The 288358-nt window shown below is 46.6% G+C and overlaps 6 protein-coding genes across 6 annotated transcripts; all 6 read left to right on the top strand.

Annotated features, from left to right (window-relative positions):
• Positions 1–51981: 51981 nt before the first annotated feature.
• Positions 51982–57564, top strand: LOC136626733 (oocyte zinc finger protein XlCOF7.1-like). Its single transcript, XM_066601740.1, has 2 exons — positions 51982–52054; positions 55620–57564. Exons 1-2 carry the CDS (start codon positions 51982–51984, stop codon positions 57410–57412), a joined length of 1866 nt encoding a protein of 621 aa, XP_066457837.1. The 3' UTR covers positions 57413–57564.
• A 50216-nt stretch (positions 57565–107780) lies between these two features.
• On the top strand, positions 107781–285728 carry LOC136624385 (oocyte zinc finger protein XlCOF22-like). Its single transcript, XM_066598353.1, has 6 exons — positions 107781–107925; positions 248414–248593; positions 248683–248806; positions 273253–273317; positions 273688–273790; positions 283391–285728. The coding sequence occupies exons 1-6, from the start codon at positions 107848–107850 to the stop codon at positions 284428–284430; spliced, it is 1590 nt and encodes a 529-aa protein (XP_066454450.1). The 5' UTR covers positions 107781–107847; the 3' UTR covers positions 284431–285728.
• LOC136625004 (gastrula zinc finger protein XlCGF57.1-like) lies at positions 127419–132359 on the top strand. The gene is made up of 2 exons (XM_066598923.1): positions 127419–127566; positions 131036–132359. The coding sequence occupies exons 1-2, from the start codon at positions 127419–127421 to the stop codon at positions 132313–132315; spliced, it is 1428 nt and encodes a 475-aa protein (XP_066455020.1). The 3' UTR covers positions 132316–132359.
• Positions 166336–183386, top strand: LOC136624406 (gastrula zinc finger protein XlCGF26.1-like). Its single transcript, XM_066598381.1, has 2 exons — positions 166336–166532; positions 181834–183386. The coding sequence occupies exons 1-2, from the start codon at positions 166403–166405 to the stop codon at positions 183117–183119; spliced, it is 1416 nt and encodes a 471-aa protein (XP_066454478.1). The 5' UTR covers positions 166336–166402; the 3' UTR covers positions 183120–183386.
• On the top strand, positions 221626–273225 carry LOC136624495 (oocyte zinc finger protein XlCOF29-like). The gene is made up of 3 exons (XM_066598480.1): positions 221626–221655; positions 268128–268260; positions 272778–273225. The coding sequence occupies exons 2-3, from the start codon at positions 268183–268185 to the stop codon at positions 273021–273023; spliced, it is 324 nt and encodes a 107-aa protein (XP_066454577.1). The 5' UTR covers positions 221626–221655; positions 268128–268182; the 3' UTR covers positions 273024–273225.
• Positions 248857–256753, top strand: LOC136625003 (oocyte zinc finger protein XlCOF7.1-like). Its single transcript, XM_066598922.1, has 4 exons — positions 248857–248871; positions 249639–249741; positions 254971–256406; positions 256451–256753. Exons 1-4 carry the CDS (start codon positions 248857–248859, stop codon positions 256751–256753), a joined length of 1857 nt encoding a protein of 618 aa, XP_066455019.1.
• Positions 285729–288358: the final 2630 nt, after the last annotated feature.

The raw sequence follows: 288358 nt of genomic DNA, 5'->3' as shown, positions 1-288358 counted from the left end.
CTCCGCAGTCAAGGCTGAGTTGGCGGGAGAACTGTAAAAGGATGGTGAGGGAGTACGTAGCCGATCGCACGACCGTCCTCCGTGACGCCTCTGCCCCCTACAACTACTGGGTGTCGAAGCTGGACACGTGGCCTGAACTCGCGCTGTATGCCCTGGAGGTGCTTGCTTGTCCTGCGGCTAGCGTCTTGTCAGAGAGGGTATTTAGTGCGGCTGGGGGAATCATCACGGATAAGCGTATCCGCCTGTCAACCGACAGTGCCGACAGGCTTACACTCATCAAGATGAACAAAGCCTGGATTTCCCCAGACTTCTCTTCTCCACCAGGGGACAGCAGCGCTACCTAAACAATACGTAGGCTGCACCCGTGGATGGAAGCATCGTTCTCTATTACCATCAAAAACGGGTGACCTTTTAGCTTCATCAATCTTTGTATTATATTCATCCTCCTCCTCCTGCTCCTCCTCCTTAAACCTCACATAATCACGCCGAACAAGCACACAAGGCTCAGTCATATAACTTTTGTAAACAATGTTTATACGTTTCAATGCTCATTAAAGCGTTGAAACTTGCACCTGAACCAATTTTTATTTTAACTGGGCTGCCTCCAGGCCTAGTTACAAATTAAGCCACATTAACCAAAGCGATTAATGGGTTTCACCTGCCCTCTTGGTTGGGCATGGGCAATTTTTCTGAGGTACATTAGTACTGTTGGTGCACCAATTTTTTTGGGCCCTCGCCTACAGTGTAATCCTAGTAATTTTTAGCCCACCTGCATTAAACCTGACGTTACCTCAGCTGTGCTGGGCACTGCAATGGGATTTATTTATGTACCGCCGGTGGGTTCCAGGTAGCCACCCATGCTGTCGGTCCACAGGGAGTTGTAACTGCATGTCTCCACTTCTAAAGAACCCCAGTCTGACTGGGGCATGCAGTGTGGGCCGAAGCCCACCTGCATTAAACCTGACGTTACCTCAGCTGTGCTGGGCACTGCAATGGGATATATTTATATATCGCCGGTGGGTTCCAGGGAGCCACCCATGCTGTGGGGCCACACGGACTTCACAATAGGGAGTTGTACCTGCCTGTGTCTAGGAATTAAAAAGCCCGGTCAGGTTGGGGCATGCAGTGCGGGCCGAAGCTCCTGATGGAGGTGGCACAGGATTGGATTTCTCATTGCTTCTGTACAGCATTATGGGCTATCGCCCCGCCCCTTTTAAAGAGGGTCGCTGCCTAGCTGTGCCAACCCTCTGCAGTGTGTGGCTGCAGTGCCTCCTCATGGCGGACGCACTTATAAATAGACATGAGGGTAGTGTGGCATGAGGGCAGCTGAAGGCTGCTCAGGGACACTTTAATGTGCGCTGTGGACACCGGGTCGTGCGGGGGGGGGGGGGGGGGTTGAGCAGCATGTAACCCAGGAGAAGTGGCAGCAGAGTGTCATGCAGGCAGTGATTGTGCTTTGTTGGAGGTAGTGTGGTGCTTAGCTATGGTATGCCTTGCTAATGAGGGTTTTTCAGAAGTAAAAATTGTTGGGAGGGGGGGGGGCCACTCTTGCCGCTATTGTGGCTTAATAGTGGGACTTGGGAACTTGAGATGCAGCCCAAATGTAGCCCCTCGCCTGCCCTATCCGTTGCTGTGTCATTCCCATCACTTTCTTGAATTGCCCAGATTTTCACAAATGAAAACCTTAGCGAGCATCGGCGATATACAAAAATGCTTGGGTCGCCCATTGACTTCAATGGGGTTCGTTACGCGAAACGAACCCTCGAGCATCGCGAAAATTTCATCTCGAGTAATGAGCACCCGAGCATTTTGGTGCTCGCTCATCTCTAGTCCTCACCCATGCCATATTTTTTCAAGGTTTCAAAGGCAAAACCCCAGTGGACTCTATCAAAAGCCTTTTCGGCATCTAAGGCTACTAGAATCGCTGGTGTTTTTGAAGAGCCAATTTTATGGAGTAGATTTACTATTCTCCTCGTACCATCTGACGCCTGTCTACCCTTGACAAAACCCAGCTGATCGGAGTGAATTAAATTTGGGAGTAGGTTTAACAATCTGTTGGCGAGGGTCTTTGCATAAATTTTTACGTCTTTGTTAAGCAACGATATAGGCCGAAAATTGGCTGGATCATTTGGATCTTTGCCAGGTTTGGGCAGAACTACTATCGTTGCTTGAAGCATTTCTTCCGGGAATTTTCCTCTTTGCATGGCGGTGTTGAATGTGTTTGCTGCGAATGGGGATAAAATATCCCCAAAATTTTGGTAATACTCTGCAGAGTACCCATCTGGGCCAGGTGCTTTATATTTTTTTAGGGATGCAACTGTTGTGGATAACTCTGTTATGTCGAATTGTTGGTCTAGTGCAAATGCTTGTCGAGCATTAACTGTTGGAAGGTTGGCCTCTTTTAGAAATTCCATTATTTTGGTGCTATTCGGTTGAGTGATTAGAGGGTTGTCCTTTTCATTGTAAAGATTTTTGTAGAAGGTGCGGAAGGCTTCCGCGATCTTCTTGGGGTGAGTTATTTTGTGCTCTCTTTTTTTGGAATTCCAGATATAAGGAGTGTTGGCTTTTAATGATTTCCTTTTAGTTAACTGTGCCATCCATTTTGAGGGCTTGTTTAAGGATGAGTATATGTTTGCTCTATTAGCATTCACCTCTCTTTCAAAGTCTCCTTGTAAAATTTTTCGGAGATCTAGTCTTAATTTTCGTAGATCCTCTAGTGTTTTAGGGGAGGGAAGTTGTTGTGCTTCTTCTTCTTTTTTTTGAGAAATTTGGTTTAAGAGTTCCTCAGTCCTCCTAGCCTTATCTCTTTTAAATCTAGCACCCATTTTTATAAGAATGCCTCTTATATATGACTTATGAGCATTCCATAGGGTCATAAGATCTATACCCGGGGTGTTGTTCAGTACAAAGTACTCCTTTAGGGCATTGTGTATATCTTTTTTATGGTTAGGTAAACTCATTAAATATGTGTTATTCCTCCACATCTTGTTGTTTTGACATTTTCCGTCCAGCATTACATGTGTCAACGTCGGGGCATGATCCGACCACGTGGCCATGCCTATTTCTGATCTAGACACTTTTACCAGAAGGTTTTTGTCCACCAGGCACAAATCGATTCGTGAGAAGGTTACGTGTCTGGGGGAGAAATATGAAAATTCCCTGGCGGAGGCATTAACACATCGAAAGGTGTCATATAATGCTGAGCTGCGTAGCCAATTGTTTAACGTGGGTCCTTTCCTTGGTTTTTGGTTAGTGGTATCTGCTGTTCCGTCTGGGACTAGGTTGAAATCACCACACATAATTACAGAGCCCTTAGCTATCTGGTTTATTTTTTTGGTGAGTTTGTTAAGAAAGCTAATCTGTTTCGTATTTGGAACATACACATTAACTAATGTGAGTGGGGTGTTGCTTAGGGAACCCACCAAGATTATGTATCGGCCCTTCGTATCACATATTTGTTTGTCTACCACAAATGTTACATTTTCTTTAAATGCGATCATAATCCCTGCATGCTTTTTGGGGGCACAAGTGAAATCTTTTTGTTGAAATTTGTTATGTGTCATATAACTTGTGTCTATCTCCAGCAAGTGAGTTTCTTGAATACATACTATATCCGCGTCGTACGAGATTGAGTCCTTCCAAACGGCACGTCTTTTGTATAGAGAATTCAGGCCGTTGGCGTTTATGGCAAGAATTTTCAGAGCCATGACGAGGGTGGTGATGTTTGCTTTTGGACATCTGGGTATCTGTGGAAATCAAGGATGCCTGAAATAGAACAAAAACAGTAAAACCAAACATGACAGTCCTTCAGGCGTTTCTCCCCGTGAGAAGAAGGACTGATGCAAATAAAGAATCCTCGGGGGAGGAAAACGTCAAAGAACGTGAAAATAGCATAGCAAGCTGACGCTGGTATGTGCATTCGGGGGTGAAATGTCTGGCATGGGCAGGTGGGCACTCATAATAATGTGCCTTTTGACAGCAGGGTGATGAGGTATTGTATTATTTCGGGCTTGAGGAGTTTCTGTTGACAGGCTGGCGGATTGTTTTGGAACCTTCAGGTGCATGGGGCCGTTCGGTGGTCTGTAGTTGTATTCCCCAAGACTTCAGAGCTCGGGCAGCATCATCAGGATTCAGAAAAATGTGTGTTCCATTTTCTTTGGTTACAATTAGTTTGGTGGGGAAGCCCCATCTATATACGATACCAGCATTTCTCATAGCTATGGTGGCAGACGCAAAGCTCCTTCTCGCCTCCATTGTTGCTTGCGAGAGGTCTATGAAGATACGGATGTTGTCGTATGGGCTAGGGAGTGATGGCAATTTCCTAGCCGCGCCCATCAGGGCTTCTTTGGTGCGAAAATAGTGAATGCGCGCTATGATGTCTCTGGGGCTGTCGTCTTTTAAGAATTTTGGGCGCGGGAGCCGGTGTGCTCTATTAATCATTAGTTCTTGTTCGGGGGTATTGGGGAGGAGTTTTTTCATAAGCCGCGTGACATATGTGAAAATTTCTGCATTAGAGACCTTTTCCGACACTCCTCTAATTCTGACGTTATTGCGTCTGTTTCTGTCCTCAAGATCTATTAATTTGCTTTGGAGTTTAGATACTTTTTCTTCCAGTCCATAGTGGGCGTCTATAAGTGAATTGTGGGATATGACTATTTCTTCCAGTTTCTTGTCTGTTTTTTCCACTCTATACCTAACTTCTGATACTGATGCGTTTAGATTAGAGGCTAGGCTTTTAATGTCCGCGTGAATAGTGTCACTGAGAGCCATTACTAACTCTTTGATGTACAGTTCTGCCACTGGTCTGTCAAGTGCAGAAAGGCTTTTAATGACATTCCCTTCATCCTTCTTGAGGAATGTAGCAGAGCTGGCCTCAATATCTTCAGCAGGAGACATTTTCTGTTTCTGCTTCTCTGGGCTGCCTGTGGGGGAGGGAAATGAACGCTCCTGGAGCAGCGTGGTCGGCACCATCCTAATGGGAGAGAGCCCTGCATCTGTGCCCCCCTTCTTTCCCTCCTCCACATCGTTATCCCTCACCTGCTGCTGAGAGGTGTCCTCCGCTGTATTCGTTCTTCCGACAGCCCCCTGCTGTTTCTCCTTCCCCGATGATTTATCTTTACAGCCGCTTGTCATCCCTTCCCGAGCGCCGGAGCAGGAAGCCTTTTCAGCAGCCATATCAGCTGCTGCTCCGTGTGCCGTGAAGAAAGTCTCCAGTCTGGTCGGGACTGATTTGGATGTCCTTGTCCTTGTCATCCTTCTCCTCAGGTGCGTTGTTGGGCTCCCTGGGGTGATTTGTTTTTCCTCTGCTGGTGCTTTTTATCCGCTTTTGAGTGCCTTTGCCGAGCGAAGATAAGTCTGCAGCGTCCGTCTCGGTGCTCTTCAGGCCACGCCCCCGAAATGACCCCATTTTGAAAACTAGACCTCTTAACGAATTCATCTAGGGGTCTACTGCGTATTTTGATCCCACAGTATTTGAATGAATCTAAGCAAAGCAGAAGGAAAAAATTACAATTTTCATTTTTTTGGCAATTTTGTCAATTTAAAAGCAGGTTTTTTTGTACAGTGTACACAGGAATGAAGACGTTCACCCCAAAATGGATTCCCCCATTTGTCCCGTGTTCAGAAACATACCCATAGTGGCCCTAATCTACTTACAGGACGCATGGCAAGGCCTGTAATGGAGTGAACACCCGTTAGATTGCAGGGCATAAATGAATAAATTCCTGGCCCCATTACCCACTTGTGCGGAATAAAAATTGACACAGTTTAAAAATCCTCCCCGTCCGCACCCTTTTCGGCATTCCCAAATCTTAGATAAAAGTAATAATGTGAACTATGTGGTATTTCCGAAGACAGGGGTAATTACGGAGGCTGGTTGGGATGGGTACATGGGTCAATAAAACCGGGTATGCCCCCTCCTCTCATGCTTTTTGGGGGGTATTTCGTGACCTCAGCGGCAGGTATGGGGTGTAAAAAATGGCGCTCCGTGAGTCTTCGTAAGCTTGATGAGGTGCAGCGGTCTCACACAGAGGGCGCTCAACAAGCTGCTCCTGGAACTGCATGAAGGCGAGCGTTCCCGGGACTTCTTGTAAAATACGTATTACAGGTAGCGGTCTGAATAATGCCGGGCTCATGCAGCCATATGTGGAATCTGCTTGCGGAGGCCTGCAGAGAATCCCAGCTGTGAGCCTGGGTGTGAGCCCTGCGTACGGCCGCGTAATGTACTGCGCATAACTGCCTACTCACACAGGCGGTCATTTGCATTATATATTTTTTTGTTTGTTTTTCCCGCAGCGGCGCTTAGCAATGACACGGGTACCCGCAGTCCGTACACAATGTAGTTGCGTATGGGCAGCGGGTATATCCGCGACCATGGAGCACAATGGGCTCTATGTTGCGGATATCCGCAGTAAAATAGAACCTGTTGCGTTCTCTTTTCTACGAGTGGATTACGTAATTCCGACCCACTAATGTGAGCGGAATTGTGTAATCCAATGCGATTGATCTGTATATTACCGCAGATCAGAAGCATGCGGAATCCGTAATTCCTATCCGGTCATGTGAGACCGTCCTAAGGTAGATCGCTACCTTTCTATCACGTGACCGCGACCTATCAACAAGGTCACTGCTCTAGTCTCTCGGCGACCATTGATCGCTGTGAGTAAGGAGATTTTAAATTTCCTGGGCCCCCCGACTCCTGCGCATGTATCCGGTGTTTTGCTGGTGGTCGCATGTGCAGAATCCAGGAAAGTTCACGGAGGAAGTTCACATCGGGGTTTAAATACGGAGGCCTCCGGTAAAAAGTTTCATTTCCTCTCACCGATCGCATCGGTGAGGGGAGATGAAGCTTCACCTTTTTTTTACTTTAACGTGGTTGCCATTATCCATTGGATAACGGCGGACACGTGATCAGGAACCGCTCACTGCGGCTCTCCGTGAAATCTCCGGGCTCTCAGCTAAGTTTTGTAGCCAGGAGCGGGGGAAATTTTTAAATTGCCCTGGCAATTCACGGCTTTTGTGCATGCATCTGCCATTTTGGCGACAGGCGCGTACGCAGAAGCTGGGGTAAGGTCCGCTGATAAATCCGGGAGCCTTAGGTACGTCATTTCATCCTCCCTCACGGATATGATCCATGAGGGGAGATGAAAACGAAAGCTTTTTTAACATTTTTTTACTTTTTAAAACTTTTTTTTTTCACTTTTTTAATTTTTTTTTAACTTTACATGATCACTGTTATCCATTGGTTATCATGTCCTGGGAGATAAGGACATCGCTGGAGGACCTGAGGTGAGGATTTTCACCTCCCCTCATGGATCCGATCCATGAGGGGAGGTGAAACTGACACTTTTTTAAAAAAAAAAAATTTAACTTTTTCGCGATCGCCGCTATCCCGGGGACATCTCCTGGTTTCCGGCTACCTTCAGGAGCCGGGAGCCAGTAGATTTAGAATATGCCGGGGCTCCCGGCCTTCTGCGCATGCGTGTAACGTCATACGCCTGGCGCGCATGCACAGAAGAGCGGCGCAGGGGACCGGAGGACCCATTCACCAAGGGACATCACGGACAAGCCGGGTGAGTATTTTCAGCTGCCCTGATGGATCTGATTTATCAGGGCAGCTGAATATCTAACTTTTTTCACTTTTTTTTCACTTTATTGCGATCGGCACTATCCATTGGATAGCGCCAATCGCAATGTCAGGGGGGGACTGCCCGCAGCCCGGGATGACAGCTCCATGCTGTCAACTACCTGTGGGCACTGACAGCATGGAGCTGTCACGTCCAGAGCCTGAGGGGCATTAATCCTAAGAGGACGCATAATACTACGTCCTCTAGGATTAAAGCCCACTCAGACAGGACGTAGTTTCCCGATTGGGCCGTCACTAAGGGGTTAAGATTGTAGGAGCAGTACCACCTTTCCATTCATGCAAACTTATCTTTTTTAAAACACACACATGGACAGAAGGGGAGGGGAAAGGGAAATAGACGAGGAGGGAAAGGGGGGGTGGGGTGGGAGTGGGGGCTGGAAGGAGAAATAAATGCAGAGGAATGACTCTGGGTGGAGAGTCCTCTGAACGCCGGTCCGGGTGGTGGTTTAGTCAAGTGAGCCTTGATCTAACCATCGTTTAAGGTCGTCCGACCCTCTGAACGCTACCCATGGCTGCCATGTCTTGTAGTATGCTTCCCAGGATTTTGGGTCTTCGGCTCCCAGTTCGTCAAATCTCACGAGGGTGTGGATTTCTTCAACCCATATGCCCTTAGTTGGAACGGTTGGAGAGCGCAAGAACCTTGGGATGAGTCTTCTGACTGCTAATATGAAATGTTTTAGGAGACTTGATTTAGCGTCTTTCTCTTGCTGCCCGGGAACAGTGAGAGCAGGGCTAGTTTCGGTGTCATTATCACTATCCTATCAGAGGGAAAAGTCTGGGCGGCCCAGGACCCCCTTTTCTTTTCCCCTCTTTAGCAGTGAGTAACGCAGACGCGGTTTGCGTCCTTTCCAAACGGAGTTCGAAATTAGGGATCTGATTTTTTTCAGGAATGTTCTTGGGAGCCCGATCGGGATTGTTTGACAGAGATATCCATTTTAATTGCGTTGACTCGACCATTTCATGAGAGATAAAGGGGGTTCCTTTTGCTAAGGTCTCTCTCGAGTTTCTCAGCAAAGGGAGTGAAGTTTAGTTTAAAGCTTAGTGGTAGCTCTGCGGGGATATTGACTCCCAGATACTTTAAGTGAGAACCAACCCAGCGAAAGGGGAGTACCGACTCCAAGTGGGAGAGAAATGTTTAGGGCCTCTGATTTCTATGCATTTTGTATATTTTGATCCTTCCGAACTTTTTAAATTCCTTTAGAACTACGGGCATGCCGACTTGGGGGTTGGATAGATACCACAATAAATCATAGTGCCATTTTGTGTTCCGAGGAGCTGACACTGACGCATTTAATCTAGTCATTACTTCGAATGGCGTTGGCTAGGGTCTCCATGGTTAGGATGTATAGAAAGGGGGAGAGGGGACACCCCTGCCTCGTCCCATTGCTTACTCTGAGCGGGTCAGACAGGGTTCCATTTACTCTGATCCTAGCCGTAGGGTCCTGATATAGGGCCATGATCCACTGGAGCATCCGTGGGCCCAGTCCAATTTTTTCCAAAGTGGCAGAGAGGAAGGCCCAACTTACCCTATCAAACGCTTTTCCGCGTCAATTGAAAGGAGACATAAAGGGGTTTTTGTTGCTTTGGCTCTGGCTATGAGGGACATCGTTTTGATGGTGTTGTCCCTTGCCTCTCTGCCTGGGACAAAGCCAACTTGCTCCAAGTGGATCAGTCTAGGGATTAGGTTCTGGAGTCTGTTTGCTATCAGTTTGGCAAACATCTTAATATCGACGTTTATTAGCGATATCAGTCTATAACTCCTGCAGGCCGAGGAGTCCTTACCCGGTTTGAGGATGATGGTGATATGGGCTTGCCGCACCTGTTTGGGGAATGGACATCCTCTATTTACTGAGTTAAATGCTTCTAAAGCTATTGGGGAGAGTTCTTTGGCAAATTGTTTATAGAATCTGGCCGTATAGCCATCTGGCCCTGGACTCTTATTTACTTTTAGATTTTGGATTATATCTAATAGTTCTTGGGGTGAAAAGACTAGATCTAGTTTATCCGCCTCCGCAGATGCCAGGCTTTCGGGTGCATGATTGGATAGATAAGTGTCTATCTCGCTTTTAAGCAGTGGTGTTGTGGATTGGGTGTCTGTGGTGATATTATAGAGTTTATCATAGTAAGCTTTAAATTCCTCTAGCATGTCTTTGGTGTTGTGGATCAGATGGCTGCTGGTAAATTGTATTTTGGGTATATACGTAAGTGGGCCCTGGGGTGGAGGGTTCTGGCAAGTCGGTTCCCACATTTGTCTCCATACTCAAATGACCCTTTTTTAAGCTTGTCTCTGAGGGCCAACGAGCGCTGGTCTAAAATCTCAAGGATCTGTTGTCGGATTGATGAGATTTCTGATCTCAGGACTTCGCTTTGTTTGCATTTGTTAGCAGTTTCCTTGGCTCTCAGAGAGGCTAGTAGGCCCGATAGGGTAGCGGATCTTTCTTTTTTGATTCTGGAACCTTGGGAGATTAACACACCTCTTGGGATACATTTAAGTGTCTCCCGCTTTATTGGCATGGGTGTTTGATCTGCTAGATGTGACTCTTTGAAGATTTCAATCTCTTTTCTAATTGCGGCGACACAGATGGGGCCTCTTAGGAGATTATCATTTAGTCTCCAGGACTGGTATCTTGGGGTAGATCCCCAGCCCGCAAGACCTCCAAAGACTGGGGAATGGTCCGACCATGATAGGTCTCCATATGAGCAGGACGGGGCACTTTCGAGAAGACTATGTGAGATCAGAAGATAATCAATCCTGCTGTAGGAGTTGTGAGCTGCTGAATGGAAAGTGTAGTCCCGAGACTCTGGATGTAGGATTCTCCATAAATCAACTAGCTGTAGTGTGTCTAATTTTTTCTTAAGAGTCCTGGTTGCTGATTGGGAGACGAAGGACTTATACGAAGAGGAGTCCACGGCGGGGTCCATTACCATGTTGAGGTCTCCACCCAGAATTAGTCTTGATCCATCTGCGAAGTTGGTCAGGGCCTTCAGCACTCTTGTTGCAAAAGGTACTTGGTTCTGGTTTGGGAGATAAATATTGGCAAAGGTGATTACAAAGCCTAGTATTTCCAGCTTGAGGAAAATATACCTTCCTCCCAGGTGGATCACTGAATCGATTTGTTGATTCTGGAGGGTTCTATGAAGGGCGATGCAGACTCCTCCCGCCTTTCTGAGGGGGTCGGGGCCATGTAGCCAAGTTGGGTAGTACGAGGAGGAACAGATTGGCACACACCCCATTTTGAAATGGATCTCTTGCAACAGAGCCACCATCACCTTTTTTCTGTGGAGATGGTAGAGGAGCTGTCTTCTTTTCTGTGGGCTGTTCAGCCCTTTAGTATTGAATGAGCAAAAGGTTAAATTCGCTATGCAGAATTCAGTATGTGGGTGGGTGCTTTCTTTCTCTCTTGAATGGGTTGGAGGGGATGGGGACGGGCAGTGGAAGGGCACATGAGGAAAGAGGAAGTGGGGGGAAAACAGAAGGGCGAAACATACAACATAAATGTAAACGGAAACGAAAAGGGGCCACTGTAGATCCCCTAGAACTAAAGGTCTGCCTAAGCTTGGCAGAAAATAACACCTTCAACTTACTATTAGCCCTAAGTGGGAGAGTGGGGGCTAAGAAGGGGTGGGTTTGGAGCTCCATTATCTGTTGAGAGTGTAAGTGTAGTTCCTGATTATGGGCTTCTAGGGTTTCAGTGGTCTTCTCCTGTGCCTCTTCTACTGCCTCTACTCTCTGGCCTATTTGTCGGATCTAGTGTTGCAGGAAAGCCATATCTTCCTTACGGGCGTCTTCCAGTTGCTGGAATAGAGCATCAATGTGGTCCTGGGTCGGCAGAGCCTTGAGGCGTTTTTTCCAATCCCAGTCTTCATCTTTCACCCGGTGGGGGGGGGGGGGGGGGGATCTGGGTAGATTGTACAAGTGTTGATATTTGACTCTCTCTGTTACTGGGTTCCCCCTGGTCATTTGACCCCTGGGTCGATTTGGGTTTTGTTGCGGCCTGGGAATCGGTCTATCTGGGCCTCTTCTGAATAGCGCTTTTTTAGCGGCAGTGGGTCACTTTGCTGCGGCTGAGACGTTACTGTAGCTGGCTTGTTGGGGTAAGGGTAAGGGCTGTTTGCGGAGCCCATGGTAGGGCCTCTCTGCCCGGAGTACAATTCTGAGAAACTGTGCGGAGGTGGGGAGCTGAGCAGTGACATGGAGCCGTGCGTTGGTGGGGAGCGGGCGCTGGTCTGGGGTGAACCTTGTTGTGGGGGTTCTCCCCCATTCTCTGTGTGCTGCGGGAGTCCCTTATTTGGTTTCTCTCCTGCACAGGGCTTACTGCTCATAGGGGTCGTTGCTGTCTCCCTCTGTGGCATTAGGGACCCTTTGGACAAGGGGGGCTGATGTGGGCCTCCTTCCTCCTGTGCTCCATGCTTTTTCTCCTCTTCTCCTGAGGGTTTCTCCATAGTAATGTGAGGGGGGGCTACGTTTGCCCCAGGGGACCCCGGCTCTGGGCTGCTTATGTCTCACCATTCCTCTGTAGCTGGCCTGCCAGCTGCACTCACCGCTCCTGCCGCCTTGGATGCTGTGCCTCTGTCCCGGCTCGCTGCTCCTCCCCCCCCTCTTCACTGCCGCCGGCGAGTACCTGGGGTTCACTCCCCGCCGTCTCGGAAGCTGTGCCTCTGTCCCGGTTCGCCAATCCTCTTCTCACTCCCTTCGCGAGGCCGCTGGTGAGTACCGGGGATTCGCTTCCCGCTGCCACGGGTGCTGAGTCTCCGTCCCGGCACGCCGCTCCTCCTCTTCTCCCCTCTGTGCGGCCACCAGCAGGTATCGGGGTATCTCTTCCCGTGGACAATTTTGCGCTGTTTCCGCTGTGGTGGTGGCTGGTAGTTCCAGGGTCTGCTGTCGGACTACCGCGGCCTCCAGGTCTGCCCTGGGCTCTCGCTCCATGCTGCTGGTCGAGGTCTGATTCAGGGCTTGATTGCCGCGCTGGATGTGCTGCGGGCGCCATCTTGGGAGCCGCCGCGTGGGACTCTGCTCTTCTCAGGAAGACGGTTATATTTCTTCTGGGGTCGTCCAGGGAGGTCTGTGATGCTCCCCTCTTCTTCGCCCTCGGCATGTTCGTTCAAAGCCGGGTCTGGGTCATCTGCATTAAAGGGGTTGTCCCGCGTCTCGCCCCCCCCCCTCCCGTTCGGCGCGAGACAACCCCGATGCAGGGACCTAAAGAAAAATCCGCACAGCGCTTACCTGAATCCCCGCGCTCCGGTGACTTCATACTTACCGGCTGAAGATGGCCGCCGGCATCTTCTCCCTCCGTGGACCGCAGGGCTTCTGTGCGGTTCATTGCCGATTCCAGCCTCCTGATTGGCTGGAATCGGCACGTGACGGGGGCGGAGCTACACGGAGCTACACCGAGCCCCATTGAGAAGAGCAGAAGACCCGGACTGCGCAAGCGCGTCTAATTTGGCCATTAGACGCCGACAATTAGACGTCAACCATGGAGACGAGGACGCCAGCAACGGAGCAGGTAAGTGAAAAACCTTTTATAACTTCTGTATGGCTCATCATTAATGCACAATGTACATTACAAAGTGCATTAATATGGCCATACAGAAGTGTATAGACCCACTTGCTGCCGCGGGACAACCCCTTTAAGGATAACTAGGACCGGGTGCTGGAGCCGAGCAGAGATGTGTCCTACGCCTTCATTAGCTGGCCACGCCCCCCCTGCTTTATTTTTTTAACCATTTTTGGGGTGTTTTTGTTTTTTAAATGCTGCTCTTCACAGACTCTCCAAAACCTCTTCTAAAGCTCCTCGTGTGAATGTAGCCTCACTGCAATGTGATTAACTAATGTAGATATGAGGAGAAATGCATACATTTAAGAAGTTCTTGTATTCCGTGTATCCTTGTGTGTTGGAAGCTTACTGAACCCCTCAGAGTGATGGTAGAGCTCTAAAACATACCAGCTGTACACAGAGATAGTGATTACAGTGCAGTTACCTCCAGTATTAGTGATTACAGTGCAGTTACCTCCAGTGATCACAGGTGATGTGTCCTCTGATTGTGGTCATCCATTTATCTTCTTTCTTTGGGCCCAGACCGCCATGAAGAATTCTTCCAGCTACGACTAGTCCCTGCACACTCTGTCCATCCTGACACTGCCCCAATAACCTCTCAGTAACTTGTGGGACAAGTCAGGTAATGCTGTGAACAGCGTGGCGCTGTGTGGCAGTCCTGTCAGTCAGGAAGACACAAGATGGCTGATAATGGTGCTAATGAACTGGGGGTCAGCAGTGGGGGCCGAGCAGTGGGGTGTGGAGGGGGCTGTGTTGTGGCTCAGCGGAGGTGCGGAAGGGAAGAGGGGGGAATGCCCGGTAATTGTATTATTATAGCAGATTTTGTATGATGTTACATTGTCTCATCTTCTTCCCTTTCAGGATCCTCGGCTGATATCTTCTATATCAGATAATTATCCTGATTGACCTGACAAGGATGGAGAGGAACCGGGACAAGATGGCGGAGAGTTTATTCACCCTCACCTAAAGGCTCAGGGGCCCGGGTGCAAAAGTTCAGCTCAGGGCCTCCCCCACCCCCTGTACCCATGCCTAAATCCTGCACTACAGGAAAACTTGTTTGTAGCCCCTTAGGGCACTCTCTCACACCGCTCTTTACCGCTATTAGCACGGCGCCCCGAGCGTCATGTTAACCACCGTACAATGCTCCCATTGACCTTAATGGGGTTACTCAGACCTGAGCTTGAATGCAGTGTTCCTAATGCCGCGTTTTTCGAGAGCTGTCTGTTCTATTTTTGTGTTTTTTAACGTACCTCCTCACACATCACAATGGTGGGGTGCATTTAGAAGCGCTGTCAAATGTTGTACCATGCGTTCAAAAACTCCCCTAGAAATTGCAGTAAAAATGCCACAATTTAGAACTGTGTTTTCTGAGCGCATGTGTGAGAGCGGCCTTAGGGTGTGTTCATGTTTTTTGTTACACTTTTGAAATAAAATAAAAGAATACATTTTAAAAAACTGCATGCGGTATTCAAAGACCACATACGTTTTTAAGATGCTGCATACACTATAAGAAACTGCAGGTGTTTTTGATGCATTTTTTAATTGTGTGCAAAATGTGCAATTATATACAGTCTATACAGGGAGATGCATAACTATATAGCAGTGATGGACAGATAAGGTAGATAAGGTAGATAGATAGATGAGAGAGGTAGGTAGATGAGAGTGTGGTAGATGGCTGAGAGGTTCACCATCTTCTCTGTATTTTCTGTATTTTTATAAGCTATGAAGATGCTATATTGTGTCTCTAATCTAATCCTCTGGGGGAAGGGAACATGCCCCCCCCCACCCCCCACGAGAATTGAAGGAGCAGTGCTGTGTGTCCAAAAGATGATCAAACTGGTTTTTAACCAGTTGAAAACCTATCTAGGAATGCCTTTGTGTAAAGGGGCAGGAAATGGCTGGTTGGAGAGAAACACGGGAAGTATTTCCTTCGGACAACAAGTCAAGAATGAATAGAGCATGCTCAGGGGAAGCTCCTCCCGGGTAAATGATCTCACAGCTACCTCACAAATACCTCCCTATGAGAATGACCTACCAGCACACAAAATCATGTAACTGTATCCTAAATTACCTAACTTCCTGATTTAAAACCTTATATAAACTTTTACCCGCCTAAATAAAAGGAGAACCTTGGCACACATGATTTAGACGTGTGCTCTTTTAAAAGGGTCTCCAGGCCTGTACATTATTCCTATCTAATATGGCACCCACAGTATATCGAATAACGAAAATTGCGCTAACAAGAGAGATAGGTAGGTAGATGGAGAGATAGATGAGAGAGGTAGGTAGATAGATAAATGACAGAGGTAGGTAGATAGATGAGGTAGGTAGATAGATGAGAGATAGATAGGTAGGTAGCTAGATGAGAGATACAGTTAGGGCCAGAAATATTTGGACAGTAACACAATTTTCGCGAGTTGGGCTCTGCATGCCACCGCATTGGATTTGAAATTAAACCTCTACAACAGAATTCAAGTGCAGATTGTAACGTTTAAATTAAAGGGTTGAGCAAAAATATTTGTAAAGAAATGTGTATCAAGCTCGGACGAGTACGTTCGCTCATCTCTAGATTTTATCCTTTGTTCTTCAGGAGTTCAAAATCCGCAGCATAAGGCCTTAGTCAGACGGGCGTTTTTAGCCGCGATTTGCGCATGCGTCCGGCGATTTTTTAAAACCATTGCTTTGCAATGGTATCGGACACATGAGCGCTTTTTATGCGCTCGTCCGATAAATTATAGAACAAAAAATCGCAGATCGCACCTATCTGCGATCTGCGATTCCTGTTCTCTTCTGTATATGCGCTCAATAGGGCCGGCGGCAGCAGCGCCGACCCCATTGAGAACATATAGAAGACAAATCATTCTTCTCTGCCACAGCTGTAACAGCTGTGGCAGAGAAGAACGATGTTTGCCCATTGAATTCAATGGAGCGGCAATACAGCCGCTCCATTGAAAGCAATGGGCTGCCGGCGTGCGCGGGGTGAATTGTCGGGAAGGGGTTAAATATAATAATAATAATAATAATCTTTATTTGTATAGCGCCAACATATTCCGCAGCGCTTACATAGACAGGGGGGAATACAGAAAGACAAAATACAAACATTACAGAACCACGGTTACATATAGTAATCAGTTGATGGAAACAGTAGGGGTGAGGGTCCTGCTCCAACGAGCTTACATACTACAAGTAATGGGGTGATACAGAGAGTAAAGGGGCTGGAGATGTGCACAGTATGGCGAGGTGGAGAGTGAGCGATGCTATACACATAGACAATGGTCAGACATTTAGCCGTGTGACGGCAGAAACGGTGTGACTGCAGGAGCGGTTTATGATGGCTAGCAGGGATTGCAGTCAGTAGGTCAGGGAGCATGTTATCAGGCGGAGTACAGAGAGGTTTGTTTAGGGTATGCGGTATGCCTCCCTGAAGAGGTGCGTTTTTAGAGCACGCCTGAAGTTCTGCGAGTCCTGGATTGCTCGGGTAGCCTTTGGTAGTGCGTTCCAGAGGACCGATGCTGCTCTGGAGAAGTCTTGGAGGCGGGAATAAGAAGTTCGAATTAAAGGGGCGCTCAGTCTGGTTTCATTAGCAGAGCGGAGAGCCCAGGCTGGTTGATGGATTGAGATGAGGGAGGCGATATAGGGGGGCGCTGTACTGTGGAGGGCTTTGTGGATGAAGGTAGCGAGTTTGAATTGAATTCTGTATTTAACGGGCAGCCAGTGCAGTGACCGGCACAGGACAGAGGCGTCCGAGTAGCGGCTGGACAGGAAGATGAGCCTGGCTGCCGCATTCAGGATGGACTGGAGAGGGTAGAGTCTGGTGCAGGGGAGGCCGATCAGCAACGAGTTGCAATAATCGAGCCGGGAGTGGATGAGGGCGACAATAAGCGTTTTTAACGTCTCCACAGTGAGAAAAGAGCGGATTCTTGAGGTGCAGCTGACATGTTCGGGCCTGAGATTGGATGTAGGGGGCAAAAGAGAGATCAGAGTCAAATATGACCCCAAGGCAGCGGGCGTGTTGTCTAGGAGTTATGGTGGCGCCATAAATATATAAACCCTTCCCTGCAATTCATCCTAAAATGTGTTAAAATAAAAAAAAAATTGTATACTCACCTTTCCGCTGCAGCCGGAGTCGAGCCGCGGCCGCTGTCAGTTCTCCTGAACTGCTTCTTGGCACTATTCAGCCGGCGGGGCTTTAAAATCCCCGCCTGCTGAATAATCTGCCTCTGATTGGTCACAGCCCTGACCAATCAGAGGCTGAAAACACTCACACACCCATTCATGAATTCATGAATGGGTGAGTGACTGCTGCCTCTCAGCGCTGAGCCAATCAGGGGCAGGTCTGACTCACATCCATTCATGAATGGGTGTGAGTAAGGCATGCCTCTGATTGGCTCAGCGCTGAGCCAATCAGGGGGCAGGTCTGACTCACACCCCCTTCACACCCACTGCAGGACGGCCGCTCGGAGCTCCGGCTGCCGGGAGAAGGTGAGTACATAGATATTTTTTATTTTTACACATTTTAGGATGAATTGCAGGTAAGGGCTTATATATTTAAGCCCTTACCGACAATTCATCCCGCGCTCGCCCGCAGCGCATTGCTTTCAATGGAGACGGCTGTATTGCCCTCTCCATTGAATGCAATGCGCTGGACAGCTCCGGCCCGTTTCTAATGAAACGCGGCTAGGAGCAGATTTTCGGGCGATTTGCGCGCATCGGTCACGCGATTTGCGGATGCGCATCCGTCATGCGATCCGCAAATCGCGCGAAAAAACGCCCGTCTGACTAAGGCCTTAAATCCGTAGTATAAATAGTTTCGCTGCGGATTTAGAATCTGCCGCAGTTCTCAAAGAATAAGTAGATTTGTTATAGAAAATACCGGCACCGCGTGAAAGACATTTTATAAATCTCCCCCGCATGGCTTGTACTGTAAATGCTGCAGCCAAGTGTGAAGACGGCCGGAATGCTGGAAACTATTGCAGCTGGTAAAATGTCGAACAGACAACAGAATAGAACTGTCAGGGTAATCAATCAGTACAGCATCAGTCAAAACCCACCCTAATGTCCCGTTGTGGACGGTAAAGGAAAAACACCACAGACAGGTCTGGTATGCTTCCCTGTACGGGAGTAATGGCCAACACTTTACTGGCTTACACAGGGCTTTATACCCTCCTGTTGCTACACAAAGCATATAGCATCTCATTGGTCCAGATATATAGCATCACTATATATGTCCATAATACTGTCCATAGCAAAAGTTAATCAGACAGGCGGCTGTATCAATCACATGTTCCTTATTCATAGCAGACACTTCTCTTTTTCTCCTCAGTCCTTCGAGCAAGATGTTGCAAGTTCCTTAAACTGCCAAGCTAATCGCCGTTCTATCTTGTTCCTCTTTGTAATTTTCCAAGAAACAGTCTTCTCCGCCTTGCAGAAGCCTTTGTCGTATCTGATATGATTTTTTAAGAATGCATATTACATATTTTGAATATTACGTTTTTTGTCACAAAGCATTGCATAGAATTTGCACGCAGGTCTAAAGATATAAAAACATATAGCAATATATACACGTGCCCTCACAGAACAACAGAACTGAGGAACACAGATGTGAAGAGCCGACATAACTGCCGGACCAGACTGGGAGGACTCTAGAAATGTCTGCAGGGATATTTATGGATGTATCTCCTCATAAACAGGATTACACGGTAGTGAAGAAGACTTCTAGTGATGGCTGTCAGGCCCCGGTGTCTGATGGATGGGGAAGACCCCTGAGCCCAATCACAGGGCCTCCACCTCGCCCCCTGATACTTGAGGAGATCAAGGAGCAGAAGATCCTAGAACTCACCAACAAGATGATTGAGCTGCTGACTGGAGAGGTGATGCTACTGGGAATGCTGGGACATTATACAGTAACGCTATGGCCGTATAACGTGTCTGGGTGATGATGGTATCATTGTGTTGTCAGGTTCCTATTAGGTGTCAGGACTTCACTGTCTTTTTCTCCATGGAGGAGTGGGAGTATTTAGAAGGACACAAGGATCTGTACAAGGACATCATGATGGAGGACCACCAACCCCCCCTATCACCAGGTAATAGACAGGACTAAATCCACACAGCCTTTATTATTTGTATGTAGAGAATGAATTCAGTGGCTGTCTGTGTTTTCTGCAGGTAGATCCAGTAAGAGAACAGCAGCGGAGAGATGTCCCCGTCCTCTTCTTCCACAGGATGATCAGGTAGATGGAGAGAAGGTCTCATGAAATCTTCCCTCTGGTCTGTAGGACGGCTGGGAAGGTCTTGTGTTCAGGCTTATTATATGATTGATACTTGTGTAATGAGAAAGCTGTAGATGGCAGGATTACAGCCGACCGCAGACATTAGATCTCCGCATCTTATCACTATTTTCTGGTTCTGGAGACTTCTGATTGGAATAAAGAAGCAACAGGTTGGAGTTATACAGGAGACCTGCAGCTATTTGGCCCGGATCACTACTGCTGTCATGTTATTCCGGCTCCTCATACTAATTAATGACCTTTTCTGGCCATATAAAACCTTCCACTCGACTTCTCCAACTGTGTGATAACTTTTACAATATTTATTTCACAGCTCGTGAAACTGGAGGAAGATCTGATCCCCATTGATGCTACAGAGACACATGTGAGGGGGGATCAGCCGTGTAAGGAGGAGTTTCCTACAGATGACCCCCCAGGTGAGACTACATATAGAGAAGAGTCTGTGTTATCGGGGTTTTCAGCTGTATATTCCCTTATTCAGCCAAAATCTATATATATAAAGGCAAAAGCCCTCACTGACTGACTGACTCGCCACTAGTTCTCTAACTTCCCGATGTCGGACAAACATGAAATTTGGCACAACGATTTTTTAGGTCCAAAATAGGAAAAGGAGTCATTACTCGATTATTCAATGTTAAGTGCAAAAAATAACTTACCCCCTATGTTATATTACTTCCCGGAGTCGTACAAGAGTGAATTTTGGCATGAACATTCTTTGGGTTGTAAGTAGGAAAAATCAAGGGTTGGCAACTTGATTATTCAATTCTAAGTGCAAAAGTAAGTGCCCTTATATGTAATGTAACTAATAGAGATGAGCGAGCGTACTCCTCCGAGCTTGATGCTCGTTCGAGTATTAGCATGTTCGAGATGCTCGTTACTCGAGCCGAGCACCACGCGATGTTCGAGTTACTTTCACTTTCATCTCTGAGACATTTGCGCGCTTTTCTGGCCAATAGAAAGACATGGAAGGCATTACAACTTCCTCCTGTGATGTTCCAGCCCTATACCACCCCCCTGCAGTGAGTGGCTGGGGAGATCAGGTGTCACCTGAGTATTAAAATCTGCCCCGCCCGCGGCTCGCCACACATGTATTCTGACATAGATCAGGGAAAGTGCTGCTGATGCTGCTGCTTCTATAGGGAGAGTGTTAGGTGTTATTTTAGGCTTGAAGAACCCCAATGGTCCTTCTTAGGGCCACATCTGACCGTGTGCAGTACTGTTGAGGCTGCTTTTAGCAGTGTTGCGGAATTTTTTTTTTTTTTTTTGTATATCGGGCGTGCAGACCATTGCGTCCTCAGTCTGCAGTCATTTTACTCAGTATAGGGGCAGTACTGGTGAAGCAGGGACAGTGGGAAAGGTGAAAGAGATATACTGTCTATAAAGGCAGAGGGCTAATATGCAGCTAAGCGTTACAGTAGGCTTGCGCAAAATTGTTTCCTAGCTCTGCTGTGCCCGTTACATCACCGCCGTGATAGCGCCAGAGGGAAACAGTAAACATAATATACGCTGCATACAGTATCTGTCTGCTGTTTCAGCTCACCATTTAAAAAAAGGGAAGCCAAATACTTAAGGCGTACCACTGCCCCTTGGCGACTTGACTGCTTCTGCGCTGTGAATTCCACTAGCTCAGTGATACGCACCTACGTCTCACTACAGGCGTGCGCAAAATTGTTTTTCCTGCTCTGCTGTCTCCGTTACATCACCGCCGTGATAGCGCCAGAGGGAAACAGTAAACATAATATACGCTGCATACAGTATCTGTCTGCTGTTTCAGCTCACCATTTAAAAAAAGGGAAGCCAAATACTTAAGGCGTACCACTGCCCCTTGGCGACTTGACTGCTTCTGCGCTGTGAATTCCACTAGCTCAGTGATACGCACCTACGTCTCACTACAGGCGTGCGCAAAATTGTTTTTCCTGCTCTGCTGTCTCCGTTACATCACCGCCGTGATAGCGCCAGAGGGAAACAGTAAACATAATATACGCTGCATACAGTATCTGTCTGCTGTTTCAGCTCACCATTTAAAAAAAGTGAAGCCAAATACTTAAGGTGTACCACTTCCCTTTGGCAACTTGACTGCTTCTGCGCTGTGAATTCCACTAGCTCAGTGATGCGCACCTACGTCTCACTACAGGCGTGCGCAAAATTGTTTCCTGGCTCTGCTGTGCGTTCCGTAAGGGAAGTCAGCCTCCAACCACAGGCCAATAAGCGGAACATTTAATTACAGAGTTCTGTTTCTGCTCTACTCGTAATACACCATGCTGAGGGGTAAGGGTAGGCCTAGAGGACGTGGACGCGGCGAGGACGCGAAGGCCCAAGTCAGGGTGTGGGCACAGGCCGAGCTCCTGATCCAGGTGTATCGCAGCCGACTGATGCGGGATTAGGAGAGAGGCACGTTTCTGGTGTCCCCAAATTCATCTCACAATTAATGGGTCCACGCGGTAGACCTTTATTAGAAAATGAGCAGTGTGAGCAGGTCCTGTCGTGGATGGCAGAAAGGGCATCCAGCAATCTATCGACCACCCAGACTTCTACGCCGTCTACTGCTGCAACTCTGAATCCTCTGGCTGCTGCTCCTCCTTTCTCCCAGCCTCCTCACTCCATTACAATGACACATTCTGAGGAGCAGGCAAACTTCCAGGAACTGTTCTTGGGCCCCTGTCCAGAATGGGCAGCAATGGTTCCTCTCCCACCGGAGGAGATTGTCGTGACCGATGCCCAACCTTTGGAAAGTTCCCGGGGTCCGGGGGATGAGGCTGGGGACTTCCGGCAACTGTCTCAAGAGCTTTCAGTGGGTGAGGAGGACGATGACGATGAGACACAGTTGTCTATCAGTGAGGTAGTAGTAAGGGCAGTAAGTCCGAGGGAGGAGCGCACAGAGGATTCGGAGGGAGAGCAGCTGGACGATGAGGTGACTGACCCCACCGGGTTTGCTAAGCCTACTGAGGACAGGTCTTCAGAGGGGGAGGCAAGTGCAGCAGAAGGGCAGGTTGGAAGAGGCAGTGCGGTGGCCAGGGGTAGAGGCAGGGCCAGACCGAATAATCCACCAACTGTTTCCCAAAGCGCCCCCTCGCGCCATGCCACCCTGCAGAGGCCGAGGTGCTCAAAAGGTCTGGCAGTTTTTCACTGAGAGTGCAGATGACCGACGAACTGTGGTGTGCAAGGTTTGTCGCGCCAAGATCAGCCGGGGAGCCACCACAACCACCAGCCTCACCACCACCAGCATGCGCAGGCATACGATGGCCAAGCACCCCACAAGGTGGGACGAAGGCCGTTCACCACCTCCGGTTTGCACCACTGCCTCTCCCCCTGTGCCCCAACCTGCCACTAAGATCCAACCCCCCTCTCAGGACACAGGCACGACCGTCTCCCGTCCTGCACCCACACCCTCACCTCCGCTGTCCTCGGCCCCATCCACCAATGTCTCTCAGCGCAGTGTCCAGCCGTCGCTAGCGCACCTGTTGGAGCGCAAGCACGCCACCACGCACCCGCACGCTGAAGCATTAAACGTGCACATAGCCAAATTGATCAGCCTGGAGATGCTGCCGTATAGGCTTGTGGAAACGGAGGCTTTCAAAAACATGATGGCGACGGCGGCCCCGCGCTACTCGATTCCCAGTCGCCACTACTTTTCCCGATGTGCCGTCCCAGCCCTGCACGACCACGTCTCCCGCAACATTGTACGCACCCTCACCAACGCGGTTACTGCCAAGGTCCACTTAACAACGGACACGTGGACAAGCACAGGCGAGCAGGGCCACTATATCTCCCTGACGGCACATTGGGTGAATTTAGTGGAGGCTGGGACAGAGTCAGAGCCTGGGACCGCTCACGTCCTACCCACCTCCCGAATTGCGTGCCCCAGCTCGGTGGTGGTATCTGCGGCGGTGTATGCTTCCTCCACTACACCACTCTCCTCCTCCTCCTACACAACCTCTGTCTCGCAATCAAGATGTGTCAGCAGCAGAACGTCGCTACCAGTCGGTGTCGCGCGGGGTGGCAGCACAGCAGTGGGCAAGCACCAGCAGGCCGTGCTGAAACTACTCAGCTTAGGAGAGAAGAGGCACACGGCCCACGAACTGCTGCAGGGTCTGACAGAGCAGACCGACCGCTGGCTTTCGACGCTCCAACCGGGCATGGTCGTGTGTGACAATGGCCGTAACCTGGTGGCGGCTCTGCAGCTCAGCAGCCTCACGCACGTGCCATGCCTGGCCCACGTCTTTAATTTGGTGGTTCAGCGGTTTCTGAAAAGCTACCCACGCTTGTCAGACCTGCTCGGAAAGGTGCGCCGGCTCAGCGCACATTTCCGCAAGTCCAACACGGACACTGCCACCCTGCGGACCCTGCAACATCGGTTCAATCTGTCAGTGCACCGACTGCTGTTCGACGTGCCTACACGGTGGAACTCTACGCTCCACATGTTGGCCTGGCTCTATGAACAGCATAGAGCTATAGTGGAATACCAACTCCAACATGGGCGGCATAGTGGGAGTCAGCCTCCTCAATTCTTTACAGAAGAGTGGGCCTGGTTGGCAGACATCTGCCAGGTCCTTGGAAACTTTGAGGAGTCTACCCAGATGGTGAGCGGCGATGCTGCAATCATTAGCATCACCATTCCTCTGCTATGCCTCTTGAGAAGTTCCCTGCAAAGCATAAAGGCAGACGCTTTGCACTCAGAAACAGAGGCGGGGGAAGACAGTATGTCGCTGGATAGTCAGAGCACCCTCATGTCTATATCTCAGCGCGTTGAGGAGGAGGGGGAGGAGTATGAGGAGGAGGGGGAAGAGACAGCTTGGCCCACTGCTGAGGGTACCCATGCTGCTTGCCTGTCATCCTTTCAGTGTGTATGGCCTGAGGAGGAGAAGGAGGAGGAGGAGGAGGATCCTGAAAGTGATCTTCCTAGTGAGGACAGCCATGTGTTGCGTATAGGTACCCTGGCACACATGGCGGACTTCATGTTAGGATGCCTTTCTCATGACCCTCACGTTACACGCATTCTGGCCACTACGTATTACTGGGTGTACACACTGCTCAACCCACGGTATAAGGAGAACCTTTCTACTCTCATACCCGAAGAGGAAAGGGGTTCGAGAGTGATGCTATACCACAGGACCCTGGCGGACAAACTGATGGTAAAATTCCCATCCAACAGCGCTAGTGGCAGAAGGCGCAGTTCCGATGGCCAGGTAGCAGGGGAGGCACGGAGATCAGGCAGCATGTACAGCGCAGGCAGGGGAACACTCTCCAAGGCCTTTGTCAGCTTTATGGCTCCCCAGCAAGACTGTGTCACCGCTCCCCAGTCAAGGCTGAGTCGACGGGAGTACTGTGAAAGGATGGTGAGGGAGTACGTAGCCGATCGCACGACCGTCCTCCGTGACGCCTCTGCCCCCTAAAACTACTGGGTGTCGAAGCTGGACACGTGGCCTGAACTCGTGCTGTATGCCCTGGAGGTGCTTGCTTGTCCTGCGGCTAGCGTCTTGTCAGAGAGGGTGTTTAGTGCGGCTGGAGGAATCATCACGGATAAGTGTACCCACCTGTCAACCGACAGGCTTACACTCATAAAGATGAACAAAGCCTGGATTTCCCCAGACTTCTCTTCTCCACCAGCGGACAACAGCGGTACCTAAACAATACATAGGCTGCACCCGCGGATGGAAGCATCGTTCTCTATCACCATCAAAAACAGGGACCTTTTAGCTTCATCTATCTGTGTATTATATTCATCCTCCTCCTCCTGCTCCTCCTCCTGAAACCTCACGCAATCACGCCGAAAGGGCAATTTTTCTTAGGCCCACAAGGCTCAGTCATATAACTCTTGTAAACAATGTTTATACGTTTCAATGCTCATTAAAGCGTTGAAACTTGCACCTGAACCAATTTTTATTTTAACTGGGCTGCCTACAGGCCTAGTTACAAATTAAGCCACATTAACCAAAGCGAGTAATGGGTTTCACCTGCCCTCTTGGTTGGGCATGGGCAATTTTTCTGACGTACATTAGTACTGTTGGTACACCAATTTTTTGGGGCCCTGGCCAACAGTGTAATCCTAGTAATTTTTAGCCCACCTGCATTAAACCTGACATTACCTCAGTTGTGCTGGGCACTGCAATGGGATATATTTATGTACCGCCGCTGGGTTCCAGGGAGCCAACCATGCTGTCGGTCCACACGGAGTTTTAACTGCATGTGTCCACTTCTAAAGAACCCCAGTGTGACTGGGGGATGCAGTGTGGGCCGAAGCCCACCTGCATTAAACCTGACGTTAGCTTTGCTGTGCTGGGCACTGCAATGGGATATATTTATGTTCCGCCGGTGGGTTCCAGGGAGCCACCCATGCTGTGGGTCCACAGGGACTTCACATTAGGGATTTGTACCTGCCAGTGTCTATGTATTAAAAACCCCGGTCAGACTGGGGCATGCAGTGTGGGCCGAAGACCACCTGTATTTAATCGGACATTACCTCAGCTGTGATGGGCAATGCAATGGGATATATTTATGTACCGCCGGTGGCTTCCTGGGCCATGCTGTCAGTCCACATGGAGTTGTAACTGCATGTGTCCACTTCTAAAGAACCCCAGTCTGACTGGGGTATGCAGTGTGGGCCGAAGCCCACCTGCATTAAACCTGACGTTACCTCAGCTGTGCTGGGCACTGCAATGGGATATATTTATGTACCGCCGGTGGGTTCCAGGGAGCCACCCATGCTGTGGGTCCACAGGGACTTCACAATAGGGAGTTGTAACTGTATGTGTCTACTTATAAAAAACCCCAGTGTGACTGGGGCATGCAGTGTGGGCCGAAGCCCACCTGCATTTAATCTGATGTTAGCTCTGCTGGCCAGGGCACTGCAATGGGATACATTTATGTACAGCCGGTGGGTTCCAGGGAGCCACCCATGCTGTGGGTGCACACGGAATTCCCATTGCGGAGGGGTACCTGCCTGTGACTATTTATAAAAAACCCCGGTCTGACTGGGGCATGCAGACACCTTTTATCAGGGTTAAAATTCTAAGTACAGCACCAATCAGGCCCACCCCACTTGCCCCGCTGCCGGCCGTAAGAATAGACACCACACAGAGGTCTGGTATAGTTTCTCACACGGGACATGGCTCTCGGCTGTGCCAACGTCGACGTGCTTTATTACAGATTACATGAGATCTTATACCCTTTGTCCCATCCCCAAGGGGGTGATGGGCTCATAACCATATATGGGAAGTCCGGATTTGCGGACTGAGACAGTGAAAATCATATAACAGTCATTATCTTGATACTGGCGCCTCTGGCTTACGTACAGAAAATCACGTATTCAATTAACTCCAGTGCAAAGAATCACCCACTCAATTCTAAGAAGTCCGGATTTCGGGCCTGAGACCGTGAAATGTCTGAAAATCTTGATATAGGCATCTGGGAAAACGGCCAAGTACATGCGTCCTTGTGTCTGGTTCGGTATCTTCTCTAAATTTCTAGAACATCTCTTGCAAAGCCTTGGGATATCTGATGTAAGGCGACATAAGTTTTTTTCATTTGGAATTGAATAAAACTTGCATATAGGTATAAAAGCATAAAAAAAACATATGGCAATATATATATATACCCTCACACACCCCCCTAAAAAACTTAAAATGGAGATCAAGCATCAGACTTTGCACTCTTCCTCGGTCGTCTCTCCCTTGCGTCAGGGTTTCTCCACTGCCCGTAAGTCCCTACTCCTAAAAGGGAGGGATCCCTACCTAACCTCAGAAGGAGGCCATGGATTCCCTGGGCTTATTTCCGGGCATCCATACCCTCTATCTGTACAAGTTAACACCCCGCAGGGTGTGCCCTCGCCGGAACCTAAGGTCTTCTGCACTTTCCCTAGGCAAATGGGAAGTCCACTGACAGTCCATCTTATGAGACTGAGGCAGGCGCAGTACCAGTCTATCTCTCCATTCTTCTGGTAACGTACGTGGTTGGCATTATCGGAACTGGCTCTTCATCTTTTTCAAACAAGGGAAACGTTGGTGTCACATTGTCCAGTCCCTTACTCATACTCTTTTTGATCAAAGGGATAATACACATACAGAAAATTACATACCCCACCTCTTTCTGCTAAAATCATATCCACGGCCACTCTATTTTGGAACGCCATGGATGCAGTGGGCCCTAACTGGTCCGCTAACCCTTGCGAAGCATCTCTGGTGTTGTTTACAAACCTCTGCTGATTGTAATAGATATAATTCATCCAATCTACATTATTATTAACAGTGACAATAGCAAATGAGGAATCAAAACCTGCTTAAACATGATCTCTAGAATTAAATTCATCTCGCACCCCCCTTGGCACTCCTATTGCATCTATGTATACATGTGGATCAAAGTTACCACCTGGAGCGTCAACTTCTCTCTTAGCACGATGCGGTGTTGGATTCTCACCCTCAGTGTAGGCTTCATATTGCACATTTGATTGTATTAATTTGTTCTGAAACAGGGGGCTAGTGTACAGTAGTCAAAGGTGTGTGTTAGAGGAAATTGTACCACATTATAGCATGTAAAGGATATGCAGGATCATTAGTTTTTTCAGTGCGAAGTGTGGATCCAAGTGGGCTTTCCTTCAAGCTTGACTGCAGTTGGGGTGGTGAGCAACATCTGGTAAGGGCCTTTAAACCGGGTTTCTCTCTTAAACTTTTTCACATAGACCCTGTCACCTGGTTTCAGATTGTGACACTCATCTGTAGGACCTGGGAGAAAAGCAGAGACTGCAGAATGCATTATTGACAATTCCTTGGAGAGACCTATGACAACATTAACAAGAAAATCATTCCCCAAACGCTGCTACTGTGGCATGTATCCTCCTGGAAAAAAGAAAAACTAATAGAAGACACTCAATTCAAAATTTACTCATTTTCTCATTGCCTTTTGTATCTACTTTCCCCCTACTCTGCGGATGGTAGGGTGTGTGAAAAACCTGGAATATACCCAAAACAGACATGATGTGTTGCATTATTTCACCTGTGACATTTGTACCTTTGTTTGACTCAATCACTTCTGGTACCCCATATCTGCGGATTACCTCATTCATGAGCTTCTGTGCGATTACCTGCTTATTTACTTTGGTAACAGAGTAGGTCTCCAACCTGAAAAACATTAACAACAACAAGCACGTATTCAAGCTTTCCAACAAGTGGGAGCTGAGTGTAGCCAATTTGCAATCCCTGAAATGAGTAGAGTGGTCCCGGCAAGTGTTATGTGGCAAATTTACTTCTGCCCTGTTGCTTACGGCAAAGATCATGCAAAATTGGACAAATGATGCAGCAGCTACAGAAAACCAAGGAGCCACCCGTCCTTGTTCAAGCATCGACATCATTGCTGCTTCGAGAGGTGCGTCTTTCCGTGCGTCAGCTGGGCCATCATTGGGCACAGGGACTATGGTAAGCAAGTTCTGTTGACTGTTCACCATACGCCGTCCCTTTTTAGTCCATTTGTCTTTTTCTTCCTTGCTGGCTTGTAACTGTAAAGTCTTTAGCATATCAAAGTCCAATTTTTTTTTATCAAAGTCCAAGTTCAAATCAAAGTCCAAAATTATTATCAAAGTCCAAGTTGTTATCAAAGTCCAAGTGTAGTCAAAGTCCAAAATTATTGTTAAATTCTTCTTTTCTTCTTTCTTTCACGGCTTGAGGGCCGCTGCTTTTGCTGTTTGGTCTGTGATGGCATTGCCTCTTGTTTCTCCGGTGTAGGAATTGGTGTGAGCTTTCCACTTTGTCAGGTAGAAATAGGGCCTCCATGAGACTCTGCACCGCTGCATCATTCTTAATTGGCTGTCCTGCTGTGGTAAAAAACTGTCTGGCCTTCCATGTTGGGCCTTAATCATGAGCTATGCCAAATGCATACCGGGAGTCAGTGTAAATGGTTGCCGTCTTACCTTCCTCCACTCTACACGCCTCCGTGAGTGCTTTTAGTTCCGCTTCTTGTACTGCGACATGCGGAGACATTCTGCTTTTTAGGACATCTTGTTGTGTAACCACCGTATATCCAGTGTGGAGTCGTCAATCACCCTGGGTACCATCTATAAAAAACAACTCAAAATATGCATTATTAACAAGGGCTTTCAGTAATTTTTTAAAACTTAAATTTTCTTGTTGCATCACTGCTGGACAATAAGGCTGGTATTATATTTGAAAAAGATCAGAACCTTGTTGCAAAAAATTTAAAAATTTAAAAATGACTTGCAAAAAATTTAAAATGGCTGAATTTAAAAATGGCTGACTTGCAATACCTAGATCACCTATGCCTTCTCCTCCCCCCCCCCTTTGAAACAGGGTACTCAATTGGAACAAGAGCACCCGGTTTCAAGGTAGTATAACATTGTAAAAAGATTTGATGGAAGCAGATAAGACCTGTAAAATGTTAGCATCTATAACAGAAACATGAGTTACATCGGGGCAGAATAACCTACAAAACATCTACTAATATTTGAAATGTGATATCCCTTTAAGTGAATTCATTATTAGTCTGTTCCTGCCTGCAGTCTTATCAAATCTGAGACAGGAGAGAAAAAAAAACAAAAACCCAAAACAAAAACTTTTACTAGCTGCTCAAGATCCTCACCCCTCCCTTGCACAAGAGGGATGAAACATTACGTACTATTACATCATCTAGCTCCACCCCTTCGATATTGGCACATTGCGTCCGTCTTCTCAGCTCCATTTCAGCATAACAGTCCACACGTCCACATCTCACCAAGCAAAGTCCCATGCATGGGGAGGACTTTTATCCCCAGTCATTTATCCACATCACACATTCCACCACAGCTTGAACATGGGTCACTAACTCACATCCATCCATGCTCTCAAGTCTGCTCCGTCATCCCCTCTGGAGGTGTACCAGTACATACAGATGCACGGACAAAAAAAAGTTTGACAAACATACATACATCAGCTGAAAAACATTGAGGTGAGTGCTATTATTTTATAAAGTACATGATTCTATTGAGATGAGATTGTGAATGAGCGCTATTTATGACAAATTATGTGAAAAAGTTTGCTGAGTGACTGAAATATTCTATATTTCTTATCTACTGAAGCTATTATATGCTGTATTAAACGCTAAAGTATTTTAGAATCTCTGGGTATTTTTCAACCCCCCCTTATCTCTCTTTCTCTGTATTTGACCCTGACTGTTATCTCTCCGCGAATATGAAACACAGACTGAATAAGTTTTAGCTTAAACTATTGCCTGCATTTTGAAATCATAATTAACACATATCCTGGGACCTTGCAACATTCATTTTCAACCCCTGTATAAGTAAGAATATACATTAGAAATTACTATATTTCCCTGCCTACTAAGACAGTATAACTAATTAAATTAATTTCAATTCATTGCAAGCAAGCAAAGATATTAAGCAAGGTTGTTATTGCATTTTCTCTCTCGCTGTTATCTTCCGACCTTGGAAGGCTACACAGAGACTCGCAGCTACATGTCAACAAACTCTTCTCCCCTACAAGCAAGCTCAGTTAACTATTTGCACTTACAGTATACACATATATACACATATATATCCATATCTATTATCTATCTTGTATTATACACATTTCCCTCTTTTTGCCAACAAATCACATGCATTGTAACGTTCTTATCGACTTGCTTGCTCCTTCAGCACTTTCTCCCTACCTAACTGCCAATGTAACCTTCAATAGACACTCTCCTGACGCCCTCTTGATCACTTACTGTACTTTTCAACATTTCACTTACGGATACTTTCTTAAACAAATAATGTGTATATACTTTCTCTGACTGTCTCTCTCTCTCTCCTCCTCCTCCAGCACTGTCTAGCAAAACCTGATCTTCCAAGGCACCTCTGGGTCCTAAAGACCTCCTCCCAGACACCATTTTGTAATCTGCCATGCGGGTCGGTGTCACACATTTTCATTAGAGTTTTCTTACATTTTACAGATTCATCCACACGGCGGCAGCCCTTGAGGGGCTCTATCTTCTTTAATAAGATCTTACGCATATTACAACAACAAAAATAACACGCTCCATAGAGTGCATCCTTCTGACCCGAATTGTCAGCCCCTTATATATGGCAATACAACCGAAGGCATCTTCTTCTTATGGAACCAGTCCCAAAGAGTACATCCCTCTCCTCAGCTAAACCATTAACTACTAAACTAACCGAGGGTTCCTTCGTCAATGGGACCTGTCTTACAGAGTGCTTCCCTCTCCTCTAAACCATTAACAACTAAACTAATCGAGGGTTCCTCCTTCTGTGAGACCAAATGAAAAGTAAGAGGAAAAAAAATTCTGCAGATACAACAAACAATCAAACAATCTCCACTATCGCTAAAACGCTACGGACTTCAAAGTACAAATAGACTACAGACTAGTTTCTGGGTGAGCCATTGGTGCGCATATCACGGTCAGTGGTCCATGACGGCAAACCCGGAGCCCACACGAGTTACCGTGTAGAACTCTTAACCCAACCCGTCCGGTCACAAACCACAGATAGTCAGTCCTGCTGTAAGACTCGCAGTAAAACACAACATAAATATATGTTTGTCTTACCTGGAGTTCTAAGTGAGTTGATCAGGCTCGGTTTGCAGCAGGACGGCTTCTCAGTAGCGTGGATCCGGGTGGAATGCGTTGTAAGCTCCGGTTTTGTCGCCGCACGTTCGGGCGCCATTTATCAGGGTAAAAATTCTAAGTACAGCACCAATCAGGCCCACCCCACTTGCCCCGCTGCCGGCCGTAAGAATAGACACCACACAGAGGTCTGGTATAGTTTCTCACACGGGACATGGCTCTCGGCTGTGCCAACGTCAACGTGCTTTATTACAGATTACATGAGATCTTATACCCTTTGTCCCATCCCCAAGGGGGTGATGGGCTCATAACCATATATGGGAAGTCCGGATTTGCGGACTGAGACAGTGAAAATCATATAACAGTCATTATCTTGATACTGGCGCCTCTGGCTTACGTACAGAAAATCACGTATTCAATTAACTCCAGTGCAAAGAATCACCCACTCAATTCTAAGAAGTCCGGATTTCGGGCCTGAGACCGTGAAAGTTCAGAAAATCTTGATATAGGCATCTGGGAAAACGGCCAAGTACATGCGTCCTTGTGTCTGGTTCGGTATCTTCTCTGAATTTCTAGAACATCTCTTGCAAAGCCTTGGGATATCTGATGTAAGGCGACATATAAGTTTTTTTCATTTGGAATTGAATAAAACTTGCATATAGGTATAAAAGCATAAAAAAACATATGGCAATATATATATATACCCTCACACCTTGACAGAATGAATAGTGTGTGGCAGATGGATTCCCCATTGCTATGCCCACGTTTGCAGCTCCTGACGGAGGTGGCACAGGATTGGAGTTCTCATTGCTTCTGTACAGCATTGTGGGCTATCGCCCCGCCCCTTTTAAAGAGGGTCGCTGCCTGGCCGTGCCAACCCTCTGCAGTGTGTGCCTGCGGTTCCTTCTCATGGCAGATGCACTTATAAATAGACATGAGGGTGGTGTGGCATGAGTGCAGCTGAAGGCTGCGCAGGGACATTTTGGTGTGCGCTGTGGACACTGGGTCGTGCGGGGGGGGGGGGGGGATTGGGCAGCATGTTACCCAGCAGAAGTGGCAGCGGAGTGTCATGCAGGCAGTGATTGTGCTTTGTTGGAGGTAGTGTGGTGCTTAGCTAAGGTATGCCTTGCTAATGAGGGTTTTTCAGAAGTAAAAATTGTTTGGAGGGGGGGGGGCACTCTTGCCGCTATTGTGGCTTAATAGTGGGACCTGGGAACTTGAGTTGCAGCCCAACATGTAGCCCCTCGCCTGCCCTATCCGTTTCTGTGTCGTTCCCATCACTTTCTTGAATTGCCCAGATTTTCACAAATGAAAACCTTAGCGAGCATCGGCGAAATACAAAAATGCTCGAGTCGCCCATTGACTTCAATGGAGTTCATTACTCGAAACGAACCCTCGAGCATCGCGAAAAGCTCATCTCAAGTAACGAGCACCCGAGCATTTTGGTGCTCGCTCATCTCTAGTAACTAATACCACACGTATGAACTGCACAAACATGAAATTTGCCACAACCATTCTTTATGTCCCAATGGGGAAAGTAAAGGGGTTGCAACTTCAATATTTAATTCTAAGCCTGAAAAACTGAAAAGCCGCCATACATTACAAAGTTCTTTTCTCAGAAACCATAAAGCCTAGGGAAATGATTTGTATACTGAGGAGAATATAACTGATCTCTGTGTGTATATACTCAGGAGAATCTACCTCACCTCTATGAGTATATACTGAAAGGCTATAAAGTACATAAGGAAGCGGCCATGCACTGCAGGGATGGAGCCTCTAAGGCTAAGAAGGGGCTGCAACCTCCAGTCTGGGGGTAAATTTGAATAAGAAGGGGCGTTACCTTTAAAAGTAAAATGTGAGGAGAGTGGTAGGGGTTGCACATTCTGCAGAGGGACATTGCTACATACAGTCTGAGGAGAATCTAACACTCCTATATGTGTATACATATTTTATTCCTTGGTTTTAAAGTAACTATGACTTCATTTTCCCTGCAAACAACATGTAAACACCTGTACTAAATTAACTCAGGTATAGCCGGGTATATCAGCTAGTATATATATATATAAAGATGAAAACACTCACTGACTGGCCATTAACTCTCTTACTTCCTGGTGTCGTACAAACATAAAATTTGGCATGACCATTATTTTGGTCCTAAATAGGAAAACTAAAACATTCACAACTTGATTATACAATGCTAAGTGCAAAAGTAAGTGACCTCCTATGTTATGTAACTTCCCAGTGTCGTACAAGTGTTAAATTTGCAACGACCATTCTTTAGGTCCTACATAGGAAAAGTAAAGGGGTCACAACTTGAGTATTCAATTCTAAGCTTGAAAAAATCCGTGATACATAAAGCTTAAGGAAATGATTTGTATAATCTACCTCACCTCTATGTGTATATACTGAGGAGAATCTAACGCTTCTCTGAGTGTATATACTGAGGAGAATCTACCTCACCTCTGAGTGTATATACTGAGGAGAATCTACCTCACCTCTGGGTGTATATACTGAGGAGAATCTACCTCACCTCTGGGTGTATATACTGAGGAGAATCTAGCTAACCTCTGGGTGTTGTAGCAATGCAGGGGAAACACACCAGTCCACGACCAAATGCTGAGTGTCTTGTCTTTATTCAGACTTGATGAACAAAACAAAATTACTGGCATTCTCCAGATAACAGAAAGTTCAAGGAAAGTCCTTTTATATAAGCAGTCCAGCAGTAGTAACACAAAAGTCTTTGTAAACGCTAATAGGGCAAAGTAAAGCAAACCTTCCCAGCAGCGTGGTGCAGTGTCTCCAGCTCAGCACTCTCTGTAAGCCTCTGCTGCTCACACAGGACACACCTCCCTCTTCAAACTGCAATCTGCGCCCATTTATGCACCTCACCTACTTGGGCCAGGTGAAACTGAGTACTGGAGTGAGAGACGGACCGGGTTTACCTCACAGATGCTAGTAGTCTCTGCGATATGTACCGTCCGTCCCACACTTTAACTCTCACTCTACTACAGTGTATATACTGAGGAGAATCTAGCTCACCTCTGGGTGTATATACTGAGGAGAATCTACCTTACCTCTGGGTGTATATACTGAGGAGAGTCTAGCTCACCTCTGGGTGTACATACTGAGGTGAATCTAGCTCACCTCTGGGTGTATATACTGAGGATAACCTACCTCACCTCTGCATCTGTAAATACTGAGGGGAATCTAGCTCACCTCTGGGTGTATATACTGAGGAGAACCTACCTCACCTCTGTGTGTGTATATACTGAGGAGAATCTACCTCACCTCTGTGTGTATACATATTTTATTCCTCTATTCCTCTGAAGTAACCACAGCTTCATAAAATGTTCCACGCAAGCAACAGATAAACACTTGTACCAAATTTACTTGCCCGAAGCCTGGTATATCAGATGTGGATGATCTCCATCCTCTGCAGACTTTTCCATGTCTGTTACATGTGCTCCTTGTGAAGCTGCTCTTGTCTGTGAAGAGAACAGGGTGCCAATGGTGGACTTGCCAATTCCGGTGTCTCTGGCAAATGCTATTCAAGCTACATGGTGCTGGGATGTGAGCTCAGCTTCCACTACAGGATGTTGGGCCCTCATGGTTCCCGCGGAGTCTGTTTCCAACAATTTGGTTAGACGTGAAGTGATGACAGCGAAGTCGAGAGGCGACTACTCCCTGCTAGTCCCCCTTGACCTGTTTCAGCATTTGACACTGTTGACCACAAACTCCTCCTTAACATGCTTTACTCTATCAGCCCTCCTTACTGGCCCTATTTCCTTTCCGCCTCCTCTCGCTGTTGGGGTGCCCCAGGGCTTAGACCTTGGTCCCCTAATCTTCTCTAAAGTCCCAATTGGACAAACTATCCGCAAACTCGGCCTCTAATTCCAGATCTACGCTGAGGACACCCAGCTATATGCCTCTTCCTGTGACATCTCAACACCATTCCTCCAAAATCCCACAGACTGTCTGTCTGCTGTCTCTAACACCATATCCTCCCTCTTTCTCAAACAAAGCCTTTCCAATACTGACCACCTCGTGTTTCCACCCTCTGCTTACCGATCTCCCTACAAAATCTCCATATCGGTATCTGGCACCACTCCCAAACAGCACGCCCACTTCTTGGGCGTCATACCAGACTCTGACCTCTTCTTCAACCCCCACATCCAATCTTTGTCCCAAAAATGCCACCTGCTCCTCAGAAATATTTCTCAAATCTGGCTATTCCTCTCCATGGACATGCTAAAACAGTTGTTGCCGCCCTCATCCATTCCCGACTTGACTACTACTATTTGTTGCTCAACGGCCTTTCCGCACCAGACTCTCCCTTCTTCAATCTATATTAGACACACCAGCTAGGCTCATTTTTCTATCCAGCCATTTCTCCGATGCCTCTGAACTATGCCAGTCATTGCATTGGCTGCCCATCCACTGCAGAACTAAATTTAAACTCCTCACCCTCACCCATGGCACATCGCTTCCCTTCTGTCCATTTATCACCCAGCCCACATACTCCGATCCGCTAACACATGCAGACTAAACTCCTCACTAATACAAACCTTACATGCTCGCTTCCAGGACTTCACCAGAGCAGCACCCATCCTCTGGAAAGCTCTACTCCAAGGCATCTGGACAATCCACATGCACAAAATTTCAGACTCGCCTTAAAAACGCACCTCTTCAGGAAGGCATACTAAATCTCCTGACCTAGTCCCCCTGCCCCTCCCTACAGCTCCCCACACCTTCCACCCTGCATATGACCTCTACCCCGGCACCTCCCTACCGATCCACCCGTTTTCTTCCTAATAACTGATTTACTAATGTAATTCCTGTACTGCCTATATCGCCTCCACCTCGTTTGTTTCAAATTGATTGTAGAAAAACATGTAATTTGTTGTATTGTCTGTTTTCTCCTGTGCTTGAAAGCGCTGCAGAACAAGTTGGCGCTATACAAATAAAGATTATTATTTTATGGTCTGCTGAGGGTCATTCTGTAGGGTTCTGGCACTACTTCTCCTGTTCCTCCTTGCACAAAGGAGCAGATCCCTGTCCTGATGCTGTGGATAGTGAGTTCAGGACGGTCCTTCGCCGTGTGCCTGCAGGCTGCAACGAGCACAAATCAGTCAGCAGTTCTGTAATAATCGGGGAATATACAGCAATAAGCTATACAAGCTGTTATGTTATTTCCCCTTAATGTTTTGGTAGAGCCACAGGCGCCGTGTAAGGAGAAGCCATCCTCATTCTGCATTTAGCTGCTCCTTCCATCTGCCCCCAGCTGATACCCCATGCACTATGTCAGAGTCTCTGCAACATCCAATCACTCTATCAGACCTTGACCCCCGTCCCCAGTGCTGCCTCCGCACATGTGCAAGTATTATTATCATGTCCCTCTCCTCTGCTGCTGGAACCAGAAGGACTGGGCATGCTCAGTAGGAACTTCCCACATCTTGGTACAAGTAACAGTCAGCTGGGTTAGTGAATGGCTACAAACATATCTGTGCCCACTGATAATGGCGGTGCCGGGCTTGTAAAGGCGTCTTTATTCCCCAGTCAGCAGCACATGATCAGCAGACTGTAGTTGCAGCGCAGTACAGGGCAGTTTACAGCAAGGGGGGGTGAGCAGCTCTTATCCACGGCTCGTTTGGCTCCTGCGCTCTGTAATCTTACAAGCTGTATGAGTGTTAAGGACCGTTACACATGACCGGTCACATTAACCTTTCAAGCCTTGGGTTCCAAATTAGTTCATACCTGGATGCATCAGAGAGGCCAAAAACTATGATGTATAGTAATTAGCTCTCACAGATATGTCGAGATGAGCCGCGGCAAGTATATACAGCCCACTCTGCTTAAGGCGCGTACACACTGAAAAGTTTATTGACTGACTATAGTTCTAATACAGAAAATGAATACGTCATTAGTCACGGGGGTTAATCTCATTGGGTTAGAAAAAACATTAGAATCATGCACTGTTTAGTGAGAATATATTTATGTTCTCAAGCTTCAGCGTTATCTCGTCCTCCCTGGTCCTCCCTTTGTTATTCAGCTCGCTGTAGTACAGTCAGTTCCCTTGTCCAAGTCTCTCCGCAGGTGTGGGAGGACTTTTCCTGATAAGAACTGTGTCCAGACTTGGTTCTCATGAAAAAGAACAGAGAGACACATCATTACGCATTGCAACGAATCTCCTGCTCTAAAGCTATTTCTGCTTGAATTATTGTTTCACTACACACAAGCTTATTTACGTCTTATAATGCTCCATTTTGTATCTAGCGGCCATTTTGAGACAGATTCTTTCATTTTATGGACCTGTACCTTCTCAATTCCCCCTAGAAACTGTCTCAAAATAAACGATACTTTATAACTTCTACTGGGCGGGGTAAGGTTTGCTTTCCCTATCTCTAGTTTATGATCTATGCCCTACCTATCATTGTTGGTCAGCTGTCCAAGGGCTAATCCCTTCCCCGGCAACTAATCCTAACTAACTAAACGCGAAGACCTGATGGACACAGAAGGGATCTACAACATACATGCTATTCTATTCTAATGGCTGGGAGACTAGAGTGGTCACCCCTGTTTCTGCTGAGACAGATCCATAAGGGGACAAATCGCTCTGTTGTATTATAGGCATATAGCCATTGCCTGGGGTTTCCACATCAACATACACGAGAGCAACAGGCACCATCTGATCTGTAAGCTTAGCACAGGAGCGTTTTATGCAGGGCACAATACAGACAGAAAGTAGCAGGAGTACGATAAGAGTAACCAGAATCCCTATTCCTATCTGCATTAAGAATTGTTTCCATTGTCCGGTCCATACAAACCACTCATCCCAGGGGTTAGTTATCCCAGAATTACGCTTCAGCTCTTCTGACAATGTGGCCAATTTCTTTATTGCGATAGTCACTTTACCTGTGGGGCCTGTATTATCTGGAATATACGTACAGCAAGTTTCACCAATCATTTTACAAACACCACCTTTCTCGGCTAGCATCATATCCAGAGCCATTCGGTTCTGGAAAGCCATGGTGGCCGTGGGGCCCAACTGATCAGCAAGCCCCTAAAGTGCATCTCTTGTATAGCTCACGAACCCCTGCTGGTTGTAATATATATACAAACATTCTTATTGATGGTTACTATTCAAAACAGGGACTCAAATCCGGCCTTAACTTGATCCCTGGCTTTAAACTCATCTGGCACCCCCCCTTGGCACTCTGATTGCATATATATATATATATATATATATATATATATATATATACACATGTGGATCAAACCTGCCACCTGGTTTCAGATTGTGACGCTCGTCTGTAGGACCTGAGAGAGAAACAGAGACCACAGAATGCATTATTGACAATTCCTTGGAGAGACCTATGACAAAATTAACAAGAGAATCATTTCCCAAACTTGGCTACTGTGGCATGTATCCTCCGGAGAAAAAGAAAAACTAATGGAAGACACTCAATTCAAGATTTACCCGTTTCCTTCATTGCCCATGGATCTACTTTCCCACTACTCCGTGGACGGTAGGGTGTGTGAAAAGCCTGGAATATACCCAAAGCAGACATGATGTATTGCATTATTTCACCTGTGACATTTGTACCTTTGTTTTACTCAATCACTTCCGGTACCCCATATCTGCAGATTACCTCATTCATGAGCTTCTGTGCGGTTACCTGCTTATTTACTTTGGTAACAGGGTAGGTCTCCAACCTGAAAAGAAATCAACAACAAGCACATATTCCTGCTTCCCAACAAGTGGGAGCTGAATGTAGCCAATTTGCAATCCCTGAAATGGGTAGAGTGGTCTAGGCAAGTGTTATGTGGCAAATTTACTTCTGCCCTGTTGCTTACGGCAAAGGTCATGCAAAATTGGACAAGTGATGATGCAGCAACTACAGGAAACCCAGGAGCCACCCGTCCGTGTTCAAGCGTCGACATCATTGCTGCTTTGAACGGGGTGCTGGATGAGGCAAGCATCGCCACCATGCTGAAGGAGGTGCTGGAAGGCCTGGAGTACCTGCATAAGAACGGCCAGATCTACAGGGATGTTAAGGCTGGAAACATCCTTCTGGGTGAAGACGGCTCCGTGCAGATCGCAGATTTCGGCGTCAGTGCGTTTCTAGCCACAGGAGGCAACATTGTCAGGAATAAAGTCAGAAAGACCCTTGTGGGCACGTCATGCTGGACGGCACTGGAGGCGACGGAGCAGACCAGAGGACACAACCTCAAGGCAGACTTCTGGACCCCTGGTAGGTGTGTCTTTCCGTGCATTCGCTGGGCCATCATGGGGCACAGGGACCGTGGTGGGCAAGTTCTGTTGACTGTTCGCCATTCACCGTCCCATTTCTGCTGCTTGTAACTGTAAAGTCTTTAGCATATCAAAGTCCAAAGTTTGTATCAAAGTAATTCAAACTCCAAGGTTTATATCAAAGTCCAAAATTATTGTTAAATTCTTCTTTTCTTCTTTTCTTCCACGGCTTAAGGGCCGCTGCCTTTGCTGTGTGATCTGTGATGGCGTTGCCTCTTGTTTCTCTGCTGTAGGAATTGGTGTGAGCTTTCCACTTTGTCACCGCTGCACCATTCTTAATTGGCTGTCCTGCTGAGGTAACAAGCTGTCTGGCCTTCCATGTTAGGCCGTAGTCATGAGCTATGCCAAATGCATACTGGGAGTCAGTGTAAATGTTTGCCGTCTTACCTTCTACCACTCCCTACACGCCTCAGTGAGGGCCTGTAACTCCGCTTCCTGTCCTGGGACATGCGGAGGCATTCTGCTTTTAGGACATCTTGTTGCGTGATCACTGCATATCCAGCGTGGAGTCGTCAATCACCCTGGTACCATCTACAAAAACAACTCAGAATATGCATTATTAACAAGGGCTTTCAGTTAACATTTATTATGGCCACCTGTTCTGGCAACATGATGGCTTCCATTAGTAAACTTACAGCTTTTCTATTCTTGATGGAGGAAACACAAAAGGCTTAGTGATACATTGAGGTAACTATTTGGGTCAGGAGTACATAAAAAAAAAGTAAATCATCAACATATTACAAGAGGGTGGTGCCCTCGGGAATTGGCCAGGCGTCTAATATCAGCTTCATGCATCTGGTAAACTGGTTTTGGGCTATTCTGTGCCCCTTATGGCAGCACTGTCCAACAGTACTGCTTTCCTCTGAAAATGAATGCAAACAAATACTGACAGTCTGGCTGGCCCTTTAAACTCTTTCTCTTTAATGGGGAACAAAAGGGGTATTGGCTGGGAAGACACATTTCTTAAGGGCTTTAAGTTAACATAAAGAAGAGACAATGTCTGCAATTGCATCTTCCTGGACATGTGCCAGGGGGTACTGACGGACCAAGGGGGCTAAGAGCTTGGTCCTCTGCGTACGTAAAAGTGTGGACGGGTAGAGGTGTCGCTTGGTCTGCTGCCATCCGACATAAGGTCGGGTGACTTTCAGACCCGGGGTGTATACAAGCCTCACCGGACAGGTGAAGTTTGATACAACCTCCCAAGGGTCCCATCACGCAATTCTCAATACGCTTTCAGGACCTTCCAGCATAAGGAAGCGCGTGAGGTATCGTGACCCTTAAAACATTACCTCAAGCGGTTCAGTTTCTGCCAGCTGAATTGGCACTTCTGAACCCCTTGCACCGATTACCGCTAGACAATCAGGCTGGTATTCTATTTCAAATAGATCATAACCTTATTGTAAAAAGGAAAAAGAAAAAAATTAAAAATTTAAAAATAGCTGACCTGCAATACCTAGATCACCTATATCTTCTCTCCTCCCCCCCTTTGAACTAGGGTACTTAATTGGGAGAGTAACCGAGTTCAAGGTAGTAGCAACAGTGAGAAGAGTGACAAGAGCACATTGTAGCTGGATTTGACGGGCCAGAAATAAGTGCTTGGGTTGCACTTGCGTGTATATGCTCCGGGTGTCATAGGGGGTGAGGACCACTAGGGGTAGTTCAATACCAACTCCGAAGATTTGTTAACCATTGCCTGTACTGCTGCCACCGCACAAACACACGAGGGAGCTGCTTCAGAGGTGAGAGAGAAAAGAATAATTGAAAGACAGTCATAGAGTGGTTGCATAAGTAGGGAAACCGAGTGCATTCATGGTGGGCAGTATGAAACAAGGCCCAGAAAGGTGCGGAGTTTGGCAACACATATAGGTACAGGTATGGCCTGGAGAACAGCCTTTTGTTCCTCTGTCAGATGTCCAGTTCCTTGGCCTGACCAATGACCCAGGAGAACAACCTTTATTTTGCAGGACTGGAGTTTGTCATTTCTGCAAGAAAAATTAACAGTGAAATTGTGGCCTGTTGGCAGGCTTCCAAATCATCAGTACACAGCAACGACATGCCGTAGGTGGCTGACTGACACCTCATGAGCACACAGTGCCTACATCACACAACACCGACAGCACACAGCACCTACATGCGGTAGGTGTGTGGCTGACCCTTCAGCGTCTTTTCTGGACTGGAAAAAGAGGGGTGTTTGTTGGAGCAGTTAGTTTACAAGACTCTTCTGAACCGGCACCTGAGGTCTCAACCCGTACTGATCCATCTGGTGAGAATTTGATGGATGCAGATAAGGCCTGTAAGATATCAGTGCCAATAACAGAGACATAAATTACATCAGGGCAGAATATTCTACAAACATCTATCCACATTGAAAATTTACAGTCTGCATATGCAGAAGGGGGGGAGAAAAACTTGTATCCCCAGTCAATATCTGCATCGTCTGAACACGGGTCATTAACTCTCATCCATCCATGCGGTCAAGTCTGCCTCTCTCATTCAAATGCCTATGATTCCCCACACACACAATGTTTGTGCCGTTAGAGTTCAGGAAATTGTGGATACATTGCACTAGGATGCACACCGTTCACACCAGGAGATAACGCGTATGATGCAACTGTCCTCATCTTGCAAACAAATGCATTCAATCACTACCACCCCCCCTGGAATCAGTCAAACTTTAACTGTCTGTAATACTAGAGATGTACAACAGATTTCACAACATTAATATGTCCCATAAAAGGAACACACATTTAGCAATTATGCACACGTCCAACCAATTACAGAACTGACATTTACACAAAGAACAGCAAAAACAGTAAGATTTACTGGATTCATTTTGAGTTCTATTCTAGTCAAGCAAACTTAATTAATTGTCCAGTGTTCTCCGCTCTAATCTTTGGCCTTGAGAGTTAGATGAAGAAAACCAAAGGGAAGGGGGGGGGGGGGGATCCGGACTAGCTGCGGCTTCTAATAGATCAAGCATTAACCCTCTATGTACTCCTATATATTTATATATCTATATATATTATCACATATTGACCCTCTCCTTCGTTCTGTAAGCTTTCCTACTGCCGTCTGCGATCCTAGCACCTATAGTGACCTTTCTTCTCAGCAGTATCTGACTTATGAGGAATGGACAACACGTACAGCAATGGCACAATGTTGGGACCTTAAGACATACAAATTGTCACATAGATCACAGATTCTGCCTGAACTCGCCCCCAGGTTCCTCCTTGCGACAACTACATTTGTGGGCAATTTTAAGCACAGACCTACTTGGGATGGGGGTGCTAAACACAGACTGCAGAACAGATAATCGGGAGGAGGCTGTTTGCAGGCGGGATGAGGGGACTTGAATGTTTCTATGCAAAATAGAAAAGGCACTCGTCATTGCAGTGCGCAGAATTGGTATGCTGGGTAAAAACATACATAGATGGGAGTTCAGAGGCCAGCTCATTTCTGCTGCGGAGCTAAGAGGACGTCTGAGCGGCAGCTGAAGGTATTGTTGCAACAGATGCTAAAATGGCCGCTGGGCTGTGGCTGGCACTGAAATGGCCACCGAAGGCGTGGCCTAACTGGGCGATGGTGACGGGAGGGTCCAGGAATACTACATACTAGACACGTATCAAGATATATCGACTGGTATTGGCCCCAATAACAACACGGCCATCTAGGGGCAGGACAAAAGGGAGAAAAACATCGTCCATGACACGGCCGGGGCGGTGCCCTCAGATGGTGAAGAAAGGCTGCCTTTCTTTGTCTTCAACTCAAAGCATATGAATAATCGCCATCTTGAATCTGCAACTTTCTTACTTCAACTGTACGTCACTTACTGAAACATCTTTCTCTGCAAACTTGAGCAAACGTCTATTAACTACAATTCCTTCATTATCAGCTAACACACTTTTCAAGCCTTCTCCGACAGCCCCCACCTTTGTAAAACGGCTGTCCGCTCTTTGTGCATATGAACTATTCCCTGCATTTAGACTCATAAATAACACATACGCTGGCACCTTCTGATGACGCCACATGTTCTGCATTTTTCAACTCCTCTCTACATACTACCAACTGGACAGGATCCAAAAGACCATCATCTACAGTCTTCTTCTTAACAATTTAAACATCGTATATCACAACGGCCTAATTATAAGTATATATAACTGCCTGAGACCCTGGTATGCCTGTAGCCTTATGCTCAATCATGTAATGTAAGAACTCTAACGTCTGACGCCCTTTCACATAACTTCTTAACTTTTTGCCTGCTCTACATGACACCAAGTGGACAGAATCAAACAGACCACTGTCAGGTACCTTAATTTAAACATGTTCCGAAACTAAACTCTGAGCCGTCTCTCAACCGGGAGTCCGAAGCCGTATGCTCAATCACGTGATCGTACTTGTCACGTCCGATGCCGTCTGCTCAATCACTCCCTGAGAAGTATGCTCAATAAACTAAACCTCGAAGCCGTCTCTCAACCGGGATCTGATGTCCCTGAGAAGTATGCTCGATAAACTAAACCCTCGAAGCCGTCTCTCAACCGGGATCTGATGTCCCTGAGAAGTATGCTCGATAATACAATTTATAACGTCCTAAAAGATTCTGTCCCCTGGTGTCATAGACCACCCAAGACCTGAGGTAAACTTCTTTACCGATGACAACTATGATGTCAAACATCAAACATCCGACTGACCTAGGAGTCTGTCAATCAACTGAGCCAAAACAGACCAACGGCAGACATCATATGATAAATATGACACTTACCGGGCTGTGTGTGAGGTTGATCAGTCCTCTGGTTTGGCACAGCGGATATATGTCCTCCCAGTCCGATGTCGTCGTCCGATGAGTGACACAAGAGTCAATCAGTAAATCCTGCCGACTACGCCAACTGTTAAGGACCGTTACACATGACCGGTCACATTAACCTTTCAAGCCTTGGGTTCCAAATTAGTTCATACCTGGATGCATCAGAGAGGCCAAAAACTATGATGTATAGTAATTAGCTCTCACAGATATGTCGAGATGAGCCGCGGCAAGTATATACAGCCCACTCTGCTTAAGGCGCGTACACACTGAAAAGTTTATTGACTGACTATAGTTCTAATACAGAAAATGAATATGTCATTAGTCACGGGGGTTAATCTCATTGGGTTAGAAAAAACATTAGAATCATGCACTGTTTAGTGAGAATATATTTATGTTCTCAAGCTTCAGCGTTATCTCGTCCTCCCTGGTCCTCCCTTTGTTATTCAGCTCGCTGTAGTACAGTCAGTTCCCTTGTCCAAGTCTCTCCGCAGGTGTGGGAGGACTTTTCCTGATAAGAACTGTGTCCAGACTTGGTTCTCATGAAAAAGAACAGAGAGACACATCATTACGCATTGCAACGAATCTCCTGCTCTAAAGCTATTTCTGCTTGAATTATTGTTTCACTACACACAAGCTTATTTACGTCTTATAATGCTCCATTTTGTATCTAGCGGCCATTTTGAGACAGATTCTTTCATTTTATGGACCTGTACCTTCTCATGAGCGCCCCCTGGAGGTAGGAAATTACCATCACCGCATGGGAGGAAATCAGCGCAGAACACGTCCTACAATGTGGAAGTAAAAAAGTAAATTTATTGGGTAAAGTAATTGTCCCATTAGGATGTTATCAGTAGACTAGGCGCTCCACAAATTATTGTACCTGCAGTTAATGGGAAAAGCCCTTTAACTATTTAATATTTTTACATATCTGAGCTTGAATAACTACGACAAAAAATATCTCCCGTTTTGGTGGAATAAATGTGCTAAGGATGGACGTCGTCCCTCGCTTGTTGTACTTATTCCAGACTCTGCCTATTCAGCTCCCCGTGAATTTTTTTAAATGCCTACAATCTGCTTTTACACATCAGCTACCGAACCCTCTCAAAACCTAAACCCACAGGAGGGGCGGGGCTTTCTGGCCTTAAGCCTCTATCCTTCTTAGATCGTTCAACTGGCACTTCCACAGGAAGTCTAAACAATGGATTAAGCTAGAAACGGATATTGTTGGAACTTCTCTATAAACGCTGCCTTGGATTTTTCCCTCAGCCAGACCCCATCCATAGTTTAAAAGATATTGTAGAATATAACTCTTATTCACATCTTGTATAAATATCTCCTTCCTGCTGTGGCAAATATTCTGGCAGCATTTACAATTTTATATGCCACATCCCAAAGCATCGTATATGCCCCTCACTCCCCCCCCCCCTCCACACACACATGGATGAACCCGGAATATGAGTTAGGATCTTCCATTTGGGTTGGTGAGAGGGTGCCCAGTATATTTTTCAGTTTTATTTCTTCGAGTACCACTTGAGGTCGACAGGGGATATTGTCAGATAGAAAGGGGTCACCTTGTAGGATCCCCCAATGTTTCGATAGGATGTTCCTCAGGTGGGAAGGTTGAGTATTAATGTGGTTTCAGAACAATGTTTTGGAGTTCTGCTCCTCAGTTTTCTCAGGTTTCTGTTGTGGATTCTCTAACTGGTCTTGTTGTTGCGCTCTTAGCATCGCTGAACTCACCAGCACCCCTGGGTGCCCCTTCTCTTTAAAACACTTCTTTTATACATTAGATTGTTCATTAACCCCTTAGTGACGAAGCCTGATTGCGCCTTAGTGACGGAGCCAGATTTTGGAAATCTGACATGTCGTTCAACATAGCATAACTCCGTGAAGGTTTTGCGTATCCAAGTGATTCTGACATTGTTTTTTCGCCACATGTTGTACTTAATTTACGTTCCAAAAATAGACCGATATAATTCGTGTATGTTTATTTAAAGTACCAATACTGGAAAAAAAATGGAAAAAAATGATCATTTTTTTCACATTTTCAACTGTAATATGTGCAAACATACTGTACAAATTTTTGATAGGATATATATTTCCATCTGTTTACTTTATTCTGAATGCACATTTGAAAAACTTTTGTGTTTTTTTTTTTTTATTTTTTTTAACCATTTAGATGACGTACAAATTTAACATTAATTTTCAACATTTTGAGGAACACTGTTTTCTTACAGCAAGCCAAGTTTGCAAAGGCTCATAGGTGTCACAATGATAGATACCCTCCTAAATGACCCCATTTTAAAAACGACACCCCTTAATGTATCCACTTAGGGGGGGGGGGGTCATGTGTATTTTGACCCCACAGTTTTTTTTCAGAAATTAATTAAATTTAGAGAAGAAAAAATAAAATTTCATATTTTTGCAAATATGTCATTTTAAAGAAATTTTTTTCCTATAGTGCACATGAAAATGAGGATTGATACCCCAAAATGGATCCCCCTGTTTCTCCCGTCTTCAGAAATATACTCATTGTGGCCCTAATCTTAAATCTGGATGCACAACGGGGCCCAAAACGAAAGGAGAAGTCGGTGTCTTTCAGAACATAAATTTCTCATCTGTATTATTGGGGGACCCAGGCAGACCATGGGGATATAGCCACTGCCACTAGGAGGCGACACTAAGCACAAGTGTTAGCTCCTCCCATCAGGCTATACCCCCCCCCCCCCTGCAGGCACTCAGCTAATTAGTTTTTAGCTTAGTGTCTGCAAGGAGGCAAACGTGACTTAGTTAGGTCCAGAGGAGACCTCAAGTGCGGGAATCCAGGGAGTCGGGGCTTTTCCCTGGCTTACCTGTCCTCCCGGGGAAGACGCTGGCAGGTGGTGTACTCACCACACTGTGACGTCTTACCCAGAGAAGAAAAGGTGGCACGACCCTGCCTCTGTGCATTGGCGTCGTGGCCCGCCAGCTATAGGGTTCCCCCCTCTGGAGTAGCACCCCTCTTGACGGCGAGCGCTGGGGGAGAACACTGCTGGAGTTCAGACGGGGAGGAAGGAGTGTACCCACGACGTGGAGGACCCCTCAAACATCTCCCCCTATGGTCTGCAGGTCGGCTGTCAGGTAACACCTTAAGGGGGCCGTACCAGGAGCATGGCATCAGGAGAGTCAAGATGGCCAAGCGGTGAATTTCCTTCTCTTACCCCCCCTCCCCCTCCCTTCTTTCAATCTAGGGAGCGGCGGTGCCCCGGCAGGTTGGCTGTAAGAGATCCCCCTAAGATGGCCCCTTCTGGAGCACATCAGGGGGGAATGTCGGGAGACGGCAGCGGGGCTTACCAAGGGTGTTGGCAACGGCTGGAGGCCATGCGCAGACCAGGACACGGCAGAAGAGGGCTACTGGCTGCAGCAGCACATGCGGCGCGGCTGGAAGCGCCGCCCTCAGGGACACTTTTTAAAGGTTGCGCAGGCACTTATGGTGACGCGGCCGGGTTTCCGGGGCAGGCCATGCCCACCCCGGCCACGTGGGACATTGAAGGAGGCGGCCAGCTGGGAAGATGGCCGCTCATAGTGCCTGTGCAGCAGTACCCTCTCTGAGGAACTGCTGTGCCTGAGCTGCTTATCCCAGCGGTTTTTCCAGCGGAACCAGCGCTATTGACCAGCGAGCCTTCAGCTTTCCCAGCTTCAGGCTTTCGGCAGCATTTTCAGCATCAGTCAGCCCCAATCCTCAGTGACAGAGAGCGGCGCCAACCCTCAGCGCCAACCTTCATCAGTGCCAGCTCCAGCAGCGTCAGTTTCCAGCATCAATATCCGCAGAGAAACTTGTGGTGTGCTGCCAGGTTCCTAGAAGCTCCAGCTGGGACAGGACAGCCGCGGGACAGGGTAAGCCCTGCTGAGGCAGCACTCTCCTGTCTGTGTCTCTCCCCTTGTAGCAGTACAAGGTTACCCCACCCCTTTGCGGTTACCCATTGGGTGTGCGGATTGCGCCATGTCTGACCCCAGACCAGAGGGTTCCAGTCAAGCTGTGGGGAGGGCCAAAGTTTATGCATGCGCAACACAAAGTTCCCATGCGGCCAGGTGGAATCCCGCTAGGCGAATTTTATTTCGGCACGGTCAGCTCCAGGGACCCCGGTCCCCCCCCCCCCCCCCCGCCACCCCTGGAGCAGGTGACCGAGGCTAACTGGACTAGGCCCCTTGCCGGCCGTTTCAGGACTAGCCAGCTCGTCAGCGGTGATACTGCGCCGTTTAGAGTCGCAGTTTGAAGCATCCTCCCCGGAGCATTCACGGGGAAGGTCACATAAAAGACAGAGATCCTGCAGCCCTGAGGAAATTTCCCAGAGGTCTCGTCGCCTTAGGAAGTCGTCCAAGTCCGCTAGGTCTCAACACTCTAAGGAGTCGTTTCACACCCCTCATGGTTCCAGGGGATCCTCCTGGACGTATCATAGGTCCAGGGAATTCTCCCGGCAGTCTCGGTATACAGCGAGGTCGGTTTGGTCTCATCTGGACCCCTCACGGGCCTTATGCTCCTCAGCATCCCAGGCTGCATCCCAAACGCAGCCCCCGTATGTTCTCTCGGGGGGAAGTAGCGGACCAGAGGAGGTGGAAAGGTCAGCTGCGTTCTCTCTATCAGACCTAGATGGGGAACAGATGTCCAGGCTGCCACTTTAATGGACAGCCTGGTGGTAGCAGTTAAGGACCGACTACAGGTAGCCGAGACTCCGGTAAAAGTGCCACCAGCTACCGTATTATTTGAACGGCAGAAACGCTTTTGCCAAGTGTTTCCTTCCCATCAGGATTTTTGAGGCGTATCCATTCCCAGATGGCCTCGACAAAGGGTGGTCAGTACCCCGATGGTGGACCCACCAGTGTCACGTTTACCAAAAAGCACGGCATTGCCCTCTGCCGATGTTGCGGTCCTAACCGACTCGCAGGACAGGAAACTAGATGCCATGGCAAAAACAACTTTGCAGGCACTGCCTTGCGGCCCACCTTCGCTTCTGCCTGGGTGAGCAAGGCATCTGTGGCATGGGCAAAGCAACTGCGAAAAGATATTTGACGTGACGGAAAATATCAGTCAAGCGAAAATTTGCCTGCGCAGCAAAATTTGGACGCAGCGAATTTGTAGCCCGCGCATCGGCAGCTTCCGTGGCTAAGCGGAGGACACTATGGCTGAACGGATCGTCAGCGGATGCATCCTCCAAAGGGGTTCCAACGAAACTGCCCTTCGAAGGCAATAGACTGTTTGGCCCCCAAACTAGACGACCTGATTAAGGAGAAGCTTTCTCTTTTTTCGGCGATTTTCGTCCCGACCCTCAACAGGGCAGTGGACTCAGTCAAGAAGGGCGCCAGCTGAGCAGAGGAAGGCTACTTCCGTTAAAGCCAGGCTAGCCTGGCGATCTCGCTTAAAGACACCCAAGTGGACAGACTTTCCGGTTTCAGGATGTGTGGTTGACCCACATAGCCGACGCCTGGGTACAGGAGGGCGGCTTGCGAGGGCATGCTATGGAGTTCGCAACCTTGCCAGGATCAACTCCTCAGATCCAGGGTACCAAAGGATCCAGGGAAAGCAGCACAGCTGCACCCAACAATAGAACCGCTACTGGCACAAGGGGTAGTGGTGCCCGTGCCATCTGGTCAGCACGGAAGGGGTTTTTATTCAAATCCCATCGTAGTCCCCAAGAAAGATGGCAGGGTCAGGCCGGTCCTCGACCTACGACTGCTAAACCATTACGTCAGAGCAAAACATTTCAGGAGGGAATCCCTCGGGCCAGTGATAACTTCTACGGAACCAGGGGAGTTTTCCTGTCAGTGGTGGATATCAGGGATGCATACCTGCATATTCCAATTCGCGAATCTTGCCAGCAATTCCTACGTTTCGAGGTCCATGGGAGCCATTACCAATTTATAGCGCTACCATTCGGACTCTCGACATCCCCAAGGATCTTCACAGAGGTTCTGGCAGCGGTAATGGCACTACTCCATTCAAGAAGGGTGATGGCCACCCCTTGCCAGAGGAAGGCAATTTGGAAAGTCTGCGCATCACGCTTCAGACACTAGAAGAATTTGGTTGGATCATCAACCACGAGAAATCTTGCCTAGTACCGACTCAGCAGTTGGAGTTTCTGGGGATGGTGTTCGACACCAAGAAACACCAGATTCGCCTACTGTAAGCGAAGGCGGTAACACTGGTCAGCAAGGTGCATCTCCTGCTCCGGGGTAGACGGATAGCCATCAGGCATTTCATGAGGGTATTGGGCCTGATGGTGGCCTCCTTCGAGGCTATACTATTCGCGCAGTTTTATTCCAGGGAGTTTCAACGTTTTCATCCTGTCACGTTGGAACAAGTCACAGTGGACGCTGGATCAACAGGTTGCCATAACACCACGCATCCAAGTTACTCTGAGATGGTGGATGAATTACAGGAGAATCCAGAGGGGTCGGTCACTACGTCCAGGGCAGTGAGGATACTGACGACGGACGCCAGTCGTTACGGCTGGGGTGGGACTCTGGAGGGACACTCCACCCAGGGGGTGTGGTCACAAGACGAGGCAAGACTCTCAATAAACATTCGGGAGCTGCTGGCCATCTGACGAGCATTACAGCATTTTCATTACTTCTCAACAAGGATGTAAAAATCCAGACAGACAATGCCACAGAAGTAGCATACATCAACCGTCAGGGGAGCACAAGAAGTGCAAGAGCAATAACAAAAGTATCCGGCATACTTAGGCAGAGAAACATCTGCGGTCCATCTCGACAGTTTACATCCCAGGGGTAGAAAACTGGGTGGCGGATTTTCTCAGTCGAAAGACTGTGGATCCCGGCGAATGGCAACTACATCCGGAGGTCTTTCAGGCGATCTGTCATCGCTGGGGCACCCCGGATGTAGAAATGTTGGAAGTATCCTGTAATTCTGCCTGGATGCCCTTTGTGGCACGTTCGCGAGATCCTCAGGCAATAGCGGTAGACGCTCTGGTGAGTTCGTAGGCAGGGTTCAGATTGCCGTACGTATTTCCTCCTCTTCCACTCATTCTGAGGATACTAAAGATAATCAAGAAGGAGGGAGGGCCAGTGATCTTGGTCGCACTGGATTGGCCGAGGCGAGCGGGGTATCCAGACATAGTAGAGCTTTTGACTACCGCCCTATGGTCACTCCCAGAACGGGAGGAGCTACTGTCACAAGGACCGCTCTTCCACCGAATTCGATGTCTCTTCGCTTGACGGCCTGGCTATTGAGACCGCTATACTAAGGAAACAAGGTTTCGCTGAGGCAGTCATCCGAACGATGATCCAAGCCAGGAAGCCGGAGCCATCAAGAATTTATTATCATATATGAAAACGCTTAAGGGGCCAGGTATTGGCTCTTTCGGTTTCTTTTCAGAGACCAATCGCTAATAAATTAGCGGTGCAAACTTTTTTTCAAGGGGTCATGCATGTGTCACCCCCGTTCAGGCCACCTACTCTGGCATGGGATCTTAATTGGGTGCTGAATGCGTTACTATCACACCCGTTTGAGCCACTCAGAGAGGTACCTCTGAGGCTTCTATGCTGGAAAGTGCTTTTTCTGGTGACGATCACATCGATACGGTAGGTGTCCGAATTAGCCGCTCTGTAGGACGAACCCCTCCCTTCAGGACATTCCAACAGGACAAGGTGGTATTGAGACCAGCTCCGGGCTTTTTTGCCAAAGGTAGTAGCAGCATTTCACCTTAACGAAGATATCGTACTTCTGTCTGTTTCTCCAGCAGCGGTACAGGCGAGAGAGAGAGAGCACTGCACCGACTGGATCTGATAAGGGCCTTGTGAATTTATGTTACAAGAACCAAAGACTTCCGGAAGACAGAGACACTGTTCGTAATACCAGAGGGACAGCGTAAGGGATCGGCGGCCTCTATGGTGACCATCTAAAGGTGGATTCAAACGCTAGTGGCGGAGGCTTACCGAGCCAAGGTGCAGTCGCCTCTATTTCGGATAACGGCCCACTCCACAAGGCCGGTGGGGGCTTCCTGGGCGGTTTGTCACTGAGCCTCGGCATTACAGGTATGCAAGGCGGTTACTTGGACATCCTTGCATACATTTGCAAAATTTTATAGAGTCCATACATATGCATCAGCGGACGCCGCCATGGGTAGAAAGGTTCTACAAGCGGCTGTCCCTGACTGTGACCATTTGGAGAATAACGCACCCTATTTTGTTTTCGGGACTGCTTTTGAACGTCATATGGTCTGGCTGGGTCCCCCAATGATACGGACGAGAAACGGATATTTTTGGTATAACTTACCGTAAAATCTCTTTCTCGTCACGTTCATTGGGGGGGACAGCACCCTCCCAAAGATTTATTTTCATTATAGATAGCATGGCTGGAGCCCGTTGTTCTCGGGTCACAGATGACAATATAATTATCCAGAAGTACTGGTATGTGTTGGTTTACGTAAAAATGTAAATATTTTCTTGTGTACTCCCACTGGCTACTCCTACTGCTTGCATACAAACTAATTAGCTGAGTGCCTGCAGGGGGGATATAGCCTGGTGGGAGGAGCTAACACTTGTGCTTAGTGTCGCCTCCTAGTGGCAGTGGCTATATCCCCATGGTCTGGCTGTGTCCCCCAATGAACGTGACGAGAAAGAGATTTTACGGTAAGTTATACCAAAAGTATCCGTTTTGCTTGAAGGCGTTTTAGGCCCCATACCACTCTTGTAGAGCTCTTGAGTGGCCAAAACCATATAGAACCCCTGCAAATGACCCCATTTTAAAAACTAGACCCCTTAACAAATTTATCTAGGGATGTACTGCCCATTTTTACGCCACCGTTTTTGAATGAATTCAAGCAAAGCAAAAGGAAAAAATTGTGATTTTCATTTTTTTGGCAATTCTGTCAGTTTAAAATCAACTTTTTTGTACAGCACACACATGAATGACTACTTGCACCCCAAAATGGATACCCCTGTTTCTCCCGTGTTCAGAAATATACCCATTGTGGCCCTAATCTACTTAAAGGAAACATTTCTAGGCCTATAATGGAAGGAGCACTCATTGGATTTCAGGGTACAACGGAATAAATTCCAGGTCCCAATGCCCACTTGTAGAGACATTGAGTGGCCAAAACGATAGAGAACCCGCACAAATGACCTCATTTTGAAAACTAGACCCCTTAACGAATTCATCTAGGGGTGTACTGTGTATTTTGACCCCACAGTATTTGAATGAATCTAAGCAAAGCAGAAGGAAAAAATTACAATTTTCATTTTTTGGCAATATTGTCAATTTAAAAACTGGGTTTTTTTTGTACAGTGTACATAGGAATGAAGACTTTAACCCCAAAATGGATCCCCCCGCTTGTCCCGTGTTCAGAAACGTACCCATTGTGGCCCTAATCTACTTACAGGACACATGGCAAGGCCTATAATGGAAGGAACATCTGTTGGATTGCAGGGCACAACTGAATAAATTCCAGGCCCCACTGCTCACTTGTATGGAATAAAAATTGACACGTTAAAAAATTCCCCCCCGTCCGCCCCCTTTTTGGCGTTCCCCCAAATCTTAGATAAAAGTAATAATGTGAACTGTGTGGTATTTCCGAAGACAGGGGTAATTACGGGGGCTGGTTGGGATGGGTATCCATTGGATAGCGCCGATTGCATTGCCGGGGGGGACTGCCCGCAGCCCAAGATGACAGCTCCATGCTGTCGGCTACCTGCGGGCACCGACAACATGAAGCTGACACGTCCTCAGCTAAGAGGGTATTAATCCTAAAACGATGCATGTTTCTACGTCCTCTAGGATTAAAGCCCACTTAGTGAGGACGTAGAATCCCGATGGGGCCGTCACTAAGGGGTTAAAATTTTGGAGATTTGTGTGTAAAAAATAAAAGTATGGGGGTTCTGGAGAAATAATATAAAATGTGGCACTCGTTTGTTATTAAGTATACTTAATCCGTATAATGAGCATGTGCAAGACGAGCATGCGCACAAAATTGCGTCTAGAAATGTACCTCTGCTTCCGGTTAAGCGTGTATCGGGATATAGCTCAGCAGCTACTTTCTTCTGGATGCACGCACGTACACACTTCCGGTCGCCCCAGTTCTAAGAAGTACCTGATACTTTTATCATGTCTCTGTGTCATATGCTCATGGGAGGTGGCAGATTAGTCAGTAAGCCCTCCGACTCGCGTTGCATCTCCTGTATTGTATCTATTGCCCTACACTAATGGAATAAACACCAGAAGGTACCGACTCTCCAAAAGAAACCTGGAGGAACGGGTGATAATTTAGAGGCTAACCTGGATTCTTGAGGAGGTTCGCTACTCTCTGCAAACCCCTTATTCAAGTAAGTAAAACCTCATACATAAAAGAGCACAGGGTTTTTGTAACTTGTCTTTTTCACAATTTGTATGAATATTTTATATAGAAATTTTTATAAAATATTGATATAATTGTAATGTTAAAATCTGTTTTATTCTTGGCAGATGACGACAGCAGGAGCTCAGAGGAACATTTGATATCTTCAGGTTTTACAGTGGAAGATGATGGTAACATACAAGATACACACGAAGAGCCTGCCATTATCCCAGATGTACCCTCAGCCCTTCCCAGCAAACATCTGTCATCTGATTCTTTTATAGAGGTTCCATCTTCTGATTCATCACAGACTAGTGAGCAACATAACATTTACAGAAGAGATGTTAAAGAAGAAACAGTTGTCACAGGGAAGAAGTCATTTTCATGTTCAGAATGTAGCAAATGCTATACCCAAAAATCATATCTTGTTAGACATCAGAGAATTCACACAGGAGAGAAGCCATTTTCATGTTCAGAATGTGGGAAATGTTTTACCCAAAAATCAAATCTTGCTAATCATCAGAGAATTCACACAGGAGAGAAGCCATTTTCATGTTCAGAATGTGGGAAATGTTTTACCCAAAAATCAAGTCTTGTTGATCATCAGAGAATTCACACAGGAGAGAAGCTATTTTCATGTTCAGAATGTGGGAAATGTTTTACCATGAAATCAAGTCTTGTTGATCATCAGAGAATTCACACAGGAGAGAAGTCATTTTTATGTTCAGAATGTGGGAAATGTTTTACCCACAAATCAAGTCTTGTTTATCATCAGAGAATTCACACAGGAGAGAAGTCATTTACATGTTCAGAATGTGGGAAATGTTTTACCCACAAATCAAGTCTTGTTGATCATCAGAGAATTCACACAGGAGAGAAGTCATTTTCATGTTCAGAATGTGGGAAATGTTTTACCCACAAATCAAGTCTTGTTGATCATCAGAGAATTCACACAGGAGAGAAGCCATTTTCATGTTCAGAATGTGGGAAATGTTTTACCCAAAAATCAAACCTTGTTGACCATCAGAGAATTCACACAGGAGAGAAGCCATTTTCATGTTCAGAATGTGGGAAATGTTTTACCATGAAAACGGGTCTTGTTTATCATCAGAAAATTCACACAGGAGAGAAGTCATTTTCATGTTCAGAATGTGGGAAATGTTTTACCCACAAATCAATTCTTGTTATTCATCAGAGAATTCACACAGGAGAGAAATCATTTTCGTGTTCAGAATGTGGGAAATGTTTTACCCACAAATCAAGTCTTGTTTATCATCAGAGAATGCACACTGGTGAGAGGCGATTTTCGTGTTCAGAATGTGGGAAATGTTTTACCCAAAAATCAAGTCTTGTTGATCATCAGAGAATTCACACAGGAGAAAAGTCATTTTCATGTTCAGAATGTGGGAAATGTTTTACGAAGAAATCAAATCTTACTGAGCATCAGAGAATTCACACAGGAGAGAAGCTATTTTCATGTTCAGAATGTGGGAAATGGTTTACCAGGAAAAAGGGTCTTGTTGATCATCAGAGAATTCACACAGGAGAGAAGTCATTTTCATGTTCAGAATGTGGGAAATGTTTTACCCAGAAATTAGGTCTTGTTAGACATCAGAGAATTCACACAGGAGAGAAGTCATTTTCATGTTCAGAATGTGGGAAATGTTTTACCATGAAAATGGGTCTTGTTTATCATCAGAGAATGCACACAGGAGAGAAGTCATTTTCATGTTCAGAATGTGGGAAATGTTTTATCCAGAAATCAAGTCTTGTTTATCATCAGAGAACTCACACAGGGGTGAAGTCATTTTCATGTTCAGAATGTGAGAAATGTTTTACCAAGAAATCAAATCTTGTTAAACATCAGAAAATTCACAATTCAAAATCTTCTTCTCTTCTTGAGTTTCTTCTTCGTGATTGAAAACCTCGACCGCCTCACGTGAACTTCTGTTACCGACCATCAAGATGATCTCAGTTGTAAACTAGATTTATTAATATCATGACAATTGAAAAGCCGTACAATTAGTAGTTTCCATATTATATAATGTTAATAAAGGTTTATTGAAATCAGCATATCATCCCTAACTCAAAAGTGGTTGCAGGTATTGAAAAAAAATTACTGCGCCTATCAATTTCTGATGGAATTCTGCCCTTTAATCATCCATCCCATGATCCTCTTTCCATTGAAGTTTTTTGAACTTAATGTATAAGAACCCACTCACATATGTTTTATTTTGTCCTTATCCTGGCCGGCGCCTATTACTCCCTATCTACTGAGCCAAACCTTTTAGTTTCTCTTTGTTTTTTCCTGGATTTTAGATTTGTAGCTGAATTTAGTTGAGATTTAAAGGGATCGTCCAGTTGTCAACTATTGATGGCTCATTCTCAAGATCAGTCATGAATAATAGATCTGTGGAGTCTATCACTGGGGCCCCTAGTGATCAGCTGTTCTCTGGGCCAGTGTGCTCAAGGACAGTCTCAATATTGGAATTGCAAAGCCTAAGAGTGAACCTGTAAACCCCCTCTTCCCGCCTGATTCAATATCTGCTTTTTTTTTTTTTTTATTGCCAGGGTTTTATCACCCAGGCTGTTTTAGAGGTATTCGCCCTTTTACTTAGAGCAATTTCCTCTAGGGCTATGATTAAAGCACTGCTTGCATTGCACAAAGTAGACTTTCTGACTGTAGGTGTTGCTTTTATAAGCTTTTTAAGAGGCCCCAATCTTGTGAGCACAATGTGCAGAGTTTACAATGGTTAGTAGGATGATTAACTCACTTCTTAGAGGCAGTTTTCTTTTGAATGTACACCGCCGCTAAAGCTGGTGGAAACCACCCCGTGCTTAAGAGGAGTTCCTCTGTTGTGTCTTCTCTTAAATCTACTACCAAATTCCTGTGTGGCATACTCAAAAGCTTCTAGGAAGAACCATGTCTTCCTGGGTACGTCTGTCTCGCTAGTGTGACAATTTGCAGCTGATCACCCGGATTATTAAAAAGGTTTTTAAATTTATCGGTCTACTTTTTTTTACCCTGATTAAATATGTTCTGTACCAGATAGAGAATGCTTAGATTTCTGCGATGCACATACTTGGTAAATGCCTTTCCTATTTCACAATTTTCACCAGCGCTCTGTCATATAAAGAGATTGAGAAAGTGTCCCCCCAGCTGTCCAGTATCAATCAGTTGTCGTTCAGGACAATAGAAAAGTTGAGCTGACAACCTTTGCCCCTTGAATCTACTCAAATGATAGATAGATAAAGATATGAGATGGGTAAATTATAATGTTCTAATCCCCCCTTCCTCTTGTATATCAAAGGCTTGCCAATTACACAAGAGGACAGGAAATCCTTTGTCCCAATGTCAATACAAGTGGCCTTTTGACAGGTAGATGCTGATTTGCTCTCCCCAGGCTGGTGGTTGTTGCTTTTAGAGAGATAATTTTATTACTTCCCCATACCTCACCCCAAGCTCAGGAATTCCCCTCAAACTACGTAAACTCATACCTGGTTATGATTTCTGCCTCATGCTTGATATTCATGCATAGATAAAAGCATGACAAGAAATATGGCAGCCTATCTTCATGATTAGAGACCCTCCCAACGAGATATGACTGAAACTAGGGAATTACGATTTTTGAGTTCCTACAAACCCGACCCTCCCTTCTCTGTATGACCTCAGAGGGGTGGGGAGAAGGTGTGTATTGGGGGACCCCACAGTTCTAACCGGTCAATCCATGGAGCTATACTTTGGTATATGGGCGTCCCTCTGTTCTGGATCCCTTTGGGCCGTGTATCCAAAAATCTGGTAACTTTCTTTTATTTTAATCCTGATTATTTTTAAAATACTGCTGAGTGTTTATTGCCTGTATGTCCTTATTCTCCCCATGTAACAACCTTTTTGTATATCTTTATACATACTATATATTTTGGCACTACTAGATCTTTTCTAGAATAAATCTAGAATTTATCAGTTCAAGCCCTGTCAGTTTTAAAAACGAACCATATTCTCCGAAGATTGTATTCATAATTCATAAATCGAGTTCCAGTGTACCATTGACAAACTAGTAGTGGCAGTGTTTTATTTCTATGCGTATTGTAGAGCTCTGGAGTGCATTATAACGGATCAGGTGGATGATTTGAGCCTTCACTTGGCATGCGTGCAGGAGCCCAGTAAAGCTGGGTACATATCAGCCTGTATTCTAACGACTTCAAGCTTGGATGTTTGAGGACAGAGGCGGGATCAATCGGCATCGTCCCTTCTACTCTCTTCTCCTGTCCAGTGTGGGAAAAATTGGTTTGCAGTGCAGGGCCAGGCAGATTGCTGTAGCATTGTGGTCGTAGGTGATGGTCGTTTGTCCGCTGTGTACAGCATTCACAGCTTCTACAAATGAATGTATGCAGTCTAAATTCACAAACCTAAATTAATCAACATAGTAATATAGTATGCTAAGCTAAAAAAGACAAATGTCCAGCCTATTAACCCTCTTCCCCCCTGTTGATCCAGAAGAAGACAAAGAAAAACTCTTGGAACTGTATGAGGTTTCACTAACCGTAATGCAATGGTCACATTTATGGAATACAATTGAACTGGATGTGAGCGACTTTTTCATCTCTAAACATGGCAATGTAAACTTCCGGTTCTGACGCCATGCTTTATGGTATTTATTTTTGTTTCTATTTTTATTGTTGGTTAGTGTTCTAAAGTCTTCCAAAACTTTGCTGTTAAAAAGTAGTTATATAGGGACCTTTGGTCTCCATCGGATAGAATTTACTGGGTGATTTAAGGTTGGTGGTTAATAGTTTTTTAGTGGGAGTGGTGTCTTCAAGTATGGAGTCCTCTAAGGGCTCTCTCAGTTTTATAACTCTACAGTATGATCCCTCAGGTGGGAGTTTGTTCTCATTTAGTGAGTAGAATCGCTTTAGTGTCAATTTTCTTACAAAGTGATTAAGGCCTATAAAAGAGTTCAAAAAGATCAGGCTCGCTTGATGGACTAAAGGACAAGCCCCTGGATAGTAATTCCACTTCTTTTTTTCAACGTGTATCCAGAGATATTGAATATACCCAATTTTATTGCTTCGTCGTTGGAGTTTGTATCTTCCGAATTGTTTTTAGATATTTTTGATTTCTGGCGTGTTTTTCTCCCTGTCCGTTCGCCACTTCTTCTTCTCCTTTTTCTGATCTGTTGCGTGACTGATAAAAGTGAGTAATTTTTGAACATCCCATCGAGTTGTTCCAAATGGTTTTGAGTATTGTTTTTCCTTTAGGGTTCAGGGACAGCACAGAACTCTGTGTGACCCAGGTGTTGCTTATTAGACCCTCTGTTTCTGAAAGTCGAGGGGTTGTCTCCCCTAAAAAAGATGTTATCGGGGTAGTAACATGATTTGTATTGTTGGTAATCTCAAATGATTAGCTAGTTGGAAGGATAGGATCAATATTAATATTGGTTCTAAGGGGGGTATTTTCCTTACTTTGTAGGAAATTGATCAAATCTGACGGACTTCCTGCGATATTCTCCATAGCTGGTGGTTCTAAACGCATATCTGAATATATTGGAAATTGGGTGGGTTGGTTGAAGAGTTAGTTGGGGACGGTTTATCCAATGGAACTTGTGTTATGTTTTCTCCAGAGGAGTTCGGATTATTAGAAATAATGGAAGGGAATGTGGGTTTTGAAGGTAAATTATTATTTAATGGATTAGAATCATAAGTGGTTTTTTTTTAGGGTAATTATATCTTCTTCTATTGGCTATCAGTGCCCTTTCTTGGGTAGGGTTTCTAGGGTATCTGTGCTTCCAAGTAGATTCTCTTGGGATGTGTCTGTATAATGGTTCAGAATGAAAAGTGTTGTATTGATATCCATCAAGTCTGTTTGGCCATCTGGGGGGGGGGGCTGAGGTGTAAGACCCCGTTCATAGATCCCAAAAGAGGTAACTAGATGATCATTGTATTGGTACTCATAGGGGTCTGGATATTGGTTGGATCTAGAGTTGGAAAAAGAGGAATTTCTGTTACGGTGATGGGATCTTTCTGGATGATTATATAATTCAAAAGTATTTCTTCTGTTCTGGTAAATGTTGTGTGTTTTTCTATTATCTGCAAATTTGACCTGTGGGGTAGCTTTATATTCCCAAGGGAAATATCTTTTTTCAATATTTTTGGTTTAGATCCCTCTGTAATTTTTTGATTTTGGATGGAAGACCCATCATAGAGGGTATTTGTTTCACTTACCAGCTACAATATGTCGACAGACAACTACATAGATTTGTAACAAAACTCCCTGCATATTTGAAGGACACATCTCAATTATTATCCCTATTGCAACAGATCCCTTGGGAAAAACATACATATGGGTAACTCTTGACGTTTGCTCCCCATATTCTAACATCCCCCATTTACAAGAAATTGAGGCCATTGCCCACTTTTTAGAAAAGGATTAGAGATGAGCGAACGTACTCGGTAAGGGCGATTTCGCAATCGAGCACCGCGATTTTCGAGTACTTCACTACTCGGGTGAAAAGTACTCGGGTGCGCCGGGGGGCGGGGAGAGGCGTGGCGGCGTGGGGGGTAGCAGCGGGGAACAGGGGGGAGCCCTCTTTCCCCTCTTTCTCCCTCTCCCCCCCACTCCCCGCTGAAACCCCCCACGCCGCCACGGCGACCCCCGAATTTTTTCGCCCGCGTTCGGAAGTACTCGAAAATCGCGGTATTCGGGCGAAAAAGGGGCATGGCCGAGCACGTTCGCTCATCTCTAAAAAGGATACTTTAATTCCACCAAAACAAAAACAATTTCTGTTGGACAGTGTGGAATTTATTCTTTACAATAATTATTTTAAATTTAACAACCACTTCTACCTGCAAACAAGGGGGACCGCCATGGGGACCAAATGCGTGCCCTGCTATGTGAACATGTACATGGGCGCATTTGAAGAAAACATCAAAGATCCCCACATCTATTTCTATAGACTATACAATGATGACATCATTTATCAAAAATCTGAACCTAAACACATGGGGTTTAGAATTCACTGGCACTTGTAGCACTACACAAGTTACTTTCTTGGATTTGGACATCTATATTAAGGAAAATAACATTTGTACAAAAACACTTTTTAAACAAGTGGATCCCAACAGTTTCCTGGACTTCAGAAGTGGCCATGCGAAAAAATGGAAATTAAACGTTCCTTTTGGACAATTCAAACGGATCCGAAGAAACTGTTCTACCCTTGAAACATTTGACGAGCAGGCAAAAATTCTGTATAATAGGTTGAAAGAAAAAAAGTATCCAGAAACCCTATTAAAAACATCTTATATTAGAGCTAGGCAAGAGGGCGGGCCAATACGTACTAATATAATAACAACAAAACAAATGACATCTGAGAAGAATGAAGGTCGCTATGATCTCTGCTCCATCATGAGATATAACTCAAAACAAAGGGAACTGAGGAATATCCTAAATAAACGATGGCATATTCTAAAAGGAGATCCTTTTATCTCAGAAATACTTTCCACCAACCCTAACCTGATCTTTAGGAGGAGCAAGACGTTGGGAAATATTCTAGCTCCATCATGCCCTCGCAAATTCCAGAAAACACTCAAGCAAAGGGTCTTCCAATTTTTTCTTCTACTCCGAATACAGGAGCATATAGATGTGGAACCCCTGGCTGCGCATGTTGCGAGAATATATGCCACCGAAGGCAATCAGTCGTTATGGGAACTGACAGTATACCTTTTCAGATCAAGCAATTTTTGAACTGCGGTTCTGAGCATCTGATTTACTTAATTGAATGTCCTTGCCAAAAACGAAATGTTGGCCGTACAATAAACACCCAACGAAATCGTATTAACCAACATAGATACAATACTAAAAGAAATGACCTAAAACACACTGTCTCTAAGCACTTTTCCATGTATCACAACTCTGCTCGCTCTTTAATGAAAATCACCCCGATTAAAAAAAATTCCTAAAGGCGAATTCACTAAACTCAGAACTAAGGAGATGTTTTACATTTTTCGTTTTAATACTTTACATCCTCATGGTCTCAATGAGGTACTTGAAAAGATCTAGCTTTCCCTTAATTAATTTTATAGCAGATATATTATCATTTTATATTTAATCTGATTATTACATTGAGGCTACAAACATATCGATCTATTCTTTGACATTTCAGGTATTTATCAACCACTGTTGTTTATTTTTATGATAATGTTTTAAATGTTTCTTTATAAATTGATAATTTATCTTATTATATACTGTGAGGGATGAGCGTCAGGATTAGGTAGCCGCCTGGGCATCCACGGCCAGAGACAGTGACACAAGGAAATAAAGTTCTTTAGTTTATTTCAGAAAACGAAGTAAAACAGGCCTTAAAGGGGTTGTCCCGCGCCGAAACGTTTTTTTTTTTTTTTTTCAATAGCCCCCCCGTTCGGCGCGAGACAAACCCGATGTAGGAATAAAAAAAAAAAACGGCCAGTACTTACCCGAATCCCCGCGCTCCGGCGACTTCTTACTTACCATGCGGTGCACCGTGCGGTCCATTGCCGATTCCAGCCTCCTGATTGGCTGGAATCGGCACACGTGACGGGGCGGAGCTACAAGGAGCCGCTCTCCGGCACGAGCGGCCCCATTCAGAAAGGAAGAAGACCGGACTGCGCAAGCGCGTCTAATCGGGAGATTAGACGCTGAAAATTAGACGGCACCATGGCGACGGGGACGCTAGCAACGGAACAGGTAAGTGAATAACTTCTGTATGGCTCATAATTAATGCACAATGTACATTACAAAGTGCATTAATATGGCCATACAGAAGTGTATACCCCCACTTTGTTTCGCGGGACAACCCCTTTAACTCCAGGCCAACAGAAATGAACACCTGCTCGTCTGAGCACTCACTATACATAGATCGGTCCTGACTACTCAATGTCAAAAAACACGGCTTGCTGCGCACAGCCAGTCTGGTCCTCAGACCTGCAGAGGTCTCACCACACCCAAGACCTGCAGGCCCAGGTTTTTATGAGGCCTATTACCAGCCTCACTTGGCACATGGGAGTGGCCATCCCACCCTTCGCTTTGACCACTCCAGGAAAAGCCGGCCCGGACTATGTGGCTTGGAGCCACTTTGTAAAACTGCACCGTGTCAGTAACTTAGAGACAGTCAGGGATGCGCCAGGTTTTTCCAATGGGATTCATATAGGGCTAACGTGCATATAATCATAGAGCACTCACCTGGTGCCGCGCAGGGAGAATCAGCTGATAATCCCCGCCGACACCGATGTCCAGGAAAGCTTTGTATAAAAATCTTTATTCCCCCATCCGTAGCTTCACGGAGAGCAGCGAAGAATCAGCAAACAAAACACCCGGTTCGGTGCTTGGTACAATATTCGTATCAGAAAGAAAAATAGCTATCTTTGCGCTTGTTGGGAAAAAGGATTTATTTAGAAATAAAGAGCGACGCATTTCGGCAAAATATTATCACCTTTTCAAGTTCATTTACATTACTACAGAGACATACATATATACAATACTAAATACACACTTAATACAAGCCGGCTGCCTAAGTGCCGATAACAATCAGTGGTGTTTGTTCCGGGGGACGGAAACGCTCCTCGCAAAGGGACGTACATGTCACGATAAACGTAATGTATGACGTCAGAACGTTGGTATGTGACATGGAACGCATCTGCGTCCCATGTATTCCAAATCAACTTTATTGACAGCCGGCTGTCAACGCGCAACTCGGCAATTAACTGGCAAATCGCACACCTTGCTAAAATCGGCATGGTTTTGTAGCGGCTTTTCATAGCGTGATGCTGAAAACTAAAAAAATCACAATTAGATAGACAATATTTACAATCTATTATAGAATATAAATAAAAATATCTGAATACCAATACTGGTTAGTTAATCCCTAATAGAAATAAAAAAAGGAAAAAAAGCAAAAATAACCATACCGAGATATGATCATAAGATAAAAAATATTTAATTAGACTTACTGCCAATACTGAAAAGTATTAAAAGTTATTTATAAAATGATACTAGATTTTATTACCTTTTCCAATTAGAAATTTAATGTATCAAAATTAGTCGTCCTAAACAAAAAAGGGATGATGCTAAAATGTTTCCAATACCTCGTTCAGTCCACAAGGGGTTAATGTATTTAAACGATGTATCCAATACATCTCCTTTTTCCTTAGTGTACTGACTGATTTTTCTTCGATATATTCAAGTGGTGTTACTCGCATCTCAAAAAAGGTGCACAAAGGTAATTCGAAAAGGTAGTAAAATCTAGAATCATTTTATAAATAACTTTTAATACTTTTCAGTATTGGCAGTAAGTAATTAAATATTTTTTATCTTATGATCATATCTCGGTATGGTTATTTTTTCTTTTCTTTCCTTTTTTATTTCTATTAGGGATTAACTAACCAGTATTGGTATTCAGATATTTTTATTTATATTCTATAATAGATTGTAAATATTGTCTATCTAATTGTGATTTTTTAATTTTCAGCATCACGCTATGAAAAACCGCTACAAAACCGTGCTGATTTTAGCAAGGTGTGCGATTAGCCAGTTAATTACCGAGTTGCGTGTTGACAGCCGGCTGTCAATAAAGTTGATTTGGAATACATGGGACGCAGATGCGTTCCATGTCACATACCAACGTTCTGACGTCATACGTTACGTTTATCGTGACGTGTACGTCCCTTTGTGAGGAGCGTTCCCGCCCCCCGGAACAAACACCACTGATTGTTATCGGCACTTAGGCAGCCGGCTTGTATTAAGTGTGTATTTAGTATTGTATATATGTATGTCTCTGTAGTAATGTAAATGAGCTTGAAAAAGGCGATAATATTTTGCCGAAACGCGTCGCTCTTTATTTCTAAATAAAATAATTTTCCCAACGAGCACAAAGATAGCTATTTTTCTTTCTGATACGAATAGTGTCAGTAACGTAGTGTTAGTGACACACAAATGCTGGCTTCCTCCACCGAGCCCAGGCTGCTCGGTGACACGTATCTGCCCAGGTACTCCCTAAAGCCACATATGAGAGCATCCTAGGTGAAATATATCTGCCCTCCACCACTTTGCCGGTCACTGTCTTACAATACCTATAAACAAATACCTGCACAGCCGTAGAATACAATATGCACCTGTCTATATGGTTGATGTCATTATGTAATATTTTATACTTTAATTTAACTCTTTATATTCCTAAAACTATTTTTCTCCCTGTTGTTCTATCACCTATACGTTTGTCTATACTGTACTATTATTATAGTTTTATTTCCCATATTCTTTGCTAAAGTCTTGTTTTTAATCTAATATATTAACATTATAGATGAGCGAGTATACTCTCTAAAGGCAATTGCTCGAGCAAGCATTGCCTTTAGCGAGTGTCTCCCCCGCTTGAGACGGAAGGTTCGGGTACCGGCAGCGGGCACGAAGCTGCGGGGGAGAGCGGGGCGGAACGGAGGGGAGATCTCTCCCCCCCCCCCCCCGCTCCCTCCTGCTGACAGCCACTACTCACCGCTCCCCCGCGCTGGCACCCGAACCTTCTGTCTTGAGCGGGGGAGATACTCGCTAAAGGCAATGCTCGCTCGAGCAATTGCCTTTAGCGAGTATACTCGCTCATCTCTAATTAACATACTTTATGGCTCCAATTGACATTGTCACGTGCCTTCCATTAGTAATTAGCACGCCCCCATCGTGTCCGTTCATGTGATACCATTTAGTGTCAGGGCCCCTAAGCGGTGTCACCAAGCTTACTTACGCGATACTCCTATGGCCATTACACCACATTATAGAATACAATCTATCCTCTTCCCGTGATATTAACACGTCTCCACCACGTCCGTTCACGTGATATCAATAAGTGTCACGCCCCAAAATGACGTCACCATGCTAATCCACGTAATACCCTCATGACCATTGCACCACATCACATGACATATTCCAGTCTACTCACGTGATATGAACTCATATAAAGGCCTACGTATGACGTCATCACGTCATACGAAGTGATATTTCACGTCACCGTGTCATACCGCAAGACATTTTCTATGCCCCTCTATCTCTATGCCTGTCCGCTAGACTCTACATATGACTACCCCCTATCTAAAATACTGGTAGTCCATCAAATTTGATAGCGCTAAATGTGCTGCGCCCCATCCCAGACGCTACTATATCACGTGACAACGCCCACGCCTTTTCATCCCGTGACGCGTCTATCAGTAACACGCATCGCTGCGTTACATTGAAGCCACCGGAAGTAACACTAATCTGACCGGAGGCACATCAGGATTGAGACTCCGAGACTCACATGATACGCCACACATACATGGGGAGGTAACCTTTATTTGTACATATTTGTGTCATTTGTAATATGTTTTATTCTTGATAAAGGCTTCTTGGGAAGCCAAAACGTGTTGCAGAATAATCTTACTGAACTTTGAAAACATCTTTCTACATCTGATTTACTATACGCCTTCTGGGACTGAGGGGTGCCGCGGACTTGGCACCCCTACAAAGTAAGTTATCCACCATAGCCATATTGCTGGAGCGCCAGGAGGTCTTTTTTATACTGTTGTCTAGAACCTTTTCTTGGTCTCTGGTATCTACATACCTAGAGCCAGCTCGTGACGCTTTCCCCCAGGGATGTCGTTTTGACCAGCACTATTGGATTCCATCCATTGAATACAACCAAGGTTACTTTCTGCCTTCTAGAATTCTTGATGTTTCGGGACACCAGGAGGGTCCCGTTACGTCTGGGTGAGTCCCAGACGTTGTTTGAGAAATTCTTTATATCTCAATAATAATTTTTCCCCCTAACCATTGGAGCGCTATCATTCTGTTTCTTGTTTTGTTTTTACCTACAGAAATATTTATACCAAATATGCAAACAAGAAATTCCATCCGCTTTAGGCTGCCCGTCTTCTTGAAAAATCGAGCAAGTTTACCGATTTAGGGCCGGACCCCCGCATAAGGCAAGATTAACGTACAAGAGATCCTAAGCCCCGCCTACATCCGGTCATACCCTGTTTCCCAGAAAAAAAGACATACCGTAAAAATAAGACATGGCATGATTTTCCAGAATTTTTGAGGATGCAAAAGGATTTTTCAGGCTTTTTGAGCATGCTTGAAATATAAGCCCTACTCCAATATTAAGTCCTGCTAACAATTAAAATTTAATTTAAGTAGTGTCCAGGCAGCTATACATGTAAAGAAGTTAAACCTTTTTGAACATAAATTAATATAAGACGCTGTCTTATTTTTGGGGAAACACGGTAGTAAAGTACTTAGGCCTCATGTCCACGGGGAAAATCAGATCCGCTGCAGATTCTCCATGGAGAATCTGCAGCGGGTCCCTCCTGCCCCGCGGACATGAGCGCTGAAAATAATAAATAAGAATAAACTCACCTCCCATCCGCTCCGTTTCTTCTCTTCGCTGTGGCGTCATCTTCTCTGCGTCGCGGCCGGATCTTCTTTCTTCGGCTCGGCGGATGTGCAGGATGACGTCGGTGACGTGCCCCGCGCATGCGCCGGCCCGAAGCAAAATGATCCGGCCGCGACTGAGAGAAGATGGCGCCGCGGAGAAGAAAAGAAGCGGAGCGTGTGAGTAAACTCTGATTTTTGTCTCCCGCGGATCCGGACGGCTTCCATAGGCTTCAATAGAAGCCCGCGGGAGCCGTCCCCGCGGGAGACCCGCACGAAAATGGAGCATGGTCCGGATTTTTTCATGCTCCATTTTTTTTTAAATTCCTTTTATTGACGATCCGCGGGTATTTATCTACCCCGCGGGTGGTCAATGCATTCCTATGGGATGCGGATCCGCAGGCAGAAGAAGAGTTAAAATCCGCTGCGGATTTTAATTCTTATTTTGCCCGTGGACATGAGCCCTTAGACTACACTGATAAAGCTAAAATACTAAGGATCTTTAAAAGCTACCGGAACACTCTGGAATTCAAGGGACACAAAATCCTGATTTTTGCAAAGTTATCTGCTGAAGTTCAATGGAAAAGGAAAGCACTCTACAGGAGGCAGATCAAGTTTATGCTGATTTACCCAGCAGCCCTGAAGATATACAGCCATGACGGCTCTTATTTCACCTACCAAGACCCTGATTTGGTAGCAATGGACCTTGAAATGCCTCCTTCACTGGTTAATTCACCAGCTCCCATTTCTGACCGGAATTCCCGTCTGACGGTCAAGGAAATCAAAGGGAAAGGGGACACTAAAAGAGAAAGCCATAACTGTTGTCAACAGGTAGACTCTTCAAGTCCTTCTATGCTACCTAAAGAACAATTGCAAGAGATGACCACTACGGAGACATTCGATCTAGCATCGTCTCATGAATAATGGGACATTACATCATAGTGGAGAGGTGTTGTTTATGTAAGCAAGCCATAAAACCTCTGGGTGGGTCACTGGCTATATGCTTAATGAATCTACCTAAACTAGTCCCTCCCAGCTGTTGGCTGTTGCTTGGTTTTAAAAGTAGTTTCCATTCACTGACACACATATGTTCCCTGTGCTGAATTGTGCCCGAGATTAAGTGTAACATTTATGAAGTTTAACATGGCAGTTCAACAGAGCAAGAAACAGGTGTGCCGCATAAACTGTCTTAAAACCCTGCACTTCCTGATCATCACTACTACTGTAGTCTCTATTCTTATCTTTACTGTTTTCTATTAAACCTATGTCCAACGCTCACCTCTGGTACATTCTATCCATATTAGCCTCTCTCTCCTTTCTTCACCTATGCACATGTCACATGCACTCTTCACTTTCCTAAAATGACTCAATCCCCCTGAAGCCACAGTGAAACATAACTATCGGCCTTCATAAATCCCCTACCCACCTGCTCCCTCTCACTATCCTGCTGTTACTAGCCTCGGGGGACATTTCTCCCAATCCTGGCCCACCCTCTAGTGCCCCTAACTATTACCCCCCACTGAGTCACCCTTCTAGCCCAACCACTAGTTTGTGCATATCCTCCCTGATTTCCTTTCAATGCTCTGGAACTGCCAGTCAGCATGCAACAAACTCCCCACCATCTATGACTTTTTCACAGCTAAATCCCTAAACCTGCTAGCTCTAACAGAAACGTGGATACAGCAGTCTGACACGGCCTCCCCTGCTGAATTGTCTTACAATGGCCTGCAGTTCTCCCATACCCTGAGACCAGAAGACAAGCAAGGTGGAGGAGTAGGTGTTGTTCTCACCTCGCAAAGCACCCTCCAGGTCATCCCCCTGGTAACCTCACTCACTTTCCCATCATTCGAGGTATATGCCCTATGACTTTTCTGTCCGCTGTCCATGTAAGAAGCAGTTATCTACCGCCCCCGGGTGCTCTGCTCCTGTTTCTGGTCCACTTTGCCACCTGGCTCCCCCACTTGCTCTCCTCCAAAATCCCAACCCTCATCCTAGGAGACTTCAACATCCCCACTAACGACCCCGTCTCCCCATCTGCCTCTTAGCTTCTCTCACCTCCTCCCTTGGTCTCTCACAACTCGCAGCCTCTCCCACTCACAAGGATGGCAATACTCCTGGATCTGGTCTTCCTCCGTCTCTGCTCTGCTTCCAACTTCACTAACTCCCCTCTCCTGCTCTTGGACCATAACCTCCTCTCTTTCTCTGTCAAGCTTCCTAGTATCTCCCTAGACCCTCCTACTTACCATACTTGCAGGAACCTTCAGGCCATTCACACCCAGGTCTTTGCTGAGTCCTTACAGTCCTCTCTGTCCCCTATCTCTCTCCTCTCCTGTCCCAACCTGGCTGCCGCACACTACAACACCGCTCTCAAACATGCCCTGGATGAAGCGGCGCCCCGCGTGACCCAAGTTATCTGATGCAGACCACGGCAGCCCTGGCTCACACCTTAAACGCGCTTCATCCAGCGGTGCTCTAGGTGTGCTGAACGGCTGTGGAGAAAGTCTCAAAAGTCCACAGACTTTCTCTATTTCTCTCAAATTCATGCTTAGAACCTACAAACTAGCACTCCACCATGCCAAGCAAGTCTACTTCACCTCTCTCGTCTCCTCACTATCTCACGACCCTAAATGACTCTTTGACTCTTTGCACTCCCTTCTCAGCCCAGAATTTCAGACGCTAGTAATGGACGTCAGTGCTGAAAAGCTGGCTGCTTACTTCAAAAAGAAAATTGATGACATCCGGCAGTAAATAACCTCCCAATCCCAGACTAGCCCTCATCCTACTCGGATGCCTCTGCCCTATGCCAGTCACCGCACTGGCTGCCTGTCAAATACAGAATAGAATTTAAACTCAGCACCCTCATCCACAAAGCCCTCAACAGCATCGCACCGCCCTACATTGCCCCTCCTCTCAATTCAGTACACAGCCCGAGCCCTCCGCTCTGCTAACAAAATCAGATTAAGTGCCCCTCAAATTTGAACCTCTCACTAGCACCTCCACCATCCCCCTGTACACCCCTAAACTTACTCCCTCATGTCATCAAGAATTCTAAGCCATGGATTCCAGAGAACCTCTGGAATACCTTTGAAAGATTTTCAATCCCTGACTTACAAACAATCATGCACAAAGAACCCACTTCTATAATAAACACCCTATGCACACAAAAGAAGCTGCAAGAGCTACACATCGCGCACATCTCAAATGTAATCTCAAATTTTAAAAGAGAACATCTCTCAACAAGACCGACAACATAATTCGAAAGATTAATTAAAACATAAAATACAGAATCTAGGAGAATATCCCACATAACCAAAAACTTTATATCAACCAACAATTTGATTAGACCGACCTTTATCACGTCCTGGGAGAAGGAACTAGAAATAAAAATTTCAGATGCTGAACTTAAAACGATATTTAAATCCGCCTACGGTATCTCACCATGCGTACGCCTCCAAGAAAACCACTATAAACTCCTATCCAGATGCTATAAGACCCCCGAGTGGCTTTTCACCTATAAATTCTCTGACTCAAACAAGTGTTGGCGCTGCCAAGAGAATGTAGGCTCATACCCTCACATATGGTGGAGTTGCAAGATAATAAAACCCTTCTGGACAGAAATTGAAAAGGAAATTACAATAATTCTCAAGAAAGCCTTCAAGCTATCCCCGGACGTGATAATTCTGAGCAAACCAAATAAGACATTTAACCCTCAAAAAGACAAACTCATCTCTTTCATGTTAGCAGCAGCAAAAGCACTGATCCCCCTATATTGGAGAAGTACAACATCTCCCTCCAAAAAAATGTGGAAAGAAAAGATGGCTCAGATACATCAGTTTGAGGAGATTCTGAGTTGGACAAACTCAACATACACGTCCTTCCTCAACACATGGTCGCCTTGGGTAAGCTACCAATCCAACACCACAACAAGTGATTAGGCTCTGAGATTTTAGAGTTCCCCCTGCCGGAACGTAATTAAGCCAAATCATACATGAATATACTATAACCATATAACCCTCAGAGAATGAGGAGCATGAAACACAGACTAGAAGGTTGACCACTCCTCTTAGCCATTAGCCATTAGACAAAACCATATCGCAACCCTATACGAAATAATGGCCCTGAGGCTAAAGTAAGAACTTAGCTCATAAGACAGCGGATCGGGCGCGCCCTCGGAAATCTGCCTCTCTATTATCCCCCGGCGGAGACGCGGCAATCTATACAGACTTTTCTGGTCTGGTTCAGATTCCGCTAATAATTTTGGCATCCTACAAACGGAGGGCGCGACGACTCGCAAGCAGGGACACGAACAGAGAGGCAAGGTAACCAGTCTCAGGAGCAACAGACCATACGGAACGCAGGCAGAAGTTAACAACACAAACAGGGTGGGTCGGAAACTCTGACTCCACCCCGTGGATAATAGCGCCACCCCTCCCTCCCATCCTTTCTCTCCCCATCCTTTACCCTTCCCCACTCCCCTGGTTAATATTCGATTAACATTAGGTAAAGTTATTACAGATTTCCTGATGCATGAGTGCGCTTGTGGAAGGTAGGCAGCGGCTCACTCCGGCCCGGCAAATAAAGCCTTTAAGCAAACAAACCTGGGCGGGAGGGACCTGCTGGTACTGGCTTTAGGATATAAATAAAACCTTTGCCTGAGCTGGCTGACAATTTCATAAACAATATATCTGATTCTTGTAATGTCAAGCTATAATTTTGCAAAGTGCACGTTCAAACTCATGTATACCTTGTATTCTGAAAACTTCTTCAATGAAAAGTGAATTAACAAAAAAAAATAAAAAATTTGAACCTCTCATTCCCGCCTCCAAGACTTGTCCAGAGCAGCACCAGTCCTCTGGAACGTGCTACCCCCAACTATCCGGGCAATCACTGACTCACTAAACTTCAGGCGTGCTCTAAAAACGCACCTCTTCAGGGAAGTATACTGTATACCCTAAAGCAAAGCCCTCTGTACTCTGCCTGATAACATGCTCCCTGTCCTACCGACTGCAATTCCTGCTAGCTGTAATCAACCGCCACCTTCAGTCATACCGGTTTAGCCACTATACGGCCCAATTTGATTATTGTCTATGTGTATAGCATCCCTCCCTCTCCATCTCACCATACTGTGCACATCTCCAGCCCCGTTACCTTTTGAATCACCCCATTATTTGTAGTATGTAAGCTTGTTGGAGCAGGACCCTTGGTAACCGTGGTCTTGTTTTTATTTATTTTTTTATTTCCCCTGTCTTGTCAGCGCTGCAGAATATATTGGCGCTACATAAATAAAGATTATCATTCAATTATTATATTTCTATACTACAGTATTGTTAGCGAGATTTGCTCCCACCCCAAATGTCCTCCACTTGCACTCCACACCAAGAAGCCATTGGTGGGGACAGCATATCTATAAATACAGAATTATATTATTTTGTATAATATTAAAGTGCTGTATCGTGGGACCACCAAGAACGTTCCCTTTTTAAAGGTACAGGTGCGTGGGGGACTCATGACGTGGCGCTCGATTAACCAATCAGAGCATTAGCTTGCTGGAGATGGGGTACTCAAGCCCTGTTACTAGGAAGAACTACTCTGTCAGCATGCAGGAGGACACGGAAGCCTGCAGCAGTGCCGGAGACCAGAGCGAGGAATCCGAACGCTGGCTGTTAGGTAAGTATTATAAGACCCACCCCCGAAAATAAGACACTTTGCCTCTTTTTAGGCAATAATTTATATAAGACAGTGTCTTATTTTCAGGGAAACGCTGTAGCATACACCCGCCTGCAACAGCTACGATCAGCTCTAATGCTAATTGCAGCTGTTAACCTCTAAATGCCCTGATTGTTGTTCACAGGGTTCCAATCAGTTGTCTCAGTAGCTGGAGGCTTTCTGAAAGCCTCAGGGCTGCCATGAAGAAATGCCTATAGAGGCATGCCTTCACAGATTGCCTGTCAAAATGGGGTATGTATGAAAAATCAAACGTCCCCAATGGGGACTAAAAAAAGGAATAATAAGTTTTTTTTTTGTTTTTTTTTTATTATTGGAAAAAATAGAGGAATTAAAAGTAAAAATAAAACTAATTATTTTCCCATTGTTAATAATGATAATATTAATAAAAGCAGATTTGGTATCGCTGCATCCATAAAAGTCCAATCTATAAAAGTAACACGTTATTTATGCCGTATGGTGAATGTCATCAGAAAAAAAAACAATGGCATAATTGCACAATTTTTGGTCATGACGTCTCCAAGAAAAATGTAATAAAAAGCGTTGAAAAAGTCACACACACTTTAAAATGATACCAATAGAAACTACAAAACATACCGCAAAGAAATGAGCCCTCCCACAACTATCTCAATGGAAAAAATAAGTTATGGCTAAGTTAAGTTACTGTCCCTCCAAAAGTCTTTCAGGACAGCACACTGCCAAAACACATACATGATGGTCCCATCAGAAACCAGACATATTGCCGAAGGGAGCAGACCCATAATGCGCAGCCTGGAAGGTGTATAGTATATGTGGTGCAGGAACTTGACCTGGATGAGCCTGTCCCTAGCGCTAATCAAAGGAGAATCCGAGCCCTTTAGTATGTCCTCATCTTCCCCCAATAGCAGATCGGGGATAGCAGCAACCCATTTCTGAGTCAAGAGAAGATTCCAGGTCCTGGAGAAAGAGGAGAGTGTCATCCGCATAAAGCACAATGTGCTCTTTGTAATCGCTCAGTTTAAACCCCTTTACTGTCAGCAATGTTCAAACCTAGATCACAAGAGGCTCTACAGTAAGGGCAAACAAGGTGGCAGACAGAGGGCATCCCTGCCCTGCACCCCTACCCAGGGGAAACTGGGCAGAAACATGATTATTAGTTTAAATACAGGATCCCGGGGGCGTGACCTGGCCATGACGGAGTGAGCACGCTTTTAAGTGAGCTCCCAAACCTGGAGTGCCTTTAGCCCGCCACACAAAGCCACCTTCAGCAAAAAAAGCCCACCATGGGCAGCAATAAGAAGAGCCGCACGCAGCGGCACCTGGGAGCCTGATCGGGAGCTCCTAACAGCCGGGGGATCGATAAGTTCCTCCTCCGCGGGCAGCGGCTGCGCTCCAACCGAGGAGAGGAGAAAAATGGTGCCGGCAGCAGGCAGAAGAAGCCGACAGACACCCCCGCGGCAGAGCAGAAGGTGACAGAGCGCGGCTCCCCGCAGCTGCTCACCGCTATTAGACCGGAGGACACCAGGGAGCCCAGGACTCCCCCCACGCAAAACACAGCAGCCCTGCCCTGCTGGTAAGGAGGAGAAAGATGGCGCCAGCAGAAGACAGGAGCCGACAAGACCGGCAAAAGGTACAATGGAGCAAGACAGCCCCCCCCCCCCCCAACCGCTCACCTTTGGAGTTGCAGGAGACTGTGAGGAGCTGGTTGTTCCCTCCTGCAGCAGGCAGCGGTCTGATAGTAGCAGCGGTGAAGAGGGGTCCCTGCTGAAAAACAGCATGGAGCAATGGGCTGCAGCTCAGAGCCTCCCTCATCCCTCAGCCGCCGCAGCCATGGAGGACACTAGGGGCAGTGGGGAGGGCAGCCAGCAGACAAACATCACTGCAGGTGCTCCAGGCACCTTTACAGTTAACCCCACGAGGCAGGCTACAGTCACACCAAAGGGTCTTGCAGAGTGGACCCAGGTCCCCCCAGGCAGGGGAGCCCAGAGGTGCATATGGGGGCTTGTGAGGGAACCCCCCCACTGATACCCTACAGAGGGGTCCACCCTGGCCATAGAGCACCGCCCCATCAGCTCTGGCCAGAAGCGCAGCAGCATCCAGCCCAAGAGGACTGACACCCCCAATGCCCCAAACCTCGCAAGGTGCGCCCGAAGATACACCGGCAGCTCTCACACAGGCAGCCCGACCAAACCGGGGGCATGTCTCAACCTCTCTGGAAGCAGTTCCAGGCACCCCAAAACAACCGCGGGAGAGGCAGTCCCCACACGGAGCCACCTCCCACACAGAAGCCGCTAAGCCGGGCGATCAGGGACTGGAGCTACGGCAAAGAGAGACACAGCCACCAAACAGAACAGCAGACTCACCCCCCCCCCCCCCAACATCCCAGCATGAGGGTCAAAATCGCACAATGTCAGAGTTCCAAGAGCTACGGGCGCAGCTGCAATCTATCCCTACCAGAGAGGATATGCAGGCATACATCTCACGCCTAGAATCTGCCTATAAGACTGAAATATGCTCCGTCCGCCAGGATGTTCACCTCCTTGGGGAAAGGACCGTGGCGACTGAAGGTGCTGTCTCGTCCCTCGCTGATAAAGTCGACCGCCATGAAACCGCCCTGGCCACGGTGTCCCGCCAGTTACGGTACCTAATGGACTCCATTGACGACGTGGAAAACAGGTGGCGCAGGAACAATGTCAGCGTCAGTGGTCTGACTGAGGATATTGAATCCTCCCAGCTAGAAGAAACTGTGCGACATATCTTCAACGACCTGCAGGGGGCCGCGCCAGATGCTCCCTTGGAACTTGATAGATGCCATAGGGCCCTTGGCCCTCGCTCCAGAGACCCTGAGGGCCCACGCGATGTTATCTGCAGGGTCCATCGGTTTCAGCTGAAAGAAGCCATCATGAGGGGAGCCCGAGAATTGCGAGCAATACAGTACAAAGGATCTCAGCTGTAGATCTTACCGGACCTTTCCAGACTCACCTTGGCCAAGAGGAGAGCTCTTCGCCCGTTGCTAGAAGAACTCCGCCGACGGAACATGGCCTACAGTTGGGGATTCCCTTTTTGCCTACAGGTCCGCCACGAAGGGACCCTGAGGGAGCTGCGACATCCTGGTGAGGCTTCAGACTTTTGTTATGCGCTGGGTATACCTGTGGTCGACATCGCTGACTGGCCCACCTTACCTATCCCACCCACCAATGACCCCCCCCCCCCCAGATGCCACGCAGAGGGCATAGAAGAAGACGTCGCCGCCGGGAGGTGCTGCTCAGTCCCCACCCGATTCTCCACGTGACTGACCGGTCCAGGTTTGAGGAACTCTGCTGCTTCACTCCTCTTTAATGCTCATTATGCTGCCAGTATTGATATTACGTATACCACATCTATTGGTGGGCTTTTTCCTTTGGCTGATTGCATAAAGTAACTGTTGTTGATATGTGGCGGGCTGGGGGGTGCAATACGGGAGGAGACATTCCGCCGTCGGAAAGCGCGTCCAAGACCTGGGGGGCCCGGGCCTGGCTTTTTGGTCATTCCATGGGCAGTTTTTGTTGTTAATTAACTACCCCCACCGCCTTTTTGGGGCGCAGGCGTCCCCCTCACACTCCGGGGGGGGGCGGGTGCGCCCAAGATAAGTAGCGACTCTAGCCTCTCGTGGCTAACCGTCGCTACCTGAGTTTTGGATACATTTAAGCAACTGTTTGTTGATTGCATTAATTGTTGTGTATTTCTGTTAGTGGTTATTGTTTTCTCTTTGTCTCTTTTTCTTCTCTTCATTGCTCTTTCTTTGTTTTGTGCGCTCCGCCCCCCCCCTTTTTTTTCCAGTTAGTCTTTGTTTTCATCATTTTGCTTCTCCCTCCATCTAGACTCCCATCTTTTCCTCTCCTCAAAGTTCCTAGGGCATCCGCTGTGCTGCGTCGCCTCCACCCATCATGTCCAAAGTAACTTTTTATTCTCTTAATGTGCGGGGTCCAAATGTGGCGCAAAAGAGGAGCCAGGTCCTATATCAAATGCACAAATTAAAATCTCACGTCTTATTTCTCCAGGAGACACATTTCCGGGCAGGACACGTCCCGGCCATGAGGGATAGGCATTATGCAGCATGGTTCCACAGCACAAATCCGACAACTAAATCAAGGGGAGTGTCGATCGCCATACACAGAACGGTACCCCACGAGATTCTGGACTCGGTGACGGACCCAGAGGGGCGCTACGTTTTTATAAAGGTCAGAATGTGGGGTAAACTTTTCACCCTAGCGGCGTGGTACCTCCCCAATCAGAGTCCTGCACAGATAGGTGGCACCTTACTGGGCAGGTTGGCGGACTTTGCGGAGGGAGTGGTAGTGCTAGGGGGCGACTTTAATTTCCCCTTAGACCCCGAAAAGAATAGCACCTCAGGTCGGGCGGCAGTCTCGGCCACACAGCTTCGCAGGTTTCACAAAGCTCTAAGGCAGTTACAATTGGTAGATGTCTGGAGAGTGACCCATCCAGTAGACCGGGACTACTCTTACTTCTCCCCTGCTCACCGTGTCAGGACAGTGTCCGGGATATGGGGGTCCCTGAGATATCCCGCAACCCCTGTCCCTGCCTACTTGCCCCCCTGGGCTAACCCCCAGGGCGACAACTGGGCGACGGTCCCTACCCTCACTAGGGAAGCGGGACACGGGAGACAAACAGACACTGAGACAAGCAACGGTAGAATGGTCAGACAATCCGGGTAGGCAACAAGAGGGTACGCAGTACGGAGGGGTCAGGCAAAAACGTAGTCAAGTCCAAAAGCAGGTGTCAGAAAAGCCGAGGTCACAAGAGCAGTCAGGATAAACGCGGGTGCAGCTGGAGAACCAAACTAACACTGGCGAGGCCTGAGAGGAAAACACACCTATTTAAATGCTGTCAGCGCTCCCGCCCCAGAAGCTGATTGGGGCGGGGAGCCTGACAGCAGCAGGGCTAATCAGGGCGGTGCTGGGGACACGCCCCCAGTCTAGCTGCACAGACAGTTACTAGGGAAGCCAGCCTGGTAGTCAGGACACTAGAAGCACCAGCTGCCTCCCTAGCAACCCGGCGGCGACCAGTCTTACAGCGGCCCGGGGAGATCACAAGAACCGGGGTACCTCTGCGCCGCGCTCCTGTACCCCGGGTGGCCGGACCGGTGGTGCGGGCACGGCGGCCCCGAGAGTTGCCGGTTCTGACAGTACCCCCCCCTTCTACGGGGGTACACCGGACCCCCATGGCCAGGTGCGGGCTTAAGCGGGAAAGCCCTGTGGAATGCCTGGACTAGGCGTGGCGCATGAACGTCCCTGGCAGGGACCCACGTCCTATCCTCAGGGCCAAATCCTCTCCAGTGGACCAGGTACTGCAGCCCACCTCTAACCCGTCGGGCATCCACAAGCCTTTCTACTTCATACTCCAGTTCCCCCTGTACCAGAGAGGGAGGAGGCGGGTTCTGGGTGGGGAGAACTGGAGTCACATACTTCTTAAGCAAGTTCTTGTGAAAAACCTTGTGGACCTTCCAGGGGTCAGGAAGTGCCAACTTATATGACACCGGGTTGATAACCTGAGAAACCGTAAATGGGCCAATGAACCGAGGAGCAAGTTTCAGGGAGGGAACCTTAAGTCTCAGATTCTTAGATGATAATAAAACCTGCTCCCCGACCACAAAAGGTGCAGAGATAGTACGTCTTTTATTTGCGTATTTACGCAGTTTCTCTTGGGAACCCTGAAGGTTCTTACGAACCTGGGCCCAAACTGTGCACAGTTCTTCGGCGGATATGTCGGCGGCCGGATTGTTCGAGACCAAAGGAGTAGAAAGCGAGAACCGGGGATGGAACCCATAGTTACAAAAAAAAGGTGACAGTTGGGTCGACGAGTTACCATGGTTGTTAATAGCAAATTCGGCGAGAGGTAAGTAGTTGGCCCACTGATGCTGGTTATCAGAGACAAACAGTCGCAGATACTGGATAAGTTCTTGGTTCATCCGTTCCGTTTGTCCGTTACTCTCGGGATGGAAAGCGGAGGAAAAGGACAAATTAACGTTTAGATTTTTACAGAAGGCTCGCCAGAAGCGAGCGACGAACTGAACCCCTCTATCAGACACAATATCCTCGGGGATCCCATGTAACCGAACAATCTCCTTGATGAACATCTCAGACAAAAGTTTGGCGTTAGGCAACTTGCCAAGTGGAACAAAATGAGACATTTTGGAGAAACGGTCAACTATTACCCAAATGACCGTATTCCCCAGCGAGGATGGCAGATCAGTAATAAAATCCATGGACAAATGGGACCATGGCCTGGACGGAATGGGCAAGGGCAGAAGAGGCCCCTCAGGACGTCTCCTGAGGTTCTTCCCCCTTGCGCAAACCGGGCACGCGGACACAAATACCCGTACATCCTTGGCCATGTGCGGCCACCAATAGAGTCTGGCCGCTAACTCCAGAGTACCCCTGATACCGGGGTGTCCAGCTAGGACTGAAGCATGTGTCTCCTCTAACACTTTCAATCTCAGTGACAACGGGACAAATAATTTGCCTTCCGGAAGGGCTTCAGGAGCAGATTGTTGAGCGGCGTGAATGAGAGGTGAAAGGTCGGAGGAGACAGCAGCGAGGACCACCCCAGGGGAGAGAATGCTCTCAGGCTCCGGCTCGGAAGGTTCCGGAGAACCAAAACTCCTAGACAGGGCATCAGCCTTGACATTCTTAGAACCGGGTCTATAGGTAACAACAAAATTGAACCGAGAGAAAAACAAGGCCCAGCGGGCTTGCCGAGCATTTAACCTCTTAGCGGAATCTAGATAAGTGAGGTTTTTATGGTCAGTGAGTACCGTAATCTGGTGATGGGCTCCTTCCAAAAAATGCCTCCACTCTTCGAAAGCCCACTTAATCGCCAGCAATTCCCGGTTGCCTATATCATAGTTCCGTTCGGTGGACGAAAACTTCCTAGAAAAATAGGCACACGGTCTAAGGTTGGTGAGAGTGGAGGGACCTTGGGACAGTACCGCTCCCACACCAAACTCAGAGGCATCTACCTCCACCACAAAAGGACTGGACAGATCCGGTTGTACTAGGACAGGTGCAGACGAGAACGCCGCCTTTAGGGTATTGAAGGCCCTCAGAGCCTCAGAAGACCAGGTCCTCACATCTGCCCCCTTTCTGGTGAGGTCCGTTAGAGGTTTAGCCACCACGGAGAAGTCTTTAATGAATTTGCGATAGTAGTTGGCGAAGCCGAGGAAGCGTTGAAGGGCTTTCAACGACCCTGGCTGGGCCCACTCCGTGATGGCCTTCACCTTTTCAGGATCCATCTGGAAGTCGCATGGCGTGATGATATACCCCCAAAATGATATCTTTTGTACCCCGAAAACACATTTCTCGAGTTTAGCAAACAGCTTGTTATGTCTGAGTCGAGCTAGCACAGTCTGAACGTGAGTATGGTGACTCGGCAAGTCGGAGGAAAAAATCAAAATGTCGTCTAGATATACAACCACGAACACCCCCATGATATCCTGAAACACTGAGTTCATGTACCCCTGAAAAATGGCGGGGGCGTTACACAATCCAAAAGGCATAACTAGGTATTCGAAATGCCCGAGGGGCGTATTGAAGGCGGTTTTCCACTCATCCCCCTCCCGAATGCGGATGAGGTTGTATGCTCCCCTGAGATCAAGTTTAGAAAACCATCGGGCACCAGCGACCTGGTTGAGGAGGTCAGGAATGAGTGGAAGAGCATACTGGTTTCGGACTGTGATTTTATTTAGCTCTCTATAGTCAATACAGGGCCGGAGACCCCCATCCTTCTTCTCAACGAAGAAAAACCCGGCACCCACCGGGGATTCTGAGGGCCGGATGTGCCCCTTGGCCAGGCTGTCCTGGATGTAGTCCCTCATGGATTCTCTCTCTGGAACCGTAACGTTATAAATGCGGCCCTTAGGAAGTTTGGCCCCAGGAATCAAGTCTATTTTACAGTCCCATTCCCTATGAGGGGGCAGAGCTTCAGATAATTGTTTGGAGAACACGTCAGAAAACTCGGAGAGGTATTCTGGTAGGGGGCTCCCCTCGCAGGTGGAGATTCCCACCTTCACCGCACAAAGGTGGTTGGCACAGCGGGGACCCCACTTTACCAGTTCCAACGTGTCCCAATTTACTACCGGGTTGTGCTCCCGGAGCCAGGGGAGGCCTAGGACGACGTCCACAGACAAATCTCTCATCACTAGAAAGGTGCAGGTTTCCACGTGTAAGGCTCCTATAGTAAACCTTACTTCAGGGGTCACCAGATTAACCACCCCTGCTTGCAAAGGAGTGGAGTCTACTCCTGAAACCAGAATCGGAGTTTCTAAACGTAACAAAACCCCGGACAGTTGAGCAACGAAATTAAAGTTAACGAAATTAGCCGCAGCCCCCGAATCAACAAAGGCTTGCCCAGTACGGTGGAAAGCATGAAATTCTAGGGTGCAAGGCACTAACATTTTGGACAACACAGGGAGTACCTTGGCTCCTAGACAGTCCCCCCGATAACTGCCTAGGAGCGGGAGTTCTTCCTGCCGTGGCTTCTTAGCGCAGGTAGCAATGCGGTGACCCGGCTCCCCACAGTAGAAGCAGAGGTTCTTCTTCAGGCGGTGTTCCCGTCGTTGCTCGGGGTTCACGGCTCCCAGCTCCATGGCCTCGGTGGTGGGAGGGTAAAAGGTCGGGTCAGTCGAAGAAGTAGACGTGGGGAGTGGGGTGGTCCGAGCGGCGTGTCTGGCCCTCAAACGTCGGTCGGCTCGAATAGCCAGCGACATGGCTTGCTCCAGGGTTTTAGGCTCTGGGTGGGCCACAAGTAGGTCCTTGAGACCCTCAGACAGACCGGTCAAAAATAAGTCTTTTAGGGCGGCATCGTTCCACCGGGATTCCGTACAATGTTGACGGAATTGGGAACAGTAGTCCTCCGCCATCTTACAACCCTGGCGCAGGGCCAGAAGTTTGGAGACTGCGTAGCCCGCCCGGTCGGGTTCGTCATAAATTTGACCCAGGGCGAAAAAAAAGGCGTCAAGGGATAGTCGGACTGGAGAGCCAGCTGGTAGCGAGAAAGCCCAATTTTGGGGCTCTCCCCTCAGGCGGGTAATTACGATTCCCACTTTCTGGTATTCAGTACCAGAGGAGTGGGGGCGGAGATCAAAGTAGAGCTTGCAGCTCTCTCTAAATGCAAAAAACTGATCTCTCTCTCCGGAGAAGCAATCCGGAAGCGTGGCTCGAGGTTCTGACATCGTTCCTGGAGCGGACGAGGGCTGCATGGGACCTGCAGCTGCCACTTGTTCCCGTGGCTGCAAGCGGGCTGTTAGGTCCTGGGCAAGGGTCGTAAGGACCTGGACCTGGTTCGCTACAGCCGCCACGGCCTCCATCGAGGGGCTCAAAGTTGCCGGGCGGATGCAAGGGTCTGACCTTAGTTCGGCCAGTGTTACTGTCAGGACAGTGTCCGGGATATGGGGGTCCCTGAGATATCCCGCAACCCCTGTCCCTGCCTACTTGCCCCCCTGGGCTAACCCCCAGGGCGACAACTGGGCGACGGTCCCTACCCTCACTAGGGAAGCGGGACACGGGAGACAAACAGACACTGAGACAAGCAACGGTAGAATGGTCAGACAATCCGGGTAGGCAACAAGAGGGTACGCAGTACGGAGGGGTCAGGCAAAAACGTAGTCAAGTCCAAAAGCAGGTGTCAGAAAAGCCGAGGTCACAAGAGCAGTCAGGATAAACGCGGGTGCAGCTGGAGAACCAAACTAACACTGGCGAGGCCTGAGAGGAAAACACACCTATTTAAATGCTGTCAGCGCTCCCGCCCCAGAAGCTGATTGGGGCGGGGAGCCTGACAGCAGCAGGGCTAATCAGGGCGGTGCTGGGGACACGCCCCCAGTCTAGCTGCACAGACAGTTACTAGGGAAGCCAGCCTGGTAGTCAGGACACTAGAAGCACCAGCTGCCTCCCTAGCAACCCGGCGGCGACCAGTCTTACAGCGGCCCGGGGAGATCACAAGAACCGGGGTACCTCTGCGCCGCGCTCCTGTACCCCGGGTGGCCGGACCGGTGGTGCGGGCACGGCGGCCCCGAGAGTTGCCGGTTCTGACACACCGTACACATAGCCGCATTGACTTGATCCTTACTAGCCACCACGCTTTAATGTGGAGCCCGGTGGCCTCCATTGGATCAGCAATATGGTCAGATCATGCTCCGGTTCTCCTCACATTATCCGTCCCAGGGGCTCTGGAGAGGCACAGGTCTTGGAAACTGAACGACAACCTTCTGAAGGACGCTGTGTGCTGTGCCGATTTGCGCAGCACCATTGACAATTTCCTCAAAGACCACTCTGGGGACCCCACAGCTAAACCAGTCCAGTGGGAGGCCCTAAAGTGTGTCTTGAGGGGAGTCCTTATTAAACATGGAGCACGCCTCAAGCGAGAAAAGGCTTCCAAGGTTGTCTCTCTGTTAGCCAAGATCGAGTGCCTGGAGATGATATTTCGCCGTTCAGACACTGCAGCCACTCAAAACGAGCTGTTGAATACCAGAGAAGAACTGAGACACATCCTCGACCAGAAATACTTGCGATACCGCGATAGCTTGAAGCGGTATTCATATGAACATGCCAACAAATGTGGACGCTCCCTGGCACGCTATCTCCGCAGTAGGGCAAATCTCACGTACGTTCCCCATATACTGGACAGTGCAGGCCACAAGAGACATGACCTGAAGGAATCGCAGAAGCATTCCGTGATTACTATCACGGACTCTACAATATAAGAGGCCTCTTTGCTGACATGGGCCCACAACACCAGGGAGAACAAGATCGACGAATATACTCCGGAGACGGCCCTCCCAAGCATAATAGGAGAGGACAGAGAAACCCTGGAGATGGATTTCACTGCAGAAGAGATTAGTGAAGCTATTAAGACCTCTCCGTCGGGAAAGGCCCCCAGTCCGGACGGGTTTACTTCCGTTTTCTTCAAGCAGTTCCGGGAAATTCTGACACCCATTCTGAGAGACACTTTCAACCAAATCTCGCCATTGACCCCATTCCCCTCTCAGTCACTCATGGCCCACATTACGGTGCTCCCCAAGCCGGGTAAAGACCCGGGGCTATGTCCCAGCTATCGCCCTATCACGCTCATTAACTTAGACATCAAGTTGTTTTCCAAAATTCTAGCGAGCAGGCTAACCCCTATCTTGCCAGCCCACATACACAACGACCAAGTGGGTTTCATAAAAGGACGGGAAGCTAGAGATAATACCAACAAGACTCTCTTGCTGATTAGTCAGGCTAAGCAATTGCCGCAGCCATTTTGTCTCCTCTCAGTGGACGCAGAGAAGGCCTTTGATCGTGTTAGTTGGGACTTTCTGCGTTCCTCCCTGACGAGGTTGGGATTGGGGCCTAAGTTCCTGAACTGGGTCTTCGCACTGTATCGGAACCCATCGGCGAGGATTCGCGTGAACGGCCTACTGTCCGACCCGGTACCTATTCGGAACGGGACAAGACATGGTTGCCCACTGTCCCCTCTTCTCTACGCCATTGTCATGGAGCATCTGGCTGTGGCACTGCGAGACAATCCCAATGTACGTGGCTTGCAGGTCGGGACCCAGACCTGCAAGGCGGCCCTATATGCAGATGATCTTTTATTATTTGTCTCCCAGCCGCGGATTTCGTTCCCAGCGATTGATTCTTCAGGAGTTCTCTACATTTTGGCGTCTAAGTAATTTCAAAGTAAACCTTCATAAATCCGAAGCCATGAATATATCCCTCCCGGCTGCTGAGGTGGCCCATCTAGCAGATCAATTCGAATTCAAATGGCAAGCAACTGCCATCAAATACCTAGGGGCACATATTGCAGTGGACATCTCTTCTCTATACCATCTGAATTATGTCCCCTTACTCGAGAAAGTGACACGTGAACTGGATGGGTACGCTGCCAAACAATTGAGCTGGTTTGGACGAATAAATGTCTTAAAAATGGATGTGACCCCCAAGTTTCTATACCTCTTCCAGACATTGCCAATTAAACTTCCTATGCAGTTTTTTAAACTGGTCCAGCGGGCATTCCACAGATTCGTGTGGGGAGGCTGGAATAACCGCATCAGCTATCGGATCATGTCTCGCACAAAGTCGAAGGGAGGGGTGGGTTTGCCCGACCTTAAAATTTACTATTCAGCCGCGATCCTCACAAGGCTTTTGGACTGGCATCATCATGTCGGCTCGAAACAGTGGGTGGACCTAGAAAAGGCGTTTCTGTGGCCGCAAATAAACATACTGCCGTGGATCTCCTTTGGGGATAGGCCCGAGGCTCTTCCCCATACACCCCTGACCATAAACTGCCTTGACGTATGGAATAGGCTGACGGCTAGAGGTGATGTCGCAATCCGCAGGGGGACACTGACCCCCATATTCCCCAACCCCGCATTCCCACCGGGACAGGAGAAGCAGAGTTTCCTTGGCTGGAGAGAGGATGAGGACACAAGGTACTGTCAGATAACAGGTCCAGCGGGCCTCCCATCATTCAATGATTTACAGGCGTTCCAACCAGATCTGAAACTACAGTGGTTGGAGTACCTCCAACAGTCCTCCTTCTGGAGGGCCCGGATGGGGTCAAATCGCCTCGGGGATCCCGCCGAACCGATTGAAAAACTATTCTTACAAACCAACCCCCCCACTCGTGTCCTCTCGAAGATATACAGTATTATATTAGGGAGGCTCACATAGGGTCTTCCTCAATACACCAAGGGGTGGGAGAGAGACTTGTCTTCGGAGCTGCAGGACTCTGATTGGGAGAGAGCATTCACGTTCGCACACAGACTACCCCTGGCCTGCGTGGCGCAGGAGAAAAACTTTAAGCTCCTCTCTGGGTGGTACAGATGTCCAGACCTGATTCACCGCATATTTCCATCGGTGCCTGATGATTGTTGGAGATATGGGGTCAGGCGTGGAACCATGCTGCACATCTGGTGGGAGTGTCCGCCTATACAGCCTTTTTGGAAGACGGTCTTAGAATTATTTGAGGGGGTGTCACGCAGCACAGTGGAGGTCACTCCACAATTGGCGCTGCTCTCAATCATCCCTGGTCCCTTTGCCGCAATTAAGAAGGGTCTCCGGCGACATTTCCTCACTGCAGCCAGGGCCATTATTCCACGCCACTGGCGAAGCGGCGTCACCCCCTCGACTATAGAATTCATCCAAGAGCTGAATCACCTGATGTACATGGAGGAGCTGGGGATGAGCGCTCTGGAGCCGAGAGCTCAGGCAGGCGCGCATGGTCAATGTAGAACAAATTCAGTGACTCAGCTGAGTTTCAGAATATTACGGGGTGGTGAGGAGACAAGTCGCCCCAGGGTTACAGGAAGTTATGACGCAGATCTGATCCTTGGATTGATAACCTACGAGAATTGGGTGCCCTTATACCCTCTCCCTCTCTGTCTTCCTATTTCCGGTACCTCGCCCTCCTTCCTCCTCTTTTTTCCCCTCCCCCTCTATCTGCGTGTACTCTAGGTTTTCTTGTGTCCTTTTTTATGTGCTTCTTCTCTTTTTTATTTGTCCCCGTTGCTACTTAAAAACTGGACGTTGTTTTCCATTCTATCACCCTCCAGTTCACCTGGACTACGTGTAACCATGGGTCCAGTAACCGAAGGACTCACAGCCAAAGTACGAATACCAAAGGGGTGTCAGTTGAGCACCGAGCAACTACGAGTCCGGTTACATTTTAGTGTGATTTATCATTGTTATAGCCCTTATATTAATGCAGCAGTCCTGCGAGATTAGCTACTTGTTATATTTGTTTTGTCATTACTGTAAAAATTTGATAAAAGCTTTAATAAAAAGATATTAAACATAAATACAGGATCACAACCTAATAAAGGTTGGCACGAATCCATACCACGGCATCACTACCCACAGGTACTTCCACTCTACTGAATCAAAGGCCTTTGCCTGGTCTATAACTACCAAGGTGCGCTTCCCACAGTTGGTGTGCTTATATGTCAGATGGTTGAAAAGTCGCCTTAAGTTCAAGTCTGTGCTTTTGCCAGGCATGAAACCAGACTGGTCAGCATGTATGATCTCCCCAACAACTGAGTTTATGTGTCGCCAGTAGAGATGAGCGAGTATACTTGCTAAAGGCAATTGCTCGAGTGAGCATTGCCTTTAGCGATTATCTCCCCCGCTCGAGACTGCAGATTCGGGTGGCGGCGCGGGGGAGCGGTGAGTAGCGGCAGTCAGCAGGAGGGAGCGGGGGGGGGGGGGGGGGGGAGAGAGGGAGAGAGAGATCTCCCCTCCGTTCCGCCCCGCTCTCCCCCGCAGCTCCGTGCCCGCTGCCGGCACCCGAGCCTGCAGTCTCAAGCGGGGGAGATACTCGCTAAAGGCAATGCTCGCTCGAGCAATTGCCTTCAGCGAGTATACTCGCTCATCTATAGTCGCCTGTATTTTTGCAAGGATTTTAATGTTATCATAGAGTGAAATGGGGTGGTGAGAGCCGCAGTCGGTAGGGTCTTTTCCAGTTTTAGGGATCATGACTATTAGGGCATTGCACATGGTATCCAGAAGAGCCCCTTCTCGCAGGATAGAGTTGTACAGTGTTAGGAGTCGAGGGGTCAAAAGCTCCACATTCTTTTCATACCACTCCCCGGGAAGCCCGTCTACACCTGGTGATTTCCTGTTGGGGAGCGACTTAATGGCTTCCCTTATTTCCTTTATACTCAGGGCTCCATCCAGGTAGGTTGCACTATTACTGCTCAGCGTACGGAAGGGGATAGCGTCGAGATAAGCTAGCAGTTGTTCATCAGAGCTGCTTAGTTTATAGGTCTCTATAGAATTGGGCAAACGCTTGGTTAACTAGTTTATGGTCATGTATTAGGGCACCCGCGTTATCCCACACCACTGTAATTGGTGGTAGTGACTGATCCTCTCTGGCCAAGTTGGCCAGCAAGTGACCGTTTTTATCTCCCTAATGAAAAACCTGGTGACTGGAATAAAGAAGTTTCTGTTTGTATATTAAATGAGCAGCAGTTTATATTCCCGTCGCAGGTCACTGAGACCTAAGGAAGGTTCCGGGGAAGGATATGCTACATGTGTGGCCTCTGCTGAGTCAAGGCGGCGCTCCAAGTCTAATCGGGTGGCCCGCAGAGACCTTCTATGTTCAACTATGGAGGAGGCAAAAAGACCCCCTGGTAACAGCCTTAAAGGCGTTCTATTTTATCTTTAGCATAGACATTAAATGGGTTTTCCCAATCCTAGTTGTTTAGCTGCAAGAAGCAGACAGCTCTGTACATTGTGCAGTGGTCTAGATTGGTTTGCAGGCTCAGTATCATTCACTTCAGTATGACTCAGTCGGCAGTACCAACTTTGCCCACTGTGCAATGCAGAGAGCTATCTGCTTCCTGCAAAAAACAATTTGCTAGAAGTGGGACAGTGCCTTTAAAAAATACAAAGAATTTAATTAAAACAGTTATACAAAAAAATATTCCAAAGGTTGTTACATATAAGCAATTGGTTATTACAGAGCTATTTCGATTATCATATATATCTATATCTCTCTACTCTCTAACTTCCAGGTGTCGTACAAGCGTTAAATTTCTCAAGAGCATTCTTTACATCTTAATAGGAAAAGTAAAGGGGTAACAACTTGATTATTCAATGCTAAGTGCAAAAGGATTTGCACTCTTGTGTAATGTACTTAATCTAATTCTCTAACTTCCTGATGTCGTACAAACATGAAATTTGGCAGGAGCATTCTTTAGGTCCTAAATAGGAAAGGTAAAGGGGTCACAACTCGATTATTCAATACTAATTGCAAAAGTAAGTGCCCCCCTAAGAAATGTAAGTTCCCGATGTCATGCAATCATGAGGGCTAGACATAGACATACTGGTACTGAGAGGGTTAACACCCTTTGGGTGTGGCAACTAAACACCCGGTGGGGTTAGCGATGGTGGCCCAGTGGCTTTGTGACCCCTAAAATTATGGTCTCTCCTTATGCTTTACATGTTTGGAATGCTGTGAAATAAAACTGGCAGGCACCGGATTTTAAAGAAAGTTTAAGTCTCCTGGAGTCTATCTACACATGTGGTGCACCATTTCCCTGATGTTGAGGTTGGCGATCTGCAGGCGAGTACCCTCTTGCCACATATGGTAGAGGGGGAGCTGGCAGAAAATGGAGGGGAACGGAGAGGAGATAGAGACAGTGCAGGAAACACTGAAAGAGTGGTCAGAGAGGTAGGAGGAGAACCAGGAGAGAGCAGTGTCCTTTAGACCGATGGAGCGAAGCATAGCAAGGAGGAGGTCATGGTCGACAGTGTCTAATGGAGCAGAGAGATCAAGGAGCATTAGTAGGGAGTAGTCGCCCCTTGATTTGGCCATCATCAGGTCAGTGTGTGAGGGCAGATACTTTTGTGAGGGGGTTTCGGTCGAATGTATGGGGTAGAAGCTGGACTGGAGGGAGTCGAGTTCTCAGAGAGATGAAGGGGAGGTTCGATATGAGTCGGCAGTTGGCAGCATTGGTCGGGTCAAGGGTCAGTTTCCTTAGCAGAGGGTATATGATGGAGTGTTTAATTGAGGTGGGGAAAATACCAGAGGTCAGGGAGAGGTAGAAGATGGAGGTGAGGTGGGTAATGACAGCCGGGGAAAGGGACTGCAGATGGTGTGAGGGAAGAGGGTCGCTAGAGCAGGAGGTGGGGCGAGCAGCGGAGAGCAGTCTGGAGACTTCTTCTCTGTCATTGGTTCTAGTATAAATAGTAAGTGATGGATGCCGTGCTGAAGCAGCCGGGATCAGCGGTGGCCGTTTAGTGTTTGGGGATTTCTTTTTGGATGCATTAGATTTTTTCTTTGAAGTGGTCGACTAGCTCTCCAGCACCGAGATCCATCATGGGAGCCTGTTCTTGGGGGCTGAGGAGGGAAAGGAAGGTGTTGAGGAGTCATTTGGGGTTGTGTGATAGTGAGGAGACGAGGGAGGTGAAATAAACTTGTTTGGCGTGGTGGAGGGCGAGGTCGTAGGTTTTGAGCATAAATTTGTAGTGGGTGAAGTCTGCTGGCTGTTTGGGTTTGCGCCACAGTCGTTCAGCACACCTAGAGCATCGCCAGATGAAGCGCGCTTGGTGTGTGAGCCAAGATAGTCATGATCTGCGGTGGACGGCTCGGGGCGCGGGGGGTGCCGCTTCATCCAGGGCGCGTCTGAGGGAGGTGGAGTAGTGTTCAGATTACGGCATGAGAGGAGGAAGATGTGGGACAGGGAGGACTGTGAGATCTCGACAAACTGCTGGGTGCGGATGGTAATAACGCCCCCTGAGGGTTTGATGTAAATTATATATTGTACTCCCCCAATCCCCGATCAGCGCAGCGTCTGCTTTGTGCACAAATATATGGTTCCCAGCATCCATACTAAGCACACAATACACACACTCGGCTCCGCTCCTCCGTCTCCCACTCGCTCGGCTCTGCTCCATCCACTCTCTGAATATATACTCACATAGCAGAGTCCTGCATCCACTGAGCGGAGAGACCTGGTCATGTGACCCCTTGTCTCCTCCCACACACTGATCACATGATGGTGACATCATCACAGGTCCTGGAAGCACAGAACAACCCCACGGCTCCTGTCCGGCTGCAGCTGGAGGTATGTGGGGTCACCAGCACTGGGGGGCAGATTTATGGAAGCCCATAGCAACCAATCATAGAGCTGTGATTGGTTGTTATGGACGACAGGGACAGATTTACTTTCAGGCTGTTTGCTGCAGCTTTCTCTGCCAGAATGCTCTTGGTCATTATGGGGTTAATAAGGAAGTCACCGGGTTCTGCGCCAACTTTATTTCCGTAAGACGGGAATTCAAAACCTGCAACATAAAGTGACATTTTCTTGCCATGTTCTATTGTAATGAGGCTGTTTGGGGGTTAATAAGTGAATGGATCTTCTCCTCTCACATGTAACATTCCTGTAATGCGGCTGTTCGGGGGTTAATAAGTGAATGGATCTCCTCCCCTCACATGTAACGTTCCTGTAATGCGGCTGTTCGGGGGTTAATAAGTGAATGTAGCTCCTCCCCTCACATGTAACATTCCTGTAATGCGGCTGTTCGGGGGTTAATAAGTGAATGTAGCTCCTCCCCTCACATGTAACATTCCTGTAATGCGGCTGTTCGGGGGATAATAAGTGAATGGATCTCCTCCCCTCACATGTAACATTCCTGTAATGCGGCTGTTCGGGGGTTAATAAGTGAATGGATCTCCTTCCCTCACATGTAACATTCCTGTAATGCGGCTGTTCGGGGGTTAATAAGTGAATGGATCTCCTCCCCTCACATGTACCATTCCTGTAATGCGGCTGTTCGGGGGTTAATAAGTGAATGTAGCTCCTCCCCTCACATGTAACATTCCTGTAATGCGGCTGTTCGGGGGTTAATAAGTGAATGTAGCTCCTCCCCTCACATGTAACATTCCTGTAATGCGGCTGTTCGGGGGTTAATAAGTGAATGGATCTCCTCCCCTCACATCTAACATTCCTGTAATGTGGCTGTTCGGGGGTTAATAAGTGAATGGATCTCCTCCCCTCACATGGAACATTCCTGTAATGCGGCTGTTCGGGGGTTAATAAGTGAATGGATCTCCTCCTCTCACATGTAACGTTCCTGTAATGCGGCTGTTTGGGGGTTAATAAGTGAATGCATCTCCTCCCCTCACATGTAACATTCCTGTAATGCGGCTGTTCGGGGGTTAATAAGTGAATGGATCTCCTCCCCTCACATGTAACATTTACCCATTAAAGGGGTTCTGACATGAAGAGGATAAATAAGCTCCTCCCCTTGCCTGGCGGGGCCGATCATCAGTGATGTCCTCTGCATCTTTTAAATTTTCTTGCAGCTTCTTTAGGGTGCATTCACACGAACGTATATCGGCTCGGTTTTCACGCCGAGCCGATATACGTTGTCCTCGTGCAGGGGGGGGAGGCTGGAAGAGCCCAGGAGCAGGAACTGAGCTCCCGCCCCCTCTCTGCCTCCTCTCCACCTCTCTGCACTATTTTCAATGGGGAGAGGCGGGGCGGGGGTGGGGCTAATTCGGTGGCCTTAGCCCCGCCCCTGTCACTCCTCCTTTCATTAAAAATAGTGCAGAGGGGCAGAGAGGGGGCGGGAGCCTCAGTTCCTGCTTCTGGCTCTTCCAGGCTCCCCCCTCTGCAGATGAGGAGGACGTATATCGGCTCGGCGTGAAAACCAAGCCGATATACATTCATGTGAATGCACCCTAAAGCAGAGCTGGAGCAGACAAAATGACCGCTTCCGGCTCTGCTCCGTCCATGTGCTACTTCCTAGGTCAGCGGACGGGCCCCACGTCACAAGCAGTGCTTGCTGTGGGCGGCCCATCCGTCCTGGCTCAGAGTCAAGGGCTTCTTTCTTCTGCGCATGCGCGCGATCCCAGAGGATGGGGGGGGGGCGGCGTCTTGACTGACGTCAGAGGGCTTCTTTCTTCTGCGCATGCGCGCGATCCTGGAGGGGAGGGCGGTATGTCCTGACTGATGTCAGAGGGCTTCTTCTGCGCATGCGCGCGATCCCAGAGGGGGGGGGGAGGGGCGCCCCGTCTTGACTGACGTCAGAGGGCTCCTTTCCTCTGCGCCTGCGCGCGATGCCGGAGGGGAGGGCGGTACGTCCTGACTGATGTCAGGGGGATTCCCAACAGTACAGCAGATATCAGCTGAGGAGAGGCACTGCCGTCAGTCTGCAGCTGCTTATATACGGATCATGGGGCTGATTTAGACTGAGGCAGCTGCACAATGCTGATGGTCTTAAGGGCTTCTTCAGATGACCGCATATCGGCTCGGTTTTCACGCCCAGCCGATATACGGTGCCCTCGTCTGCAGGGGGAGGAGGATGGAAGAGCCAGGAGCAGGAACTGAGCTCCCACCCCCTCTCCACCCCTTGCCATGATTTACAATGGGAGGGGCGGGTGGGGGAGGAGCTTCTCCCTGACCTTAGCTCCGCCCCCACCCACCTCTCCCATTGCAAATAGTGGCGAGGGGCGGGAGCTCAGTTCCTGCTTCTGGCTCTTCCATCCCCCCCCCCCTCTCTTTCTCTACACTTGTCAAAACCCAGCGGAGGGCCACAGGCTGTGGATTTTAAAAGGGTAAAGTACAGTAATATTCACAGATACTCAGGTGAACGGCCACAGAAGTGATTATTAGGCTGGGTTCAGGGCGGAGATCTCGCGGTTTGGCCGCAGCGAAAAACCGCGAGATTTCTGCCCGGAATCCGCTGCTTCACAACCCAGCCGCGGGTTTTGAAGCGGCCTGGCCGCACGCTCTTCCGCTGCTGCCAGCGCTCCCATAGCGGAGAGCGTGGCCGCAGCGGGAGAAGAAAAAAAATTCACATGCTGCAGCCGGCGAATCCATGCCGCAGTGCCGGCCTCTGCCGGCTTTGCCGCTGTGGATTCGCCGTCCCGCATGGCTGGCTAATCGCGGGATCAGCGGCTGCAAGTGGATTTGCCTCGGTGAAATTCAGGACGGAATTTCCGCGGTAAATCCGCCCAGTGTGAACCCAGCCTTAGTGTGTGTGTGTGTTGGGGTGGTAAATGGCATGCTACGACGGAGTCCTCGTGCATTGGAGGGGGTTTCTAAAGAATTTTTTAGGGGTTTATGGTGCTTTTTCACCGGACGACCTGTCAGACGCAGTTGCTTGACAGGTCGCCCCAGCGATGTCCGCTCCTTTGTAAAGTCACAGGGAAGGCAGATCGGCAATTGTTCTGGTTCACCTTAGAGATGGAGATTAGAGATTAAGAGATGGAGATTATCGCTAATCTCCGTCACTAGAAATTAGAGATAGAGATTACAGATAGAGAGAGAGAGATAAGAGAAAGAGAGATTACAGATATATATATATGAGAGAGAGAGATTATATACAGAGAGAGAGAGAGAGATTACAGAGATATATATATGAGAGAGAGAGATTATATACAGAGAGAGAGAGAAAGAGATTACAGAGAGAAAGAGATTATAGAGAGAGAGAGAGATTATAGAGAGAGAGAGAGATTACAGAGAGAGAGAGAGAGATTACAGAGAGAGAGAGAGAGAGATTACAGAGAGAGAGATGCAGGGGACAGCACTGCTATGGCTACAGTTAGGCCGCCTGCAGACAGGCGGAAATTCTGCGGCGGTATTTCAGCGGAATTTCCTCCCTTGGAAGCTGCCATAGGATTGCGTTAGCAAACACAATCCTAGGCAGACGGCTGCGGTTTGTCCGCGCGAAATGTCGCGCGGCAGAAACAAACGGCAGCATGTTCTATTCCGTCACTCACCGCATGCGCCGGTGGCCCAGCAGCCGGCACATGAAAGACCAGGAGCTGCGGGGCGCGGGTGAGTACGCTCTGCTCTTTGCAGGCACTTGGGTCGGGTCCCGCGGCGAGAATTCTCGCTGCCGGGTCCAACCCAGCCGTCTGCAGGCGGCCTTACACTGTGTCTGCTAACAGCAATAGAACTGTCCCCAGCTTCACATTGTTAGCTGCCGCCCACAAGCATCACATGACTATTTGTGGGCAGGCAGGCTGGCTGTTCTCTCCACGGCAACCCTGGAAGGAGGAAGCTGTGTTCAAGCTCAAAGCCTGCTGGGAGATGACCCCCAGCTGCACAACAACAACAGCACATGCTGATAACAAAGGTAAGCATTAGCTAAAGCAAGCCATAAATCGTGGGTTCCCTGTGTCCATCAGGCCGACCAGGGAACACCGGATGATAAAACATAAAAACGTCATTCGTGTCAGAACCCCTTTACTTTTCAGCATTTTGAGGAACACTTTGTTTTCCTGCACCAAGCCAAGTTTGCAGCGGCTCATAGGTGTCACAATGATAGATCCCCCCCAAATGACCCCATTTTATAAACTGCACCCCTTAATGTATCCACTTAGGGGGGTCGTGTGTATTTTGACCCCACCGTTTTTTTTAGGAATTAATTCAATTTAGAGGAGAAAAAATAAAACTTTATATTTTTGCACATATGTCATTTTAAAGACATATTTTTTCCCTATAGTGCCCATGAAAATGAGGATTGACCCCCCAAAATGGATCCCCCTGTTTCTCCCGTCTACAGAAATCTACTAATTGTGGCCCTAATCTTATATCTGGATGCACAACGGGGCCCAAAATGTAAGCAGCAGTCGGTGGCTTTCAGAACAGAAATTTTACTTGAAGGCGTTTTAGGCCCCATAGCACTTTTGTAGCGCTCTTGAGCGGCCAAACCCAAAGAGAACCCCCACAAATGACCCCATTTTGAAAACTAGACCCCTTACCGGATTTATCTAGGGGTGTGCTGCCTATTTTGACCCCACAGTTATTGAATGAATTCCAGCAAAGCAAAAGGAAAAAAATGTGATTTTCGTTTTTTTGTCAATTCTGTCATTTTAAAAACAGCTTTTTTTGTACAGCACACACATGAATGAAGACTTACACCCCAAAATAGATACCCCTGTTTCTCCCGTGTTCAGAGACATACCCATTGTGGCCCTAGTCTTATATCTGGATGCATAATGGGGCCCAAAATGTAAGAAGTAGTCGGTGGCTTTCAGAACAGAAATTTAGCATGAAGGGGATTTAGGCCCCATTACACACTTATAGAGCCCTTGAGCGGCCAAAACGACGGAAACCCCCACAAATGACCCGATTTTAAAAACTAGACCCCGTAACAAATTTATCTAGGGGTGTACTGTGTATTTTTACCATATAATTTTTGAATAAATCTAAGCAAAGCAGTAGGAAAAAATTACAATTTTCATTTTTTTGGCAGTTGTATCAATTTAAAAACTGTTTTTTTTGTACAGCACACATAGGAATGAAGACTTTCACCCCAAAATGGATCCCCCTGTTTTTCCCGTGTTCAGAATCATACCCATTGTGGCCCTAATCTACTTAAAGGACACATGGCAAGGCCTGTAATGGAAGGAGCACCCGTTGGATTTCAGGGTACAACGGAATAAATCCGAGGCCCCATTGCCCAAAATCCCCCCCCCCCCCCGCATCCTTTTCGGCATTCCCAAATCTTAGATAAGTAATAATGTGAATTGTGTGGTATTTCCGAAGACAGGGGTAATTACGGGGGCTGGTTGGGATGGGTACATGGGGCAATAAAACCGGGTATGCCCCCTCCTCTCATGCTTTTTGGGGGGTATTTCGTGACCTCAGCGGCAGGTATGGGGTGTAAAAAATGGCGCTCCGTGAGTCTTTGTAAGCTTGATGAGGTGCAGCGGTCTCACACAGAGGGCGCTCAACAAGCTGCTCCTGGAACTGCAGGAAGGCGAACGTTCCCGGGGCTTCTTGTAAATTACGTATTACAGGTAGCGGTCTGAATAATGCCGGGCTCACGCGGCCGTATGTGGAATCCGCTTGCGGAGGCCTGCAGCGAATCCCAGCTATGAGCCTGGGTGTGAGCCCTGCGTACGGCCGCGTAATGTACTGCGCATAACTGCCTACTCACACAGGCGGTCATTCGCATTACATATTTTTTTGTTTGTATTTCCCGCACCGGCGCTTAGCGATGACACGGGTACCCGCAGCCTGTACACAATGTAGTTGCGTATGGGCTGCGGGTATATCTGCGACAATGGAGCACAATGGGCTCTATGTTGCGGATATCCGCAGTAAAATAGAACTTCCTGCATTCTCTTTTCTACAAGTGGATTACGTAATTCCGACCCACTAATGTGAGCGGAATTGTGTAATCCAATGCGATTGATCCGTGTATTACCGCGGATCAGAAGCATGCGGAATCCGTAATTCCTATCCAGTCATGTGAGACCGGCCTAAGGTAGATCGCTACCTTTTTATCACGTGACCGGCGACCGCTCAACAAGGTCACTGCTCTAGTCTCTCGGCGACCATTGATCGCTGGGAGTAAGGAGATTTTAAATTTCCTGGGCTCCCCGACTCCTGCGCATGTGTCCGGTGTTTTGCTGGTGGTTGCATGTGCAGAATCCATGAAAGTTCACGGAGGAAGTTCACGTCAGGGTTTAAATACGGAGGCCTCCGGTAAAAAGTTTCATTTCATCTCACCGATCGCATCGGTGAGGGGAGATGAAGCTTCACCTTTTTTTTACTTTGACGTGGTTGCCATTATCCGTTGGATAACGGCGAACACGTGATCAGGAACCGCTCAGTGCGGCTCTGCGTGAAGTCTCTGGGCTCTCGGCTAAGTTTTGTAGCCAGGCGCAGGGAGATTTTTAAATTCCTCTGGCAATCCACGGCTTTTGTGCATGCGTCTGCCATTTTGGCGAATGGCGCATGCGCAGAAGCTGGGGTAAGGTCCGCTGATAAATCCGGGAGCCTTAGGTACGTCATTTCATCCTCCCTCACGGATATGATCCATGAGAGGAGATGAAAACGTAAGCTTTTTTTAAAATTTTTTTACTTTTTAAAACTTTTTTTTTTACTTTTTAAATTATTTTTTTACTTTACATGATCACTGCTATGCATTGGATAACAGTGATCATGTCCCTGGTGACATCCCTCTGCTCCGGGCTACACATGGCAGCCAGGAGCAGAGGGATTTTAAATTTCCCGGCTCTCGAGCCCCTCTGTGCACGCGCCCGATGATTGACATTGGGTGCGCATGCGCAGAAGGGGACCTCGGGTCCCGGGAGATCAGGACATCGCCGGCGGACCTGAGGTGAGGATTTTCACCTCCCCTCATGGATCCGATCCATGAGGGGAGGTGAAACTGACACTTTTTAAAAAAATCTTTTTTTTAACTTTTTCACGATCGCCGCTATCCCGGGGACATCTCCTGGTTTCCAGCTACCTTCAGGAGCCGGGAGCCAGCAGATTTTAAATCTGCCGGGGCTCCCGGCCTTCTGCGCATGCGTGTAATGTCATTCGTCTGGCGCGCATGCGCAGAAGAGCTGCCTCGGGGCCCGGAGGACCCACTCACCGCGGGACATCACGGACAAGCCGGGTGAGTATTTTCAGCTGCCCTGATGGATCTGATCCATCAGGGCAGCTGAATATCTAACTTTTTTCACTTTTTTAAAAACTTTATTGCCATCGGCACTATCCATTGGATAGTGCCAATCGCAATGCCGGGGGGGAAAAGCCCGCAGCCCGGGATAACAGCTCCATGCTGTTGGCTACCTACGGGCACTGACAGCATGGAGCTGTCACGTCCAGAGCCTGAGGGGCATTAATCCTAAGATGACGCATAATACTACGTCCTCTAGGATTAAAGCCCACTCAGACAGGACATAGTTTCCCGATGGGGCCGTCACTAAGGGGCTAAGATTGTAGGAGCAGTACCACCTTTCCATTCATGTAAACTTATCTTATCTAAAACACACACATGGACAGAAGGGGAGGGGAAAGGGAAATAGACGAGGATCGCAAGGGGGGGGTGGGGTAGGAGTGGGGGGTGGAAGAAGAAATAAATGCAGAGGAATGACTCTGGGTGGAGAGTCCTCTGAACGCCGGTCCAGGTGCTGGTTTAGTCAAGTGAGCCTTGATCTAACCATCGTTTAAGGTCGTCCGACCCTCTGAACGCTACCCATGGCTGCCTTGTCTTGTAGTATGCTTCCCAAGATTTTGGGTCTTCGGCTCCCAGTTCGTCAAATCTCATGAGGGTGTGGAGTTCTTCAACCCACATGCCCCTAGTTGGAACGGTTGGAGAGCGCCAGAACCTTGAGATGAGTCTTCTCACTACTAATATGAAATGTTTTAGGAGACTTGATTTAGCGTCTCTCTCTTGCTGCCCGGGAATAGTGAGAGCAGGGCTAGTTTCGGTGTCATTATCACTCTTGAGTGGTTGATGTGGTTATATAGGGTTGTCACCTCGTCCCATAGGTCAGCCACTGGTCGACAGTCCTACCAGATGTGGGTCATTGTGCCTCGGCTCCCACTGCATCTCCAGCACACGGGAGAGGACTGGTGAAAGATCCTCTGTAGGTGGTCGGGGGGTCCTATATCACCTTGAGACTATCTTATAGTTGAGGTCTTGTATTTTGCCAGCTGTGGATAGCTTGTGGGTTAGGGCTCAAATTTTACACCAGTCCTCCTCCGTGATACTTTCCCCTAATTCCTGTTCCCAGGCCTCCCTATAGTTCGGGGTCTCCTCCTCCGTCTCCCGATCCAGCAACATCTTATATAACGTGGAGATCATGTGCCTCTGGCTTAGGCTTGATATGCAGAGTTGCTCAAACTCCGTCAGGGGCGCTGTCAGGTATTCTTTCGGAATCAGCGTACTCACAAAGCCTCTCAGCTGCAAGTATTAAAGCTAGGACCCTGGCTGAGGGTGGGGACTGGTCCAAGATCTCGGTCATGGGTTCCAGGCCCGTCTGCGTCACTACGTCCCTCAGTCTGGGGGTTCGCTCCGCTGGGATAGACAGCAGCCCCTTCTGGCTTATAGTAGCTTCAAATAGGGGATTTGCTATGAGCGGGGTTAAGGGGCCTGGGACTGTGACCAGTCTATATTAGGGGGCAAAACTCGCCCATGTCTTAAATAGTTGTAGGCCAAAGGGGGAGATGTTGGGTATTGACTTAATCCATTTGGGCAGAATCCAGGGGGCTCCGTATAGGCCATCTATTTCACCTGTGTGTTCTATATCTACCCAAAGCCTTGCGCTTCTACTTTTAAGGATGTCTAGGACGTAATTTGCAATGTTAGCCTTGTGGTAGAGGGAAAAGTCCGGGAAGCCCAGGCCCCCTTTTCTTTTCCCCTCTTTAGCAGTGAGTAACGCAGACGCGGTTTGCGTCCTTTCCAAACGGAGTTGGAAATTAGGGATCTGATTTCTTTCAGGAATGTTCTTGGGAGCCCGATCGGGATTGTTTGACAGAGATATGGAAATCGGGGCAATACATTCATTTTAATTGCGTTGACTCGACCATTCCATGAGAGATATAGGGGGCTCCATTTGCTAAGGTCTCTCTCGAGTTTCTCAGCAAAGGGAGTGAAGTTTAGTTTAAAGCTTATTGGTAGCTCTGCGGGGATATTGACTCCCAGATACTTTAAGTGGGAACCAACCCAGCGAAAGGGGAGTACCGACTCCAAGTGGGAGACCTCGGCCTGCGGTAGAGAAATGTTTAGGGCCTCTGATTTCTGCGCATTAATTTTGTATATGTTGATCCTTCCGAACTTTTCAAATTTCTTTAGAAGTAGGGGCATGCCGACTCGGGGGTTGGATAGATACCACAATAAATCATCGGCATATAGTGCCATTTTGTGTTCCAAGGAGCTGACTCTGTGGCATTTAATCGAGTCATTACTTCAAATGGCGTTGGCTAGGGTCTCCATGGTTAGGATGTATAGAAAGGGGGAGAGGGGACACCCCTGTCTCGTCCCATTGCTTACTTTGAACGGCTCAGACAGGGTTCCACTTACTCTGATCCTATCCGTAGGGTCTTGGTATAGGGCCATGATCCACTGGAGCATCCGTGGGCCCAGTCCAATTTTTCCCGAAGTGGCAGAGAGGAAGGCCCCACTTACCCTATCAAACGCTTTTCCGCATCAATTGAAAGGAGACATAAAGGGGTTTTTGTTGCTTTGGCTCTGGCTATTAGGGACATCGTTTTGATGGTGTTGTCCCTTGCCTCTCTGCCTAGGACAAAGCCAACTTGCTCCAAGTGGATCAGTCTAGGGATTAGGTTCTGGAGTCTGTTTGCTATCAGTTTGGCAAACATCTAAATATCGACGTTTATTAGCGATATCAGTCTATAACTCCCGCAGGCCGAGGGGTCCTTACCCGGTTTGAGGATGATGGTGATATGGGCTTGCCGCACCTGTTTGGGGAATGGGCATCCTCTATTTACTAAGTTAAATGCTTCTAAAGCTATTGGGGAGAGTTCTTCGGCAAATAGTTTATAGAATCTGTCCGTATAGCCATCTGGCCCTGGACTCTTATTTACTTTTAGATTTTGGATTATATCTAATAGTTCTTGGGGTGAAAAGTCTTGATCTACTTCATCCGCCTCCGCAGATGCCAGGCTCTTGGGTGCATGATTGGATAGATAAGTGTCTATCTCGCTTTTAAGCAGTGGTGTTGTGGATTGGGTGTCTGTGGTGATATTATAGAGTTTATCATAGTAAGCTTTAAATTCCTCTAGGATGTCTTTGGTGTTGTGGATCAGATGGCCGCTGGTAGATTGTATTTTGGGTATATACGTAAGTGGGCCCTGGGGTGGAGGGTTCTGGCAAGTCGGTTCCCACATTTGTCTCCATACTCAAATGACCCTTTTTTAAAGGGGTTGTCTCGCGAAAGCAAGTGGGGTTAAGTACTTCTGTATGGCCATATTAATGCACTTTGTAATATACATCGTGCATTAAATATGAGCCATACAGAAGTTATTCACTTACCTTCCCTGCGCTGGCGTCCCCGTCTCCATGGCTCTGTCTAATTTCAGCGTCTAATCTCCTGATTAGACGCGCTTGCACAGATGGGTCTTTTCCCTTCGGCTCGGTCCGGCAGCAGCGGTGTTCTGGCTCCGCCCCCTTGTACGTGTCATCTCGTAGCACCGCCCCGTCACATGTGCCGATTCCAGCCAATCAGGAGTCTGGAATCAGCACATGTGACGGGGGCGGAGCTACGCAATGACGCGTACAAGGGGGCGGAGCCAAAATGCCACTGCTGCCGGACCGAGACGAAGGGAAAAGACCCATCTGCGCAAGCGCGTCTAATCAGGAGATTAGACGCTGAAATTAGATGGAGCCATGGAGACGGGGACGCCAGCGCAGGGAAGGTAAGTGAATAACTTCTGTATGGCTCATATTTAATGCACGATGTATATTACAAAGTGCATTAATATGGCCATACAGAAGTACTTAACCCCACCTGCTTTTGCGAGACAACCCCTTTAAGCTTGTCTCTAAGGGCCAACGAGCGCTGGTCTAAAATCTCAAGGATCTGTTGTCAGATTGATTTGATTTCTGATCTCAGGACTTCGCTTTGTTTGCGTTTGTTACCGTGTTTCCCCGATAGTAAGACACCCCCGATTGTAAGACGTATCGGGGGTGTCAGGGGGGTCGGCCAATGTAAGCCGTACCCCGAAAGTAAGACATACCGTAGAAAAAAAAAATCATTACTCACCTCCCCCGGCGTTCTGTCGCGCTCCGGCAGGATGTCGCTCGCTCCGGCAGGCTGTCGCTCGCTCCTCGTCCCCGGCGCAGCATAGCTTTCTGAATGCGGGGCTTGAAATCCCCGCTTCCAGAAAGCTAATACACACGCCGGCAGCCATGACATCATTGAATGGCTGTGATTGGCTAAAGCAAACGTGGCTTCAGCCAATCACACTATTCAATGACATCATTGAATGGGTGTGATTGCTAACACGTGCGCCTTCAGCCAATCACAGCCATTCAATGATGTCATTGAATAGTGTGATTGGCTGAAGCCACGTGCGCCTTCAGCCAATCACAGCCATTCAATGCTGTCATTGAATGGCTGTAACTGGCTGACGGCGTGTGTATTAGCTTTCTGGAGGCGGGGATTTCAACCCCCGCATTCAGAAAGCAATGCTGCGCCGGGGACGAGGAACGAGCGACATCCTGCCGGAGCGCGACAGAACGCCGGGGGAGGTGAGTAATGACTTTTTTTTATTATAAGACATACCCCGAAAGTAAGACATAGTCTGGCTTTTGGGGATAAAAAGAAAGTAAGACACTGTCTTACTTTCGGGGAAACACGGTAGCAGTTTCCTTGGCTCTCAGAGAGGCTAGTAGGCCCGATAGGGTAGCCGATCTTTCTTTTTTGATTCTGGAACCTTGGGAGATTAACACACCTCTTAGGATACATTTAAGTGTCTCCCGCTTTATTGGCGCGGGTGTTTGATCTGCTAGATGTGACTCTTTGAAGATTTCAATCTCTTTTCTAATTGCGGCCACACAGATGGGGCCTCTTAGGAGATTAGTCTCCAGGACTGGTATCTTGGGGTAGATCCCCAGCCCGCAAGACCTCCAAAGACTGGGGAATGGTCCGACCATGATAGGTCTCCGTGTGAGCAGGACGCGGCACTTTCGAGAAGACTATGTGAGATCAGGAGATAATCAATCCTGCTGTAGGAGCTGTGAGCTGCTGAATGGAAAGTGTAGTCCTGGGACTCTGGATGTAGGATTCTCCATAAATCAACTAGCTGTAGTGTGTCTAATTTTTTCTTAAGAGTCCTGGTTGCCGATCGGGAGACGGAGGACTTACCCGAAGAGGAGTCCACGGCGGGGTCCATTACCATATTGAGGTCTCCACCCAGAATTATTCTTGATCCATCTGCGAAGTTGGTCAGGGCCTTCAGCACTCTTGTTGCAAAAGGTACTTGGTTCTGGTTTGGGAGATAAATATTGGCAAAGGTGATTACAAAGCCTAGTATTTCCAGCTTGAGGAAAATATACCTTCCTCCCAGGTCGATCACTGAATCAATTTGTTGATTCTGGAGGGTTCTATGAAGGGCGATGCAGACTCCTCCCGCCTTTTTGAGGGGGTCGGGGCCATGTAGCCAAGTTGGGTAGTACGAGGAGGAACAGATTGGCACACCCCCCGCTTTGAAATGGGTCTCTTGCAACAGAGCCACCATCACCTTTTTTCTGTGGAGATGGTAGAGGAGCTGTCTTCTTTTCTGTGGGCTGTTCAGCCCTTTAGTATTGAATGAGCAAAAGGTTAAATTCGCCATTCAGTATGCGGGTGGGTGGGTGCTTTCTTTCTCTCTTGAATGGGTTGAAGGGGGGGGCGGGTAGTGGAAGGGCACATGAGGAAAGAGTAAGTGGGGGGGGGGGGGAAACAGAAGGGCGAAACATACAACATAAATGTAAACGGAAATGAAAAGGGGCCACTGTAGATCCCCTAGAACTAAAGGTCTGCCTAAGCTTGGCAGAAAATAACAGCTTCAACTAGCTGTTAGCCCTAAGTGGGAGAGTGGGGGCTAAGGAGGGTTGGGTTTGGAGGTCCATTATCTGTTGAGAGTGTAAGTGTAGTTCCTGATTATGGGCTTCTAGGGTTTCAGTGGTCTTCTCCTGCGCCTCTTCTACTGCCTCTACTCTCTGGCCTATTTGTCGGATCTAGTGTTGCAGGGAAGCCATATCTTCCTTACGGGCGTCTTCCAGTTGCTGGAATAGAGCATCAATGTGGTCCTGGGTCGGCAGAGCCTTGAGGCGTTTTTTCCAATCCCAGTCTTCATCTTCCACCCGCCTGGGGGGGGGGGGGGATCTGGGTGGATAGTCTAAGTGTTGATATTTGACTCTCTCTGTTACTGGGTTCCCCCTGGTAATTGACCCCTAGGTCGATTTGGGTTTTGTTGAGGCCCGGGAGTCGGTCTGTCTGGGCCTCTTCTGAATAGCGCTTTTTTAGCGGCAGTGGGTCACTTTGCTGCGGCTGAGACGTTACTGTAGCTGGCTTGTTGGGGTAAGGGTAAGGGCTGTTTGCGGAGCCCATGGTAGGGCCTCTCTGCCCGGAGTACAATTCTGAGAAACTGCGCGGAGGTGGGGAGCTGAGCAGTGACGTGGAGCCGTGCGTTGGTGGGGAGCGGGCGCTGGTCTGGGGTGAACCTTGTTGTGGGGGTTCTCCCCCATTCTCTGTGTGCTGCGGGAGTCCCTTATTTGGTTTCTCTCCTGCACAGGGCTTACTGCTCGTAGGGGTCGTTGCTGTCTCCCTCTGTGGCATTAGGGACCCTTTGGACAAGGGGGGCTGATGTGGGCCTCCTTCCTCCTGTGCTGCTTGCTTTTGCTCCTCTTCTCCTGAGGGTTTCTCCATAGTTATGTGAGGGGGGGCTACGTGTGCCCCAGGGGACCCCGACTCTGGGCTGCTTATGTCTGCCCACTCCTCTGTAGCTGGCCTGCCAGCTGCACTCACCGCTCCTGTCACCTTGGATGCTGTGCCTCTGTCCCGGCTTGCCGCTACTCCCCTCCCCCCCCCCCTCTTCACTGCCGCTGGCGAGTACCTGGGGTTCACTCCCTGCCGTCTCGGAAGCTGTGCCTCTGTCCCGGTTCGCCGCTCCTCTTCTCACTCCCTCCGCGAGGCCGCTGGTGAGTATCGGGGATTCGCTTCCCGCTGCCACAGGTTCTGAGTCTCCGTCCCGGCATGCTGCTCCATCTCTTCTCCCCTCCGTGCGGCCACCGGCGGGTATCGGGGTATCTCTTCCCGCGGACGATTCTCCGCTGTTTTCGCTGTGGAGAAGTGTCCTACTCCTCCATTAGCTGGCCACGCCCCCTCTGCTTTATTTTTTTAAACATTTTTGGGGTGCTTTTGTTTTTTAAATGCTGCTCTTCACAGACTCTCCAAAACCTCTTCTAAAGCTCCTCGTGTGAATGTAGCCTCACTGCAAAGTGATTAACTAATGTAGATATAAGGAGAAATGCACACATTAAGAAGTTCTTGTATTCTGTGTATCCTTGTGTGTTGGAGGCTTACTGATCCCCTCACAGTGATGGTAGAGCTCTAAAACATACCAGCTGTACACAGAGATAGTGATTACAGTGCAGTTACCTCCAGTATTAGTGATTACAGTGCAGTTACCTCCAGTATTAGTGATTACAGTGCAGTTACCTCCAGTATTAGTGATTACAGTGTAGTTACCTCCATTATTAGTTATTACAGTGCAGTTACCTCCAGTATTAGTGATTACAGTGCAGTTACCTTCAGTGATCACAGGTGATGTGTCCTCTGATTGTGGTCATCCATTTATCTTCTTTCTCTGGGCCCAGACCGCCATGAAGACTTCTTCCAGCTATGACTAGTCCCTGCACACTCTGTCCATCCTGACACTGCCCCAATTAACCTCTCAGTAACTCCCCTATAGTACTAATGCATCTTCTGTAGTCTGACAAATTAGTAATGTCTCTTTCCCTTTAATTAAGATGTCCCTTTGTGCCTTCACTAAGCTGTAATGCTGCCTTTGTTGCCCCACTTAGTTGTAGTGCCACCTATGTATCACCCAGAGTGGCTTTGTTCCTAGCATCACCTGACTCCGCCCCCTCTCCATCCTTGCACCCAGCATGTCTGGGGTTTGTGGGACAAGTCAGGTAATGCTGTGAACAGCGTGGCGCTGTGTGGCAGTCCTGTCAGTCAGGAAGACAGAAGATGGCTGATAATGGTGCTAATGAATTGGGGGTCAGCAGTGGGGGCCAAGCAGTGGGGTGTGGAGGGGGCTGTGTTGGGGCTCAGCGGAGGTGCGGAAGGGAAGAGGGGGAAATGCCCGGTAATTGTATTATTATAGCGGATTTTGTATGATGTTACATTGTCTCGTCTTCTTCCCTTTCAGGATCCTCGGCTGATATCTTCTATATCAGATAATTATCCTGATTGACCCGACAAGGATGGAGAGGAACCGGGACAAGATGGCGGAGAGTATATTCACCCTCACCCTAGAGATACTCTTCCAGCTTACAGGAGAGGTGAGAGCAGGGGCGTACCTAAAGGCTCAGGGGCCCGGGTGCAAAAGTTCAGCTCAGGGCCTCCCCCACCCCCTGTACCCATGCCTAAATCCTGCACTACAGGAAAACTTGTTTGTAGCCCCTTAGGCCACTCTCATTGCTCTTTACCGCTATTAGCACGGCGCCCCGAGCGTCATGCTAACCACCGTACAATGTTCCCATTGACCTTAATGGGGTTACTCAGACCTGAGCTTGAATGCAGTGTTCCTAATGCCGTGATTTTCGAGAGCTGTCTGTTCTATTTTAGTGTTTTTTAACGTACCTCCTCACGCATCACAATGGTGGGGTGCATTTAGAAGCGCTGTCAAATGTTGTACCATGCGTTCAAAAACTCCGCTAGAACTTGCAGTAAAAATGCCACAATTTAGAACTGCGTTTTCTGAGCGCATGTGTGAGAGCGGCCTTAGGGTGTGTTCATGTTTTTTGTTATACTTTTGAAATAAAATAAAAGAATACATTTTTAAAAACTGCATGCGGTATTCAAAGACCACAAACGTTTTTAAGATGCCGCATACACTATAAGAAACTGCAGGTGTTTTTGATGCATTTTTTAATTGTGTGCAAAATGTGCAATTATATACATTCTATACAGGGAGATGCATAACTATATAGCAGTGATGGACAGATAAGGTAGATAGATAGATGAGAGAGGTAGGTAGATGAGAGTTGGTAGATGGCTGAGAGGTTCACCATCTTGTCTGTATTTTCTGTATTTTTATAAGCTGTGAAGATGCTATATTGTGTCTCTAATCTAATCCTCTGGGGAAAGGGAACATCGCCCCCCCCCCCCCTCCTCCACGAGAATTGAAGGAGCAGTGCTTTGTGTCTTAAAACTGGTCAAACCGGTTTTTAACCAGAAAACACATCTAGGAATGCCTTTATGTAAAGGGACGGGAAATGGCTGGTTGGAGAGAAACACAGGAAGTATTTCCTTCGAACAACAAGTCAAGAATGAATAGAGCATGCTCAGGGGAAGCTCCTCCCGGGTAAATGATCTCACAGCTACCTCACAAATACCTCCCTATGAGAATGACCTACCAGCACACAAAATCATGTAACTGTATCCTAAATTACCTAACTTCCTGATTTAAAACCTTATATAAACTTTTACCCGCCTAAATAAAAGGAGAACCTTGGCACACATGATTTAGACGTGTGCTCTTTTAAAAGGGTCTCCAGGCCTGTACATTATTCCTATCTAATATGGCACCCACAGTATATCAAATAGCAAAAATTGCGGTAACAAGAGAGATAGGTAGGTAGATGGAGAGATAGATGAGAGAGGTAGGTAGATAGATGAGATAGATAGGTAGCTAGATGAGAGATTGATAGGTAGGTAGATGAGCGAGCTTGGTAGATAGATAGATAAGAGAGATAGATAGATGAGAGTGATAGGTCATTAGATAGATAGATGAGAGAGACAGATCGGTACATACCCCGGACCAGTTCTCTGTGTGAGGAGAACAGCAGGCACAGAGATGCTGTACACTGTGCAGAAGTGCATGGGTATGACATCATCATCAGCTTCCTCTGTTCCGAGCCATGTTATGTGTGTGCCTGCCTGCCTCTCTCCTCTTCTGCTCTGCTGTTGTCTGACTCGCACTGTCTGCCGCAGAGTAACAATCATGCGGCTGGCAGTACGACAAGCCGGTAATGCACTGTATGTGCATTTGTATATGGCGGAGGGTGGCCTCTGGGCCCCCTCTGTGCAGGCACCGCATCGCTATTGTGACCCCTGCGACCATGAACGGTATGTCAGTGGGTTGTATGGCTTGAGAAAGGTGCCCTGTTTTGCACCGAAACGCGTTGCCTCATTAAAAGTTTTGTTGGATTTCAACTTCTGGATTATCACTATGGACCCTGGAGCATAATCTTACACTTTGTGGAGGACACTCTGAGGAGGGGGCATCTGTTCATCATACCCCCCTCCTTTCAAGTAAGCGTTAGACCTCTCTATTACTTACATGTGAACCTGTCCTCAGTTTACTCCATTTTTTTGAGCGCGGACCCTTTTCTGACTTTGCATTTTATGTCAGTGGGTGAGACATTCTGAGTATGACGTCACGTTCCATCATTCTTATCTATGTCAGTCTCTGGTCACATCTACGTCAGAGGACTTACTGCCGATTCAGTCCTTCTGCCACCTTCATATGAAGCATGATTACTACGGGCTTTCCACAGTGGTAGCTTGCAGCTATTATGCAGGAAATACGCAGGGGCCAAATCCACATCTAAGCCCGCCTGCACACAAAGAGGTTGATTTCTGTATGCGGTAGCCCACAGTGGAGTCTGACCGTGTGGCCGGCCGGCATCTGCTCGTACCTGTCTATTCTGTTCTTCATCTATACTGCGGATGGTCCACACTGCTCGCTGTCGGACATGCGCTGTACAGCTTTTTTTTCTCAATATTTTCCCCCACACCGTCTCTAGGTGATGAATTGGAATCTGTGACCTGCCTGCTATGTCAGTTGCGGATGGACCGCGGGTCAAGCAGCTTCCATTGACTTAAATGGAAGCCATCCATGCAGACATCACAGGAAAATGAAATGTGCTGCGATATTTCCTCCGCTTGTGGAAACCGCAATTTCTTTCCGTAAGAGTGCAGGAAAAAGCGTTTTTCCGTAGCATGCTATGGATGGTATTTGGTGCAGACATCGGCCATGGAGTCCTTAATGCAAATCCACTCGTGTGCAGGTGGCCTAAATGGCTCGTATTATGCTGCGGACTTACTTGCCAAACTTCTGTGAATTTTATCCTTTGTTCTTCAGGGGTTCAAAATCCGCAGCATAAATCCGTAGTATAAATAGTCTCGCTGCGGATTTAGAATCTGCCGCAGTTCTCAAAGACTAAGTAGATTTGTTATAGAAAATACCGGCACCGCGTGAAAGACATTTTATAAATCTCCCCCGCATGGCCTGTACTGTAAATGCTGCAGCCAAGTGTGAAGACGGCCGGAATGCTGGAAACTATTGCAGCTGGTAAAATGCCGAACAGCCAACAGAATAGAACTGTCAGGGTAATCAATCAGTACAGCATCAGTCAAAACCCACCCTAATGTCCCGTTGTCGACGGTAAAGGAAAAACACCACAGACAGGTCTGGTATGCTTCCCTGTACGGGAGTAATGGCCAACACTTTACTGGCTTACACAGGGCTTTATACCCTCCTGTTGCTACACAAAGCATATAGCATCTCATTGGTCCAGATATATAGCATCACCATATATGTCCATAATACTGTCCATAGCAAAAGTTAATCAGACAGGCGGCTGTATCAATCACATGTTCCTTATTCATAGCAGACACTTCTCTTTTTCTCTCAGTCCTTCGAGCAAGATGTTGCAAGTTCCTTACACTGCCAAGCTAATCGCCGTTCTATCTTGTTCCTCTTTGTAATTTTCCAAGAAACAGTCTTCTCCGCCTTGCAGAAGCCTTTGTCGTATCTGATATGATTTTTTAAGAATGCATATTACGTATTTTGAATATTAGGTTTTTTGTCACAAAGCATTGCATAGAATTTGCACGCAGGTCTAAAGATATAAAAACATATAGCAATATATACACGTGCCCTCACAGAACAACACAACTGAGGAACACAGATGTGAAGAGCCGACATAACTGCCGGACCAGACTGGGAGGACTCTAGAAATGTCTGCAGTGATATTTATGGATGTGTCTCCCCATAAACAGGATTACACGGTAGTGAAGAAGACTTCTAGTGATGGCTGTCAGGCCCCGGTGTCTGATGGATGGGGAAGACCCCTAAGCCCAATCACAGGGCCTCCACCTCACCCCCTGATACTGGAGGAGATCAATGAGCAGAAGATCCTAGAACTCACCAACAAGATGATTGAGCTGCTGACTAGAGAGGTGATGCTGCTGGGAATGCTGGGACATTATACAGTAACACTATGGCGGTATAACGTGTCTGGGTGATGACCGTATCATTGTGTTGTCAGGTTCCTATAAGGTGTCAGGACTTCACTGTCTATTTCTCCATGGAGGAGTGGGAGTATTTAGAAGGACACAAGGATCTGTACAAGGACGTCATGATGGAGGACCACCAGCCCCCCCTATCACCAGGTAATAGACAGGACTGAATCCACACAGCCTTTATTATTTGTATGTAGAGATTGAATTCAGTGGCTGTCTGTGTTTTCTGCAGGTAGATCCAGTAAGAGAACAGCAGCGGAGAGATGTCCCCGGCCTCTTCTTCCACAGGATGATCAGGTAAATGGAGAGAAGGTCTCATGAAATCTCCCCTCTGGTCTGTAGGACGGCTGGGAAGGTCTTGTGTTTAGTCTTATTATATGATTGATACTTGTGTAATGAGAAAGCTGGAGATGGCAGGATTACAGCCGACCGCAGACATTAGATCTCCACATCTTATCACTATTTTCTGGTTCTGGAGACTTCTGATTGGAATAAAGAAGCAACAGGTTGGAGTTATACAGGAGACCTGCAGCTATTTGGCCCAGATCACTACTGCTGTCATGTCATTCCGGCTCCTCATACTAATTAATGACCTTTTCTGGCCATATAAAACCTTCCACACGACTTCTCCAACTGTGTGATGACTTTTACAATATTTATTTCACAGCTGGTGAAACTGGAGGAAGATCCGATCCCTATTGATGCTACAGAGACACATGTGAGGGGGTATCAGCCGTGTACGGAGGGGATTCCTGCAGATGACCCCCCAGGTGAGACTGCATGTAGAGAAGAGTCTGTGTTGTCAGGGTTTTCAGCTGTATATTCCCTTATTTGGCATGAACATTCTTTGGGTTGTAAGTAGGAAAAGTCAAGGGGTGGCAACTTGATTATTCAATTCTAAGTGCAAAAGTAAGTGACCTCATATGTAATGTAACTAATAACACACTTATTAACCGCACAAACATGAAATTTGCCACAACCATTCTTTATGTCCCAATGGGGAAAGTAAAGGGGTTGCAACTTCAATATTTAATTCTAAGCGTGAAAAACTGAAAAGCCGCCATACATTACATAGTTCTTTTCTCAGAAACGATAAAGCCTAGGGAAATGATTTGTATACTGAGGAGAATATAACTGATCTGTGTGTGTATATACTCAGGAGAATCTACCTCACCTCTATGTATATATACTGAAAGGCTATAAAGTACATAAGGAAGCCGCCATGCACTGCAGGGATGGAGCCTCTAAGGCTAAGAAGGGGCTGCAACCTCCAGTCTGGGGGTAAATTTGAATAAAAAACGGCGTTACCTTTAAAAGTAAAATGTGAGGAGAGTGGTAGGGGTTGCACATTTTGCAGAGGGACATTGCTACATACAGTCTGAGGAGAATCTAACACTCCTATATGTGTATACATATTTTATTCCTTGGTTTTCAAGTAACTATGACTTCATTTTCCCTGCAATCAACATGTAAACACCTGTACTAAATTAACTCGGGCGAAGCCGGGTATAACAGCTAGTATATATATATACAAAGATGAAAACACTCACTGACTGGCCACTAACTCTCTTACTTCCTGGTGTCGTACAAACATAAAATTTTGCATGACCATTATTTTGGTCCTAAATAGGAAAACTAAAACATTCACAACTTGATTATTCAATTCTAAGTGCAAAAGTAAGTGACCCCCTATATTATGTAACTTCCCAGTGTCGTACAAGTGTTAAATTTGCAACGACCATTCTTTAGGTCCTACATAGGAAAAGTAAAGGGGTCACAACTTGAGTATTCAATTCTAAGCTTGAAAAAATCTGTGATACATAAAGCTTAAGGAAATGATTCGTATAATCTACCTCATCCTATGTGTATATACTGAGGAGAATCTACCTCATCCTATGTGTATATACTAAGGAGAATCTACCTCACCTCTCTGTGTATATACTGAGGAGAATCTACCTCACCTCTCTCTGTATATACTAAGGAGAATCTAATGCTTCTCTGTGTATATACTAAGGAGATGCTATCACACCTCTCTGTGTATATACTTACTAGAATCTACCTCACCTCTGTGTGTATATACTGAGGAGAATCTACCTCACCTCTGTGTGTATATACTGAGGAGAATCTACCTGACCTCTGGGTGTATATACTGAGGAGAATCTAGCTCACCTCTGGGTGTATATACTGAGGAGAATCTAGCTCACCTCTGGGTGTATACACTGAGGGGAATCTAGCTCACCTCTGGGTGTATACACTGATGGGAATCTAGCTCACCTCTGGGTGTATACACTGAGGGGAATCTAGCTCACCTCTGGGTGTATACACTGAGGGGAATCTAGCTCACCTCTGAGTGTATATACTGAGGAGAATCTAGCTCACCTCTGAGTGTATATACTGAGGGGAATCTAGCTCACCTCTGGGTGTATATACTGAGGAGAATCTACCTCACCTCTGAGTGTATATACTGAGGAGAATCTACCTCACCTCTGAGTGTATATACTGAGGAGAATCTACCTCACCTCTGAGTGTATATACTGAGGAGAATCTACCTCACCTCTGAGTGTATATACTGAGGAGAATCTACCTCACCTCTGAGTGTATATACTGAGGAGAATCTACCTCACCTCTGAGTGTATATACTGAGGAGAATCTACCTCACCTCTGAGTGTATATACTGAGGAGAATCTACCTCACCTCTGAGTGTATATACTGAGGAGAATCTACCTCACCTCTGAGTGTATATACTGAGGAGAATTTAGCTTACCTCTGGGTGTATATACTGAGGAGAATCTAGCTCCCCTCTGGGTGTTGTAGCAATGCAGGGGGAAACACACCTGGCCACGACCAAATGCTGAGCGTCTTGTCTTTATTCAGAGATGATGAACAAAACAAAAAGTACTGGCATTCTCCAGATAACAGAAAGTTCAAGGAAAGTCCTTTTATATAAGCAGTCCAGCAATAGTAACACCAAAAGTCTTTGTAAACTCCAATAGGGCAAAGTAAAGCAAACCTTCCCAGCAGCGTGGTGCAGTGTCTCCAGCTCAGCACTCTCTGTAAGCCTCTGCTGCTCACACAGGACACACACCCCTCTTCAGACTGCAACCTGCGCCCATTTATGCACCTCATCTACTTGGGCCAGGTGGAACTGAGTACTGGAGTGAGAGACGGACCGGGTTTACCTCACAGATCCTAGTAGTCTCTGCGATATGTACCGTCCGTCCCACACTTTACCTCTCACTCTACTACATACCTCCCCCCCCCCCCCCCTCTGCCCCAAGCCAGGGGGCTGGGCACCAACCATCAAACAATAAGCCCTTGGGAGGTCATCTGCATTACCATTGGTTTTTCCTGGCCTGTGTTCAACTTCAAAGTCAAACTCCTGTAATGCCAGGAACCACCTTGTTACTCTGGCGTTGTTCCCTTTCCTCTTGCTCATCCACTTTAGGGGGGCATGATCTGAGACCAACTTAAATTTCCTTCCCAGTAGGTAATATCTCAGTGCGTCTAGTGCCCATTTTATTGCCAAGGCCTTTTTCTCCACTATTGCATAATTTTTCTCGCAGGGGGTAAGCTTCCGCCTTAAAAACATGACAGGATGTTCTTCCCCATTAACCTCCTGTGACATAACGGCTCCCAGACCCACATCAGACGCATCTGTATGGACTATAAATGCTTTCTTGAAGTCAGGCGCCACCAACACAGGCTGCTGACACAATGCACGTTTCAATTCTACAAATGCCTTTTCTGCTTCTGGTGACCATTGTGCCATTACCGACTTTCTCCCTTTCGTGAGTTCTGTTAACGGGGCTGCCATAGAGGCAAAATCAGGGATGAAACATCGGTAATAGCCTACTATCCCCAGGAAGGCTCTCGCTTGTTTTTTTGTCCGGGGTTGGGGCCAGTTCTGTATGGCCTCTACTTGATTTCATTGAGGTTTTACCAACCCCCTTCTGACTATGAAGCCGAGGTATTTAACTTCCTCCATGCCTAAGGCACCTTTTTTTTTTGTTTATCGAGAAACCTGCTCTTCTGGGAGAGTCCAGTACTGCCTGAACTTTACTGAGGTGGCTCTCCTAATACCGGCTAAATATTACAATGTCATCCAGGTAAGCTGCTGCGTATCGTTTGTGGGGACCTAGCAATCTATCCATCGCCCTTTGAAACGTGGCGGGGGCATTTTTCAACCCAAAAGGCATTCTCCTATATTGGAAACAGCCGTCTGGAGTTGAAAAAGCTGTCTTCTCTTTAGCTTCCTTTGTGAGGGGAATTTGCCAATACCCTTTCGTTAAATCTAGGGTGGTAATGTACCTGGCTGGGCCTAACCTCTCAATTAGTTGATCCACCCTGGGCATGGGGTAGGCATCCGACTTTGATATCTCATTGACCTTCCGGTAATCATTACAGAACCGCCATTCCCCTGAGGGTTTAGGCATCAGCACTATTGGGCTTGACCATCCACCCTTAGACTCCTCGATTACCCCCAGATCTAGCATTTTTTTTATTTCAGCAGACACTATCTCTCTACGAGCCTCCCGAATTCGATACGGTTTTTGGCAAACTTTTACTTGGGGGTCTGTGAGAATCTCATGTTCAATTACCTTGGTGCGACCCGGCAGGTCAGTAAATAGGTCCTTATTGCGCTGCAGAAACTCTTTACATTGTTGTATCTGGGACTTTGACAATGCCTCAGCTATTGTCACATCATGGATGTCACTCGCTGACTCCATAACCAAGCATCGTCTGTCCAGAGAGTCCTGCTGCTTCCAGGCTTTCAACAGGTTCACATGATATATTTGTAGAGGTTTTCTTTTCCCCGGCTGATGAACTTTATAGTTGACCTCACCCACTTTCTCTACGACCTCATAGGGCCCTTGCCACTTGGCCAGGAACTTGCTCTCTACCGTTGGGACAAGCACTAGTACCAGGTCCCCAGGGCTGAATTGCCTGACCTTTGTCGCTCTATTATACATACGGGCTTGGCTTTCCTGAGCCCTGAGGTGGTGCTCTCTCACCAGGGGCATGACTTTAGACATTCTGTCTTGCATCTGGGCCACATGTTCCACCACGTTTCTTTGGCAATATCAAGTAATCCACGGTGTTGTCGCGCATATAACAACTCAAACGGCGACAAGCCTGTGGATGCTTGTGGGACCTCTCAGATGGAGAAGAGCAGGTAGGAAAGCAGACAGTCCTAGTCTCGTCCATCCTTCTCTACCCCCCTTTTCAACATACTTTTTAGGGCTTTATTAAACCTCTCTACCAACCCGTCGGTCTGGGGATGATAGACAAAGGTTCGTAACTGCTTAATTTTCAGCAGTTTGCAGAGTTCCTGCATCACTTTGGACATAAATGGAGTCCCCTGGTCCGTTAGTATTTCTTTTGGTATACGCACTCTGGAAAATATATAAAACAATTCTTTTCCACTACTTTTGGAGGAAGTATTCCTCAGTGGAACTGCTTCTGGGTACCTGGTTGCGTAGTCAACTACTACCAAATATACTGGTGACCCCTAGCCGACTTTACCAAAGGCCCTACAAGGTCCATGGCAACCCGTTCAAATGGCACTTAAATTATTGGTAACGGGACCAACGGGCTCTTAAAATGTGGAGCAGGAGCAGTCACCTGGCAGCTGGGACAGGATTGACAAAACTCTATTTCCTTGTAGCAGCCCAGCCAGTAGAATCACTGCAAGATGCGCTCCTGCGTTTTTTCAGCCCCCAAGTGGCCCCCTAATATGTGCCAAGTGTGAGACTGTGTGTCTATAGGAATCAGGTACTAGAAGCTTCTCCACTACTTCATCTCTAATTTTGGCAACTCTGTACAACAACTCGTTTTTAACGGCGAAGTGAGGGAAGCTCTTTGCCGCCCCTGTACTCTGCGGTGCACCATTTATAACAGACACATTCTCAAACGCATATTTCAAAGTCTGGCCATTAATCTGGGCAGATCCAAAATTATCCGGTGCCAACTCAAGATCAATCATCTGAGGTTCTGACAGCTCCTCGTCCTCAGTTACCCCTGCAAAAGGCAACTCGTCATTAGGGACTCCACTGTCCTGGTTACCATGCGGTAACAAATTAGTCCATAAGTTCCAGAAGAGGGGGAAGTCTCTCCCAAGGATAACCGGGTGGATCAAATTTTTCACCACCCCAACCTTGTGTGCACACACTCCAGAGTCAGTGTCTATGGATACCTGGGCAACTGGGTACCCTTTTGTGTCACCATGTATGCAAATAACCCCCAGTTTTTCCACCTGGAGTAATACATGGGGAAAGGAGGCCCTGATCAGCGTGGCCAAGCTCCCTGAGTCGAGCAAGGCCGACACCTTGACCCCGTTCACTGTTACCTGGCACTTCTGGGGCTGTGGGTCCTTGGCCGGCGTCGCACTGCATACCTGATGTGCAAACCACGAACATCGCCGACCATATGTACAGTCCATGGGCTCTGTTTTCACTGGACAGTGGGCTAATAAGTGCCCTGGCTCCTGGCACTCCCAGCACCGCAGCGGGTTGACTTGGCTCCTCCTGACGAGCATTGCTCGCCGCGGATTCTGTGGCTTCTCCTCCATGCTGACCCGGGATTCCTTCCTCCGGGCATTCAACCCCGGGTTGACACCACGAGATCCAGCTCTTGCAATGGGAAGCGCCTCCTCCGCTGTGAGATATCTCTCTACAAGGCCCACCAATTCATCTGCATTCGTGAGATCTCCTTGGACAACCCAACGCTGCATGGGCCTAGACAGGGACTGCACAAATCAGTCCATCACCACCTTTTCGACAATCTAGGCAGGTGATGAGGTCTCTGGCTATAGCCATTTTTGAGCCAGATGAAGCAGGTCAAACATTTGAGACCGGGGTGGCTTCTCCGGAGAATACTTCCAAGTATGTACCCGCTGTGCTCTGAGTGCCGTGCTGACTCCCAGGCGAGTAAGGATTTCGGCTTTTAACTTGGCGTATTCTCGGGCATCCTGCTGCGCCAAATCATAATACGCCTTCTGGGGTTCTCCAATTAAGTACGAGGCTAACACCTCCATCCACCACTCTTGAGGCAATTGCGCCCTCTCTGCCACCCGCTCAAAAATGGCGAGGAAGGCCTCCACATCATCTTGTGGCATCATTTTTTATAATGCCCCTCTTACTGTTTTTAAAGCGTCCATCTGGGCCTGTTGCCTGGAGGGATCTACAGTCTCTTTAGTCCCATTGGCCTCAGTCAGCATGGCCATTTGCTTTACCATGAGATGGTTTGTCTCCTGTTGCATTTGTTGCTGTTGCACACTCACTTGCACCAGCTGCTTCACCAACTCCTCCATAGTTGTCGTGGCAGCTTGCATTCTTATTGCTGCTTTCACCCAGGACATGTACCCGTGGGTCTTTTACTGCCAGCGCATCCTCCACCAATTGTAGCAATGCAGGGGCAAACACACCAGGCCACGACCAAATGCTGAGCGTCTTGTCTTTATTCAGACTTGATGAGCAAAACAAAAAGTACTGGCATTCTCCAGATAACAGAAAGTTCAAGGAAAGTCCTTTTATATAAGCAGTCCAGCAGTAGTAACACCAAAAGTCTTTGTAAACTTCAATAGGGCAAAGTAAACCAAACCATCCCAGCAGCGTGGTGCAGTGTCTCCAGCTCAGCACTCTCTGTAAGCCTCTGCTGCTCACACAGGGCACACCTCCCTCTTCAGACTGCAACCTGCGCCCATTTATGCACCTCACCTACTTGGGCCAGGTGAAACTGAGTACTGGAGTGAGAGACGGACCGGGTTTACCTCACAGATGCTAGTAGTCTCTGCGATATGTACCGTCCGTCCCACACTTTACCTCTCACTCTACTACAGTGTATATACTGAGGAGAACCTACCTCACCTCTGGGTGTATATACTGAGGAGAACCTACCTCACCTCTGGGTGTATATACTGAGGAGAATCTAGCTCACCTCTGGGTGTATATACTGAGGAGAATCTACCTCACCTCTGTGTGTGTATATACTGAGGAGAATCTACCTCACCTCTGGGTGTATATACTGAGGAGAATCTACCTCACCTCTGGGTGTATATACTGAGGAGAATCTAGCTCACCTCTGGGTGTATATACTGAGGAGAATCTAGCTCACCTCTGGGTGTATATACTGAGGAGAATCTAGCTCACCTCTATGTGTATACATATTTTATTCCTCTATTCCTCTGAAGTAACCACAGCTTCATAAAATGTTCCACGCAAACAACAGATAAACACTTGTACCAAATTTACTTGCCCGAAGCCTGGTATATCAGATGTGGATGATCTCCATCCTTTGCAGACTCCGTCATGTCTGTTACATGTGCTCCTTGTGAAGCTGCTCTTGTCTGTGCAGAGAACAGGGTGCCAATGGTGGACTTGCCAATTCTGGTGTCTCTGGCAAATGCTATTCAAGCTACATGGTGCTGGGATGTGAGCTCAGCTTCCATTACAGGATGTTGGGCCCTCATGGTTCCCGCGGAGTCTGTTTCCAACAATTTGGTCAGTAGTGACCTGATGACAGCGAAGTCGAGAGGCGACTACTCCCTGCTAATCCTCCTTGACCTGTTGCAGCATTTGACACTGTTGACCACAAAGTCCTCCTTAACACGCTTCGCTCTGTCAGCCCTCCTTACTGGCCCTATTTCCTTTCCACCTCCTCTCGCTGTTGGGGTGCCCCAGGGCTCAGACCTTGGTCCCCTACTCTTCTCTAAAGTCCCAATTGGACAAACTATCCGCACACTCGGCCTCTAATTCCAGATCTACGCTGAGGACACCCAGCTATATGCCTCTTCCTGTGACATCTCAGCACCATTCCTCCAAAATCCCACAGACTGTCTGTCTGCTGTCTCTAACACCATGTCCTTCCTCTTTCTCAAACAAAGCTTTTCCAATACTGACCACCTCGTGTTTCCACCCCCTGCTTACTGATCTCCCTCCAATATCTCCATATCGGTATCTGGCACCACTCCCAGACAGCACGCCCACTTCTTGGGTGTCATACCGGAATCTGACCTCTTCTTCAACCCCCACATCCAATCTTTGTCCCAAAAATGCCATCTGCTCCTCATAAATATTGCTCAAATCTGGCTATTCCTCACCATGGACATTCTAAAGACACTTGTTGCTGCCCTCATCCATTCCCGACTTGACTACTGCTACTTGCTGCTCAACGGCCTTTCCGCACCAGACTCTCCTTCTTCAATCTATATTAGACACACCAGATAGGCTCATTTTTCTATCCAGCCATTTCTCCGATGCCTCTGAACTATGCCAGTCATTGCATTGGCTGCCCATCCACTGCAGAACTAAATTTAAACTCCTCACCCTCACCCATGGCACATCGCTTCCCTTCTGTCCATTTATCACCCAGCCCAATACTCTGATCTGCTAACACATGCAGACTAAACTCCCCACTAATACAAACCTTACATGCTCTCCTCCAGGACTTCACCAGAGCAGCACCCATCCTCTGGAAAGCTCTACCCCAAGGCATCTGGACAATCCACAACGCACAAAATTTCAGACTCGCCTTAAAAACGCACCTCATCAGGGAGGCATACTAAATCTCCTGACCTAGTCCCCCTGCCCCTCCCTACAGCTCCCCACACCTTCCACCCTGCCTATCGCATATGACCTCTACCTCGGCACCTCCCTACCGATCCACCCGTTTGCTTCCTAATAACTGATTTACTCATGTAATTCCTGTACTGCCTATATCGCCTCCACCTCGTTTGTTTCAAATTGATTGTAGAAAAACATGTAATTTGTTGTATTGTCTGTTTTCTCCTGTGCTTGAAAGCGCTGCAGAACAAGTTGGCGCTATACAAATAAAGATTATTATTTTATAGTCTGCTGGGGGTCATTCTGTAGGGTTCTGGCACTACTTCTCCTGTTCCTCCTTGCACAAAGGAGCAGATCCCTGTCCTGATGCTGTGGATAGTGAGTTCAGGACGGTCCTTCGCCGTGTGCCTGCAGGCTGCAACGAGCACAAATCAGTCAGGAGTTCTGTAATAATCGTGGAATATACAGCAATAAGCTATACAAGCAGTTATGTTATTTCCCCTTAATGTTTTGGTAGAGCCACAGGCGCCGTGTAAGGAGAAGCCATCCTCATCCTGCATTCAGCTGCTCCTTCCATCTGCCCCCAGCTGATACCCCATGCACTATGTCAGGGTCTCTGCAACATCCAATCACTCTATCAGACCTGGACCCCCGTCCCCAGTGCTGCCTCCGCACATGTGCAAGTACTATTATCATGTCCCTCTCCTCTGCTGCTGGAACCAGAAGGACTGGGCATGCTCAGTAGGAACTTCCCACATCTTGGTACAAGTAACAGTCAGCTGGGTTAGTGAATGGCTACAAACATATGTGTGCCCACTGATAATGGCGGTGGCGGGCTTGTAAAGGCGTCTTTATTCCCCGGTCAGCAGCACATGATCAGCAGACTGTAGTTGCAGCACAGTACAGGGCAGTTTACAGCAGGGGGCGACAGCAGCTCTTATCCACAGCTCGTTTGGCTCCTGCGCTCTGTAATCTTACAAGCTGTATGAGCGCCCCCTGGAGGTAGGAAATTACCATCACCGCATGGGAGGAAATCAGCGCAGAACACGTCCTACAATGTGGAAGTAAAAAAGTAAGTTTATTGGGTAAAGTAATTGTCCCATTAGGATGTTATCAGTAGACTAGGCGCTCCACAAATTATTGTACCTGCAGTTAATGGGAAAACCCCTTTAACTATTTAATATTTTTACATATCTGAGCTTGAATAACGACGACAAAAAATATCTCCTGTTTTGGTGGAATAAATGTGCTAAGGATGGACGTCGTCCCTCGCTTGTTGTACTTATTCCAGACTCTGCCTATTCAGCCCCCCATGAATTTTTTTAAAATGCCTACAATCTGCTTTTACACATCAGCTACCGAACCCTCTCAAAACCTAAACCCACAGGAGGGGCGGATATTGTTGGAACTTCTCTTACAATGCTGCCTTGGATTTTTCCCTCAGCCAGACCCCATCCATAGTTTATAATTTTAAAAACGACCCCCCTTAATGTATCCACTTAGGGGGGGGGGGGGTCATGTGTATTTTGACCCCACAGTTTTTTTTCAGAAATTAATTAAATTTAGAGAAGAAGAAAATAAAATTTCATATTTTTGCAAATATGTCATTTTAAAGAAATTTTTTTCCTATAGTGCACATAAAAATGATGATTGATACCCCAAAATGGATCCCCCTGTTTCTCCCGTCTTCAGAAATATACTCATTGTGGCCCTAATCTTAAATCTGGATGCACAACGGGGCCCAAAACGAAAGGAGAAGTCGGTGTCTTTCAGAACATACATTTCTCATCTGTATTATTGGGGGACCCAGACAGACCATGGGGATATAGCCACTGCCACTAGGAGGCGACACTAAGCACAAGTGTTAGCTCCTCCCACCAGGCTATACCCCCCCCCCCCTGCAGGCACTCAGCTAATTAGTTTTTAGCTTAGTGTCTGCAAGGAGGCAAACGTGACTTAGTTAGGTCCAGAGGAGACCTCAAGTGCGGTAATCCAGGGAGTCGGGGCTTTTCCCTGGCTTACCTGTCCTCCCGGGGAAGACGCTGGCAGGTGGTGTACTCACCACACTGTGATGTCTTACCCAGAGAAGAAAAGGTGGCGCGACCCTGCCTCTGTGCATTGGCGTCGTGGCCCGCCAGCTATAGGGTTCCCCCCTCTGGAGTAGCACCCCTCTTGACGGCGAGCGCTGGGGGAGAACACTGCTGGAGTTCAGACGGGGAGGAAGGAGCGTACCCACGACGTGGAGGACCCCTCAAACATCTCCCCCTATGGTCTGCAGGTCAGCTGTCAGGTAACACCTTAAGGGGGCCGTACCAGGAGCATGGCATCAGGAGAGTCAAGATGGCCAAGCGGTGAATTGCCTTCTCTTACCCCCCCTCCCCCTCCCTTCTTTCAATCTAGGGAGCGGCGGTGCCCCGGCAGGTTGGCTGTAAGAGATCCCCCTAAGATGGCCCCTTCTGGAGCACATCAGGGGGGAATGTCGGGAGACGGCAGCGGGGCTTACCAAGGGTGTTGGCAACGGCTGGAGGCCATGCGCAGACCAGGACACGGCAGAAGAGGGCTACTGGCTGCAGCAGCACATGCGGCGCGGCTGGAAGCGCCGCCCTCAGGGACACTTTTTAAAGGTTGCGCAGGCACTTATGGTGACGCGGCCGGGTTTCCGGGGCAGGCCATGCCCACCCCGGCCACGTGGGACATTGAAGGAGGCGGCCAGCTGGGAAGATGGCCGCTCATAGTGCCTGTGCAGCAGTACCCTCTCTGAGGAACTGCTGTGCCTGAGCTGCTTATCCCAGCGGTTTTTCCAGCGGAACCAGCGCTATTGACCAGCGAGCCTTCAGCTTTACCAGCTTCAGGCTTTCGGCAGCATTTTCAGCATCAGTCAGCCCCAATCCTCAGTGACAGAGAGCGGCGCCAACCCTCAGCGCCAACCTTCATCAGTGCCAGCTCCAGCAGCGTCAGTTTCCAGCATCAATATCCGCAGAGAAACTTGTGGTGTGCTGCCAGGACCTAGAAGCTCCAGCTGGGACAGGACAGCCGCGGGACAGGGTAAGCCCTGCTGAGGCAGCACTCTCCTGTCTGTGTCTCCCCCCTTGCAGCAGTACAAGGTTACCCCACCCCTTTGCGGTTACCCATTGGGTGTGCGGATTGCGCCATGTCTGACCCCAGACCAGAGGGTTCCAGTCAAGCTGTGGGGAGGGCCAAGTTCCCATGCGGCCAGGTGGAATCCCGCTAGGCTAATTTTATTTCGGCACGGTCAGCTCCAGGGACCCTGGTGCCACCCCCCTGCCACCCCTGTGGAGCAGGTAACCGAGGCTGACTGGACTAGGCCCCTTGCCGGCCATTTCAGGACTAGCCAGCTCGTCAGCGGTGATACTGCACAGTTTAGAGTCGCAGTTTGAAGCATCCTCCCCGGAGCATTCACGGGGAAGATCACATAAAAGACGGAGATCCTGCAGCCCTGAGGAAATTTCCCAGAGGTCTCGTCGCCTTAGGAAGTCGTCCAAGTCCGCTAGGTCTCAACGCTCTAAGGAGTCGTTTCACGACCCTCATGGTTCCAGGGGATCCTCCTGGACGTATCATAGGTCCAGGGAATTCTCCCGGCAGTCTCGGTATACAGCGAGGTCGGTTTGGTCTCATCTGGACCCCTCACGGGCCTCATGCTCCTCAGCATCCCAGGCTGCATCCCAAACGCAGCCCCCGTATGTTCTCTCGGGGGGAAGTAGCGGACCAGGAGAGGAGGAAAGGTCAGCTGCGTTGTCTCTATCAGACCTAGATGGGGAACAGGTGTCCAGGCTGCCACTTTAATGGACAGCCTGGTGGTAGCAGTTAAGGACAGACTACAGGTAGCCGAGACTCCGGTAAAAGTGCCACCAGCTACCGTATCATTTGAACGGCAGAAACGCTTTTGCCAAGTGTTTCCTTCCCATCAGGATTTTTGAGGCGTATCCATTCCCAGATGGCCTCGACAAAGGGTGGCCAGTACCCCGATGGTGGACCCACCAGTGTCACGTTTACCAAAAAGCACGGCATTGCCCTCCGCCGATGTTGCGGTCCTAACCGACTCGCAGGACCGGAAACTAGATACCATGGCAAAAATGACTTTGCAGGCACTGCCTTGCGGCCCACCTTCGCTTTTGCCTGGGTGAGCAAGGCATCTGTGGCATGGGCAAAGCAACTGCGCAAAGATATTTGACGTGACGGAAAATATCAGTCAAGCGGAAAATTTGCCTGCGCAGCAAAATTTGGACGCAGCGAAGTTGTAGCCCGCGCATCGGCAGCTTCCGTGGCTACGCGGAGGACACTATTGCTGAAGGGATCGTCAGCGGATGCATCCTCCAAAGGGGTTCCAACGAAACTGCCCTTCGAAGGCAATAGACTGTTTGGCCCCCAAACTAGACGACCTGATTAAGGAGAAGCTTTCTCTTTTTTCGGCGATTTTCGTCCCGACTGTCAACAGGGCAGTGGACTCAGTCAAGAAGGGCGCCAGCTGAGCAGAGGAAGGCTACTTGCGTTAAAGCCAGGCTAGCCTGGCAATCTTGCTCAAAGACATCCAAGTGGACAGACTTTCCGGTTTTAGGATGTGTGGTTGACCCACATGGCCGACGCCTGGGTACAGGAGGGCGGCTTGCGAGGGCATACTATGGAGTTCGCAACCTTGCCAGGATCAACTCCTCAGATCCAGGGTACCAAAGGATCCAGGGAAAGCAGCACAGCTGCACCCAACAATAGAACCGCTATTGGCACAAGGGGTAGTGGTGCCCGTGCCATCTGGTCAGCACGGAAAGGGTTTTTATTCAAATCCCATCGTAGTCCCCAAGAAAGATGGCAGGGTCAGGCCGGTCCTCGAGTTACGACGGCTAAACCATTACGTCAGAGCAAAACATTTCAGGAGGGAATCCCTTAGGCCAGTGATAACTTCTATGGAACCAGGGGAGTTTTCCTGTCAGTGGTGGATATCAGGGATGCATACCTGCATATTCCAATTCGCGAATCTTGCCAGCAATTCCTACGTTTCGAGGTCCAGTGGAGCCATTACCAATTTATAGCGCTACCATTCGGACTCTCGACATCCCCAAGGATCTTCGCAGAGGTTCTGGCAGCGGTAATGGCACTACTCCTTTCAAGAAGGGTGATGGCCACCCCTTACCAGAGGAAGGCAATTTGGAAAGTCTGCGCATCACGCTTCAGACACTAGAAGAATTTGGTTGGATCATCAACCACGAGAAATCTTGCCTAGTACCGACTCAGCAGTTGGAGTTTCTGGGATGGTGTTCGACACCAAGAAACACCAGATTCGCCTACCGTAAGCGAAGGCGGTAACACTGGTAAGCAAGGTGCATCTCCTGCTCCGGGGTAGACGGATAGCCATCAGGCATTTCATGAGGGTATTGGGCCTGATGGTGGCCTCCTTCGAGGCTATACTATTCGCGCAGTTTCATTCCAGGGAGTTTCAACATTTTCATCCTGTCACGTTGGAACAAGTCACAGTGGACGCTGGATCAACAGGTTGCAATAACACCACGCATCCAAGTTACTCTGAGATGGTGGATGAATTACAGGAGAATCCAGAGGGGTCGGTCACTACGTCCAGGGCAGTGAGGATACTGACCACGGACGCCAGTCGTTACGGCTTGGGTGGGACTCTGGAGGGACACTCCACCCAGGGGGTGTGGTCACAAGATGAGGCAAGACTCCCAATAAACATTCGGGAGCTGCTGGCCATCTGACGAGCATTACAGCATTTTCATTACTTCTCAACAAGGATGTAAAAATCCAGACAGACAATGCCACAGAAGTAGCATACATCAGCCACCAGGGGGGCACAAGAAGTGCAAGAGCAATAACAAAAGTATCCGGCATACTTAGGCAGGGAAACATCTGCGGTCCATCTCGACAGTTTACATCCCAGGGGTAGAAAACTGGGTGGCGGATTTTCTCAGTCGAAAGACTGTGGATCCCAGCGAATGGCAACTACATCCGGAGGTCTTTCAGGCGATCTGTCATCGCTGGGGCACCCCGGATGTAGATATGATGGCATCCAGGCAGAATTACAGGATACTTCCCTTTGTGGCACGTTCGCGAGATCCTCAGGCAATAGCGGTAGACGCTCTGGTGAGTTCGTGGGCAGGGTTCAGACTGCCGTACGTATTTCCTCCTCTTCCACTCATTCTGAGGATACTAAAGAAAATCAAGAAGGAGGGAGGGGGGGCCAGTAATCTTGGTCGCGCTGGATTGGCCGAGGCGAGCGGGGTATCCAGACATAGTAGAGCTTTTGGCTACCGCCCTATGGCCACTCCCAGAACGGGAGGAGCTACTGTCACAAGGACCGCTCTTCCACCGAATTCGATGTCTCTTCGCTTGACGGCCTGGCTATTGAGACCGCTATACTAAGGAAACAAGGTTTCGCTGAGGCAGTCATCCGAACGATGATCCAAGCCAGGAAGCCGGAGCCATCAAGAATTTATTATCATGTATGGAAACGCTTAAGGGGCCAGGTATTGGCTCTTTCAGTTTCTTTTCAGAGACCAATCGCTAATAAATTAGCGGTGCGAACTTTTTTCAAGGGGTCGCGCATGCGTCACCCCCGTTCAGGCCACCTACTCCGGCATGGGATCTTAATTGGGTGCTGAATGCGTTACTATCACACCCGTTTGAGCCACTCAGAGAGGTACCTCTGAGGCTTCTATGCTGGAAAGTAGTTTTTCTGGTGACGATCACATCGATACGGTAGGTGTCCGAATTAGCCGCCCTGTAGGACGAACCCCCCCTTCAGGACATTCCAACAGGACAAGGTGGTACTGAGACCAGCTCCGGGTTTTTTTGCCAAAGGTAGTAGCAGCATTTCATCTTAACGAAGATATCGTACTTCTGTCTTTTTGTCCAGCAGCAATACAGGCGAGAGAGAGAGAGCACTGCACCGACTGGATCTGATAAGGGCCTTGCGAATTTGTTACAAAAACCAAAGACTTCCGGAAGACAGAGACACTGTTCGTAATACCAGAGGGACAGCGTAAGGGATCGGCGGCCTCTAAGGTGACCATCTCAAGGTGGATTCGAACGCTAGTGGCGGAGGCTTACCGAGCCAAGGTGCAGTCGCCTCCATTTCGGATAATAGCCCACTCCACAAGGGCGGTGGGGGCTTCCTGGGCGGTTCGTCACTGAGCCTCGGCATTACAGGTATGCAAGGCGGGTACTTGGACGTCCTTGCATACATTTGCAAAATTTTATAGAGTCCATACATATGCATCAGCGGACGCCGCCATGGGTAGAAAGGTTCTACAAGCGGCTGTCCCTGACTGGGACCATTTGGGGAATAACGCACCCTATTTTGTTTTCGGGACTGCTTTTCAACGTCATATGGTCTGGCTGGGTCCCCCAATGATACGGACGAGAAACGGATATTTTTGGTATAACTTACCGTAAAATCTCTTTCTCGTCACGTTCATTGGGGGGGACAGCACCCTCCCAAAGATTTATTTTCATTATAGATAGCATGGCTGGAGCCTGTTGTTCTCGGGTCACAGATGACAATATAATTATCCAGAAGTACTGGTATGTGTTGGTTTACGTAAAAATGTAAATATTTTGTTGTGTACTCCTACTGTTTGCATACAAACTAATTAGCTGAGTGCCTGCAGGGGGGATATATCCTGGTGGGAGGAGTTAACACTTGTGCTTAGTGTCGCCTCCTAGTGGCAGTGGCTATATCCCCATGGTCTGGCTGTGTCCCCCAATGAACGTGACGAGAAAGATATTTTACGGTAAGTTATACCAAAAATATCCGTTTTGCTTGAAGGCGTTTTAGGCCCCATACCACTCTTGTAGAGCTCTTGAGTGGCCAAAACCATATAGAACCCCGCAAATGACCCCATTTTAAAAACTAGACTCCTTAACAAATTTATCTAGGGGTGTACTGCCCATTTTTACGCCACAGTTTTTGAATGAATTCAAGCAAAGCAAAAGGAAAAAATTGTGATTTTCATTTTTTTGGCAATTCTGTCAGTTTAAAAACAACTTTTTTGTATAGCACACACATGAATGACGACTTGCACCCCAAAATGGATACCCCTGTTTCTCCCGTGTTCAGAAATATACCCATTGTGGCCCTAATCTCCTTAAAGGAAACATTTCTAGGCCTACAATGGAAGGAGCACTCATTGGATTTCAGGGTACAACGGAATAAATTCCAGGTCCCATTGCCCACTTGTAGAGCCCTTGAGCGGCCAAAACGATAGAAAACCCCCACAAATGACCTCATTTTGAAAACTAGACCCCTTAACGAATTCATCTAGGAGTGTACTGTGTATTTTGACCCAACAGTATTTGAATGAATCTAAGCAAAGCAGAAGGAAAAAAATATGATTTTCATTTTTTTGGCAATATTGTCAATTTCAAAACTGTTGTTTTTTTTTTTTTGTACAGTGTACATAGGAATGAAGACTTTAACCCCAAAATGGATCCCCCCTCTTGTCCCGTGTTCAGAAACATACCCATTGTGGCCCTAATCTACTTACAGGACACATGGCAAGGCCTATAATGGAAGGAACACCCGTTGGATTGCAGGGCAAAACTGAATAAATTCCTGGCCCCACTGCTCACTTGTACAGAATAAAAATTCCCCCCCTTCCGCACCCTTTTTGGTGTTCCCCAAATCTTAGATAAAAGTAATAATGTGAACTGTGTGGTATTTCCGAAGACAGGGGTAATTACGGGGGCTGGTTGGGATGGGTATCCATTGGATAGCGCCGATTGCATTGCCGGGGGGGGGACTGCCGGCAGCCCAAGATGAGAGCTCCATGCTGTCGGCTACCTGCGGGCACCGACAACATAAAGCTGACACGTCCTCTGCTAAGAGGGTATTAATCCTAAGAGGACGCATGTTTCTACGTCCTCTAGGATTAAAGCCCACTTAGTGAGGATGTAGAATTCCGATGGGGCCGTCACTAAGGGGTTAAAATTTTGGAGATTTGTGTGTAAAAAATAAAAGTATGGGGGTTCTGGAGAAATAATATAAAATGTGGCACTCGTTTGTTATTAAGTATACTTAATCTGTATAAAGAGCATGTGCAAGACGAGCATGCGCACAAAATTGTATCTAGAAATGTACCTCTGCTTCCGGTTAAGCGTGTACCGGGATATAGCTCAGCAGCTACTTTCTTCTGGATGCACGCACGTACACACTTCCGGTCGCCCCAGTTCTAAGAAGTACCTGATACTTTTATCATGTCTCTGTGTCATATGCTCATGAAAAATGGCAGATTAGTCAGTAAGCCCTCCGACTCGCGTTGCATGTACTGTATTGTATATATTGTCCTTACGCTAATGGAATAAACACCAGAAGGTATCGACTCTCTAAAAGAAACCTGGAGGAACGGGTGATAATTTAGAGGCTAACCTGGATTCTTGAGGAGGTTCGCTAATGTCTGCAAACCCCTTATTCAAGTAAGCAAAACCCCATACATAAAAGAGCACGGGGTTTTTGTATCTTGTCTTTTTCACAATTTGTATGAATGTTTCATATGGAAATTTTTATAAAATATTGATATAATTGTAATGTTAAAATCTGTTTTATTCTTGGCAGATGACGACATCAGGAGCTTAGAGGAACATTTGATATCTTCAGGTTTTACAGTGGAAGATGATGGTAACATACAAGATACACACGAAGAGCCTGCCATTATCCCAGATGTACCCTCAGCCCTTCCCAGCAAACATCTGTCATCTGATCCTTTTATAGAGGTTCCATCTTCTGATTCATCACAGACTAGCAAGCAACATAACATTTACAGAAGAGATGTTAAAGAAGAAACTGTTGTCACAGGGAAGAAGTCATATTCATGTTCAGAATGTAGCAAATGCTATACCCAAAAATCATATCTTGTTAGACATCAGAGAATTCACACAGGAGAGAAGTCATTTTCATGTTCAGAATGTGGGAAATGTTTTACGAAGAAATCACGTCTTGTTTATCATCAGAGAATTCACACAGGAGAGAAGTCATTTTCATGTCTAGAATGTGGGAAATGTTTTACGAAGAAATCAAATCTTGCTAGACATCAGAGAATTCACACAGGAGAGAAGTCATTTTCATGTCTAGAATGTGGGAAATGTTTTACCCAGAAATCACATCTTGCTAAGCATCAGAGAATTCACACAGGAGAGAAGTCATTTTCATGTTCAGAATGTGGGAAATGTTTTACCATGAAAACGGGTCTTGTTTATCATCAGAGAATTCACACAGGAGAGAAGCTATTTTCATGTTCAGAATGTGGGAAATGTTTTACCATGAAAACGGGTCTTGTTTATCATCAGAGACTTCACACAGGAGAGAAGCCATTTTCATGTTCAGAATGTGGGAAATGTTTTACCATGAAATCAAGTCTTGTTTATCATCAGAGAATTCACACAGGGGAGAAGTCATTTTCATGTTCAGAATGTGGGAAATGTTTTACCTTGAAATCAAGTCTTGTTTATCATCAGAGAATTCACACAGGAGAGAAGTCATTTTCGTGTTCTGTCTGTGGGAAATGTTTTACCCAGAAATCAAGTCTTGTTTATCATCAGAGAATTCACACAGGAGAGAAGTCATTTTCATGTCTAGAATGTGGGAAATGTTTTACCATGAAATCAAGTCTTGTTTATCATCAGAGAATTCACACAGGAGAGAAGCCATTTTCGTGTTCTGTCTGTGGGAAATGTTTTACCCAGAAATCAAGTCTTGTTTATCATCAGAGAATTCACACAGGAGAGAAGTCATTTTCATGTTCAGAATGTGGGAAATGTTTTACCCAGAAATCAAATCTTGTTAAACATCAGAAAATTCACAATTCAGAATCTGCTTGTCTTCTTGAGTTATCGTGATTGATAAGTAGTTTCCATATTATATAATTCAATAAACCTTTATTAAAAACATATCATCCCTAACTCAAAAGTGCTTGCAGGTATTGAAAAAAATGACTGCGCCTATCATTTTCTGATGGAATTCTGCCCTTTAATCATCCATCCCATAATCCTCTTACTATTGAAGTCTTTTGAACTTAATGTATAAGAACCCACTCACATATGTTTTATTTTGTCCTTATCCTGGCCGGCGCCTATTACTCCCTATCTACTAAGCCAAACTTTTTGGTTTCTCTTTGTTTTTTCCTGGATTTCAGATTTGTAGCTGAATTTAGTTGAGATTTAAAGGGATCGTCCAGTTGTCAACTATTGATGGCTCATTCTCAAGATCAGTCATGAATAATAGATCTGTGGAGTCTATCACCAGGGACCCATAGTGATCAGCTGTTCTCTGGGCCAGTGTGCTCAAGCACAGTCTCATTATTGGAATTGCAAAGCCTAAGAGTGAACCTGTAAACCCCCCCTCTTCCCGCCTGATTCAATATCTGCTTTTTTTTTTTTATTGCCAGGGTTTTATCACTCAGGCTGTTTTAGAGGTATTCACCCTTTTACTTAAAGCAATTTCCTCTATGGCTATGATTAAAGCACTGCTTGCATTGCACAAAGTAGACTTTCTGACTGTAGGTGTTGCTTTTATAAGCTTTTTAAGAGGCCCCAATTGCAGTGTAATCCCTCAGACATCTTGTCAGCACAATGTGCAGAGCTTACAATAGTTAGTAGGATGATTAACTCACTTCTTAGAGGCAGTTTTCTTTTGAATGTACACCGCCGCTAAAGCTGGTGGAAACAACCCCGTGCTTAAGAGGAGTTCCTCTGTTGTGTCTTCTCTTAAATCTACTACCAAATTCCTGTAAGGCTCTCATGTGGCATACTCAAAAGCTTCTAAGAAGAACCATGTCTTCCTGGGTACGTCTGTCTTGTTAGTGAGACAATTTGCAGCTGATTGCCGGGATTATTAAAAAGGTTTTTAAATTTATCGGTCTACTTTTTTTTACCCTGATTAAATATGTTCTGTACCAGATAGAGAATGCTTAGATTTCTGCGATGCACATACTTGGTAAATGCCTTTCCTATTTCACAATTTTCACTAGCGCTCTGTCATATAAAGAGATTGAGAAAGTGTCCCCCCAGCTGTCCAGTATCAATCAGTTGCCGTTCAGGACAGTAGAAAAGTTGAGCTGACAACCTTTGCCCCTTGAATCTACTCTAATGATAGATAGATAGTTAGATACTAGATAGATGGATAAAGATATGAGATGGGTAAATTATAATGTTCTAATCCCCCCTTCCTCTTGTGTAATTGGCAAGCCTTTGATATACAAGAGGACAGGAAATCCTTTGTCCCAATGTCAATACAAGTGGCCCTTTGACAGGTAGATGCTGATTTGCTCTCCCCAGGCTGGTGGTTGTTGCCTTTAGAGAGATAATTGTATTACCTCCCCATACCTCACCCCAAGCTCAGGAATTCCCCTCAAACTACGTAAACTCATACCTGGTTATGATTTCTGCCTCATGCTTGATATTCATGCATAGATAAAATCATGACAAGAAATATGGCAGCATATCTTCATGATTAGAGACCCTCCCACCGAGATATGACTGAAACTAGGGAATTACGATTTTTGAGTTCCTACAAATCTGACCCTCCCTTCTCTGTATGACCTCAGAGGGGTGGGGAGAAGGTGTATATTGGGGGACCCCACAGTTCTAACCGGTCAATCCATGGAGCTATACTTTGGTATATGGGCGTCCCTCTGTTCTGGATCCCTTTGGGCCGTGTATCCAAAAATCTGGTAACTTTCTTTTATTTTAATCCTGATTATTTTTAAAATACTGCTGAGTGTTTATTGCCTGTATGTCCTTATTCTCCCCATGCAACAAGCTCACACGTGTCCACCGGCGTTAGGCCGGACAGAGGCAGGACAAATTTAATTATTTTCCGTTTTTTGGCACCAAAAGGCAGCACTGCGTATATTCAATGAATAACAACTGTGTTGTCGCCCTGCCTATACAATTCTTTCCCTGCAGTATCAATGGAGGGTGCAATGCTCTGCAGAGGCGATTTTGAGAAGCAAAAAAAAATGCAGCACAGCTAACAGCAGCCTGAACAGTACTGCACACGGATAAATATGGCCCTAGAAAGGACCGTTGAGGTTCTTGAAGGCTACACTCACTCCTAACACTCTCCCTGCCTATGCAGCACTTCTGTCCCTAATGCCAGGTGCAACGGTCTGCAGAGGCGATTTTGAGAAAAAAAAATTGCCACTGCTAACAGCAGCCAACACACAGCTATCAGTGGCCCTAATAAGGACCTTTGGGGGGTCTTGAAGCCTACACTAACTACCAATTCTTTCCCTACAGCAGCTCCGGTACAAACAGCACTGTCCCTCATCTAACTCACACCGCATCTGAGGCGAACCGCGGGAGGGGCCGACTTTTATGTTCGGGTGACACCTGATCTTCCCAGCCACTCACAGCAGGGGGGTGGTATAGGGCTTGAACGTCACAGGGGGAAGTTGTAATGCCTTCCCTGTCTTTCAATTGGCCAGAAAAGCGCGCTAACGTCTCAGGGAAGGAAGTGAAAATAACCAGAACACCTCATGGTGTTCGTTACGAATAACGAACATCCCGAACACCCTAATATTCGCACGAATATCAAGCTCGGAAGAACACGTTCGCTCATCTCTAGTGCTTATACGTCAGATGGTTGAAAAGTCGCCTTAAGTTCAAGTCTGTGCTTTTGCCAGGCATGAGACCAGACTGGTCAGCATGTATGATCTCCCCAACAACTGAGTTTATATGTGTCGCCAGTATTTTTGCAACAATTTTTATGTTATTAAGGAGTGAAATGGGGTGGTGAGAGCCGCAGTCGGTAGGGTCTTTCCAGTTTTAGGGATCATGACTATTAGGGCATTGCGCATGGTATCTAGAAGAGCCCCTTCTCGCAGGATAGAGTTGTACAGTGTTAGGAGTCGAGGGGTCAAAAGCTCCACATTCTTTTCATACCACTCCCCGGGAAGCCCATCTACACCTGGTAATTTCCTGTTGGGGAGCGACTTAATGGCTTCCCTTATTTCCTCTATACTCAGGGCTCCATCCAGGTAGGTTGCACCATTACTGCTCAGCATACGGAAGGGGATAGCGTCGAGATAAGCCAGCAGTTGTTCATCAGAGCAGCTTAGTTTTTGGGTATATAGGTCAGTATAGAATTGGGCAAATGCTTGGTTAACTAGTTTATGGTCATGTATTAGGGCACCTGCGTTATCCCGCATTGCTGTAATTGGTGGTAGCGACTGATCCTCTCTGGCCAAGTTGGCCAGCAAGTGACCATTTTTATTTCCCTAATGAAAAACCTGGTGACTGGAATAAAGAAGTTTCTTTTTTGTATATTAAATGAGCAGCAGTTTATATTCCCGTTGCAGGTCACTGAGACCTAAGGAAGTTTCCGGGGAAGGATATGCAACATGTTTGGCCTCTGCTGAGTCAAGGCGGCGCTCCAAATCTAATCGGGTGGCCCGCAGGGACCTTCTATGTTGTTCAGCTATGGAAGAGGCAAAAAGACCCCCTGGTAACAGCCTTAAAGGCGTTCTATACCACAAACTCTGAGGCCGTCCCCTCATTGACCCCCCAGTACATCCCAGCCTCGTGCTCGACATACTCATGCACCTCCTTCTGTGACAGCCACAGGGGACTTGGTGTCCACATAGGGCGACAACCCTCAACTTCAAGGTCGAAAACCAGCTGGTGCGGGCAATGAGCTGATATGTCTCTCCTGAACCAGAATATGTTGGTCTTCAATCCGCACCTCATCAGAAAACCTTCTAGCCAAAAACATTATTTTATCTTTAGCATAGACATTAAATAGGTCTTCCCACTCCTAGTTGTTTAGCTGCAAGAAGCAGACAGCTCTGTACATTGTGCAGTGGCCTAGATTGGTTTGCAGGCTCAGTATCATTCACTTCAGTAGGACTTAGTCGGCAGTACCAACTTCGACCACTGTGCAATGCAGAGAGCTATCTGCTTCCTGCAAAAAACAAACTGCTAGAAGTGGGACAGTGCCTTTAAAAAATACAAAGAATTTAATTAAAACAGTTATACAAAAAAAATATTCCAAAGGTTGTTACATATAAGCAATTGGTTATTACAGAGCTATTTTGATTATCATATAAATCTATATCTCTAAACTCTCTAACTTCCAGGTGTCGTACAAGTGTGAAATTTCTCAAGAGCATTCTTTGCATCTTAAATAGGAAAAGTAAAGGGGTCCAAACTTGATTATTCAATGCTAAGTACAAAAGTATTTGCACTCTTGTGTAATGTACGTAATCTAATTCTCTAACTTCCTGATGTCGTACAAACATGAAATTTGGCAGGAGCATTCTTTAGGTCCTAAATAGTAAAGGTATAGGGGTAACAACTCGATTATTTAATACTAATTGCAAAAGTAAGTGCTCCTCTAAGAAATGTAACTTCCCGGTGTGATGCAATCATGAGGGCTATACATAGACATACTGGTACTGAGAGGGTTAACACCCTTTGGGTGTGGCAACTAGCAAAACATAAAAGTAAATTCCTGCCAGACTCAGAGAGGAGCGAGTACTAGCTCAGTGGAGCTGAAGGGCTGCTAGCCAGAGGCCCAAGTTGGACCAGCGAGATCCTTGGGGAAGGGGATCTGTTTGGGAACCGTCGCTAGTCTGAAAGAGGATGGTGCCCTGTAGACACCCGGTGGGGTTAGCGATGGTGGCCCAGTGGCTTTGTGACCCCTAAAATTATGGACTCTCCTGATGCTTTACATGTTTGGAATGCTGTGAAATAAAACTGGCAGGCACCAGATTTTAAAGAAAGTTTAAGTCTTCTGGAGTCTATCTACACATGTGGTGCACCATTTCCCTGATGTTGAGGTTGGCGATCTGCAGGCGAGTATCCCCTTGCCACATATGGTAGAGAGAGATCTGGCACAAAATGGAGGGGAACGGAGAGGAGATAGAGCCAGTGCAGGAAAAACTGAAAGAGTGGTCAGAGAGGTAGGAGGAGAATCAGGAGAGAGCAGTGTCCTTTAGGCCGATGGAGCGAAGCATAGCAAGGAGGAGGTCATGGTCGACAGTGTCTAATGCAGCAGAGAGATCAAGGAGCATTAGTAGGGAGCAGTCGCCCCTCGATTTGGCCATCATCAGGTCATTGTGTGAGGGCAGATACTTTTGTGAGGGGGTTTCGGTCGAATGTATGGGGTAGAAGTCGGACTGGAGGAAGTCGAGGAGAGAGTTATCAGAGAGATGAAGGGGAGGTTCGATATGAGTCGGCAGTTGGCAGCATTGGTCGGGGCAAGGGTCTGTTTCCTTAGCAGAAGGGATATGATGGAGTGTTTAAATGAGGTGGGGAAAATACCAGAGATCAGGGAGAGGTAGAAGATGGAGGTGAGGTGGGTAATGACAGACGGGGAAAGGGACTGCAGATGGTGTGAAGGAAGAGGGTCGCTAGAGCAGGAGGTGGGGCGAGTAGCGGAGAGTAGTCTGGAGACTTCCTCTTTGTTATTGGCTCTAGTATAAATACTAAGTGATGGATGCTGTGCTGAAGCAGCCAGGATCAGTGGTAGCCGTTCAGTGTTTGGGGATTTCTTTTCGGATATTTTAGATTTTTTCTTTGAAGTGGTCGACTAGCTCTCCAGCACTGAGATCCATCATGGGACCCTGTTCTTGGGGGCTGAGGAGGGAAAGGAAGGTGTTGAGGAATCATTTGGGGTTGTGTGATAGTGAGGAGACGAGGGAGGTGAAATAAACTTGTTTGGCGTTGTGGAGGGCGAGGTCGTAGGTTTTGAGCATAAATTTGTAGTGGGTGAAGTCTGCTGGCTGTTTGGGTTTGCGCCACAGTCGTTCAGCACACCTAGAGCATCGCCAGATGAAGCGCGCTTGGTGTGTGAGCCAAGATAGTCATGATGTGTGGTGGACCGCTCGCGTCACGGGGGGTGCCGCTTCATCCAGGGCGAGTCTGAGGAAGGTGGAGTAGTGTTCAGATTACGGCATGAGAGGAGGAAGATGTGGGACAGGGAGGACTGTGAGATCTCGGCAAACTGCTGGGTGCGGATGGTAATAACGCCGCACTGAGGGTTTGATGTAAAATATATATTGTACTCCCCTAACCCCCGATCAGCGCAGCGTCTTCTTTGTGCACAAATAAATGGTTCCCAGCATCCATATGTTACCATGCAGGGCGGCGCTGGGTCCCGCGGCCAGCGCGCGCCGCTTCGGTGTCGGCTCCGGCGTCCCGGAGCTCTTCAGTCGGGGCTCTCCCGGCGGCGTGGGTGTGTCTGCCGTAGGCTCCTCCCACTCTCCGCCCCTGGACGGAGGCTTGAAGTTAAAAGGCTGGCAGTGACCTGAGCTCACTGCCAGTTATTGGTTCGGTTTGCCACTAGTTACTCTGTCTGCAGCTAGTCTCAGCAGCTCCTAGTTTGCTAGTCAGCTTCATCCAGCCTGTCTTAGCTTAGTCTTTGTTCTGTTGGTCTGTTCCACCTGCCTCTTCTGTCGGCACTCTGTCCCCCGTTAGTTAGTTCCGTCTAGGTAGTCGCCAGGTCCCTAGCCAGAGCAGGGACTGCCGCCCAGTTGTCCGTCTGGGGTTAGCCAGGGCCGAGGCAAGTAGGCAGGGACAGTGGGGTGCGGGAAGTTCAGGGCACCCCACCTGGCGCTTGTGGGTCAGAGTGCCGTAACATAATAACTGGCCCTTTAAAACTGTTTTGTCATGGAGGCGATCAGTTCCCTTGCGAACCAGCTGCAGGCCCTGGGGCCTGTGATCCAGGATTTATCCGCCCGCATGGTGGCCCAGGAGCAGTGGGGGGTGTCGCAGGGGCCGGACGCCTCAACCAGCCGAGAACCCAAGTGCCCTCTTCCCGAGGTGTTTTCTGGGGAGAGGAACAAGTTTTTTGTTTTCCGACAGGCATGTCGCCTGTTTTTTCGGATGCGTCCCCGTTCTTCCGGGTCGGAGGCTCAGAGGGTCTGGCTGATAATGTCCCTGCTGCGGGGCTCTGCCCAGACCTGGGCTTTTTTCATCCCCGAGGGTTCCTCCTGCCTGCAGTCCGTGAACTCCTTTTTCCAAGAACTCGGGGGTATCTTCAACGAGCCGGACCGAGCGGGGTTGGCGGCCTCGCGGTTGCTGGCGCTGCAACAGGGGCCGTTTTGTGTGGAGGATTATTGCTCCAACTTCAGACGCTATGCGGGGGATATGGCATGGAACGATAGCGATCTGAAAGACGTTTTCCTGCAGGGCCTCTCGGACACAGTTAAAGACCTGTTAATTTCCCATCCCATTCCCGGGTCTTTAAGGGAGGCTATGGAGCTAGCAGTGAAGGCAGATAGGAGGCTCAGGTCCAGGAAGCAGGACAGGCAGACCCGTAGAGTCAGGGAGGTCAGTTGCCCTGGTCCCTCTTCCTCCTTACCAGTCTCTGTTCCCGAGCCGAGGGAGGTGGATCCGCTGGACCCCAAAGAGCGGCGCCGGATCCGTTTGTTGCATCGTCTCTGCCTCTACTGCGGGAAAGCAGGACATCGGGTGATAACCTGCCCCCTGAGATCTCAACGCTCGCAGGCGGAACAACTCCGAGTCCTAGGCGATTGTAGGGAGGATCGCCTAGGACTTCAGGTACTTCCTAAACTTTTGGTACCGTGTTAGGTTAGATCCCGGGATTTTTCCCGATCAGGGCAGGCGTTTATTGATTCTGGTGCAGCCGCTAACTTGATAAGTCTGTGTTTTGTCCGTTCCCTGAGGGCGGAATTTGTGGCGCTGAAGACGCCAATTCACTTTACCAGCATTGATGCTACCCCTCTCTCTACAGGCCTGGTGCGATGGAGGACCCCAGGATTGCAGTTCACGGTGGGGATTCTCCACTCGGAAGAAATGTCTTTCCTGGTTATGGAAAAGATGTCGGTTGATGTGGTGCTTGGTATGCCCTGGTTGGCACTGCACAATCCCCAATTTGATTGGTCCACCCGGTGTCAGAACCGGCAACTCTCGGGGCCGCCGTGCCCGCACCACCGGTCCGGCCACCCGGGGTACAGGAGCGCGGCGCAGAGGTACCCCGGTTCTTGTGATCTCCCCGGGCCGCTGTAAGACTGGTCGCCGCCGGGTTGCTAGGGAGGCAGCTGGTGCTTCTAGTCACTTGACTACCAGGCTGGCTTCCCTAGTAACTGTCTGTGCAGCTAGACTGGGGGCGTGCCCCCAGCACCGCCCTGATTAGCCCTGCTGCTGTCAGGCTCCCCGCCCCAATCAACTTCTGGGGCGGGAGCGCTGACAGCATTTAAATAGGTGTGTTTTCCTCTCAGGCCTTGCCAGTGTTAGTTTGGTCTTCCAGCTGCACCCGCGTATTCTTTGACTCCTGTTTGTGACCCCGGCTTTCCTGACCTCTGCTTTTGGACCTTGACTACGTTTTTGCCTGACCCCCCTGTACTGCGCACCCTCCTGTTGCCGACCCGGATTGTCTGACCATTCTACCGTTGTTTGTCTTCAGTGTCTGTTTGTCTTCCCGTGTCCCGCTTCCCTAGTGAGGGTAGGGACCGCCGCCCAGTTGTCGCCCTGGGGGTTAGCCCAGGGGGGCAAGTAGGCAGGGACAGGGGTTGCGGGATATCTCAGGGACCCCCATATCCCGGACACTGTCCTGACAGTAACACTGGCCGAACGAAGGTCAGACCCTTGCATCCGCCCGGCAACTCTGAACCCCTCGATGGAGGCCATGGCAGCTGTAGCGAACCAGGTCCAGTTCCTTACGAACCTTGCCCAGGACCTAACAGCCCGCTTGCAGCGACAGGAACAAGCGGCAGCTGCAGGTCCCATGCAACCCGCTTCCGCTCCAGGAACAATGACAGAACCTCGAGCCACGCTTCCGGATTGTTTCTCCGGAGAGAGAGGTCAGTTTTTCGCATTTAGAGAGAGCTGCAAGCTCTACTTTGATCTCCGCCCCCACTCCTCTGGTACTGAATACCAGAAAGTGGGAATTGTAATTACCCGCCTGAGGGGAGAGCCCCAAAATTGGGCTTTCTCATTACCTGCTGGCTCTCCCGCCCGACTATCCCCTGACGCCTTTTTTTCCGCCTTGGGTCAAATTTATGACGAACCCGACCGTGCCGGCTACGCAGTCTCCAAGCTTCTGGCCCTGCGCCAGGGTTGCAAGATGGCGGAGGACTACTGTTCCCAATTCCGCCAGCACTGTACAGAATCCGGGTGGAATGATGCCGCCCTAAAAGACCTATTTTTGACCGGTCTGTCTGAGGGTCTGAAGGACCTACTCGTGGCCCACCCGGAGCCAAGAACCCTGGAGCAAGCCATGTCGCTGGCTATTCGGGCTGACCGACGTTTGAGGGCCAGACACGCCGCTCGGACCACTCCACTCCCCACGCCCACTTCTTCTACTGACCCGACTTTTCCACCTCCCACCACCGAGGCCATGGAGCTGGGAGCCCTGAACCCTAAGCAACGACGGGAAAATCGCCTGAAGAAGAACCTCTGCTTCTACTGTGGGGAGCCGGGTCACCGCATTGCTACCTGCGCCAAGAAGCCATGGCAGGGAAAACGTCCGCTCCTAGGCAGTTGTCCGGAGGACTGTCTAGGAGCCAAGGTACTCCCTGTGTTATCCAAAATGTTATTGCCTTGCACCCTAGAATTTCATGCTTTCCACCGTACTGGGCAAGCCTTTGTTGATTCTGGGGCTGCGGCAAATTTCGTTAACTTTAATTTCGTTGCTCAACTGTCCGGGGTTTTTTTACGTTTAGAGACCCCGATTCTGGTTTCAGGAGTGGACTCCACCCCATTGCAAGCAGGGGTGGTTAATCTGGTTACCCCTGAAGTAAGGTTTACTATAGGAGCCTTACACGTGGAAACCTGCACCTTTCTAGTGATGAGAGATTTGTCTGTGGACGTCGTCCTAGGCCTCCCCTGGCTCCGGGAGCACAACCCGGTAGTAAATTGGGACACGTTGGAACTGGTAAAGTGGGGTCCCCGCTGTGCCAACCACCTTTGTGCGGTGAAGATGGGAATCTCCACCTGCGAGGGGACCCCCCTACCAGAATACCTCTCCGAGTTTTCTGACGTGTTCTCCAAACAATTATCTGAAGCTCTGCCCCCTCATAGGGAATGGGACTGTAAAATAGACTTGATTCCTGGGGCCAAACTTCCTAAGGGCCGCATTTATAACGTTACGGTTCCTGAGAGAGAATCCATGAGGGACTATATCCAGGACAGCCTGGCCAAGGGGCACATCCGGCCCTCAGAATCCCCGGTGGGTGCCGGGTTTTTCTTCGTTGAGAAGAAGGATGGGGGTCTCCGGCCCTGTATTGACTATAGAGAGCTAAACAAAATCACAGTCCGAAACCAGTATGCTCTTCCACTCATTCCTGACCTCCTCAACCAGGTCGCTGGTGCCCGATGGTTTTCCAAACTTGATCTCAGGGGAGCATACAACCTCATCCGCATTCGGGAGGGGGATGAGTGGAAAACCGCCTTCAATACGCCCCTCGGGCATTTTGAATACCTAGTTATGCCTTTTGGATTGTGTAACGCCCCCGCCATTTTTCAGGGGTACATGAACTCAGTGTTTCAGGATATCATGGGGGTGTTCGTGGTTGTATATCTAGACGACATTTTGATTTTTTCCTCCGACTTGCCGAGTCACCATACTCACGTTCAGACTGTACTAGCTCGACTCAGACATAACAAGCTGTTTGCTAAACTCGAGAAATGTGTCTTCGGGGTACAAAAGATATCATTTTTGGGGTATATCATCACGCCATGCGACTTCCAGATGGATCCTGAAAAGGTGAAAGCCATCACGGAGTGGGCCCAGCCAGGGTCGTTGAAAGCCCTTCAACGCTTCCTCGGCTTCGCCAACTACTATCGCAAATTCATCAAAGACTTCTCCGTGGTGGCCAAACCTCTAACGGACCTCACCAGAAAGGGGGCAGATGTGAGGACCTGGTCTTCTGAGGCTCTGAGGGCCTTCGATACCCTAAAGGCGGCGTTCTCTTCTGCACCTGTCCTAGTACAACCGGATCTGTCCAGCCCTTTTTTGGTGGAGGTAGATGCCTCTGAGTTTGGTGTGGGAGCGGTACTGTCCCAAGGTCCCTCCACTCTCACCAACCTTAGACCGTGTGCCTATTTTTCTAGGAAGTTTTCTTCCACCGAACGGAACTATGATATAGGCAACCGGGAATTGCTGGCGATTAAGTGGGCTTTCGAAGAGTGGAGGCATTTTTTGGAAGGAGCCCATCACCAGATCACGGTACTCACAGACCATAAAAACCTCACCTATCTAGATTCCGCTAAGAGGTTAAATGCTCGGCAAGCCCGCTGGGCCTTGTTCTTCTCTCGGTTCAATTTTGTTGTTACCTATAGACCCGGTTCTAAGAATGTCAAGGCTGATGCCCTGTCTAGGAGCTTTGGTTCTCCGGAACCTGCCGAGCCGGAGCCTGAGAGCATTCTCTCCCCTGGGGTGGTCCTCGCTGCTGTCTCCTCCGACCTTTCACCTCTCATTCACGCCGCTCAACAATCTGCTCCTGAAGCCCTTCCGGAAGGCAAATTATTTGTCCCGTTGTCACTGAGATTGAAAGTGTTAGAGGAGACACATGCTTCAGTCCTAGCTGGACACCCCGGCATCAGGGGTACGCTGGAGTTAGTGTCCAGACTCTATTGGTGGCCGCACATGGCCAAGGAGGTACGGGGATTTGTGTCCGCGTGCCCGGTTTGCGCAAGGGGGAAGAATCTCAGGAGACGTCCTGAGGGTCCTCTTCTTCCCTTGCCCATTCCGTCCAGGCCATGGTCCCATTTGTCCATGGATTTTATTACTGATCTGCCATCCTCGCTGGGGAATACGGTCATCTGGGTAATAGTAGACCGTTTCTCTAAAATGTCACATTTTGTTCCGCTTTGCAAGTTGCCTAACGCCAAACTTCTGTCGGAAATGTTCATCAAGGAGATTGTTCGGTTACATGGGATCCCCGAGGACATTGTGTCAGATAGAGGGGTTCAGTTCGTCGCTCGCTTCTGGCGAGCCTTCTGTAAAAATCTAAACGTAAATTTGTCCTTCTCCTCCGCTTTCCATCCCGAGAGTAACGGACAAACGGAACGAATGAACCAAGAACTTATCCAGTATCTGCGACTGTTTGTCTCTGATAACCAGTATCAGTGGGTCAACTACTTACCTCTCGCCGAATTTGCTATCAACAACCATGTTAACTCGTCGACCCAAGTGTCACCTTTTTTTTGTAACTATGGGTTTCATCCCCGGTTCTCGCTTTCCACTCCTGTGGTCTCGAACAATCCGGCCGCCGACATATCCTCTGAGGAACTGTGCACAGTTTGGGCCCAGGTTCGTAAGAACCTTCAGGGTTCCCAAGAGAAACTGCGTAAATACGCAAATAAAAGACGTACCATCTCTGCACCTTTTGTAGTCGGGGAGCAAGTTTTGTTGTCATCCAAGAATCTGAGACTCAAGGTTCCCTCCCTGAAACTTGCTCCTCGGTTCATTGGCCCATTTACTGTTTCTCAGGTTATCAACCCGGTGTCATATAAGTTGGCACTTCCTGACCCCTGGAAGGTCCACAAGGTTTTTCACAAAAGCTTACTTAAGAAGTATGTGACTCCAGTTCTACCCACCCAGAACCCGCCTCCTCCTTCTCTGGTACAGGGGGAACTGGAGTATGAAGTAGAAAGGCTGGTGGATGCCCGACGGGTTAGAGGTGTGCTGCAGTACCTGGTCCACTGGAGAGGATTTGGCCCTGAGGATAGGACGTGGGTCCCTGCCAGGGACGTTCATGCGCCACGCCTAGTCCAGGCATTCCACAGGGCTTTCCCGCTTAAGCCCGCACCTGGCCATGGGGGTCCGGTGTCCCCCCGTAGAAGGGGGGGTACTGTCAGAACCGGCAACTCTCGGGGCCGCCGTGCCCGCACCACCGGTCCGGCCACCCGGGGTACAGGAGCGCGGCGCAGAGGTACCCCGGTTCTTGTGATCTCCCCGGGCCGCTGTAAGACTGGTCGCCGCCGGGTTGCTAGGGAGGCAGCTGGTGCTTCTAGTCACTTGACTACCAGGCTGGCTTCCCTAGTAACTGTCTGTGCAGCTAGACTGGGGGCGTGCCCCCAGCACCGCCCTGATTAGCCCTGCTGCTGTCAGGCTCCCCGCCCCAATCAGCTTCTGGGGCGGGAGCGCTGACAGCATTTAAATAGGTGTGTTTTCCTCTCAGGCCTTGCCAGTGTTAGTTTGGTCTTCCAGCTGCACCCGCGTATTCTTTGACTCCTGTTTGTGACCCCGGCTTTCCTGACCTCTGCTTTTGGACCTTGACTACGTTTTTGCCTGACCCCCCTGTACTGCGCACCCTCCTGTTGCCGACCCGGATTGTCTGACCATTCTACCGTTGTTTGTCTTCAGTGTCTGTTTGTCTTCCCGTGTCCCGCTTCCCTAGTGAGGGTAGGGACCGCCGCCCAGTTGTCGCCCTGGGGGTTAGCCCAGGGGGGCAAGTAGGCAGGGACAGGGGTTGCGGGATATCTCAGGGACCCCCATATCCCGGACACTGTCCTGACACCCGGGAGTTGACTCATTGGGGATCATCATGTCATAGTCACCTGTCTACTATAGTCATGTGCTCCACGGACACTGTGCTCATTCCGGAGTATTTGTCAGACTTTCAGGATGCGTTCTCCAAAAAACTGTCCAAGGCTCTGCCTCCGCATAGGGAGTGGGATTGTGGTATTGACCTGATTCCCGACAGTCCCATCCCTAAGGGAGCCATTTTTAATTTGTCTGGCCGCGAGTACGAGGCCCTCAAGTCCTATATCTCAGAGGCTCTGGCCAACCGACATATCCGGCCGTCCAGGTCACCTGCCGGGGCAGGTCTCTTCTTTGTAGAGAAGAAGGGCGGCACGCTAAGGCCTTGTGTGGATTATCGGGCCTTGAATAAAATCACAGTGAAGAACCTTGCCCCTGATTCCCGACTTGTTGAATCAGGTGGTGGGGGCCCACTGGTTCTCCAAACTGGACTTGCGGGGGGCTTACAATCTAATTCGTATTAGAGAGGGATGTGAATGGAAGACAGCGTTCAACACCCCGTTAGGACATTTTGAATGTCTGGACATGCCTTTCGGACTCTGTAACGCCCCCGCTGTGTTTCAGGGTTTTATGAACGCAGTCTTTCACGACTTCCTGGGGGTATTTCTGGTCATCTACCTTGACGACATAATGGTGTACTCGCCTGACTGGGACTCACATGTGCGGCACCTGAGGTTTGTCCTGACCCGTTTGCGTGAGTATCAACTTTTTGTCAAGTTAGAGAAATGCACATTTGGTTCTAAACAAGTATCCTTCCTTGGTTATGTAATCTCACCCACAGAGATTCAGATGGAGTCTGATAAAGTAGCAGCAATCTCCCAATGGGTCAGACCAGACAACCTCAAGGCTCTCCAGCGGTTCTTAGGTTATGCAAATTTTTACCGCAAATTCAATAGGAAATACTCAGTTATTGCTCAACCCCTGACCAACCTGACTAAGAAGGGGGCCGACTTGGTAAAGTGGTCGCCTGCAGCCCTTGAGGCCTTTGGCCGTCTAAAAAGGGCATTTACGACTGCCCTGGTGCTAATACAGCTGGACGCATGACTACCCTTTTTCATCGAGGTAGATGCGTCTGAAGTGGGGACAGGAGAAGTATTGTCGCAGGAAGTCAGTGGGAGGTCTGGGTATAGCCCATGTGCGTTCTTTTCGCGGAAGTTCAATTCAGCAGAGCGCAACTACGACGTGGATAACCGTGAATTATTGGCTATCAAATGGGCTCTGGAAGAATGGCGACACCATCTTGAGGGTGCTAGACACCCAATTACCGTATATACAGATCACAAGAATCTGGTATATCTCGTCAATGCGAAAAGACTCATAGCTCGTCAAGCCAGGCGGGCGTTGTCCTTCGCCAGGTTTAATTTTGTCGTGACATATATCCCAGGAGAGAGGAACGTGAAGGCGGACGCCCTGTCACGTAGTTTCGGGGTGCCGGATAGTGAGACCATGACTCCCGAAAATATCTTAGTCCCCGGCGTGGTGGTGGCAGCTGTAGAGTCTAACTTCGTCCCTCAGCTACAGGATGCTCAGCAGGATGCTCCTTCGGGGGTGCTGGAGGGTAGATGGTTTGTGCTCGAGACCCTACGTCCTAGAGTCATGGATGAATCTCACTCGTCGGTTCTCGCAGGGCATCCAGGGTTCCAGGGGACCCTGGATCTTTGTTCCAGACACTTCAGGTGGCCAGGCATGTCTCAGGAGATCCACAACTTTGTGAGGGGTTGCTCGGTCTGTGCTCGTAATAAGAGTCGGCGGCGTCCTCCGGAGGGTCCTCTGAGACCGCTATCGTTTCCTTCCAGTCCTTCTCGGTAGATTTCATCACTGACCTACCAGAATCCCAGAAGTGCACCACTATCTTATTGGTGGTCGACCGGTTCTCAAAGATGGCACATTTTGTGGCATTAAAAAAGCTACCCCCAGCAAAAGAATTCGCCATGATTTTTGTAAAAGAAATAATTCGCCTACATGGGGCTCCCCAAAATATTTTATCTGATCGCGGGGTTCAGTTTGTGTCGCAGTTTTGGCGTGCCTTCTGCAGAAACCTGGGAACGTCTCTTTCCTTCTCTTCAGCGTTCCACCCACAGAATAATGGTCAGACTGAGCGGAAGAACCAAGATTTAGTGCAATATTTACGGTTGTTTGCTAGCGAAAAGGCTCATCAGTGGGCAGAGTTCCTGCCGTTGGCAGAGTTTGCACTAAACAACCGCCCTTGTTCTTCCACTGGGGTGTCTCAATTTTTTTGTGTATACGGTCAGCATCCTCGCTTCCTTACAGCAATCCCTACTCCTTCAGTCTGTCCTGCTGCGGATGTCGCCACAGATATGCTTCAGGGAGTATGGAAGGAGGTACAGAGAAACTTGAAAGCAGCGGGGACCCATATGCAGTTGCGTAGTGAGAAGAGTCTGTATCTGAACCTTACAGGGTGGGACAGAAGGTATACCTGTCTTCTAAAAATCTCAAATTACGGGTCTCAACCTTGAAGCTGGCGCCACGTTACGTGGGGCCGTTTGCCATCACACGTGTGGTAAATCCACTCGCCTACGAACTGGGGTTGCCAGTCACATGGAGGATTCGCAGGGTGTTCCATGAGTCGTTATTGAAACCTTTTGTCCCCTCGCACACGCTCGGCTCAGCTCCTCTGTCACGCACACGCTCGGCTCCTCCTTCTCGCACACACACGCTCGGCTCTGCTCCTCCGTCTCGCACACACACGTTCAGCTCTGCTCCTCCGTCTCGCACACACACGCTCGGCTCTGCTCCTCCGTCTCGCACACACTCGGCTCTGCTCCTCCGTCTCGCACACACACACACACTCGGCTCTGCTCCTCCGTCTCGCACACACACACACTCGGCTCCGCTCCTCCGTCTCGCTCTCGCTCGCCTCCGCTCCATCCACTCTCTGAATACATCCTCACACAGCAGAGTCCTGCATCCACTGAGCAGAGAGACCTGGTCATGTGACCCCTTGTCTCCTCCCACACCCTGATCACATGACGGTGACATCATCACAGGACCTGTAAGCACAGAACAACCCCACGGCTCCTGTCCGGCTGCAGGTGGAGGTATGTGGGGTCACCAGCACTGGGGGGCAGATTTATGGAAGCCCATAGCAACCAATCATAGAGCTGAGATTGGTTGCTATGGGCGACAGGGACAGATTTACTTTGAGGCTGTTTGCTGCAACTTTATCTGCCAGAATGCTCTTGGTCATTAAGGGGTTAATAAGGGAGTCACCGGGTTCTGCGCCAACTTTATTTCCATAAGACGTGAATTTATAACCTGCAACATAAAGTGACATTTTCTTGCCATGTTCTTCTATTCTAATACGGCTGTTCAGGGGTTAATAAGTGAATGTATCTCCTCCCCTCACATGTAACATTCCTGTACTGCGGCTGTTCCGGGGTTAATAAGTGAATGGCTCTCCTCCCCCCACATGTAACATTCTTGTAATGCGGCTGTTCGGGGGTTAATAAGTGAAAGGATCTCCTCCCCTCACATGTAACATTCCTGTAATGCGGCTGTTCGGGGGTTAATAAGTGAATGGATCTCCTCCCCTCACATGTAACATTCCTGTAATGCGGCTGTTCGAGGGTTAAGAAGTGAATGGATCTCCTCCCCTCACATGTAACATTCCTGTACTGCGGCTGTTCCGGGGTTAATAAGTGAATGGCTCTCCTCCCCCCACATGTAACATTCTTGTAATGCGGCTGTTCGGGGGTTAATAAGTGAATGGATCTCCTCCCCTCACATGTAACATTCCTGTAATGCGGCTGTTCGGGGGTTAATAAGTGAATGGATCTCCTCCCCTCACATGTAACATTCCTGTAATGCGGCTGTTCGAGGGTTAAGAAGTGAATGGATCTCCTCCCCTCACATGTAACATTCCTGTAATGCGGCTGTTCGGGGGTTAATAAGTGAATGGATCTCCTCCCCTCACATGTAACATTCCTGTAATGCAGCTGTTCACGGTTTAATAAGTGAATGGATCTCCTCCCCTCACATGTAACATTCCTGTAATGCGGCTGTTCGTGGGTTAATAAGTGAATGGGTCTCCTCCCCTCACATGTAACATTCCTGTAATGCGGCTGTTCGGGGGTTAATAAGTGAAAGGATCTCCTTCCCTCACATGTGACATTCCTGTAATGCGGCTGTTCGAGGGTTAATAAGTGAATGGATCTCCTCCCCTCACATGTAACATTCCTGTAATGCGGCTGTTGGGGGGTTAATAAGTGAATGTAGCTCCTCCCCTCACATGTAACATTCCTGTACTGTGGCTGTTCGGGGGTTAATAAGTGAATGGATCTCCTCCCCTCACATGTAACATTCCTGTAATGCGGCTGTTCCGGGGTCAATAAGTGAATGGATCTCCTCCCCTCACATGTAACATTCCTGTAATGCGGCTGTTCGGGGTTAATAAGTGAATGGATCTCCTCCCCTTACCTGTAACATTTTTGTACTGCGGCTGTTCGGGGGTTAATAAGTGAATGGATCTCCTCCCCTTACATGTGACATTCCTGTAATGCGGCTGTTCGGGGGTTAATAAGTGAATGTATCTCCTACCCTCACATGTAACATTCCTGTACTGCGGCTGTTCGGGGGTTAATAAGTGAATGGATCTCCTCCCCTCACATGTAACATTTCTGTAATGCGGCCCTTCTGGGGTTAATAAGTGAATGGATCTCCTCCCCTCACATGTAACATTCCTGTAATGCGGCTGTTCGGAGGTTAATAAGTGAATGGATCTCCTCCCCTCACATGTAACATTCCTGTAATGCGGCTGTTCGGGGGTTAATAAGTGAATGTAGCTCATCCCCTCACATGTAACATTTTTGTACTGCGGTTGTTCGGGGGTTAGTAAGTGAATGTAGCTCCTCCCCTCACATGTAACATTCCTGTAATGCGGTTGTTCGGGGGTTAATAAGTGAATGGATCTACTCCCCTCACATGAAACATTCCTGTAATGCGGCTGTTCGTGGGTTAATAACTGAATGGGTCTCCTCCCCTCACATGTAACATTCCTGTAATGCGGCTGTTCGGGGGTTAATAAGTGAATGGATCTCCTTCCCTCACATGTGACATTCCTGTAATGCGGCTCTTCGGGGGTTAATAAGTGAATGGATCTCCTCCCCTCACATGTAACATTCCTGTAATGCGGCTGTTCGGGGGTTAATAAGTGAATGTAGCTCCTCCCCTCACATGTAACATTCCTGTACTGCGGTTGTTCGGGGGTTAGTAAGTGAATGTAGCTCCTCCCCTCACATGTAACATTCCTGTAATGCGGTTGTTCGGGGGTTAATAAGTGAATGGATCTACTCCCCTCACATGTAAGATTCCTGTAATGCGGCTGTTCGGTGGTTAATAAGTGAATGGGTCTCCTCCCCTCACATGTAACATTCCTGTAATGCGGCTGTTCGGGGGTTAATAAGTGAATGGATCTCCTTCCCTCACATGTGACATTCCTGTAATGCGGCTGTTCGGGGGTTAATAAGTGAATGGATCTCCTCCCCTCACATGTAACATTCCTGTAATGTGGCTGTTCACGGTTTAAAAAGTGAATGGATCTCCTCCCCTCACATGTAACATTCCTGTAATGCGGCCCTTCGGGGGTTAATAAGTGAATGTATCTCCTCCCTTCTCATGTAACATTCCTGGAATGCGGCTGTTCGGGGGTTAATAAGTGAAAGTATCTCCTCCCCTCACATGCAACATTCCTGTAATGCGGCTGTTCGGTGGTTAATAAGTGAATGGATCTCCTCCCCTCACATGTAACATTCCTGTAATGCGGCGGTTCGGGGGTTAATAAGTGAATGTAGCTCCTCCCCTCACATGTAACATTCCTGTAATGCGGCTGTTCGGGGGTTAATAAGTGAATGGATCTCCTCCCCTCACATGTAACATTCCTGTAATGCGGCGGTTCGGGGGTTAATAAGTGAATGTAGCTCCTCCCCTCACATGTAACATTCCTGTACTGCGGTTGTTCGGGGGTTAATAAGTGAATGTAGCTCCTCCCCTCACATGTAACATTCCTGTAATGCGGTTGTTCGGGGGTTAATAAGTGAATGGATCTACTCCCCTCACATGTAACATTCCTGTAATGCGGCTGTTCTGGGGTTAATAAGTGAATGGGTCTCCTCCCCTCACATGTAGCATTCCTGTAATGCGGCTGTTCGGGGGTTAATAAGTGAATGGATCTCCTTCCCTTACATGTGACATTCCTGTAATGCGGCTGTTCGGGGGGTTAATAAGTGAATGTAGCTCCTCCCCTCACATGTAACATTCCTGTAATGCAGCTGTTCGGGGGTTAATAAGTGAATGGATCTCCTCCCCTCACATGTAACATTCCTGTAATGCGGCTGTTCGGGGGTTAATAAGTGAATGGATCTTCTCCCCTCACATGTGACATTCCTGTAATGCGGCTGTTCGGGGGTTAATAAGTGAATGGATCTCCTCCCCTCACATGTGACATTCCTGTAATGCGGCTGTTCGGGGGTTAATAAGTGAATGGATCTCCTCCCCTCACCTGTAGCATTCCTGTACTGCGGCTGTTCGGAGGTTAATAAGTGAATGGATCTCCTCCCCTCACATGTAACATTCCTGTAATGCGGCTGTTCGGGGGTTAATAAGTGAATGTAGCTCCTCCCCTCACATGTAACATTCCTGAAATGCGGCTGTTCGGGGGTTAATAAGTGAATGTAGCTCCTCCCCTCACATGTAACATTCCTGTACTGCGGCTGTTCGGTGGTTAATAAGTGAATGTAGCTCCTCCCTTCACATGTAACATTCCTGTAATGCGGCTGTTCGGGGGTTAATAAGTGAATGGATCTCCTCCCCTCACATGTAACATTCCTGTAATGCGGCTGTTCGGGGGTTAATAAGTGAATGTAGCTCCTCCCCTCACATGGAACATTCCTGTAATGCGGCTGTTCGGGGGTTAATAAGTGAATGGATCTCCTCCCCTCCCATGTAACATTCCTGTAATGCGGCTGTTCGGGGGTTAATACGTGAATGTAGCTCCTCCCCTCACATGTAACATTCCTGTAATGCGGCTGTTCGGGGGTTAATAAGTGAATGTAGCTCCTCACCTCACTTGTAACATTTCTGTAATGCGGCTGTTCGGGTGTTATTAAGTGAATGTAGCTCCTCCCCTCACATGTAACATTCCTGTAATGCGGCTGTTCGGGGGTTAATAAGTGAATGTAGCTCCTCCCCTCACTTGTAACATTTCTGTAATGCGGCTGTTCGGGGGTTAATAAGTGAATGTAGCTCCTCCCCTCACATGTAACATTCCTGTAATGCGGCTGTTCGGGTGTTATTAAGTGAATGTAGCTCCTCCCCTCACATGTAACATTCCTGTAATGCGGCTGTTCGGGGGTTAATAAGTGAATGTAGCTCCTCCCCTCACTTGTAACATTTCTGTAATGCGGCTGTTCGGGGGTTAATAAGTGAATGGGTCTCCTCCCCTCACATGTAACATTCCTGTAATGCGGCTGTTCGGGTGTTATTAAGTGAATGTAGCTCCTCCCCTCACATGTAACATTCCTGTCATTTAGATGACGTACAAATTTAACATTACTTTTCTCCATTTTGAGGAACACTTTGTTTTCCTGCACCAAGCCAAGTTTGCAGCGGCTCATAGGTGTCACAATGATAGATCCCCCCCCAAATGACCCTATTTTGAAAACTAGACCCCCTAACGAATTCATCTAGGGGTCTACTGCGTATTTTGACCCCACAGTATTTGAATGAATCTAAGCAAAGCAGAAGGAAAAAATTACGATTTTCATTTTTTTGGCAATTTAAAAGCAGTTTTTTTCTACAGTGTACACAGGAATGAAGACGTTCACCCCAAAATGGATCCCCCTGTTTGTCCCGTGTTCAGAAACCTACCCATTGTGGCCCTAATCTACTTACAGGACACATGGCAAGGCCTGTAATGGAGGGAACACCCGTTGGATTGCAGGGCACAAATGAATAATTTCCTGCCCCCATTGCCCACTTGTGCGGAATAAAAATTGGCACGGTTTAAAGATTCCTCCCCGTCCGCACCCTTTTCGGCATTCCCAAATCTTAGATAAAAGTAATAATGTGAACTGTGTGGTATTTCCGTAGACAGGGGTAATTACGGAGGTTGGTTGGGATGGGTACATGGGGCAATAAAACCGGGTATGCCCCCTCCTCTCATGCTTTTTGGGGGGTATTTCGTGACCTCAGCGGCAGGTATGGGGTGTAAAAAATGGCGCTCCGTTAGTCTTCGTAATCTTGATGAGGTGCAGCGGTCTCACACAGAGGGCGCTCAACAAGGTGCTCCTGGAACTGCATGAAGGCGAGCGTTCCCGGGGCTTCTTGTAAAATACGTATTACAGGTAGCGGTCTGAATAACGCCGGGCTCACGCGGCCGTATGTGGAATCCGCTTGCGGAGGCCTGCAGAGAATCCCAGCTGTGAGCCTGGGTGTGAGCCCTGCGTACGGCTGCGTAATGTACTGCGCATAACTGCCTACTCACACAGGCGGTCATTCGCATTACATTTTTTTTTGTTTGTATTTTCCGCATCGGCGCTTAGCGATGACACGGGTATCCGCAGTCCGTACACAATGTAGTTGCGTATGGGCTGCGGGTATATCAGCGACCATGGAGCACAATGGGCTCTATGTTGCGGATATCCGCAGTAAAATAGAACTTGTTGCGTTCTCTTTTCTGCGAGTGGATTACGTAATTCCGACCCACTAATGTGAGCGGAATTGTGTAATCCAATACGATTGATCTGTGTATTACCGCGGATCAGAAGCATGCGGAATCCGTAATTCCTATCCGGTCATGTGAGACCAGCCTAAGGTAGATCGCTACCTTTTTATCACGTGACCGGCGACCGCTCAACAAGGTCACTGCTCCAGGCTCTCGGCGACCATTGAACGGCGCATAATACTACGTCCTCTAGGATTAAAGCCCACTCAGACAGGACGTAGTTTCCCGATGGGGCCGTCACTCAGGGGTTAAGATTGTAGGAGCAGTACCACCTTTCTATTCATGTAAACTTATCTTATCTAAAACACACACATGGACAGAAGGGGAGGGGAAGGGAAATAGACGAGGATGGAAAGGGGGGGGGTGGAAGAAGAAATAAATGCAGAGGAATGACTCTGGGTGGAGAGTCCTCTGAACGCCGGTCCGGGTGGTCGTTTAGTCAAGTGAGCCTTGATCTAACCATCGTTTAAGGTCGTCCGACCCTCTGAACGCTACCCATGGCTGCCTTGTCTTGTAGTATGCTTCCCAAGATTTTGGGTCTTCGGCTCCCAGTTCGTCAAATCTCATGAGGGTGTGGAGTTCTTCAACCCACATGCCCCTAGTTGGAACGGTTGGAGAGCGCCAGAACCTTGAGATGAGTCTTCTCACTACTAATATGAAATGTTTTAGGAGACTTGATTTAGCGGCTCTCTCTTGCTGGCCGGGAACAGTGAGAGCAGGGCTAGTTTCGGTGTCATTATCACTCTTGAGTGGTTGATGTGGTTATATAGGGTTGTCACCTCGTCCCATAGGTCAGCCACTGGTCGACAGTCCTACCAGATGTGGGTCATTGTGCCTCGGCTCCCACTGCATCTCCAGGACAAGGGAGAGGACTGGTGAAAGATTCTCTGTAGGTGGTCGGGGGGTCCTATATCACCTTGAGACTATCTTATAGTTGAGGTCTTGTATTTTGCCAGCTGTGGATAGCTTGTGGGTTAGGGCTCAAATTTTACACCAGTCCTTCTCCGTGATGCTTTCGCCTAACTCCCGTTCCCAGGCCTCCCTATAGTTCGGGGTCTCCTCCTCCGTCTCCCGATCCAGCAACATCTTATATAACGTGGAGATCATGTGCCTCTGGCTTAGGCTTGATATACAGAGTTGCTCAAACTCCATTAGGGGCGCTGTCAGTTTTTCTTTCGGAATCAGCGTACTCACAAAGCCTCTCAGCTGCAGGTATTGAAGCCAGGACCCTGGCTGAGGTGGGGACTGGTCTAAGATCTCAGACATGGGTTCCAGGCCCGTCTGCGTCACTACGTCCCTCAGTCTGGGGGTTGGCTCCGCTGGGATAGACAGCAGTCCCTTCTGGCTTATAGTAGCTTCAAATAGGGGATTTGCTATGAGCAGGGTTAAGGGGCCTGGGACTGTGACCAGTCTATATTGGGGGGCAAAACTCGCCCATGTCTTAAATAGTTGTAGGCCAAAGGGGGAGATGTTGGGTATCAACTTAATCCATTTCGGCAGAATCCAGGGGGCTCCGTATAGGCCATCTATTTCACCTGCGTGTTCTATATCTACCCAAAGCCTTGCGCTTCTACTTTTAAGGATGTCTAGGACGTAATTTGCAATGTTAGCCTTGTGGTAGAGGGAAAAGTCCGGGAGGCCCAGGCCCCCCTTTTCTTTTCCCCTCTTTAGCAGTGAGTAACGCAGACGCGGTTTGCGTCCTTTCCAAACGGAGTTGGAAATTAGGGATCTGATTTTTTTCAGGAATGTTCTTGGGAGCCCGATCGGGATTGTTTGACAGAGATATAGAAATCGGGGCAATACATCCATTTTAATTGCGTTGACTCGACCATTCCATGAGACATTTAGGGGGCTCCATTTCCTAAGGTCTCTCTCGAGTTTCTCAGCAAAGGGAGTGAAGTTTAGTTTAAAGCTTAGTGGTAGCTCTGCGGGGATATTGACTCCCAGATACTTTAAGTGGGAACCAACCCAGCGAAAGGGCAGTACCGACTCCAAGTGGGAGACCTCGGCCTGTGGGAGAGAAATGTTTAGGGCCTCTGATTTCTGCGCATTAATTTTGTATATGTTGATCCTTCCGAACTTTTCAAATTCCTTTAGAAGTACGGGCATGCCGACTCGGGGGTTGGATAGATACCACAATAAATCATAGTGCCATTTTGTGTTCCGAGGAGCTGACTCTGACGCATTTAATCGAGTCATTACTTCGATTGGCGTTGGCTAGGGTCTCCATGGTTAGGATGTATAGAAAGGGGAAGAGGGGACACCCCTGCCTCGTCCCATTGCTTACTCTGAGCAGGTCAGACAGGGTTCCATTAACTCTGATCCTAGCCGTAGGGTCTTGGTATAGGGCAGTGATCCACTGGAGCATCCGTGGGCCCAGTCCAATTTTTCCCAAAGTGGCAGAGAGGAAGGCCCAACTTACCCTATCAAACGCTTTTCCGCGTCAATTGAAAGGAGACATAAAGGGGTTTTTGTTGCTTTGGCTCTGGCTATTAGGGACATCGTTTTGATGGTGTTGTCCCTTGCTTCTCTGCCTGGGACAAAGCCAATTTGCTCCAAGTGGATCAGTCTAGGGATTACATTCTGGAGTCTGTTTGCTATCAGTTTGGCAAACATCTAAATATCGACGTTTATTAGCGATATCGGTCTATAACTCCCGCAGGCCGAGGAGTCCTTACCCGGTTTGAGGATGATGGTGATATGGGCTTGCCGCACCTGTTTGGGGAATGGGCATCCTCTATTTACTGAGTTAAATGTTTCTAAAGCTATTGGGGGGAGTTCTTCGGCAAATAGTTTATAGAATCTGGCCGTATAGCCATCTGGCCCTGGACTCTTATTTACTTTTACATTTTGGATTATATCTAATAGTTCTGGGGGTGAAAAGTCTAGATCTAGTTTATCCGCCTCTGCAGATGCCAGGCTCTTGGGTGCATGATTGGATAGATAAGTGTCTATTTCGCTTTTAAGCAGTGGTGTTGTGGATTGGGTGTCTGTGGTGATATTATAGAGTTTATCATAGTAAGCTTTAAATTCCTCTAGGATGTCTTTGGTGTTGTGGATCAGATGGTCGCTAGTAGATTGTATTTTGGGTATATACGTAAGTGGGCCCTGGGGTGGAGGGTCCTGACAAGTCGGTTCCCACCTTTGTCTCCATACTCAAACGACCCTTTTTTAAGCTTGTCTCTGAGGGCCAACGAGCGCTGGTCTAAAATCTCAAGGATCTGTTGTCGGATTGATGAGAGTTCTGATCTCAGGACTTCGCTTTGTTAGCAGTTTCCCTGCCTCTCAGAGAGGCTAGTAGGCCTGATAGGGTAGCGGATCTTTTTTTTTTGATTCTGGAACCTTGGGAGATTAACACACCTCTTAGGATACATTTAAGTGTCTACCGCTTTATTGGTGCGGGTGTTTCATCTGCTAGATGTGACTCTTTGAACATTTCAATCTCTTTTCTAATTGCGGCGACACAGATGGGGCCTCTTAGGAGATTATCATTTAGTCTCCAGGACTGGTATCTTGGGGTAGATCCCCAGCCCGCAAGACCTCCAAAGACTGGGGAATGGTCCGATCATGATAGGTCTCCATATGAGCAGGACGGGGCACTATCGAGAAGACTATGTGAGATCAGGAGATAATCCTGCTGTAGGAGTTGTGAGCTGCTGAATGGAAAGTGTAGTCCCGAGACTCTGGATGTAGGATTCTCCATAAGTCAACTAGCTGTAGTGTGTCTAATTTTTTCTTAAAAGTCCAGGTTGCCGATCGGGAGACGGAGGACTTACCCGAAGAGGAGTCCACGGAGGGGTCCATTACCATATTGAGGTCTCCACCCAGAATTATTCTTGATCCATCTGCGAAGTTGGTCAGGGCCTTCAGCACTTTTGTTGCAAAAGGTACTTGGTTCTGGTTTGGGAGATAAATATTGGCAAAGATGATTACAAAGCCTAGTATTTCCAGCTTGAGAAAAATATACCTTCCTCCTGAGTCGATCACTGAATCGATTTGTTGATTCTGGAGGGTTCCATGAAGGGCGATGCAGACTCCTCCCGCCTTTCTGAGGGGGCCGGGGCCATGTAGCCAAGTTGGGTAGTTCGAGGAGGAACAGATTGGCACACACCCCGCTTTGAAATGGGTCTCTTGCAACAGAGCCACCATCACTTTTTTTCTGTGGAGATGGTAGAGGAGCTGTCTTCTTTTCTGTGGGCTGTACAGCCCTTTAGTATTGAATGAGCAAAAGGTTAAATTCGCCATTCAGAATTCAGTATGGGGGTGGGGGTGTGCTTTCTTTCTCTCTTGAATGGGTTGGAGGGGGGGGGGACCTGCTGTGGAAGGGCACATGAGGAAAGAGGAAGTGGGGGGAAAACAGAAGGGCGAAACATACAACATAAATGTAAACGGAAACGAAAAGGGGCCACTGTAGATCCCCTAGAACTAAAGGTCTGCCTAAGCTTGGCAGAAAATAACAGCTTCAACTAGCTGTTAGCCCTAAGTGGGAGAGTGGGGGCTAAGGAGGGGTGGGTTTGGAGCTCCATTATCTGTTGAGAGTGTAACTGTAGTTCCTGATTATGGGCTTCTAGGGTTTCAGTGGTCTTCTCCTGCGCCTCTTCTACTGCCTCTACTCTCTGGCCTATTTGTCGGATCTAGTGTTGCAGGAAAGCCATATCTTCCTTACTGGCATCTTCCAGTTGCTGGAATAGAGCATCAATGTGGTCCTGGGACGGGAGAGCCTTGAGGCATTTTTTCCAATCCCAGTCTTCATCTTCCACCCGCCTGGGGGGGGGGGGGGGGATCTGGGTGGATTATCTAAGTGTTGATATTTGACTCTCTCTGTTACTGGGTTCCCCCTGGTCTTTTGACCCCTGGGTCGATTTGGGTTTTGTTGCGGCCTGGGAGTCGGTCTGTCTGGGCCTCTTCTGAATAGCGCTTTTTTAGCGGCAGTGGGTCACTTCGCTGCGGCTGAGACGTTACTGTTGCTGGCTTGTTGGGGTAAGGGTAAGGACTGTTTGCGGAGCCCATGGTAGGGCCTCTCTGCCCGGAGCACAATTCTGAGAAACTGTGTGGAGGTGGGGAGCTGAGCAGTGATGTGGAGCCGTGCGTTGGTGGGGAGCGGGCGCTGGTCTGGGGTGAACCTTGTTGTAGGGGTTCTCCCCCATTCTCTGTGTGCTGCGGGATTCCCTTATTTGGTTTCTCTCCTGCACAGTGCTTACTGCTCGTAGGGGTCGTTGCTGTCTCCCTCTGTGGCATTAAGGACCCTTTGGACAAGGGGGGCTGATGTGGGCCTCCTTCCTCCTGTGCTGCATGCTTTTGCTCCTCTTCTCCTGAGGGTTTCTCCATAGTAATGTGAGGGGGGGCTACGTGTGCCCCAGGGGACCCCGGCTCTGCTTATGTCTCCCCACTCCTCTGTAGCTGGCCTGCCAGCTGTACTCACCGCTCCTGCCGCCTTGGATGCTATGCCTCTGTCCCGGTTCGCCGCTCCTCTTCTCACTCCCTCCGCGAGGCCGCTGGTGAGTACCGGGGATTCGCTTCCCGCTGCCCGGGTGCTGAGTCTCCGTCCCGGCACGCCGCTCCCCCTCTCCTCCCCTCCGTGCGGCCACCGGCAGGTATCGGGGTATCTCTTCCCGCAGACGATTCTCCGCTGTTTCCGCTGTGGTGGTGGCTGGTAGTTCCAGGGTCTGCTGTCGGACTATCGCGGCCTCCAGGTCTGCCCTGGGCTCTCGCTTCATGCTGCTGATCGAGGTCTGATTCAGGGCTTGATTAGCAACCCTGGAAGTGCTGCGGGCGCCATTTTGGGAGCTGCCGTGTGGGACTCTGCTCCCGCTGTTCTTCTCAGGAAGATGGTTATATTTCTTCTGAGGTCGTCCAGGGAGGTCTGTGATGCTCTCCGTTTTTCCCCCTTAGCATGTTCGTTAAAAGCCGGGTCTGGGTCATGCGCATTTAGGATAACTAGGGCCGGGTGCTGGAGCCGAGCAGAGATGTGTCCTACTCCTCCATTAGCTGGCCACGCCACCCCTGCTTTATTTTTTTAAACATTTTTGGGGTGTTTTTGTTTTTTAAATGCTGCTCTTCACAGACTCTCCAAAAACTAATCTAAAGCTCCTCGTGTGAATAAAGCCTCACTGCAATGTGATAAACTAATGTAGATCTAAGGAGAAATGCACACATTATGTTACGGCACTCTGCCCCCCGAGCCGAAGGGACAAAAGGTTTCAATATTGACTTATGGAACACTTTGTGAACCCTCCATGTAGCTGGCAACCCCAGTTCGTAGGCGAGCGGGTTCACCACCCACGTGATGACATACGGACCCACGTAACGTGGCGCCAGCTTCAGGGATGGAACCCTTAATTTGAGATTTTTAGAAGACAGGTATACCTTCTGTCCCACCTTGTAAGGTTCAGATACAGACAGACTCTTAGCACTACGCAAGTGCATACGAGTCCCCGCTGCTTCCAAGTTTTTCTGTACCTCTTTCCATACTCCCCGAAGCGTATCTGTGGCGACATCAGCTGCAGGACAGACCGAGGGAGTAGGGATTGCTGTAAGGAAGCGAGGATGCTGACCATATACACAGAAAAATGGAGATACCCCAGTGGAAGAACAAGGGCAGTTGTTTAGTGCAAACTCTGCCAATGGCAGGAACTCTGCCCACTGATGAGCCTTTTCGCTAGCAAACAACCGTAAATATTGCACTAAATCTTGGTTCTTCCGCTCAGTCTGACCATTAGTTTGCGGGTGGAACGCTGAAGAGAAGGAAAGCGATGTTCCCAAGTTTCTGCAGAAGGCACGCCAAAACTGCGACACAAACTGAACCCTGCGATCAGATACAATATTTTGGGGAACCCCATGTAGGCGAATTATTTCTTTTACAAAAATCTTGGCGAATTCTTTTGCCGACGGTAGCTTCTTTAACGCCACAAAATGTGCCATCTTTGAGAACCGGTCGACCACCACTAAAATAGTGGTGCACTTCTGGGATTCTGGTAGATCAGTGAAGAAATCTACCGATAAGTGCGACCATGGACTGGTAGGGACCTGGCGGTCTCGGGGACCCTGCACTGGCTAGGGACCTGGCGACTGACAAGATGTGACTAAGTGATGGGGGGAACAGAGTGCCGACAGAGAAGGCAGATGGAAATGACCAACAGAACATACAGAGAAAGCAAAGCTGGAAATGGTAGCTGACAGGCAATCTAGAGGCTGAACTGAGAGTTAGCTGCAGACAGGACCGACTAGATGCTAGCAGAACCAATAACTGGCAGTGAGCTCAGGTCACTGCCAGCCTTATAACTGCAAGCCTCCACCCAGGGGCTGAGAGTGGGAGGAGCTGACTCTCCCACTGCTGCATAAGAAAGGTGGATGAGTGCGGGCGGCACCCTACAGGCGGACACCCCCACACCGCCGGGAGAGCCCCGACTCCAGAGCTCCAGGACGCCGGAGCCGACACCGGAGCGGCGCGCGCCGACCGCGGGACCCTGTGCCGCCCTGCATGGTAACACATTAAGAAGTTCTTGTATTCCGTGTATCCTTGTGTGTTGGAAGCTTACTGATCCCCTCAGAGTGATGGTAGAGCTCTAAAACATACCGGCTGTCCACAGAGATAGTGATTACAGTGCAGTTACCTCCAGTGTTAGTGATTACAGTGCAGTTACATTCAGTGATCACAGGTGATGTGTCCTCTGATTATGGTCATCCATTTATCTTCTTTCTCTGGGCCCAGACCGCCATGAAGACTTCTTCCAGCTACGACAAGTCCCTGCACACTCTGTCCATCCTGACACTGCCCCAATTAACCTCTCAGTAACTCCCCTGTAGTACTAATGCATCTTCTGTGGTCTGACAAATTAGTAATGTCTCTTTCCCTTTAATTAAGAAGTCCCTTTGTGCCTTCACTAAGCTGTAATGCTGCCTTTGTTGCCCCACTTAGTTATAGTGCCCCCTATGTATCGCCCAGAGTGGCTTTGTTCCTAACATCACCTGACTCAGCCCCCTCTCCATCCTTGCACCCAGCATGTCTGGGGTTTGTGGGACAAGTCAGGTAATGCTGTGAACAGCGTGGGGCTGTGTGGCAGTCCTGTCAGTCAGGAAGACAGAAGATGGCTGATAATGGTGCTAATGAATTGGGGGTCAGCAGTGGGGGCCGAGCAGTGGGGTGTGGAGGGGGCTGTGTTGGGGCTCAGCTAGCGGATTTTGTATGATGTTACATTGTCTCGTCTTCTTCCCTTTCAGGATCCTCGGCTGTTATCTTCTATATCAGATAATTATCCTAATTGACCCGACAAGGATGGATAGGAACCGGGACAAGATGGCGGAGAGTTTATTCACCCTCACCCTAGAGATACTCTTTCAGCTTACAGGAGAGGTGAGAGCAGGGGCGTACCTAAAGGCTCAGGGGCCCGGGTGCAAAAGTTCAGCTCAGGGCCTCCCCCACCCCCTATACCCATGCCTAAATCCTGCACTACAGGAAAACTTGTTTGTAGCCCCTTAGGCCATTCTCATTGCTCTTTACCGCTATTAGCACGGCGCCCCGAGCGTCATGCTAACCACCGTACAATGCTCCCATTGACCTTAATGGGGTTACTCAGACCTGAGCTTGAATGCAGTGTTCCTAATGCCGTGATTTTCGAGAGCTGTCTGTTGTATTTTTGTGTTTTTTAACGTACCTCCTCACGCATCACAATGGTGGGGTGCATTTAGAAGCGCTGTCAAATGTTGTACCATGCGTTCAAAAACTCCACTAGAAATTGCAGTAAAAATGCCACAATTTAGAACTGTGTTTTCTGAACGCATGTGTGAGAGCGGCCTTAGGGTGTGTTCATGGTTTTTGTTATACTTTTGAAATAAAATAAAAGAATACATTATAAAAACTGCATGCGGTATTCAAAGACCACATACGTTTTTAACATACCGCATACACTATAAGAAACTGCAGGTGTTTTTGATGCATTTTTTAATTGTGTGCAAAATGTGCAATTATATACAGTCTATACAGGGAGATGCCTAACTATATAGCAGTGATGGACAGATAAGGTAGATAGATAGATGAGAGAGGTAGGTAGATGAGAGTGTGGTAGATGGCTGAGAGGTTCACCATCTTCTCTGTATTTTCTGTATTTTTATAAGCTGTGGAGATGCTATATTGTGTCTCTAATCTAATCCTCTGGGGGAAGGAAACATGGCCCCCCCCCCCCCTCCTGCTCCACGAGAATTGAAGGAGCAGTGCTTTGTGTCCAAAAATTGGTAAAACCGGTTTTTAACCAGTTAAAAACCTATCTAGGAATGCCTTTATGTAAAGGGACAGTAAATGGCTGGTTGGAGAGAAACACGGGAAGTATTTCCTTCGGACAACAAGTCAAGAATGAATAGAGCATGCTCAGGGGAAGCTCCTCCCGGGTAAATGATCTCACAGCTACCTCACAAATACCTCCCTATGAGAATGACCTACCAGCACACAAAATCATGTAACTGTATCCTAAATTACCTCACTTCCTGATTTAAAACCTTATATAAACTTTTACCCACCTAAATAAAGGAGAACCTTGGCACACATGATTTAGACGAGTGCTCTTTTAAAAGGGTCTCCAGGCCTGTACATTATTCCTATCTAATATGGCACCCACAGTATATCAAATAGCGAAAATTGCACTAACAAGAGAGATAGGTAGGTAGATGGAGACATAGATGAGAGAGGTAGGTAGATAGATAAATGACAGAGGTAGGTAGATAGATGAGGTAGGTAGGTAGATAGATGACCCCTGTGACCATGAACGGTATGTCAGTGGGTGAGAGATTCTGAGTATGACGTCACGTTCCATCATTCTTATCTATGTCAGTCTCTGGTCACATCTACGTCAGAGGACTTACTGCCGATTCAGTCCTTCTGCCACCTTCACATGAAGCGTGATTACTACGGGCTTTCCACAGTGGTAGCTTGCAGCTATTACGCAGTAAATACACAGGGGCCAAATCCACATCTAAGCCCGCCTACACACAAAGAGGTTTTCTGTATGCGGTAGCCCACAATGGAGTCTGACCGTGTGCCCGGCTGGCATCTGCTCGTACCTGTCTATTCTGTTCTTCATCTATACTGCGGATGGTCCACACTGCTCGCTGTCGGACATGCGCTGTACAGCTTTTTTTTCTCAATTTTTTTCCCCCACACCGTCGCTAGGTGATGAATTGGAATCTGTGACCTGCCTGCAATGTCAGTTTCAGATGGACCGCGGGTCCAGCGGCTTCCATTAACTTAAATGGAAGCCATCCATGCAGACATCACACGAAAATTAAATGTGCTGCGATATTTCCTCCGCTTGTGGAAACCGCAATTTGTTTCCGTAAGCGTGCAGGAAAAAGCGTTTTTCCGTAGCATGCTATGGATGGTATTTGGTGCAGACATCGGCCATGGAGTCCTTAAGGCAAATCCGTTCGTGTGCAGGTGGCCTAAATGGCTCGTATTATGCTGCGGACTTACTTGCCAAACTTCTGTGGATTTTATCCTTTGTTCTTCAGGGGTTCAAAATCCGCAGCATAAATCCGTAGTATAAATAGTCTCGCTGCGGATTTAGAATCTGCCGCAGTTCTCAAAGACTAAGTAGATTTGTTATAGAAAATACCGGCACCGCGTGAAAGACATTTTATAAATCTCCCCCGCGTGGCTTGTACTGTAAATGCTGCAGCCAAGTGTGAAGACGGCCGGAATGCTGGAAACTATTGCAGCTGGTAAAATGTCGAACAGCCAACAGAATAGAACAACAGAACTGAGGAACACAGATGTGAAGAGCCGACATAACTGCCGGACCAGACTGGGAGGACTCTAGAAATGTCTGCAGTGATATTTATGGATGTATCTCCCCATAAACAGGATTACACGGTAGTGAAGAAGACTTCTAGTGATGGCTGTCAGGCCCCGGTGTCTGATGGATGGGGAAGACACCTGAGCCCAATCACAGGGCCTCCACCTCGCCCCCTGATACTTGAGGAGATCAAGGAGCAGAAGATCCTAGAACTCACCAACAAGATGATTGAGCTGCTGACTGGAGAGGTGATGCTGCTGGGAATGCTGAGACATTATACAGTAACACTATGGCGGTATAACGTGTCTGGGTGATGACGGTATCGTTGTGTTGTCAGGTTCCAATAAGGTGTCAGGACGTCACTGTCTATTTCTCCATGGAGGAGTGGGAGTATTTAGAAGGACACAAGGATCTGTACAAGGACGTCATGATGGAGGACCACCAGCCCCCCCTATCACCAGGTAATAGACTGGACTAAATCCACACGGCCTTTATTATTTGTATGTAGAGAATAAACTCAGTGGCTGTCTGTGTTTTCTGCAGGTAGATCCAGTAAGAGAACAACAGCGGAGAGATGTCCCCGGCCTCTTCTTCCACAGGATGATCAGGTAGATGGAGAGAAGGTCTCATGAAATCTCCCCTCTGGTCTGCAGGACGGCTGGGAAGGTCTTGTGTTTAGTCTTATTATATGATTGATACTTGTGTAATGAGAAAGCTGGAGATGGCAGGATTACAGCCGACCGCAGACATTAGATCTCCGCATCTTATCACTATTTTCTGGTTCTGGAGACTTCTGATTGGAATAAAGAAGCAACAGGTTGGAGTTATACAGGAGACCTGCAGCTATTTGGCCCAGATCACTACTGCTATCATGTCATTCCGGCTCCTCATACTAATTAATGACCTTTTCTGGCCATATAAAACCTCCCACACGACTTCTCCAACTGTGTGATGACTTTTACAATATTTATTTCACAGCTGGTGAAACTGGAGGAAGATCTGATCCCTATTGATGCTACAGAGACACATGTGAGGGGGGATCAGCCGTGTAAGGAGGGGATTCCTACAGATGACCCCCCAGGTGAGACTGCATGTAGAGAAGAGTCTGTGTTGTCGGGGTTTTCAGCTGTATATTCCCTTATTTGGCATGAACATTCTTTGGGTTGTAGGTAGGAAAAGTCAAGGGGTGGCAACTTGATTATTCAATTCTAAGTGCAAAAGTAAGTGACCTCATATGTAATGTAACTAATAACACACGTATGAACCGCACACACATGAAATTTGCCACAACCATTCTTTATGTCCCAATGGGGAAAGTAAAGGGGTTGCAACTTCAATATTTAATTCTAAGCGTGAAAAACTGAAAAGCCGCCATACATTACACAGTTCTTTTCTCAGAAACCATAAAGCGTAGGGAAATGATTTGTATACTGAGGAGAATCTAACTGATCTCTGTGTATATACTCAGGAGAATCTACCTCACCTCTATGAGTATATACTGAAAGGCTATAAAGTACATAAGGAAGCGGCCATGCACTGCAGGGATGGAGCCTCTAAGGCTAAGAAGGGACAGCAACCTCCAGTCTGGGGGTAAATTTGAATAAAAAGGGGCGTTACCTTTAAGAGTAAAATGTGAGGAGAGTGATAGGGGTTGCACATTCTGCAGAGCGACATTGCTACATACAGTCTGAGGAGAATCTAACACTCCTATATGTGTATAGATATTTTATTCCTTGGTTTTCAAGTAACTATGACTTAATTTTCCCTGCAAACAACATGTAAACACCTGTACTAAATTAACTCGGGCGAAGCCGGGTATATCAGCTAGTATATATATATAAAGATGAAAACACTCATTGACTGGCCACTAACTCTCTTACTTCCTGGTGTCGTACAAACATAAAATTTGGCATGACCATTATTTTGGTCCTAAATAGGAAAACTAAAACATTCACAACTTGATTATTCAATTCTAAGTGCAAAAGTAAGTGACCCCCTATGTTATGTAACTTCCCAGTGTCGTACAAGTGTTAAATTTGCAACGACCATTCTTTAGGTCCTACATAGGAAAAGTAAAGGGGTCACAACTTGAGTATTCAATTCTAAGCTTGAAAAAATCTGTGATACATAAAGCTTAAGGAAATGATTCGTATAATCTACCTCATCCTATGTGTATATACTGAGGAGAATCTACCTCACCTCTCTGTGTATATACTGAGGAGAATCTACCTCACCTCTCTGTGTATATACTGAGGAGAATCTAATGCTTCTCTGTGTATATACTAAGGAGATACTATCACACCTCTCTGTGTATATACTTTCTAGAATCTACCTCACCTCTGTGTGTATATACTGAGCAGAATCTAGCTAACCTCTATGTGTATATACTGAGGAGAATCTACCTCACCTCTGAGTGTATATACTGAGGAGAATCTACCTCACCTCTGAGTGTATATACTGAGGAGAATCTACCTCACCTCTGAGTGTATATACTGAGGAGAATCTTCCTCACCTCTGGGTGTATATACTGAGGAGAATCTAGCTCACCTCTGGGTGTATATACTGAGGAGAATCTAGCTCACCTCTGGGTGTATATACTGAGGAGAATCTAGCTCACCTCTGGGTGTATATACTGAGGAGAATCTAGCTCACCTCTGGGTGTATATACTGAGGAGAATCTAGCTCCCCTCTGGGTGTTGTAGCAATGCAGGGGGAAACACACCTGGCCACGACCAAATGCTGAGCGTCTTGTCTTTATTCAGACTTGATGAACAAAACAAAAATTACTGGCATTCTCCAGATAACAGAAAGTTCAAGGAAAGTCCTTTTAAATAAGCAGTCCAGCAGTAGTAACACCAAAAGTCTTTGTAAACTCAAATAGGGCAAAGTAAAGCAAACCTTCTCAGCAGCGTGGTGCAATGTCTCCAGCTTAGCACTCTCTGCGAGCCTCTGCTGCTCACACAGGGCACACCTCCCTCTTCATACTGCAACCTGCGCCCATTTATGCACCTCACCTACTTGGGCCAGGTGGAACTGAGTACTAGAGTGAGAGACGGACCGGGTTTACCTCACAGATGCTAGTAGTCTCTGCGATATGTACCGTCCGTCCCACACTTTACCTCTCACTCTACTACAGTGTATATACTGAGGAGAATCTACCTCACCTCTGGGTGTATATACTGAGGAGAATCTAGCTCACCTCTGGGTGTATATACTGAGGAGAATCTACCTCACCTCTATGTGTATACATATTTTATTCCTCTATTCCTCTGAGGTAACCAAAGCTTCATAAAATGTTCCACGCAAACAACAGATAAACACTTGTACCAAATTTACTTGCCCGAAGCCTGGTATATCAGATGTGGATGATCTCCATCCTCTGCAGACTCCATCATGTCTGTTACATGTGCTCCTTGTGCAGCTGCTCTTGTCTGTGAAGAGAACAGGGTGCCAATGGTGGACTTGCGAATTCCGGTGTCTCTGGCAAATGCTAATCAAGCTCCATGGTGCTGGGATGTGAGCTCAGCTTCCACTACAGGATGTTGGGCCCTCATGGTTCCCGCGGAGTCTGTTTCCAACAAATTGGTCAGTAGTGACCTGATGACAGCGAAGTCGAGAGGCGACTATTCCCTGCTAATCCTCCTTGACCTGTTGCAGCATTTGACACTGTTGACCACAAACTCCTTCTTTCTGGAAACATTTTATCAAAAGGTAATGAATGACTTCTCACGAATAGAGAATCTGGAACGGAAGAGTAAAAACAAGGGTCATCGGAAACAACGAGAGGTTCTCTTTCATTTGGCCAAAAACGATCAAATAGTGATAAAGAAAGCCGACAAGGGGGGCGCAACAGTGATAATGAACACGGCTGATTATGAAATTGAGGCAAATAAGATCCTGAATGATGGAGACCACTATAGGAGATTAAAGGAAGACCCAAAGAAACAGATTGAAACAGCATTAACCACTTTACTACAAGAGGGATTGGAGAAGGATTGTCTTACTAAGGAAGAAAGAAATTACATTCATATCAAACAACCAGAAACCCCTTATTTTTACTTTCTCCCCAAAGTCCATAAGAACAAAACCAACCCCCCGGGACGTCCCATCATTGCTGGAGTCAATTCCATCACTTCAGCATTGTCCGAATTTGTGGATTTACATCTACAAAGAGTGGTCAAAACCTTACCAGCTTCTACAAAAGACACGGGAGATTTCCTAGAAGCATTAAAGGAAGTGGTGTGGGAAGAGGGTCTTATATTCTGTACCCTTGATGTGACAGCACTATATACCAACATACCCCACGAAGGAGGCATCAGAGCCGTAAACCACTTCCTCTCTAAAGACCCCAGGATACCCGTACAACAAAGAGAATTCATTCTGAAATCAATAGAATTTATTCTCAAGAATAATTATTTCACAAATAAAGGGCACTATTTTGTACAACATACTGGAACCGCTATGGGAACGAAATTTGCGCCGGCCTATGCGAATTTGTATATGGGGAACTGGAAGAGGAGATACGAGAAAATGGAATCATGTTTTACCGTCGGTTTATAGATGATATCTTTTTGATCTGGAGAGGAAGAGAAGAAGACCTACTTACGCTCATAAAAACATTGAATTCGAACGAATGGGGATTAACCTTCACACATGATTACAGCAAAAATAACGCTATATTCCTGGATATAGAGGTGTATGTTGAAAACAGTAGAATTAATACAAGGACTTTTTTCAAGAAAACTGACACAAACAGTTATTTACATTACACCAGCTGTCATGCGCGATCCTGGAGAAATAATATCCCTTATGGGCAATTCATTCGATTAAGAAGAAATTGTACTAAGGAGGAAGAATTTATAAATCAGGCCAGTATGCTTAAGGAAAGATTTAGAGAAAATAAATATCCAGATCAATTTATAGAGGGAGCATACGAGAAGGCTCTGGGGCTCCCAGAGAGGGGATGGAAGAAAAAAGAAGGAAATGAAGAAGAGAAGGAAGAGAGGAGAGAAACGTGTCCCAGATTCATCACGAAATACAGTATCCAACATGGGACTATACGAGAGATCCTCCATAAACATTGGAATATCTTAAAAGAGGACCCTTTCTTGCAGAATGCTCTGGTAGAGAAACCAGTTATTACATTCAGAAGAAATAGAACAATCAAGGATATTGTGGCGCCATCGTGCCCACACAAGAAGAACCTAAAGAAGAAACCTGGGAACACTTTTTTAAGTACAACCAAAGGAGCATTTAAATGCGGGACACCAAGGTGTAAATGTTGTACCCAGATTACACATGGCAGAAGAGAGGTTCTGATACCAATGGACAATACGACACATCATATAAAAACCCGATTGAATTGCGGTACAAGATTTGTCATCTACCTCTTAGAGTGTCCCTGTGGGCTGAAGTACATTGGGCGCACGATAAATGCATTGAGAATCCGGATTAATAAGCATAGGAACAACATAGTGTCAGGATTCTTGAAACACAGTGTTTCGCGCCATTTCTCGCTATGTCACAATAGAGACGCCTCAGACTTAAAGATTACACCAATTGAGAAAATAGAGAATGATTCTTTCTCCCTCTTAAAAAAGAGGGAGATGTTCTGGATCTTCAAGATGAAGACCCTTATACCAAATGGCTTGAACGAGGTTCTTGAAAAGAACTTTTAATCTTGTATTCATACTATTGTTTAAGGATGTATCGCCTGATCCACACCCCCCTTGATATGGGAGGGATTCGAGATGGGTATTCCAACCACATGGTACTGGGCGGGTTTAGGGACGTCCCCCATTAATTATTTTAATATATTATTTGATTATGTTTCTGAGATCAGGGGAGCGTATGCGGATGTGCGGCTGCCCACTCCTTGTTGTTTGTGCATACACACTTGGAGAGAGACACATATATATATATATATATTTATATATATTTTTTTGTTATTTTTTTTTAGAAATTTTATCGTTTGAACTATTCCTATGTTGACGGGCCATACAACCCACTCATACTCTGAGGGATTGTACATATGGTGGGGATTGTATGTCTTACCACCTGTTGATTGCATTTTGGCATTCTTACAAGACATATTATAAAAAAGTTAAAAAAAAATACAAACATTTTTGAGTGTTAGGAAGGCCCCTTTCCTCTTTTTTTGTATTTGTTTTCTTTTTCATTTTTTCTTTCTCCTTCTCCTCATTTATACATATACATATATTAATTGACTGATGCATTTAGTTGCATGTATCACATATATTGTTTTTACTATTGTTTTCATTTAATGTTAAAAAAGGAGATGTCTGGACCCCGCTCTATCTCATCACTCAATAACTTTTCCGGACAGTAATATATTTTAGTCTATCTATTTTAGTTTATTTTAGTTTACCTATTAGAGTCTAGACATTACCCCCAACAGGGGAGCAATGCCCTTTCAATGAGTGTTAGGGGACATTATTCCCGTTGGGGGCTGAGATCACATCCTTCAGATTTGAGAAGTTCCCGAAAATTAATACAACCCATAAAATAGTACTTGAGTGTTTAAAGTGACTGTAGGAAGTTTCCATTAGAGGGCAGAATCCCGCCCTCCTATTTTATATACTTCGGGTAGTAGAAGCTGTATCTTCAACTGATATAATCCCGTTCCACTCATCTGTGTATCATAAGTTCCGCCCCCCACTGACGTTTGTCCCACGTGCAAGACTCCGCCTCATGCCTTCCCAGTAACGGAATAAGGGAGTGAAAGTAAAAGAGGATTCCTTATGTCTACAACGGAGGGACTAATCCTGCCCTCCTACTGATAGGCTTCGGGTGTCAGAAGGTTCACTTCTGACTGATACAATCCCGCTACATCCCTGACGTAGGTCTTATGTCTAAGACTCCGCCCCGTGCATTCCCTGTAACGGAGCAGTGAGTGAAAGCAAAAGAGGATTCCCTCCACTACGTCAGTTACTCCACCCACATATGAGGTCACAAACTCCGCCTACCAATATGGCGCTGCCCAGGGACTGACCGGAGTGAAGACATCTCCTTCTCTTTAAGGTATTTATATCGGCATTTTTTCATTTATTGTTCACTGGACTTGAGAAAGTACCGTGGAGGTACTGAAACGCGTTGTCCTTTCTACACGTTTTTGTGGCACACGTACGGCATTTTTGTTGGTCTGTTTTACACGTGTGTGTTGTACACATACGGCAGGTGTGTTTTAAGAAGGATTAATAAATCTGTGAAGAACCTTTCTGATATATTGGTCGTATGAAGATTGGTTTAATCATTTGGAGTCTTCGCTACAAGGAGGGGGATTCTGCATTACATACCCCCCTCCTTTTTTAATTGTGTATTGTTTTCTTGTCTTTGGGGGCTCTCTACTGGGAACCCCTTCTCCACCCTGCAGCTCTCCCTATGCAGGGGATTTGAGATCGGTGACTTCAGTAAGGAACAACAGGACCTTGTGGCGCACATTCCATTTGTTTTTTTACAAACTCCTTCTTAACATGCTTCCCTCTGTCAGCCCTCCTTACTGGCCCTATTTCCTTTCCACCTCCTCTTGCTGTTGGGGTGCCCCAGGGCACAGACCTTGGTCCCCTACTCTTCTCTAAAGTCCCAATTGGACAAACTATCCGCAAACTCGGCCTCTAATTCCAGATCTACGCTGAGGACACCCAGCTATATGCCTCTTCCTGTGACATCTCAACACCATTCCTCCAAAATCCCACAGACTGTCTGTCTGCTGTCTCTAACACCATGTCCTTCCTCTTTCTCAAACAAAGCCTTTCCAATACTGACCACCTCGTGTTTCCACCCCCTGCTTACTGATCTCCCTCCAATATCTCCATATCGGTATCTGGCACCACTCCCAGACAGCACGCCCACTTCTTGGGTGTCATACCGGACTCTGACCTCTTCTTCAACCCCCACATCCAATCTTTGTCCCAAAAATGCCATCTGCTTCTCATAAATATTGCTCAAATCTGGCTATTCCTCACCATGGACATGCTAAAGACACTTGTTGCCGCCCTCATCCATTCCGACTTGACTACTGCTACTTGCTGCTCAACGGCCTTTCCGCACCAGACTCTCCCTTCTTCAATCTATATTAGACACACCAGCTAGGCTCATTTTTCTATCCAGCCATTTCTCCGATGCCTCTGAACTATGCCAGTCATTGCATTGGCTGCCCATCCACTGCAGAATTAAATTTAAACTCCTCACCCTCACCCATGGCACATCGCTTCCCTTCTGTCCATTTATCACCCAGCCCAGATACTCCGATCCGCTAACACATGCAGACTAAACTCCCCACTAATACAAACCTTACATGCTCGCCTCCAGGACTTCACCAGAGCAGCACCCATCCTCTGGAAAGCTCTACCCCAAGGCATCTGGACAATCCACAATGCACAAAATTTCAGACTCGCCTTAAAAACGCACCTCTTCAGGGAGGCATACTAAATCTCATGACCTAGTCCCCCTGCCCCTCCCTACAGCTCCCCACACCTTCCACCCTGCATATGACCTCTACCCCGGCACCTCCCTACCGATCCACCCGTTTTCTTCCTAATAACTGATTTACTCATGTAATTCCTGTACTGCCTATATCGCCTCCACCTCGTTTGTTTCAAATTGACTGTAGAAAAACATGTAATTTGTTGTATTGTCTGTTTTCTCCTGTGCTTGAAAGCGCTGCAGAACAAGTTGGCGCTATACAAATAAAGATTATTATTTTATAGTCTGCTGAGGGTCATTCTGTAGGGTTCTGGCACTACTTCTCCTGTTCCTCCTTGCACAAAGGAGCAGATCCCTGTCCTGATGCTGTGGATAGGGAGTTCAGGACGGTCCTTCGCCGTGTGCCTGCAGGCTGCAACGAGCACAAATCAGTCAGGAGTTCTGTAATAATCGGGGAATATACAGCAATAAGCTATACAAGCAGTTATGTTATTTCCCCTTAATGTTTTGGTAGAGCCACAGGCGCCGTGTAAGGAGAAGCCATCCTCATTCTGCATTCAGCTGCTCCTTCCATCTGCCCCCAGCTGATACCCCATGCACTATGTCAGGGTCTCTGCAACATCCAATCACTCTATCAGACCTGGACCCCCGTCCCCAGTGCTGCCTCCGCACATGTGCAAGTACTATTATCATGTCCCTCTCCTCTGCTGCTGGAACCAGAAGGACTGGGCATGCTCAGTAGGAACTTCCCAAATCTTGGTACAAGTAACAGTCAGCTGGGTTAGTGAATGGCTACAAACATATGTGAGCCCTCTGATAATGGCGGTGCCGGGCTTGTAAAGGCGTCTTTATTCCCCGGTCAGCAGCACATGATCAGCAGACTGTAGTTGCAGCGCAGTACAGGGCAGTTTACAGCAGGGGGCGACAGCAGCTCGTATGCACGGCTCGTTTGGCTCCTGCGCTCTGTAATCTTACAAGCTGTATGAGCGCCCCCTGGAGGTAGGAAATTACCATCACCGCATGGGAGGAAATCAGCGCAGAACACGTCCTACAATGTGGAAGTAAAAAAGTAAGTTTATTGGGTAAAGTAATTGTCCCATTAGGATGTAATCAGTAGACTAGGCGCTCCACAAATTATTGTACCTGCAGTTAATGGGAAAACCCCTTTAACTATTTAATATTTTTACATATCTGAGCTTGAATAACTACGACAAAAAATATCTCCCGTTTTGGTGGAATAAATGTGCTAAGGATGGACGTCGTCCCTCGCTTGTTGTACTTATTCCAGACTCTGCCTATTCAGCCCACCGTGAATTTTTTTAAATGTCTACAATCTGCTTTTACACATCAGCTACCGAACCCTCTGAAAACCTAAACCCACAGAAGGGGCGGGGCTTTCTGGCCTTGAGCTTCTTAGATCGTTCGACGGGCACTTCCACGGGAAGTCCAAACAATGGATTAAGCTAGAAACGGATATTGTTGGAACTTCTCTAAAAACGCTGCCTTGGATTTTTCCCTCAGCCAGACCCCACAACAATGTTAACTTTTCCCTCTTCGCCCCCGTTCTTGCAATGTCTTGGCGGAGGGCCAGCCAGCTGCTGGTGAGACTGTCGTGGATTTCCTTTTGTGTCCAACGACTTGATTAATTAGGAATGTTCACACCCTTCCAGATTGAATGATTGAAGGTTGGGGGACCGTCCGAAGTAATCGCTCTGACACAAGTTCAGCTTATGAAAACTTCCTCAATTCTGCTTTATTGTTAGGCGTGCAGCCTCTTTTAAAGAGTTTAACATATCTGCCCATCTGGGCAGGTCAAAGATTACATAGATACAACGTATTGTTTAGTTATTGGATAAGCATCTTGAAATTCTTCCATCCTCCGGTCATCTGTTATTGGCCATCAGGTGGTAGCAGGAGGAGATGAATTGGTTGTCTTGGACCCACGTGTGGTTCCTTCGATATGATTGGATATTACAGCTTGAACTATTAATTGCACAAACCCCCCGTGTTATTTGCATACGTTTCCAGTAAAACTGCTTGGGTTATTATTGCGGTAGCTGCTTCAGACTGTGGTTATCTATGTCTGATTTTTACTTCTTCTAAAGTTACAAAACAGATGGGCAAAATATAGCGTGTCTATGTTAAATATTAACTTGTCAGCGTTTTATGCTAAATATTGTCTTGTCAGCAGAGTTTAGGGAATAGAAGTTTCATTAAAGGAAGTAGAAGTAGATACATTGAATACATGAAAGAAGGCATATCTATATTTATATCAGTAATGGAAAAGTACTGGCATTCATTATACAGAATAAAAACAGGTTCACTGTCCACTACAAAGGTCCACAATCCAAAATATAGATATATCGGGTTTCTATTACAAAACCACGGGCATATAAAGCATGGCGGCCATGATGGGGTTGGGGTGGGGTTGCAACTTTTCCAGTTTGTTTGTAAATGTATTTTTTGTTTATCGGTACGAAGACACCTAATATTTCTTTGGTCAGTGGTGTTACGTGAAATAGTTTTTTGCTATTAATATTCATACGGTGATTGTTCACTCAAGTCTGTAATGCATTTATTGTTCGGCCCACATATTTCAGGCCGCATGGACACTCAAGGAGGTAAGTAATATAGATTGAGCCATAGTTTAAAAGATATTGTAGAATATAACTTTTATTCACATCTTGTATAAATATCTCCTTCCTGCTGTGGCAAATATTCTGGCAGCATTTACAATTTTCTATGCCACATCCAAAAGCGTCGTGTATGCCCCTCACTCCCCCCCCCCCCCCCTCCACACACACATGGATGTACCTGGAATATGAGTTAGGATCTTCCATTTGGGTTGGTGAGAGGGTGCCAGTATATTTTTTAGTTTTATTTCTTCAAGTACCACTTGAGGTCGACTGGGGATATTGTCAGATAGAAAGGGCTCACCTTGTAGGATCCCCCAATGTTTCGATAAGATGTTCCTCAGGTGGGAAGGTTGAGTATTAATGTGGATTCAGAACAATGTTTTGGAGTTCTGCTCCTTAGTTTTCTCAGGTTTCTGTTGTGGATTCTCTAACTGGTCTTGTTGTTGCACTCTTAGCATCGCTGAACTCACCAGCACCCCTGGGTGCCCCTTCTCTTTAAAACACTTCTTTTATACATTAGATTGTTCATTAACTCCTTAGTGACGGAGCCAGATTTTGGAAATCTGACATGTCGTTCAACATAGCATAACTCCGTGAAGGTTTTGCATATCCAAGTGATTCTGACATTGTTTTTTCGCCACATGTTGTACTTAATTTATGTTGCAAAAATAGACCGATTTAATTCGTGTATGTTTATTAAAAGTACCAATACTGAAAAAAAAAATTTTTTAATTATCATTCTTTCACATTTTCAACTGTAATATGTGCAAACATACTGTACAAATTTTTGATAGGATATATATTTCCATCTGTTTACTTTATTCTAAATGCACATTTGAAAAACTTTTGTGTTTTTTTTTTTTTTAAACCATTTAGATGACGTACAAATTTAACATTAAAACACTTTGTTTTCTTACAGCAAGCCAAGTTTGCAGAGGCTCATAGGTGTCACAATGATAGATATGACCCCATTTTAAAAACTACACCCCTTAATGTATCCACTTAGGGGGGTCGTGTGTATTTTGACCCCACAGTTTTTTTTCAGAAATTAATTGAATTTAGAGAAGAAAAAATAAAATTTCATATTTTTGCAAATATGTCATTTTAAAGACATTTTTTTCCTATAGTGCACATGAAAATGAGGATTAATACTCCAAAATGGATCCGCCTGTTTCTCCCGTCTTCAGAAATATACTAATTGTGGCCCTAATCTTGTATCTGGATGCACAACGGGGCCCAAAACGAAAGGAGTAGTCAGTGTCTTTCAGAACATAAATTTTGCTTGAAGGCGTTTTAGGCCCCATAGCACTATTGTAGCGCTCTTGAGCATCCAAACCCATAGAGAACCCCCACAAATGACCCCATTTTAAAAACTAGACCCCCTTAACAAATTTATCTAGGGGTGTACTGCCCATTTTGACCCCATGGTTTTTGAATGAATTCAAGCAAAGCAAAAGGAAAAAATTGTGATTTTTAATTTTTTTGGACAATTCTGTCATCTTAAAAGCAGCGTTTTTTTGTACAGCACACACATGAATGAAGACTTGCACCCCAAAATGGATACCCCTGTTTCTCCCGTGTTCAGAAATATACCCGTTGTGGCCCTAATCAATTTAAAAGACTCATGGCTCGGCCTATAATGGAAGGAGCACCCGTTGGATTTCAGGGTACAACGGAATAAATTCCAGGCCCCATTGCCCACTTGTAGAGTCATTGAGCGTCCAAAATGATAGAGAACCCCCACAAATGACCCCATTTTCAAAACTAGACCCCTTAACGAATTCATCTAGGGGTCTACTGCGTATTTTGACACCACAGTATTTGAATAAATCTAAGCAAAGCTGAAGGAAAAAATTACTATTTTCATTTTTTTAGCAATTTAAAAACTGTTTTTTTTTGTACAGTATACATAGTAATGAAGACGATCACCCCAAAATGGATCCCCCCGTTTGTCCCGTGTTCAGAAACATAAACTACTTACAGGACACATGGCAAGGCCTGTAATGGAGGGAACACCCGTTGGATTGCAGGGCACAAATGAATAAATTCCAGGCCCCACTGCCCACTTGTACGGAATAAAAATTGACAGGTTAAAAATATCTCCCCCCCCCCCCCCCCCGCACCCTTTTCGGCGTTCCCCAAATCTTAGATAAAAGTAATAATGTAAACTGTTTGGTATTTCCGAGGACAGGGGTAATTACGGGGGCTGGTTGGGATGGGTACATGGGGCAATAAAACCGGGTATGTCCCCTCCTCTCATGCTTTTTGGGGGGTATTTCATGACCTCAGCGGCAGGGATGGGGTGTAAAAAGTAGCGCTCCGTGAGTCTTCGTAATCTTGCGGAGGTGCGGCGGTCTCACACAGAGGGCGCTCAACAAGCTGCTCCTGGAACTGCATGAAAGCGCGCGTTCCCGGGGCTTCTTGTAAAATACGTATTACAGGTAGCGGTCTGAATAATGCCGGGCTCACACGGCCGTATGTGGAATCCTCTTGCGGGGGCCGCAGTGGATCCCAGCTGTGAGCCCGGCCATGGCACTGTGTACGGCCGCGTAATGTACTGCGCATAACTGCGTACTCAGGCGGTCATGCGCAGTACACCTTTTTTTCTGTTTGTTTTTCCCGCAGCGGCACTTAGCGATGACACGGGTACCCGCAGTCCGTACACAATGGGCTCTATGTTGCGGATATCCGCAGTAAAATAGAACTTGCTGCGTTCTCTTTTCTGTGAGTGGATTACGTAATTCCGACCCACTAATGTGACTGGAATTGTGTAATCCAATGTGATTGATCCGTGTATTACCGCGGATCAGAAGCATGCGGAATCCGTAATTCCTATCCGGTCATGTGAGACCGGCCTAAGGTAGGTTGCTACCTTTTTATCACGTGACTGGCGATCGCTCAACAAGGACAGTGCTCCAGTCTCTCGGCTGGGAGCAAGGAGATTTTACATTTCCTGTGCTCCCCGACTCCTGCGCATGTGTCCGGTGTTTTGCTGGTGGTCGCATGTGCAGAATCCGGGAAATTTCATGGAGGAAGATTGCGTCAGGGTGCAAATACGGAGGCCTCCGGTAAAAAGTTTCATCTCCTCTCACCGATCGCATCGGTGAGGGGAGATGAAGCTTCACCCTTTTTTTACTTTTACGTGATCGCCACTATCCATTGCATAACGGTGAAGATGTGATCAGGAACCGCTCACTGCGGCTCTCCGTGAAATCTCCAGGCTCTCGGCTACGTTTTGTAGCCAGGAGCAGGGAGATTTTAAATTACGCTGGCAATCCACAGCTTTTGCGCATGTGCCCGCCATTTTGGTGACGGGCGCGTGCGCAGAAGCTGGGGTAAGGTCCGCCGATAAATCCAGGGGCCTTAGGTACATCATTTCATCCTCCCTCACAGATATGATCCGTGGGGGGAGATGAAACGTAAGCTTTTTAAACATTCTTTTTACTTTTTAAAACTTTTTTTTTTAACTTGAAATGATCACTGTTATGTTACATCGGGCGCGCATGTGCAGAGGGGGACTTCAGGTCCCGGAACATCGGGTACATCTGCAGAGGACCCGAGGTGAGTATTTTCACCTCCCCTCATGAATCAGATCCATGAGGGGAGGTGAAACTGACACTTTTTAAAAACTTTTTCGTGATCGTCGCTATCTCCTGGTTCTCGGCTACCTTCAGGAGCGTAAGCCAGGAGATTTTGAATTTTCCGGGGCTACCGGCCTTCTGCGCATGTGCGTGATGTCATACGTCTGACGCACATGCGCAGAAGAGTGGCGCCAGGTCCGGAAGGACCCTCCTCACCGCAGAACACCTCGATCAAGGCAGGTGAGTAATTTCAGCTGCCCTGATGGATCCGATCCATCAGGGCAGCGGAATCTTTAACTTTATTTCCTTTTTTTTTTTCACTTTAATGCGATCGGTGCTATCCATTGGATAGCGCCGATCGCATTGCCGGGGGGGACTGCCCGCAGCCCAGGATGACAGCTCCATGCTGTCGGCTACTTGCGGGCACCAACAACATGGAGCTGACACGTCCCCAGCTAAGAGGGCTAAGAGGACGCATGTTTCTAAGTCCTCTAGGATTAAAGCCCACTTAGTGAGGACGTAGAATCCTGATGGGGCTGTCACTAAGGGGTTAAAATTTTGGAGAGTTGTGTGTAAAAAATAAAAGTATGGGGGCTCTGGAGAAATAATAACAAACGAGTGCCACATTTTATATTAAAGGGGTTGTCCTGCAAAAGCAAGTGAAGTTAGACACTTCTGTATTGCCATATAAATGCACTTTGCAATATACATCGTGCATTAAATATTGGCCATACAGAAGTTATATACTTACCCCCCCCCCCCCCCCCCCCCGTGTCAGCGTCCCCGTCTCCATGGCGCCGACCAAACTTCTCCTCTGGTCGCTGGATCAGTCGCGCTTGCACAGAGATGATTCCTCTTCTGGATGGTCCGGGCTCACGAGCTGCGTCCTGGCTCCTCCCTCGGCCACCCTTTTGTCCGCGTCATCGCGTAGCTCCGCCTCCGTCACGTGATGCCGATCAGCCAATGAGGTGGCTGTAATCGGCAGTGGAGCGCAGACTGCAGAAGAACATCCACGATACACCATGGGAGAAGACCCGCGGTGCACCGTGGGAGAAGACCAACGGCGCCATCTTGGACAGAAGAATTTTCAAAATTGCAGAACGGGGATTCAGGTAAGAGAATTTAAAAAAAAAAATAATAATAACACATGGATGCGGTATTACTGTGGAGTAACTGCGGGTCTGTGCAAAAAAAAAAAAATTATGTTTTGGCGCGGGACAACCCCTTTAAGTTTACTTAATCTGTATAAAGAGCATGTGCAAGCCGAGCATGCGCACAAAATTGCTTCTAGAAATTTACTTCTGCTTCCGGTTAAGCGTGTACCGGGATATAGCTCAGCAGCTACTTTCTTCTGGATGCACGCACTTACACGCTTCCGGTCGCCCCAGTTCTAAGAAGTACCAGATACTTTTATCATGTCTCTGTGTCATATGTTCATGAAAGGTGTCAGATTAGTCAGTAAGCCCTCCGACTCGCGTTGCATCTCCTGTATTGTATGTATTGTCCTACGCTAATGGAATAAACACCAGAAGGTACCGATTCTTGAGGAGGTTCGCTAATGTCTGCAAACCCCTTATTCAAGTAAGTAAAACCTCATACATAAAAGAGCACAGGGTTTTTGTAACTTGTCTTTTTCACAATTTGTATGAATATTTTATATAGACATTTTTATAAAATATTGATATAATTGTAATGTTAAAATCTGTTTTATTCTTGGCAGATGACGACATCAGGAACTCAGAGGAACATTTGATATCTTCAGGTTTTACAGTGGAAGATGGTGGTAACATACAAGATACACACGAAGAGCCTGCCATTATCCCAGATGTACCCTCAGCCCTTCCCAGCAAACATCTGTCATCTGATCCTTTTATAGAGGTTCCATCTTCTGATTCATCACAGACTAGTAAGCAACATAACATTTACAGAAGAGATGTTAAAGAAGAAACAGTTGTCACAGGGAAGAAGTCATATTCATGTTCAGAATGTAGCAAATGCTATGCCCAAAAATCATATCTTGTTAATCATCAGAGAATTCACACAGGGGAGAGGCCATTTTCATGTTCAGAATGTGGGAAATGCTTTACCATGAAATCATATCTTGTTGAACATCAGAAAATTCACACTGGTGAGAGGCAATTTTCGTGTTCTGTCTGTGGGAAATGTTTTACCATGAAATCATATCTTGTTAATCATCAGAGAATTCACACTGGGGAGAGGCCATTTTCATGTTCAGAATGTGGGAAATGTTTTAACCAGAAATCATATCTTATTGATCATCAGAGAATTCACACAGGAGAGAAGTCATTTTCATGTTCAGAATGTGGGAAATGTTTTACCAAGAAATCATATCTTGCTAATCATCAGAGAAATCACACTGGTGAGAGGCGATTTTCGTGTTCTGTCTGTGGGAAATGGTTTACCCAAAAATCAGTTCTTGTTAATCATCAGAGAATTCACACAGGAGAGAAGCCATTTTCATGTTCAGAATGTGGGAAATGTTTTACCAAGAAATCATATCTTGCTAATCATCAGAGAATTCACACAGGGGAGAAGCCATTTTCATGTTCAGAATGTGGGAAATGTTTTACCCAGAAATCACATCTTGCTAATCATCAGAGAATTCACACAGGAGAGAAGCAATTTTCATGTTCAGAATGTGGGAAATGCTTTACCATGAAATCAGGTCTTGTTGATCATCAGAGAATGCACACAGGAGAGAAGCCATTTTCATGTTCAGAATGTGGGAAATACTTTACCATGAAATCACATCTTGGTGATCATCAGAGAATTCACACTGGGGAGAAGCCATTTTCATGTTCTGTCTGTGGGAAATGTTTTACCCAGAAATCAGTTCTTGTTAATCATCAGAGAATTCACACAGGAGAGAAGCCATTTTCATGTTCAGAATGTGGGAAATGTTTTACAACTTATTCAAATCTTGTTAATCATCAGAGAATTCACACAGGGAAGAAGTCATTTCAGAATGTAGAAAATGTTTTTTGAACAAATCACATCTTGTTACACATCAGAAAATTCTCACAGGAGAGTGGCCATTTTTGTGTTCTAACTGTGGAAAATGTTTTCTGTGGAAAACACTTCTTGTTGCACATCAGAGAATTCACATGGGGGACAAGCCATTTTCATGTACTGAATGTGAGAAATACCCATAAAGGGGATCTTGTTAAACATCAGAGAATTCACACAGAGGAGACAACATTTTTATATTCCGACTGTTGTCAATATTTTTAAGAAGTATACAATAAATTTAAAAAAAAACACTGCTCCAGTAATCGGATAAGTGAAGTGAAAAAGCAGGAGGACTTTCTTAGCAGGGGTGTCAGTGGAAATGACACCCCGGAATATCCTGGTCAGCTCGTAGAAATAAAGCCTTGTCCAGATGGTGACGAGGAAGGAACATTTATTCAAAGTGTGCAACGCGTTTCGGCTGAAACACCAGCCTTTATCAAGCATACAAAATGTTTAAAACATGATTACATATATAGTGAACAGTACCTGTGTGGGTGGAAGGAGCGTCTGATAGTAACCACCCCTTCCGTGTCACGTGGCTTGGAAGGGGGAAGGATTTGGCATAAATGAAGCCAAAACAAGATGGACTAAAGCAATAAATAGCCCCTTGTTGGATAACAGAAGGACGCTATATGGATAGACTGAATAAGCCTTAGGAGAAGCCACCACGTCCGGACATAGAACACACAATAGATATATGTGCACATGACTTACAGAGCACATGATCTGTCATGTGACCCCTCCGCGTCATTGTCTACTCCGGTCTAACACCCGGACCTGCAGTACGCAACTGGTCATGTGACATCCCACGTGACACCTGATGTTTCTTTTTCGTCACGGCCATTCCGCTTCTCCTAAGGCTTATTCAGTCTATCCATATAGCGTCCTTCTGTTATCCATCAAGGGGCTATTTATTGCTTTAGTCCATCTTGTTTTGGCATCATTTGTGCCAAATCCTTCCCCCTTCCAAGCCACGTGACACGGAAGGGGTGGTTACTATCAGACGCTTCTTCCACCCACACAGGTACTGTTCACTATATATGTAATCATGTTTTAAACATTTTGTATGCTTGATAAAGGCTGGTGTTTCAGCCGAAACGCATTGCACACTTTGAATAAATGTTCCTTCCTCGTCACCATCTGGACAAGGCTTTATTTCTACGAGCTGACCAGGATATTCCGGGGTGTCATTTCCACTGACACCCCTGCTAAGTAAGTCCTCCTGCTTTTTCACTTCACTTATCCGATTACTGGAGCACTGGGTTTTTTTAAATTTATTGTATACTTCCTTTGCTGCCTCTGGTATATTCTTTACCTAGAGTCACCCTGCGATGCTCTCCCCCATTGGGATGTCATTTTGACCAGTAATCAGGATCCATTGACGACATCATATTACTTGCTGTGGATATTAATTGCCTTCTAGGATCATTAGACGGACCGTGACCTTTTTAAAGGGTCTGGTACGTCTGGGGTGAGTCCTATTGGATTTCCTGTTCCTTTTCCTTTTCTGCCATCCCTTCCACCTCACATTGAAACGCTAATCTCATCTTTTTACTTATTTCAATATTTTTAAGACAAATCAGATCTTGTTAACTATAAGAGAACTCACACAGGGGAAAATCTGCATTTACTGTATGTTCAGATTGTTGGAAATATTTTAGCTATACATCAAATCTTGTTAGACGTTGGAGAATTCACACAGGGGAGCAGCCATTTTTGACTATGGAAAACTTACACAGCGGAGAACCTATATTAATATTTTAGAATCTGCTTGTCTTCTTGGGTTATCGTGATTGAAAACCTCGGCCGCCTCACGTGAACTTCTGTTACCGACTATCAAGATGATCTCAGTTGTATACTAGGTTTATTAATATCATGATAATTGAGAAGTCATACAATTAGTGTTTCCCATATTATATAATTCAATAAACCTTTATTAACAATCAGCATATCATCCCTAACTCAAAAGTGCTTGCAGGTATTGAATAAAAATGACTGCGCCTATCAATTTCTGATGGAATTCTGCCCTTTAATCATCCATCCCATGATGCTCTTTCCATTGAAGTCTTTTGAACTTAAAGGGGTTGTCCCGCGGCAGCAAGTGGGTCTATACACTTCTGCATGGCCATATTAATGCACTTTGTAATATACATTGTGCATTAATTATGAGCCATACAGAAGTTATAAAAAGTTTTATACTTACCTGCTCCGTTGCTGGCGTCCTCGTCTCCATGGTGCCGACTAATTTTCGCCCTCCGATGGCCAAATTAGCCGCGCTTGCGCAGTCCAGGTCTTCTCCTGTTCTCTATGGGGCTCCGTGTAGCTCCGCCCCGTCACGTGCCGATTCCAGCCAATCAGGAGGCTGGAATCGGCAGTGGACCGCACAGAAGAGCTGCGGTCCACGGAGGCAGAGGATCCCGGCGGCCATCTTCACAGGTAAGTATAGAAGTCACCGGAGCGCGGGGATTAAGGTAAGCGCTCCGGTGAGCTTTCTGTACGTCCCTGCATCGGGGTTGTCTCGCGCCGAACGGGGGGGGGTTGAAAAAAAAAAAAAAACCCGTTTCGGCGCGGGACAACCCCTTTAATGTATAAGAACCCACTCACATATGTTTTATTTTGTCCTTATCCTGGCCGGTGCCTATTACTCCCTATCTACTGAGCCAAACTTTTTGGTTTCTCTTTGTTTTTTCCTGGATTACAGATTTGTAGCTGAATTTAGTTGATAATTAAAGGGATCGTCCAGTTGTCAACTATTGATGGCTCATTCTCAAGATCAGTCATGAATAATAGATCTGTGAAGTCTGTCACTGGGGCCCCTAGTGATCAGCTGTTCTCTGGGCCAGTGTGCTGAAGCACAGTCTCATTATTGAAATCGCAAAGCCTAAGAGTGAACCTGTAACCCCCCCCTTTTCCCGCCTGATTCAATATCCGTTTTTTTTTTTTCTTATTGCCAGGGTTTTATCACCCAGGCTGTTTTAGAGGTATTCGCCCTTTTACTTAAAGCAATTTCCTCTATGGTTATGATTAAAGCACTGCTTGCATTGCACAAAGTAGACTTTCTGACTGTAGGTGTTGCTTTTATCAGCTTTTTAAGAGGCCCCAATTGCAGTGTAATCCCTCAGACATCTTGTCAGCACAATGTGCAGAGTTTACAATAGTTAGTAGGATGATTAACTCACTTCTTAGAGGCAGTTTTCTTTTGAATGTACACCGCCGCTAAAGCTGGTGGAAACAACCCCGTGCTTAAGAGGAGTTCCTCTGTTGTGTCTTCTCTTAAATCTACTACCAAATTCCTGTAAGGCTCTCATGTGGCATACTCAAAAGCTTCTAAGAAGAACCATGTCTTCCTGGGTACGTCTGTCTTGTTAGTGTGACAATTTGCAGCTGATCGCCGAGATTATTAACCCCTTAACGACTGCCCCATCGGGAAACTACGTCCTCAGAAAGTGGGCCTTAATCCTAGAGGACGTAGTTTTATGCATCCTCTTTGGATTAATGCCCACTTGCCTGAGGACGTGACAGCTCCATGCTGTCGGTGCCCGCAGGTAGCCGACAGCATGGAGCTGTCATCCCAGGATGCGGGCAGTCCCCCCCAGCATTGCGATCGGCGCTAGCCGATAGCTAGCGCCGATCGCAAAAAAGTAAAGAAAACTGTCAAAAAAGTTAGTTCTTCAGCTGCCCTGCTGGATCGGCTCCACCAGGGCAGCTGAAATTACTTACCCGGCTTGTCGGCGGTGTCCCACGGAGATCTCGTCCTCCCGGACCCGCCGGCGGCCTTCTGCGCATGCGCGCCAGACGATGACGTCACGCGCATGCGCAGAAGTCCGGGAGCCCCCGGCAAATTTAAAATCTCCTGGCTCCCGGCTCCTGAAGGTAGCCGGGAGCCAGGAGGTGTTACCGGGGACCGCTGTGAGCGGTCCCCGGGCCCGCGATCGCCGCTATCGATTAGATAGCGGCGATCGCGAAAAAGTTGAAAAAGTGAAAAAAAGGTAAGGTTTCACCTCCCCTCATGGATCGGATCCATGAGGGGAGGTGAAAATACTCACCCCCGGTCCTCTGCGATGTCCCGATGTCCCGGGACCCGAAATCCCGGTCTGCGCATGCGCGCCCGATGATTGACATCGGGCGCGTGCACAGAGGGGCTCGAGCCCCGGGAAATTCAAAATCCCTCTGCTCTTGGCTGCCATGTGTAGCCAAGAGCAGAGGGATGTCACTGGGGACATGATCACTGTCATCCAATGGATGACAGTGATCATGTAAAGTAAAAAAAAAAGTGCAAAAAGTTAAAAAATAAAAATAAAAAAGGTAAAAAGTAAAAAAAAAAATTGCAAAAAGTTAAATAAAAAAAGTTTAAAAAACTTGCTTTTCATCTCCCCCCACGGATCATATCTGTGAGGGAGGATGAAATGACGTACCTAAGGCCCGCGGATTTATCCGCGGACCTTACCCCAGCTTCTGCGCACGCGCCCGTCGCCAATATGGCAGGTGCATGCGCAAAAGCCGTGGTAATTTAAAATCTCCCTGCTCCTGGCTACAAAACTTAGCCGAGAGCCTGGAGATTTCACGGGAGGCCGCGGTGAGTGGTTCCTGATCACGTGTTCGCCGTTATCCAATGGATAATGGTGATCACGTAAAAGTAAAAAAAAGGTGAAGGTTCATCTCCCCTCACTGATGCGATCGGTGAGAGGAGATGAAACTTTTTGCCGGAGGCCTCCGTATTTGCGCCCCGACACAATCTTCTTCCGTGAACGTTCCCGGATTCTGCGCATGCGACCGACGGCAAAACATCGCACACATGCGCAGGAGTCGGGGAGCCCAGGAAATTTAAAATCTCCTTGCTCCCAGCGACCAACGGTCGCCGAGAGCCTGGAGCAGTGACGGGTGCCCTCGTTGGGCGGTCCCCGGTCACGTGAAAAAAAGGTAGCGATCTACCTTAGGCCGGTCTCACATGACCGGATAGGAATTACGGATTCCGCATGAGTCTGATCCGTGGTGATACATGGATCAATCGCATTGGATTATACAATTCCACTCACATTAGCGGGTCGGAATTGCGTAATCCACTCGCAGAAAAGAGAACGCAGCAGGTTCTATTTTACCGCGGATATCCGCAACATAGAGCCCATTGTGCTCCATGGTCGCGGATATACCCGCAGCCCATACGCAACTACCTTGTATACGGGCTGCGGGTACCCGCGTCATCGCTAAGCGACGGTGCGGGAAATACAAACAAAAAAATATATATATACTGCGTATGACCGCCCGTGTGAGTAGGCAGTTATGCGCAGTACATTACGCAGCCGTACGCAGGGTCACAGCCGGGCTCACAGCTGGGATCCTCTGCGGGCCTCCGCAAGCAGATTCCACCTACAGCCATGTGAGCCCGGCGTTATTCAGACCGCTACCTGTAATACGTATTTTACAAGAAGCCCCGGGAACGTTCGCCTCCCTGCAGTTCCAGGAGCAGCTTGTTGAGCGCCTTCTGTTTGAGACCGCCGCATCTCATTAAGCTTACGGAGACTCACAGAGCACCACTTTTTACACCCCATACCCGCTACTGAGGTCAAGAAATACCCCCAAAAAGCATGAGAGGAGGGGGGTTACCCGGTTTTATAGCCCCATGTACCCATCCCAACCAGCCTCCGTGATTACCCTTGTCTTTGGAAATATTACACAGTTCACATTATTACTTTTATCTAAGATTTGGGTAACGCCGAAAAGGGCGGAGCGGTAGGGGTGGGTGTGTGTGTGTGGGGGGGGGGGGGGATATTTTTTTAAGGTGTCAATTTTTATTCCGTACAAGTGGGCAATGGGGCCTGGAACGTATTCAGTTGTGCCCTGCAATCCAACGGGTGTTCCCTCCATTATAGGCCTTGCCATGTTTCCTGTAAGTAGTTTAGGGCCACAATGGGTATGTTTCTGAACACGGGACAAACGGGGGTATCCATTTTGGGGTGAAGGTCTTCATTCCTATGTACACTGTACAAAAAAAACTGTTTTTAAATTGACAAAATTGCCAAAAAAAATGAAAATCGTAATTTTTTCCTTCTGCTTTGCTTAGATTTATTCAAATACTGTGGGGTCAAAATACGCAATACACCCCTAGATGAATTCATTAAGGGGTCTAGTTTTTAAAATGGGGTCATTTGTGGGGGGGTTTTATCGTTTTGGACGCTCAATGGCTCTATAAGTGGGCAATGGGGCCTGGAATTTATACCGTTGTACCCTGAAATCCAACGGGTGCTCCATCCATTATAGGCCTAGCCATGTGTCCTTTAAGTAGATTAGGGTTACAAGGGTTATGGTTCTGAACACGAGACAAACGGGGGTATCCATTTTGGGGTGAAAGTCTTCATTCCTATGTGTGCTGTACAAAAAAAACTGTTTTTAAATTGATAGAACTGCCGAAATAATGAAAATTGTAATTTTTCTCCTACTGCTTTGCTTAGATTTATTCAAAAATTGTAGTGTAAAAATACACAGTACACCCCTAGATAAATTCGTTAGGGGGTCTAGTTTTCAAAATGGGGTCATTTGTGGGGGCTCTCTGTCGTTTTGGCCGCTCAAGGGCTCTACAAGTAGGCAATGGGGCCTAAATCACCTTCATGCTAAATTTCTGTTCTGAAAGCCACCGATTACTCCTTTCATTTTGGGCCCCGTTGTGCATCCAGACAAAAGATTAGGGCCACAATAGGTATGTTTCTGAACACGAGAAAAAACTGGGGTATCTATTTTGGGGTGCAAGTCTTCATTCATGTGTGTGCTGTACAAAAAAAGCTGTTTTTAAAATGACAGAATTGACAAAAAAACGAAAATCACAATTTTTTCCTTTTGCTTTGCTTCAATTCTTTCAAAAACTGTGGGGTCAAAATGGGCAGTACACCCCTAGATAAATTCGTTAAGGGGTCTAGTTTTCAAAATGGGGTCACTGGTGGGGGCTCTCTTTGGTTTTGGCCGCTCAAGAGCTCTACAAAAGTGCTATGGGGCCTAAAACGCCTTCAAGCTAAATTTATGTTCTGAAAGACACCGACTACTCCTTTCATTTTGGGTCCCGTTGTGCATCCAGACATAAGATTAGGGCCACAATGGGTATGTTTCTGAACACGGGAGAAACGGGGGTATCCATTTTGGTGTGTAAATCCTCATTTTCATGGGCTCTATAGGAAAAAAATATGCCTTTAAAATGACATATTTGCAAAAATATGAAATTTTATTTTTTCTCCTCTAAATTGAATTAATTCCTGAAAAAAACTGGTGGGGTCAAAATACTCATGACACCCCTCAGTGAATACATTAAGGGATGTAGTTTTTAAAATGGGGTCATTTGAGGGGGTATCTATTATTCTGGCACTTATGAGCCTTTGCAAACTTGGTTTGGTGCAGGAAAGCAAAGTGTTCCTCAAAATGCTGAAAAGTAATGTTAAATTTGTATGTCCTCTAAATGGTTAAAAAAAACACAAACGTTTTTCAAGTGTGCATTCAGAATAAAGTAAACAGATGGAAATATATATCTTATCAAAAATTTGTACAGTATGTTTGGACATATTTGAGCTATTACGGTTGAAAATGTGAAAAAATGACAATTTTTTCAAAAATTTTCCAATAGTGGTACTTTTAATAAATATACACAAATTATATCGGTCTCTTTTTACAACCTAAATGAAGTACAACATGTGGCGAAAAAACAATGTCAGAATCACTTGGATATGTAAAGCCTTTATGGAGTTATGCTACGTTGAACGACGCATGTCAGATTTCCAAAATTTGGCTCCGTCACTAAGGCGCAAACAGGCTTCGTCACTAAGGGGTTAAAAAGGTTTTTAAATTTATCGGTCTACTTTTTTTTACCCTGATTAAATATGTTCTGTACCAGTTAGATAATGCTTAGATTTCTGCGATGCACATATTTGGTGAATGCCTTTCCTATTTCACAATTTTCACTAGCGCTCTGTCATATAAAGAGATTGAGAAAGTGTCCCCCCAGCTGTCCAGTATCAATCAGTTGTCGTTCAGGATACTAGAAAAGTTGAGCTGACAACCTTTGCCCCTTGAATCTACTGTAATGATAGATAGATAGTTAGATACTAGATAGATTGATAAAGATATGAGATGGGTAAATTATAATGTTCTAATCCCCCCTTCCTCTTGTGTAATTGGCAAGCCTTTGATATACAAGAGAACAGGAAATACTTTGTCCCAATGTCAATACAAGTGGCCTTTTGACAGGTAGATGCTGATTTGCTCTCCCCAGGCTGGTGGTTGTTGCCTTTAGAGAGATAATTGCATTACCTCCCCATACCTCACCCCAAGCTCAGGAATTCCCCTCAAACTACGTAAACCCATACCTGGTTATGATTTCTGCCTATTCTTGATATTCATGCATAGACAAAATCATGACAAAAATCTTCTGGATCAACAAGGGGGTGGGGGATGGTTAATAGGCTGGACATTTGTCTTTTTTGGTTAGCATACTATGTTACTATGTTGATCATTTTAGGTTTGTGAATTTAGACTGCATACATTCATTGTAGAAGCTGTGAATGCTGTACACAGCGGACAAGCGACCATCACCTACGACCACAATGCTACAGCAATCTGCCTGGCCCTGCACTGCAAACCAATTTGTCCCACACTGGACAGGAGAAGAGAGTAGAAGGGACAATGCCAATTGATCCCGCCTCGGTCCTCAATCACCCTAGCAGTATTGCAAGCTTGAAGTCGTTAGAATATAGGCTGATATGTACCCAACTTTACTGGACTCCTGCACGCATGCCAAGTGAAGGCTCAAATCATCCACCTGATCCGTTATAACGCACTCCAGAGCTCTACAATACGCATAGAAATAAAACACTGCCACTACTAGTATGTCAATGGTACACTGGAACCCGATTTATGAATGATTAATACAATCTTCGGAGAATATGGTTCGTTTTTAAAACTGACAGGGCTTGAAATGATAAATTCTAGAAAAGATTAACCTCAAAGATTTGTAAGAAAACTCCCTGCATATTTGAAGGACGCATCTCAATTATTATCCCTATTGCAACAGATCCTTTGGAAAAAACATATATATATATGGGTAACTCTTGACGTTTGCTCCCTATACTCTAACATCCCACATTTACAAGGAATTGAGGCCATTGCCCACTTTTTAAAAAAAGATACTTTAATGCCACAAAACAAAAACAATTTCTGTTGGACAGTGTGGAATTTATCTTTACAATAATTATTTTTAAATTTAACAACCACTTCTGCCTGCAAACAAGGGGGACCGCCATGGGGACCAAATGCGCGCCCTGCTTGCGAACCTGTATATGGGCGCATTTCAAGAAAACATCAAAGATCCCCACATCTATTTCTATAGACTATACATTGATGACACCATCTTTATTTGGGATGACACCATGGGAGAAGTAAAACAATTTATCAAAAATCTGAACCTAAACACATGGGGCTTAGAATTCACCGGCACTTGTAGCACTACACAAGTTACTCTCTTCGATTTGGACATCTATATTAAGGAAAATAAGAAAACACTCTATCAGCGCCTCCTATCTCATGATGGTTTGCATAATGGTGAATATGAGGTTAACTCACCTGGTGCTCGGTGGAACTCTCTGGCCTGAGAGTCCACGGGCACCTACTATCCACGTTAGCCTGCTCAACCACCCTGGGTCCTTGATCCGGATCTCCGGAGAGTCGTCCACCGGTTACAGCCTTCACCTCGGCTGTGGTATAGAATCACATGTAGAAAAAACAAAAGAACCCCGCGCTCCTAGAATCCAGGGATTTACAATAGGACACAGCGGTCCATGTAATATATATTTATTGATATGCAACGCGTTTTGGTGATATACAACAATCGCCCTTTTCAAACATAAAACTAACAATACATTTATATATGGTGCTCACTCACGCTTTCATTGTAGATGCCGCTGTCGGGGGCCATCTTTATGTCACGTGTGCAGTGCATCATCGCTGCATCACCTGTATAGCACGTCATTTCAAATCACATGACGCTTCCCGTCATTATTGTAAATCCCTGGATTCTACGAGCGCGGGGTCCTTTTGTTTTTTCTACGTGTGATATTAAGGAAAATAACATTTGTACAAAAACACATTTTAAACAAGTGGATCCCAACAGTTTCCTGGACTTCAGAAGTGGCCATGCGAAAAAATGGAAATTAAACGTTCCTTTCGGACAATTCAAACGGATCCGAAGAAACAGTTCTACCCTTGAAACACTTGACGAGCAGGCAAAAATTCTGTATAATAGGTTGAAAGAAAAAAAGGATCCAGAAGCCCTATTAAAAACATCTTATATTAGAGCTAGGCAAGAGGGTGGGCCAATACGTACTAATATAATAACAACAAAACAAATGACATCTGAGAAGAATGAAGGTCGCTATGATCTCTGCTCCATCACGAGATATAACTCAAAACACAGGGAACTGAGGAATAACCTATATAAACAATGGAATATTCTAAAAGGAGATCCTTTTATCTCAGAAATACTCTCCACCAGCCCTAACCTGATCTTTAGGAGGAGCAAGACGTTGGGAAATATTCTAGCTCCATCATGCCCTCGCAAATTCCAAAAAACACTCAAACAAAGGGTCTTTCAATTTTTTCTTCTACACCGAATACAGGAGCATATAGATGTGGAACCCCTGGCTGCGAATGTTGCGAGAATATATGCCACAGAAGGCAATCAGTCGATATGGGACCTGACAGTATACCTTTTCAGATCAAGCAATATTTGAACTGCGGTTCTGAACCTCTGATTTACTTAATTGAATGTCCTTGCCAAAAACGATATGTTGGCCGTACAATAAACACCCTACGAAATCGTATTAACCAACATAGATACAATACTAAAAGAAATTACCTAAAACACACCGTCTCTAAGCACTTTTCCATGTATCACAACTCTGATCGCTCTTTAATGAAAATCACCCCGATTTAAAAAAATTCCTAAAGGCGAATTCACTAAACTCAGAACTAAGGAGATGTTTTACATTTTTTGTTTTAATACTTTACATCCTCATGGTCTCAATGAGGTACTTGAAAAGATCCAGCTTTCCCTTAATTAATTTTATAGCAGATATATTATCATTTTATATTTAATCTGATTATTACATTGAGGCTACAAACATATAGATCTATTCTATTTCAGGTATTTATCAACCACTGTTGTTTATTTTTATGATAATGTTTTAAATGTTTCTTTATAAATTGATAATTTATCTTTTTATATACTGTGAGGGATTAGCGTCAGGATTAGGTAGCTGCCTGGGCATCCACGGCCAGAGACAGTGACACAAGGAAGTAAAGTTCTTTAGTAGAGATGAGCGAGCACCAAAATTCTCGGGTGCTCGTTATTCGGGACGAAAATTTCGTGATGCTCGAGGGTTCGTTTCGAGTAACGAACCCCATTGAAGTCAATGGGCGACTCGAGCATTTTTGTATATCGCCGATGCTCGCTAAGGTTTTCATTTGTGAAAATCTGGGCAATTCAAGAAAGTGCTGGGAACAACACAGCAACGGATCGGGCAGGCGAGGGGCTACATGTTGGGCTGCATCACAAGTTCCCAGGTCCCACCATTAAGCCACAATAGCGGCAAGAGTGGCCCACCCCCTCCCAACAATTTTTACTTCAGAAAAGCCCTCGTTAGCAATGCATACCTTAGCTAAGCAGCACACTACCTCCAACAAAGCACAATCACTGCCTGCATGACACTCCGCTGCCACTTCTCCTGAGTTACATGCTGCCCCCCCCCCCCCCCCCCCGCACGACCCTGCATCCGGAGCGCACAAAAAAGTGTCCCTGCGCAGCCTTCAGCTGCCCTCATGCCACACCACCCTCATGTTTATTTATAAGTGAGTCTGCCATGAGGAGCAACCGCAGGCACACACTGCAGAGGGTTGGCACGGCTAGGCATTAACCCTCTTTAAAAGGGGCGGGGCGATAGCCCACAATGCTGTACAGAAGCAATGAGAAATCCAATCCTGTGCCACCTCCATCAGGAGCTGCACACGTGGGCATAGCAATGGGGAACCTATGTGCCACACACTATTCATTCTGTCAAGGTGTCTGCATGCCCCAGTCAGACCGCGTTTTTTTATAAATTGTCACAGGCAGGTACAACTCCGCAATGGGAATTCCGTGTGCACCCACAGCATTGGTGGCTCCCTGGAACCCACCCGCTGTACATAAATGTATTCCATTGCAGTGCCCTGGACAGCAGAGCTAACGTCAGATTAAATGCAGGTGGGCTTCGGCCCACACTGCATGCCCCAACCTGACCGGGGTTTTTAATTCATAGACACAGGCAGGTACAACTCCCTATTGTGAAGTCCCTGTGGACCGACAGCATAGGTGGGTGCCAGGAAGCCTCCGGCGGTACATAGATATATCCCATTGCAGTGCCCATCACAGCTGAGGTAATGTCATGTTTAATGCAGGTGGGCTTCAGCCCACACTGCATGCCCCAGTCAGACTGGGGTTCTTTAGAAGTGGACACATGCAGTTACAACTCCGTGTGGACCGACAGCTTGGGTGGCTCCCTGGAACCCACCGACGGCACATAAATATATCCCATTGCATTGCCCATCACAGCTGAGCTAACGTCAGATAAAATACAGGTGGGCTTTGGCCCACACTGCATGCCCCAGTCAGGCTCGAGTTTTTTATAAGTATACACAGGCACGTACATCTCCCTAATGGAAAGTCCATGTGGACCTACAGCATGGGTGGGTGCCAGGAAGCCACCGGCGGTACATAAATATATCCCATTGCAGTGCCCAACACAGCTGATGTAACGTCAGCTTTAATGCAGGTGGGCCAAAAATTAATTGGATTACACTGTAGGCGAGGGCCCCCAAAAATTGGTGTACCAACAGTACTAATGTACCTCAGAAAAATTGACCATGCTCAACCAAGAGGGCAGGTGAAACCCATTAATCGCTTTGGTTAATGTGGCTTAATTTGTAACTAGGCCTGTAGGCAGCCCAGTTAAAATAAAAATTGGTTCAGGTGCAAGTTTCAACGCTTTAATGAGCATTGAAATGTATAAAAATTGTTTAGAAAAATTATATGACTTGGCCTTGTGGGCCTAAGAAAAATTGCCCGTTCGGTGTGATTACATGAGGTTTCAGGAGGAGGAGGAATATTATACACAGATTGATGAAGCTAAAAGGTCCCTGTTTTTGATGGTGATAGAGAACGATGTTTCCATCCACGGGTGCAGCCTACGTATTGCTTAGGTATCGCTGCTGTCCGCTGGTGGAGAAGAGAAGTCTGGGGAAATCCAGGCTTTGTTCATCTTGATGAGTGTAAGCCTGTCGGCACTGTCGGTTGACAGGCGCGTATGCTTATCTGTGATGATTCCCCCAGCCGCACTAAACACCCTCTCTGACAAGACGCTAGCCGCAGGACAAGCAAGCACCTCCAGGGCATACAGCGTGAGTTCAGGCCACGTGTCCAGCTTTCGACACCCAGTAGTTGTAGGGGGCAGAGGCGTCACGGAGGACGGTCGTGCGATCAGCTACGTACTCCCTCACCATCCTTTTACAGTGCTCCCGCCGACTCAGCCTTGACTGGGGAGTGGTGACACAGTCTTGCTGGGGAGCCAGAAAGCTGTCAAAGGCCTTAGAGAGTGTTCCCCTGCTTGTGCTGTACATGCTGCCTGATCTCCGCGCCTCCCCTGCTACCTGGCCCTCGGAACTGCGCCTGCTGCCACTAGCGCTGTCGCATGGGAATTTTACCATCAACTTGTCCGCCAGGGTCCTGTGATATAGCATCACTCTCGAACCCCTTTCCTCTTCGGGTATCAGAGTCGAAAAGTTCTCTTTATACCGTGGGTCGAGCAATGTGTACACCCAGTAATCCGTAGTGGCCAGAATGCATGTAACGCGAGGGTCACGAGAAAGGCATCCTAACATGAAGTCCGCCATGTGTGCCAGAGTACCTGTACGCAACACTGATTTATTGTCGCATCACCACTCAGTGGTGTGACAGATCCCTGCCTGCTCCTTTTGTTTTATGCTAAATTATTCCGGTCTGGAGGGAGGATTTCCAGAAAGTTTGCACGAAAGTTCTCCAGCAATATATACAACGCCTACCAGGACGTGGAGGTGTTTGGTGGGGGGTCATATACCAGGCCCACCCACCTGCAACGGGTAAGTCCTATTTATATATTATTTATATTATTCACAATAACTTCATACCATAGTGGGAGGAGCGCCGTCTCATAATAGTTTTCTTGTTGTACGCAACACATGGCTGTCCTGACTAGGAAGATCACTTTCCGGATCCTCCTCCTCCTCCTCAGGCCATACACGCTGAAAGGATGACAGGCAAGCAGCATGGGTACCGTCAGCAGTGGCCCAAGCTGTCTCTTCCCCCTCCTCCTCATGCTCCTCCTCCTCCTCCTCAACACGCTGAGATATAGACATGAGGGTGCTCTGACTATCCAGCGACATACTGTCTTCCCCCGGCTCTGTTTCCGAGCGCAAAGCGTCTGCCTTTATGCTTTGCAGGGAACTTCTCAAGAGGCATAGCAGAGGAATGGTGACGCTAATGATTGCAGCATCGCCGCTCACCATCTGGGTAGACTCCTCAAAGTTTCCAAGGACCTGGCAGATGTCTGCCAACCAGGCCCACTCTTCTGTAAAGAATTGAGGAGGCTGACTCCCACTGCGCCGCCCATGTTGGAGTTGGTATTCCACTATAGCTCTACGCTGCTCATAGAGCCTGGCCAACATGTGGAGCGTAGAGTTCCACCGTGTGGGCACGTCGCACAGCAGTCGGTGCACTGGCAGACGAAACCGATGTTGCAGGGTGCGCAGGGTGGCAGCGTCCGTGTGGGACTTGCGGAAATGTGCGCAGAGCCGGCGCACCTTTCCGAGCAGGTCTGACAAGCGTGGGTAGCTTTTCAGAAAGCGCTGAACCACCAAATTAAAGACGTGGGCCAGGCATGGCACGTGCGTGAGGCTGCCGAGCTGCAGAGCCGCCACCAGGTTACGGCCGTTGTCACACACGACCATGCCCGATTGGAGGCTCAGCGGCGAAAGCCAGCGGTCGGTCTGCTCTGTCAGACCCTGCAGCAGTTCGTGGACCGTGTGCTTCTCTCCTAAGCTGAATAGTTTCAGCACGGCCTGCTAACGCTTGCCCACCGCTGTGCTGCCACACCGCGCAACACCGACTGCTGCCGACGTGCTGCTGACACATCTTGATTGCGAGACAGAGGTTGCGGAGGAGGAGGAGGAGGGTGGTTTAGTGGAGGAAGGATACACCGCTGCAGATACCATCACCGAGCTGGGGCCCGCAATTCTGGGGGTGGGTAGGACGTGAGCGGTCCCAGGCTCTGACTCTGTCCCAGCCTCCACTAAATTCACCTAATGTGCCGTTGTCAGGGAAATTCTTACGTACGGCACCAATCAGGCCCACCCCAATGCCCCGCTGCCGGCTGTAAAGAAGAGACACCACACGGAGGTCTGGTATAGTTCCTCACACGGGGACATGACTGCGCTGCGCGCTTTATTACAGATTACATGGGATCTTATACCCTTTGGTCTCATCACTAGAAATGGGTAATGTTCTCATTGGCTCAAATTCACCGCATAACCATATATGGGAAGTCCGGATTTCCGGCCTGAGACAGTGAAAATTATATACATAGTTGAACAGTCGTTATCTTGAAACGGCGCCTCCGGGAAAACAGCCAAGCACTCGGCCTTCTTCCGATTCTTCTTTGCTGTGTTTAAAATACATTTTGTCTTCGCCTTGCAAGGCCTTTGGAATATCTGATATAAGGCGACATATAAGTTTTTCTCATTTGAACTTTGAATAGAACTTGCATACAGGTATAAAAGCATAAAAAACATATGGCAATATATACATATACCCTCACAACCCCCCCTAAAAACTTATATGGAGATCAAGCACCAGACCTTGCACTCTTCCTCGGTCACCTCTCCCTTGCGTCAGGGTTTCTCCACTGCCGTAAGTCCCTTCTCCTAGGGGGGATATCCCTACCTCACCTCAGAAGGAGGCCATGGATTCCCTGGGCTCATTTCCGGGCATCCATACCCTCTATCTGTACAAGTTAACACCCCACAGGGTGTGCCCTCGCCGGAACCTAAGGTCTTCTGCACTATCCCTAGGCAAATGGAAATTCCACTGACAATCCATCTTAGGAGATCGAGGCAGGCGCAGTACTAGTACATTTCTCCATTCTTCTGGTAACGTACGTGGTTGGCATTATCGGAACTGGCTCTTCATCTTTTTCAAACAAGGGAAATTTTGGTGTCACATTATCCAGTCCCTTACTCATACTCTTTTTGATCAAAGGGATAATACACATACAGAAAATTACATACCCCACCTCTTTCTGCTAAAATCATATCCAGGGCCACTCTATTTTGGAACACCATGGATGCAGTGGGCCCTAACTGGTCAGCTAACCCTTGCAAAAGCATCTCTGGTGTAGTTTACAAACCTCTGCTGATTGTAATAGATATAATTCATCCAATCTACATTATTATTAACAGTGACAATAGCAAATAAGGACTCAAAACCTGCTTTAACCTGATCTCTAGAATTAAATTCATCTGGCACCCCCCTTGGCACTCCTATTGCATCTATGTATACATGTGGATCAAGGTTACCACCTGGAGCGTCAACTTCTCTCTTAGCACGATGTGGTGTTGGATTTTCACCCTCAGTGTAGTCTTATTGCACATTTGATTGTATTAATTTGTTCTGATCCCTGATACAGGGGGCTAGTGTACAGTAGTCAAAGGTGTGTGTTAGAGGGATTGTACCACATTATAGCATGTAAAGGATATGCAGGATCATGAGTTCTTTCAGTGCGAAGTGTGGATCCATGTGGGCTCAAACCTTTTCACATAGACCCTGTCACCTGGTTTCAGATTGTGACACTCATCTGTAGGACCTGCGAGAAAAGCAGAGACTGCAGAATGCATTATTGACAATTCCTTGGAGAGGCCTATGACAAAATTAACAAGAAAAATCATTCCCCAAACTCAGCTACTGTGGCATGTACCCTCCGGAGAAAAAGAAAAACTAATGGAAGACACTCAATTCAAAATTTGACCATTTTCTTCATTGCCTTTTGGATCTACTTTCCCACTACTCCGCGGATGGTAGGGTGTGTGAAAAGCCTGGAATATACCCAAAACAGACATGATGTGTTGCATTATTTCACCTGTGAAGTGTGTACCTTTGTTTGACTCAATTACTTCCGGTACCCCATATCTGCGGATTACCTCATTCATGAGCTTCTGTGCGGTTACCTGCTTATTTACTTTGGTAACAGGGTAGGTCTCCAACCTGAAAAGAAATCAACAACAAGCACATATTCATACTTCCCAACAAGTGGGAGCTGAGTGTAGCCAATTTGCAATCCCTGAAATGGGTAGAGTGGTCTAGGCAAGTGTTATGTGGCAAATTTACTTCTGCCCTGTTGCTTACGGCAAAGATCATGCAAAGTTGGACAAATGATGCAGCAGCTACAGAAAACCCAGGAGCCACCCGTCCTTGTTCAAGCGTCGACTTTATTGCTGCTTTGAGAAGTGTGTCTTTCCGTGCGTCAGCTGGTCCATCATGGGGCACAGGGATCGTGGTGGGCAAGTGCTGTTGACTGTTCACCATACACAGTCACTTTTTAGTCCATTTGTCTTTTTCTTCCTTGCTGGCTTGTAACTGTAAAGTCCTTAGCATATCAAAGTCCAAAGTTTTTATCAAAGTCCAAGTTCAGATCAAAGTCCAAAGTTTTTGTTAAATTCTTCTTTTTTTCTTTTCTTCCATGGCTTGAGGGCCGCTGCCTTTGCTGTGTGGTCTGTGATGGCATTGCCTCTTGCTTCCTTGGTGTAGGAATTGGTGTGAGCTCTCCACCTTGTCAGGTAGAAGTAGGGTCTCCGTGAAACTCTGCACTGCTGCAACATTCTTAATTGGCTGTCCTGCTGAGGTAAAAAACTGTCTGGCCTTCCATGTTGGGCCATAATCATGAGCTATGCCAAATGCATACCGGGAGTCAGTGCAAATGGTTGCCGTCTTACCTTCTACCACTCTACACGCCCCAGCGAGGGCCTTTAGTTCATGTACTGCGACATGCGGAGGCAGAGCTTTTAGGACATCTTGTTGTGTGACCACTGCATATGCAGTGTGGAGTCGTCAATCACCCTGGTACCATCTATAAAAAACAAATCAAAATATGCATTGTTAACAAGGGCTTTCAGTAACTTTTTAAAACTTAAATTTTCTTGTTGCATCAATGCTAGACAATCATGCTGGTATACTATTTCAAAAGGATCGGAATCTTGTTGCAAAAAATTTTAAAATGGCTTGCAAAAAAATTTAAGAATGGCTTATTTGCAATACCTAGATCACCTATGCCTTCTCCTACCCCCCTTTGAACCAGGGTACTCAATTGTAAGAAGAGTAACCGGGTTTAAGTAGTACAACATTATAACAAGATTTGATGGATGCAGATAAGGCCTGTAAGATGTTAGCACCAATAACAGAGACATAAGTTACATCAGGGCAGAATAATCTACAAACACCTATTATTATTGGAAATGTGACATCCTTTAAGCAAATTCATTATTAATCTGTTCCTGCCTGCAATGTCTTATCAAATTTGAGAGAGAAAAAAAAAAAAAACTTTTGCTAGCTGCTCAAGATCCTCACCCCCTCCCTTGTGGACAAGAGGGATGACCCACATTACGTCATCTACATCATCTAGCTCCACCCCTTCGATATTGGCTCCTTGCGTCTTTCTACACAGCTTCATTTCAGCTTGACAGTCTAAGCATCCACATCACAAACAAGTAAAGTCTTATGCATTGGGGGGACTTTTATCCCCAGTCAATATCTGCATCACACATTTGAACATTAATCACAGCCTGAACACGGGTCACTATCTCTCATCGATCCATGCGCTCAAGTCTGCCCCGTCACCCTGCATTGAAGGTGTACCAGTACATACAGATGCACAGACAAAAAAAGTTTGACAAACAAACATACATCAGTTGAAAAACATTGAGGTGAGTGCTATAATGTTATAAAGTACATGATTCTATTGAGATAAGATTGTGAATGAGCGCTATTTTTGACAAATTATGTGAAAAAAATTTGCTGAGTGACTGAGACATTCTATTTTTCTTATTTACTGAAGCTATTATATGCTGTATTAAACGCTGAAGTATTTTAGAATGCTTATAAGAATATACCTTAGAAATTGCTATATTTCCTGCCTTGTAAGACAGTATAATTAATTAAATTCATTTCAAGCTTTCATTCCATTTAAGCAAGCAGATTTTTTTTTTTTCAGGGTTATTATTGCATTCTGTCTCTCGCTGTTATCTTCTTGACCTTGGAAAGCTACACAGACTGCAGCTTTATGTAAACAAACCTTCTCCTCTAAAAGCAAGCTCAGTTAACTATTTGCACATACAGTATATACATATATACACATATACTGTATATCCACCTAGTATGGATTATACATATTATACACCTTTTCCTCTCTCTTTGCCAACAAATCACGTCTTGTAACCTTCCTCTCGACTTTGCTTGTTTCCCATATTTCTCTCCCTACCTAACTGCCAATGGCCAATGTAACTAATCTACCGTGCGGGTCCTTGTTACACATTTTCATAAGAGTTTTCTTACATTTTACACATTGGAACTCTTGTCTCTCCTCCACCAATTGATCCGCACGACGGCAGCCCTTGAGGGGCTCTGTCTTCTTTAATAAGGTCTTACGCATATTAGAACAACAACAACAACAATAATAACATGCTCCATAGAGTGCATCCTTCTGACCCAAATTGTTAGCCCCTTATATATGGCAAAACAACCGAAGGCATCTTCTTCTATGGAACCAGTCCCAAAGAGTGCATCCCTCTCCTCAGCTAAACCATCAACAACTAAACTAAACTAAAACGGAGGGTTCCTTCATCTATGGGACCTGTCTCACAGAGTGCATCCCTCTCAGCTAAACCATTAACAACTAAATAAACTCAAACGGAGGGTTCCTTCGTCTGTGAGAACTATCTCACAGAGTGCATCCCTCTCAGCTAAACCATCAACAACTAAATAAACTCAAACGGAGGGTTCCTTCGTCTGTGAAACCAAATGAAAAGTCAGAGAAAAACAAATTCTGCAGATACAACAAACAACCTTCACTTTTGCTAGAACGCTACGGACTTAAAAGTACAAATAAACTACAGACTAGTTTCTGGGTGAGTTGATTGGTGCGCTTATCACTGTCAGTGGTCCGTGACGGCAAACCCGAAGCCCATGAGTTACCGTGTAGAACTCTTAACCCAACCCGTCCGGTCACAAAACACAGATAGTCCCTCCTGCTGCAAGACTCGCAGTGTAAAACACAACATAAATATATGCTGGTCTTACCTTGAGTTCTGTGAGTTGATCAGGCTCGGTTTGCAGCAGGACGGCTTCCCCGTGGCGTGGATCCGGGTGGACTGCGTTGTACGGCTCCGGTTTTGTCGCCCCAGTTGGTTGCGTCAATTGTCAGGGAAATTCATACGTACAGCACCAATCAGGCCCACCCCAATGCCCCGCTGCCTGCGGTAAAGAAGAGACACCACACAGAGGTCTGGTATAGTTCCTCACACGGGGACATGACTGCGCTGCGCGCTTTATTACAGATTACATGGGATCTTATACCCTTTGGTCTCATCACTAGAAATGGGTAATGTTCTCATTGGCTCAAATTCACCGCATAACCATATATGGGAAGTCCGGATTTCCGGCCTGAGACAGTGAAAATTATATACATAGTTGAACAGTCGTTATCTTGAAACGGCGCCTCCGGGAAAACAGCCAAGCACTCGGCCTTCTTCCGATTCTTCTTTGCTGTGTTTAAAATACATTTTGTCTTCGCCTTGCAAGGCCTTTGGAATATCTGATATAAGGCGACATATAAGTTTTTCTCATTTGAACTTTGAATAGAACTTGCATACAGGTATAAAAGCATAAAAAACATATGGCAATATATACATATACCCTCACAAAACATATACCCTCACACCGTCAGGGAGATATAGTGGCCCTGCCCACCTGTGCTTGTCCACGTGTCCGTTGTTAAGTGGACCTTGGCAGTAACCGCGTTGGTGAGGGTGCGTACAATGTTGCGGGACACGTGGTCGTGCAGGGCTGGGACGGCACATCGGGAAAAGTAGTGGCGACTGGGAACCGAGTAGCGTGGGGGTCGCTGCCGCCATCATACTTTTGAAAGCCTCCGTTTCCACAACCCTATACGGCAGCATCTCCAGGCTGATAAATTTGGCTATGTGCATGTTTAACGCTTGAGCGTGGGGGTGCGTGGCGGCGTACTTGCGCTTGCGCTCCAACACTTGCGCTAGCGACGGCTGCACGGTGCGCTGACATACATTGGTGGATGGGGTCGAGGACAGCGGAGGTGAGGGTGTGGGTGCAGGCCAGGAGACGGTAGTGCCTGTGTCCTGAGAGGGGGGTTGGATCTCAGTGGCAGGTTGGGGCACAAGGGGAGAGGCAGCAGTGCAAACCGGAGGCGGTGAACAGCCTTCGTCCCACCTTGTGGGGTGCTTGGCCATCATATGTCTGCGCATGCTGGTGGTGGTGGCTCCCCGGCTGATCTTGGCGCGACACAGGTTGCACACCACTGTTCGTCGATCATCTGCACTCTCAGTGAAAAACTGCCAGACCTTTGAGCACCTCGGCCTCTGCAGGGTGGCATGGCGCGAGGTGGCGCTTTGGGAAACAGTTGGTGGATTATTCGGTCTGGCCGTGCCTCTACCCCTGGCCACCGCACTGCCTCTTCCAACCTACCCTGCTGCTGCCCTTGCCTCCCCCCCTGAAGACCTGTCCTCAGTAGGCATAGCAAACCAGGTGGGGTCAGTCACCTCATTGTCCTGCTGCTCTTCCTCCGAATCCTCTGTGCGCTCCTCCCTCGGACTTACTCCAATTACTACTACCTGAGTGATAGACAACTGTGTCTCATCGTCATCGTCCTCCTCACCCACTGAAAGCTCTTGAGACAGTTGCCGGAAGTCCCCAGCCTCATCCCCCGGACCCCGGGAACTTTCAAAAGGTTGGGCATCGGTCACGATAAACTCCTGCAGTGGGAAAGGATTCGGAACCATTGCTGCCCATTCTGGGCAGGGGCCTGAGAGCAGTTCCTGGGAGTCTGCCTGCTCCTCAGAATGTGTCATTGTAATGGAGTGAGGAGGCTGGGAGGAAGGAGGAGCAGCAGCCAGAGGATTCAGAGTTGCAGCAGTGGACGGCGCAGAACTCTGGGTGGTCGATAGATTGCTGGATGCACTTTGTGCCATCCACGACAGGACCTGCTCACACTGCTCATTTTCTAATAAAGGTCTACCGCGTGGACCCATTAATTGTGAGATGAATGTGGGGACGCTAGAAGCATGCCTCTCTCCTAATCCCGGAGCAGTCGGCTGCGATACACCTGGATCAGGAGCTCGGCCTGTGCCCACACCCTGACTTGGGCCTCCGCGTCCTCGCCCACGTCCACTTCCTCTAGGCCTACCCCTACCCCTCAGCATGGTGTATTAGCAGTAGTGCAGAAACAGAACGCTGTAATTAAATGTGCCGCTTATTGGCCTGTGGTTGGAGGCTGACTTCGCTTACGGAACGCACAGCAGAGCCAGGAAATAATTTTGCGCAAGCCTGCTGTAACACTTAGCTGGCTGCGTATGAATTAGGCAGACAACTAGCCCCAGCAGAGACCCAGTACACAGAGGACGGTCACAGGCAGCCCAAATAGATGTTTTTTCCCAAATGTTTTTGGAAAGGCCCACTGCCTGTTTTCTATTAATATGTCTTCTGTCCCTGCCTCACCAGCACTACTGGCCCTGGAGTATGTCAAATAACTGCAAACTGTAGCACTGTGGACTGCAATATAGCGGTGATGTAACTGCCAACACAGAGCCAGGAAATAATTTTGCGCAAGCCTGCTGTAACACTTAGCTGGCTGCATATGAATTAGGAGGACAACTAGCCCCAGCAGAGACGCAGTACACAGAGGACGGTCACAGGCAGCCCAAATAGATGTTTTTTCCCAAATGTTTTTGGAAAGGCACACTGGCTATATTCTATTAATATGTCTTCTGTCCCTGCCTCACCAGCACTACTGGCCCTGGACGATGTATAATAATTACTGCAGGGCGCAATGCTCTGCCCGGCCGATATACAAAAAAAAAAAAAAAGTGCAACACTGCAAAAAGCAGCCTTTTTGAAGCCTAAAATACTCCTAACACTCTCCCTATAGCAGCTCCTGCATCAGCAGCACTTTCCCTGAGCTATGGCAGAATGCATCTGTGGCGAGCGGCGGGAGGGGCCGATTTATATACTCGGGTGACACCTGATCTCGCCAGCCACTCACTGCAGGGGGGTGGTATAGGGCTTGAACGTCGCAGGGGGAAGTTGTAATGCCTTCCCTGTCTTTCTATTGGCCAGAAAAGCGCGCTAACGTCTCAGAGATGAAAGTGAAAGTAACCCGAACATCGCGTGGTGCTCGTTACAAATAACGAGCATCCCGAACACGCTAATACTCGAACGAGCATCAAGCTCGGACGAGTACGTTCGCTTATCTCTATTCTTTAGTCCAGGCTTCGCCTGGGTTTATTTCAGCAAAAATGGGGTTTGAGTATGATGTCCACCAGTCTTTGAAGGGTTGCTGGAGCTCGATGCAAAATTAAAAGGTAGGCAGACGTACTGAAACAGCCCGTCTGGTGTGGCAAACGCAGTCTTTTCTTTCACCCTCTCTGTAAGGGGAACCTTCCAGTAACCTTTAGTAAGGTTGAGAGTAGAAAAGTATCTGGCATGACCCAGTCTCTCAATTAACTCGTCTACTCTCGGCATTGGGTATGCGTCAAATTTTGACACGTCATTTAGCTTCCGGAAGTCATTACAGAAGCGTAAAGAACCATTAGGTTTTGGTATCAGCCCGATAGGGCTGGACCATTCACTTTTCAACTCCTGAATCCCCCCGAGGTCTAGCATTTTCTTGACCTCCTCAGATATGGCTCGTCTGTACGGTTTCAAATGAACCTTTACCTCTGGTTCAGTTACAATGTCGTGTTTTATACCAGTACACCCTGGTATATCAGAGAGAACACAACCGAATTACATTGTATAAATTCCCTACACTCTTGCTTTTGGGACTTAGACACACACCTCTGGGACCACACTACGGGGGGCGCTCACCGCAGTCAGGGTCTCTCTGTCCTTCCATGGCTTAATTAGATTTACATGGTACAACTGTTCTGGTTACCGCCTACCCGGCTGGTACACCCTGTAGTTTACCTCTCCGACCTTTCCAATTATTTCATAGGGACCTTGCCATTTTGCCAGGAATTTACTTTCTAGGGTGGGCACCAACACTAGTACCCGATTCCCATGGTTGACGCTTCTCACCTTGGCGGACCTGTTATATACCTGGCTTTGGGCTTCTTAGGCCTGCTGTAAATGTTCCCTAACAATGGGCTTGACTGCCGCAATTCGGTCTTGCATAAGGGAGATGTGTTCAATAACACTCCTGTAGGGGGTAGACTCGTGCTCCCAGGTCTCCTTAGCTATATCAAGGAGCCCCCGTGGACGTCTACCAGAAACTAACTCAAATAGGGAGAACCCAGTGGAGGATTGTGGGACTTCACAGATTGAAAACATTAAATATGGCAGCAGACAGTCCCAGTCCTTCCCATCCTTATTGACTACCTTTTTTAGCATACTTTTTAGGGTCTTGTTGAATCTTTCAACAAGACCATCCGTCTGTGGGTGGTACACATATGTACGTAAGTACTTAATATTCAGCAACTTACATAGCTCCTTCATGACCTTTGACATAAAGGGGATTCCTTGATTCGTCAGGATCTCTTTTTGTATACCCGTGCGGGAGAACATATGAAGTAGTTCCCTTGCAATACCTTTTGACGAAGTATTGCACAAAGGAACTGCTTCGGGGTAGCGGGTGGCATAGTCTACAACCACTAATATATGTTGGTGACCCCTGGCAGACTTTACTAAGGGGCCGACTAGGTATATAGCAATCTGCTTAAACGGCACCTCTAGAATGGGCAAGGGCACTCCGGGCAAGACTTACAGTATCGCTTTACGTCCCCATGTACCCCAGGCCAGAAAAAACGCTGAAGGACGCGTTCCCTAGATTCTTTGCCCCCTAGATGATCTCTTAGCACATGCTTGTGCGCCTTGTCAAAGACCATTCTGCGATAGGACTGAGGTACCACCAGCTGTTGACCTTGTCAATCTGATACAACAGTTCTTGATTGACTGCCAGGTGTGGAAACACTGTATCCGCCCCTGGGTATTGGGGTTCCCCATTTACCACCTTAATATTTTCCCTGGCTTTCACTAGGGTGGGATCTCGGAGCTGCTCAGTTCCAAATTAGCACATGAGACCTCTAAGTCAGGCATAGCAACCACTTTGTCCTGTATCTCAGTCTCACCTGCCAGTACTGTTAAGGGAAAATTATCCCCATTCTCTTGGGTCACCCCTACTGCCGGAACCGTACCATCATTGTCAAACGGTTCTGGACACACATGATACACATTTACAGCATTGTGAAGAATACTTGTAGATGACCCTTGGCTTCACCATAAGTCCCAAAATTGCTGAAAGTGTCTCCCGAGAATCACGGTGTGCATTAAGGACTTTACGACGACCACCTCATAAGTGGCAAGTCCGTACAGAGTCACAAGTCTTACAAAGTCAATAGGATACTTCTTGGTGTTCCCCATGCACACACACCACCCCCATGCAACGGTCGGTGACTGTTGTGGGATTGACCAAGCTGCAGTGCACCAGCGTAACCAAACTTCCGGAGTCCAGTAGAGCTGTCACCGAAAAGTCATTCACCTTTATGCAACATAATTGTCGATCAGTCTCTGACACAGTCTCTGCAGAGCATACTGGCCGTGCGAACATTGAACTCCGCCTGGCTGAGTCACAGTCCTTTGGCTCCACTGTGAGTGGACAGTTGGCGGCAATATGCCCGAGCTCATGACAGCGCCAGCACAGCATGGGGCCCCGGTCTCCTTGAGGTTCTACCTAGGACCGAACTGTCCATTTGGGACTCCTCTTCTGTCCTAAGTGATCCCCCTCCGAGCCGCCTCCCTTTGGGACACTTTTGACACCCCTTAAATAAGGAACAATCTTACCAGATGCTCTGGCCGACTTGCTGTTCCCGGGGTTGGAACGTCCAGGAGGTGCGGCTTGTAATAAGTCTTCTGTGGCTTTATACCTCTCGACGAGGATCACGAGCTATTCCACATCTTTGGGGCCCCCTTGTCCCACTCAGAGCTGGATTACGGGGGGGGGGGGGGGGGCAACGCGTGGACAAGCTTGTCCAAAACAGCCAGGATCACACCCTTGAGTTTGGCATAGTCCTTAGCATCCTGCTCACTGAGGTCAAAATAGGCTTTCTGGGGTTCCCAGGAAAGGCGCCACTACCTCAGCCCACTGAGGCATCGGTAGCTTCTCCCTCTCTGCCACTCTTTCAAAGACAGCGAGATAGGCCTCGACATCGTCTGTGCATGTCATCTTTTGCAAGGACACCTGTACCATGGTACGGGCGGTGAGAAGTGAACCAGACGACCTCTGCACACTTTGCGCCACCGCCAGGACTTGGTCTTGCAACTGCTGGTTAACACGTTGTTGCTCCTGCAAGGCTAAACGGTTTGCTTCCACCAGGAGAGCATTAGTTTCGGCCTAAGCTCTCATGGCCTACTCATGGATCTTTTGCTGGGTCGCCGTCATCAGCTGGAGGCTGGAGTTCGCCTGAATTAACTGCTTCATTAGCTCCTCCATCTTGGCCGTGTCTGATTACTGCGCCGTTACAGCTTTCACCCAGGACATGGGATTACGGAAGTCTCCAGACAATTCTTTCTTGGGCGGTTGCCCTTAGCAACAGTTCTCCAATTGCTGTAGCAAAATGTCCATTAACTGGTGTATGCCTCTTTAAGACCGATGCCCGCATCCAAACACCATATGTGAGGGATTAGCGTCAGGATAAGGTAGCCGCCTGGGCATCTACGGCCAGAGACAGTGACACAAGGAAATAAAGTTCTTTAGTCCAGGCTTCGCCTGGGTTTATTTCAGCAAAAACAAAGTAAAACAGGCCTTAAAGGGGTTGTCCCGCGCCGAAACGGGTTTTTTTTTTTTTTAAACCCCCCCCCCCCGTTCGGCGCGAGACAACCCCGATGCAGGGGTTAAAAAAACCACCTGCACAGCGCTTACCTGAATCCCGGCGGTCCGGCGTCTTCATACTCACCTGCTGAAGATGGCCGCCGGGATCCTCTGTCTTCATGGACCGCAGAGCTTCTGTGCGGTCCATTGCCGATTCCAGCCTCCTGATTGGCTGGAATCGGCACGTGACGGGGCGGAGCTACACGGAGCTACACGGAGCCCCATAGAGAAGAGGAGAAGACCCGGACTGCGCAAGCGCGGCTAATTTGGCCTTCGGAGGGCGAAAATTAGTCGGCACCATGGAGACGAGGACGCCAGCAACAGAGCAGGTAAGTATAAAACTTTTTATAACTTCTGTATGGCTCATAATTAATGCACAATGTACATTACAAAGTTTGTACAAAGTTTATTATGGCCATGCAGAAGTGTATAGACCCACTTGCTGCCTCGGGACAACCCCTTTAACTCCAGGCCAACAGAAATGAACATCTGCTCGTCTGAGCACTCACTATACATAGATCGGTCCTGACTACTCACTGTCAAAAAACACGGCTTGCTGCGCACAGCCAGTCTGGTCCTCAGACCTGCAGAGGTCTCACCACACTCAAGACCTGCAGGCCCAGGTTTTTATGAGGCCTGTTACCAGCCTCACCTGGTATGTGGGAGTGGCCATCCCACCCTTCGCTTTGACCACTCCAGGAGAAGCCGGCCCGGACTATGCGGCTTGGAACCACTTTGTAAAACGACACAGTGTCAGTAACGTAGTGTTACTGACACACAAATGCTGGCTTCCTCCACCGAGCCCAGGCTGCTCGGTGACACGTACCTCCCTAAAGCCACATATGAGAGCATCCTAGGCGAAACATATCTGCCCTCCACCACTTTGCCGGTCACTGTCTCACAATACCTATAAACAAATACCTGCACAGCCGTAGAATACAATATGCACCTGTCTATATGATTGTGATGATTTATGTAATATGTTATACTTTAATTTAACTCTATTTATATTCCTAAAACTATTTTTCTCCCTGTTGTTCTATCACCTATACCTTTGTCTATACTGTACTATTATTATAGTTTTATTTCCCATATTCTTTGCTAAAGTCTTGTTTCTAATCTAATACATTAACATACTTTATGGCTCCAATTGACATTGTCACGTGCCTTCCATTAGTAATTAGCATTCCCCCATCATGCCCATTCATGTGATACCATGTAGCGTCACGACCCCTAAGCAGTGTCACCAAGCTTAATTATGTGATACTCCTATGGTCATTATACCACATCATAGGACACAATCCAACCTCCTCACGTGATAATAACAAGTCTCCACCACGTCCGTTCACGTGATATCAATAAATGTCACGCCCCCAAAATGACGTCACCATGCTAATCCACGTAATACCCTCATGACCATTGCACCACATCACATGACATATTCCAGTCCACTCACGTGATATGAACTCATATAAAGGCGTACCACGTATGACGTCATCACGTCATACGAAGTGATATTTCACGTCACCGTGTCATACCGCAAGACATTTTCCACGCCCCCCCTCTCTCTATGCCTGTCCGCTAGACGCTACGTATGACTATCCCCTATCTAAAATACTGGTAGTCCATCAAATTTATTAAGGATATACGTGCTGCGCTCCATCCCAGACGCTACTATATCACGTGACAACGCCCACGCCTTTTCACCCCGTGACGGGTCTATCGGTAACACGCATCGCTGCGTTCCATTGAAGCCACCGGAAGTAACACTAATCTGACGGGAAGGCACGTCAGGATTGAGACTCCGAGACTCACATGATACGCCACACATACACGGGGAGGTAACCTTTATTTGTACATATTTGTGTCATTTGTAATATGTTTTATGCTTGATAAAGGCTTCTTAGGAAGCCGAAACGTGTTGCAGAATAAACTTACTGAACTTTGAAAACATCTTTCTACATCTGATTTACTATACGCCTTCTGGGACTGAGGGGTGCCGCGGACCTGGCACCCCTACAAAGTAAGTTATCCACCATAGCCATATTGCTGGAGCGCCAGGAGGTCTTTTTTATACTGTTGTCTAGCACGGTTTCTTGTTCTCTGGTATCTACATACCTAGAGCCAGCTCGTGACGCTCTCCCCAGGGATGTTGTTTTGAACAGCACTATTGGATCCCTCATTGAATTCCATCCATTGAATACAACCAAGGTTACTTTTTGCCTTCACGCTTCAGGACACCAGGAGGGTCCCGTTATGTCTGGGTCAATCCTAGACGTTGTTTGAGAAATTCTTTTTATATCTCAATAATAATTTTTCCCCCTAACCATTGGAGCGCTACCATTCTGTTTCTCGATTTGCTTTTACCTACAGAAATATTTATACCAAATATGCAAACAAGAAATTCCATCCGCTTGGGGCATCACATCTTCTTGAAAAACGGAGCAAGCTTACCGATTAGGGCCAGACCCCCCGCATATGGCAAGAGAAACGTTCAAGAGATCCTAAGCCCCGCCCACGTCCTGTCATAGTAAAGTACTTAAACTACGCTAATAAAGCTAAAATACTAAGGATCTTTAAAAGCTACCAGAACACTCTGGAATTCAAGGGACACAAAACCTTGATTTTTGCGAACTATTCTGCTGAAGTTCAGTGCAAAATGAAAGCACTCTCCCCTATTGTACAGGAGGCAGATCAAGGTTGTGCTGATTTACCCGGCAACCCTGAAGATATACAGCCATGACGGCTCCTATTTCACCTACCAAGACCCTGATTTGGCAGCAATGGACCTTGAAATGCCTCCTTCACTGGTTAATTCACCAGCTTCCATTTCTGACCGGAATTCCCGTCTGGCGGTCAAGGAAATGAAATGGAAAGGGGACACTAAAAGAGAAAGCCATAACCGTTGTCAATAGAGATGAGCGAACGTACTCGTTTCGAGCAATTACTCGATTGAGCACCGCTATTTTCGAGTACCTGGCTACTCGGGCCAAAAGATTCGGGGGCACCGGGGGCTGGGGGGGCAGCATGGTGGAGCGGGGGGTAGCAGTGGGGAACAGGGGGGAGCTCTCTCCCTCTCCCCCCCACTCTTGCAACACCCCACTCAGCCCCGGCGCCCCCTGAATCTTTTCCCCCGAGTAGTCAGGTACTCAAAAATAGTGATGCTTGATTGCAAAATCGGCCTTAACGAGTACACTTACTCATCTCTAGTTGTCAACAGGTAGACTCTTCAAGTCCTTCTATGCTATCTAAAGAACAATTGCAAGAGATGACCACTACGGAGACATTCGATCTAGCATCGTCTCATAAATAATGGACATTATATCATAGTGGTGAGGTGTTGTTTATGTAAGCAAGCCATAAAACCTCTGGGTGGGTCACTGGCTATATGCTTAATGAATCTACCTAAACTAGTCCCTCCCAGCTGTTGGCTGTTGCTTGGTTTTAAAAGTAGTTTCCATTCACTGACACACATATGCTCCCTGTGATGAATTGTGTCGGAGTTTAGTGTAACATTTATGAAGTTTAACATGGCAGTTCAACAGAGCAAGAAACAGGTGTGCCGCATAAACTGTCTTAAAACCCTGCACTTCCTGATCATCACTACTACTGTAGTCTCTATTCTTATCTTTACTGTTTTCTATTAAACCTATGTCCAACGCTCACCTCTGGTACATTCTATCCATATTAGCCTCTCTCTCCTTTCTTCACCTATGCACAGCTCACATGCACTCTTCACTTTCCTAAAGGACTCAATCCCCCTGAAGCCACAATGAAACATAACTATCGGCCTTCATAAATCCCCTACCCACCTGCTCCCTCTCGCTATCCTGCTGTTACTAGCCTCAGGGGACATTTTTCCCAATCCTGGCCCACCCTCTAGTGCCCCTAACTATTACCCCCCACCTGCCCCACTGAGTCACCCTTCTAGCCCAACCACTAGTTTGTGCATATCCTCCCTAATTTCCTTTCAATGCTCTGGAACTGCCAGTCAGCATGCAACAAACTCCCCACCATCTATGACTTTTTCACAGCTAAATCCCTAAACCTGCTAGCTCTAACAGAAACGTGGATACAGCAGTCTGACACGGCCTCCCCTGCTGAATTGTGGACTGCAGTTCTCCCATACCCTGAGACCAGAAAACAGGCGAGGTGGAGGAGTAGGTGCTCTTCTCTCCTTCCAATGCACCTTCCAGGCCCTCCCCCTGGTAACCTCACTTACTTTCCCATCATTTAAGGTACATGCCCTACGACTTTTCTGTCTGCTGTCCATGTAAGAAGCAGTTATCTACCGCCCCAGGTGCTCTGCTCCTGCTTCTGGACCACTTTGCCACCTGGCTCCCCCACTTGTTCTCCTGCAAAATCCCAACCCTCATCCCCACTAACTACCCCGTCTCTCCATCTGCCTCTCAGCTTCTCTCACCTCCTCCCTTGGTCTCTCACAACTTGCAGTCTCCCACTCACAAGGATGGCAATACTCCTGGATCTGGTCTTCCTCCGTCTCTGCTCCGCTTCCAACTTCACTAACTCCCCTCTCCGGCTCTTGGACCATAACCTCCTCTCTTTCTCTGTCAAGCTTCCTAGTATCTCCCTACACCTTCCAACCTACCATACTTATAGCAACCTTCAGGCCATTCACACCCAGGTCTTTGCTGAGTCCCTACAGTCCTCTCTGTCTCCTATCTCTCTCCTCTCCTGCCCCAACCTGGCTGATGCACATTACAACACCGCTCTCAAACATGCCCTGGATGAAGCGCCGCCCCGCGTGACCCAAGTTATCTGATGCAGACCACAGCAGCCCTGGCTCACACCTCAAACGCGCTTCATCCAGCGGTGCTCTAGGTGTGCTGAACGGCTGTGGAGAAAGTCTCAAAAGTCCGCAGACTTTCTCTGTTCCAAATTCATGCTTAGAACCTACAAACTAGCACTCCACCATGCCAAGCAAGTCTACTTCACCTCTCTCGTCTCTTCACCTATCTCACAACCCTAAATGACTCTTTGACTCTTTGCTCTCCATTCTCAGCCCAGATTTGCAGCCCCCAGTAATGGATATCAGTGCTGTAAAGCTGGCTGCTTACTTCAAAAAGAAAATTGATGACATGCGGCAGGAAATAACCTCCCAATCCCAGACTAGCCCTGATCTTACTCGGATGCCTCTGCCCTGTGCCAGTCACTGCACTGGCTGCCTGTCAAATACAGAATAGAATTTAAACTCAGCACCCTCATCCACAAAGCCCTCAACAGCATCGCGCCGCCCTACATTGCCCCTCATCTCAATTCAGTACCCAGCCCGAGCCCTCCGCTCTGCTAACAAAATCAGATTAAGTGCCCCTCAAATTTGAACCTCTCATTCCCGCCTCCAAGACTTGTCCAGAGCAGCACCAGTCCTCTGGCACGTGCTACCCCCAACTATCCGGGCAATCACTGACTCACTAAACTTCAGGCATTGTCTAAAAACGCACCTCTTCAGGGAAGTATACTGTATACCCTAAACCAAAGCCATTGGTGGGGACAGCATATCTATAATTACAAAATTATATTATTTTGTATAATATTAAAGTGCTGTATCATGGGACCACCAAGAACGGTCCCTTTTTAAAGGTACAGGCGCGTGTGGGACTCATGACGCGGCGCTCGATTAACCAATCAGAGCATTAGCTTGCTGGAGATGGGGTACTCAAGCCCTGCTACTAGGAAGAACTACTCTGTCGGCATGCAGGAGGACACGGAAGCCTGCAGCAGTGCCGGAGACCAGAGCAAGGAATCCGAACACTGGCTGTTAGGTAAGTATTATAAGACCCCACCCCCGAAAATAAGACACTGCCTCTTTTGAGGCAAAAATTTATATAAGACAGTGTCTTATTTTCTGGGAAACGCTGTAGCATACACCCGCCTGCAACAGCTATGATCAGCGCTAATGCTGATTGCAGCTGTTAACCTCTAAATTCCCTGATTATTGTTCACAGGGTTCCAATCAGTTGTCTCAGTAGCTGGAGGCTTTCTGAAAGCCCCATGGTTGCCATGAAGAAATGCATATAGAGGCATGTCTGTGGCATGCCTTCACAGATTGCCTGTCAAATTGGGGTATGTATGAACAATCAAACATCCCCTATGGGGACTAAAAAAAGGAATAATAAGTTTTATTTTTTTTTTATTATTGGAAAAAATAGAGGAATTAAAAGTAAAAAAAAATAAACATTTTCCCATGTTAGTAATGATAATATAAATAAAAGCAGATTTGGTATCGCCGCATCCATAAAAGTCCAATCTATAAAAGGAACACGTTATTTATGCCGTATGGTGAATGTCATCAGAAAAAAAAACAATGGCATAATTGCACATTTTTGGTCATGGCGTCTCCAAGAAAAATGTAATAAAAAGCGTTGAAAAAGTCACACACACTTTAAAATGATACCAATAGAAACTACAAAACATACCGCAAAAAAATGAGCCCTCACACAACTATCTCAATGGAAAAAATAAGTTATTGTCCCTACAAAAGTCTTTCAGGACAGCACACTGCCAAAACACATACATGATGGTCCCATCAGAAACCAGACATATTGCCGAAGGGAGCAGACCCATAGTGCGCAGCCTGGAAGGTGTATAGTATATGTGGTGCAGGAACTTGGCCTGGATGAGCCTGTCCCTAGCGCTAATCAAAGGAGAACCAGAGCCCTTTAGTATGTCCTCATCTTCCCCCAATAGCAGATCGGGGATAGCAGCCACCCATTTCTGAGTCAAGAGAAGATTCCAGGTCCTGGAGAAAGAGGAGAGTGTCATCCGCATAAAGCACAATGTGCTCTTTGTAATCGCTCAGTTTAAACCCCTTTAGTGTCAGCAATGTTCAAACCTAGATCACAAGAGGCTCTACAGTAAGGGCAAACAAGGTGGCAGACAGAGGGCATCCCTGCCCTGCACCCCTACCCAGGGCAAAACTGGGCAGAAACATGATTATTAGTTTAAATACAGGATCCCAACCTAATAAAGGTTGGCACGAATCCATACCACCGCATCACTACCCACAGGTACTTCCACTCTACTGAATCAAAGGCCTTTGCCTGGTCTATAACTACCAAGGTGCGCTTCCCACAGTTGGTGTGCTTATACGTCAGATGGTTGAAAAGTCGCCTTAAGTTCAAGTCTGTGCTTTTGTCAGGCATGAAACCAGACTGGTCAGCATGTATGATCTCCTCAACAACTGAGTTTATATATGTCGCCAGTATTTTTGCAACAATTTTTATGTTATTAAGGAGTGAAATGGGGTGGTGAGAGCCGCAGTCGGTCTTTTCCAGTTTTAGGGATCATGACTATTAGGGCATTGCACATGGTATCCAGAAGAGCCCCTTCTCGCAGGATAGAGTTGTACAGTGTTAGGAGTCGAGGGGTCAAAAGCTCCACATTCTTTTCATACCACTCCCCAGGAAGCCCGTCTACACCTGGTAATTTCCTGTTGGGGAGCGACTTAATGGCTTCCCTTATTTCCTCTATACTCAGGGCTCCATCCAGGTAGGTTGCACTATTACTGCTCAGCGTATGGAAGGGCATAGCGTCGAGATAAGCTAGCAGTTGTTCATCAGAGGTGCTTACTTTAGAGGTATATAGGTCAATATAGAATTGGGCAAACGCTTGGTTAACTAGTTTATGGTCATGTATTAGGGCACCCGCGTTATCCCGCATCGCTGTAATTGGAGGTAGTGACTGATCCTCTCTGGCCAAGTTGGCCAGCAAGTGACTGTTTTTATCTCCCTAATGAAAAACCTGGTGACTGGAATAAAGAAGTTTCTTTTTTGCATATTAAATGAGCAGCAGCTTATATTCCCGTCGCAGGTCACTAAGACCAAAGGAAGTTTCCGGGGAAGGATATGCTACATGTTTGGCCTCCGCTAAGTCAAGGCGGCGCTCTAAATCTAATCGGATGGCCCGCAGGGACCTTCTATGTTGTTCAGCTATGAAGGAGGCAAAAAGACCCCCTGGTAACAGCCTTAAAGGCGTTCTATACCACAAACTCTGAGGCCGTCCCCTCATTGACCCCCCAGTACATCCCAACCTCCTGCTCGATATACTCATGCACCTCCTTCTGTGACAGCCACAGGGGACTTAGTCTTCACATAGGGCGACAACCCTCAACTTCAAGGTCGAAAACCAGCTGGTGCGGGCAATGAGCTGATATATTTCTCCTGAACCAGAATAAGTTGGTCTTCAATTCGCACCTCATCAGAAAACCTTCTAGCCAAAAACATTATTTTATCTTTAGCATAGACATTAAATGGGTTTTCCCACTTCTAGTTGTTTAGCTGCAAGAAGCAGACAGCTCTGTACATTGTGCAGTGGCCTAGATTGGTTTGCAGGCTCACTATCATTCACTTCAGTATGACTCAGTCGGCAGTACCAACTTAGACCACTGTGCAATGCAGAGAGCTATCTGCTTCCTGCAAAAAAACAAACTGCTAGAAGTGGGACAGTGCCTTTAAAAAATACAAAGAATTTAATTAAAACAGTTATACAAAAAAAAATTCCAAAGGTTGTTACATATAAGCAATTGGTTATTACAGAGCTATTTTGATTTATCATATATATCTCTATACTCTCTAACTTCCAGGTGTCGTACAAGTGTGAAATTTCTCAAGAGCATTCTTTGCATCTTAAATAGGAAAAGTAAAGGGGTCACAACTTGATTATTCAATGCTAAGTGCAAAAGTACTTGCACTCTTGTGTAATGTGTGTAATCTAATTCTCTAACTTCCTGATGTCGTACAAACATGAAATTTGTCAGGAGCATTCTTTAGGTCCTAAATAGGAAAGGTAAAGGGGTCACAACTCGATTATTCAATACTAATTGCAACAGTAAGTGCCCCCCTAAGAAATGTAACTTCCCGATGTCATGCAAGCAGGAGGGCTAGACATAGATATACCGGTACTGAGAGGGTTAACACCTTTTGGGTGTGGCAACTAGCAAAACATAAAAAACAATTCCTGCCAGACTCAGAGAGGAGCGAGTACTAGCTCAGTGGAGCTGAAGGGCTGCTAGCCGGAGGTCCAAGTTGGACTAGCGAGATCCTCGAGGGGAGGGGATCTGTTTGGGAACCGTGGCTAGTCTGAAAGAGGAGGATGCCCTGTAGACGCCCGGTGGGGTTAGCGATGGCGGCCCAGTGGCTTTGTGACCCCTAAAATTATGGACTCTCCTTATGCTTTACATGTTTGGAATGCTGTGAAATAAAACTGGCAGGCACCAGACTTTCAAGAAAGTTTAAGTCTCCTGGAGTCTATCTACACATGTGGTGCACCATTTCCCTGATGTTGAGGTTGGCGATCTGCAGGCGAGTACCCCCTTGGCACAAAATGGAGGGGAACGGAGAGAAGATAGAGCCAGTGCAGGAAACACTGAAAGAGTGGTCAGAGAGGTAGGAGGAGAACCAGGAGAAAGCAGTGTCCTTTAGACCGATGGAGCAAAGCATAGCAAGGAGGAGGTCATGGTCGACAGTGTCTAATGCAGCAGAGAGATCAAGGAGCATTAGTAGAGAGTAGTCGCCCCTCGATTTGGCCATCATCAGGTCATTGTGTGAGGGCAGATACTTTTGTGAGGGGGTTTCGGTCGAATGTATGGCGTAGAAGCTGGACTGGAGGGAGTCGAGTTCTCAGAGAGATGAAGGGGAGGTTCGATATGAGTTGGCAGCATTGGTCGGGTCAAGGGTCAGTTTCAGAGGGGATATGATGGAGTATTTAAATGAGGCGGGGAAAATACCAGAGGTCAGGGAGAGGTAGAAGATGGAGGTGAGGTGGGTAATGACAGCCGGGGAATGGGACTGCAGATGGTGTGAGGGAAGAGGGTCGCTAGAGCAGGAGGTGGGGCGAGCAGCGGAGAGCAGTCTGGAGACTTCTTCTCTGTCATTGGTTCTAGTATAAATAGTAAGTGATGGACGCCGTGCTGAAGCAACCGGGATCAGCGGTAGCCGTTTAGTGTTTGGGGATTTCTTTTTGGATGTATTAGATTTTTTTTTTGAAGTGGTCAACTAGCTCTCCAGCACCGAGATCCATCATGGGACCCTGTTCTTGGGGGCTGAGGAGGTAGAGGAAGGTGTTGAAGAGTCATTTGGGGTTGTGTGATAGTGAGGAGATGAGGGAGGTGAAATAAACTTGTTTGGCATGGTGGGGGGCGAGGTCGCAGGTTTTGAGCATATATTTGTAGTGGGTGAAGTCTGCTGGCTGTTTGGGTTTGCGCCACAGTCGTTCAGCACACCTAGAGCATCGCCAGATGAAGCGCGCTTGGTGTGTGAGCCAAGATAGTCATGATCTGCGGTGGACGGCTCGGGGCACGGGGGGTGCCGCTTCATCCGGGGCGCGTCTGAGGGAGGTGGAGTAGTGTTCAGATTACGGCATGAGAGGAGGAAGATGTGGGACAGGGAGGACTGTGTGATCTCGGCAAACTGCTGGGTGCGGATGGTAATAACGCCGCACTGAGGGTTTGATGTAAAATATATATTGTACTCCCCCAATCCCCGATCAGCGCAGCGTCGTCTTTGTGCACAAATATATGTTTCCCAGCATCCATACTAAGCACACAATACACAAACTCGGCTCCGCTCCTCCATCTCACACGCGCTCGGTTTCACTCCTCCGTCTCGCACACGCTCAGCTCCGCTCCTTCATCTCGCACACGCTCGGCTCTGCTCCTCCTTCTCGCACACACAGCTCCGCTACTTCGTCTCGCACACAAACGCTCGGCTCCGCTTCCCCGTCTCGCATACACACTCTCGGCTCGGATCCTCCGTCTCGCACACACACGCTCGGCTCCGCTCCTCCGTCTCGCACACACACGCTCGGCTCCGCTCCTCCGTCTCGCACACACACGCTCGGCTCCGCTCCTCCGTCTCGCACACACACGCTCGGCTCCGCTCCTCCGTCTCGCACACACACGCTCGGCTCCGCTCCTCCGTCTCGCACACACACGCTCGGCTCCGCTCCTCCGTCTCGCACACACACGCTCGGCTCCGCTCCTCTGTCTCGCACACACACGCTCGGCTCCGCTCCTCCGTCTCGCACTCGCTCGCCTCCGCTACATCCACTCTCTGAATACATCCTGATGGGACACATAAACTGCAGATCACACAGCAGAGTCCTGCATCCACTAAGCGATGAGAACTGGTCATGTGACCCCTTGTCTCCTCCCACACACTGATTACATGACGGTGACATCATCACAGGTCCTGTAAGCACAGAACAACCCCATGGCTTCTGTCGGGCTGCAGCTGGAGGTATGTGGGGTCTCCAGCACTGGGGGGCAGATTTATGGAAGCCCATAGCAACCAATCATAGAGCTGTGATTGGTTGCTATGGGTGATGGGGACACTGCGGAATAAGCTGGCGCTATACAAATAAAGATTATTATTATTATTATTATATTATTATTTACTTTGAGGCTGTTTGCTGCAGATTTATCTGCCAGAATGCTCTTGGTCATTAAGGGGTTAATAAGGAAGTCAACGGGTTCTGCGCCAACTTTATTTCCATAAGACGTGAATTCATAACCTGCAACATAAAGTGACATTTTCTTGCCATGTTCTTCTATTGTAATGCGGCTGTTTGGGGGTTAATAAGTGAATGGATCTCCTCCCCTCACATGTAACATTCCTGTACTGCGGCTGTTCGGGGGTTAATAAGTGAATGGATCTCCTCCCCTCACATGTAACATTCCTGTAATGCGGCTGTTCGGGGGTTAATAAGTGAATGGATCTCCTCCCCTCATATGTAACATTCCTGTAATGCGGCTGTTCGGGGGTTAATAAGTGAATGGATCTCCTCCCCTCACATGTAACATTCCTGTACTGCGGCTGTTCGGGGGTTAATAAGTGAATGGATCTCCTCCCCTCACATGTAACATTCCTGTAATGCGGCTGTTCGGGGGTTAAAAAGTGAATGGATCTCCTCCCCTCACATGTAACATTCCAGTAATGCGGCTGTTCGGGGGTTAATAAGTGAATGGATCTCCTCCCCTCACATGTAACATTCCTGTAATGCGGCTGTTCGGGGGTTAATAAGTGAATGGATCTCCTCCCCTCACATGTAACATTCCTGTACTGCGGCTGTTCAGGGGTTAATAAGTGAATGTATCTCCTCGCCTCACATGTAACATTCCTGTACTGCGGCTGTTCGGGGGTTAATAAGTGAATGGATCTCCTCCCCTCACATGTAACATTCCTGTAATGCGGCTGTTCGGGGGTTAATAAGTGAATGGATCTCCTCCCCTCACATGTAACATTCCTGTACTGCGGCTGTTCGGGGGTTAATAAGTGAATGGATCTCCTCCCCTCACATGTAACATTCCTGTAATGGGGCTGTTCGGGGGTTAATAAGTGAATGGATCTCCTCCCCTCACATGTAACATTCCTGTACTGCGGCTGTTCGGGGGTTAATAAGTGAATGGATCTCCTCCCCTCACATGTAACATTCCTGTAATGCGGCTGTTCGGGGGTTAATAAGTGAATGGATCTCCTCCCCTCACATGTAACATTCCTGTAATGCGGCTGTTCGGGGGTTAATAAGTGAATGGATCTCCTCCCCTCACATGTAACATTCCTGTACTGCGGCTGTTCGGGGGTTAATAAGTGAATGGATCTCCTCCCCTCACATGTAACATTCCTGTAATGCGGCTGTTCGGGGGTTAATAAGTGAATGGATCTCCTCCCCTCACATGTAACATTCCTGTCATTTAGATCAGTGGTCCCCAACCTTTTTTGGCACCACGGAGCAGCTTCAAGCAAGACCATTTTTACAAGGCATGGCAGGGTTGGGCGGGTCATGGGCGGGGCTTTGGTTATATGGGGCGGGGTTATGAAGGGAGTTGGAGTTTAGTGCATTCTTATTTAATTATGACATTTAGAATGTCTTGGCAGCACACACATAGGACAGCATATAAATTATCCCCCCCCCCACCCCCAGTAATAGACAGCCACCACCCCTCAGTAATAGAAAGCCCCCAGCTCTCAGTAATTAGCAGCCCCCCCGCCGTAATAAGCAGGTCCCCCCGCCGTAATAAGCAGGTCCCCCCCAGTAATAAGCAGCCCCCCCAGTAGTAAGTAGCCCCCACCCCCCCAGTAATAGGCAGCCCCGAGTAATAGGCAGCCCCCCCAATAATAGGCAGCCCCTTTCCCCTGTAATAAGTAGCCCCCCCAGTAATAACCGGCAGCCCCCCCAGTAATGGGCAGCCCCTTCCCCTATAATAAGTACCCCCTCCCCAGTAATAGGCAGCACCTCCAGTAATAAGCAGCCCCTTCCACTGTAATAAGCAGCCCCTTCCACTGTAATAAGCAGCCCCCCACCCCCAGTAATAAGCAGATCCCCCCCCAGTAATAAGCAGCCCCCCCAGTAGTAAGTAGCCCCCAACCCCCCAGTAATAACCAACCCCCCTCCCAGTAATAGGCAGCCCCGCGTAATAGGCAGCCCCTCCCCCGTAATAGGCAGCCCCTTCCCCTGTAATAAGTAGCCCCCATCCCCCAGTAATAACCAGCCCCCCCAGTAATAGGCAGCCCCTTCCTCTGTAATAAGTAGCCCCCACCCCCAGTAATAGGCAGCCCCCCCCAGTAATAGGCAGCCCCCCAACCCATATACTTACCTCCTCCCTGCTGTCGCTCTCTCACTGCTTGCCCTGACGTCAGTGTGCAGCCCGGAATGCTTCCTCCCCGAGTCCTTTCCTGCGGAACTAATTAGCAGGGGACTCGGGGAAGAGGATCCTGGCTGCACACTGACGTCAGTGTGCGCCGGGATCAGCGCGATAACCAGCGGGAAGCTGCTGTGCCCCCGCTGGTAATCGCTTCAGTGGTCAGCTGGCTCGGCACGTCGCAGGCCACATAACACAAGGCAGCGGGCCGGATTCGGCCCGCGGGCCTTGTGTTTAGAGCAAAAGTTCCCGGCAGTGCTGCGGACCGGCGCTTAACACCCAACGGCCCGGCCCCGGTCTGCGGCCCGGTGGTTGGGGACCCCTGATTTAGATGACGTACAAATTTAACACTACTTTTCCGCATTTTGAGGAACACTTTGTTTTGCTGCACCAAGCCAAGTTTGCAGCGGCTCATAGGTGTCACAATGATAGATACCCCCCCAAATGACCCCATTTTAAAAACGACACCCCTTAATGTATCCACTTAGGGGGGTCATGTGTATTTTGACCCCACAGTTTTTTTTCAGTAATTAATTCAATTTAGAGGAGAAAAAATAAAATTTTCTATTTTTGCATATATGTCATTTTAAAGACATATTTTTTCCCTATAGTGCCCATGAAAATGAGGATTGACCCCCCAAAATGGATCCCCCTGTTTGTCCCGTGTTCAGAGACATACCCATTGTGGCCCTAATCTTATATCTGGATGCACAACGGGGCCCAAAATGTAAGGAGCAGTCGGTGGCTTTCAGAACATAAATTTTCCTTGAAGGCGTTTTAGGCCCCATAGCACTTTTGTAGCGCTCTTGAGCGGCCAAACCCAAAGAGAACCCCCACAAATGACCCCATTTGGAAAACTAGACCCCTTACCGGATTTATCTAGGGGTGTGCTGCGTATTTTGACCCCACAGTTTTTGAATGAATTCAAGCAAAGCAAAAGGAAAAAAATGTGATTTTCATTTTTTTGTCAATTCTGTCATTTTAAAAACAGCTTTTTTTGTACAGCACACACATGAATGAAGACTTGCACCCCAAAATGGATCCCCCTGTTTGTCCCGTGTTCAGAGACATACCCATTGTGGCCCTAATCTTATGTCTGGATGCACAACGGGGCCCAAAATGAAAGGAGTAGTCGGTGGCTTTCAGAACAGAAATTTAGCATGAAGGTGATTTAGGCCCCATTGCCCACTTGTAGAGCACTTGAGCGGCCAAACGACAGAAACCCCCCACAATTGACCCCATTTTGAAAACTAGACCCCTTAACAAATTTATCTAGGGGTGTACTGTGTATTTTTACCATATAATTTTTGAATAAATCTAAGCAAAGCAGTACGAAAAAATTACAATTTTCATTTTTTTGGCAGTTGTGTCAATTTAAAAACTGTTTTTTTTTTCTTTTTTGTACAGCACACAAATGAATGAAGACTTTTACCCCAAAATGGATCCCCCTGTTTGTCCCGTGTTCAGAATAATACCCCTTGTGGCCCTAATCTACTTAAAGGACACATGGCTAGGCCTATAATGGAAGGAGCACCCGTTGGATTTCAGGGTACAATGGAATAAATTCCAGGCCCCATTGCCCACTTGTTGAGCTCTTGAGCGTCCAAAACGATAGAGAACCCCCACAAATGACCATATACAACTTGTTTTAATGTTGAGATTTCCATTTTCCCCCGGTCTCCTCATATTTTTTCGTAGAGTTGTTTCGACATGCTAACCATCCCTCAGATAAGCATTGCTCTGCCATCCGGCCCAAGAATTCCTCCTTTGTTGGAGGGAGTTGTTCTCTCCAATGTTTAGCGATTATAGTTTTTGCTGTCATAAATGAGTGTCCCAATAAAAATCTTATGTTTGGAGGGAATTTTTCGAGGCCTATTAAGAGCGGATTAGTTTGGCTTCTCTAGGAATGAAGCATTTTAAGGTGTTTGACATTTCACCTAGAACTTCACTCCAGAACTTATTTAGTTTAGGGCAAAACCAGAAAATATGGGACAGGGAGCCTTTTTGTCCACATTCTCTCCAACATAGGCCCGTTCCAATTTGGAATCTATTTGTCAATAGCGAAGGAGAGAGATACCATCTTAGATGGAGTTTCGTTTGGGTTTCTAAAATCTCCATTCCTCTAGTGGATTTTAAGGAGGTTTTATATGCCTTTTCCCACGAATCTGTGGATATTGTTTCCCCTAGTTCTCTTTCCCAATTTAGTATATGGGATTTCCTCTTTGGAGAAATGTTGTCTGACAGTATATCATAGAACCTTCTTCTATCTGATTTATCTCCTGTTTTCCCAGAGGGGATTTGGTTGATAATTGTAGTGGGGATTTGAAGATTATGTAAAGAGGTTTTTTGTAGAAATGAGTTTATTCTACAGTAAGTGAAGTGTTCTTTTTGTGGTAAGTTGTATTTGGAGCTAAGTTCTGGGAATGTTTTTAGGCCTTCTACGGTCAGTAGATCATCTATCTTCTTTATACCCCTCTTCAAACATTCTTTTATCGCAAGGTCTGGCAAGAAAAAGCTTAAGGTTTCGATAGGCAGGGGAGGCTTTTTTTTACTGTCTTTTGGAATCAATTTTTGTGTGAGTTCTTTCCATGCCTCTATTGACGCCATCATGGGAGGAGATATTTCCGGTAGTTGCAGTGGTAGGTCCGGTAAGTTATATACCCCGGACAAAGACACGGCAAATAGGAAGGCTTGGCTTGAGGCTCCGGCCATGAAGCTCTTTTCTATTCCTGCCCACCCCATGGACATGTCTTTGTTCATCCATTCTTTGATTTGGTTTAACACTACAGCTTGGTGATATATTTTTAAGTTTGGCATGTCTGCCCCGCCATTTTTCCGGTGCAATGCTAAGATTGATGGAGATATATATGGGGGGGAGGGAACCTCATATATTTGTTTAACCCCTTGAGTGGCGGGTTTCTTACCACCCTGTCAGACCCACCAGGGCAGGTTTTTAAAATGGTCTAATCATTTAATTTCAACTAATTTTCCAATCTCGTTCCAAGAGCCATAACATTTTCATTTTTCCATTGACCAGGCCATATGAGGGCTTGTTTTTTGCAGGACAAGTTGTACTTTTTGATGGTGTCATTGTTGGGTATATATAATGTATTGCATAACTTTTGTGAAAACAATTGTAGGGAGATTAGGGGGAAAAAAAAGAAATCCTGCCATTTGTTTTTTCGATTTCATTTTTACGGCGTTCAGCGCGCAGAATAAATAGTGTGATAACATTATTCTCTGAGTCACACGATTCTGGTGATACCAAGTTTATACAGTTTTTTTATGTTTTGCTATTTTTGTACATTTAAAACAATTTTTTTTCTTAAAGGTTTGCTTTGGTGTCGCCACTTTCCAAGAGCCGTATTAATTTTTTTTACCATTGCCAGAGCTCTAGAAGGCCTTGTTTTTTGTGGGATGAACTCCAGTCTTCATTTATCAAATTTTTTGGAACAAGTAAAATTTTGGTCACTTTTTATTCCATTTTTTCTAGTGGCAAGATTAACAAAATCTGTAATTCTGGCATGTTTTTTATTTTTATTTTTCACAGCTTTCTCTAAGCAGTATAAATAATGTATTAAAGTAATTCTACAGGCCAGTATGATTATGCCAATACCAAATTATAATAGTTTTTTTCTTTTTCATTACTTTTTCACACTTAAAAAAAAAAAGTAATACAAGTTTAAATCACCCTCCTTTTGCCATATGTATAATAAAAAAAATCTAAATCATAAAAGAAAAATACATATTTGGTATCGCTGCGTCCGTAAATGTCCGATCTATCAAAGTAGTGCATTATTAACCCTGCAAGTTGAACTTAGTCCGAAAAAAAAAATAAAGAACCCCACAAATGCACTTTTTCAGTCACCCTGTCTCCCAGAAAAAAATGCAATAAAAAGCGAGCAAAAAGTCGTATGTATTCCAAAATGGTACCAACGTTAACTATAGGACATCCTGCAAAAAATGAGCCCTTGCTCAAGTACGTCGATGGAAAAATAAAAAAGTTATTGCGCGCAGAAGATGCAGCAGAAAATAATTTTAAAAAATTAAATTTTTTTTGAAAAAAAATACAAGTGCTACAGTAAAAAAAAAGTATTTGATATGGTAGTAATCGTACCAACCCATAGAATAAAGTTATGTCATTTTTGTTTCAGTTTGTGTGCTGTAGAAACCAAACGCACTGAAGGATGGCGGAATGTCATTTTTTTTTCATTTTACTCCACTTAGATTTTTGTAAAAGTTTTTCAGTACATTATATGGTACTTTAAATGGCACCATTGAAAACTACAACTCGTCCCGCAAAAAACAAGCCCTCATACAGCGACATCGATGGAAAAATAAAGGAGTTACGAGTTTTTAAACGTTGGGAGGAAAAAATAATGGGGAAAGAAGAAAAAAAGGGACCGTGTCATTAAGGGGTTAAATAATGTACTAACTTCCGTCTCTGGGTCATTACGACGCAGGGATACCACATGTGTCATTTTATTTTTAATTTTTCACAAAGTAAAGGGAGACAAGTGTTTTTTTATTTTATTTATTTTATTTTTTTAAATAATTTTTTTTCTTTTTTTCTTTTTTTACTGTTTTTTTTTTTTTTTTTTTTTTTTTTTTTTTTACATCAGGACTCCTTGATCACATTCTAGGGTGGTCCTATGGTGATAGCCCTTTACATGCTGCAGTCACATAGACTGCAGCATGTAAAAGGTTAACACAGCAGAGATCAGAGGTTTTCTCTGATCTCTGCTGTAAGAGCTCGTACCTAGCTGTTCTCTGACAGCCCAGCACCAGCTTTCCCTGCAACAGAGACCATCGGCTTTCTTCTGAGAAGCCGATGGTCTCTATAGCAACCTGTGAACAAAGCAGGACATTAGAAGCAGGAGATTGCCAGCAGATCTACAATATCTTCCTGCTTCTAAGTTTTTTAATGTCCTGCTTTGTTCTCTGTGGGACAGTGCAGGCAGAGCACAATGCCACAGCTTGTGGCAATGTGCTCTGCAGCTCCCATAGTGATACATAGCCCGGAAATCTTCCGGGCTATATCGCTAAGAGCAGTGGAGCTCCTCCCGGAAAATTTCCGGGCGTTCCACTCAAGGGGTTAATTGATTCTGTAGGTTGGATAGAGAGGTATTTGAAAAGGGGATTGGGAGGACTCTGAAATAGTACATAATTTTAGGTAAGATTTTCATCTTGTATGACATGATTCTTCCGTACCACGTCAAATTTAGTTTGGTCAAATGGCCTATTTCTCTTTGCGTAGTGTTGAGCAATGTGGGAATGTTCGCATTTTCCAATTTTTTGGGAGAAGCTGATAATTCCACCCCTAAATAAGGTATAGATTTTTCTTTGCATTTGAATGAAAATTCAGATTGGATAGCTGTTTTCCGATTTTTGGGTATGTGTATGCCTAGGATGAGTGACTTGTCTATATTTAATTTATATAAGGATGCCTCAGCAAAGCTTTCTAAAATTTTGTGTGCGGCTCTTAGGGATTCTAGGGGGCGGCACAAGGTTAATATTACGTCGTCTGCGAATAATCCAATTTTATGTTGTCTTTAGTTTGTTGGGATCCCGTTTATTTCGGGGGATAGGCGAATTTTTTCTGCTAATGGTTCGATTGTAAGAACATATAAGATAGGCGAGAGAGGGCACCCTTGTGTTGTTCCATTGTTTATGTGCAAGGGGTTTGATAGTGTTCCATCTACCAATACCCTAGCTGTGGGGGACAAATGTAGGGCCTGTATGGCCCTGATTATGTCCTCACCCATGCCATATTTTTTCAAGGTTTCAAAGGCAAAACCCTAGTGGACTCTATCAAAAGCCTTTTCGGCATCTAAGGCTACTAGAATCTCTGGTGTTTTTGAAGAGTCAATTTTATGGAGTAGACTTACTATTCTCCTCGTACCATCTGACGCCTGTCTACCCTTGACAAAACCCAGCTGATCGGAGTGAATTAAATTTGGGAGTAGGTTTAACAATCTGTTGGCGAGGGTCTTTGCATACATTTTTACGTCTGTGTTAAGCAACGATATAGGCCGAAAATTGTCTGGATCATTTGGATCTTTGCCAGGTTTGGGCAGAACTACTATCGTTGCTTGAAGCATTTCTTCCTCGAATTTTCCTCTTTGCATGGCGGTGTTGAATGTGTTTGCTGCGAATGGGGATAAAATATCCCCAAAATTTTGGTAATACGCTGCAGAGTACCCATCTGGGCCAGGTGCTTTATATTTTTTTAGGGATGCAACTGTTGTGGATAACTCTGTTATGTCGAATTGTTGGTCTAGTGCAAATGCTTGTCGAGCATTAACTGTTGGAAGGTTGGCCTCTTTTAGAAATTCCATTATTTTGCTGCTATTCGGTTGAGTGATTAGCGGGTTGTCCTTTATATTGTAAAGATTTTTGTAGAAGGTGCGGAAGGCTTCCACGATCTTCTTGGGGTGAGTTATTTTGTGCTCTCTTTTTTTGGAATTCCAGATATAAGGAATGTTGGCTTTTAATGATTTCCTATTAGTTAACTGTGCCATCCATTTTGAGGGCTTGTTTAAGGATGAGTATATGTTTGCTCTATTAGCATTCACCTCTCTTTCAAAGTCTCCTAGTAAAATTTTTCGGAGATCTAGTCTTACTTTTCGTAGATCCTCTAGTGTTTTAGGGGAGGGAAGTTGTTGTGCTTCTTTTTCTTTTTGACAAATTTGGTTTAAGAGTTCTTCAGTCCTCCTAGCCTTATCTCTTTTAAATCTAGCACCCATTTTTATAAGAATGCCTCTTATATCTGACTTATGAGCATTCCATAGGGTCATAAGATCTATACCCGGGGTGTTGTTCAGTACAAAGTACTCCTTTAGGGCATTGTGTATATCTTTTTATGGTTAGGTAAACTCATTAAATATGTGTTATTCCTCCACATCTTGTTGTTTTGACATTTTCCGTCCAGCATTACATGTGTCAACGTCGGGGCATGATCCGACCACGTGGCCATGCCTATTTCTGATCTAGACACTTTTACCAGAAGGTTTTTGTCCACCAGGCACAAATCGATTCGTGAGAAGGTTCCGTGTCTGGGGGAGAAATATGAAAATTCCCTGGCAGAGGCATTAAGACATCGAAAGGCTGGACTAGATGGACATTGTCTTCATTCAGCCTTACGAACTATGTTACTATGTTACTATGAAAGGTGTCATATAATGCTGAGCTGTGTAGCCAATTGTTTAACGTGGGTCCTTTCCTTAGTTTTTGGTTAGTGGTATCTGCTGTTCCGTCTGGGACTAGGTTGAAATCGCCACACATAATTACAGAGCCCTTAGCTATCTGGTTTATTTTTTTGGTGAGTTTGTTAAGAAAGCTAATCTGTTTTGTATTTGGAACATACACATTAACTAATGTGAGTGGGGTGTTGCTTAGGGAACCCACCAAGATTATGTATCGGTCCTTCGTATCACATATTTGTTTGTCTACCACAAATGTTACATTTTTTTTAAATGCGATCATAACCCCTGCATGCTTTTTGGGGGCACAAGCGAAAATTTTTGTTGAAATTTGTTGTGTGTCATATAACCTGTGTCTATCTCCAGCAAGTGAGTTTCTTGAATACATACTATATCCGCGTCGTACGAGATTGAGTCCTTCCAAACGGCACGTCTTTTGTATGGAGAATTCAGGCCGTTGGCGTTTATGGAAAGAATTTTCAGAGCCATGACGAGGGTGGTGATGTTTGCTTTTGGACGTCTGGGTATCTGTGGAAATCAAGGATGCCTGAAATAGAACAAAAACAGTAAAACCAAACATGACAGTCCTTCAGGCGTTTCTCCCTGTGAGAAGATGGACCGATGCAAATAAAGAATCCTCGGGGGAGGAAAACGTCAAAGAACGTGAAAATAGCATAGCAAGCTGACGCTGGTATGTGCATTCGGGGGTGAAATGTCTGGCATGGGCAGGTGGGCACTCATAATAATGTGCCTTTTGACAGCAGGGTGATGAGGTATTGTACTATTTCGGGCTTGAGGAGTTTCTGTTGACAGGCTGGCGGTTTGTTTTGGAACCTTCAGGTGCATGGGGCCGTTCGGTGGTCTGTAGTTGTATTCCTCAAGACTTCAGAGCTCGGGCAGCATCATCAGGATTCAGAAAAATGTGTGTTCCATTTTCTTTGGTTACAATTAGTTTGGTGGGGAAGCCCCATCTATATACGATACCAGCATTTCTCATAGCTATGGTGGCAGACGCAAAGCTCCTTCTCGCCTCCATTGTTGCTTGCGAGAGGTCTATGAAGATACGGATGTTGTCGTATGGGCTAGGGAGAGATGGCAATTTCCTAGCCGCCCCCATCAGGGCTTCTTTGGTGCGAAAATAGTGAATGCGCACTATGATGTCTCTGGGGCTGTCGTCTTTTAAGAATTTTGGGCGTGGGAGCCGGTGTGCTCTATCAATCATTAGTTCTTGTTCGGGGGTATTGGGGAGGAGTTTTTTCATAAGCCGCGTGACATACGTAAAAATTTCTGCATTAGAGGCCTTTTCCGACACTCCTCTAATACTGATGTTATTGCGTCTGTTTCTGTCCTCAAGATCTATTAATTTGCTTTGGAGTTTAGATACTTTTTCTTCCAGTTCATAGTGGGCGTCTATAAGTGTATTGTGGGATATGACTATTTCTTCCAGTTTCTTGTCTGTTTTTTCCACTCTATTCCTAACTTCTGATACTGATGCGTTTAGATTAGAGGTTAGGCTTTTAATGTCGGTGTGAATAGTGTCACTGAGAGCCATCACTAACTCTTTGATGTACAGTTCTGTCACTGGTCTGTCAAGTGCAGAAAGGCTTTTAATGACATTCCCTTCATCCTTCTTGAGGAATGTAGCAGAGCTGGCCTCAATTTCTTAAGCAGGAGACATTTTCTGTCTCTGCTTCTCTGGGCTGCCTGTGAGGGAGGGAGATGAACGCTCCTGGAGCAGCGTGGTCGGCACCATCTTAATGGGAGAGAGCCCTGCATCTGTGCCCCCCTTCTTCTTTCCCTCCTCCACATCGTTATCCCTCACCTGCTGCTGAGAGGTGTCCTCCGCTGTATTAGTTCTTCCGACAGCCCCCTGCTGTTTCTCCTTCCCCGATGATTTATCTTTACAGCCGCTTGTCATCCCTTCCCGAGCGCCGGAGCAGGAAGCCTCTTCAGCAGCCATATCGGCTGCTGCTCCGCGCGCCGTGAAGAAAGTCTCCAGTCTGGTCGGGACTGATTTGGATGTCCTTCTCCTTGTCATGCTTCACCTCAGGTGCGTTGTTGGGCTCCCTGGGGTGATTTTGTTTTTCCTCTGCTGGTGCTTTTTATCCACTTTTGAGTGCCCTTGCCGAGCGGAGATTAGTCTGCAGCGTCCGTCTCGGTGCTCTTCAGGCTACGCCCCCGAAATGACCCCATTTTGAAAACTAGACCCCTTAACGAATTCATCTAGGTGGCTACTGCGTATTTTGACCCCACAGTATTTGAATGAATCTAAGCAAAGCAGAAGGAAATAATTACGATTTTCATTTTTTTGGCAATTTTGTCAATTTAAAAACAGGTTTGTTGTACAGTGTACACAGGAATGAAGACGTTCACCCCAAAATGGATTCCCCCATTTGTCCCGTGTTCAGAAACATACCCATTGTGGCCCCAATCTACTTACAGGACACATGGCAAGGCCTGTAATGGAGGGAACACCCGTTGGATTGCAGGGCACAAATGAATAAATTCCTGGCCCCATTGCCCACTTGTGCGGAATAAAAATTGACACGTTTTAAAAATTTCCCCCCGTCCGCGCCCTTTTCGGCATTCCCAAACCTTAGATAAAAGTAATAATGTGAACTGTGTGGTATTTCCGAAGACAGGGGTAATTACGGAGGCTGGTTGGGATGGGTACATGGGGCAATAAAACCGGGTATGCCCCCTCCTCTCATGCTTTTTGGGGGGTATTTCGTGACTTCAGCGGCAGGTATGGGGTGTAAAAAATGGCGCTCTGTGAGTCTTCGTAAGCTTGATGAGGTGCGGTGGTCTCACACAGAGGGCGCTCAACAAGCTGCTCCTGGAACTTGCTGCGTTCTCTTTTCTGCAAGTGGATTACGTAATTCCGACCCACTAATGTGAGCGGAATTGTGTAATCCAATGCGATTGATTTGTGTATTACCGCGGATCAGATGCATGCGGAATCTGTAATTCCTATCCAGTCATGTGAGAAGGGCCTAAGGTAGATCGCTACCTTTTTATCACGTGACCGGCGACCGCTCAACAAAGTCACTGCTCTAGTCTCTCGGCGACCATTGATCGCTGGGAGTAAGGAGATTTTAAATTTCCTGGGCCCCCCGACTCGTGCGCATGTGTCCGGTGTTTTGCTGGTGGTCGCATGTGCAGAATCCAGGAAAGTTCACGTCGGGGTTTAAATACGGAGGCCTACGGTAAAAAGTTTCATTTCCTCTCACCGATCGCATCAGTGAGGGGAGATGAAGCTTCACCTTTTTTTTACTTTGACGTGGTTGCCATTATGCATTGGATAACGGCGAACACGTGATCAGGAACCGCTCACTGCGGCTCTCCGTGAAATCTCTGGGCTCTCGGCTAAGTTTTGTAGCCAGGAGCAGGGAGATTTTTAAATTCCCCTTGCAATCCATGGCTTTTGTGCATGCGTCTGTCATTTTGGCGACGGGCGCGTGCACAGAAGCTGGGGTAAGGTCCGCTGATAAATTCCGGGAGCCTTAGGTATGTCATTTCATCCTCCCTCACGGATATGATCCATGAGGGGAGATGAAAACGTAAGCATTTTTAACATTTTTTTACTTTTTAATTTTTTTTTTTACTTTACAGGATCACTGTTATCCATTGGATAACAGTGATCATGTCCCTGGTGACATCCCTCTGCTCCGGGGTACACATGGCAGCCAGGAGCAGAGGGATTTTAAATTTCCCGGGGCTCGAGCCCCTCTGTGCACGTGCCCAATGATTTACATTGGGTGCGCATGCTCAGAAGGGGACCTCGGGTCCCGGGAGATCAGGACATCGGTGGAGGACCTGAGGTGAGGATGTTCACCTCCCCTCATGGATCCGATCCATGAGGGGAGGTGAAACTGACACTTTTTAAAATTTTTAAAAACTTTTCCGCGATCGCCGCTATCCCGGGGACATCTCCTGGTTTCCGGCTACCTTCAGGAGCCGGGAGCCAGGAAATTTTGAATCTGCCGGGGCTCCCGGCCTTCTGCGCATGAGTGTAACGTCATACGTCTGGCGCGCATTCACAGAAGAGCGGCGCCGGGGCCCGGAGGACCCATTGACCGTGGGATATCGCGGAAAAGCCGGGTGAGTATTTTCAGTTGCCCTGATGGATCTGATCCATCAGGGCAGCTGAATATCTAACTTTTTCACTTTTTTAAAAACTTTATTGCGATCGGCACTATCCATTGGATAGCGCCAATCGCGATGCCGGGGGGACTGCCCGCTGCCCGGGATGACAGCTCAATGCTGTCGGCTAACTGCGGGCACCGACAGCATGGAGCTGTCACGTCCAGAGCCTGAGGGGCATTAATCCTAAGAGGACGCATAATACTACGTCCTGAAGGATTAAAGCCCACTCAGACAGGACGTAGTTTCCCGATGGGGCCGTCACTAAGGGGTTAAGATTATAGGAGCAGTACCAGCTTTCCATTCATGTAAACTTATCTAATCTAAAACACACACATGGACAGAAGGGGAGGGGGAAGGGAAATAGACGAGGATGGAAAGGGGGGGTGGGGTGGGAGTGGGGGTTGGAAGGAGAAATAAATGCAGAGGAATGACTCTGGGTGGAGAGTCCTGTGAACGCCGGTCCAGGTGGTGGTTTAGTCAAGTGAGCCTTGATCTAACCATCGTTTAAGGTCGTCCGACCCTCTGAACGCTACCCATGGCTGCCATGTCTTGTAGTATGCTTCCCAAGATTTTGGGTCTTCGGCTCCCAGTTCGTCAAATCTCATGAGGTTGTGGAGTTCTTCAACCCACATGCCCCTAGTTGGAACGGTTGGAGAGCGCCAGAACCTTGGGATGAGTCTTCTCACTGGTAATATGAAATTTTTTAGGAGACTTAATTTAGCGGCTCTCTCTTGCTGCCCGGGAACAGTGAGAGCAGGGCTAGTTTCGGTGTCATTATCACTCTTGAGTGGTTGATGTGGTTATATAGTTATATAATTGTCACCTCGTCCCATAGGTCAGCCACTGGTCGACAGTCCTACCAGAGTCTTGTATTTTTCCAGCTGTGGATAGCTTGTGGGTTAGGGCCCAAATGTTACACCAGTCCTCCTCCGTGATGCTTTCCCCTAATTCCCGTTCCCAGGCCTCCCTGTAGTTTGGGATCTCCTCCTTCATCTCCCGATCCAGCAACATCTTATATAACGTGGAGATCATGTGCCTCTGGCTTAGGCTTGATATGCAGAGTTGCTCAAACTCCGTCAGGGGCGCCGTCAGGTTTTCTTTTTGAATCAGCGTACTCACAAAGCCTCTCAGCTGCAGGTATTGAAGCCAGGACCCTGGCTGAGGTGGGGACTGGTCTAAGATCTCGGTCATGGGTTCCAGGCCCGTCTGCATCACTACGTCCTTCAGTCTGGGGGTTCGCTCCGCTGGGATAGACAGCAGTCCCTTCTGGCTTATAGTAGCTTCAAATAGGGAATTTGCTATGAGCGGGGTTAGGGGGCCTGGGATTGTGACCAGTCTATATTGGGGGGCAAAACTCGGCCATGTCTTAAATAGTTGTAGGCCAAAGGGGGAGATGTTGGGTATAGACTTAATCCATTTGGGCAAAATCCAGGGGGCTCCGTATAGGCCATCTATTTCACCTGCGTGTTCTATATCTACTTTTAAGGATGTCTAGGACGCAATTTGCAATGTTAGCTTTCTGGTAGATGAAAAAGTCCGGGCGGCCCAGGCCCCCCTTTTCTTTTCCCCTCTTTAGTAGTGAGTAACGCAGACGCGGTTTGCGTCCTTTCCAAACGGAGTTGGAAATTAGGGATCTGATTTTTTTCAGGAATGTTCTTGGGAGCCCGATCGGGATCGTTTGACAGAGATATAGAAATTGGGGCAATACATCTATTTTAATTGCATTGACTCGACCATTCCATGAGAGATATAGGGGGCTCCATTTGCTAAGGTCTCTCTCGAGTTTCTCAGCAAAGGGAGTGAAGTTTAGTTTAAAGCTTAGTGATAGCTCTGCGGGGATATTGACTCCCAGATACTTTAAGTGGGAACCAACCCAGCGAAAGGGGAGTACCGACTCCAAGTGGGAGACCTCGGCCTGCGGGAGAGAAATGTTTAGGGCCTCTGATTTCTGCGCATTAATTTTCTAATTTTTGATCCTTCCGAACTTTTCAAATTCCTTTAGAAGTACAGGCATGCCGACTCGGGGGTTGGATAGATACCACAATAAATCATCGGCATATAGTGCCATTTTGTGTTCCGAGGAGCTGACTCTGACGCATTTAATTGAGTCATTACTGTGAATGGCGTTGGCTAGGGTCTCCATGGTTAGGATGTATAGAAAGTGGGAGAGGGGACACCCCTGCCTCGTCCCATTGCTTACTCTGAGCGGGTCAGACAGGGTTCCATTTACTCTGATCCTAGCCGTAGGGTCTTGGTATAGGGCCATGATCTACTGGAGAATCCGTGGGTCCAGTCCAATTTTTCCCAAAGTGGCAGAGAGGAAGGCCCAACTTACCCTATCAAATGCCTTTTCCGCGTCAATTGAAAGGAGACATAAAGGGGTTTTTGCTGCTTTGGCTCTGGCTATTAGGGAAATCGTTTTGATGGTGTTGTCCCTTGCCTCTCTGCCTGGGACAAAGCCAACTTGCTCCAAGTGGATCAGTCTAGGGATTAGGTTCTGGAGTCTGTTTGCTATCAGTTTGGCAAACATCTTAATATCGACGTTTATTAGCGATATCAGTCTATAACTCCCGCAGGCCGAGGAGTCCTTACCCAGTTTGAGGATGATGGTGATATGGGCTTGCCGCACCTGTTTGGGGAATGGGCATCCTCTATTTACTGGGTTAAATGCTTCTAAAGCTATTGGGGAGAGTTCTTTGGCAAATAGTTTATAGAATCTGTCCGTATAGCCATCTGGCCCTGGACTCTTATTTACTTTTAGATTTTGGATTATATCTAATAGTTCTGGGGGTGAAAAGTCTAGATCTAGCTCATCCACCTCTGCAAATGCCAGGCTCTTGGGTGCATGATTGGATAGATAAGTGTCTATCTCGCTTTTAAGCAGTGGTGTTGTGGATTGGGTGTCTGTGGTGATATTATAGAGATTATCACAGTAAGATTTAAATTCCTCTAGGATGTCTTTGGTGTTGTGGATCAGATGGCCGCTGGTAGATTGTATTTTGGGTATATACGTAAGTGGGCCCTGGGCTGGAGGGTTCTGGCAAGTCGGTTCCCACATTTGTCTCCAAATGACTATGTGGACCCTTGACCGAAAAATATAATAAAATATAACTTTTATTAAAGAAATAACTAAAAGGAAGAACATACACACATAAATCTAGATCCAGGAAAACCGATAAAAATGTATTGATACCACTGTCCATAAACAGTAATAGACCGATCAGTCTGAGTATCGTTATGACTCAGCCATTTAATGTATTCGGTCTCTATGCAGAATCTGACAGGATTATCAGAATCTATTGCATACGCGTCAACTTAATCAGACGATGAAAAAGTGACATAAGTCCGACAGTTGGATGTTACAGAACGTGACCCAAACTCCAGTGATCAGGTTCGGTGATGTATACGTCGTTCACATCAAGAAAATAAGCTATGCCGGACCACTAACAATTATAAGCGTAACCCAACGCGTTTCTCCCACAGCGTGGGTTCATCAGGGGTTTCAATACGCAAAAAATGGTACTTTACTGGTTTAGTGACTCCCAGTCAGAAATCGGATAGTGGTACAGAAATAAAAAATTGATGAGGCCTCAAAATGTCCAGCACTGTCAAATAAATGACAGTGACACATTAAGGGGCGTGTCCAAGATGCCGAGAGCTAGAAGTAGGCAAAGGTATTAAATCATGGTAAATTAACTCAAGCAATATGAGTTTACATAAGCCCAATATTTCAATTGGGACACACACTATATAGTAGTTAAAAGTGTCAATATGAAAATGCACTGTTTCTTATAATAAATCTGCTGCTGTCACATGATGTTTTTGTATATAATATACGTGCTTGTATTGATGACCATAAAATACAGACGCTACGTGCAGGAAGATAAATCAACAACCAGGTTACATAGAGCAAGTGGCGAGCAGAGTATATCACTGTGAAACGGAAGGCCACAGTGATAACTACATGATACAAATAGCTTGATGCTTAATACAATTTGCACCGCCCCCTCCTACTCTCCCCAGACGATCGGGGCAACCAGGGATTTATACTCTGTGAGCGCTAAATATCAGGTGGGCAGTGTTACCATTTATACATGGTGGGGATATGTATTTTGGACATGTGTGTCTTAAACAAAACGACAGCACTCCGATCTCCATAGTAACAACTGACATAGGTACGCCCCTGTATAATGATGATTGGCTTACACCTAGACTCCCCCATTAAAGGTGGAGCTACAGGATTTCTATTTAAAGCTCAGGAAGCCTTGAGTTCTGTATGCTGTCTGTCCACCACTAGGGCTGACATGCCGCCGTTTTGTTTATTTGTTTGATTTCAGTTTTTGCTTATTAAGGCTCTGACTTAGTGACCACCTTATTGAGGGACTAATATAGGTCTTAGAATCCTCTTACCACTCTATTGAGGGACTATTATAGGTCTTAGGAACTTTCCTTGTAGGTCTAGAGCGAAAATTTATCAGATGGCTATCCAAAAGGCGGCTAGTCTGGGCTGCTGTGAATATGCCATCTGATTATCCAGGGACCCGATTGCAAAAATCTTGCCCTCGGGATACTCTTTGACTTAACGGCTAAAATTCTTCTATCTTTCTGTACTCGGGACTATTATCCCTGAGAAATTATAATTTTCTCTCGTTTAAAGGGTAGAAATTTTTCTTACCTGTACCCTACTCTTATTTCTACCATTGTAGTAGTAGGGTTTTCGTAGTCCTGTCAGTTCATTTATCTTATATGGCGACAATAATCTATCTAGTAATATAATCGTCACCAGTGGAAATGACAGTTCTACTCTGATTGATCCCTCTATGTCAAGTGTGTCATTTATTTGACAGTGCTTGACATTTTGAGGCCTCATCAATTTTTTATTTCTGTACCACTATCCGATTTCTGACTGGGAGTCACTAAACCAGTAAAGTACCATTTTTTGCGTATTGAAACCCCTGATGAACCCACTCTGTGGGAGAAACGCGTTGGGTTACGCTTATAATTGTTAGTGGTCCGGCATAGCTTATTTTCTTGATGTGAACGACGTATACATCACCGAACCTGATCACTGGAGTTTGGGTCACGTTCTGTAACATCCAACTGTCGGACTTATGTCACTTTTTCATCTTCTGATTAAGTTGACGCGTATGCAATAGATTCTGATAATCCTGTCAGATTCTGCATAGAGACTGAATACATTAAATGGCTGAGTCATAACGATACTCAGACTGATCGGTCTATTACTGTTTATGGACAGTGGTATCAATACATTTTTATCGGTTTTCTTGGATCTAGATTTATGTGTGTATGTTCTTCCTTTTAGTTATTTCTTTAATAAAAGTTATATTTTATTATATTTTTCGGTCAGGGGTCCACATAGTCAGTTCTTTCCAAACTAGTTGGACTTCACTGCCTCTGTTAAATAACCACATTTGTCTCCATACTCAAATGACCCTTTTTTAAGCTTGTCTCTGAGCGCCAACGAGCGCTGGTCTAAAATCTCAAGGATCTGTTGTCGGATTGATGAGATTTCTGATCTCAGGACTTCGCTTTGTTTGCATTTGTTAGCAGTTTCCTTGGCTCTCAGAGAGTCTAGTAGGCCCGATAGGGTAGCAGATCTTTCTTTTTTGATTCTGGAACCTTGGGAGATTAACACACCTCTTGGGATACATTTAAGTGTCTCCCACTTTATTGGCGCGGGTGTTTGATCTGCTAGATGTGACTCTTTGAAGATTTCAATCTCTTTTCTAATTGCGGCGACACAGATGGGGCCTCTTAGGAGATTATCATTTAGTCTCCAGGACTGGTATCTTGGGGTAGATCCCCAGCCCGCAAGACCTCCAAAGACTGGGGAATGGTCCGACCATGATAGGTCTCCGTGTGAGCAGGAAGGGGCACTATCGAGAAGACTATGTGAGATCAGGAGATAATCAGTCCTGCTGTAGGAGTTGTGAGCTGCTGAATAAAAAGTATAGTCCCGAGACTCTGGATGTAGGATTCTCCATAAGTCAACTAGCTGTAGTGTGTCTAATTTTTTCTTAAGAGTCCTGGTTGCTGATCGGGAGACGAAGGACTTAGACGAAGAGGAGTCCACGGCGGGTCCATTACCATGTTGAGGTCTCCACCCAGAATTAGTCTTGATCCATCTGCGAAGTTGGTCAGGGCCTTCAGCACTCTTGTTGCAAAAGGTACTTGGTTCTGGTTTGGGAGATAAATATTGGCAAAGGTGATTACAAAGCCTAGTATTTCCAGCTTGAGGAAAATATACCTTCCTCCCAGGTGGATCACTGAATCGATTTGTTGATTCTGAAGGGTTCTATGAAGGGCGATGCAGACTCCTCCCGCCTTTCTGAGCGGGTCGGGGCTATGTAGCCAAGTTGGGTAGTACGAGGAGGAACAGATTGGCACACACCCCATTTTGAAATGGGTCTCTTGCAACAGAGCCACCATCACCTTTTTTCTGTGGAGATGGTAGAGGAGCTGTCTTCTTTTCTGTGGGCTGTTCAGTCCTTTAGTATTGAATGAGCAAAAGGTTAAATTCGCCATTCAGAATTCAGTATGGGGGTGGGGGTGTGCTTTCTTTCTCTCTTGAATGGGTTGGAGGGGGGGGGGGACCTGCTGTGGAAGTGCACATGAGGAAAGAGGAAGTGGGGGGAAAACAGAAGGGCGAAACATACAACATAAATGTAAATGGAAACGAAAAGGGGCCACTGTAGATCCCCTAGAACTAAAGGTCTGCCTAAGCTTGGCAGAAAATAACAGCTTCAACTAGCTGTTAGCCCTAAGTGGGAGAGTGGGGGCTAAGGAGGGGTGGGTTTGGAGCTCCATTATCTGTTGAGAGTGTAAGTGTAGTTCCTGATTATGGGCTTCTAGGGTTTCAGTGGTCTTCTCCTGCGCCTCTTCTACTGCCTCTACTCTCTGGCCTATTTGTCGGATCTAGTGTTGCAGGAAAGCCATATCTTCCTTACGGGCATCTTTCAGTTGCTGGAATAGAGCATCAATGTGGTCCTGGGTCGGGAGAGCCTTGAGGCGTTTTTTCCAATCCCAGTCTTCATCTTCCACCCACTTGGGGGGGTGGGGGGTGGGATCTGGGTGGATTGTCTAAGTGTTGATATTTAACTCTCTCTGTTACTGGGTTCCCCCTGGGTCGATTTGGGTTTTGTTGCGGCCTAGGAGTCGGTCTGTCTGGGCCTCTTCTGAATAGCGCTTTTTTAGCGGCAGTGGGTCACTTTGCTGCGGCTGAGACGTTACTGTAGCTGGCTTGTTGGGGTAAGGGTAAGGGCTGTTTGTGGAGCCCATGGTAGGGCCTCTCTGCCCGGAGTACAATTCGGAGAAACTGTGCGGAGGTGGGGAGCTGAGCAGTGACGTGGAGCCGTGCGTTGGTGGGGAGCGGGTCCTGGTCTGGGGTGAACCTTGTTGTGGGGGTTCTCCCCCATTCTCTGTGTGCTGCGGGAGTCCCTTATTTGGTTTCTCTCCTGCACAGAGCTTACTGCTCGTAGGGGTCGTTGCTGTCTCCCTCTGTGGCATTAGGGACCCTTTGGACAAGGGGGGCTGATGTAGGCCTCCTTCCTCCTGTGCTGCATGCTTTTGCTCCTCTTCTCCTGAGGGTTTCTCCATAGTAATGTGAGGGGGGGCTACGTGTGCCCCAGGGGACCCCGGCTTTGGGCTGTTTATGTCTCCCCACTCCTCTGTAGCTGGCCTGCCAGCTGCACTCACCGCTCCTGCCGCCTTGGATGCTGTGCCACTGTCCCGGCTCGCCGCTCCTCCCCTCCCCACCTCTTCACTGCCGCTGCGAGTACCTGGGGTACACTCCCCGCCGTCTTGGAAGCTGTGCCTCTGTACCGGTTCGCCGCTCCTCTTCTCACTCCCTCCGCGAGGCCGCTGGTGAGTACCGGGGATTCGCGTCCTGCTGCCACGGGTGCTAAGTCTCCGTCCCGCCATGCCGCTCCTCCTCTTCTCCCCTCCGTGCGGCCACCGGCGGGTATTGGGGTATATCTTCCTGCGGACGATTCTTCGCTGATTCCGCTCTGTTGGTGGCTGGTAGTTCCAGGGTCTGCTGTCGGACTACCGCGGCCTCCAGGTCTGCCCTGGGCTCTCACTCCACCCTGCTGGTCGAGGTCTGATTCAGGGCTTGATTGCTGCGCTGGAGGTGCTGCGGGCGCCATCTTGGGAGCGGCCGCGTGGGACTCCGCTCCCGCTGTTCTTCTCAGGAAGACGGTTATATTTCTTCTGGGGTCGTCCAGGGAGGTCTGTGATGCTCCCCTCTTCTTCTCCCTCGGCATGTTCGTTAAAAGCCGGGTCTGGGTCATCCACATTAAGGATAACTAGGGCCGGGTGCTGGAGCCGAGCAGAGATGTGTCTTACTCCTCCATTAGCTGGCCACGCCACCCCTGCTTTGCTTTTTTAAACTTTTTTGGGGTGTTTTTGTTTTTTAAATGCTGCTCTTCACAGACTCTCCAAAACCTCTTCTAAAGCTCCTCGTGTGAATGTAGCCTCATTGCAATGTGATTAACTAATGTAGATATGAGGAGAAATGCACACATTAAGAAGTTCTTGTATTCCGTGTATCCTTGTGTGTTGGAAGCTTACTGATCCCCTCAGAGTGATAGTAGAGCTCTAAAACAGAGCAGCTGTACACAGAGATAGTGATTACAGTGCAGTTACCTCCAGTATTAGTGATTACAGTGCAGTTACCTCCATTATTAGTTATTACAGTGCAGTTACCTCCAGTTTTAGTGATTACAGTGCAGTTACCTTCAGTGATCACAGGTGATGTGTCCTCTGATTGTGGTCATCCATTTATTTTCTTTCTCTGGGCCCAGACCACCATGAAGACTTCTTCCAGCTATGACTTGTCCCTGCACACTCTGTCCATCCTGACACTGGCCCAATTAACCTCTCAGTAACTCCCCTGTAGTACTAATGCATCTTTTGTGGTCTGACAAATTAGTAATGTCTCTTTCCCTTTAATTAAGAAGTCCCTTTGTGCCTTCACTAAGCTGTAATGCTGCCTTTGTTGCCCCACTTAGTTATAGTGCCCCCTATGTATCACCCAGAGTGGCTTTGTTCCTAGCATCACCTGACTCCGCCCCCTCTCCATCCTTGCACCCAGCATGTCTGGGGTTTGTGGGACAAGTCAGGTAATGCTGTGAACAGCGTGGCGCTGTGTGGCAGTCCTGTCAGTCAGGAAGACAGAAGATGGCTGATAATGGTGCTAATGAATTGGGGGTCAGCAGTGGGGGCCGAGCAGTGGGGTGTGGAGGGGGCTGTGTTGGGGCTCAGCGGGGGTGCGGAAGGGAAGAGGGGGGAATGCCCGGTAATTGTATTATTATAGTGGATTTTGTATGATGTTACATTGTCTCGTCTTCTTCCCTTTCAGGATCCTCGGCTGATATCTTCTATATCAGATAATTATCCTGATTGACCCGACAAGGATGGAGAGAAACCTGGACAAGATGGCGGAGAGTTTATTCACCCTCACCCTAGAGATACTCTTTCAGCTTACAGGAGAGGTGAGAGCAGGGGTGTACCTAAAGGCTCAGGGGCCCGGGTGCAAAAGTTCAGCTCAGGGCCTTCCCCACCCCCTGTACCCATGCCTAAATCCTGCACTACAGGAAAACTTGTTTGTAGCCCCTTGGGCCACTCTCTCACACTGCTCTTTACCACTATTACCATGGCACCCCGAGCATCATGCTAACCACCGTACAATGCTCCCATTGACCTTAATGGGGTTACTCAGACCTGAGCTTGAATGCAGTGTTCCTAATGCCGCGATTTTCGAGAGCTGTCTGTTCTATTTTTGTGTTTTTTAACGTACCTCCTCACGCATCACAATGGTGGGGTGCATTTAGAAGCGCTGTCAAATGTTGTACCATGCGGTCAAAAACTCCGCTGGAAATTGCAGTAAAAATGCCACAATTTAGAAGTGCGTTTTCTGAACGCATGTGTGAGAGCGGCCTTAGGGTGTGTTCATGTTTTTTGTTATACTTTTGAAATAAAATAAAAGAATACATTTTAAAAAACTGCATGCGGTATTCAAAGACCACATACGTTTTTAACATACCGCATACACTATAAGAAACTGCAGGTGTTTTTGATGCATTTTTTAATTGTGTGCAAAATGTGCAATTATATACAGTCTATACAGGGAGATGCATAACTATATAGCAGTGATGGACAGATAAGGTAGATAGATGAGAGAGGTAGGTAGATGAGAGTGTGGTAGATGGCTGAGAGGTTCACCATCTTGTCTGTATTTTCTGTATTTTTATAAGCTGTGAAGATGCTATATTGTGTCTCTAATCTAATCCTCTGGGGGAAGGAAACATCGACCCCCCCCCCCCCCTTCCTCCACGAGAATTGAAGGAGCAGTGCTTTGTGTCCAAAAACTGGTCAAACTGGTTTTTAACCAGTTGAAAACCTATCTAGGAATGCTTTTGTGTAAAGGGACAGGAAATGGCTGGTTGGAGAGAAACACAGGAAGTATTTCCTTCGGACAACAAGTCAAGAATGAATAGAGCATGCTCAGGGGAAGCTCCTCCCGGGTAAATGATCTCACAGCTACCTCACAAATACCTCCCTATGAGAATGACCTACCAGCACACAAAATCATGTAACTGTATCCTAAATTACCTAACTTTCTGATTTAAAACCTTATATAAACTTTTACCCGCCTAAATAAAAGGAGAACCTTGGCACACATGATTTAGACGTGTGCTCTTTTAAAAGGGTCTCCAGGCCTGTACATTATTCCTATCTAATATGGCACCCACAGTATATCGAATAGCGAAAATTGTGCTAACAAAAGAGATAGGTAGGTAGATGGAGAGATGGATGAAAGAGGTAGGTAGATAGATAAATGACAGATAGGTAGGTCGATAGATGAGAGATAGATAGGTAGGTAGACGAGCGAGCTTGGTAGATAGATATATGAGAGAGATAGATAGATGAGAGTGATAGGTCATTAGATAGATAGATGAGAGAGACAGATAACTAGATGAGAGAGACAGATAGGTACATACCCCGGACCAGTTCTCTGTGTGAGGAGACCAGCAGGCACAGAGATGCTGTACACTGTGTAGGAGTGCAGGGGTATGACATCATCATCAGCTTTCTCTGTTCGGAGCCATGTTATGTGTGTGCCTACCTGCCTCTCTCCTCCTCCCTCCTCCTCTTCTGCTCTGCTGTTTTCTGTCTCGCACTGTCTGCCGCAGCGTAACAATCACGCGGCTGGCAGTACGACAAGCCGGTAATGCACTGTATGTGCATTTGTATATGGCGGAGGGTGGCCTCTGGGCCCCCTCTGTGCAGGCACCGCATCGCTATTGCGACCCCTGCGACCATGAAGAGTATGTCAGTGGGTGAGAGATTCTGAGTATGACGTCACATTCCATCATTCTCATCTATGTCAGTCTCTGGTCACATCTACGTCAGAAGACTTACTGCCGATTCAGTCTTTCTGCCACCTTCACATGAAGCATGATTACTACGGGCGTTCCACAGTGGTAGCTTGCAGCTATTACACAGTAAATACGCAGGGGCCAAATCCACATCTAAGCCCGCCTGCACACAAAGAGGTTGATTTCTGTATGCGGTAGCCCACAGTGGAGTGTGACCCTGTGCCCGGCCGGCATCTGCTCGTACCTGTCTATTCTGTTCTTCATCTGTACTGCGGATGGTCCACACGACTCGCTGTCGGACTTGCACTGTACAGCTTTTTTTTCTCAATTTTTTCCCCACACCGTCGCTAGGTGATGAATTCGAATCTGTGACATGCCTGCAATGTCAGTTGCGGATGGACCGCGGGTCGAGTAGCTTCCATTGACTTTAATGGAAGCCATCCATGCAGACATCACAGGAAAATAAATTGCGCTGCGATATTTCCTCCGCTCGTGAAAACCGCAATTTGTTTCCGTAAGGGTGTATGAAAAAGCGTTTTTCCGTAGCATGCTATGGATGGTATTTGGTGCAGACATCGGCCATGGAGTCCTTAATGCAAATCCGTTCGTGTGCAGGTGGCCTAAATGGCTCGTATTATGCTGCGGACTTACTTGCCAAACTTCTGTGGATTTTATCCTTTGTTCTTCAGGGGTTCAAAATCCGCAGCATAAATCCGTAGTATAAATAGTCTCGCTGCGGATTTAGAATCTGCCGCAGTTCTCAAAGACTAAGTAGATTTGTTATAGAAAATACCGGCACCGCGTGAAAGACATTTTATAAATCTCCCCCGCATGGCTTGTACTGTAAATGCTGCAGCCAAGTGTGAAGACGGCCGGAATGCTGGAAACTATTGCAGCTGGTAAAATGTCGAACAGCCAACAGAATAGAACTGTCAGGGTAATCAATCAGTACAGCATCAGTCAAACCCCACCCTAATGTCCCGTTGTCGACGGTAAAGGAAAAACACCGCACACAGGTCTGGTATGCTTCCCTGTACGGGAGTAATGGCGGACACTTTACTGGCTTACACAGGGCTTTATACCCTCCTGTTGCTACACAAAGCATATAGCATCTCATTGGTCCAGATATATAGCATCACCATATATGTCCATAATACTGTCCATAGCAAAAGTTAATCAGACAGGCGGCTGTATCAATCACATGTTCCTTATTCATAGCAGACACTTCTCTTTTTCTCTCAGTCCTTCGAGCAAGATGTTGCAAGTTCCTTAAACTGCCAAGCTAATCGCCGTTGTATCTTGTTCCTCTTTGTAATTTTCCAAGAAACAGTCTTCTCCGCCTTGCAGAAGCCTTTGTCTTATCTGATATGATTTTTTAAGAATGCATATTACATATTTTGAATATTACGTTTTTTGTCACAAAGCATTGCATAGAATTTGCACGCAGGTCTAAAGATATAAAAACATATAGCAATATATACACATGCCCTCACAGAACAACAGAACTGAGGAACACAGATGTGAAGAGCCGACATAACTGCCGGACCAGACTGGGAGGACTCTAGAAATGTCTGCAGGGATATTTATGGATGTATCTCCCCATAAACAGGATTACACGGTAGTGAAGAAGACCTCTAGTGATGGCTGTCAGGCCCCGGTGTCTGATGGATGGGGAAGACCCCTGAGCCCAATCACAGGGCCTCCACCTCACCCCCTGATACTTGAGGAGATCAATGAGCAGAAGATCCTAGAACTCACCAACAAGATGATTGAGCTGCTGACTGGAAAGGTGATGCTGCTGGGAATGCTGGGACATTATACAGTAACGCTATGGCGGTATAACGTGTCTGGGTGATGACGGTATCATTGTGTTGTCAGGTTCCTATTAGGTGTCAGGACTTCACTGTCTATTTCTCCATGGAGGAGTGGGAGTATTTAGAAGGACACAAGGATCTGTACAAGGACGTCATGATGGAGGACCACCAGCCTCCCCTATCACCAGGTAATAGACAGGACTAAATCCACACGGCCTTTATTATTTGTATGTAGAGAATGAATTCAGTGGCTGTCTGTGTTTTCTGCAGGTAGATCCAGTAAGAGAACAGCAGCGGAGAGTTGTCCCCGGCCTCTTCTTCCACAGGACGATCAGGTAGATGGAGAGAAGGTCTCATGAAATCTCCCCTCTGGTCTGTAGGACGGCTGGGAAGGTCTTGTGTTTAGTCTTATTATATGATTGATACTTGTGTAATGAGAAAGCTGGAGATGGCAGGATTACAGCCGACCGCAGACATTAGATCTCCGCATCTTATCACTATTTTCTGGTTCTGGAGACTTCTGATTGGAACAAAGAAGCAACAGGTTGGAGTTATACAGGAGACCTGCAGCTATTTGGCCCAGATCACTACTGCTGTCATGTCAATCCGGCTCCTCATACTAATTAATGACTAGAGATGAGCGAGCATACTCGCTAAGGACAATTACTCGATCGAGCATTGTCCTTAGCGAGTATCTCGCCGCTCGGAAGAAAAGGTTCGGCTACTGGAGCTGGTGAGCGGTGAGTTGCGGCAGTGAGCAGGGGGGAGCGGGGGAGAGAGAGGGAGAGAGAGATCTCCCCTCTGTTCCTCCCCGCTCTCCCCTGCAGCTCCCTGCCCGCTTCCGGCAGCCGAATCTTTTTTTCCGAGCGGGCAGGTACTCGCTAAGGGCAATGCTCGATCGAGTTATTGCTCTTAGCGAGTATGCTCGCTCATCTCTATTAATGACCTTTTCTGGCCATATAAAACCTTCCACTCGACTTCTCCAACTGTGTGATGACTTTTACAATATTTATTTCACAGCTGGTGAAACTGGAGGAAGTTCTGATCCCTATTGATGCTACAGAGACACATGTGAGGGGGTATCAGCCATGTAAGGAGGGGATTCATACAGATGACCCCCCAGGTGAGACTGCATGTAGAGAAGAGTCTGTGTTGTCGGGGTTTTCAGCTGTATATTCCCTTATTCAGCCAAAATCTATATATATATAAAGGCAAAAGCCCTCACTGACTGACTGATTTGCCACTAGTTCTCTAACTTCCCGATGTCGGACAAACATGAAATTTGGCACAACGATTTTTTCGGTCGAAAATAGGAAAAAGAGTCATTACTCGATTATTCAATGTTAAGTGCAAAAAATAAGTTACCCCCTATGTTATATTACTTCCCGGAGTTGTACAAGAGTGAAATTTGGCATGAACATTCTTTGGGTTGTAAGTAGGAAAAGTCAAGGGGTGGCAACTTGATTATTCAATTCTAAGTGCAAAAGTAAGTGACCTCATATGTAATGTAACTAATAACACACGTATGAACTGCACAAACATGAAATTTGCCACAATGATTCTTTATGTCCCAATGGGGAAAGTAAAGGGGTTGCAACTTCAATATTTAATTCTAAGCATGAAAAACTGAAAAGCCACCATACATTACATAGTTCTTTTCTCAGAAACCATAAAGCCTAGGGAAATGATTTGTATACTGAGAGAATATAACTGATCTGTGTGTGTATATACTCAGGAGAATCTACCTCACCTCTATGAGTATATACTGAAAGGCTATAAAGTACATAAGGAAGCGGCCATGCACTGCAGGGATGGAGCCTCTAAGGCCAAGAAGGGGCTGCAACCTCCAGTCTGGGGGTAAATTTGAATAAAAAGGGCTGTTACCTTTAAAAGTAAAATGTGAGGAGAGTGGTAGAGGTTGCACATTCTGCAAAGGGACATTGCTACATACAGTCTGAGGAGAATGTAACACTCCTATATATGTATACATATTTTATTCCTTGGTTTGCAAGTAACTATGACTTCATTTTCCCTACAAAAAACATGTAAACACCTGTACTAAATTAACTCGGGCGAAGCTGGGTTTATCAGCTAGTGTGTGTGTATATATATGTATATAATATAAATAAATGAAAACACTCACTGACTGGCCACTAACCCCCTACTTCCTGGTGTCGTACAAACATAAAATTTGGCATGACCATTATTTTGGTCCTAAATAGGAAAACTAAAACATTCACAATTTGATTATACAATGCTAAGTGCAAAAGTAAGTGACCCCCTTTGTTATGTAACTTCCCAGTGTCGTACAAGTGTTAAATTTGCAACGACCATTCTTTAGGTCCTACATAGGAAAAGTAAAGGGGTCACAACTTAAGTATTCAATTCTAAGCTTGAAAAAATCTGTGATACATAAAGCTTAAGGAAATGATTTGTATAATCTACCTCATCCTATGTGTATATACTGAGGAGAATCTACCTCACCTCTATGTGTATATACTGAGGAAAATCTAACGCTTCTCTGTGCATATACGGAGGAGAATCTAATGCTTCTCTGTGTAAATACTAAGGAGATCCTATCACACCTCTCTGTGTATATACTGTCAAGAATCTACCTCACCTCTGTGTGTATATACTTTCGAGAATCTAGCTAACCTTTATGTGTATATACTGAGGAGAATCTACCTCACCTCTGGGTGTATATACTTGCGAGAATCTAGCTCACCTCTGGGTGTATATACTGAGGAGAATCTAGCTAACCTCTATGTGTATATACTGAGGAGAATCTACCTCACCTCTGTGTGTATACACTGAGGGGAATCTAGCTAACATCTGTGTATATACTGAGGAGAATCTACCTCACCTCTGAGTGTATATACTGAGAAGAATCTACCTCACCTCTGAGTGTATATACTGAGGAGAATCTACCTCACCTCTGAGTGTATATACTGAGAAGAATCTACCTCACCTCTGAGTGTATATACTGAGGAGAATCTACCTCACCTCTGAGTGTATATACTGAGGAGAATCTACCTCACCTCTGGGTGTATATACTGAGGAGAATCTACCTCACCTCTGGGTGTATATACTGAGGAGAATCTACCTCACCTCTGGGTGTATATACTGAGGAGAATCTACCTCACCTCTGGGTGTATATACTGAGGAGAATCTACCTCACCTCTGGGTGTATATACTGAGGAGAATCTACCTCACCTCTGGGTGTATATACTGAGGAGAATCTACCTCACCTCTGGGTGTATATACTGAGGAGAATCTACCTCACCTCTGGGTGTATATACTGAGGAGAATCTACCTCACCTCTGGGTGTATATACTGAGGAGAATCTACCTCACCTCTGGGTGTATATACTGAGGAGAATCTACCTCACCTCTGGGTGTATATACTGAGGAGAATCTACCTCACCTCTGGGTGTATATACTGAGGAGAATCTACCTCACCTCTGGGTGTATATACTGAGGAGAATCTACCTCACCTCTGGGTGTATATACTGAGGAGAATCTACCTCACCTCTGGGTGTATATACTGAGGAGAATCTAGCTAACCCCTATGTGTATTTACTGAGGAGAATCTACCTTACCTCTGGGTGTATATACTGAGGAGAATCTACCTCACCTCTGGGTGTATATAATGAGGAGAATCTAGCTAACCTCTATGTGTATATACTGAGGAGAATCTAGCTAACCTCTATGTGTATATACTGAGGAGAATCTAGCTCATCTCTATGTGTATACACTGAGGAGAATCTAATGCTTCTCTGTGTATATACTAAGGAGATGCTACCACACCTCTGTGTGTATTTACTGAGGAGAATCTACCTCACCTCTGGGTGTATATACTGAGGAGATTCTAGCTCACCTCTGGGTGTATATACTGAGGAGAATCTAGCTAACCTCTATGTGTATATACTGAGGAGAATCTACCTCACCTCTGGGTGTATATACTGAGGAGAATCTAGCTAACCTCTATGTGTATAAACTGAGGAGAATCTATCTCACCTCTGGGTGTATATACTGAGGAGAATCTACCTCACCTCTGAGTGTTGTAGCAATGCAGGGGGAAACACACCTGGCCACGAGTAAATGCTGAGCGTCTTTTCTTTATTCAGACTTGATGAACAAAACAAAATTACTGGCATTCTCCAGATAACAGAAAGTTCATGGAAAGTCCTTTTAAATAAGCAGTCCAGCAATAGTAACACTAAAAGTCTTTGTAAATGCCAATAGGGCAAAGTAAAGCAAACCTTCCCAGCAGCGTGGTGCAGTGTCTCCAGCTCAGCACTCTCTGTAAGCCTCTGCTGCTCACACAGGGCACACCTCCCTCTTCAGACTGCAACCTGCGCCCATTTATGCACCTCACCTACTTGGGCCAGGTGGAACTGAGTACTGGAGTGAGAGACGGACCAGGTTTACCTCACAGATGCTAGTAGTCTCTGCGATATATACCGTCCGTCCCACACTTTACCTCTCACTCTACTACATACCCCCCCCCCTCTGCCCCAAACCATCAAACAATAAGCCCTTGGGAGGGCATCTGCATCTGTATTACCATTGGTTTTTCCTGGCCTGTGTTCAACTTCAAAGTCAAACTCCTGTAATGCCAGGAACCACCTTGTTACTCTGGCGTTGTTCCTTTTCCTCTTGCTCATCCACTTTAGGGGGGCATGATCTGAGACCAACTTAAATTTCCTACCCAGTAGGTAATATCTTAGCGCGTCTAGTGCCTATTTTATTGCCAAGGCCTCTTTCTCCACTATTGCATAATTTTTCTCGCAGGGGGTAAGCTTCCGCCTTAAAAACATGACAGGATGTTATTCCCCATTAACCTCCTGTGACATAACGGCTCCCAGACCCACATCAGACGCATCTGTATGGACTATAAATGCTTTCTTGAAGTCAGGCGCCACCAACACAGGCTCCTGACACAATGCACGTTTCAATTCTACAAATGCCTTTTCTGCTTCTGGTGACCATTGTGCCATTACCGACTTTCTCCCTTTCGTGAGTTTTGTTAACGGGGCTGCCATAGAGGCAAAATCAGGGATGAAACATCGGTAATAGCCTACTATCCCCAGGAAGGCTCTTGCTTGTTTTTTTGTCAGGGGTTGGGGCCAATTCTGTATGGCCTTTACTTTATTTCATTGAGGTTTTACCAAACCCCTTCCGACTATGAAGCCGAGGTATTTAACTTCCTCCATGCCTAAGGCACATTTTTTTTTTTTGGTTTATCGAGAAACCTGCTCTTCTGGGAGAGTCCAGTACTGCCTGAACTTTACTGAGGTGGCTCTCCTAATCCCGCCTAAATATTACGATGTCATCCAGGTAAGCTGCTGCGTATCGTTTGTGGGGACCTAGCAATCTATCAATCGCCCTCTGAAACGTGGCAGGGGCATTTTTCAACCCAAAAGGCATTCTCCTATATTGGAAACAGCCATCTGGAGTTGAAAAAGCTGTCTTCTCTTTAGCTTCCTTTGTGAGGGGAATTTGCCAATACACTTTTGTTAAATCTAGGGTGGTAATGTACCTGGCTGGGCCTAACCTCTCAATTAGTTCATCCACCCTGGGCATGGGGTAGGCATCCGACTTTGATATCTCATTGAGCTTCCGGTAATCATTACAGAACCGCCATTCCCTGAGGGTTTAGGCACCAGCACTATTGGGCTTGACCATCCACCCTTAGACTCCTCGATTACTCCCAGTTCTAGCATTTTTTTTATTTCAGCAGACACTATCTCTCTACTAGCCTCAGGAATTCAATACGGTTTTTGGCAAACTTTTACTTGGGGGTCTGTGAGAATCTCATGTTCAATGACCTTGGTGCGACTCGGCTGGTCAGTAAATAGGTCCTTATTGCGCTGCAGAAACTCTTTACATTCTTGTACCTGGGACTTTGACGATGCCTTAGCTATTGTCACATCATGGATGTCACTCGCTGACTCCGGTCGCCCCAGTTCTAAGAAGTACCTGATACTTTTATCATGTCTCTGTGTCATATGCTCATGAAAGGTGGCAGATTAGTCAGTAAGCCCTCCGACTCGAGTTGCATCTCCTGTATTGTATCTATTGTCCTACGCTAATGGAATAAACACCAGAAGGTACCGACTCTCCAAAAGAAACCTGGAGGAACGGGTGACAATTTAGAGGCTAACCTGGATTCTTGAGGAGGTTCGCTAATGTCTGCAAACCCCTTATTCAAGTAAGTAAAACCTCATACATAAAAGAGCACAGGGTTTTTGTAACTTGTCTTTTTCACAATTTGTATGAATATTTTATATAGACATTTTTATAAAATATTGATATAATTGTAATGTTAAAATCTGTTTTATTCTTGGCAGATGACGACATCAGGAGCTTAGAGGGACATCTGATATTTTCAGGTTTTACGGTGGAAGATGATGGTAACATACAAGATAGACATGAAGAGCCTGCCATTATCCCAGATGTACCCTCAGCCCTTCCCAGCAAACATCTGTCATCTGATCCTTTTATAGAGGTTCCATCTTCTAATTCATCACAGACTAGTAGGCAACATAACATTTACAGAAGAGATGTAAAAGAAGAAACAGTTGTCACAGGGAAGAAGTCATTTTCATGTTCTGTCTGTGGGAAATGTTTTACCAGAAAATCACGTCTTGTTGATCATCAGAGAAATCACACAGGAGAGAAGCCATTTTCATGTTCTGTCTGTGGGAAATGTTTTACCATAAAATCATATCTTGTTGATCATCAGAGAAATCACATAGGAGAGAAACCATTTTCATGTTCAGAATGTGGAAAATGTTTTGCCCAGAAACATGTTTTTGTTAATCATCAGAGAATTCACACAGGAGAGAAGCCATTTTCATGTCCTGTCTGTGGGAAATGTTTTACGCAGAAATCAGGTCTTGTTGATCATCAGAGAACTCACACAGGAAAGAAGCCATTTTCATGTTCTGTCTGTGGGAAATGTTTTACCAGAAAATCACGTCTTGTTGATCATCAGAGAAATCACACAGGAGAGAAGCCATTTTCATGTTCTGTCTGTGGGAAATGTTTTACCATAAAATCACATCTTGTTGATCATCAGAGAAATCACATAGGAGAGAAGCCATTTTCATGTTCTGTCTGTGGGAAATGTTTTACCAGAAAATCACGTCTTGTTGATCATCAGAGAAATCACACAGGAGAGAAGCCATTTTCATGTTCTGTCTGTGGGAAATGTTTTACCAGAAAATCATATCTTGTTGATCATCAGAGAAATCACAGGGGAGAGAAACCATTTTCATGTTCAGAATGTGGGAAATGTTTTACCCAGAAATCATCCCTTGTTGAACATCTGAAAATTCACACTGGTGAGAGGCGATTTTCGTGTTCTGTCTGTGGGAAATGTTTTACCCAGAAATTAGGTCTTGTTAGACATCAGAGAATTCACACAGGAGAGAAACCATTTTCATGTTCTAAATGTGGGAAATGTTTTACCACGAAATCAGTTCTTGTTGATCATCAGAGAATTCACACAGGAAAGAAGCCATTTTCATGTTCAGAATGTGGGAAATGTTTTACCAGAAAATCACGTCTTGTTGATCATCAGAGAATTCACACAGGAGAGAAACCATTTTCATGTTCAGAATGTGGAAAATGTTTTGCTAAGAAATCAGTTCTTGTTAGTCATCAGAGAATTCACACAGCAGAGAAGCCATTTTCATGTTCTAAATGTGGGAAATGTTTTGCTCAGAAATCAGTTCTTGTTAATCATCAGAGAACTCACACAAGGAAGAGGTCATTTCAGAATGTAGAAAATGTTTTTTGAACAAATCACATCTTGTTACACATCAGAAAACTCACACAGGAGAGTGGCCATTTTCATGTTCTAAATGTGGAAAATACTTCGTGTTGCACATCAGAGAATTCACATGGGGGACAAGCCATTCTCAAGTTCTGAATGTGAGAAATACCCATAAAGGGGATCTTGTTAAACATCAGAGAATTCACACAAGGGAAACAACATTTCTATATTCTGACTGTTGTCAATATTTTTATGACAAAGCAGATCTTGTTAACTATAAGAGAACTCACACAGGGGAAAACCGGCATTTATGTTCAGATTATTGGAAATATTTTAGCTATACATCTTGTTAGACATTGGAGAATTCACACGTGGCAGCAGCCATTTTTGACTATGGAAAACTTACACAGCGGAGAACCTGGGTTTTATCACCTAGGCTGTTTTAGAGGTATTCGCCCTTTTACTTAAAGCAATTTCCTCTATAGTTATGATTAAAGCACTGCTTGCATTGCACAAAGTAGACTTTCTGACTGTAGGTGTTGCTTTTATCAGCTTTTTAAGAGGCCCCAATTGCAGTGTAATCCCTCAGACATCTTGTCAGCACAATGAGCAGAGCTTACAATAGTTAGTAGGATGATTAACTCACTTCTTAGAGACAGTTTTCTTTTGAATGTACACCGCCGCTAAAGCTGGTGGAAACAACCCCGTGCTTAAGAGGAGTTCTTCTGTTGTGTCTTCTCTTAAATCTACTACCAAATTCCTGTAAGGCTCTCATGTGGCATACTCAAAAGCGTCTAAGAAGAACCATGTCTTCCTGGGTACGTCTGTCTTGTTAGTGTGACAATTTGCAGCTGATCGCCGGGATTATTAAAAAGGTTTTTAAATTTATCGGTCTACTTTTTTTACCCCGATTAAATATGTTCTGTACCAAATAGAGAATGCTTAGATTTCTGCGATGCACATACTTGGTAAATGCCTTTCATATTTCACAATTTTCACTAGCGCTCTGTCATATAAAGAGATTGAGAAAGTGTCCCCCCAGCTGTCCAGTATCAATCAGTTGTCGTTCAGGACAATAGAAAAGTTGAGCTGACAACCTTTGCCCCTTGAATCTACTCAAATGATAGATAGGTAGTTAGATACTAGATAGATGGCTAAAGATATGAGATGGGTAAATTATAATGTTCTAATCCCCCCTTCCTCTTGTGTAATTGGCAAGCCTTTGATATACAAGAGGACAGGAAATCCTTTGTCCCAATGTCAATACAAGTGGCCTTTTGACAGGTAGATGCTAATTGCTCTCCTCAGGCTGGTGGTTGTTGCCTTTAGAGAGATAATTGTATTACCTCCCCATACCTCACCCCAAGCTCAGGAATTCCCCTCAAACTATGTAAACCCATACCTGGTTATGATTTCTGCCTCATGCTTGATATTCCTGCATAGATAAAATCATGACAAGAAATATGGCAGCCTATCTTCATGATTAGAGACCCTCCCACCGAGATATGACTGAAACTAGGGAATTACGATTTTTGAGTTCCTACAAACCCGACCCTCCCTTCTCTGTATGACCTCAGAGGGGTGGGGGAGAAAGTGTGTATTGGGGGACCCCACAGTTCTAACCGGTCAATCCATGGAGCTATACTTCGGTATATGGGCGTCCCTCTGTTCTGGATCCCTTTGGGCCGTGTATCCCAAAATCTGGTAACTTTCTTTTATTTTATTCCTATTTATTTCTAAAATACTGCTGAGTGTTTATTGCCTGTGTGTCCTTATTCTCCCCATGTAACAACCTTTTTGTATATCTTTATACATACTATATATTTTGGCACTTTTAGATCTTTTCTAGAATAAATCTAGAATTTAGCAGTTCAAGCCCTGTCAGTTTTAAAAACGAACCATATTCTCTGAAGATTGTATTAATTATTCATAAATCGAGTTCCAGTTTACCGTTGACAAACTAGTAGTGGCAGTGTTTTATTTCTATGCGTATTGTAGAGCTCTGGAGTGCGTTATAACAGATCAGATGGATGATGTGAGCCTTCACTTGGCATGCGTGCAGGAGCCCAGTAAAGCTGGGTACATATCAGCCTGTATTCTAACGACTTCAAGCTTGCAATACTGCTAGGGTGATTGAGGACTGAGGCGGGATCAATTGGCATTGTCCCTTCTACTCTCTTCTCCTGTCCAGTGTGGGACAAATTGGTTTGCAGTGCAGGGCCAGGCAGATTGCTGTAGCATTGTGGTCGTAGGTGATGGTCGCTTGTCCGCTGTGTACAGCATTCACAGCTTCTACAAATGAATGTATGCAGTCGAAATTCACAAACCTAAAATGATCAAAATATTAATATAGTATGCTAAGCTTAAAAAGACAAATTTCCAGCCTATTAAACCACCTTCCCCCCCGTTGATCCAGAAGAAGACAAAGAAAAACTTTTGGAACTGTATGAGGTTTCACTAACCGTAATGCAATGGTCACATTTATGGAATACAATTGAACTGGATGAGGGCGACTTTTTCATCTCTAAACATGCAATGTGAACTTCCAGTTCCGACGCCATGCTTTATGGTATTTATTTTTGTTTCTATTTTTATTGTTGGTTAGTGTTCTAAAGTCTTCCAAAACTTTGCTGTTAAAAAGTAGTTATATAGGGACCTTTGGTCTCCGTCGGATAGAATTTACTGGGTAATTTAAGGTTGGTGGTTAATGGTTTTTTAGTGGGAGTGGTGTCTTCAAGTATGGAGTCCTGTAAGGGCTCTCTCAGTTTTATAACTCTACAGTATGATCTTTCAGATGGGAGTTTGATCTCATTTAGTGAGTAGAATCTCTTTAGTGTCAATTTTCTTACAAAGTAATTAAGGTCTATAAAGAGTTCGAAAAGATCAGGCTCGCTTGATGGACTAAAGGACAAGCCCCTGGATAGTAATTCCACTTCTTTTTTTCAACGTGCATCCAGAGATATTGAATATACCCAATTTTATCGGTTCGTCGTTGGAGTTTGTATCTTCCGAATTGTTTTTAGATATTTTTGATTTCTGGCGTGTTTTTCTCCCTGTCCGTTCGCCACTTCTTCTCCTCCTTTTTCTGATCTGTTGTGTGACTGATAAAAGTGAGTAATTTTTGAACATCCCATCGAGTTGTTCCAAATGGTTTTGAGTATTGTTTTTCCTTTAGGGTTCAGGGACAGCACAGAACTCTGTGTGACCCAGGTGTTGCTTATTAGACCCTCTGTTTCTGAAAGTCGAGGGGTTGTCTCCCCTAAAAAAGATGTTATCGGGGTAGTAACATGATTTGTATTGTTGGTAATCTCAAATGATTAGCTAGTTGGAAGGATAGGATCAATATTAATATTGGTTCTAAGGGGGGTATTTTCCTTACTTTGTAGGAAATTGATCAAATCTGACGGACTTCCTGCGATATTCTCCATAGCTGGTGGTTCTAAATGCATATCTGAATATATTGGAAATTGGGTGGGTTGGTTGAAGAGTTAGTTGGGGACGGTTTATCCAATGGAACTTGTGTTATGTTTTCTCCAGAGGAGTTCGGATTATTAGAAATAATGGAAGGGAATGTGGGATTTGAAGGTAAATTATTATTTAATGGATTAGAATCATAAGTGGTTTTTTTTTAGGGTAATTATGTCTTCTTCTATTGGCTATCAGTGCCCTTTCTTGGGTAGGGTTTCTAGGGTATCTGTGCTTCCAAGTAGATTCTCTTGGGATGTGTCTGTATAATGGTTCAGAATGAAAAGTGTTGTATTGATATCCATCAAGTCTGTTTGGCCATCTGGGGGGGGGGGGCTGAGGTGTAAGACCCCGTTCATAGATCCCAAAAGAGGTAACTAGATGATCATTGTATTGGTACTCATAGGGGTCTGGATATTGGTTGGATGTTGTGTGTTTTTCTATTATCTGCAAATTTGACCTGTGGGGTAGCTTTATATTCCCAAGGGAAATATCTTTTTTCAATATTTTTGGTTTAGATCCCTCTGTAATTTTTTGATTTTGGATGGAAGACCCATCATAGAGGGTATTTGTTTCACTTACTAGCTACAATATGTCGACAGACAACTACATAGATTTGTAACAAAACTCCCTGCATATTTGAAGGACACATCTCAATTATTATCCCTATTGCAACAGATCCCTTGGGAAAAAACATACATATGGGTAACTCTTGACGTTTGCTCCCCATATTCTAACATCCCCCATTTACAAGAAATTGAGGCCATTGCCCACTTTTTAGAAAAGGATTAGAGATGAGCGAACGTACTCGGTAAGGGCGATTTCGCAATCGAGCACCGCGATTTTCGAGTACTTCACTACTCGGGTGAAAAGTACTCGGGTGCGCCGGGGGGCGGGGAGAGGCGTGGCGGCGTGGGGGGTAGCAGCGGGGAACACGGGGAGCCCTCTTTCTCCCTCTCCCCCCCCCACTCCCCGCTGAAACCCCCCGCTCCGCCACGGCGACCCCCGAATTTTTTCGCCCGCGTACGGAAGTACTCGAAAATCGCGGTATTCGGGCGAAAAAGGGGCATGGCCGAGCACGTTCGCTCATCTCTAAAAAGGATACTTTAATTCCACCAAAACAAAAACTATTTCTGTTGGACAGTGTGGAATTTATTCTTTACAATAATTATTTTAAATTTAACAACCACTTCTACCTGCAAACAAGGGGGACCGCCATGGGGACCAAATGCGTGGCCTGCTATGTGAACATGTACATTGGCGCATTTGAAGAAAACATCAAAGATCCCCACATCTATTTCTATAGACTATACAATGATGACATCATCTTTATTTGGGACAACACCATGGGAGAAGTAAAACAATTTATCAAAAATCTGAACCTAAACACATGGGGTTTAGAATTCACTGGCACTTGTAGCACTTCACAAGTTACTTTCTTGGATTTGGACATCTATATTAAGGAAAATAACATTTGTACAAAAACACTTTTTAACCCATTCCCGCTGCAGGGCGTAAGTTTACGTCCTGGGAGCGGGGTACTTCCCGCAACAGGGCGTAAACTTACGTCCTGGAGATAGCGCTGGATCATATGTGATCCAGCGCTATCCCGCAGCGGGAGCCGGCTGTCAGTCACAGCCGGCGTCTCGCTGCAGCAGCGGGGGGACATCGGAGATGCGCCCGCCACTTTTAACCCCTTCCCTGCCGCGATCTAAGTAGATCGCGGCAGGGGAAGAGTTCACAGCGGGAGCGCGGCTCCCTCTGTGTCTCCGGCCGGCTCTCGCGATGTCATCGCGAGAGCCCGGCCTGTCACCATGGCAACAGGACGCCAGACACTGGCGTACTGTATTGCCTATGCCTGAGATCGCTGTATGAGCGATAAGGCATGGGAGAGCAGTAGCTCTGCCATGCCTTATGACAGCGATCATCAGGGCAGTGGTTAAAGTCCCTCAGAGGGACACAAACAGTATAAAAAAAAGAAAGATTTAAAAAATGAATTAAAAAAATGTAAAAAAAAAAGAGTAAAAAAACCATTTTTTATGCTTTTTCTCAGATTAGCATAAAAAAAGGTAAAAAAAAATAAAACCCCACATATTTGGTATTGTCGCGTCCGTAACGATGCGTACAATAAGTTGCACATGCTTTTGACTGTGCACCGAAAAAAACGCTAAAAAAAAAGCTAAAAAACTGAGGCAAAATGCTCATTTTTAGCATTTTGCCTCACTAAAAACGCAATAAAAGTGATCAAAAAAGTCGTATGTACGCCAAAATGGTACCAATAAAATCTACAGCTCGTCTCGCAAAAAATAAGCCCTCATAGAGCTCTGTACATCAAAAAATAAAAAAGTTACGTGACTTTGAATGCAGCAATTTAGAATAGAAAAAAGATTTCCAAAAAAAAGGGTTTTTATTGCAGAAAAGTGGGAAAACCTAAAAAAAATGTTAGAATTTTGGTATCGTTGTAACCGTACCGGTCTGCAGAAAAAATGGAAAGTCTCATTTATGCTGCATGATTAACGGTGTAAAAAAAAATTAAAAAATCTATGGCAGAATTGATGCGTTTTCTCTCTCTATCATTAAAAAAAAAAAAAAAATTTACAATATAGTCTATGTACCCAAAATTGGCATCGATAAAAACTACAGTTCGCCACGCAAAAAACAAGCCCTTATACGGCCGCGTCCACGGAAAAATAAAAAAGTTATGGCTTTTGAAAAATGGAGATGGAAAAATACCAAAAAATCGCTTGGTCCTCAACGCCAAAATAGGCCATGTCATGAAGGGGTTAAACAAGTGGATCCCAACAGTTTCCTGGACTTCAGAAGTGGCCATGCGAAAAAATAGAAATTAAACGTTCCTTTTGGACAATTCAAACGGATCCGAAGAAACTGTTCTACCCTTGAAACACTTGACGAGCAAGCAAAAATTCTGTATAATAGGTTGAAAGAAAAAAAGTATCCAGAAGCCCTATTAAAAACATCTTATATTAGAGCTAGGCAAAAGGGCGGGCCAATACGTACTAATATAATAACAACAAAACAAATGACATCTGAGAAGAATGAAGGTCGCTATGATCTCTGCTCCATCACGAGATACAACTCAAAACAAAGGGAACTGAGGAATATCCTAAATAAACGATGGAATATTCTAAAAGGAGATCCTTTTATCTCAGAAATACTTTCCACCAACCCTAACCTGATCTTTAGGAGGAGCCAGACGTTGGGAAATATTCTAGCTCCATCATGCCCTCGCAAATTCCAGAAAACACTCAAGCAAAGGGTCTTCCAATTTTTTCTTCTACTCTAAATACAGGAGCATATAGATGTGGAACCCCTGGCTGCGAATGTTGCGAGAATATATGCCACCGAAGGCAATCAGTCGATATCGGGAACTGACAGTATACCTTTTCAGATCAAGCAATATTTGAACTGCGGTTCTGAACATCTGATTTACTTAATTGAATGTCCTTGCCAAAAACGATATGTTGGCCGTACAATAAACACCCAACGAAATCGTATTAACCAACATAGATACAATACTAAAAGAAATTACCTAAAACACACTGTCTAAGCACTTTTCCATGTATCACAACTTGGATCCCTCTTTAATGAAAATCACCCCGATTAAAAAAAATTCCTAAAGGCGAATTCACTAAACTCAGAACTAAGGAGATGTTTTACATTTTTCGTTTTAATACTTTACATCCTCATGGTCTCAATGAGGTACTTGAAAAGATCTAGCTTTCCCTTAATTAATTTTATAGCATATATATTATCATTTTATATTTAATCTGATTATTACATTGAGGCTACAAACATATCGATCTATTCTTTGATATTTCAGGTATTTATCAACCACTGTTGTTTATTTTTATGATAATGTTTTCCAGGCTCTTGGGTGCATGATTGGATAGATAAGTGTCTATCTCGCTTTTAAGCAGTGGTGTTGTGGATTGGGTGTCTGTGGTGATATTATAGAGATTATCACAGTAAGATTTAAATTCCTCTAGGATGTCTTTGGTGTTGTGGATCAGATGGCCGCTGGTAGATTGTATTTTGGGTATATACGTAAGTGGGCCCTGGGGTGGAGGGTTCTGGCAAGTCGGTTCCCACATTTGTCTCCATACTCAAATGACCCTTTTTTAAGCTTGTCTCTGAGGGCCAACGAGCGCTGGTCTAAAATCTCAAGGATCTGTTGTCGGATTGATGAGATTTCTGATCTCAGGACTTCGCTTTGTTTGCATTTGTTAGCAGTTTCCTTGACTCTCAGAGAGGCTAGTAGGCCCGACAGGGTAGCGGATCTTTCTTTTTTGATACTGGAACCTTGGGAGATTAACACACCTCTTGGGATACATTTAAGTGTCTCCCACTTTATTGGCACGAGTGTTTGATCTGCTAGATGTGACTCTTTGAAGATTTCAATCTCTTTTCTAATTGCGGCGACACAGATGGGGCCTCTTAGGAGATTATCATTTAGTCTCCAGGACTGGTATCTTGGGGTAGATCCCCAGCCCGCAAGACCTCCAAAGACTGGGGAATGGTCCGACCATGATAGGTCTCCGTGTGAGCAGGACGGGGCACTATCGAGAAGACTATGTGAGATCAGGAGATAATCAATCCTGCTGTAGGAGTTGTGAGCTGCTGAATAAAAAGTATAGTCCCGAGACTCTGGATGTAGGATTCTCCATAAGTCAACTAGCTGTAGTGTGTCTAATTTTTTCTTAAGAGTCCTGGTTGCTGATTGGGAGACGAAGGACTTATACGAAGAGGAGTCCACGGCAGGGTCCATTACCATGTCGAGGTCTCCACCCAGAATTAGTCTTGATCCATCTGCGAAGTTGGTCAGGGCCTTCAGCACTTTTGTTGCAAAAGGTACTTGGTTCTGGTTTGGGAGATAAATATTGGCAAAGGTGATTACAAAGCCTAGTATTTCCAGCTTGAGGAAAATATACCTTCCTCCCAGGTGGATCACTGAATCGATTTGTTGATTCTGGAGGGTTCTATGAAGGGCGATGCAGACTCCTCCCGCCTTTCTGAGGGGGTCGGGGCTATGTAGCCAAGTTGGGTAGTACGAGGAGGAACAGATTGGCACACACCCCATTTTGAAATGGGTCTCTTGCAACAGAGCCACCATCACCTTTTTTCTGTGGAGATGGTAGAGGAGCTGTCTTCTTTTCTGTGGGCTGTTCAGCCCTTTAGTATTGAATGAGCAAAAGGTTAAATTCGCCATTCAGAATTCAGTATGGGGGTGGGGGTGTGCTTTCTTTCTCTCTTGAATGGGTTGGAGGGGGGGGGACCTGCTGTGGAAGGGCACATGAGGAAAGAGGAAGTGGGGGGAAAACAGAAGGGCGAAACATACAACATAAATGTAAACGGAAACGAAAAGGGGCCACTGTAGATCCCCTAGAACTAAAGGTCTGCCTAAGCTTGGCAGAAAATAACAGCTTCAACTAGCTGCTAGCCCTAAGTGGGAGAGCGGGGGATAAGGAGAGGTGGGTTTGGAGCTCCATTATCTGTTGAGAGTGTAAGTGTAGTTCCTGATTATGGGTTTCTAGGGTATCAGTGTTCTTCTCCTGCGCCTCTTCTACTGCCTCTACTCTCTGGCCTATTTGTCGGATCTAGTGTTGCAGGAAAGCCATATCTTCCTTACGGGCGTCTTCCAGTTGCTGGAATAGAGCATCAATGTGGTCCTGGGTCGGGAGAGCCTTGAGGCGTTTTTTCCAAACCCAGTCTTCATCTTTCCATCTTTCACAGGCGTGGGGGGGGGGGGGGGGGGTTGGGATCTGGGTGGATTGTCTAAGTGTTGATATTTGACTCTCTCGGTTACTGGGTTCCCCCTGGTCGTTTGACCCCTGGGTCGATTTGGGTTTTGTTGCGGCCTGGGAGTCGGTCTGTCTGGGCCTCTTCTGAATAGTGCTTTTTTAGCGGCAGTGGGTCACTTTGCTGCGGCTGAGACGTTACTGTAGCTGGCTTGTTGGGGTAAGGGTAAGGGCTGTTTGTGGAGCCCATGGTAGGGCCTCTCTGCCCGGAGTACAATTCTGAGAAACTGTGCGGAGGTGGGGAGCTGAGCAGTGACGTGGAGCCGTGCGTTGGTGGGGAGCGGGCGCTGGTCTGGGGTGAACCTTGTTGTAGGGGTTCTCCCCCATTCTCTGTGCTGCGGGAGTCCCTTATTTGGTTTCTCTCCTGCACAGGGCTTACTGCTCGTAGGGGTCGTTGCTGTCTCCCTCTTTGGCATTAGGGACACTTTGGACAAGGGGGGCTGATGTGGGCCTCCTTCCTCCTGTGCTGCATGCTTTTGCTCCTCTTCTCCTGAGGGTTTCTCCATAGTAATGTGAGGGGGGCTACGTGTTCCCCAGGGGACCCCGGCTCTGGGCTGCTTATGTCTCCCCACTCCTCTGTAGCAGGCCTGCCAGCTGCACTCACCGCTCCTGCTGCCTTGGATGCTGTGCCACTGTCCCGGCTCGCCGCTCCTCCCCTCCCCCCCTCTTCACTGCCGCTGCGAGTACCTGGGGTACACTCCCCGCCGTCTCGGAAGCTGTGCCTCTGTACCGGTTCACCGCTCCTCTTCTCACTCCCTCCGCGAGGCCGCTGGTGAGTACCGGGGATTCGCGTCCCGCTGCCACGGGTGCTAAGTCTCCGTCCCGCCATGCCGCTCCTCCTCTTCTCCCCTCCGTGGGGCCACCGGCGGGTATCGGGGTATCTCTTTTGCGGACGATTCTTCGCTGATTCCGCTGTGGTGGTGGCTGGTAGTTCCAGGGTCTGCTGTCGGACTACCGCGGCCTCCAGGTCTGCCCTGGGCTCTCGCTCCACGCTGCTGGTCGAGGTCTGATTCAGGGCTTGATTGCTGCGCTGGAAGTGCTGCGGGCGCCATCTTGGGAGCGGCCGCGTGGGACTCCGTTCCCGCTGTTCTTCTCAGGAACACGGTTATATTTCTTCTGGGGTCGTCCAGGGAGGTCTGTGATGCTCCCCTCTTCTTCTCCCTCGGCATGTTCGTTAAAAGCCGGGTCTGGGTCATCCGCATTAAGGATAACTAGGGCCGGGTGCTGGAGCCGAGCAGAGATGTGTCCTACGCCTTCATTAGCTGGCCACGCCCCCCCTGCTTTGTTTTTTTAAACTTTTTTGGGGTGTTTTTGTTTTTTAAATGCTGCTCTTCACAGACTCTCCAAAACCTCTTCTAAAGCTCCTCGTGTGACTGTAGCCTCACTGCAATGTGATTAACTAATGTAGATATAAGGAGAAATGCACACATTAAGAAGTTCTTGTATTCCGTGTATCCTTGTGTGTTGGAAGCTTACTGGTCCCCTCAGAGTGATAGTAGAGCTCTAAAACATACCAGCTGTACACAGAGATAGTGATTACAGTGCAGTTACCTCCAGTATTAGTGATTACAGTGCAGTTACCTCCAGTATTAGTGATTACAGTGCAGTTACCTCCAGTATTAGTGATTACAGTGCAGTTACCTCCAGTATTAGTGATTACAGTGCAGTTACCTCCAGTTTTAGTGATTACAGTGCAGTTACCTCCAGTTTTAGTGATTACAGTGCAGTTACCTCCAGTATTAGTGATTACAGTGCAGTTACCTCCAGTATTAGTGATTACAGTGCAGTTACCTCCAGTTTTAGTGATTACAGTGCAGTTACCTTCAGTGATCACAGGTGATGTGTCCTCTGATTGTGGTCATCCATTTATTTTCTTTCTCTGGGCCCAGACCACCATGAAGACTTCTTCCAGCTATGACTTGTCCCTGCACACTCTGTCCATCCTGACACTGCCCCAATTAACCTCTCAGTAACTCCCCTGTAGTACTAATGCATCTTCTGTGGTCTGACAAATTAGTAATGTCTCTTTCCCTTTAATTAAGAAGTCCCTTTGTGCCTTCACTAAGCTGTAATGCTGCCTTTGTTGCCCCACTTAGTTATAGTGCCCCCTATGTATCACCCAGAGTGGCTTTGTTCCTAGCATCACCTGACTCCGCCCCCTCTCCATCCTTGCACCTAGCATGTCTGGGGTTTGTGGGACAAGTCAGGTAATGCTGTGAACAGCGTGGCGCTGTGTGGCAGTCCTGTCAGTCAGGAAGACAGAAGATGGCTGATAATGGTGCTAATGAACTGGGGGTCAGCAGTGGGGGCCGAGCAGTGGGATGTGGAGGGGGCTGTGTTGGGGCTCAGCGGGGGTGCGGAAGGGAATAGGGGGGAATGCCCGGTAATTGTATTATTATAGCGGATTTTGTATGATGTTACATTGTCTCGTCTTCTTCCCTTTCAGGATCCTCGGCTGATATCTTCTATATCAGATAATTATCCTGATTGACCCGACAAGGATGGATAGGAACCGGGACAAGATGGCGGAGAGTTTATTCACCCTCACCCTAGAGATACTCTTTCAGCTTACAGGAGAGGTGAGAGCAGGGGGGTACCTAAAGGCTCAGGGGCCCGGGTGCAAAAGTTCAGTTCAGAGCCTTCCCCACCCCCTGTACCCATGCCTAAATCCTGCACTACAGGAAAACTTGTTTGTAGCCCCTTGGGCCACTCTCTCACACTGCTCTTTACCACTATTAGCACGGCGCCCCGAGCGTCATGCTAACCACCGTACAATGCTCCCATTGACCTTAATGGGGTTACTCAGACCTGAGCTTGAATGCAGTGTTCCTAATGCCACGATTTTCGAGAGCTGTCTGTTCTATTTTAGTGTTTTTTAACGTACCTCCTCACGCATCACAATGGTGGGGTGCATTTAGAAGCGCTGTCAAATGTTGTACCATGCGTTCAAAAACTCCGCTGGAAATTGCAGTAAAAATGCCACAATTTAGAACTGCGTTTTCTGAACGCATGTGTGAGAGCGGCCTTAGGGTGTGTTCATGTTTTTTGTTATACTTTTGAAATAAAATAAAAGAATACATTTTAAAAAACTGCATGCGGTATTCAAAGACCACATACGTTTTTAAGATGCCGCATACACTATAAGAAACTGCAGGTGTTTTTGATGCATTTTTTAATTGTGTGCAAAATGTGCAATTATATACAGTCTATACAGGGAGATGCATAACTATATAGCAGTGATGGACAGATAAGGTAGATAGATAGATGAGAGAGGTAGGTGGATGAGAGTTGGTAGATGGCTGAGAGGTTCACCATCTTGTCTATATTTTCTGTATTTTTATAAGCTGTGAAGATGCTATATTGTGTCTCTAATCTAATCCTCTGGGGGAAGGGAACATCGCCCCCCCCCCCTCCTCCACGAGCATTGAAGGAGCAGTGCTTTGTGTCCAAAAACTGGTCAAACTGGTTTTTAACCAGGTGAAAACCTATCTAGGAATGCCTTTATGTAAAGGGACAGGAAATGGCTGGTTGGAGAGAAACACAGGAAGTATTTCCTTCGGACAAGTCAAGAAAGAATAGAGCATGCTCAAGGGAAGCTCCTCCCGGATATAAACTTTTAACCGCCTAAATAAAAGGAGAACCTTGGCACACATGATTTAGACGTGTGCTCTTTTAAAGGGGTCTCCAGGCCTGTACATTATTCCTATCTAATATGGCACCCACAGTATATCGAATAGCGAAAATTGCGCTAACAAGAGAGATAGGTAGGTAGATGGAGAGATAGATGAGAGAGGTAGGTAGATCTATAAATGACAGAGATAGGTAGGTAGATAGATGAGATGGGTAGGTAGATAGATGAGAGATAGATAGGTAGGTAGATGAGCGATCCTGGTAGATAGATGAGAGAGATAGATAGATGAGAGTGATAGGTCGTTAGATAGATGAGAGAGACAGATAGGTACATACCCCGGACCAGTTCTCTGTGTGAGGAGACAAGCAGGCACAGAGATGCTGTACACTGTGCAGGAGTGCAGGGGTATGACATCATCATCAGCTTCCTCTGTTCCGAGCCATGTTATGTGTGTGCCTGCCTGCCTCTCTCCTCCTCTTCTGCTCTTCTGTTGTCTGACTCGTAATAATCACGCGGCTGGCAGTACGACAAGCCGGTAATGCACTGTATGTGCATTTGTATATGGTGGAGGGTGGCCTCTGGGCCCCCTCTGTGCAGGCACCGCATCGCTATTGCGACCCCTGCGACCATGATCGGTATGTCAGTAGGTGAGAGATTCTGAGTATGACGTCACGTTCCATCATTCTTATCTATGTCAGTCTCTGGTCACATCTACGTCAGAGGACTTACTGCCGATTCAGTCTTTCTGCCACCTTCACATGAAGCATGATTACTACGGGCTTTCCACAGTGGTAGCTTGCAGCTATTACGCAGTAAATACGCAGGGGCCAAATCCACATCTAAGCCCGCCTGCACACAAAGAGGTTGATTTCTGTATGCGGTAGCCCACAATGGAGTCTGACCCTGTGCCCGGCCGGCATCTGCTCGTACCTGTCTATTCTGTTCTTCATCTGTACTGCGGATGGTTCACACGGCTCACTGTCGGACACGCGCTGTACAGCTTTTTTTTCTCAATTTTTTCCCCCACACCGTCGCTAGGTGATGAATTGGAATCTGTGACCTGTCAGTGGCAGATGGACCGCAGGTCGAGCGGCTTCCGTTAACTTAAATGGAAGCCATCCATGCTAACATCCCACGAAAATGAAATGTGCTGCGATATTTCCTTCGCTCGTGGAAACCGCAATTTGCTTCCGTAAGTGTGCAGGAAAAAGCGTTTTTCCGTAGCATGCTATGGATGGTATTTGGTGCAGACATCGGCCATGGAGTCCTTAAAGGGGTTGTCCCGCGCCGAAACTGGTTTTTTTTTTTTCAATAGCCCCCCCGTTCAGCGCGAGACAAACCCGATGCAGGCATAAAAAAAACAAACCGTCCAGTACTTACCCGAATCCCCGCGCTCCGGCGACTTCTGACTTACCTTGTGAAGATGGCCGCTGGGATCTTCACCCTCGGTGGACCGCAGGTCTTCTGTGCGGTCATTGCCGATTCCAGCCTCCTGATTGGCTGGAATCGGCACGTGACAGGGCGGAGCTACGAGGAGCCGCTCTCCGGCACGAGCAGCCCCATTCAGAAAAGAAGAAGACCGGACTGCGCAAGCGCGTCTAATCGGGCGGTTAGACGTTGAAGATTAGACGGCACCATGGAGACAGGGACGCTAGCAACGGAACAGGTAAGTGAATAACTTCTGTATGGCTCATAATTAATGCACGATGTATATTACAAAGTGCATTAATATGGCCATACAGAAGTGTATACCCCCACTTTGTTTCGCAGGACAACCCCTTTAACCCCTTGAGTGGCACGCCCGGAAGTTTTCCGCGACGAGCTCCACTGCTCATAGCAACATAGCCCGCAAGGGCTTTGAAAAACCAGCAGAAGATATTGCCGATATGCCGGCAATCTCCTGCACTGGTTTGTTTACAGGTTGCCATAGAGACCATCGGCTTGTCAGAAGCAAGCTGATGGTCTCTGTGGCAGGGAGAGCTGGTTGTTAGCTGTCAGAGGACAGCTAGGTACCAGCTCTTACAGCAGGGATCAGAGAAAACCTCCGATCTCTGCTGTGTTAACTCTTTACATGCTGCAGTCTATGTGACTGCAGCATGTAAAGGGCTGTCACTGCAGCATGTAAAGGGCTGTCACCATCGGACCCCCGGAATGTGATCAGGGGGTCCTGATGGGTCCCCTGTGGAAGTCCCCTAAAGGGACAAAAAAAAAATAAAAATAAAAATAAAAGTAAAAAAATTATTAAAAAAATAATAAAAACACTTCTCTCCCTTTACTTTGTAAAAAATCAAAAATACAATCACACATGGGGTATCCATGCGTCATAATGACCCAGAGAAGGAAGTTAATACATTATTTAACCCCTTAATGACATGGCCCCTTTTTTTCTTTTTTCCCCATTTCTTTTTTTCCTCCCCCCTGTTTAAAAAATCACAACTTGTCCCGCAAAAAGTAAGCCCTCATATGGCCATGTCAATGGAAAAATGAAAAAGTTATGGCTCTTGAGACGCAACTGCAAAATTAGTTGAAATTCAATCATTAGACCATTTTAAAAAACCTGCCCTGTTGGGCACGACAGGGTGGTAGGAAACCCACCACTCAAGGGGTTAAGGCAAATCCACTCATGTGCAGGTGGCCTAAATGGCTCGTATTATGCTGCGGACTTACTTGCCAAACTTCTGTGGATTTTATCCTTTGTTCTTCAGGGGTTCAAAATCCGCAGCATAAATCCGTAGTATAAATAGTCTCGCTGCGGATTTAGAATCTGCCGCAGTTCTCAAAGACTAAGTGGATTTGTTACAGAAAATACCGGCACCGCGTGAAAGACATTTTATAAATCTCCCCCGCATGGCTTGTACTGTAAATGCTGCAGCCAAGTGTGAAGACGGCCGGAATGCTGGAAACTATTGCAGCTGGTAACAGCCAACAGAATAGAACTGTCAGGGTAATCAATCAGTACAGCATCAGTCAAAACCCACCCTAATGTCCCGTTGTGGACGGTAAAGGAAAAACACCGCACACAGGTCTGGTATGCTTCCCTGTACGGGAGTAATGGCGGACACTTTACTGGCTTACACAGGGCTTTATACCCTCCTGTTGCTACACAAAGCATATAGCATCTCATTGGTCCAGATATATAGCATCACCATATATGTCCATAATACTGTCCATAGCAAAAGTTAATCAGACAGGCGGCCTTGCAGAAGCCTTTGCCGTATCTGATATGATTTTTTAAGAATGCATATTACGTATTTTGAATATTACGTTTTTTGTCACAAAGCATTGCATAGAATTTGCACGCAGGTCTAAAGATATAAAAACATATAGCAATATATACACGTGCCCTCACAGAACAACAGAACTGAGGAACACAGATGTGAAGAGCCAACATAACTGCCGGACCAGACTGGGAGGACTCTAGAAATGTCTGCAGGGATATTTATGGATGTATCTCCCCATAAACAGGATTACATGATAGTGAAGAAGACTTCTAGTGATGGCTGTCAGGCCTCGGTGTCTGATGGATGGGGAAGACCCCTGAGCCCAATCACAGGGCCTCCACCTCGCCCCCTGATACTTGAGGAGATCAAGGAGCAGAAGATCCTAGAACTCACCAACAAGATGATTGAGCTGCTGACTGGAAAGGTGATGCTGCTGGGAATGCTGGGACATTATACAGTAACGCTATGGCGGTATAACGTGTCTGGGTGATGATGGTATCATTGTGTTGTCAGGTTCCTATAAGGTGTCAGGACTTCACTGTCTATTTCTCCATGGAGGAGTGGGAGTATTTAGAAGGACACAAGGATCTGTACAAGGACATCATGATGGAGGACCACCAGCGCCCCCTATCACCAGGTAATAGACAGGACTAAATCCACATGGCCTTTATTATTTGTATGTAGAGAATAAATTCAGTGGCTGTCTGTATTTTCTGCAGGTAGATCCAGTAAGAGAACAGCAGCGGAGAGATGTCCCCGGCCTCTTCTTCCACAGGATGATCAGGTAGATGGAGAGAAGGTCTCATGAAATCTTCCCTCTGGTCTGTAGGACGGCTGGGAAGGTCTTGTGTTCAGTCTTATTATATGATTGATACTTGTGTAATGAGAAAGCTGGAGATGGCAGGATTACAGCCGACCGCAGACATTAGATCTCCGCATCTTATCACTATTTTCTGGTTCTGGAGACTTCTGATTGGAATAAAGAAGCAACAGGTTGGAGTTATACAGGAGACCTGCAGCTATTTGGCCCAGATCACTACTGCTGTCATGTCATTCCGGCTCCTCATACTAATTAATGACCTTTTGTGGCCATATAAAACCTCCCACACGAATTCTCCAACTGTGTGATGACTTTTACAATATTTATTTCACAGCTGGTGAAACTGGAGAATGATCTGATCCCTATTGATGTTACACAGAAACATGTGAGGGGGTATCAGCCGTGTAAGGAGGAGATTCCTACAGATGACCCCCCAGGTGAGACTGCATGTAGAGAAGAGTCTGTGTTGTCGGGGTTTTCAGCTGTATATTCCCTTATTCAGCCAAAATCTATATATATAAAGGCAAAAGCCCTCACTGACTGACTGACTCGCCACTAGTTCTCTAACTTCCCGATGGCGGACAAACATGAAATTTGGCACAACGATTTTTTAGGTCCAAAATAGGAAAAGGAGTCATTACTCGATTATTTAATGTTAAGTGCAAAAAATAAGTTACCCCCTATGTTATATTACTTCCCAGAGTCGTACAAGCGTGAAATTTGGCATAAACATTCTTTGGGTTGTAAGTAGGAAAAGTCAAAGGGTGACAACTTGATTATTCAATTCTAAGTGCAAAAGTAAGTGACCTCATATGTAATGTAACTAATAACACACTTATGAACCGCACAAACATGAAATTTGCCACAACCATTCTTTATGTCCCAATGGGGAAAGTAAAGGGGTTGCAACTTCAATATTTAATTCTAAGCGTGAAAAACTGAAAAGCCGCCATACATTACATAGTTCTTTTCTCAGAAACCATAAAGCCTAGGGAAATGATTTGTATACTGAGGAGAATATAACTGATCTCTGTGTATATACTCAGGAGAATCTACCTCACCTCTATGAGTATATACTGAAAGGCTATAAAGTACATAAGGAAGCGGCCATGCACTGCCGGGATGGAGCCTCTAAGGCTAAGAAGGGGCTGCAACCTCCAGTCTGGGGGTAAATTTGAATAAAAAGGGGCGTTACCTTTAAAAGTAAAATGTGAGGAGAGTGGTAGGGGTTGCACATTCTGCAGAGGGACATTGCTACATACAGTCTGAGGAGAATCTAACACTCCTATATGTGTATACATATTTTATTCCTTGGTTTTCAAGTAACTATGACTTCATTTTCCCTGCGAACAACATGTAAACACCTGTACTAAATTAACTCGGGCGAAGCTGGGTATATCAGCTAGTATATAAATATAAAGATGAAAACACTCACTGACTGGCCATTAACTCTCTTACTTCCTGGTGTCGTACAAACATAAAATTTGGCATGACCATTCTTTAGGTCCTAAATAGGAAAACTAAAACATTGACATCTTGATTATTCAATGCTAAGTGCAAAAGTAAGTGAGCGCCTATGTTATGTAACTTCCCAGTGTCGTACAAGTGTTAAATTTGCAACGACCATTCTTTAGGTCCTATATAGGAAAAGTAAAGGGGTCACAACTTGAGTATTCAATTCTAAGCTTGAAAAAATCCGTGATACATAAAGCTTAACGGGGTTGTCTCGCAAAGTCAAGTGGGGTTATACACTTCTGTATGGCCATATTAATGCACTTTGTAATATACATCGTGCATTAAATATGAGCCATAGAGAAGTTATTCACTTACCTGCTCCGTTGCTAGCGTCCCCGTCGCCATGGTTCCGTCTAATTTCGGTGTCTTCTTGCTTTTTTAGACGCGCTTCCGCTGTGCTGTCTTCTCCCTTCGGCTCCGCTCGTCAGCATCGGTGTTTTGGCTCCGCCCCTTGTACGCGTCATTGCGTAGCTCCGCCCCGTCACGTGCTGTTTCCAGCCAATCAGGAGGCTGGAACCGGCAGACGTAATGGGGCGGGGCTACGCGATGACGCGTACAAGGGGGCGAAGCCAAAACGCCGATGCTGCCGAGCGGAGCCGAAGGGAGAAGACCGCACAGCGCAAGCGCGTCTAAAAAAGCAAGAAGACACCGAAATTAGACGGAACCATGGCGACGGGGACGCTAGCAACGGATCAGGTAAGTGAATAACTTCTGTATGGCTCATATTTAATGCACGATGTATATTACAAAGTGCATTAATATGGCCATATAGAAGTGTATAACCCCACTTGATTTCGCGAGACAACCCCTTTAAGGAAATGATTTGTATAATCTACCTCACCTCTATGTGTATATACTGAGGAGAATCTACCTCACCTCTATGTGTATATACTGAGGAAAATATAACGCTTCTCTGTGCATATACTGAAGAGAATCTAATGCTTCTCTGTGTATATACTAAGGAGATGCTATCACACCTCTCTGTGTATATACTGAGGAGAATCTACCTCACCTCTCTGTGTATATACTGAGGAGAATCTACCTCACCTCTGGGTGTATATACTGAGGAGAATCTACCTCACCTCTGGGTGTATATACTGAGGAGAACCTACCTCACCTCTGTGTGTATATACTGAGGAGAATCCACCTCACCTCTGTGTGTATATACTGGGGAGAATCTACCTCACCTCTATGTGTATACATATTTTATTCCTCTGAAGTAACCACAGCTTCATAAAATGTTCCACGCAAACAACAGATAAACACTTGTACCAAATTTACTTGCCCGAAGCCTGGTATATCAGATGTGGATGATCTCCATCCTCTGCAGACTCTTTCATGTCTGTTACATGTGCTCCTTGTGAAGCTGCGCTTGTCTGTGCAGAGAACAGGGTGCCAATGGTGGACTTGCCAATTCCGGTGTCTCTGGCAAATGCTATTCAAGCTACATGGTGCTGGGATGTGAGCTCAGCTTCCATTACAGGATGTTGGGCCCTCATGGTTCCCGCGGAGTCTGTTTCCAACAATTTGGTCAGTAGTGACCTGATGACAGCGAAGTCGAGAGGCGACTACTCCCTGCTAATCCTCCTTGACCTGTTGCAGCATTTGACACTGTTGACCACAAAGTCCTCCTTAACACGCTTCGCTCTGTCAGCCCTCCTTACTGGTCCTATTTCCTTTCCACCTCCTCTCGCTGTTGGGGTGCCCCAGGGCTCAGACCTTGGTCCCCTACTCTTCTCTAAAGTCCCAATTGGACAAACTATCCGCAAACTCGGCCCCTAATTCCAGATCTACCCTGAGGACACCCAGCTATATGCCTCTTCCTTTGACATCTCAAAACAATTCCTCCAAAATCCCACAGACTGTCTGACTGACGTGTCTAACACCATGTCCTTTCTCTTTCTCAAACAAAGCCTTTCCAATACTGATCACCTCGTGTTTCCACCCTCTGCTTACCGATCTCCCTCCAATATCTCCATATCGGTATCTGGCACCACTCCCAGACAGCACGCCCACTTCTTGGGTGTCATACCGGACTCTGACCTCTTCTTCAACCCTCACATCCAATCTTTGTCCCAAAAATGCCACCTGCTCCTCAGAAATATTGCTCAAATCTGTCTATTCCTCTCCATGGACATGCTAAAGACACTTGTTGCCGCCCTCATCCATTCCCGACTTGACTACTGCTACTTGCTGCTTAACGGCCTTTTCGCACCAGACTCTCCCTTCTTCAATCCATATAAGACACACCAGCTAGGCTCATTTTTCTATCCAGCAATTTCTCCGATGCCTCTGAACTATGCCAGTCATTGCATTGGCTGCCCATCCACTGCAGAACTAAATTTAGACTCCTCACCCTCACCCATGGCACAGCACATCGCTGCCCTTCTGTCCATTTATCACCCAGCCCACATACTCCGATCCGCTAACACATGCAGACTAAACTCCTCACTAATACAAACCTTACATGCTCGCTTGCAGGACTTCACCAGAGCAGCACCCATCCTCTGGAAAGCTCTACCCCAAGGCATCTGGACAATCCACAATGCACAACATTTCAGACTTGCCTTAAAAACGCACCTCTTCAGGGAGGCATACTAAATCACCTGACCTAGTACCCCTGCCCCTCCCTACAGCTCCCCACACCTTCCATCCTGCATATGACCTCTACCCCGGCACCTCCCTGCCGATCCACCCGTTTCCTTCCTAATAACTGATTTACTCATGTAATTCCTGTACTGCCTATATCGCCTCCACCTCGTTTGTTTCAAATTGATTGTAGAAAAACATGTAATTTGTTGTATTGTCTGTTTTCTCCTGTGCTTGAAAGCTCTGCAGAACAAGTTGGCGCTATACAAATAAAGATTATTATTTTATAGTCTGCTGGGGGTCATTCTGTAGGGTTCTGGCACTACTCCTCCTGTTCCTCCTTGCACAAAGGAGCAGATCCCAGTCCTGATGCTGTGGATAGTGAGTTCAGGACAGTCCTTTGCCGTGTGCCTGCAGGCTGCAATGCCCTTCACAGTTAGGATTAAAACATGTAAACTTTATTAACGTGTTAAAATAAGAGACACTAGTGGGCGACAAACATAAATAAATTTCCAAAAATCCCTCGGGATAGGAATTGATGCAAAGAGTGTAATGACACAAAACCACGTTTTGCTATTGAAGCTAAGGTTGTATGTGTGTATTTTCACTCAATGATAGTTCTAAAAACTATGTTTCTGAACAAAGAGGCAGTCCATCACTTGAATATTAGCCAATAGAACTCTGTCGTTCTTAAAGTTCAGTATAAAAGTAGTTACTTCTATACGTTCTGGAGAGCGATCTAATGGTACATGGACCAGAAGATAGTATTAACTCCACTGATGTGAACTATTACACAATCAATTGTATTGGATGCGATGTTGCCCCAATTTATTAGTGTAAGAATTCTAAAGAGAAATACAGTAACTACTTGATGTAGGGTGCAGAGGCTCCATTCAGATGGACTACAACAATCCGTAAGGTAAGTAAAGAAGTTTCCTCAATAGAGTGAAAACTCTTATGGAGATTATACTCAATTATAGCGCACTCCTGTGTGCTTGATATGGAGGTGTTTTATATATAACTATTGTGACTCGACGCGTTTCTCCGCAAGATGATAGCGGTTCATCAGGAGTATTGAGTTTGTGATGAACTGGTTCGTTAGTTCATTAAGAGTATAACGTATGTGCTGAAGTGGTTCGTTGAAAAACTGAGCTCAACCATTTGTAAGTGGGATATATACAGAGACCGGTCTGTTCTAAAAAATATATATCCTATGTCAGTATATGTGTCCCAGGGCTAGAGTATGTCAGCTTTGAAATAGGTAGCCAACATGCATTAGCCCGGACCAGATTCCAATTCTTTGAGTACTTGATCACGTATTTGCTACTAGGTATGATCACAAAAGTGAAGGGCATTTCTATAGCAAAGATATTTGGGGATTTCTCTGCCTCTGTGAATAATGCAGGCTGCAATGAGCACAAATCAGTCAGCAGTTCTGTAATAATCGTGGAATATACAGCAATAAGCTATACAAGCAGTTATGTTATTTCCCCTTAATGTTTTGGTAGAGCCACAGGCGCCGTGTAAGGAGAAGCCATCCTCATTCTGCATTCAGCTGCTCCTTCCATCTGCCCCCAGCTGATACCCCATGCACTATGTCAGGGGCAACATCCAATCACTCTATCAGACCTGGACCCCCGTCCCCAGTGCTGCCTCCACACATGTGCAAGTACTATTATCATGTCCCTCTCCTCTGCTGCTGGAACCAGAAGGACTGGGCATGCTCAGTAGGAACTTCCCACATCTTGGTATAAGTAACAGTCAGCTGGGTTAGTGAATGGCTACAAACATATCTGTGCCCACTGATAATGGCGGTGCCGGGCTTGTAAAGGCGTCTTTATTCCCCGGTCAGCAGCACATGATCAGCAGACTGTAGTTGCAGCGCAGTACAGGGCAGTTTACAGCAGGGGGCGTCAGCAGCTCTTATCCACAGCTCGTTTGGCTCCTGCGCTCTGTAATCTTACAAGCTGTATGAGCGCCCCCTGGAGGTAGGAAATTACCATCACCGTATTGGAGGAAATCAGCGCAGAACACGTCCTACAATGTGGAAGTAAAAAAGTAAGTTTATTGGGTGAAGTAATTGTCCCGTTAGGATGTTATCAGTAGACTAGGCGCTCCACAAATTATTGTACCTGCAGTTAATGGGAAAACCCCTTTAACTATTTAATATTTTTACATATCTGAGCTTGAATAACTACGACAAAAAATATCTCCCGTTTTGGTGGAATAAATGTGCTAAGGATGGACGTCGTCCCTCGCTTGTTGTACTTATTCCAGACTCTGCCTATTCAGCCCCCCATGAATTTTTTTAAATGCCTACAATCTGCTTTTACACATCAGCTACCGAACCCTCTCAAAACCTAAACCCACAGGAGGGGCGGGGCTTTCTGGCCTTAAGCCTCTATCCTTCTTAGATCGTTCGGCTGGCACTTCCACGGGAAGTCCAAACAATGGATTAAGCTAGAAATGGATATTGTTGGAACTTCTCTAAAAATGCTGCCTTGGATTTTTCCCTCAGCCAGACTCCACAACAATGTTAAATTTTCCCTCTTTGCCCCCGTTCTTGCAATGTCCCGGCGGAGGGCCAGCCAGCTGCTGGTGAGACCACGGGCATATACAGCATGGCGGTCATGGGGGGGGGGGGGGGGGGTTACAACTTTTCCAGTTTGTTTGTAAATGTATTTTTTCTCCATCGGTACAAAGACACCTAATATTTTTCTTTGGTCAATGGTGTTACGTGAAATAGTTTTTTTGCTATTAATATTCATACGGTGATTGTTCACTCAAGTCTGTAATGCATTTATTGTTCGGCCCACATATTTCAGGCCGCATGGACACTCAAGGAGGTAAGTAATATAGATTGAGCCATAGTTTAAAAGATATTGTTGAATATAACTCTTATTCACATCTTGTATAAATATCTCCTTCCTGCTGTGGCAAATATTCTGGCAGCATTTACAATTTTCTATGCCACATCCAAAAGCGTCGTATATGCCCCTCACTCCCCCCCTCCACACACACATGGATGTACCTGGAATATGAGTTAGGATCTTCCATTTGGGTTGGTGAGAGGGTACCAGTATATTTTTCAGTTTTATTTCTTCGAGTACCACTTGAGGTCGACTGGGGATATTGTCAGATAGAAAGGGGTCACCTTGTAGGATCCCCCAATGTTTCGATAGGATGTTCCTCAGGTGGGAAGGTTGAGTATTAATGTGGATTCAGAACAATGTTTTGGAGTTCTGCTCCTCGGTTTTCCCAGGTTTCTGTTGTGGATTCTCTAACTGGTCTTGTTGTTGCGCTCTTAGCATCGCTGAACTCACCAGCACCCCTGGGTGCCCCTTCTCTTTAAAACACTTCTTTTATACATTAGATTGTTTATTAACCCCTTAGTGACGGAGCCAGATTTTGGAAATCTGACATGTCGTTCAACATAGCATAACTCCGTGAAGGTTTTGCATATCCAAGTGATTCTGACATCGTTTTTTCGCCACATGTTGTACTTCATCTACGTTGCAAAAATAGACCGATTTAATTCGTGTATGTTTATTAAAAGTACCAATACTGGGGGAAAAAAATTTTTTAATTATCAGTTTTTCACATTTTCAACTGTAATATGTACAAACATACTGTACAAATTTTTGATAGGATATATATTTCCATCTGTTTACTTTATTCTGAATGCACATTTGAAAAACTTGTTTGTTTTTTTTAACCATTTAGATGACGTACAAATTTAACATTAATTTTCAGCATTTTGAGGAACATTTTGTTTTCTTACAGCAAGCCAAGTTTGTAAAGGCTCAGGTGTCACAATGATAGATACCCTCCTAAATGACCCCATTTTAAAAACTACACCCCTTAATGTATCCACTTAGGGGGGTCGTGTGTATTTTGACCCCACAGTTTTTTTTCAGAAATTAATTAAATTTAGAGAAGAAAAAATAAAATTTAATATTTTTGCAAATATGTCATTTTTCCTATAGTGCACATGAAAATGATTGATACCCCAAATGGATCCCCGTGTTTCTCCCGTCTTCAGAAATATACTCACTGTGGCCCTAGTCTTATATCTGGATGCACAACGGGGCCCAAAATGGAAGGAGTAGTCAGTGTCTTTCAGAACATAAATTTAGCTTGAAGGCGTTTTAGGCCCCATAGCACTTTTGTAGAGCTCTTGAGCGGCCAAAACCATATAGAACCCCCACAAATGACCCCATTTTAAAAACTAGACCCCTTAACAAATTTTTCTAGGGGTGTACTGCCCATTTTGGCCCCACAGCTTTTGATTGAATTCAAGCAAAGCAAAAGGAAAAAATTGTGATTTTCATTTTTTTGGCAATTCTGTCAGTTTAAAAACAACTTTTTTGTACAGCACACACATGAATGAAGACTTGCACCCCAAAATGGATACCCCTGTTTCTCCCGTGTTCAGAAATATACCCATTGTGGCCCTAATCTACTTAAAGGAAACATTGCTAGGCCTATAATGGAAGGAGCACCCATTGGATTTCAGGGTACAACGGAATAAATTCCAGGTCCCATTGCCCACTTGTAGAGTCATTGAGCGGCCAAAAGGATAGAGAACCCCCACAAATGACCTCATTTGGAAAACTAGACCCCTTAACGAATTCATCTAGGGGTGTACTGTGTATTTTGACCCCACAGTATTTGAATGAATCTAAGCAAAGCAGAAGAAAAAAATTACAATTTTAATTTTTTTGGCAATTTTGTCGATTTAAAAACTGGGTTTTTTTTGTACAATGTACATAGGAATGAAGACTTTAACCCCAAAATGGATCCCCCCATTTGTCCTGTGTTCAGAAACATACCCGTTGTGGCCCTAATCTACTTACAGGACACATGGCAAGGCCTATAATGGAAGGAACACCCGTTGGATTGCAGGGCACAACTGAATAAATTCCAGGCCCCACTGCTCACTTGTACAGAATAAAAATTGACACGTTAAAAAATTCCCCCCCGTCCGCACCCTTTTCGGCGTGCCCCAAATCTTAGATAAAAGTAGTAATTTGAACTGTGTGGTATTTCCGAAGACAGGGGTAATTACGGGGGCTGGTTGGGATGGGTATCCATTGGATAGCGCCGATTTCATTGCCGGGGGGACTGCCCGCAGCCCAAGATGACAGCTCCATGCTGTCGGCTACCTGCGGGCACCGACAACATGAAGCTGACACGTCCTCAGCTAAGAGGGTATTAATCCTAAGAGGACGCATGTTTCTACGTCCTCTAGGATTAAAGCCCACTTCGTGAGGACGTAGAAACCCGATGGGGCCGTCACTAATGGGTTACATTTTGGAGATTTGTGTGTAAAAAATAAAAGTATGGGGGTTCTGGAGAAATAATATAAAATGTGGCACTCGTTTGTTATTAAGTATACTTAATCTGTATAAAGAGCATGTGCAAGACGAGCATGCGCACAAAATTGCGCTAGAAATTTACCTCTGCTTCCGGTTAAGCGTGTACCAGGATATAGCTCAGCAGCTACTTTCTTCTGGATGCACGCACGTACACACTTCCGGTCGCCCCAGTTCTAAGAAGTACCTGATACTTTTATCATGTCTCTGTGTCATATGCTCATGAAAGGTGGCTGATTAGTCAGTAAGCCCTCCGACTCGCGTTGCATCTCCTGTATTGTATCTATTGTCCTACGCTAATGGAATAAGCACCAGAAGGTACCGACTCTCCAAAAGAAACCTGGAGGAACGAGTGATAATTTAGAGGCTAACCTGGATTCTTGAGGAGATTCGCTAATGTCTGCAAACCCCTTATTCAAGTAACTAAAACCTCATACATAAAAGAGCACAGGGTTTTTGTAACTTGTTTTTTTCACAATTTGTATGAATATTCTATATAGAAATTTTTATAAAATATTGATATAATTGTAATGTTAAAATCTGTTTTATTCTTGGCAGATGATGACATCAGGAGCTTAGAGGAACATCTGATATCTTCAGGTTCTACAGTGGAAGATGATGGTAACATACAAGATACACACAAAGAGCCTGCCATTATCCCAGATGTACCCTCAGCCCTTCCCAGCAAACATCTGTCATCTGATCCTTTTATAGAGGTTCCATCTTCTAATTCATCACAGACTAGCAAGCAACATAACATTTACAGAAGAGATGTTAAAGAAGAAACAGTTGTCACAGGGAAGAAGTCATATTCATGTTCACAATGTAGCAAATGCTATACCCAAAAATCATATCTTGTTAGACATCAGAGAATTCACACAGGAGAGAAGTCATTTTCATGTTCAGAATGTGGGAAATGTTTTGCTCAGAAATCATCCCTTGTTGAACATCAGAAAATTCACACTGGTGAGAAGCCATTTTCATGTTCAGAATGTGGGAAATGTTTTACCCAGAAAACAGGTCTTGTTTATCATCAGAGAATTCACACTGGTGAGAAGCCATTTTCATGTTCAGAATGTGGGAAATGTTTTACCCAGAAAACAGGTCTTGTTTATCATCAGAGAATTCACACAGGAGAGAAGTCATTTTCATGTTCAGAATGTGGGAAATGTTTTACCACAAAATCAGGTCTTGTTTATCATCAGAGAATTCACACAGGAGAGAAGCCATTTTCATGTTCTAGATGTGGGAAATGTTTTACCACAAAATCACATCTTGTTAATCATCAGAGAATTCACACAGGAGGGAAACCATTTTCATGTTCTAAATGTGGGAAATGTTTTACCACAAAATCACATCTTGTTAATCATCAGAGAATTCACACAGGAGAGAAGCCTTTTTCATGTTCTAAATGTGGGAAATGTTTTACCACAAAATCAGGTCTTGTTTATCATCAGAGTACTCACACAGCGGAGAGTCCATTTTCATGTTCTAAATGTGGAAAATGTTTTCTGTGGAAAACACTTCTTGTGCCACATCAGAGAATTCACATGGGGGACAAGCCATTTTCATGTTCTGAATGTGAGAAATACCCATAAAGGGGATCTTGTAAACATATTGGAGAACTCAATATTTTTAAGACAAATCAGATCTTGTTAACTATAAGAGAACTCACACAGGGGAAAACCAGCATTTATGTTCAGATTGTTGGAAATATTTTAGCTATACATCTTGTTAGACGTTGGAGAATTCACACGTGGCAGCAGCCATTTTTGACTATGGAAAACTTACACAGCGGAGAATCCATATTAATATTTTTAAATCTGCTTGTCTTCTTGAGTTATCGTGATTGAAAACCTCGGCCGCCTCACGTGAACTTCTGTTACCGACCATCAAGATGATCTCAGTTGTATACTAGATTTATTAATATCATGACAATTGAAAAGTCATACAATTAGTGTTTCCCATATTATATAATTCAATAAACCTTTATTAACAATCAGCATATCATCCCTAACTCAAAAGTGGTTGCAGGTATTGAAAATCAATTTCTGATGGAATTCTGCCCTTTAATCATCCATCCCATGATCCTCTTTCCATTGAAGTCTTTTGAACCTAATGTATAAGAACCCACTCGCATATGTTTTCTTCTGTCCTTATCCTGGCCGGCGCCTATTACTCCCTATCTACTGAGCCAGACTATTTGGTTTCTCTTTGTTTTTTCCTGGATTTCAGATTTGTAGCTGAATTTAGTTGAGCTTTAAAGGGATTGTCCAGTTGTCAACTATTGATGGCTCATTCTCAAGATCAGTCATGAATAATAGATCTGTGGAGTCTATCACTGGGGCCCCTAGTGATCAGCTGTTCTCTGGGCCAGTGTGCTCAAGCACAGTCTCATAATTGGAATCGCAAAGCCTAAGAGTGAACCTGTAAACTCACTCTTCCTGCCTGATTCAATATCCGCCTTTTTACTTAGAGCAATTTCCTCTATGGCTATGATTAAAGCACTGCTTGCATTGCACAAAGTAGACTTTCTGACTGTAGGTGTTGCTTTTATCAGCTTTTTAAGAGGCCCCAATTGCAGTGTAATCCCTCAGACATCTTGTCAGCACAATGTGCAGAGCTTACAATAGTTAGTAGGATGATTAACTCACTTCTTAGAGGCAGTTTTCTTTTGAATGTACACCGCCGCTAAAGCTGGTGGAAACAACCCCGTGCTTAAGAGGAGTTCCTCTGTTGTGTCTTCTCTTAAATCTACTACCAAATTCCTGTAAGGCTCTCATGTGGCATACTCAAAAGCTTCTAGGAAGAACCATGTCTTCCTGGGTACGTCTGTCTTGTTAGTGTGACAATTTGCAGCTGATCGCCGGGATTATTAAAAAGGTTTTTAAATTTATCGGTCTACTTTTTTTTACCCTGATTAAATATGTTCTGTACCAGATAGAGAATGCTTAGATTTCTGCGATGCACATACTTGGTGAATGCCTTTCCTATTTCACAATTTTCACTAGCGCTCTGTCATATAAAGAGATTGAGAAAGTGTCCCCCCAGCTGTCCAGTATCAATCAGTTGTCGTTCAGGACAATCGAAAAGTTGAGCTGACAACCTTTGCCCCTTGAATCTACTCTAATGATAGATAGATAGTTAGATACTAGATAGATGGATAAAGATATGAGATGGGTAAATTATAATGTTCTAATCCCCCCTTCCTCTTGTGTAATTGGCAAGCCTTTGATATACAAGAGGACAGGAAATCCTTTGTCCCAATGTCAATACAAGTGGCCTTTTGACAGGTAGATGCTGATTTGCTCTCCCCAGGCTGGTGGTTGTTGCCTTTAGAGAGATAATTGTTAGAGATGAGCGAGCACCAAAATGCTCGGGTGCTCGTTACTCGAGTCGAACTTTCAGTGATGCTCGAGAGTTCGTTTCGAGTAACGAACCCCATTGAAGTCAATGGTTGACTCGAGCATTTTTGTATATCGCCGATGCTCGCTAAGGTTTTCATTTGTGAAAATCTGCAAAACACAAGAAAGTGATGGAAACGACACAGAAACGAATAGGGCAGGCGAGGGGCTACATTTTGGGCTGTATCTCAAGTTCCCAGGTCCCACTATTAAGCCACAATAGCGGCAAGAGTGAGACCCCGTACGCGGGATGAATTGTCGGGAAGGGCTTAAATATATAAGCCCTTCCCTACAATTCATCCAGAAATGTGTAAAAATAAAAAATATATATTTACTTACCTGGTCCCGGCAGAACGATGTTAGCCCATTGAATTCAATGGAGCCGGCAATACAGCCGACTCCATTGAAAGCAATGGGCTGCGGCGATCGCGGGATGAATTGTCGGGAAGGGGTAAATATATAAGCCCTTCCCTGCAATTCATCCAGAAATGTGTAAAAATAAAAAATATATATATACTTACCTGGTCCCGGCAGACAGAGTTCAGTGCGACAGGCTGCAGTTCTCCTGAACTGCTCTGAACAGCTGTGAGTAGTATTCAGCAGCCAGGGATTTAAAATCCCCGCCTGCTGAATCAGATGCCTCTTATTGGTCACAGCCTGACCAATCAGAGGCATCCCTCACTCACACCCATTCATGAATGGGTGAGTGAGGGCTGCCTCTAATTGGCTCAGCTGCCCCTGAGCCAATCAGAGGCAGCCCTCACTCACCCATTCATGAATTCATGAATGGGTGTGAGTGAGGGATGCCTCTGATTGGTCAGGCTGTGACCAATAAGAGGCATCTGATTCAGCAGGCTGGGATTTTAAATGCCCGGCTGCTGAATACTACTCACAGCTGTTCAGAGCAGTTCAGGAGAACTGCAGCCTGTCGCGCTGAACTCCGTCTGCCGGGACCAGGTAAGTATATATATATATATTTTTTATTTTTACACATTTCTGGATGAATTGCAGGGAAGGGCTTACATATTTAACCCCTTCCCGACAACTCATCCCGCGATCGCCGGCATCCCATTGCTTTCAATGGAGTCGGCTGTATTGCCGGCTCCATTGAATTCAATGGGCTAACATCGTTCTGCCGGGACCAGGTAAGTATATATATATTTTTTATTTTTACACATTTCTGGATGAATTGTAGTTGGTTATGATTGCTGCCTCATGCTTGATATTCATGCATAGATAAAATCATGACAAGAAATATGGCAGCCTATCTTCATGATTATAGACCCTCCCACCGAGATATGACTGAAACTAGGGAATTACGATTTTTGAGTTCCTACAAATCCAACCCTCCCTTCTCTGTATGACCTCAGAGGGGTGGGGAGAAGGTGTGTATTGGGGGACCCCACAGTTCTAACCAGTCAATCCATGGAGCTATACTTCGGTATATGGGCGTCCCTCTGTTCTAGATCTCTTTGGGCCGTGTATCCCAAAATCTGGTAACTTTCTTTTATTTTATTCCTGTTTATTTCTAAAATACTGCTGAGTGTTTATTGGCTGTATGTCCTTATTCTCCCCATGTAACAACCTTTTTGTATATCTTTATACATACTATATATTTTGGCACTACTATATCTTTTCTAGAATAAATCTAGAATTTATCAGTTCAAGCCCTGTCAGGTTTAAAAACGAACCATATTCTCCGAAGATTGTATTAATAATTCATAAATCGAGTTCCAGTGCACCGTTGACAAACTAGTAGTGGCAGTGTTTTATTTCTATGCGTATTGTAGAGCTCTGGAGTGTGTTATAACGGATCAGGTGGATGATTTGAGCCTTCACTTGGCATGCGTGCAGGAGCCCAGTAAAGCTGGGTACATATCAGCCTGTATTCTAACGACTTCAAGCTTGCAATACTGCTAGGGTGATTGAGGACCGAGGCGGGATCAATTGGCATCGTCCCTTCTACTCTCTTCTCCTGTCCAGTGTGGGAAAAATTGGTTTGCAGTGCAGGGCCAGGCAGATTGCTGTAGCATTGTGGTGGTAGGTGATGGTCGCTTGTCCGCTGTGTACAGCATTCACAGCTTCTACAAATGAATGTATGCAGTCTAAATTCACAAACCTA

Source organism: Eleutherodactylus coqui, chromosome 4, assembly GCF_035609145.1.
Source record: "Eleutherodactylus coqui strain aEleCoq1 chromosome 4, aEleCoq1.hap1, whole genome shotgun sequence".
Lineage (NCBI taxonomy): Eukaryota > Metazoa > Chordata > Amphibia > Anura > Eleutherodactylidae > Eleutherodactylus > Eleutherodactylus coqui.
Note: the sequence above shows the minus strand (reverse complement) of the source record. Positions and strands in the feature narration are given on the sequence as shown.

Coding starts and splice junctions, on each gene's coding strand:
- LOC136626733 (XM_066601740.1), top strand. CDS start 51,982: ATGGCAACTACATCCGGAGGTCTTTCAGGCGATCTGTCATCGCTGGGG. Junction 52,055..55,619: donor CGGATGTAGAAATGTTGGAA/GTATCCTGTAAT, acceptor TATTCTTGGCAG/ATGACGACAGCAGGAGCTCA.
- LOC136624385 (XM_066598353.1), top strand. CDS start 107,848: ATGGAGAGGAACCGGGACAAGATGGCGGAGAGTATATTCACCCTCACC. Junction 107,926..248,413: donor TCTTCCAGCTTACAGGAGAG/GTGAGAGCAGGG, acceptor CCCCATAAACAG/GATTACACGGTAGTGAAGAA. Junction 273,791..283,390: donor TCCTACAGATGACCCCCCAG/GTGAGACTGCAT, acceptor TATTCTTGGCAG/ATGATGACATCAGGAGCTTA.
- LOC136625004 (XM_066598923.1), top strand. CDS start 127,419: ATGGCAACTACATCCGGAGGTCTTTCAGGCGATCTGTCATCGCTGGGG. Junction 127,567..131,035: donor CAATAGCGGTAGACGCTCTG/GTGAGTTCGTGG, acceptor TATTCTTGGCAG/ATGACGACATCAGGAGCTTA.
- LOC136624406 (XM_066598381.1), top strand. CDS start 166,403: ATGACTTTTACAATATTTATTTCACAGCTGGTGAAACTGGAGGAAGAT. Junction 166,533..181,833: donor TCCTACAGATGACCCCCCAG/GTGAGACTGCAT, acceptor TATTCTTGGCAG/ATGACGACATCAGGAACTCA.
- LOC136625003 (XM_066598922.1), top strand. Junction 249,742..254,970: donor TCATACAGATGACCCCCCAG/GTGAGACTGCAT, acceptor TATTCTTGGCAG/ATGACGACATCAGGAGCTTA. Junction 256,407..256,450: donor GGAAGAGGTCATTTCAGAAT/GTAGAAAATGTT, acceptor GTTACACATCAG/AAAACTCACACAGGAGAGTG.
- LOC136624495 (XM_066598480.1), top strand. CDS start 268,183: ATGGATAGGAACCGGGACAAGATGGCGGAGAGTTTATTCACCCTCACC. Junction 268,261..272,777: donor TCTTTCAGCTTACAGGAGAG/GTGAGAGCAGGG, acceptor CCCCATAAACAG/GATTACATGATAGTGAAGAA.